Here is a 246852-nt window from a genome sequence, read left to right as displayed (position 1 = left end):
TTCAGGACAGCTACCCAAACTCACTTGCAGAATTTAGAAGACTCCTACTGAGAAACATTCCAGCAGATGCTTTCTGACATTTAATGCTAAACATGTTATAATGGGGCTATAAACAGCCTTTCACTCCGAAACATATGAAGGAATAGCATAAGACCCCAGGGAGAGACAGCTCTGTATAAAATGGGTTTGTTGTTCCTGATTAGGATTCAGACAGCCCTCCCTGGTGTTGTTAGCACTGGCTTGATTTGTTCTAAGGCATGTCGGATGTTTGTTGCACAAACAGACTCCCTGATGCTTTCATCATGATGGAAAATTAAAAATAAGAGGTGTTAAGTAAAGAATGGGTGCCACAGTCTGAGTCTAAAAGCAGCACATGGTCATGTAGTCACTACAACCCACTGCTGTCATGAGAACTCCTGACCAAGGTTTCCTTTTTAACTTTTGCTATAGTGTGGTTGTCACCTTCCTGTGAATTTCAAGAAGATTCATGTTCCTACTTCCCTTTGGCTGCTGTGAAAAGTCTCAGTTTCTGAGCAGTTTGTGAGAATATCAGTGACATAACCTTCAAAGCAACAATTTCTAAGGCTTCCGGGAAAACTGACATTTTTCATTCATGGCTGAATAGAAAAGAGAAAACTTTTGGCTCTCTGACCAGCAGTTAAATGAGAACATTACAAGAAAAGAGCATTAAAAGCCATGAGAGGCATCTGGATAAAACAGCAGCTAGAGGACAGTAAGAAAATAAAATCTGGCCCCAATAAATGTGAAACTCAACCTCATATAGGGGTCAATGGTCAGTTCAGAGCTGATTTTGTTAGAGGTAAGTCAAGTCTTGTGCAAGGTTCATCTCACTTTTTCTGTGATTGAAATTAACATCATTAACATGAGCCGCAATTAACATCATCAGTGTGGTTCATAGGTAACATCATTAATGTGACAGGACTTAAAATTTACAACAGGATCATAAATTAGAATTTGACCCTATGGGCCTAGCAGTTCAAGCTAACAAAAGATCACAACATGTGTTAAGCTTGAAATCCTTGAACACACATGAACTTCTACAATGAAAACATTAAAAATACTATTGCAAGTGATGGCTGACATATGTCTGTCTGGCATCATCCACACTGAATTGGTCAACGAACTCTAGAACATCACAGAATACTTTTATTTAACATATCCCATACACAAGTACAACAGTGTTCATTGAGAACAACATAGTGCATACAGTTTTAATCCCCCACAAGAGCAGACTCAGACATACCGATAACCATTATGGCAGAGGTGAAATTTTGGTGAAGGACTTCTAGAAGCTAAATGGCTAACATTTTTATTATAAAACCTTTAAGTTAAAACACTCCCTCAGCATGACAGGCAAAGCAGAATGCATGAGACTCAGCTTCCCTTTGTGGAACGAGTTAATAAGGGACATTTTCTGTCCTAGCTGAAGTCAGTAATGAAGCTAACATACTATGTGTTAACTGAGGATTGGCCAAAGGTTTTATATTTTCCAGGCCAGGTGGCTGTTTCCAACCTTCAGTTTTAGACAGTCAAGTGCCAAGGACCCCCAGTGAAACTGACCTGCAACATCCACCATATGAGAATACATCCCACTGCTCAAATTTCCCAAATTTACTGAAAACTTTATGTAGGTTTTGGCTTTTCATTATTTGATGTGTCCCAAGAGGTGCTTGAAGTTTCCAAGATTCTGGAATAAGTTTTTGGAGGAAAAACTAGGCAGGAATTATATCTTTCTAAGACTTTTCACATATTCCCACGTTCTGAGCATTCCATCCACGTGAAGAGCTTTCCATCTCCTCCCAGGACAATTTGACTTAAGGTTATATCACAGACATACCCTAAAAGCTTCTCTTTAACCCAACAATATTATCTATTATCTATTATTGATTATCTATTTTCTATAATATTATTTTGAAAAATATCATCTGACAAATAAGAACAAGAGAAATAATTGCAACATTGATAAACCCAAGCACAGTTTTAACTGTCAGGGGAGTAAGTTAAACAATAATGTTACCTTTTTAGCATCATTTCCCCTTTTCCCTACATGTTTTTGGAGTGCCTCAGTATGTTCCTTGCATGCTGGGAACATCAGCTGTTGAGAGATGCAAATTCAAAACCTCTGTGAAGACGACTCTGATATCCCCCAGCTACAGAAATAAACTTTTGGTTTAGGTTTGCAAAATCATCAAACTTCCTGCTCTCTCCTCTCAAGAAAAGATAAATGCTCTCTATAATAGGTGCCCTACTTACCTAAGGCTTTGATCTCTCCCAACTCTCTGCTGGCAGATTTCTGGAGGAGCCCCAGCGTACGTGAATTTACAACACAGCAAGCTGCTGTGCTTTCCAGGAGAGCTGGTTTCAGCACCATGTCTGCAAGACTTCAAAGGAGAGGGAAAAGTTATTTTTCTGCTTATCACTCCAATTTCCCCCTCCACTGCCTCTGGACACTGTCAGTCCTAGGAGATCATAGAATGGCTTGGGTTGGATGTGACGTTTTTAAGGACAGGCTCTACGCTGAACTTCAATGAGCCGTATCCAAGGAGAAATACACTCATGAGATGCTTTGGGGTGTTTTTTATTTCCTTGCAGGAGTCAGAGTGTGAAATACTACCACTAGATATACTGGCCTTTGCTTCAGACGCACAAACACACATTTATGTGTTATCTTTCACTTTGAAAATGGCGACCTGAACCAGTAAGCGTGTGACTAAGCCAGCACTCTCCTTCAATCTTGTGGGAAAGGTGCTTAGACCTTGGCAAAGCATGGACAATATTTTGAGGGCTTGGATTCCTGCCCCCTTATTTAACTGCAGTGACCAGTTCAGATTATGTCAGTTGGGTCACCTGGGAGCCTTTCCAGGTCTCCAGGCATGAATCATGGCTGCATGCCAGCTCTTGCTGAGTATTGCCTTCACCTGTAATCTCTCACCACCTTGAGAAACTGTGGAGAGCTCATGCCTAGAAATGTTCAAGGCCGGGCTGGATGGGATTCTGAGCAACCTGGTCTGGTGGAATGTGTCCCTGGCCATGGTAGGGGGCTGGTGTAGCATTGTGTTGGTTTGTTCCATTCCCCCTCTAGGTTAAAATGGTTCTGCCCTGGTTCTCCCTCCCCTCCCAGTTACTGCCTGTCACCCCAGTTGTTATAGCGACCATTGTATCTTTTTACACTCCACCCCAGTTTCCCTAGTAACCGAATGTATCTTTCCCTCAACCCCACCCCAGTGCCCTGCCAGTCACTCCCTGCCACCACCCTTTTCTCCAGAAACTTCTGTCCAGGGCTTGGAGTGATTGAATCCTGGCCCAGGGACCCTCCCCCAAGTTATTTTCATTGGTCTTTTCTGTATGTCAATTCCATGTACCCCACTCCCCCCTGGATTCCTATTTGCTCCCGACCTGGTTCCACCCCTGCCTCCCACACCCTTTATAACCTCATGTAATCCCTCCCCCGTCCTCTTCGGTTGCTGGCCTCCCTAGGATCTCCGATAAACCTGGACTTTGCCCCGACCGGAGAGCGCTCTCTTCTTTCCCTGCTGACCGCAGCCATTTGTCGGCCTTGTCCTGCACCTGGCAGCACCTGCAGCTATAACGCTGGGTGTTTGCCTGAGGCGCTGACCCGAAGCACGGCTATGGGGTTAAGTGCCCCCCTGTGCTGCTAGCTGTGCTGGTGAGCTAGCTGGGACACTTTTCACTGGCCGGACAGCTGCAGTTCCTGGCGCCCAACGTGGGGCCCAGAAGGCTTTCAAATCCAGGCCGTCAGTGGACCTGAGCATTTCGCCGGACCCCACAGACAAGGCAGTATTGCATCTCTGGCCGCGGAACTACCCCTGGGTTGAGCAGACCCAGTTTTAGTGGGTCGAAATTTTCCTTTCACCCCCATTGGATTTTCTCCCCTATCTTTTTGATCCATTTACCCCTTGGTACCATAACTGGGCCGAGGTGATTTTTTCCTCTCTTTCCGCTGCACAGCCCCTTTTTCTGACCGGGGTTCGGTGCGGGGCTCTTGTTTTATTTTAAGTTTTCTGGAGTGATGGGTGGTTTGAGTTGCCCTATTTTGTATCTTCATAATGGGTGCTCAGTTCTTGGCAGCTCAAAAGAGAGCATCTAACCAAGTTGTGGGTATCCTTGCCGGGGGAGTTTTGACATTCCCAAAAAAGAATTACGAAAGTTAGTGCGATGGCTGTTCTCCCAATTCCCTGAGGTTTCCCCTGCTCAAATTGACGACCCCAATTTTTGGGAGTCCGTTAATAGAAAAGTACAGGATTCGGTTAGATCAGGAGAAACCTCTTTAGCAAAAATCATGTTTTGGACTTCTCAAATTCAATCTGTGTTAAAATCCCATTTGAAATTGGAGACAGCCATCGTCAGCAAGTTTATTCCCCAGTTCTTCCTCTACCCCTGTTCCTAGCCCTTCTCCCTCCCCTGCTTGCCCCAAATCTTGGATTCTGAGAGGAGCAGCCCACTCCAGCACTGCGCAGGGTGTCCACCCTTCCCCTGGCTCCCCTCAGAGTTCCAAATCCCCCCGCCCTAGGAGTCCTGGCCTGACTCCTAGCGGATCTTCTCCTTCCCCCTCTATCCCGGTTTGCAATCCCCAGTTAAGAGACCAGAAGTTTGGTTTTGTCTCCCTCCACAAGATGGCTCCCACAGAGCCCAAGATGGAGGGAGCCACGTGGTTTTTCCAACCCTTTCCCCGTCTTCTCACCCCAATCCTTTCCGGTCCAGGAAAAACCCTTTCCTATCCTTGGACTCCTCCTCACTTCCCTCCGCTCCTCCTCCTGCGGCAACTCCTCCCATTTCTCCTCCCTCCTACATAACCACGCCTCCAAACTCCTCCTTCAAGGCGGAGATGTTGTCACCCTATGTCCCCGCCCAACTCCTGCCCAGTCCTCCTGCCACGCCCATTCCCCTCACCCTTCCGGTTCCCACACTCCCCCTTCCAGTTCCCACACTTTGGTGTCGGGGGGGTTGAGGGGGGTGGGGTGAAGACCCGAGAACAGGAGCCAGTTTCCATCCCCTCCGTGGCTCCTGTCACATACCATCCTCAGGGGGAGGGGGGAACCTGAGCCCAGTGGATTCCCTTTCCCCACCACCAAATAAAGGAGCTCTGCAAGGCCCAAAAGGATTTCTCCCGGGAAAGTGAATATTTCTGGGGGATCCTGAGGGCCACACTAGCAGGCTCAGATGTCACCCCAAGTGACCTCCAGACCCTCTTCTCATGCCTCCTCAGCCCCACTGAATTTGTGGTGTGGGAGGTGGCATGGAGGAGGGAGGTGGTTGAGATCCTCCCATCTCTGTTGGGGAACCCCTGCACAGGGCTCGATCTTAATGATGAGGTCATCTCCACCAACCACTTGTGCGGGACAAGGGACTGGGCTGATGGGCACACCCAAGCCAGGGTCATCCCACATGAAGTCCTTAAGGAGAGTGCTAAGGCAGCAGAGAGGGCTTTCCTGAGGGAGCCTTCAGCGGGGCCCAAAGTCTCTTATTCCAGGATGATGCAGCGAGCCAATGAGCCTTTTATGCTCATTGTCAAGCGTCTCCGGAAAGCAATTGTGGCGCAGGTGCAGGGTGAAGAGACGAGGAAGGAACTCCTCAAAGAAGTGGCTGCCACCAATGCCAACCCAGCATGCAGGAACGCCATCCTCAGCCTGCCGCTGGACCCTCCTCCCACCCTGCAGCGCATGCTAGAAATCTGCGCTTGTAAGGTCACCACCAGATCCGGAGACGTCGACCCCAGGGCCAGACCATCACCTTGATGTGTCGCCGCCGCTGACTCCCTGGAAGCTTCACCGACAAACCCCATTCCTCCTTCTCCTCCACTGAAACACCTCCCACCTTCCAGCACTCTCGGACCGGGCCGGAGGACAGCCTCTACTTCCCCGTGCCACCTATGTGGGAAACTGGGGCACTGGATGCCCGATTGTCCCTTAAGGAGACAATTTTATGAGTTTAAAAAGGGGCAGGGACTTCGGGGGAACCCCTCGCCAAAAAACTAAGATCAAAGCGCGGTGTCCCTCTGCACGAAGACACAAATGCGGCAGGTTTGTCACCATCTGGCGGGGAGGGGAAAAAGGGAGAACCGCCTGTTGCTACAACTAAATGCGACTTTCTCATGCCGCACTTGTCATGCTTACTATGCCTCCGACCTGTGCCAATTCTAACCACTGTTTCCAAAAACGAACCCTACAGGTTGCAGCTGACAGAGCCGCTACACCTCAAGGACTCCGAATTCCATCTGGTAACCGTGTGTCCAGAGTGCCCAGGTAACTGGGGACGGATTGGATGTAAGTATGTAGTTGTTGGAGACACAAAGTTCACACCACTCAAAGTCAACATTGTTCCAGGTCTCCTGACATCGGACCTGGGACTGTTTTCGGTGGGGCTGTACTGTGTCTGTCCTCCCCTCTTCCTGCCCGGGGGTCAGGTCATCGGTCAGGCCATTCCGGTGCCTGAGCTAACCTGGGTCCCAGGCCCGTCCACCAAACCACCGCAAGAAAGTCATCCTTCAGTGGCCTGGGCTCAGCTCCTTGGGCGGGACAAACCTCAAATTACGTGCCAGCTTTCAAGGGGGGGAGACCAGAAACTTCTTAAAGGTCTTTTGGACACAGGGGCAGATGTGATGATTGTTCCTTCTCGAGAATGGCTGTCACATTGGGAATTGCAGGATGTGGCTGGTCACATCCGTGGTGTCGGAGGTTTGCAATTAGCCAAACAATCCAGGAGCATCGTGCAAATTAAGGGGCTGGATGGGCAATTGGCATCTATACACCCATTCGTTTTAGGCTATACGAAACCCCTGTGGGGGAGGGACCTCCTTGCCCAATGGGGAGCCCGAATTGACCTTCCAGCGGCTCCTCAGGTTTTTTGGGCAGCGGTCACTGAAGAGCGCCTTACCTGGAAAATGAATTGGAAATCAGATAAACCAGTACAGGTAATGCAGTGGCCGCTCAACAAACAGAAATTGAAGGCGCTGAATGAGCTCGTCAAGGAGCAGCTTCTTAAAGGCAGCCTGATGGAGACCATGTCAGAGTGGAACTCCCCAGTGTTTGTCATCAAGAAACCAAACAAAGGTAAGTGGCAGCTCCTTCACGACCTCCGCCAAATTAATAACATCATTCAAGATATGGGTCCCCTTCAATCAGGGATGCGTCCCCAACGATGCTCCCCCGAGATTAGAATCTGGCGGTTATTGATATAAAAGACTGTTTCTTCCAAATTCCCCTTCACCTGGATGATGCCCCACGTTTTGCCTTCACAGTTCCTGCCATCAACCGTGGAGCCTCAAGCAAGCGCTACCATTGGCGGGTCCTTCCGCAAGGGATGAAGAACAGCCCTGTGATCTGCCAATGGTATGTTGCTTCTTTGCTGTCCCCAATAGGTACAGCTGCCGAGGATGCCATCATCTACGACTACATGGATGACATCCTCATTTGTGCTCTGACTGATGACATGCTTACCCATGCTCTTGACCTGACAATCAATGGTTGGTTGGTGCAGGGTTTGAGCAGGATAAGATTCAACGGATGCCACCCTGGAAGTACCTGGGTCTGGAAATAACTAGGCGGGAAGTAACATTGTTCCGCAAAAATTTGCAATCAAAACTAATATTAAGACTTTGGCGGATGTCCATCAGCTGTGTGGGTCTTTGAACTGGGTAAGGCCTCAGCTGGGAATTCTGACCCATGACCTAGCCCCCCTTTTCAATTTATTGAAAGGGGGAGAGGAGCTCAGTTCTCCTATATCACTTACCCCAGAGGCTCAGGCAGCACTGGAGAAAATCCAGGAGTCCATTTTGGCCAGGCAGGCCCACAGATACCAACTGGGTCTGCCTTTCAGATTTATCATTTTGGGAAAGTTGCCACACCTCCATGGGGTGATTTTTCAATGGGACAAGACCGTCAAGGGTAAGGACCAAGGCTCGGGGGACCCCCTCTTAATTATAGAGTGGGTTTTCCTCAGCCATCATAGGTCTAAAAGAATGACACAGCCATGTGAGCTGGTGGCAGAATTGATCCATAAAGCAAGATCACGGATCAGGGAGCTGGCAGGGTGTGACTCTGATGCATCCACATCCCCATCAAATTAGAATCGGGCCAGTTCAAAAGGAAAACCTTTGATGAACTGCTGGAGATCAATGAAATGCTACACTTTGCTCTGGACAGTTACACCGGCCAAATTACTGTTGTTGATCGGCTGGCCCACAAATTATTTAATCAGGATGTGCAATTCTCTCTATCACTGAAAAAGGTTCAGAGCCGAACTCCCTTGAATGCCCTGACTGTTTTCACTGACGCGTCTGGAGCATCCCACAAGTCAGTAATGACTTGGAAGGATCCTCAAACTCAGCAGTGGGAGGCTGAGGTCGTGAAGGTGGAGGGTTCTCCACAAGTAGCTGAGTTGGACACAGTCGTCAGGGCTTTCAAGACGTTCTCTGAACCATTCAATTTGGTCACAGATTCGGTGTATGTCGCAGGTATAGTGTCCAGGGCAGAAAATGCAGTTCTTCAAGAGGTGTCTAACATCCCACTGTTTAACTTGCTCTCCAAATTGGTTACGTTAGTCTCCTGCCGAGAGCAACCTTTCTTCGTGATGCATGTCAGGTCACACACCGACTTACCGGGGTTTATTGCGGAAGGTAATCGGAGACCCGATGCCCTTGCCACTCCTGTTCAAATGGCCCCGCTCCCTGATCTGTTTGGTCAAGCTAAGATCAGTCACCAGCAATTCCATCAGAACACCCCTGGTCTGGTTCGGCAATTCCAACTTATGCGTGAACAGGCCAAGGCAATCGTGGCTACATGCCCCCAGTGCCAGTCCCATCAGCTCCCCTCGCTCAGTTCTGGAGCTAACCCCAGAGGCCTTTCCAGCTGTGAGGTGTGGCAAATGGACGTAACGCACGTCCCTTCTTTCGGCTGATTGAGTTATGTACACGTGTCTGTGGATACTTTCTCCGGTGCCATCTATGCTTCTGCCCATACAGGTGAAAGGGCAGTTGACAACGAAAGACATCTCGTGCAGGCTTTTGCTGTCCTGGGCATCCTCAAGGTCATCAAAACCAATAATGGCCCAGCATATAAGTCTAGGGAACTGAGAAGCTTCCTGCAGCAATGGGGAGTAGAGCACAAGACTGGCATCCCCTATTCCCCGACAGGCCAAGCCGTGGTTGAGAGGACCCACCAGAGCCTAAAGAGGGTTCCTGAACAACAACGAACGGCCGTGAAGGTGGAGTTCCCTCATGTCCGACTGTCAAAGGCCCTTTTTACCATCAATTTTCTAAACTGTTCGTTTGACAATCTAAACCCTCCGATTGTCAGGCACTTAGGGCAACACGAGCAGCTGCAGCTGAAAGCCAGGCCCCCTGTCCTTGTTAAGGATCCAGAGACCTGGAAGACGGAAGGGCCATTCGACCTGGTCACCTGGGGGAGGGGATATGCCTGCGTGTCCACTCCCTCGGGTCTCAGGTGGATTCCAGCCAAGTGGGTTCGGCCCTTCCTCCCCAAGAAGGCACCTAAGGTCGGAGTGGTGGCACAGGTTGAGGAGGCATGTTGGCAAAGGAGGCAGAGATCCTTCACCCTTGATTCTGACCTCCATTAAGTCTTCCTCAGGGCAGAACCCAATTTTTCAAACCATTCCTTAATCATATTTCTTTTTTGTTTTAGTGACCCACACCCGGATGGCCCCCTTCCAAATCAACATCATCCTGCTGATGATAGCACTCGGGTCCTTCGTTCCACCTTCAGGCCTTTGGGTCGTCCCTCAGCCGAAGACAAACATCTGCCGGACTATTGCCAAAGCCCTCAGCCAGGATCACATATGCCTTGACACCGGCTCAGCAGAGGACTCAATGTCATCATGCCTTGTGGGGATCCTTTTCCATCCAAATGATTTTCCCTCCTCTCTTGCCACCTCTTTCGCTGCTTTAACTTCAAATAGGGTCGCCCGTCCATTCGGCTTTGACCCCGGGGTGGCTTGGAGGAATGGGATCAAAGGGCTGGTGCTTTTAGATACTGGTCCATTCGAATTCGAACTACTCGGCTCCACCAATGCCTCCCTTTGTTTTCAGTTCCTTCCACCTTTCATCTCAGCCCCCATGGGTAACAGCTTCCAGGTGGTACAGCAGTCTAAAAAGGAGTATGCCACCGACCAGTGGTGTAAGTCTGTTGCAAAAATAAATGCACCGTCCACCCCTGGAGGCAAACCCTTGGCTTTACCCCGGGGAGTGTTTTTAATTTGCAGAGACGGAGCATGGGCAGGCATCCCCTCTCACCTTATCGGAGGTCCCTGCACCATCAGGCAGTTGTCACTGTTTACACCCAACATGACCCAAATTAGAGATCGGAAAGCGAAAAATGTCACACTAAATTCAGCCCAATTCAAAAGAGACATTACAGATCTCGACCCTGAGTGTGACTCAGAAATTACTCATTGGTCTAAACCAAAAATAGTTGCAGTTACCCTGTTTTTGCCTTGGGTATCTGCAGCTAAATCTCTAGGTGAATTGGCCCGCCTAGAGTGTTGGGTTGCTAAGCAGGCCAACTTTACATCAGCCGCTCTCTCAGCGAGGAAATAACAAGGAAGGCGACTCTTCAGAACAGAGCAGCGATAGACTTTCTGCTACTCCTCCACCATCATCGATGTGAGGAGTTCGAGGGCCTCTGCTGCTTGAACTTATCATCCAAGGCCAAGGATACGAGAGCTTCTATCCAAAAGATGCAAGACCTAGTGCACGACATCAAGCAAGAGACGTCAGACTGGCTGGGGGACATCTTTTCTGGATGAGGCCTTTCCGGTTGGGTGGGGTTGATTTTGAGGACTATACTTTTGGTTATTCTTATTTTGGTTGTAGTTTCAATTGCATGTTCTATCATTTGGAAATTAGTTAAGCGGTTGTTGGGTAGGATGGCTCCTACCACAGACATTAACCAGGTGGTGGCTTCTGAAGATGGACAGTCGGAGGAGGCAGAAGCCTCAGAAGAAGATCAATGGGGCCTTGCTACCCCGAGCCACCCCTGGTTTGGAGATGAATAATCGGACTTTGAGTATGACAACCAAATTCAGTTTACTTCTGTTTAGACCATCAGTTATTTTTCTTTTTCTTTTTCAACAAAAAAGGAGGAGATGTTGCATTGTGTTGGTTTGTTCCATTCCCCCTCTAGGTTAAAATGGTTCTGCCCTGGTTCTCCCTCCCCTCCCAGTTACTGCCTGTCACCCCAGTTGTTATAGCGACCATTGTATCTTTTTACACTCCACCCCAGTTTCCCTAGTAACCGAATGTATCTTTCCCTCAACCCCACCCCAGTGCCCTGCCAGTCACTCCCTGCCACCACCCTTTTCTCCAGAAACTTCTGTCCAGGGCTTGGAGTGATTGGATCAGGGGCCAGGGACTTCCCCCCCCCAAGTTATTTTCATTGGTCTTTTCTGTATGTCAATTCCATGTACCCCACTCCCCCCTGGATTCCTATTTGCTCCCGACCTGGTTCCACCCCTGCCTCCCACACCCTTTATAACCTCATGTAATCTCTCCCCCGTCCTCTTCGGTTGCTGGCCTCCCTAGGATCTCCGATAAACCTGGACTTTGCCCCGACCGGAGAGCGCTCTCTTCTTTCCCTGCTGACCGCAGCCATTTGTCGGCCTTGTCCTGCACCTGGCAGCACCTGCAGCTATAACGCTGGGCGTTTGCCTGAGGCGCTGACCCGAAGCACGGCTATGGGGTTAAGTGCCCCCCTGTGCTGCTAGCTGTGCTGGCGAGCTAGCTGGGACACCTTTCCCTGGCCGGACAGCTGCAGGCTGGAACGAGATGGTCTCTAAGGCCCTTTCCAACCCAAACCATTCTGTGATTCTGTGATGACAGAGCTGCCCTTCCAGTTGTGCCTTCAGTTCTGGTGGTTGATTCCATGCCAAGCATTCAACACAGGGATACACACCGTGATTGCACAGCCTTTGGCACCAGTGCAGGCTGTCATGAAGAGCCAGAAAAGTCAGCTTGCCTGACAGCATGAAAATTACCCAAAATCCATGTTATTCTTCTGTTAAAATAGCACTTTATGCTATTTTAACAGTTGTTACCAATTATTTTTTATATGTAGCAACGTTCCATCACTTTATTTTTCCCAGACAATTGTGATTTTTCATGATTTTCATCATGTCTCTGACATGATTTTCATCATGTCTTGGAACAGCCTTTGTTCCAAGTTCTCTATTAATGAACTCATTGTGGTGTGCTGCAGCAATAGCCCTGCTAGACCTGGGTCCAAAGAAAAGCAATACAATTAACCTGGCAGGGAGAAGCCTTTGGCTGGCTGGAGAGGCAGTGGGCCAGCAAGGCCACAGCAGTCCCAGGATCTCATCCCTGTGTGTCTGTCTACTGCACAGACCTGGATTGTGCACTATCAGCCTGCCCAGGTAGGGTCCTAAGAGAGGCAGGACCTTAAGCAGTGATGAAGGATGTGTTAGTCCTGGCTGAAGGCCCATGAGCGGGCCAGGACTTGGGCATGCTGGAGTAGCAGGTTTGTGGGAATTCTGCTTATTCTCAGAGAAAAACGAGGTTTGCTTTCTTGACATTGGACAAGAAAATTTTATCCTCACCAAATACCCAGTGTCAGTGTTTCTAGTTCTGCAAAGGGGTCCATTACATAATAGCAAAACAGCTGCTCCATGGAAATGACAAATCTGGGAGGCTATGGGGCCCCCAAAGGCTTCCCAGAGACATGTGTGATCTGGGTGAAAAATCCACCCATATCAAATCCATTCTCCAAAAGTGACAAGATATGAAAGAAATGAAAGCAAAATTTCTGCTGTAGCAAGTTTTGCTTCCCAGATTTGTAGACCAATGACCTTTTTTTTTGGGTTTTTTTGTTTGGCAACACTTGCGAAAAAGGGGAAATAAAAGAATTTCTTCCTAGGTTTCCTACTCTGCAGAACTCTCTAGTCAGATCAGACACTCTGAGGAATAGGTTGAGTGTAGATCAGAAGGTTTAGGTAAGAACACAAACCACTATTTAACAAAAATACCTCAGTTCTCAAAGGGCTGGCCTGATCATCCCAGGCAGTGGGATTAATTGAGGGGTCTCTTGCAGACCAGGCTTTTTCATGAAGAAAGCTTTACCTGGGATAGGGATGCCAAAGGAGCTTGGAAAGTTAGTTGAAGACAAGCTTGGTGGAAACCCCCTGCATCTCCAGTCAACGTGACCTGAAAGAATACTGCTTGATCCCAAATCCATTAACCAGTATGACCCTGGGAATTTGAGTGAGATGCCCAGGCCTGGTTCCAGCTGGGATCAGAGGGAGGGAGCACGGCCAAGACATTGTGGAATTCAACACCTCTTCATGTCATTGCCAGGGGTGGGGAGAGGGATACTCACTTCCAGGAAGAAGGATGTTCCTTTCTAGCTGGGAGGAAGCCTTGGGTGGAGGGGAAGACAGGTTGGTATTTTGCCATGGGCTTTCTGTGTAAATAGTTTCTCTTTCCCACACCTTTTGTTATTACTATCACTGTTACTGTTCACTTTCTTATCTTGCTGCTTTTTCCAGTAAATTGTTGTTATCCCTTCATGTTTTGAGCTGGAAGTGTTTGGGAGTGTAAGTGAGTGGTAGTGGGTTTTTTGTTGTGTGGGGTGGTTTTTTGTGTTTTTTTTCTTTGTGGTTTTTGTTTGTTTGGTTGGTTGGTTTTTTGCTGTTGCTGTTTGTTTGTTTGTTTGTTTGTTTGTTTTGTGGTGGGTTTTTTGTTGGTTTGGTTTGGTTTGGTATTAGGTTTTGTTTTTTCTTAAGTGAGACTACTAAATTGTGGAATACCATTCCTAAACCATGACACGCAGCAACAAAATGTTTCAGAAGTGGGAAGCTCTGAGGTGCCTATAAACCATGGAGGAGTGTGTAAGGTCAACTCTGGTGCTTCACAGGAAAGGTAGGAGGAAGAAACCTGCATTTAGTTTTAGCTTATTTCCAACCAGCTGTTCAGTGAGATGGAGATGGGTGGGATGCTGCCTGATCCTTCCCAGAGGCTTCTGAAATACTAAAATACATGGCCTGGCAATGGTGTGTTATCTCATGGCATTTCTTTCTTTGTTCTGTACTGACTGGGTCCATTTGGATTCATTTCAGCCTCTAATGCTGCTCTGGTAAACTTGCAGATAGACATCACCAGTTACACTCCCCCATTTATTTGCTCTGAACACTGGACCTTCTACCACAAGTGTAAAATAAAGAAGTGTCTCAAAGTCTCAAACCAAGTAAATGAGTATTAGAAAACTAAAAACTCCCAAACCATTAACCAACAGGGCAAAACACCAAGAGCTGATCTCCATTTCTTAGAGTTTTAGCAGCATGATAAAGAATATTTTTCTGGTAGAGTTGACAAATACATCCAAAGCCACTGAGCTGAATTCAGAGTTCACTGGTGGTGCACTATGACCTGGGCAGCGCAGTAGATGAGGTGAAATGACATGCTAGTCCTTCCCTTGCTCTAATTTTATGGATGTTTTACAGAATCACAGAACGGTTTGGGTTGGAAGACACCCTAAAGATCATCTCATTTCCATTCCCCTGCTGTGGACAGAGATGCCACACACTAGGCCAGGCCCTGAACAGCTCCAGGGATGGGACATCCTGCAGTCATCATTGCTGAGGTGAATATAAGAAAAGCCTGCAGTGAGCTGGGCAGATGGTGGGGCAGTAAATGATGAGAGAATGGTGGGTTCTTCTCTGACACGAGTTGATGACCTTGATTAAAACTCATGCTAGCAACGCTTTCTGCCAAGTCCCACTTCTCTGTCAGTGTTCTCAAACCACATCACAAGACTCAGATGAACCCACAGCATGGGCAAAATGGCTGCAGCATCATTAGCTCTTGGTTTACTGTTGCTCGCAGAGGTGGTGCTCTGCAGGGCGGATGTGAACTCTTACCTTGCCAAGGGTGAGCTGTTTTGGCACCAGGATGGCACCAGACAGACACTGGAGACTGAGATGTATCAATTCCAAGAAGTAAACCACATTTCTTTATTTCCCATTTCTCCATCCCACATCATGCAGGGAAAACTAAAAGTGGATATCCTCAAGTCATGTTACCCTCTTCCCCTTAGTTCAAACCTCATACGTATTAGGCAAGAATTTTGAAATTTCAGCAAAATGACTGATTGCTACAGTTAGTCCAGATGGCATGGAAGAATCCTGCTGACATTTTTATGTCAAAATCAAAATACTGAACACAGGTACAACTCACCTTGGCTATCTGGACAAGAAAAAATATTGTGACATACAAGATAAAGCCAGTAAATGACTGGTCAAGGGCAGAGAGGAAAAAGACCTCCCAAGCAAAATGTATAAGTCTCCTATTGTTTATTGCTGTTTTTAGTGGAAAAGCATTGTTGACATCACTGCAACTGTGAAATTTAAGGGCTGTATATGCTTAAAGAGGCATCTTTTTATTGGTAGGGACCAAATCTGACTAGGAAAGGGTTGATCACCAAGCGCCATCATGCCAATTTTCAGATGGCTGTTGGGAAGTGTGGCTTGTACCTGCTGGCTTATGGGAATCCATAAGCTTTTACAGGCACAGAAATTCAGGAACCATTTGAACAGATGAGGTTGTGAGCTGACCCAGTGGGAGGGGTTTGGTTTGCTTTGCTGGGGTTGACACACTCATGTTTTCCCTTTTTCAAGAGTGCTCCCCCCCAAAAAAGTCACTGGGGCAACAAATCTGTGAAGCAAAACTTCCTCTGGCAGAGATTTTGCTATAATGTCTTTCATAATTTGTCTCTTTCAGATTTGATAGTGTGCAGCACTCACCTGGTGACTGAAGCCTTCACAACCTCCTTCATTTGGGGAATAGCGGCAGGAGTTTAGCTCATGTGGGCTCCAGCTGAAAGAACAAGATATTGTTTTTCCTGCTTCCAGTGTCAAGGCTTGAGTACAAGCTCCCCTCTGCAGAAAAATGTGCAAGGGTTGCTCTGCAGGGCCATCAGGTGTTGTCAGGAAAGGGTGGCTTGCAGGAATCAGCTGCTCCAAATGCAGCACTGGCCACGGCCTCCCACTTCTGCTCATGGCTTTTTTGCTAATTCCAGTGGGGAGAAGAAAAACAAGGAGGAAAATGCCCCAAAAGCTTCACATCTGTAGCACGTGGGGATTGAGGGTATTTGTAAAAGCCTGTGTGGGTTTGTTGGAAAATGTTTCAAAAGTGAGCATGGAACTCTACTGAAACACAGAGGCTGTTTATGTCTTCAGACTACACACACACACACGCGCACACAAACACACACACACATACACACACACACAGATACACACAGGGGAATAAGCTGTTGCTGCTGCCAAGCTTTGAGAGAAAACCTTGGTTTCTATTGTGTTTTTATTGCATCTGTGATGGTCATCCTCAGAAATTTCCTCCTTTGATGAAACTGATGACCTAGGCTTGACTCCAGGCACATGAAAATAATTCCAAATAAGGACCTGCAGCCTGACAAGCTGCTGTGCTCCAGAGAAGGATAAACTGACCATATTTATCAGCAACTTAAATTAAAGAAGGGTTTTTGACTTCATCACCCCTTCCAGCTGCCAAAGCCAGACACCTCTCTGCACCTCTAACTGTGATTAAGAAGGAGACATATCACTGTAAATTGTATTTTCTGCTTCTGGAGATGCTGACAGACAAGGCTTATGTTCCTTAGTTTGCTGAACACCAGTGGGTCATGAGGGAACCTTGAGAAAGAGCATCACAAGGGCAGAGGGTGGGGAGAAGAGAAAAAAAGATTCTCAGCAGTCAGTGAGAAGTGAGAGCACTTCTTTCTTTGCAGAATTCAGTTAATTCAGATGCACCTCCCGGTAGGCTCATTCACAGCGTTGGTGCTCTCATATTATCAGAATTATGGAAAATAGATGAAAATCTTTTTGGCTGACAGTTGACATTACAGGAAAACAGCATCTCAGCAATTGGTGAATAGCTTCTATTAATCATGGCACTACCAGATGTGACAGCTGACAGGTTTTGTCACTACACAGTCACAGAGATGATAAAAGGAGGTGTTATTCTGGGTTTGGCTCCAATAAGAAGCAAAAATACTAGAAAGAGTAACTTAAAAAAGCACTGTTTTCCAGTGAATAGTTACCTGTAGTTGATATGTAAGGGTTAGTAAACGGTTTTTGATTTCTGAAACAACAACAAAAGACTTCACAAAGAAAAATCAAGTAAAGATAAGTAACAACAGGTTAAAGTCCATCTGAGTTAATCTGGCCAAGGAAACAGAGGAAAATATAAAGATTCTTTGAGGTGCATAAATTGAGAGTACTGAGCACTATATACCTTGTCATAGCAGAACTTGGGGCTAATGCCTTTGTCTCAAAGTGAAACAATTACTGGACTGGAAGAAGTCTTCAACACAGTTTGTGATGAGGACTGCAGACCTGTGGATATCCTGAGTGCTCAAAGGCCCAAACTTTATTGTAGCATTGTGTGTGCTATACGAGTTTTATTGTAAAGTTGGTTATTTTTTATAAGGTAAGATTTTGGTTTGACCCTCGGTTCCCCCCATGTTCTCCCTCCTAAGGGTTTGTTCCTCCTGCCAGTTACCTGTCCATCATTGTAACCAATCCCCTTAATTTCGAGAATTTTCTGTGTCAATCATCCCGTACTTAACATATGATTTGTCCCCTGAGCCTTCTCCCTCCCCTGTGCCATTCCTATTGGTTCAGTTGTGTCCCTCGCTCCTCCCCTGGGCTTCGTTCATTGGTCCCTCGTGGCTCCTCGTGTCACGCCCGTCCCCTTTACAAGTGCCTCCCCAAGGGGTTTTTTCTGACACCGTTACTGGCCCTGCCTGGGTCTATAGAGCGTCTTGGCATCCATAGGTGTGTCCGCTCCTTCCCTCTTTCGCCTCAGTCCTTCGCAGTCCTGCTCTCGCCTGCGCCACCACGCCGCAGACGGAGCCACTGCCCGGGGCTCTCGCAGAGGACCTGAGAGTGGCGGGATGCGTGGTCTCCACGGGTCACTCCAGGAGCGGCTAGCCAGCACCCGTCAGCTCCTGTGGCCGTGGGACGAGACTGCACTTTATGTGGTATTCATTGACCTTTCACTATGCTTATATTATTTGACACAAAATGTTTTCTATTCAATACTGAAATAATCCATGTTACAGTTCCAGACTTCTCCTTGTCACCTTGCTGGCTGCCAAAAACCATCGCTCTTCTTTCCCAGAGCACAACTGCTCTGATTCTTAGTGTCTTGCAACACACAAAATGTGCAAAGGAATCAGTTCAGGCATCTCACAAACTTGGAGTTGCTCAGTGTTAAGCAGGGTTGTGGTAGCAGAGGTCCCCAGGGTCTGGATTAGAGAGGCACAGTTCACCTGCCTGCTCTTCTGCCCCTCTCTGACTTGGACACATTTAGGAGAGAGGAGTTGGCAAAGGGGGTTGCAGTGCTGTGGTTCTGATTTGCTCCCTCCTTGTAAGTCATCATGGCTTCTTGAGAATTTGAGCTTGCTGGAGTGATGCTGGAGGGTTTTCTTAGTGTTTCAGTGTGAGTTCCTGGGGACCCTGCTGGGTATAAACCCTCTTCACAGTGACTGAGGGACAGGTTTCAAAGGGAGCCTGGTGTCCCTTCTGTCACATGCTCTGTCCTGGGCAAGGACAGGCGGATGAAAAAATGTCCCACAAAAGGACTTGGCCTCAGACGTTACTCACAGAGAAAGAAACAGCCCGAGACAGAAAACAAGGAAATAGAATATACTGTGCTATGGTCACTAGAAGTTCAGAGGGCTCAAATTCCCCTGATCCACACAAAAGGATCACTTCCATGTTAGACTTCTGGTAACACATGTGGAACTAAAGGCAGAGAGGGGTCTATTCATCTGTGAAGGTGGAGCTCTTGTCTAAAATTCATGCAATATCCAAGTGACTTCTGACTTCTCAAGCAGGTGACTTGAGCAGCGTTTCAGGCTTTAGAAGTCTTGAAGAACAGTAAAAGGAAGGATGGAAAGAGAATGGAGATACAACATGGTTTTGACAGAGCTAGAATGTGCAGAAGCAGCTTAATCCTGGCTCTGATCAGTCGTTTCTCTACACTGACCTGTTCAAGGTGTACATTTCTGAAAATTGGCTCATTATTTCTGAGATTACATGGGAGCGGTGGCTGCCTGCAGGAGTAAATACATGATAAAAGGCATTCAGTGTCATTTGTGAGCCAGCTGAATCTTCCCACTTATTGTGGGTGAGCAAATATAATTTCTAGGTACATATCTGAAAGCTCAAATCTAGATGGACTAAAAAAATTCCCACTGAATACATTGTGAAATGGGAAATTTTGATGAAAGGACTATGGGGTGACATTATAGAAATGTGCAGAGAAATATTAGAAGTCCACAAAGGCGGAGAGTGATAATGAAAAGTACCTCTTAAAGCTAGGGGAAGGTGGTGCTAGAGAGGCTGTACATTAGAGAAACAAAAAGAAGTTATGCACGTGGGACTGGAAATTGAGAGAACTGCTTATGAGCAAAAACCCAGCTCTTGTCTGGTGTAGCAGAACAAAGTCCAGTGAAGACGACAGTGTTACCCAAGGAGACTTTACTGTGGTAAAAAACACTGGTGCAAGAACAAATATTTCTACATTGGACATAATCTCAGGCAACAACTGAGAAGATAAAATACCAGAAAAATGAGATCCTGAAAAAAATCCTTCAGCATCCACCCTCCTAGTTTAAAACAGGAGTCTGAGGAATTATGTACCACAACCCCCAGGAAGGGCTCAGACCCACTGCAAATGCTCCACCAAGCTCCAGGGAATACTGCCAGCTTCATTAGGCTATTGCAGATGTTCACAGAGCCACGTCCAGAGATTTCTCGAGAAGGGAGGAAATGAGAGCATAAGAGCAGAAAAGGAGGAAGATGACATGTCTGAAGGAAATCCCATTTCAGTCTGACCTATCCACTGCCATTTCACTGCCCACTCCCTCCCTGATGCTGTCCAGAAACTCAATCCCACATTTCAAGTGCTGTCTGCCTTCTCAGTGTCTATGCTGGTCACTCCCAGCCTACTTACCTCCATCCATCAATTTGCTAATCTCTTCCAGGAAGGCTGATAAACCACCCTTCCCACTCCTGCCCTTGGGTCTCTGCTCTCATCCATCACACACCCAGAAACACAACATCCTTTCCTGTATGGACCTTTTATCCTCACCATGTGCTCACAGAAGCACACATCATCCCTTTGAGTCCGGTTATCTCCCTCCCCCAGCAAAGCTTTCTGGTGATGTCACAGACCCAAGTTAGCCACAGCTTTGAAGGTGATTTCCCAAAGATCAAAAAGCCTCTGAAATCCAAAAACCAGGCTTGTTTTCTTTCTCCCTATTCCTACAAAATCATTTAATATATTAAATTATTAGAAGTCTAGAAATGAAAGTATTGTCAAAAGGTCTCAACCATTTGCCAGTTCTCATCAGGGTAACCACTTTCTTTCTCAGCCTGACTTTACAAGTTGCAGCAACCTCTTCAACTTCCTCTTTTGGGATCCTACAAAAGGTTTCTGTGTCACTGGGAAGGTCTGGCACCATCTCTGCTCCTCCCAGCAGCTTGACAACACCCTCTGATGAAAAAGGAAAGTGTTTTTTTGAACTACTGACCATTGCTCTTCAGATAGAAGAAAACTTATTCTCAAAAGGCTTCCTCCTGGAAGCTGATCCACATTTTGCATGGTGGATGCTGTTCTGTCTTAATATTCCTGGTCCTCACAGCTCAGAAATGATCCTTTAAATGGGAAAGGCTCAAAGAAGGACAAAAACTATCAAAGGATACTGCCACCCTAAAGAGCAACGACTAGGGTGGGATAAGATAGAGATCTACAATATCTCCATTGGCAGGAAGACAAGCACTTAAGCTTCTCTTTGAAAAAAATAACGGAGGATGCCACATTAATTTGTTTTAATCATATGCAAAATAAAAGATAGGTCATGTTCTAAAAGAACTTGTAAATCCATGGAACTGCACTAAAAGGGATAGGAAACATCTAGTTTAGACTTTATTAGAGAGGAATCATAGAGTCAGGAACAGCTCTGTAGTTAAAAATCACCAGCAGCCCAAAGAGCATTAGAAGGAAACATCATTACATTACCTTGTCCTTTCTCTTCGTGGACAGCTGCTCTGGACAGTAGCCACTCTTGGAGGCAAGGTTCATGGTCTGAAACCAGTGACAGGCCTCAGAGAAAGATTCTGGGCAAGAACTGTGAGAACACTGGCAGAATTCACCCACCTGCTTCCAGCATGCAGCTCTCAGCTCCCCCCTGTACTGCTGAAAATTGATGTCTCTGCATTCTGCAGATGATTCCTGCGTGGAACAACAGGCCATTTACCACTCCCTGTCATCTTTGCCACACTGTTCCTGGAACAGTCTTTTCCAGCTAAAGGCAGCCATTTCCACCCCAGGTACACCAGCATATAGATACTCACAAAATAAGTATTCTATTTGTTCATTTATTCATTATTACATATATTATGCCTACAGTGTATGTCCTATATCCAGCTATTGATGAATGCTCAGAGTAAAGACATTCATGTGCACACCACAGTATTGCTGCCATAGGTAGCAGCAAAAGCCTGATTGTCTGTAGACTGCAAGGCTTTTCAGGCAGAAAGGAAAATTTCAAAGCGTAACAATTAGTGTGAACCCAAGAAATGAAGCAAGATGAGCCAACAATTTTAGGTAAACATGTTACAAAGCAATGCTTTTGGAAACTGATGCTCTGATTAAAAATCTCTCAAGCTTGGATGGCAAGAGAAGTGGTAGACTAGTGGATAAACAGTACCTTCAGCAGAGTTGGGTTCTGGGCTTTGTTGTAAAAGCCAGACCTCTTTGCCCTGTCCAGGCCTGTTCTCCATGGTTACAGGCAACCATTTTTTCCTTTAAATTGCTTTGTATTGGTCTCTCTCCACTGCAGCACCTGCTGAAGTGATGACAAGCAGGAATTCTGATGAGTTAAAACCTGTGAACCACCTGACCAGGTACTGAATTAGGGCTTTAAAGTCATGCTTTAAACTACACACCTTTCAGGACATTCCATCAACTTCAGCAACTTCCCCATGACCAAGGCTTTGAGTTGCACTTAAGTTAGCTGAATTATGTAATAGCTGTAGAACCATAGAATAATTTTAGTAGGAAGGGAAAGACCTCTAAGATCGTCAAGTCCAACTATTAACCCAGCATTGCCAACTCAACTATTAAATGATGTCCCCAAGGGCCAAATCTACACATCTTTTAAATGCCTTCAGGGATGTTCACTGTGTTCCTGGACAGCCTGTTCTGTGCTTGTCAACCCTTTCAGTGACAAAATTTTTTCTTCGTATCCAACCTAAACCTTCCCTGGGGAAACCTGATGCCATTCCCTTGTTACTGATTACCTGGGAGAAGAGACTGACCTCCACCTGCCTACATTCTCCTTTCAGGTTTGTAGAGAGGCACAAGGTCCTCCCTTGAGCCTGTTTTTCTCCGGGTAAACACCCCCATCTCCCTCAGCTGCTCCTCACAGGACTTGTGCTCCAGATCCTTTCCCAGCTCCTTGCTCTTCTCTGGACTCACTCCGGCACCTCCAAGTCTTTCCTGTAGTAAGTGGCCCAAAACTGAGCCCAGGATTTGAGGTGTGGCCTCACCAGTGCCCAGCACAGAGGGGCAGTCACTGCCCTGGTCCTGCTGGCCACACCATTGCTGATACATTCAGGATGTCCTTGGCCCTCTTGGCCACCTGGGCACACCCTGGCTCATGTTCAGCCACTGCTGACCAGCACCCCCAGGGCCTTTCCCACTGGGCAGTTTTCCAGCCACTGTCCCAGCCTGGAGCTGCAGGGGGTTGTTGTGACCCTGGGACAGGACCCAGCACTTGGCCTGGTTGAACCTCACACAATTGGCCCTGGCCCATGGATCCAGCCTGTGCAGATCCCTCTGCAGAGCCCCCCTGCCCTCCAGCAGATCAGCATTCACACCCAGCTTGGTGCCATCTGCAAACTGGCTGAGGGTGCCCTCAATTCCCTCACCCAGATCATCAATAAAGATAAACAGGACTGGGCCAGCACTGACCTCTGGGGACACCTCTGGTGACCAGCCACCAACCAGCAGCACCATCTACCATCACTCCCTGGGCCTGGCCATCCAAGCAGCTTTCAGTGAACAGTGAAACAGTGAGTAGCCATGAGCAGCCAGATTTTTCCAAGAGATGCTGTGGGAGATGGTGTCAAAGGCTTGGCTGAAGTCCAAGCAGACACATTCCCAGCTTTTCCCTCACCCACCACGTGGGTCACCTTGTCACAGGAGGTGGTCAGGTGGGTCAAGCAGGACCTGCCTTTCTCAAACCCATCCTGGCTGGGCCTGATCCCCTGGTTTCCTGTGTGTGTCCATGATGGCACTTGGGATGATCTGCCCCATGACCTTCCACAGCACTGAGGTCAGGCTGCCAGGCCTGTAGTTCCCTGGCTCTTTCTTTTGGCCCTGCTGGTAGATGGGCTCTGTTTTTGCCAAGCTCCACTCAGCTGGAGCCTCCCTGGTGAGCCAGGGCTGCTGGTAAATGATGGGAGAGGTCTGGTGAGCACTTCACCAGCTCCCTCAGTGCCCTTGGGTGGATCCCATCTGCCCCACAGACCTGTGTGCATCCAAGTGCTGCAGCAGGTCACTGACCATTTATTTCCTTTGGATCATGAGGGCTTCATTCTGCTCCCCATTCCTGTCTTCCAGCTCACAGGGCTGTGTACCCCGAGAACAACTGGGGTTACTATTACAGACTGAGGCAAAGGTGGCATAAAGCACCTCAGCCTCTCTTATCCTTTGTTGCCATGTTTTTCACCACACCCAATATAGGATGGAGCTTGTCCTTAGCCCTCCTTTTGTTCGTATATTTGTAGAAACTGTTTGATATGGCAGTAGCCAGATAAAGTCCTAGTTAGGCTCTGGCCCTTTCAATGCTCTCCCTAAATAATCCTACAAGTCCTTGCTGTTGTCCCAAGCTGGCACTTCTTCCAGAGGTCAGAGACTTCCCCTTCTTCTCCAAGTTCCATCCCAAGTTCTCTGTTCAGCCAGACTGGTCTGCTTCCCTGCAGGCTCATCTTTTGGCACATGGAGATGTCTTACTCCTCCTGTGCCTTGTGCCTAAAGATTTACTTCTTAAAGAATATCCAATGTTCCCTGATTCCTTTGCTTTTCAGGACTGCCTCCCAAGTGACTCTGTTGCTAAGCATATGCTAACTAAGGAAAAAAATGGCATTTCAGATCACAGAAATTCAGAGACCCACGTTATCATGAAATATGAGTCTCTGAGTTATCTGACCTTGTCTGCTGGAAATTGGCAGAATTCCCAAAAAATGAGGAGGGGGAGCAGTTTACTTGACATCAAGAAGGCTTACGCCTTCATCTCTTGTGCATGCCATCTAAAGAGTATTAATGTTCATAAGAGGCTGAAAGTTATGAATCAAGTTTGGTATATAATTATTTTTCTTCATCTCTTATTTGCAAAGCATCCAACTGCCTTGTCTGAGCCTTTCCATTCAGCACCTTCAGGAGACAATCCTGAGTACAAAGGAAATGTGACTTAAAGGCCAGACAGGAGAAAAAAGTAAGTAAGCTATTTTTTATGCTTTTCCATGATGTCTCAGAGTATTATCAGAAGCCAAGGACTTCAGGGAAGGATGTCCCAGACAGAGGCACCATGGAGGAGGGGGGAACTGTCTGACTCATACTCCTTGCTAGGCATCTAAAGCACTAAAGAAATCTACATGCTAAACCTGAGTAATTTCCAAAGATGCAGCAGTGGCTCTGCCCTCCATGGTTTAGGAAACCCAATCACAATTACACTCCAACACACAAGTCCAAATGCTGCTAAAAGAGTTTATTAAAGACCATACTAACAGTTCTCATAACAATGGCACGTACAATGATTCAAAATCATGACAAATAGTGTGGAGTTTTGAAGAGCATTATTATAACACACCATGGACAAGAACAAAGCAGATGTGCTGTCTCAGAACTCTACAAGCAGGCCCATGAAATACAGGAGTCACATCATACAGCTACACAAGTGTCAGAGAAAATAGGAAAAAAAAAGTCATTCAATATGCAGTCCTTGAATTTATTGACAGTATTACAGTACTTTATGGGCAAGGACTGGCTTGTTCCAGCTGCACTTTCCAGAGCACAAGGGCAGCTGGAAAAGCAAAAATATCCCCAATAAAAACCCTCCAACAAACATGCCTCAGGTGCAATCACCATTCCAGACCTTCCTGCTCACTAATTTTCAGTCAGAAATTCTGACCTCCCTGCAATTACTTTGCTCAGGACAGTGTTTTGTTTCTTTAAGAAAACAAAAGCAGGATGCTTCTTTTTAAGACAGTGCAAAAATATTTCAATGGTATTGTCAATGGTATTATAAGTTTAATGGCAATCAGCATGGATCAACCACAGCACGGTCAACAGCATCTCCAAGATCAGAAGCAAATGGACGTGCTGCCCCTTGACCAGCACTCCAGACTGAAGGCTTGTAGAGGGGAGGTGTGTTCCTCTCTCCCAAGCAAGCCATCATTTCTGGGTTCATAGTGAGGAATGGTCTTAGCTACTCCAGGGTAATAAAATGCTACAGAAAGCCTGCAATATTAAATTATCCAATCCTCTGTCAAGCACTAACAAAAGAATATTGAAGTGGAAAAAGCACATAGCAGCCATGTGATTTGTAATGGCTCTAACTCTACGATTCTAACGCCGATCCCTTCCTGACCGTGTTGGTCACGGCAGCCCGAGCGTGCCTTACGGAGCCGAGCAGCTTACAGCACTCCCACGGCCATCAGGGACTCCCAGCAGCACGTGGGGATTTGTATTCTCCGAGACACACCAGCTAATTACAGCTGCAGCCTGCTCCTGATGCGCTGCCTTTGCAGCTTTTGGCTACGAGATCTCAGGCCCCACCCCAGGCTTGTGGCCCTGTTCTGGCCCACACTCACAGCAGCACATCCGTGGAGGTACATTCACTCGGTGTGCATCTTCAGAGCATCTGCAACCTCTTCTTCTTTAAGCAGATGTTGAGGTGTCTGTATTATCACGTTGGCATAATCTGTGTCAGAAGATCCCCAGGCAGCTCCACAGTATGTGAATTCAATGAGAGATAACTGTGCTTTGTCAAACCCCCCCAAATCATCTCCTCCCAATTTCCACACAGTTGTGTTTGCATCGTAGTGTGATTATGCAGAACCTTTTTAATGCCTGCCAAATTCAGAGGATAAAATCACAGTGCTGCATATCAACAAAACCCAGCAATTCCAGCCTCCAATATAAAATAATTTATATACACAAAGCAGAATTTACATGTTAAATAAGAAGAGATTGTCTCATTCTCTACGGTGTCTTACCCAGCTACTAAAAAATAAATAATTCACATCAGATTGATGGATTTGTTTCCTATACAGCACACGTGCGCTATCGGAGCTGACAAAGACAACATGAAAAAAACCTTTTGCAATTAATAAAAGAATTGTTGAACACTTGCACATATTGGCACAAGGCAGAAGAGGAAAGGGAACAGCTCAGCTCAGGTGCCTTCCTCTGTGGAGCGGGACTCAGATTTCAGCTTCACAAATTCCTTGGCAACTTCATCATTGGTTCTCTGAGAGAGAATCCTCAGGATTGTGAGTCCGGTCTCATCCATGTGAATCCTGCGCCCAAGGGGGCACCAGCAAGCACAGCTTCCTTTGTCTGCTATGTCTCTGAGCTGCATCACTGCTATCCCCAGAACCCGGTCCTCCCGGGCAAAGCAGTAATCCTTCACACAGACTTGGAGCTCGTAGGCATCGGGGCCATCTTCATTCCCCAGGATGCTGGAAAACACACACAAATTCACTTACAGTGTCTGGCCTGCAAAAACAAAGGTGCCAGCACCTGACTGGAGGGCTGTGGTAAGTCACAGAAAACTCCTTTCTACAGAAAACCCTGGTCAGAGGGAGAGAAGTAAAACCTGCAGCATGTGGGCATTTTTGCTGATTTGTAGCAGATAAAGAAAACCTGGTTACTGAAGAAGAAAAAACAAGGAACCTCTTTCAAGCTGCCTTTGCAACTTGTGTGTGTTTGTGTGTGTGTTAAACTGTGAAACGAGAGGAGTGGGAAACATTAAAGCCATGCTAATAGATTTTCAACTCAGATGACTTTAAACATTTCTGCTTCTACTAAGGGCGGCTTCATTTCAGAATTACTACTTTAATTAGATGAAGTTTTTGTTAAGATTCAGGACCTTCCATTAATGTGAAAGCTAACAAAAATAAATCCCCAACCCTTCTGATGTTTCTAAAATTAAAAGAATAAAAGGAAGAAAATCTCTTCACTTAGAGGAAGGCTGCCTTTCCTCAGAGAACAGAACAATTATATGAACACCCCCTTCTCTCCCTTCTCCCCCAGACGTTTATAGCCTTTTGCTGGTCAGTTCTCCTCATCTCATTTTTATATGGACAGCTGAGAGAGTTCAAGCCTGCAGCTCCTTCTGTTAAGCCTCCCAGGAAGGAATATGTCCTTGTAGTAATAAAAGAAAATGAAAGAAGAAGAGATCAATACTCAATGCTGGCAAACACAGCAATTTTAGCAGTGCAACTTCCGAGGGCTGTATCCTTGGAAACGAGTTCCGAAAGCATGTCCCACAGGTCAAGTTGGGATAAAAACGTACATTTAAGATTAAGAAATAAATAAAAATGAACTTTTAGCCTCAACTCTACCAATAAAAAATACGAAGTTCATTACAATGACAGAGCAGAGTAAAATGTGTTCATAGGACACACAGAGAGCATTTCAGAAGGTGGCCAAAGGACACTGCTGGTATAGAACAAACCTCTGCGTCCCACCCACAGTAAAAACTTTCATAATCCAGCTTTTCTGCCAAGACATCAAAGACAGGACCAAGCTACTGGTTCATGTACTCTTCTTGGCGCTGTGCATACTGTCTGGGGACACTGGACAACCCTGTCTGTCCCTCTGCATCTGCACTTGCCATGCCACATCCTCAGGATATTTTTGAGACTTACAAATGAAACGTTTCATTGTATTTTGGAGCCCAGTTGTTGCTCTTTGACTTGGTTGTGAACTTCCTCTTCTTGTCACTCTGGTGGGGCCCAATCATGGTGATTTCAACAAATGGACGGAACATGCCAGATGTCTGCCACTTCAGGTCATTGGCTGCCACAACTGCAAAAGAGAGTCACAACCTGGTTCACAGCAAATACTCATTTGTATTTTTTGCTCTGGACATCCTTCAGCTCTGCCCTGCTTTCAATTTCTTGCTTCTAACTCAAAACATGAGAGTGTCACAACACATATGGGCAGGACTTTTTTGTAATGCAAGGATATGCTTTTTTGATCTAGGTTAAGTTCTATGAAGGGAATTTAATGTTTGCATTAGTATGTAATTTCTGCCATACAAATTGTCAAGAAATAAGCCCAAGAAAACAGGCATTCCTCCAGCTCCGGGCAGGCTGCCCTGTTCCATGCTTACATCACCATTCTGTCTGGGATAAAAAAAAAAGGGGCATTTTGGAGGCCAATATTAAAGTCTCTGTTGAAAAGGAAAATGGAGCTGCAGGTAAGAAAAACAAAGCCCATGAGCTGCGTGTGGTTTCAGGATCCAGAATTATTAGCTTTTAATTCTCATTCTATCTCAGGTCACTGCAGGGAGCAGACTGAAGCAGAGGAAATAGCTTTGAAAACCAGCTTTTGCACTTCAGTGTAGATTTAACCAGAAGAGAGGCCCAAAGAACTGTTTATATAAATCTTCAGAGGAAATTGAAGTAGTTAAGTATGCTGTATTCAAGTGAAGGAGATGAAGGAGGAAAAGCAACCCTGGGATGAGTCACTGCTTTGGTTATTTCCAGAGCGGCTGTTCAGGGACCAGTGTGGCCTTCAGGACTGGGGAAAGGAGCCTCTGAGCTCTCAGGGCCTCTGTGATCTCTGGGTGTACACTGAGCAGTTTCGCAAGATCAGCCTGCCCCGCTCTCTGCAGCACAGACTAAACTGTGGCGCCTGGCGAGAGCCACCATCTGATTTTTGTTTACTTGAATACATCGCTGCCAATAAACAACCGGGCTGTGCGCTGCCATGTCACCAGCTGGACAAGCTCATTTGCTGTTTCCCTACGTGTCCCTGATGTGAAACAGAGAAAACAATTCTGGCCTGAGATCCCACGAGCTAACACAGAAATATCCTGACTGCCAGCTGGACATTTGGCCCGTGGAGCCCAAGCAGCAGCACGTGCTCTGCCATACCTTTCACCGTGACCTTGTGCTCCCCAGTTCCTGGGTGGGTGTACAGGTCGATCTGGATGGACACTTCTCCCACGGGATCATCCACACCAGAGCCTGTTGGGAGGAAATGGACACCCCCCCATGCACACATGGATTACTAGTCATTGGCACATTACGGCCTCAGGAAGACAATGTGGTGTTTTCACAGCACACCTCCCAGAGCCAGCTTTTCAGTCAGCACCAAGAATGTCACGGTAGTGCAAGATAACATCAGGCTCACATGCCCAGCACACATAAACACCAACACTTCTTCCACTCTACCAAAGATTGCATCCTATTGAGAACACTAGTGAAGGCTTTTAAAGAATTTAAAAGATATCAACAGTGGACCTTGACAGGGAGCAAGGATTTTTCAGACGTTCCTGCCAAGCTACTGTGTATACATGCAGGCATTCCAATGGTGGACATTGGCATTCTTGTCTGCTCAGGGAAGAAGGGAGGACAAAAAAATTCAACAATAAAGAAAAAGGAGGAGAGGACATCACACAACAGAGGAAATATAGGGGAAAAAAATACATATATAGGTATTAGTGATTTGCACAGAGCCATAGTGCAGTCTCACCCTACAAGAATCTTCCTGCATGTTGTACATCACCTAGTTGTCATCCTGACTGTTTATCTGTTTCCCTCTAGAAGGTGATGAAAACCCTTTCTTTGTTGTGCATCAAAAATGATGAGAGATAAGCACTCACAATTTGCATACTTATTTCTCTTTATCATTTAGCCAGGGAGAAAACAAGATGTAGTTTTAGAAGAAAAAGATAACATGTTCATAAAGAGGGAGATCTCATGAACATTACAATTCATACATTATGATTTTTTCCAACTTTTTAACTTTTAATCATAATTATCATCATGTAATATGTGGAAATGACATTTTTCTGGGTAATAAAGTTAAGATGTCATGTAAATTACAGAAAATGACTGCTTTGCAAAATGAAAATCAAGTTTTGATAAGAGAGTGAGATTTTTCTGACTTTCTCTTTGATAACTGCCTGACCTCAGTTTGACAATTAGCAATGCTGATGCAATTGAGATATCTAGAGGGTAATTGAGTACCTATGAACAGCAGTTATTTTGTCAAATTCGAGGGTAAGATACATTACTAAGTGAAAAACTGGTCTGTTTGAAATTCTAGATAAGGAGATAGATTGAAGGATATCATTACACAAACATTTTGATTAGACTGATATAATAAGTCAACTTTCACAAGAATGGTCTGCAGCAGCAAAAACACTCATTTAAAAACCAAGAGGTTGAGTGCCAACTGGTGCAGTTCTCTGAGGAAAATTACATGCCACAGAACTGTAGGCAGTGAAAGTCACATTACTATACCAGTAAAAGCATCTGAGCAAGCAAAAGAGAACCTCAAATCATTACCTCAGGATAGGTTCTCATTCTTGACCTGAGTACATTAAATAATCTTTAGGGTGCAACAAATATGGTCTTGAACATACTGTTTCCTCCCTGCTTAGAAGGGCAATATTGCTTTTTTTCTGTATATAAGCACAGAGCTTTAAAATTGGTAGGCTTATTTATTGACCTGATCCATCTGCTGGTGTGGGTCTTTCACTTCATTGTTGGCATTTTCCACAGGAAGAGGCAGAATTACAAACAGTATGTAATGGCCATATCCACAGAAACATCAGCCACCAAACATTCAGATCTTTATCAATCTTTAGTGTTAACTAGTAGGTTGTAAAGGAGATCCTGATGCCTCAGAAGAATAAGAGCAGAATCATCCCACTACCTTTGAAGAAGACAAGACTCATATTACAGGTTTTTTCCTACCTTCGTTCTTGTATTTTCATATAAAAATCTTGTTCTATGAACTGAAATTTTCAAAGACAAAAAACTACTCTGAAGATGGCCCACAAAAATATTCTGAGCATGTATAACTGTGCACATACACACACTTGTACATTTAGTGACAAGCACATTTAATTCTTGACATGAAAGCCTCACTGGTATTGCAATGCTGAAAGGTGAAACTGCAGAACTGAGCTCATGCAAAGGGTTATAGATGTGTTTCACCTGATATAATAAAAAGACTTTGGACAGCAAAAAATAAATTAAGAGATGAAACACTGCAAGACTTAATATATGTAGGGTCTCCTGGGCATCCAGACCTTTAGATAACCCCCCCTCAAGCCAGATGGTTCAAGCTTGGCCATAACCTTGAGTGCATATCCAGCATTCCCATGTATTACAGTAGCCCTTATCAGCAGACCACACGCATGCAAGCCCAGGACTTGAAACATAGACCCCATGGTAAAGGGAAGGGGAACAACTCTGCAGCATCTCCCAAAAACCAGTCCATTTTCAAGACAGCTTTCACATCCCATTAATAAATCTCAAGCGTGGGAACAGGTTCTCAGGCAAGGTACAGACTTCTAAACGACACAACCTGTGGCTCAGTCTGTAGGATGCAAGCGTTCAGTGGAAGTTCACTTCTACAAGGGAACTACAGGGAACAGGACTCTGGAAAAGGTTTCTGAGCATGGGCAAGATGATTTGAAAAGCAAGGCAGTTGGGTAATGTTGTTATGGTAACAACATTAATCTTGAACATACCCTTATCAGGAAGAATGTCCTCATTAGCAGTAAACCTTATACCTTTCCCATCATGCACTGAGACATGAATTCAAAAGGCAAGAAAGCAAGCAGGATAAAGAGAGAAGAGTATGAATTACAACACAATTAGCAATGTCACTTAAACACAAGGCAAATATTCAAGCTCTTAACAGACAAAATATCCTCCTAGATCTTCTACACCAGGCTTTGGAGAGCAAGGCTGTCTGCAAGTAAGGCATAGTCTGGGTTAAAACAGAACAGAATTTGTGCTGGCATAACTAAACTGCAGCCCAGATCCAATCTGTAGAGCAAACATTTAGCAGCATAGTGCTATATAAGCCTACTCAGTAATGACATGAAAGCAGTAGGTACAAACTGGAAGGTGCAACCACTGAGCAGGGAAGTAAGAGAAGCAAACAGCATTTTTAAATGATACTGCATGAAGCCATGTCCTCCCAGGAGATTGTGGCACTTATGCAAAGGGAAACCTCAGTCACAGAGCTCTGATAAGCAAATGTGAGCTGTAAATAATAGTGCTGTCCCTTCTGTCCCTCCAACCTGTGTGCAGTTCTCCAAACCCATCTACCAGCCATAGTTAATGAGAAGAGTAAGCAATTAATATCCTTCTTTAGCCCCAGTGGGAGAGGGGGAGTCACAGAATCACAGAATATGCAGGATTGGAAGTGACCCACAAGGGTCACCGAGTCCAGCTCCTGGCACTGCACAGGACCATCCAAAGAGTGACACCTTCTACGTGATAGCATTGTCCAAACATTTCTTGAACTCAAGACAGGCTTGGTGCTCTGGCCACTTCCCTGCGGAGCCTGTTCCAGTGCCCAACCACCCTCTGGGGAAGAACCTTCCCTGATATCCAACCTAAACCTCTCCTAACACAACTTCAGGCCATTCCCTCAGGTCCTGTCATTCCCGCTCAGCACAGGGAAGAGATCAGAGTCATGCCTTTCTCAGAGATAACTCAGCACTGATTCTGCAGATATTAGGTGGCATAGTGCAAATCTTTTATTCCCCAAACAGGGTCCAAAATTCTCAAGCCTATGAATGTACAAGATACTGATTTGGACCAGTGGCCAGCTGCCCAGTACTTGTTCCTTACAGTGGCTTAGAATTAGTCACAAAGAAGTGTAATCAGTCAGCTTTGAGAGCTAATTGATGACCTCATAACGTGTGTATATGATGCCCTAAAGCCAGAGCTTCATTCTTTCTAAGCTTCTAAAAAAATACATAAATACCCATGCACCCACTTCTGTGGCAGCCCTGTATATTCCTGCTTCTGAGAGGTAATGATAATGTTCCATTATCTTTCTGTTTCTGCTAAATACTTGCCCTCAGTGAAGTTTTACACTCAAATCATGCATTGCATGAAGCCACTTTCTCATATCATCTTTGAATTGTCACTTTTGTGTCTTCAATGGAGCACTTTCCTTTCTCTAATTTTAAGTACCCCAGACTGTAGTACAGACTGCAGGACATCAGTGCTGCACACTTTCTTACACCTTAGCTCAGCATTTATTTAAGAATTTAACAGTAATTTAACAGTATCCACATAAAAAACTAGCTTGGATATATAATGGGAAATATGTGCACGGAACAGCAAAGATTTTAAGCACTCACTCAAATGGGCACTCAAGTTCCCCATTAAAACGTGGTTTGTGTAAGTGATGGCAACAGCCAGGTTCCTGGAGTCCCTAGTGGATGTAGCAGTCTTTGACCTGTCTGGCCACTGGATGTCATCATTGCTCTGCTGGGACACAGCTACAGGACCATTCTCTCAAAGGTACAGATTTTTAATTTAATTTCAGTCTTTTAATGCAGTATATTTGAACATAAGGAAGACTAGACTGTGCTGCTGTAGGCAGAGATCACAGAACTACAGAGCCATCATGGCTGGAAGAGACCTGCAAGGTCATCTAGTCCAACTGTTAATCCAGCTCCACCAAAATCATCCCTAAACTATGTCCCTAAATTCCACATTCAGACACCTCTTTTACACTTCTAGAAATTGTACACTTCTCCACCACCTCCTGGGCAACTTATTCCAATGTCTAGTCACCTTTTCAATGAAAAAATAAATTCTAATATCTAACCTGAACCTCCCCTGGCACAACTTCAGGCGATTTCCTCTCATCCTTTCACCTGAGACATGGCAAAAAGACCAACTTGCACCTCACAATCTCCTTCCAGGTAGTTTCAGGTCCCCTCTGAGCCTCCTCTTGATGACTCAACCCACCAAAACTAAACTAAACTTTCCTCTTTAGAAACAAACCCTGTTTTGCTCACTGAAACTCTGAACCACCTGCACTGCTAAGGGAATGCCAGTATCAAGCAGCCTCATTTGCACACAAGGGAATGTATGTGAGCTAGGGAAGGCTGTCCCCTTGATGCTGGGACTTGGTGTGATGACCTGCTGGCAGAGTTAGTACAGTCTGTGGGGTTGCCAGCTCTCTCAGGCTTGGAAGGATTGAAAATAAAGGATCCCATTCAAGAAGATTGGAGAAGGACAAGCCAGGAGTTGTATGACTTTGCTGCTGGGATGAAGTAGTTTAATGCAAGGCTCTTAATTAAACAGCCTGAAAACACAAAAATACCAGTTTTTGTTTAGACCCAACCCTTTGTAGCATCTGTCTCCTCTTATTGAGAATAGTGACATTTACAGTCAGCCAGTCATGGTCCTTGACTAGAGACCAAATTATTCTGTATAATAATATGGAAATGTTCACATGAAAGCAACAAAATTAACTGTTTACCCCTCCACATTCAATGAAACAGCACCACTAAGGCATAAGGCTTCTCAGAGAATCACCAAACAGTTTGGTGACCCATCCCAGCAGCTTATTAATATGTTGTGTGGCAATCTGTAATCATCTAGCTCCCACATACCCTGTACTGGCTGCAGACAAAACAGTGCATTTGCTGCTCACCTCAGAGACCTCTCCCTTTACAGGCAGCCTGTAGCTCTGTGAGTCATCACGTTGCTGTCACTTAGCCTTAGTCAGGTCCACTTGGGCTGTGCCACACACACAGCTGGCCTGTGACACAGGCACTGACAGGTTTCTGCAGTGGTGTCTTGCTGAAATGGTGCCTCACACCACCGCACAAGCCTCAATGCAGTAACTTCAAATTTTGCTTAAGCCACCCACCCACATTAATTCATGAAACGTGACTGTTAAGTGAGGACTGCAGAGAAAAAAAGACCACAAACACCCCAGGCCTTATGTTTCACATATTTCTGCTCTCCCCAAATGTAGTCATGATGTGGCAAATAACCCCCTTTTCCTCTTTCCCAGTTTCACAAGCTCCAAACTGTCACACTTTCAGAAATGCTACTGCCAAAAGCACTCTTACAAGCTGGCAGTACAAGGGAGAGAAATTACGAGCAGAGCCAAGAGCTCCATTGAACCCTGCCAACACGAAAGAGTCTTACCCTGAGCTGTCTGAGACTGGACAAATGTTTTGATGAGAGTGTCCGTGGTCTGAGTGTAGAGGGAGAGAGCATATCGAAGTGACTGTAGGTCTGGACTCTTCTCCAAGAAGGTTTTCTTCAGACCATTCCCACCAGCATGGAAATATTGCTAAGAGCAAAAAGAAATGGGAAAGGTACTGAGCAAGAAATGCAACCAGCAACCAACATGTATGAGCAGTTGTGCATATGGATAGGAAACAGCTGGAAAAATTCACAAAACAGCTTCTATACTGGAAACCCAGCCCTCAGACCAGCTGATACCAACTGCTCATGGTATTCCTCTTCCAAAGCACTTAAATATGAATATGCTGACTCCCAGCACGCCAGTCCCCTGAACCTCCTCAGGTGTACACATACATGGCAGTCTTCACTTAGAGCCTTTATCACTGTGACAGCTGGGACAAACTCCTGCCATCTCACAAAGTAGGACAGGCACTGTCCTCCCAAAGAGGACTTGGAGATGGAGTTGGGAACAGCAGAAACAGAAATGGAATCACTTACTTTGATTGTATCCAGTGCCAGGTCCAGAACAGCACACTGCTTTGGAGTGAGGCTCCTGGTTTCTTCTCTCACCATATGATCCTGCAAACAACCATTGTATTTGACATGAGTGAGCTGTCAGAGGCTAAAGGAAAAGAAGTCCCCAGCATCACCACTTTCTCCAGATTCACGCTGTATCTGCATGGTGGCAGCATTAATTCAGCTGTTCAAGGAATGCTTAATGGAGTCTCTCAGAGTCATTTATTACAGCTTAACTTGGAAATAAACTAATTTTCTCTCTTTCTTGCAGGCACAGAAGACATAAATAAGGAAAGAACTGGACAAAGGTAAGGAGCAATTTAAAATCACAGTTTGTCTCTCAAGAAAACCTAAACAGAAGCCTGCCTGACACCACTGTCATTCTAGAAAAGCCACAACAAGACTCTCCAAATACCATCTAAATCAAGGAATTCTGAGAACTAGGCACTAGTGAAAGTTGTTATATGTCTGTTGCTTGTGGATTTTTTCAACTCTTCCAACTACAGAGGTCACTAATTCATTCCATCATTTGTGGAAAAAAAGAAAACAAAAAGAAAATGGATTTGCTAAAAGAAGACATTGTTCCCATTAAGACCCACCAACTCTAACAGCAAAAAGCCAGTAATCACTTGGGAAAGAATTCCCTTTTCTGCAGTGGAAGCACATCCCTGTTAAGAGTCTTGGCTGACTACAAGGATGTGCCATCCTTTGGCATTTCACTAAGCTCTTTCTCTGATGCTTAGTCTAGATCTCAGGGGAAAACAGAGTATTTTAGGAAACCAAAGCTTTGAACAAACCCATATTTTAACTGAGTAGCTGGAGGGTCAGGCCAGTTGACTTCAGGTTGGGCCCTAAACCATTCATAAAAAAGGTGTAAACCAATCAGGCAAAGGCTTTATCCCTACTTTAAACATATCATAGGCCCCCTAGACACTTTCCAGGAGACACATCTGCTAAATTGCCTCTGTGTAAAGCACACCTAGTCTGTGCATCATGTGTAGGTTTCACAGGGACAAACCTGCTGGCTATCTTGCAGCTTGCTGATTGTTCACACTGCCTGATGCTGTCCCTATTCATTATCCACTGCAATCCATCTCCTGCCTGATGGAGACAGGGCTCTCTGCAGTCTAGGGGCAGCCATAAGGCATTTGCCACACTTCTCATAGACATCTAGCTATCAACTTTACACAGTGAAGCCTTGAACTGCACTGAAGATGCCTCTCAAGTTGTCAGTTTCTCAGACAAGTTCACACCTTGCTTTCTTGAGTAGCAGAGATGTGCCTCAATGTGCCTCTTCCTCCACACAGGATGTCCCTGGTCTGGGGACTGTGTGCAGGGGCACAGTACTTTGTGAGCTGCAGTGTGCCTTCTGTTGTGATATGTTGTCCTGAGGGGAGCAATAACTCTCCTCCTTTTTCTTCATGAGCTGGGGGTAATTCAATTGAAGATGATGTGGCTTCACACTTCAGTACACAGAGACTTCAGTGCACAGAGGGTAAAGTGTTCTTTTCTCTGTCTCACAGTCAGATTAAGCACAAAATCAGACAGAGCCCAAGGCCACATTCATGGGAAAGGCCAGTTTAGTCAGGGTAGCTGTGCTCCCAAGGCAGAGCTACTTTCACATCTGTTAAAATGACTTTCTAGGCCTGCCTGCCAGATTGCCCCAACTGCCACAGAAAGCAGGTGGTCAGCACTTTTCTCTCAAACACCTACAGAGCTCATTCAGCCCCACAGAGAGGCCACTTCGCTCGTGCCCATGCTGTCAATGCACAGCAACACATCACTGCTTTCTCTGAGTTTCCCAGTGTCATTTCCTTCAACACATTATGTAAAAATAATCCAGAGACTGGACTGGTAATACTTGCACCTACTCAGGAGCCCACACTGTCATTCCTGTGCATACCTGCACTCTGCAAATCCCACACTGTTCCTATAAAGAACTGTGCACAGCGCTGCCTTGCACTTCCCAGATTGCCAGCCAGAAGCAAGAAACAAATATTTACATCAAATAGTTATGCAAGTTCAAGCAGAAAAAGTAAAAAAAAACCAAAACAACCCCAAACAAGCCAACAAACTTTTCCTGATCTCTCAGCCTCATCCTTGTACTCTCCACAGGTATTTTCAGAAGAAACTCTGTGGTCAGAGCCTGGCTGTTTATCCTGGGGACAGCACAAGGGAGAGAAGGCAGCCACTCCCTGCTCTGGTTGCTGGCTATTAAGTAAACTGAGCAGAAAGAGTTTGATAATAAGTGGGAGGCAGATATGTGGCACCAAGGAGTCAGGTTTATGGTTGGCTTTCTGAGCATTTTAAAATACACTGTGAAATTGATTTGTCATCAGGACGAGAGCCTGTGCTTGTCAGGTCTGTCAGTCTCAGTTTTCAGCTGAGTTATCTGATTCACTAGGGCTCTGTTCTCCCTGTCCTATTTAAGAGCAATAATGCTTAAAATCCATCCCATAATTTTCCCAAGCTTTTAGTGGAACTAAAAAATGCAGAGGAGGGGGGTCTGAAGAACCATGCCTTCCCTGTTATCTTGTATGTGCCTGCAAAAATAAAAGGACAAAAAATAGAATATCCACAATTCTTACACAGACTCCAGCAATTCTTACTCTCGTAACACTCCTATTCTACTGGAAATTTTTGGACACAATCTTATTTCCCTTATGGTCTCCAAAATTCAGACACTTTCACACTTGAGCACAACTGTCTTGCCACATGTAAAATCCTGTGTACCTATATGCTGCAGTTCTATATGTGGATATGCAAATAAAGGCTTGAACCCACACCAGGGCTTGCCTGATTTGCATGATTACATGCATTTCTAAAAATGCAGCCCAGAGTCACCAAAGTTAAGCTTTACAGTAACTGAACTGAAGACGGGCCGCTGCTGGGGAACAACCTTTACCCAGCCAGTGCAAATGCAAAACAGCAAAGCTTCCAACCCATTCCTGGCAAAAGGTGCCCTGTACATGCTTCGAAATTCCAGTCATGAGAAAATGTGGAACCAAGTAAAAGATAACAGTGAATTTCAGTGGCCACACCCAAGAATGCAAGCAAACCACAGGAACTCACAGACTGTCCTTGTGACCTGGGGGAAGAAACAGCAAATTCAGAGCTCTGCCTTCAGACACCAGGAGTAGATGTGAAAGGCAGGAATGGCTTCTTTTTCATCATGTGGAGACATGATGAGTCCTTGCTGATGCTTTTGCAAGAGAAAAGGGAAACTCAGGAAACAGGGGTCTCATTTGGATGCTGTGCTTCAGCTGCCACTCTCCCAGGCTGGCTACAAAGCTCCTTTCTCCCCATTTTTCCCATGGAAGCAACAGACATCACTGCAGGCGCAGGAAGCAGGGAAGGAAACGCAATCCTCATGAGACACCATGTCACCAGGGATGACAGCCTGACCGTGGGAGTGCATAAGGCCATCACTCAGCACAAGTGACAGCTATTCCCTGGGGAGACACACTTGGAGGCTTATGCTAGGTGACTATTAACTGCTATGTACCAGCCTCAAAATGTAGCTGGAGAACAGGTGCACATCTAATGACATACCTGCAAGCCCTGATCACTTGCTAGAACTGCTAATAAGCACTGCTTTAAATGAGCTGTGCACTGGCCACATGAACATGTATGGAAAACGTATCTGCTGGGCAAGGGAAATAGGTGTATGAAGACAGCTGTACTAGTGTGCAAGACAAAACCAGAAAACTGCAGGAAGGGACAAATGGTTTTTGAAACTGCAATAATCACTTAGGAGAATATCCTTTGCACTGGGAAGATTTCCTTGGTCATGCTCTGACACAGAGTTCAGGTCCAGCTCCATCTCCCTCGCAGCAGCCTGTGCACTGTGACACTTGAGATTTAGACCTCCTCCTCTTGCACAATACCAGTCTTGTAGCACAATTGCAACCACAGCAGAGCACAATCTGAGTGCTGTGAGGCGTCACTATTTTCATACCATTCCTGTCGTGATCACTGAATTAGTGCTTGATTCGCTTATGATGAGGTGGCGTGCACTTCATAATGCTCATGTCATGCACTGTCACGTCATGCACTGTCAAAACACATCAACAGAGCCTTCATGCTAAATGCCAGCTTGCCTGTGAAGGGAGCCCACGCAGAAGGAATTTACAGACACAGGCTCTCTTCCATAAGCAACAGTTATTTTTTTAACAGTCCATGTAATTCACCCACAGCTAACGCAAGTGTCTTTCCAAGCATTAGGGACTCCCTTTTATAAATGGGGATACGGAGGAGCTGGCCAGATATTGAGAAATTTCCTTTTTTTCATTTTAAATCAATGTACCAGACTTAGCACCGTGTATACAGAAGAGAAAAACTACTTTGATGATTAAACACACAGTAAGATTTAATGTTAAGCACTATGCTAATGTTAGTAGAATGCATTTAAAAGCACATTTAATGCATTTAAAGGCATTTCTCTACAACTGCATTCAGCGACAAACCACTGGAAGCACAGGACATGCTATGCACTACGACACTTCAGGCTTACCACAGGGACATTAACACAAGCCATGCAGGACAATACCTTCAACTTTGACAAGTGTCCCAGTTCCTTAGCAGCACTGAAAATCAACTGTGTGCCCTATGGTTGCAGAAGTTAGAAAAGAAAGGAGGGGGGAAAAAAAAGGTTATAAACAAGCTTCACATATTTTTCCTTTGAGCAAGTCAAGTCAGTTCATAGCCACTTCACATAACCACCCCAAGCCAGGCACATCAACTGGACTCTCCTTGCCAGTTTATTACCTAGCAGAAACCCTGGCATTTCTGTGGATACCACAAAAGCTATTTCAGAGCATAATGTCTTGCTAACCAGCTCACTATTGCTTACAGCAACCACTCACTTATACAGGATGAACCTTCAAATGGACTGCACAGGGTTGGAGTGAAGGCCATCTCCAAACACTCCTCTAGATTTCACATCTAAATACACACAAAGACTGCAAAGACTGGCCACAGCAAAAGATCACACAACTCCAAGATGATGAGAATCCGTCCACAGAAGTAGGGCCCAGTCATCATGGTGGGGGTAAGCAGAGATCAGATCACAAACAAAACTGGACCTCAGCTGTTCAGGGGTGAGAGATTGTCAAAGTCTTGTGAATACTATAGCATCACCTTCAAATGCTCTAGAGCTTGGCCAATGGCTCTTCTTCCCCCACTGTGCCTTACCAAAGCTGTATAACCAATGAAGAAACACAAAGGGAAGATGAACCCCAGTGACAGGAAATCTTGCTTCAAGTCACTTCACCAGTCCCACTGTAAAAGATCTGTTCCTTTTATCTAGCCTAAATCTACTCTCTTCTAGTTTAAAAGCTCCATATACCTATGTACTAACTGGTTATTTAGGCATTTGGAAAATAAATGTTAACATATAAAACATGTTTCAACTAGCTCAGAACTACTTGCTCAGAGCCCCATCTAACCTGGGATGGGGCATGCTGTATAAGGTTGGCAAACCAATCTGTTTATATTGATTGGTTTCACGAACAAAAGATCTCCGGTAAATCCAATTCTCCTTCCCTCTCCATTACTATCCTTTCTTATCTTAACATTCTTCAACACTCCCACTTAACCACAACAGCCTTGACCACAGCCCACCCCAAAATACCTCAAACTGTAATGAAGCAAGATGTAAACCCAGAATTATTATACTGCCCTTTGCCCCTGCCAGTGTCATTCAGCTTTCCTTTGGTGTCTTCCTGGGCATTTGTTCATTGCTCTTTAGGTCAGTACTCTGTGGAACAAGAACTGTCTCACACAGGGATTTGCAGAGAAGACACTGGGAACTGGCTACTACTGCAAAGATCACTGGTGAAATTTTCTTTTTATTAAAAGGAATAAAATGAACATCATCCCCTCTAAAAGTTTGCTCTCAGCAAAAAGTCTTGATACCTGCTGCCTGGGGTACCAGAAGAAAAACAGGCAGCTTATAAATGTAAACTGGAAAACTCAAGACCTGCTCTAGGGCAACTGGACACCCTCTGCTAATTACAAGAGCAGCCCATAACTGAATTTTTAAGGTGAGGAAAGGCCTTTTCTTTAGTTTTTCCAGCTTTGGAAATTTCTTCAAGCTGAAAGACTCTGTGACCTGAAACCAGAGATCACCTCTTGATTTGCTCTACTTGTAACCACCAGCTAACCCTCACTGTTCCTCAGCCTTTTATGTTTGTTGAATACAAACCGACACAGAATGAACATTATTGATTTTCTAGCTAAACAGAAGCTCTTGATAAATGATTAAATTCACAACTTTTGGCAGGGGTGGAGAGGAAAGTGCAGGCAAGCACAATGAATCTACAAAGGAAAGCTTCTGAAATGAGAAGGAGAGCTTGTCTTGCTTGTCAGTATCCAATGGGTAGTGTTGAAGAGAACAGCTCTCTAATCTGAAAGAGCACAAATTTCCATGTATTTCCAGCAAGGAAGGTTGAGCATGACTGCACACCAGCAGCAACAGAGAGATTTCACTGTGGGCCATGCCAAATAACCGACCTGAATACGGGGTTTCACCAGCCTCTTCTACCCAACAGATGTGCCTGCTGTTCTGTACGATTTGCCATGAAAATCTGTTGACTTACAGGGTCTTAAAATTTAAGGTTTTTGAGTCCACTGACCATGCAGGAAACAAAAATGAAAACATTTTTGTATCTGGAATTTTGAAAAAGGGAGTAGTCTCAAAACACAGTAACATCAACCTTTCTTAATTCAGTATTTTCAGCATTCACTGGACACTTTTTTTCATATACATTTGAACAACAACATTAACCAGCTCAGGCACGTAGTCTTCCTGCCTCAAGCTTCTAAGGAGGGCAGGTCAATAACACCGAGCAATAGCTAGTGACTGGACACGCTTCATGGAACAAAGCTGCTCAGGTAACTCCCAGCTCTTGCACGCTAAGAAAATCCTTGTCAATCAGTGGCAATCTCTGTCAATGCATCTGCAAGGAGAAACTATTTTGCTGTTACACTGAGTTTGTCATCAGTGCTGGTAAGATCTAAAGAAAATCTGGACAACTCCTTCCTCTGCCAAATGGCATTCTTGTAAACAAGATGCCATACTCCTCAGAGAAGTTATTTATGATGGAAAATGTACCACAAAGCTCTACAGACAGCACTTATTCCAGTTGTGCCAGAGAGTGAGAACAACTGAACTTAAATTATCAGGTAGCTTTGAGAAAAGCTGCCCACAATGGAATTGATTAAAATGTCAAGGATAGAGTATGAGGACAAATTAAATCCTTATCATGAATCATGCCTAGCTCTGCAGCAAACACAGCTGGAAAGGGAATGGGCCCTCTTGCTGGTTTTCCTCGCTCTTCCATGATGTTAGTTGTACTTTCGTAAACTCTTCAGAAACAAGAAACACACCAATAGTCCACAACACACAGAGATTTTAAATTCCTTGTTAAGGGTCTGATGCTTTTTTGTTCCTTTAATGAAAGCATGCAGAGAAGAATCATCTGCTGACTCAAGTCTAATTGTTGGAAGCCAAGAGGATGGCACTGATTTACACTCCAAGTGACTCAAACCCTCAAAGCTTAGCTGTCCCTATTGCTCAGCTGACAAAGTTAGGAAACAAAAGCCTACTGCAAGTTTTTTGGATTCCAGTCCTTTTTTGGAAACTGTATTATACGTGATGCTTATTTTTCTGAGACGTAACACTGAAAGGAAGTTTTATCTCACACTGTACATTTATTTCCCATATTTTTGTAATTCCTATGTTCGACAACAATAAGATCTGATAATTTAACAGCATTTAAGTTCATTTTAAAAACTCTGTTTCATCTGGCAACGTCTGTTAGCACATATTAAGATAAAACTATTTTTTAGTTGTTGTGGTGTATTAAATCACAAAAATTGACAAAATAAGCTTAAAAGTGGGGATGAAAAGAGGAAAATAATTACCCGTCAGTACAGAGAACTAGGCACATATGCAGTTCACAGACCATAATTTTATTCAAGGCTAAGAAAGCTTTTTGTCCTCACAGAGGCAGCCTTCAACTTTTCTGCTCCAAGCTAGCACAAGGGAGAGGATTCATTTAAAATAACAGAAGTTCAGAAAGGTTTCAGAAAATCTCTTAAAGCCACACTCTCCTCCACCACAGAGCTCTGGAGCAGCTCAGGCAGATGAGCCTGAAAAACAGGCAGTCTGGAAGTCAAATGCAAATTCTGTCCTCAGCTTAAAGAAAATTTAGTTCTTATCCTGGAAGATGTTCTCATTTAGTGATGACAAGTCTGACAAGTAGAATAAAGTACAGCAGGAGCAAGCACAAACAGAGCCTCACGTGAATGGCTGCAGGGTACTATGTGAAATAAATAAAGGAGAGGCTCCAAAGGAATCACCTGGGTGTAAACTAAGCACTTCTTCTCTCACCTGACTTGTCACTGATGGCATGGTACAGTTTCATCATAAGCAGTTAAGAAATGTATAACTATTCTGTTAATATCACCAAGCGTTGTGCACTGAACCCCAAAATACAGATTCCCAGAGTGTATATTCACTCAACCAAGACACAAGGTATTTAATTACATGCTGGATCTTAAAATTAGTGACATGTAAATGACTTGGTGAGTTACTGGGATCATACTGCCGCTAATCTCACAAGCCACAGGCAGAGAATGCTCAGAGAAGTCACCCATCTGAAAGTCATGAAGGAGCCGCAGATCAGGTCATCAGAGTGGGAGGCTGTAAAACTGCCCTGTCCCCATTGGATCCCTCACAGTGCTAACACTTTCTCACCTGAGCCCCACACCACAGAATCTTCCAGAAGCGGACTTAAGTGGAATTGTTAAGTCTGGAGAAAGGTATTTTAAGCACTGTGCAGTGGCAGGGTCACGCAAGTGAGAGGTGAGGCAAACTGCAGGGTGACGGGAACCTTCTACCTGAGTAGAAGGTTTCCATGACCTCCATCAGAAAGACTTATGCACCTCCAGCAGTTTTGCAGAAAGAAGATAAAATATTCCATAAAAGAGATTCTTTTCTATCATGAATATCTCCTACTTCTTAAGGGCTGCACATGAGTTTTAGGACGGAAATCCCCATCAGTGGTCGTTCAAACACAGAGAGGCTCCACTAGGGCATTCTGTTGCTAAGGGCTGGGAGGAAAGTGTGTTACACTGCCTGAGGCTATTTGTGTCTGATGTACTTGCAAAAGAAAAAAAAAAAAGGAAAAAGAAAGAAAAAGAAAAAAAAAGGCAAGCCAAATTAGCTAAGAGCAGCTTGGCACAGAAGTAGAACAGCAGAAAGAAAGTACTGCTTCTGCCCATGCTGGCAGCCCCAAATTTTGCCTTGCCTTGCCCAGCTAGCCTTCACTGAATGATGAAAACCTGGTGGTGACAGAATAAATGGCTATGCCCCAGAGAACAGTGGAAGCAGCTCTTTGTCCTTGCAGCTCATCCAGCCTCACCACCAGTTCCCTGCTCAAGGACTGCAGACAAGGCCATTTTAGTCATTGCATTGTTCGTAACTGTCTTTCTAGAAGAGCAACTCATTTCCAGTTTAGACTAGATCAGCCTCCTTGCTACCATACAACTAATTAGACATCAAGAAATCCAGCTATGAGCATTTTGTGTTATCTAGACAAGAAAGCATATGCTTCAATTTGCTTCTCCATTTGAAACTGAAATGATGGCACCAAGAAACTATGAAAAAAAACTTTAGGTGGCTTATAGCAATATCCTGCAGGTTGGAAGAATTGGCTGATCACAGTTATTGCCTCCTTCACGATACAAGTACTGAATCACTCTCCTACTCTGCCTCTGAAATCCAAAACTAGCAAGCATAAAGCTCAAACAGCTCCTCCCTAGTTTTCTCTGAGGCCCTTGATCTCAGTGATTCCATTCCAAATGGGTCATGTTAATGCTGCTTCTACATGATGATTTTAGCACCTGCCCCCAAAGACTCCTTTTTAAAAGCAATTCAACCAAGACAAAGAAATTTCACCTTTCTAAATTTATTTGCTTTTTCTTCTTTACAAATCATAAAGGCAAGCAGAAATGATTACTCCAAATCTGAGCTCAGAGAAAGCAGTCTTTAGCAAATTACACCTCATGCTAATTTCATGGTTGTAGGTATAACAGTGCACTTCATCCCAACAGTTCTATTTAAAATCATCATCATCAAGGCCAGAGACAAGGGCCTTCCCTCTCAGAGCAAGAGACACCTATAGCAAGACGCAGGTTTGCATCACTTCCCTGGACACTGCAACCCAAGAATCCCAGTGCAGATATGTTAGGGAACTGCTGAATAATGAAAACCATTATTGTTCTACCCACCACTGGGAGAAAAGTAAGGCTGCATAACTGAGCTACAGACTGCAAGTTCACTCTAACAGCCAGATGAAAAGAAGTTCTGGATCATCTGTAAATAATGAGGTTACATCCCAAACTTCACACTGCCTCCAACTGAGTGTCATCCCCCAGAGCAGCTAGGCATGCATGACTGACATTTAATCAGTTTCTCTCGTTTCTCAGAACTGGGGAAGAGTTAATCTTCCATTGTTAAAAGCAGCACTACATTCACAACACACATTCATCCAGCATGTCCACACAGCTGAACAATTATATAAAAGACTGCCTTTGAAGAAAAACTATCTGGACTCACTTCCAACTTCCCAGCATCACAGAGAAATCCTGCCAGACAATCCTGGTATTAAAACTTTCTGTGGGGGTAAAATGGGGGATGGTTGATTTTAAAAATCAAGCTCAAATCAACCACATCTATACAGAGAGACACTCTGGCTAACATGATAGGGCAAAAGTGGCTACAGGTCATGACCGAAGGCCATGAAGCCTAACTGTTCCATAATTCCCAAATACACGGACAGCTCTCCTTAGAGGATTGCAAAACACTACTCAGTGCAAACTGATACACTGGACAGAAACTCCTTTTGGATCATGGATTTTGAATTGTGTTTTCTTCTACAGCATGCTCTGTGTCTTGAAACCCTACCATAAATAGAGATGCTCCCTGTCTTTACCAACTTACAGACATGTTTTTCCATCCTCAGGCAGGCTACATGCAGACAAATTTACCTGGAGGGATGACTCACTAGGTCAGGGGGATGAGTTACACAGGCAATGGCAACACTTTCTGGTATGAGTCAGGAAGGATAAAAAGCTTTACCGTATGGTCTGTAAGAGGAGGCAGCACAATCAGCTTCTCCATGGTGTTCATTACCACCCTCCAGAGCTCTTTCAGCACCCGTTTCAACACCGTCTTTTCACACACAGTTGCAAACAGTGTCAGGCTGCAGGGAAAGAGCAGGAACTGGGTAAGTTCAAAGAGCACAATACCCAATGAAAAAGGAGCTGCATATGGAAGATTCAGTGCCCTATCCAAAGCAGTGTGTTGTAACAATTACTTTAAGGGTAAAAAAATCTTCCCTCTTCTAAAGCATAGAATGTGTGCTCACTATTGGGAGTCTAGCACTAAAAACACAAAATGGATGATTGACATTTCTGATCTCAGTAATTTCTGTTTATTGACCTGGGGATTACACAAGGTGTCACTTGGTGATAGGCAGAATAATACATGTAATAATAATTGGAATAATACATATGATCCAAATAAGAGCAGGTACCATTGAACATGATCCCTTTAAGAAGACATACTTGGTTTATAGAGTATACAGAAAAAATTATAAATATATAATAATGGGTTTTAAGCTTCAAGGGGTTACTATAATGATTTTTGATGAATACCTAAATTAACACTTTCCAGAGTGTTGTGCAGAAATTCCTGCATAGCTTCTGAAAGCTGCTGAAGTTTGCTAAATCTTTCACCTCAAAAACCACCCCAAAATATTTCTGGGACAACTCCATATTTTGTCATGACTGCATTCACCAATCACCTGCCATGAGTTTATCTGCTCTAACACAAGGAGATTTATTTCCCTAGGTTTTCTTCCTTTATTATTGTACAGGCTATAAAAAAGGCCAAAAGTGCTAGAATCTCCTTTGAAACATTTGTTAAACTTCAGCATTTACTGATCACACTGTGAACAGGAACTCTGTGGCCAGTACCACTAAGACAGCTGACTCCTCTCCATTGTGTAACATCTTCTCCCAACCTCCCTTCTTCCCACAGCTGGTTAGATAGTAAATGAACAAAACAAACAGGGACAGGACTGATATGGATGGGATGCAGGAGGCAGTAAAAAGATACTCTCCTTCTGTAAAGGAGAGAAGAAAATAATCCAAGCGTGGGTTATCATAATCAAAGTTACTTGCTCCACAGCTGGATGGCAAGCCTGTAGCAAACCACGTTCCCAATGGTACAAAGGAATATGGATTTTCAGGATTCATGAAGGTATGCATGGAAAATGATCAAATGAGAAGGCTCCTAGATGTAATGACTGCTGCAGAGAGTCACTTAGAACACAGTGACCCAAAAAAAAAGACAGGATAATCAACACTAAGAGCAACTAAACCCCCTATATTTTAAAGCTGTCAAACTTCATATCTCTTGCAGCATTTATTATAAAAATTGCTGGTCATCCCTTACTAAATGAAGAACTGATGTGCATCAGCATTAAGTTTAACTTGTACAAAGATTAAAAACTGTTTCTCTTTGCAGTTCAAGACTTGGCTTGAAATTTAACTGTCCTTGTCCAGCTGAATCATGCTGCATGGTACTAATGCAACAGTTAATTAAAGCAATGGATCAACCATGTTCACGTCCCATCATTCAGAAGCTGATTTGCTAGTCAGAACAGCAGCAGGTATGACTCGAATACACGTTTGACAGGACTGTGGTACTGAGCAGAATATGTATCAAGTACATAAGCACTGTTTGCAATATGCTTGCTAATTGGCTACAATAAAATCTCTATAGGAAAAAAACCACAGCTAGAAAATTTAGAATCAGTCTTTTTCACTACTTGATCAGCAGTGTGTTTTGCTGATTGCTATAATTGCCAGAGGTAGAAAGAAGAACTGGAGTGTGCTTTGGGTCATAACTGGATTGAATGAAGGCTGAAGAGCCCATCCATGGCTTGTGAGAAGCAGATATGGGAAGAAAAGCTATTAATTCTTCTTGAAAATTTGGAGACTGGAAATCTCAGTGACAATCCAAGAACATGGAGCTATTTTCCCCTCTGCCTCATTCTTGTTCCAATCCAATGAACTGTATGTGTAGCATATATTTGAACACTCCCTTACTTTCCATCCAGGAAGTCCATCAGTGGCCTCAGGACATTATCTGCATCTTGTGCAACCGTGTTTCTGGCATTAGCAGCAGAATTTGCTGTCCCTTTCACTTGACAGAGGATATCAGACATTTGCTTGACACATTCATCAATCCGTGTCTGAAAGCTGCACAGATAAAAGAGAGGCAAAAACAATACTATTAGTGGCAGAAATACAAGGTAAAAGATTTCAAGTTCACTCAGTCTCACACTTTTCTTTCACAAGACTTGCTGCTCTTTTCCTTACTGTATTTGGTACCATGGGGCATGCTCTCCAGTTCCTTATGCCCACCACCCACACACAGCTGACCACCTCTAAACAGGAGACACAAGCATATTTGAGAGGAGTTTGTTCATTCATCTTGCAGCAAGAAATGATCCTTTCCTGACCTCAAGAAACACTGTTATCCCTAGTTCAAAGCACCCTGCTGCACCCTTTGCTTTCTCCACCACAGAGACTGGAATATCACATGGAGCAATGACAATGCATGCCCCAGGGGTCCATCAGCAGAAATCCAGTTATGACCCATCATAGCTTAAGTCTTTGAAATAACAGAGAGAGCCTGAAGGCAGGCACCAGCTTAAACCAGTCCACTGCCATACAGCCCATGCCAAGTGTCAAATTGGGATGTGGGGCTCAGCTGTGCAAAGTGCAGTCTCCCTGTAACGAAGTGACACACAAGGTATTAAAGCACAATTACTTTTCCACCTCTTCCTGCTAAGAAGAGATTCAAAATTAAATAATGCAATGATTTAAAATTATGAATAGATCAGCAGAGCTGACAACTAATCAATTCAGCAAATAAAGGAAAATGCTTTGACATTTAAAAGAACAGTTACTAACAACAGGCACTACAAGTGACATTCAACTATCCATTAATGGCACAGAGAGGTTTGAAGCCAGCAAGAGAAGCCAGTGTTAGGAGCTAGGGTAAAGATTTAAGAGGAGGTACAAAAGTTTGGAAGCCAGCTTTACATCTGCATAAATGACCTGAACTTCTACGTTCAAGCCACCAGGACAGCTATGGGTTGGGTGTGAGCGTCCCATGGCTCTCACCTTCCTTCTCCACCAGGTCACCTTTCCTGCTCTGCCACCTATAGCCTCGTGGTCCTTCTTGCTCAATTCTAGCTTGCCTCTCACTGGAAAAATTCCAGAGCTGTCTCCCATGTGCCCTATTTCTAGCAGAAAGAGTCCTGCAGCACTCAGCTGTGGCTGCAATGTCAGCTTAACCAGAGACCTAAGCCACATCAAATAAAAGAGCATAAAAAATTTCCTGTGCAATTAACAGTTCCTGCTCTGTCACCGGCCAATCCCACCCCACAGTTCTCCCATTGCTTCATCAATTGCAGGACCTTGCTTCCAGATGCTTTAAACCCTTCCAGGTCAAGGATGGAAAATAACAATGGCCTCATGGATAAAATGTGCTATGAGTGAAAATGGTTGCCAATTTTAGGAAAAATAATAGATCAGTTACTGTGGCAACAGGTTCACCTGAAAGTGAAGCTTGTGTAAATGTACAGCTTAACAGGAGCCCTCGGCAGCAGCAAGCTAAAAAAACAACTTCACCTATGCTGTCAGATGGGGCCTGCTGCTCCCTAATTCCTCCAGGAATTCCTTCCTTCACTCCTACAGCCTTCAAGAACAAACAGGAGCTAGCCTTGCATGAAGGATAAACCCTACCAAGACTTATCTCCTCTCAAAGTAGAAAATGCTTCTGTGTCCAGACGAAATCCTCTCTCAGCACAAGGGTAGCGAGGCTCTCTGGACATATGCTGCTTTCTCATCAAGTACAGCTAATCTCACACAGATAAAGAAGAGTTAAGATCTGCAGTGTCAGGTATGCACAGAGGTGAAAGAGTAACTGTTTACAGACTCTGCACAGACTATTGCGGATATCTGCCTTATCTCCTAAGTTTATATCCTTTAGGAGATCATGCTTGTATAGTGAACTGCAGCTCTACTTTTCACTCTCTAAGACTGTTAAAGAATAAATTAAGCACCTGAGACATCTGACTGGCTGCATCTCTGGCTGGCTCATCTCTCTAAAACACTACCCGATATGTACACTGATACTGGATAATCTCTTTAAATCACATTATCATATGTCAAGATTGTCCCCAAATTGTTTTGTAGCAATGGCACCATGGAGACAATATTCAGATTAAAAGAATTCACCTCCCTAATCATTATTTCTCAGTCACTCTGTGCCTAATTATGAACTTTACTGATTCCATTCAGTTACAGTTTGAGTCTTTCCATTTCTTGCTGAAGCACTGGCCATGGGAACTGCTCACTTATCTCCCTGCTTAGCTTTGTGCGGTGAAATTCAAACAGTCTTTGACAAATCCCACTATAATTTTTTAGCCATAAGAATTGCAAACCTGTCGACCCCATGAGGCCAAGTTGGTACAATTTTTTCTGCCTAGCCCATGTTCGAGCTACACTACATTCTTGCCTGCATTAATCCTGTTATGCAGCACAACATGAAATGAATGGGGTTTGTAATGGGAAGTGGTTGTTTTCAAAGATCAGTCAGGAGTTCTGTATTTTAGATTTCACTTAACTGACATGCTCTGTAGTTCACTACAGAAGTCTTATAATGTTGAGCTCATTTTATCCTCAGGTAAATGAAAACATGATTTGCAATAAAACTTACTTCTCATCAATTACTCTGGCATTGCTTAAGACAGCTCCCTGAAACACTAGATAACATTTGCAGAAGCTTTAGAACAGGTCAATCTCAGATTCTAAACCTGCTTCCTTCTTATTCCAGTATTCATTTAACAATCAGAAATCAATCAGCTGTTTCATACATTTAGAGCAGAATGTTTAAACAAGAATGCTGCTCCATAAACACTAAGCTGGAAACTGCTTTTTGAGCAGTAAAGGAGCAGGAAATTCTGTTACTGACAAGTACTACTTACTGAAAAAAAAAATCACTCTGTGTAATTCAAATACATTTCACAGTTGAGAGATCTCTGTGCTACATTTCCAAGCAGAGAAATACAGGAAGAGAAAGACTTCAAAAATGTTTCTCACTTCTATAGATAGTCTCTGTATATTAAAGGCCATAAATTTAGGAAAAAAAAGAAAAATACAATGCAGTTCACAGGAGTTTCTTTTCTTTCATAACCTGACTAAATGAGATTAGATAAAATAAAGGAATGCTTCAAAGACAAGGACTTTTTAGTACTGACCTGTTACCAAACACTGCACTGAGCTCATCCAAAACATTGTTCAGCTTCACCTGGAGCTCTTTGAGATGGTCACTTGCTTCTGCATCCAACTGTGGATGAAAAAAAAACCATTTAAGTTTGAACACAGAGGGCAGTCCGCTGTCCTCTGCAGTGCTTCTCTTCACTGTTGGGGCTACACTTAATAAGCAGGTGAACTATCCCCACTGGACTCTCCCAGGTAGGATGCTCTCCTCCACTGCGTGTTGCTGCTGCTACAGAAGCTGTGAAACAGTCAGCAGATATGTGCCTAAAAAGCAGCAAGTAATTTCCCCAGGCTCCCATAACCCTTCAATATCCTTCCTGATGTTTGTGAAGTTGAGGAAGAAAGGGAATGTGAACTCCCTGTGGCCAAGAGTGTACTGGGGCTGAGAATCCATCAAGTGCTGTGCTTTGCCCTGGGCTCACAGGTCATGTCACCCCTCTGAGTCTAGAAGAACACAGGGCTCTGCAGACTGGCTGTTACTACTTGTGCATTTCTCCATGTATGATCTTGAAAGAAGCTATTTCACCTTCCTTCCTGCCATCAAGTATTTTAACTGAAGATTGACTCAGTCACTGCTTTCAGAAGGTTGGACCCCAGCTATTTTGAAAATCTGGCCACAATATCATGGCAGAAGCTGTTGTGCACTTTTGTTGATCATTTTTGGAAAGTAAAATCTCAGCTACTGGTATTGAGCAAACATAGCTCTATCCGCACATGGAACCAGACAGAGCTTTTTGTACTACACAAGTGTTTGGAGGAAAACAAAAAATAAGTTCCCCAAGCACTACATGAATGCTGTTGACATCTTGGCAGGTTCTGTAAGGAAGTGCTTCCTCTATTCTTATCAGTGCAAAGCCACCTGTTTTTAAATTGAACATGATTTGCAGAGTCTTGTATTCCAGCTCCCCTCCAGCCATCACCCCTCCAGCCTCACACGAGCCACTTCTGAGCAACATACCTGTGTGTACACTTAGCAACACAGGATGAATGCTTTGGCATCATTTGCTCATAAAAAGTAACTTGTAAAACAGATTTGCCTGTGTAGGCAAGCAAGACGTTTGTAAAACAAAAAGCTTCCTCCTAGGCAGAGCATCTCTTTAGGAATGTAATGAGCCGGGTACCAGTACCGTGGTTAAAAATCAGTTTAGACTTTTATGGTATATCCATCTATACAGGATTTGAACACGACAGGAGTTCCCACCTCTAAAATCAGTGCTGAAGCCCTCTTCATATTGCTTCAGCATCTGTCAGAGAAAGCCGAGCCTTAGGGGATTTGGAATCTGATCTGCTCATTTTCCTGTTGTAAGCTGGCATGGAAAATTGACTCTATTATGCATTTGAACCTGTGCTAATGAAACTTCTGGATCAGAATTTTAAAAGTAATTAAAGTAAGAACCAACAATCAAGCAAATGATGATTACTTAGGCGTTGTAACTTTAGGCATTGCTGCCTCTGATTATTTTTCCCTTATTAAAGTAAATTTCTTTTCCTATCATCTTTGTAACACTCTTGCTCTGATGGCAGAAGGAAGCTAATGTCATGACAATCAGCATTCATTCTAGCAAAGCTTGTAGGTAACAAAATAAAAGCAGCATTTGGTGGTGGTGGTTTCTCTTGCCCTTACATTAATCCTTCCCTCCTACTGCGTAAAGGCACAATGAGTCACAAGCTGCCTGATTTGCTCTACTATTAATGGCACTGAATTGCCCTCTGATTTCAGCCATTTCTGACAGATTTGAGTTAGGACCAGTTCATGATTCATCAAAACATTTCAATTAACTGCTTTTCCAGTCAGGGGAAAAAAAAAAGCCAGAAGAATTTAGCACAAGACAATTATTCTTCACTATTCACTTCTACTTCTTTATAAGCTATCAGATGCAGAGCCTAGATGATGTTTGAGGTCAGGATCAACAACTTGTTGCCCTGGTTCATGAACTGCACAATCAATGATTTATTTTCCTGTGAGGTGGCCTGGAGAGCTCCCTGGCTACCTCTAAGCTTTCCCCTCACTGTTGTATTTCACTGCAAACTGATCATCCTCATAGCAAATGCATTGTTGTCCCAGTACTGCAGAAGAGACAGCTGACACAATGCTTTGCCAAGGGGACGAGCTCCATTATCTGTGGTAAAGAACTCTCACTACTCCAGAACATGAGCTCACACACAGCTCGCTGGGTACAACTGGCAAGACAGCTGCCCACATCTAACTTTTAGGTGCCCAGCCTCATCCTCAGGAAGCCAAACCCTGGTAGTAAGCATTCTGGTTCAGCATCCACAAAGTTCCCTGTCATGCTAGAAAAGCTGTTGTTTTCTGAGCAACTGCTTCTAGGGAGCAAGGACTCCGCATAACACATTACTGATGGTTAATGCTTAGGCACTGGCCTGCTTTGGCTCAAAAGCAAAGTCTGGGGAATTATCTGAGTGTGATATAAGTTCATTAGGAAGGTGCTGGTAGGTGTGTACTGCTGTTTCCCACACATAAATCACATGTCAGTTACTGAGTACTGCAGCATGTGGTATTAACTGCAAACTTGGCCAATGTGGTGAAGCACTGATAAGAGTGCTTAAATGAACCCACAACAGTGTTGCTGTTGCTGCTCAGTCAATGAATTTTAAGCATATCAGCTATCACTGATAGCAGGAAATGTACTTGGACTTCATGATAAATCTGGCTGGTATAGCAGAAAAGAGGATTCGGCAGCTGGGTCACTGACACATGTCACATCCACACCCTTTCTCTCAGAGCTTATGATCTCCATTCTGTGGGTATATGAGAGATAATTCAGAGGAAGAATGAAAAGTTCTCTGTGCAAAACATGGGCCAGTAGCCACAGTGAGGTGGCTTCTGATCTCTGAGCAAATGTTTCAGTTCCAGTAGAAATAATGGCTGGCATAGCTACAGTTCTGTGTCTGAGGCTAAATGTGTGATGCTGAAAACTGAGGTGCAAGAGGGAAAAGCTAATCCTGTATTTAAACTTCAGGGAAGAAATCAAGTCTCCATTAATTTTCTGGAAATATTTGGGACTTGGCTTTTGAGATAATCTGGGCTTCAAAGTCTCATCTGAACCCATTTACAGGTGGAACCTCAAGTCCTCTGCTCATCTGAATGGTGGCATTTATACAGAAGTGCTATCAACTTGAATTTAGGATAATCTTCTCATCCTTTCCTCATGCATGAAAAAGAACCCCTGAGCCTAAGAATTTGCAGTGATGGGCTTCCAAATTTTCCAGGAGATGGAACTAGTTCTTCTTTGGTTTCCACACACACTGGTGAAGTGTGAGTGGCCAGAACTGGAAGGCTTCTCTGTCAGTGATGTAGGTGGAGAGACATGACTCTTGCCTCCTAGAAAGCTAAAGATTTTAATCAATTTTTATCTATAAAAGGCAGAGACTTTATGAAATCATCAGGTCTGATCTGGCATATCAGCAGCTGAAGAATTATGCCCTGCTAACATATTTTAGCTTTAGCAAGTTATGGAGTTCATCTGCCTCCAGTTTGAAGCTGCGGATTTTTGGTCTGCCTCCCTCCACCAGCCCCTGGGAGCTCAGCAGATCCAACTCCCCTTTAAGGACATGCACTGAATTTTCAGGCATCTCCCCACTTTCCTGCAGGATTCAAGAGTAAGAAACATGGAGCACTGAATCCAAACAATAGCTGCCAACTTCTCAAACACTAGGACAGCCTTAGCTATGGCATGTGGGATGCTAAAGAGGAGCAAACACTAGATATCACAAATCCTTTGAGCATATTTCTATGTAAGTCTTGGCTGCTTCTAAGCTGTCCTGCAATTTGTTATTCAGGTGGTGAACTTAGGATTTAAAATGTGGGCTCACCCTGGCAAAGCATTAAGAGGAGAGTTTCCTGAAGCTTTAATTGTGAAGATTAGTTTGAAGCCAAAGGCATGAAAATTGCATGATGACAATATGCTGCTGCTCAGCAGCTAATTTCTTGGGTTCCTTAGGCAGTGCTTGTCTCTGATACTCAGCTCACATGCTTCCCTTGCGGAAAAAAGGTGTAGAAATGTTTTAAACCAGTCTTTCACACTACATCTAGACTCCAGCAGTGTGCAGTGCAGTACAGCACCTTTTAATTTCACTGCCATGAGTTCATTACTCATGAAAAGCTAAGCAAAATTATGGACTGCAGGCTGAAGTCTGATGGAAAACCACAGAGCTGGGTAGAAAATGCAAGTCACGTTAGGTTTTATTAGGTAAAGTATGAATAATTAAATAAATGGGGCCAAGTTCAGGCAAACACTACCACTGAATGTGTGTAGCCCATCCCAGCAGAGACCTAAATTATAATCTCTGCTCTGCTGCTGTATTGGGGATGGTTCAGAGAAATAAAAGGTTTCAAAAGATATCCAGGACTCACCCTCCAGTTTCACACTTTTCATTATGCTTTTAATGCTATCTGCCACTTCATAAATACTGCCTTTCCAACACATGCCTTTGGGATGTCTGAGAATGCTCCCGAGTCATGATGAAACAGTTTTGATCCCATGAGATCAATACAGCTCAGAAGGGAAAGAAAAGCATTTATCTTAATTCCTAAAATTTATTTTAGGTAGTTTTCACTGTGTATGCATATCTGTTTACATCTATATATATTTGCCTTGACCCAAGGGAATCCCTCCAAAGAGAGCTTTCTAAAGCTCTGCTGCTGTCCTTACTGCTTCTGAGTAGTAATGTTCACAGACCACATGATGTTGACATTAAACTCAGAGATGCTGGGCAATTTTTGCCCTGTTTTGAGTACTACAGTTCGGAAAAGAATAAGAAAAGTGAGGGAAAAGGTACCATAACTCAATGGGGGCAGCAGGTGGAGGAGAATGTAAAGAAAGGCACTATATCCAGGGCCCAATCTCAATAAATAGTATTGGGCAAGCACCTGTGTTCCATGTTATGCCACTACACTGCAGGGTGACCACAGGTGAGCCCTGTCCCTTCATTTCCCTCACTCCAAAAGGGAATAAGTGACCTGAATTTCCCTAGGGGTGTGTTCTAGACCCACTGGCAAAGAACACCACATAGCAGCAGTATTTCAGAGCTTTCCAGAACTGTGCAGTGCTACAGCTACAGCTGCAGATCGAGATGGATCTGGGAACCAGAAGCAGATGAAGCCACAAGCACACAGTAACTGAACCCAGTCCGAAGGTCTGGCTGCACACATGGCACAAGTAACATACTTGCCACAGGAACAACAGAATATTTGGTACCTGGCTCTCAAGAACACCTTTGAGAACACAAGAAGTTTAACAGCTGAACACCAGGACATACCACTATGCTAGTTTCTTACTCTCCCAAGAAAGTTTTTTTGGATAGAGCAGTCAGGATAATGCTTACTTTTGTGCAAGCTACTGTGTCATGGACAGATGACCATAGAAAAAATCTGCCACAGAAATTAAGAACTGTCCTTCCTGAAGGAGGATAGAACCCAGAGATGCATTTCCAGTCAGTTCTATTGTCAAAACTGTTATCTCACCTATTGTTACCCAATTGTCAGGTTCAATCTGCAGCCAATAGACTAGATGCAAACTAGGACAAGACCTTGTTTACTCTAGCAAAACAGAGAACCTGGCAGTTTTTGAGTCAAGAAGCAATGTACTACACAGTCACCAAGCAGGAAACCCCCGGGGACAGCAGATAGTGCAGGCACCTAACACAACACAATTTATTTCTGGTGATCAGTGGCAGCCCTATGAAGTGCAATAAGCACCATTTGAAAAGAAAACGAAAAAAACAAAACAAAACAAAAACCCCACAGCTTCTTACTGTGTTTGCCACATTTCTTCCTGTTTTACTCTTCACTGTCTGGGTTTCTCTCCCCTTCCAGTCTTTTGATTCCAAGGTACAGGGGAAATAGTGGGTTCATTACTCCTTTTTTACCTTACTTACACCTCCAGTGGAAGGTTTTAAAGGGTAGAATGCAGAGAAGGGACTTAGTCTAGGGACAGTAGCCAATAACCTCAAGAAACACCTTTTTACACCATTTATTTAATACAGTATCAAGGGATATTTTCAATTTTAAACATAGAGAAAGCCTACTTAATGGCAACCACTACAGAAAATAGTAGCAAACTGATTCCTTAAAGGAAATTATACGCACAGGCATTAAACTTTAATAGGCCACTTCACAAACATTTCATCACAAGTTTATTATTTCCCAAAAATGAGTATTTAGCTACTGCTGCTATTACAGCAGGAAGCATATAATGCTAGTTCTTGATGCAGGACTCAGAAATTAGGATTATTGAGGTGACATGTGAAAGAATGACAGCAGTTTTCCTTGCCTCATGGGGTAAATCTATTTGTTGAGATTTTTGCCACTTCACAGAATTCTGCCACTGAGCACAAGCAAGACTTAGAAAAGCAAAACAGGCAAAAACTGAGCTGTCCATCAGCAAAGCTGACTTTTCTCTTGGCGTACAGGTCATAGCACAGATTCTATCACAACACAACCAAAGAAAATGCACTTGAAAATAATTTTTCCTAACATCAGCATCAGCAGGCTTTTCTTCATCTTCCTGAATCTTGAAAAGCAATGAAAAAAGAAGAGAAAAAAAATACATATATTACAGCAGAACAAAAACAGTGACCTGGAGGAGTAAAATATTATTTCTGTAAAAATTACCATCTCATAACAAATGGACACATGCGACTATCCCTCAAAACATGAGCAGAGAACTCATTTGCATGTCTGTAATGTATTACATACTGGACATTTCATGCTAAAGGCACTGTCCCACATTTATATGACATCTAAAATTATTCAATGCCCACAGTACTGAGACTCCACCAGCCACGCCCATGGGAGCACAATAGCCAATCTTTCCTTTTCTATGCTATTCTGTGCTCCAAAATGTTTGTTCCAGCATTTGATGACAGATTTCATTGGGAAGCCTTCAGTCATGGCTGTCTCCCCACACTTACAGGTGCCAGGTGTCCCAAGGCTCTCCTCATGACTGCAGTCTTCAAGAACCAATATGATGCAAACAACCCAGCAACAACAGTGCAGGAGGAATGAGGATAACACTCGGATTCTGAACTCTCTTACCTCTTTACCACCCATGGCTTCAAACATCTTCTCCAGCTGCACCCGCAGTTGTTGGATGTTGTTCATCAGGATGCAAGGCTGAAGGGACAAAACCAGATGATTGCTCAGGATGCCAACACACTGTCACCAGTGGGAGACTTTGTGCCTCAACTCCCTTTCCCAAGTACCACCAGATCTGAGAGTTACATAGGAGGCACTTCATGCAGAGATTTCAGCAGTCACATGTATTTTAAAAAATAAATTTTAAAAAATTCATTTTTTTCCAGCTTGAAATGGTATGGTCAGTTCCCATTTGCAAAATACCCAGATGAACAGACCTCTCTAAGTACCAGACCTACAGAGCAATTGTGCCCACTTCTGTTTTTTTTTAATCACACAACACAGGCAGTGTGGAAGTTAATTTCGAGGGGACCCGACAGCCTCCAAACCTTGTGTATGTATCATCTTCAGGACCTGTTTTTATTTTAGGTCCAAGCCAGAATTCAAACTTCAGAAGCATCCAGATGATGATAAAAAACAACACTGAAAATATTTACACCATCACCATAGTCAGGTGCAATGTGAGTCTGGTTTCATCAGGACAATTACATGATTCTTTGAGGGAAAAGGGAAGCTCAGCATAACTCACCAGTTTCTCCTTGGAACAGTAGGACTCAAAGCTCTTGGAGAGTATGTCAGCATACTGCATCAGCACTTTTCCAATAGTCTGTGAAGAAAAGACATGAGCACTGTTACTTGTCCTCTACCACTGCAGAAGAACTCCAGGAAGCAGGAAAAAAAACAACCTACTGTCTTACAGCACATTAAGAAAAGATAAACATCTGGATGCTGAGGGTATTACCTTTGCAAACCTCCTGTTGTAGTGGGCAACAATGACAGGGTCTGGGCACTCCAGCTTCTTAATGATCTCAAAGCTCTGGTTGAGCTGGGTGAACACATCCACCACCGAGCAAGAGAACAGAGCGTGCTCGGATGTTTGCTGGAACTAAAACAGAAGCACAGAGAATCATTGTCAAATGGAAAGATCTGAAATAAACCCACCCATGGGTGTTTCCATCATCTGCCACAATGAAGGCAGAGTAACTTTACCAAAACCTACATCTTCCTCAGAATTAGTCAAAAACTCTTAAGAAGACCTAGAGGAGATAAATAGCCTTTTTTGGTTGGATTATAAATTTACTGTCCTTCACTATGATCGTGACAAGCACCAGGGAAATGTATGATGATGTTGAGATCCTTAATGCAATGCATGGTTTGCCTGCCAGTTAATGAGGAAAGAAGGAGAGAGTAAAGAGCTATTTTAATTTTTTTTTTTTAGATTTAGCTATTAAACAGAATGTTGCATGAGTATCACAGACTACAGTGCCAAGAGTCACTGAATAACAGGAAAGCTCTTCTCTGCATTGGCAATACTCAGCAAATTAAGAGTAAGATTGGTCTGTCAGTGGATTAAGGTCACATTCTCACTGCATGACTAAGTACATGCTAAGTGCCTCAATTTTCAATTTCAATTACTTCTCCCTAACAGAGAGAGCTGAGAGAGCACCAAACCACTGGCTGACAGATTACCAGCAGCAGAACAGACAAAAATAAGCGATATGCACCTTGCTATTAAAAAGTTCTCTGTGACCTGTAAAGTACTAAAATAAATGAGTTTCCCAGTTGTTTAGGTAGCAAAAAGGACCACATCCTCCATTTATAAGACAGTTGAATTTATACTGTTTTATTTGGTTCTGTGCACTGTATGATGTAGCACCAAGTAGTGACCTACATACCCCATCTTTTTTATCTCTCTCCAGAGCACCGTGCAGGAAATCTAAGGAAACATCTTCATTTTCATCCAGCCACTGCATCACAAACTGCTCAAACCACCTGCAGGGGAGCAAAGATAGCAAGTTACAGCAGGAAGAGGAGCACCCAATGCCAGCAAGCCTTGTCAGATGTCTGAATGCTGCTGCCCATGTGTGCAGTTCAAGTTCCCAAATATACTTGCACCTCTACACAAGTTAACAGGGCCTGTTACCATCACTTGGGCTGGTTCTGAGCTGTTTTTGTCCTTCTTCCTGTCTTTTCTCTTCTTGGTACCTTCCCCTTCAGCCCCCCTGAGAGCCACCTTTAACTTTGCTTCACCTCAAAGCACTTTGTCATGTTTTTCCCTTCCATCCACGTGCCAGAGAGCACAAGACCTCCAGACCCACAGGCACCTGTCCTGCTGCTCACTTGGGTGTACCAAACAGGCAGTGTGAAAATAGGCAAGCTGAGAAGCAGCTTCAGTGATGGGATCTGACAGCTGGTTGCTCTGTCATCAGCTCCAAGGGACACACACAGTACAAAAGGGTGTGTGTGTGTTTTTGTTGCCTGTGTTTAAGCAGTAACATAGCACTTACAGCCTTATTTATGTGTCTGTCTAGAGGTTGTTGCATGCAAGTGCCAACACAGCACAGCTGAAGCAAATCTTCATTTCAAATATTACTAAACAGCATTCACAAACGAGAGAAAGAAGTGTCCACGTGTAATTCAGTCCAAACAAAAGATTATTATATGAGTTTTACAGAGTACAGCCTTCTCTACACAGGCAGCTGTGTTCATAGAGATTGTGCTAATTGTGGGCTGAGTTTGCAAAGAACATGAAAGCACGTGCCAGACATGAGAGGGAGATCAAGAGCAAATTCACAGGCAGAGCATACTAGATAGCCTTAAATAATCTCTACACTTTGAAATATAAAGCACATCAATGCTAATATTGGAAATTGTAACTGACACAGTGTTAAAATGCCAACAGCAACCTGTCTATGTAGCCCTATTTATTATAGACAGCAATAGTGGAAGACTGTCACAGACATATGGACTTCCTGTATTCTGGAAGAATTCCTTTTGAATGGCACTTCAGGCTTCTAAAAGTCAGCATATGTTGAAGTCTGCTGCAAGTTTCTCAAGCTTTCAACGTTTTCTTTTAAACTGCAATTGTGTATTTTAAACAGCTTAAGCCTTAGAAAGGAACTCAGGCACTTCACAAGGAAGCAACTATACATCTTCCACCTGTTTCACAGTTCCCAGGCTGTGAGCTGCTGACTGCTTCACATGTCACAGGTCAACGTGCAAGGAAGATTACTCGCTCGTGCCATAAGCCACAGTTTTCACTCTGAGAAGGAGAGCAACATCCTGATTATCATTCATCCTTAGTTATTGCACCACATTCACAAGAAAGAGCCATTTGCTGTTGAGAACACTGCCCATTTTTATGAATACCATATGTTGCTACACAAAATCAAGTGCCTCGGTATACCTGTCTTGCCAAATTGTCTAAGCAAAGGTGGCAGAGAAAACGGTACTGTTGGGCAGGTAGGAGTGGTGTATTTGCTCCCCCTCTAATAAAAGAAATCATTACCTTCAGGAAGAGGTTTATTATGAATGTTGAATGAACCACTTAGATCAGGAAATTCTGTACGTACATCTGCAAAGCCAGCCTCAATTTTGTCCTTTGGCTGACACAAAAACCTAAGAGATGCAAATAATTTACAAATATTTCCAGTCCATGTGTACATTCAGGGCCAAACTATTTTTTGAGCTGTATCACAGACCTAGAACTATCTTTGGCCAAATACCTCTTATAATATTTTACTATCAGCTTGGGCTGCTGAGCAAGTCAGGGGACTCCAAGGACTACGAAGGCAACATATCCAGAACAATATGCAAAATTATCTAGCACAGAAATGAATAAAAATAATCTGATTTCATGCAGAAATAGCTTCAAAAGGTTGTTACATGGCAAATATCTTCTCCTTCTCCTTCCTCTGCTTCAACTATTGGTCAGGAAGCAAACGCTGTAATGACTCACACACCAGCACACACAGCAGTGGCTCACAGCGCTGCTTCAGAGACATTCTGTGCTCACAGAGGTCAGCACAGCCTGGCTCCAGATGGCACAGTCAAACACTCCAAACAAGGTCTGCACAGAATACACTTCACTCCTGTCCTTCCCAGTGCCTGGGAAAGGCAGCAGCACTTCAGGACTAAATGTAAGTTCACTTCTCATGGTTGCACAACAGTGAGGTAACACAAAAGGCTACCATTTCAGCTTGGCCATGAGCCTGGCTCCCTCATGGTCACACTCTGCAGGTGAATAAATCTTGCTCACTTGCTGTGGGTATCTAAGGAACAATCTCTGTGCCTCAGCAGAAACTAAGGCAAGAAGGCAGACAGGGCTCCTATGAGTGAAATAATAAATACTGTGTTTGATGAAGAGAGCCAGAATAAGTGAACAGGATCTCAAAGGAAGGAATATCTTCCCCCACCAGAGAGGAGGCAGTCTCCAGTAGAGCCACAATGCTACCTGCACACTAAGATCAGTATTTAAACAAAGCACATATTTACACACCTAAAAAGCTGGGGTTTTTTCAGGAATTGACTCTTCACAGCTTTTAGCTGGCAGAGAGGAAGTTATGAAGATATACTCCTAGTTACATAGCTACTTCCATTTCAGAAAACACTTCTGAGCTTCTGAAAATAAAGGGAGTATAAAAACTTCAACACTTTGCACCCTGCACTTTGTTCAATCATATCTCAAGACTACCAGGAACATGGTTTCTCAGAGTTTATAAACTGGAAAAGTGAATTTGTGGATAGCCTTTTGTCTGACAAGTAGACAGACAGTGATGCCTTGTAAAGCTGACCTAGAACAGAGGCTAGATGGAGTTAAAGAATAAAGTAGGTATTTATTAAAAGGTCTCAATGGATACACCTTGGGCAGTGCAAGAGCCCAGCCAGGGCTACATCCAAGATGAACCCAAATGTTCACAAAATGGAAGACCTGTCACAAGGTCTCTCACTTTTAGAAGTTCTGGTCCATTAGCGTATTGGAGTTAATTGTCCAGTTATAACTCTAGGTTATGAAGTCCCACCCTTCTTGTTTTTCTCTCTTCATTCTGCCATTATTTGTGCTCTTGGGCCTGAGATTTGGATCATTTGTCCTTGGTCCCCAGCTAGAAAAGGAATTGATTTGTTTCCCTACTCTGTGAAGAGAGCTTACTATCCCCTAATATGAAGCTCAGAACTACAACTAAAGCAGTACAGAATCTGAAAATATAAAAGCTAAAACCTGAGGCATCAACAGCCCAACCATTGTCTGGAGCGCAGCAATTTAGTTTCATCTAAGGAGTTTACCAATGTGCAAACCTGATGTGGGGACTCCTTTGTTTAAGGAAGTTCTGAGGCTAAAAATACTTGTGATGAAGCAAATCAAAGGACAATTCATATCAGGGGGATACTTTGTGAGAGGTGAAGGTTACAGTTGAGATAAACATCACCTATGTCTGACAATGTGGCTATTGTACTGAAATAGGAGGGTGAAGTAACAAAGCCAGTGGCTGCAAATGCAGATGAGCACTGAAGCTCTACCACAAAGGCCAGCAGAGCAGAACAGACTGCAGAACAAAACTGAGCATCATTATCCTGATTACACAGGAGAAAAAGAGAGATTAAGAATATCTGATGGCTTGCATGAGACTGCCCTGACTCAGAGGCACAGCAAAGAGAAAGGGGCTTCTGAGACTGCCACTCTAGCACCCTGCTCAGTGAGCAGCTTATGTCTCTTGCTGACCTGATTTCTTAATCAGGCCCACAGCCCACACTGAGCAATTATGCCCAACTGCCTCAAGTCTGATTAGCATGCAGCTAGCACCCAGGCTTGAGGGACTGCATGCACAACAGCATGGCAAGAGAATTCAAAGTGCCAAACTGGAAACACAGTCCAGGAATAATGTGTTTGTTAAGAGGGGTAAAGTGCTGCATTTAGACAGCACAGAACAGTCATGTACAGGGTGGGAACAGCAGTGTGGTGGGGCACAATGCTGAGGGTGCCTGCAGAGCAGCCAGTGGCCCACTGGGAGCACCGCTAGTCAGCAATACCTCTCAATAAAAGAAAATAAAAAAGGTTGCTTTCAACACAGCACATGACACATGAAAGCAACAGCATTGCCTGCAAGGCAATGCATGGCAAGGTCTAGATGAAAAATCAATATTTAAGGCCAACTGTTATGCTCAGACACAAATTGTCCTGAAAGGGTGAGTAAACCCCACTTAGAAGGAAAGCTAGGAACAAACAAGAACCAGCAGAAGACCATAAAGAAGCACGAGAAAAGCATTTTACTCTTGTAAAGCAGGAACAATTTATTCTCTATGTGCAGCCTATATATAGGCTATAACAAGCTCAAACTGAAGCAAGAAAGATTTGGAGGGGGTGAAAAGGAGAGTGTATGTTAAATCCTCAAAACCCAGTGAAGGAGTAACAGTGAAGCACAGGATAAAAGGAGTTGTGGAGCAATCACTGAAAGCTTCTGAAAACCAGTTAAAGCATTGCTAAGACCCAGGATACCTGTTGTTGCTTGAGGCAGGTGTGGGACTCTAGCTACACCATTTTCCTCAGGTTGTTCAGACAACCTTCTGGTCTCATACACCTTCTCACAACCTTTTGGTCTCATACAACTTCTCCAGGTCTGAAATCTATTGTTGCTCTTTTAAAGTTAGAAGCTGCAAACAAATGCTTAGAGCTCAAGAGCAACAGCTTATCTGATGCTTCCAACTAAGCCACCCAGTCTTAATAAGAAAAAACATTATCTTTACTTACAAATCCTGTTGTGTGTGTGTACATATGACATCCATGTACAGTATATATTCATAAAGCATATCTGTAGGCACACATCTTCTATTCAAGAACTGCCCATACTGCAGGCACAGAGTAGCTTTAAGTCTGTCCATGCCATTGCTAAGCTTTGGAAATGCTGGGAGATATTGTACAATAATGGATTGAGCTGGGTGAGGGGCAGTGGCACAGAACACCACAGGGGAAAAACATGTACAGAAACACAGAAAACTGAGAGGTAAGAAATGATGTATCTTGAAGGCAGCCACAGGAGATCCAAATGGCCACCCTACCGCCAAGGTAACAAAAAGAAATACATAGTGGGGATTTACTACAGGAGACTTAAAACACTCACGCTGGATATTCAGGCACTTTTCCCTTGAAGGCAGGCAGATCACGAACGTATTCATTGTACAGCCACTTCACTTTGAAGTGTAAATTCATATAGTCTGCACTTTTACACAGTCTGTGTTTCTCATGCTCTGTAAGGAAGGGGAAAAAAAGCAGTTAGGTAAGAATTCACCACTGTAACCACACCAGGCATGGGAAGGACTTATGAAGCATGTCTGCAGAATGCAAGGGTGTTGAGGATGAAGCATCTATAGAGCCACAAAATCTTCACAACACAGGGTTTTGGCAGCAGGCAGGAGTTCTTGGAGGTTGGGACTATTGGGGCTCTAGAGATTTTTCTGTAGCTCTAATTAATACTTCCATTTGTTGAACATTCTTTTGTTGTTGAAGCAATAAAAACAGAGCAATGTCTCATGGCCTTTTCATTTAACATATCACAGTTGAGACTCCATCTTTGCAGGGGAAAATCAAGGGGAGAAAATCTGTTTATTCTTGGATATAAACAAAGGCAACAGCAACATGTTACATTACATCCCCTATGAGACAACAGTAGAAAGCACCACGAGTTTGACAGGGTGACTCAAACAAGATCAAATGAGCTACACAGGAACTGCAGCCTTCCCTGCTCCCGCTTGGAGAAATTAATATTTCTCTTCCACAAAGCAGGGTCTGCTGCTGAGCTTCTTCCTCCTGCCAAGGTCTCCTTATGTTTTTGTACCCAGGCAATGCTGGAAAAATGCAGTTTCTCCCTGTATAATGCCCGTACCTCCACAACGCAACCCCTCCCACACACCTACACCACTAAAGCACTGGCCCTACGTTTCTGCAGAGATCATCTCCAGAGACCACTGCTCCCCTTCCTTATCAGGAGAAATGTATGGTCCACATCTTCACTCTCAAGGCTCTTCACAGCCTACGTCCACACTACCATCTTTCAGTAATTGACTCCCACCTCTGATCAGCCCACAATTATGTATTTAAAATACTTGCTAAATTCTACCAAAAGCAGCTCAATGCTTTCTCCCAAGCCACCCCTCATGTGCTTACACAGGCAGATCCTTCTACTTGCACTGCTTTTCTTCCAAATCTTCCTTGAAGGGATTAAAATTAATTCCTTTTTCATGATATCAGGACTCAGCAGCTGACTTTTGCCTGCACTGTGACCCTGCATCATCAGGTGATCAATTCTGCACTGCTGCTCCCCTGTGCCTCCTGTCTGTATCCATCTCCTTCTTCTGCCAAGTTTCACAGCAGGAATACATTTTGTGCCAAGCTTCTTTGTTCACTCTAGCACCACAGCAAGCTGCTAGTCCATGACTACACTGTGAGATATTGTACTAAAACATACATGATTTTGGCTTAGCCTCAGGTTTTTACCCCAGTATTTCACTTTAGACTCTTCTTTTGGCCTTTAACATGGAAACCTCATCAATGATGTAACTTTCCAAGGGCATCACTGCTCACGTGCAGACAGGTTTCAGCTATGTTAAAAAGAGTGAGTATTTTTCTTAACTCTGAATGGCTTATTAACTGATAGGCATGCCTATCTTACAACATTATCTATTTTCAGGTAAATGTGAATTCTTGCAACTAATTCAAAACACTGAGAAACTTCCACATCTCTCGTGAACCTTCATCAACATGACAAGAATAAAATCCAAATCAGGTGTGAATTACCCAACTGAAGACAGAAAATCCAGAGAAATGTTCATGCCAAATATTTCCATAAACCTTTGTCAACTATCAAGCTGTTGAATGTTCCAGTGGTTTGTTTGCAAGCTTTTGTAGGAGTGTAATACACATTTCCCCCTAGCTCACATCACAGACCCATACAGATACAATCTCAAAAAAAGAAAAAAAAGAAAAAGAATAAAAGAAAGAAAGAGAAACCCAATCTTTGTTTTGAAGAGATTAAAATGCCCAATATCCGAGAGACATAATCCTCAGGACTGATGGTTCAATGGACAAATTACATGTACAATGGTCCATTTCACTCCACAGGGAACTGTGTAAAGTCCATTCCTGTTTTACATTAATAACCTCATATCTTTCTTAAGCACTAAGAAAGCAGGAGTATACTCAGCGTCTGAACTGCTGACCCTCTGCTATACTTCAAGCAACGGTAGAAGAAAATGAGAACTCCCTCTGTAGAACTAAAACTGGAAACAAACAGAGCAATAACTGTGCCTGCTCTGCTCCCTGCGAGTGAGGAAACTGATGGACAATTATAACTTCATTAACTCGGATGTGTGCTGCTGCCAGTTGCTGCTCCCGCACGTAGAAAGTGCTGTTCCTGCTGAGGAAAGGTCTGACTTGGATGTAAAAAGGACTTAAATCAGATTTAGTTCCTCAAAATTAAACAATGCAATAAAAGCAAGCAATTCAAGCTTCTTCCTGTTTTCTAGGACATCTAAAACACTTCTAAGTTGCAGAAGAAGAAGATGCAAAGCAGCCACAGAAGCATAAACCCAAGTACAGCTACTAGGACTACCTGGCCATCTAGGCACTAAAGGAGACACTTGACACTAAGGGATAAATCACAGGAAACTAAAACAAAGGAGAGGTCTTACCACCATAGAAGAGAACTTTACGTATTCGAAAGAAAGGAGGGGCTTGTGACAGAGAGAAGACACGAATGAACAGCTCAAACGTTCTGGAGGACGAGGAAAGCCAACAAAGACCCAACCTCCCCATCCCCAGCTTGCATCATCTCCCCTTCCCCTTTCACTGGACCTCACATAGTTTTGATCAGTTACTTCCTTTGTAAGTGGAAATGTTTAAAACCACCTGAAGGTGACATCGAAACACATCAGTCAGAGGCATACACTGAAAACCCATTTTAGAAAAAGTGAAGATCATGGCAGCCATCACTCTTAGAACATTTCTGTTCTGCTTTATAACCTGCTGGCTTTAAAAGAGCTTAGCAGCAGCAGCAACAGAACAGGACACAGATACCGTGCAGCAACTGCTGTGTTTTATCCTGAAAAGACCACAGAGTTCTGTAAGTCTCCCACACTTCCTTAGCAGATTTCAGCTGCAAACAGCCTTCTTCAGAGGAAAGCTTTTGGAGTAACCAAGGCCATATATTATTATGGCATTAATAGGGAACTGCTGCCTAGCAGCACACTGTCTAGTATTATGTCCAGTTCTCCTTTTCATGCAGGGAACAGGACTTCTACCTACACACTCCTCAATCACAGATTTCTTTTTTTCTTGATTGTTAGTTTTTTATGGATTAACATCCAGCAAATAATGCCAAATTTCTATACAGAAACTCTAATAGGTACCAGGGTTGTTGAAGTGTCAACACTTTAGATAGCTGGCATCTGTGTGTGCCTCTGATCCCTTTCTCCTTATTAGAAGTGAGAAAGTGGCAGAATGATTTATTTCAATCCTGCTTGCCAAGTCTACTCAGTCTCTTTTCCTATCAGAGATGTTTCCAATTTGCAGCTCTCTTAATACTGATGTGTCCAAACTAAGATGAAATGTTGCTGTCAAGGATGATGTTGATTTTCTATTACTATCTTTTAAGGTGTTCTAGCAAAAGAAGAGCAGAAGCCTCTTTGCTTGGGGTGTTTGTGATTTCTGGGTGACAGAGGTTTCAGGGAGGTCAACGAGAAAACTACTAACTACAGTTAGTGTGCTAACAGAGAGGATTTCCAGCTGCTTGAGCACTGGGCAGTGTCCCAGGGGTGGAGCCAACTGTACAGCTTGGAAAATCATCCTCTACCCTACAGTGACTCCAGGGTGACATAAGCCTGCCAACCAAGTCTGGGATGTGTGTATCTAACCTGTTTTACTCTTGGCTGACGGGGAACAAGGCACACTTCTTAAAGACCCAGCAAAAAGGGAAATGCTGGGTTGGCTGTGCATTGTGCCTTGAGTAGTCACTGCTTTGGGGGAGAGAGAAAACAAATGGGGTAGATCCTGGAGATTCTGCTGTGCCTCACACATTGAGGCTCCTTTGGACAACCAAAGGCATAATATCCAGCAGTCAAGCACACTGCTGCCGTGGCTACTGCTACCAGCTGCTGATTTATACAGAGAATAGGTGTTTCACTTTTATGATTCAAAATTTTACATAATAGCAATCTAACGCTCCAGAAGGTGCCGAAAGCACGCACTGCTGCAGCATCCACAGGCTGGCACGAACTCCGGGTCCAAATCCCTCCACATTCTAGGTATAAATTAGGATTTATACATTGTCCTGCACAGGCTGCATGGTGCATATGGGGGTAAGCTCCAGCTTAGAGGAGATAGGCACAATGGGTAGAAGAAAAACTCAGCCACCAGGCACTGCTTTCGAGCTCGGGAGAAGCCATCTCCCACCTGAACCTCCCAAGTCTCTTCCACACTGCCTACTGGAGAGCAGTGTGGAAGCATCAGGCTGGAAGGAGGGAGGCAGGCAGGGAGGGAGGGAGGGAGGGAGGGAGCAGTTTCACGCAGCCAGGTCTGAACTCCTTCTCCTCTAAAGTCTCCTTACAGCACATGCCCTCCATATCTACAGCAGCAGAAGGGTCTTTCAAGTCTTCTTTGCAGGTCTGTTTATTGCTGGCATAAAAACTACAGAACTCTAGAGCTAGTGTTACATACTACATCCAAAGTGCTAAAACTATGGGTAACAAATAAAAGTCTTTGTCTACTCACAGCTACAAGCTCCATCAAGGAGCATGAACTTACCACTTGGTGAGGTGAATGAGCTCATGTTATCCAGAACTTAGGAACAGAACATAAGGGAAAACACCATGAAGAAAATTAGGGGCAAATACTATACTCTGTGCTCATGTGCACATATCTCCAAAAAATAGATTAGCTTTTTTTGCAGAGCTCCTGATCTCAGAGCAGACAAGAAATGTACCCAGGGATTATGCCACAAATTGGGAAAAGGAATATGAAACTCTTGGTGCAGGTTAACTGGTAGAAAAACCAGCAGCTGAACCTGAGAAATGACAGAGCCGAGAGCTGAGGCTGACAAATCTAATTATCATCCTACACATCATTTAAACAGTTTCCTTTAATCCCTTTTCCCCTAGTTTAAAAAAAAATGCAGCGAGCTAATGCAATCATCTGTATTTAAAATGTATGTAGTAAGGCCTGTAATTGAATTATTGTAGAGCTTGTTCTAAAGGTTATCTTCACAAGTTTCTGGAGAGCAGAGCAGTGTGAGGAATCACACTTGCCTCAAATAGAATTCTGCACCCTAAGCATTTCTTGAATATATATTTGGAAGAGACACATCCTAACACAGACTCTATCACTGTTCAACCCTCTGCAGAACTTGAACAGTTAGACTACAAATAAATTACCATGCAGTTTTTAGATTTTTGTTCAAAATGCAAAATCCCTGTCCACCAGCTGCATTTATATCAACTTCTGTCACCAAGAAATATTCTGAAGAGGGATGCTCTTTTCAACAAGTATTTACTATGCACTGAGGAACTCATGGGTGATACCAATGCTTGTCTTAAGAAGCTCACAAGTGACCAGAAGGATATCAGGAAAGGGTAAAATAAGCCCAGAGTCATCAGTGGGGACATGGTATGAGACGTGAAAAGAGAAAACTTGGGACACCAAGCTAATCTGGGCACTGGCAACCAAATAAAGAAAAAAAAATCATGTCCCCTTTGACAGTCATATAGCTGCACTTTGGATGCAACAGGGAAAGGGATTCTTAGGAAGGTGAGCAACCAGATCTGGACACATGCAATTGCAATTTTCACTGCTGCAGATAAAGGAGGAAAATAGGGCACTTTTAACATGTATGAGAGGAAATTGCATTATGAATTCCTGAAGAAGAGCACACAGGAGTAGAAAGAACCATAGAGTGGCTTGGGTTGGAAGGGACTGTAGTAAAGACCATGTCATTCCAACCCCCTGCCACAGGCAGGGACACTTCCCACTAGGTCAGGCTGCTCCAAGCCCCATGCAACCTGGCCTTGAACACAGCCAGGGATGGGGCAAAAGCAGATTCTCTGGGCAACCTCTGCCAGTGCCTCACCACCCTCACAGGGAAGAACTTTTTCCTAATACCTAATTTCAATCTGTTCTCTTTCAGTTTGAAGCCATTCCCCCTTGTCCTGTCACTATACACTCTTGTAAAAAGCCCCTCTCCATTGTTCTTGTAGGCTCCCTTCAGGTACCCCAGGTAGGTCAGTCAACCCAAAGGCGGAACAAATGCAATTCTCTCAGTCTGTCTTCATAGGAAAGGTGCTCCGTCCCTCCTAGATAAATAAGGACAAAACTGAAAGGGGAGCTAAAATGGTTTGCAGGAGCAAATGGTTTCTAGGGAAAGAGAACATGAAATGATCACCATTGCCTTATCTCTAACACATGAGCAATGAGTGACAGTCACTATAGAAGAGACTCTTGAACATAGTTAGTAGGTCACAGTCCTTCTTCCCAGTCTCTTGTCTTACATGAGCTTGACCTCACAAGACAAAAGGCACTGTGGGGTACAAGCATATATAAAATGTTCTTAACACAAAACTGAGAAGATTTCATCCAGCCCTGCAGCATGTCAGATTCAAGCCTTCACCTGGCAAAGAGTGTCCCCCTACAGCACAGTCTCTACATCTGTTGCACTGACAGAGATTAATAAAATAAATGGAGTCAATCTTTTTCACCTACAGAGCAACCCCACAGACTTGTTTCCAAAGAACAAAATGCAGGCAGCTGTCTTACTGGCAGCATTTTTTTCCTACCAATCTGAAGAGCCTAATTGGCTGTCACTCCTGTAAGTGAGTTCAGGTCAAAGTGGGGACAAGTGGATTGAGCAAATTTTTTAAGTGGCCAAAAGTAGTAGCTTGACTTCGGTTTGGAATATAAATACAGCTAGCACCCTGCAGACAGCACTGGCACTTCTGTTTTATCACAGTCTCACCTTGCAAATGATCATAAAGCCCAACCCTGCAGAGACAGTGGGAGCTGGATGCTCTCTGAAACTTGTGAAAAGTTGGTGAGATTGTGAAAATCAACATATAGAACTAAAATCAAGTTCAGAAACCAACCATCAGAAGAGTACTGCAAGAAGAAGAATTCCTTTGTGGATATTTGCTGGGTTTTGCATGCCTAACTCATTTTCAGAAACAGTAAAATTTTCTCCTTACTTGCAGATGGAATTATTGCAAAGACTAATTGGAAATGAAGATGTCTGCAGCAGGAATTATTATAACAGCATCTTTCTGCCAATGGCTTAGACAACCTGTGCTGTATTATCCAGCGAACTAGAGCCATGGCACAACTCAGAGTCCAGCAACTTCTCCAACTCTTTCTACCACAGCACAATGGAAGATGAAGCTGCTGCTGGCTGCTGATCCAAGCCATTGTAACTTCTAGGCCAAAGGGAACTTCTGATTTCAAACCAGCTGGAATGTCACTGAACAGCTTGCAACACAGCCTGACATGGAGGTCTACAGCTTATCCAGATCTCAGCCTCAATTCTGAGCATAAACCAGCTGTTCACGAACAAACAAACCACTAAAAATCCCCACTCCCACCAGCGATGCTACTCACGAGCTTAAGCCTCATTTTCACCAAACGGATGGAGAACAAGAGACCAGCAACAAGTCAGCTAACAGCAGTGAGACATTCTCTTACCTTCCATGGCATATTTCATATCCTGGGCAAAAAGACTCCACATCACCTCCGCGCTGATCTTCCCAACTGCAAGCTCCTGAGGAAACCTGAGGGGACATTTGGAAAAGGCTTTGGCATATGTCAAAGCAAAGGGCTCTTCCTTATTTACCTCTGAGCTCTGCTACAAGCTAAAAAGCTCAACTTTACAGATGCTTCTTTCACCCTAATGACCAGGTGAAAATCAGAGATCATGGACTAGACTCTGTGGTACAGATTAAGTAAACTAAAACATTTATTAAACTCAGAAAGACAGGTCGTGCATATCTTTCCTAGAAAAGGTGCACACAGTTATACTGGGAATGTGATCTCTATGCCCTTGCACTTTTTTCCCCTTCCTTGTCCATTCTTTTTCTTTCTCCTTTTTGAAGGTTACTAGGCTGACAGGTGACTGCTAATCATGTTAGATCAATGATAATTAGGGCACAATCCCGGTCTCTGTGTGTAATACCTTGTAGGATCTCTGTCTCTCTCTGCCCTGTGGGACTCTAGGAGGGGTATCCACCAGTTGAACAGACACATTTCAGGGTCCTTTCCAATGCTATGCAAACTCCACCCAGTGCAATCTCCCAGTGCTGCACTGAACACCACGTTCCTAAGCCACAGTGTAAGGCACCACAGCACTACTGTGTGCATTAATGTGCACCCCGGAACTGCTCAACATCAGAAAAAACCAAAAGAACTCTCACCCCATTTTCAGGTGCCTCCCTGAGTTCAGGATTGTAATAATCAGGGTGTTTGTGCTCGAACGCCATCGTAACTGAACCTTTTGAAACTCTTCCATCCCAATCAAAAAGTTATTTATATAGACAGAGACAGATAAGACAGAAAGACAGACAGACAAGATAAGTACTTCTATAAATGCACAAGTGACAGAAGAGATAGAAAGCAGTTTAACAAATAAAGCAGAGCCGACACAGACTAGCATTAGCCAAACATGACACGGAGGATTCTTACTGATTCAGGACTGGGGTATAAGAATTCTTGTCCTCTTCTATGATGGAAACTATCAAAGTGATGAGCTTGGGCCAGAAATCAAGGTTTCTGATGCTGGGGCCCTGTTCCTCAGCAGGAAGGTCCTGAGTTTTGTTCTGAAAGGAAGCCATTGGAAAACCAGCATAAATGTAAGTGCAAAGAAAAAGCTGGCAAATGCAGATCACCATGCAAACTCCAAGCACACCTGTGGACCCTCTCTTCCAAAGAGCTTAAAATTATTAATGATTGCTGGCGACTTGTCTGATCTAATGCAAAACACAGTAATACGCCAAACCACGTTGCTGACTGGTGGCCTCAAACCCAACTAATCCCTGTTTAGTCATCTAACACACCATGAGCAGGCCAGGCTCCAGGAGACCTGCTGAGACATCATTTGCCCTAAGCCTATTCCAAATACTTGCTCTTTAGGCACCTGGTTGGTGACTGTATCCCTGTTGACATGTTGCGTGTGCATTACTACAGAGAGGCCAGTGGAGCTCTCACACACTTGAGAAGAGTTTGTGTCTAGAGCCACTTCCTAAACCCAGTGCAGGATACTGGGTGCCTGAAAACAAGGCAAAATCTCACTGCTTGAGGTTTACATATGCTAATGACAGCTTCCTTGATCAGCCTACATTTGTGTAATTGGCTTTTGTTCACTCAAAGCTACATCAAACCTTCCCTTCACAAATAACTGCTGAGGCTGGCAAAATACATCATAATTAGTTAGTGTAAAACAATTATCATCCTCCCCTTACTAATTAGTGCTCATTAATTGATTACAGATTTTCTGCATTCAGAAGATAACAAGTCACACAACTTTGTTTGGGCTGGCTTTTTGTATCAATTATTATTCTTGTAATTATCTTAAGAAAATAAGAAAAATTCAATTTCTGCCTGCTTATCAGCTACTCACAGGATCTGTCTGGTACTCCCGACTGTACAGCTCATGACAGTTGTTGAAAATGTACTCATATGTGGAATTGAGGCAAGCTTTTACACAGTCCTTCACCACCTGGCTAGCTCGGGGTGGACTCTGAAGCTCTTGGACCTGGCAAGGGGACAACAAAGAGAGTCAAACAAAGCACAGTTCATAAATCAAACAGGGAAAGGACATCAGTGTTCTGGAAACCACTCAAGGCTTGGTGGATCTGCTTTCAGCAACCTGTGACCTGAAACCACAAATGGGTCACTCTCCACAGGCATAAAAAAGTAGTGACAACACTTATCTCCCCACAGGACCATTTGAAGCATAAAAGAGATTTTGATGTGCCAAGGAAGATTCCCCAGAACAGACATCATGTGGCTCGATACGTGTATAATCTGAGCCAAACACACAATTTCTGCTGAATTTATAGGACTTTGTTACAAAGCCTACAGGCAATCTTCCACAGCATGGGAAGAATGTGCAACAGACCTGCAGAGCAGTTTACATCTGATCTGCAAAGTCTTGCCAAAGACCACTCGTCTGCCTTTAAATACAAAAAACTTTCATTAAGGACATCTTTCATCACAAGCTTTATTGAATTTTAAAGCAACCAGAATCATTAGGGACATGCCATGATACACCTTCTCCTCTTGCAACAGCAGCTGTTTTCATTATTTCGTTGTTACACTATTTTAGGAAAATGCTGCAGAGGTACTATAAACTAAACTGACAGGCAATTGTCACCCTGCAAATACAACTATAACCTGACAATATTGTTATTTTCAGTACCTCTAAACTTTTCAGAGTATCTCTGTAAATCAAGCTTCCAACACAGACAGACTGTCTGAATGAATACTCTTAAAATAAAGATCTAAATCATCATTTACACTAGGGCTTACGTGTAAAAATTTAAGCACTTCTTGAAGTAGCTCAAATTAAACACTTGCTTTGTTTTTGATAAGATCAACATTTTTAAGTGGCATGTACTAACCAACAATATTAGGTTGTAATCTTTTAAAAAAAGTTTAGAAGCTAAAAATCGGGAATATAAAATAATCTCATTACATATTGCTAGGACAATAAACATAACTCTGAAACCAGCACATTAGCATTCATAACAACCCTCCTGGATCTCTACTGAGAGATATTATCCCATTTTAGTATCTGATCTTCCACAAGAGAACTCTAAAATATTTACTAGATAGTGAAAAACCTTCCTAATGTTATTAAAAAAGCAAATTATCTTCTTAAAACTAGACAATTCCCTTTATTCTTCCTCCTCTCCAATTCTTTTTCTGGTTTTTTGCAAGGGAGGGTGGGAGTGTTGTGCCATTTTTATGACTCAAGAATAATAGGGGAAAAGCAATTTACATCTTCATAATGCAAAATACAGAAAACTAAAGACAAAATGTGGATGTTTATATATGGTCAGCAGATTATTTCCATTTTCCTTAAGTGTCTAAAGAAAAACAACATGAAACAATGGTTTGAAAATGGGAAATCAACTCCTGGGGGGGAAAAAAACCTGCAGAGATGCCATTCCCATCCCCACCCATATCCCTACCTTCATCCTGAAAAAAGTGATGCTGGTCAGCAAATCCACTGTAGACTTCAGGTCCTGCAGCCGCTCACGGCTGCTGGCTGGGAAGTTATTCTGTTGACAGAAAAGGGAAATCCTGTTTGAAAGCAGTCAGATCCATGCAAGGCTTCAAGCATGTGCTAAATAAGGAAACTGTCTTGGAAACATTTCCTGCTCAAGAAGCTTGTACCAGTCAAAACAATGCTCAATAAATAAGGCCTTTTTGCTGCAGAAGCTTATCTGTTTGCTTAATTAAATAGCTTCTCATATAAATGTAAAGTCTGTGGATGCCAGGAGACTGACAGCCCTTGGTGGCAGGGATGGTCTCCTTGGCTGTAGAAGGAGCAGGCTGGGAACAGCCTCACCACTGGCAGCCCTGGCCTTTTGCCTGAGGTTGTGCGAGACCTTTCCTTTCTGCACTCAATGCTCCATTTTTTGGCTTCTCTTCTGAGATGCCAAGGGGTGTGGTGTATTCAACAGCTCTCCAGAGAAGTAAACAAGACCAAGAAGGAAAAATTAGCACAGTTCCCATAAGACAGTACTGGAACTAGATAGAACCCTGTGAGATGCCATATGTAAATACATATGCTGAATGCAGCTAGCTTTGCTTTTTGCACAAAACTCTTCCCTTTCCAACCTCAGGCACTGTGCCCTTTCCAACATTACCACTGTCTCCTGTGGGCCTGTGTCCTTTAACAGCATTCATGCTCCTCAGCATGTTCTTACATTCAAGCTGATGGGATTTGTTTTGCTGCAAGTAAAACAGCAGGAGCAACCTTCTCTTCACACAATCTCTTCATATCTGCACATTCAAAAATTATTAGATATGAAGGTGAAAAGAGCAGAAGGGAACAGTTTTCACTTTTTACTGAGGACTTGCAGAAAAATATGCTGTCTCTTGACAGTAATAATTGAGTATTACTGAAGTTCAGCTAACCACTGAAGGCAATTCAATGCTTTTTGCAGTCATTTGTAGATGGTCCTTCTCAAACAACTCTCCTTTTAAAAGTTAAGCTGTCCACACATGGGTTCTCTGGAACTCAAGGTATTTACCGAAATCAAAGACTTCCATGGGTAAAGACGTAAATACAAACTATTTGAAGAATATAAATTGCCATCTCCTGTTTGGAAAGCTGCAAACTAACACCTTTTCTTTCAAAATTTAACCTGCCCTTTAGGGTCTTAAAATAATTACTAAATGCTCCCATAATTCTTCAGCCATTTCTCCAAATATAATGTCAATTAGATTACACCTATATTATTTAAACTACACAAATCTCTCCTGGTCCTTTATGTAAGATCTTGTTTGTGCACATTTCAGTTGCATTAGCCACCCAAAAGCAGCTTTTACTGAACACGAAGCAAACAAAAAAGGCAGCACTGTTACAGATTCCTATTGTCATGGGTTGATAATTTTCCCTCTGTTACTCCGTGGATCAGTTGCCTCTATTTAGACCTTTTCTTTCTAGTAATGTAGCTTTAGAATAGCTCTTCACACAATATTCCTTTTATCTTCTTTTGCACCTTTCCCCTTTTCCTTTTTTTTTTGTCTTCCTAATGCACTTCTCTTTATCTTCTCATGTTTTTCTCCTCTATACATTTTTCTGTGTTTCAGGTAAATGCTAAAATCAGAAGTGGATAACTAAATAAAATCTAAGCTCACATTTTGCCACAATTTTCAAACTTTTCAATGAATTAGTCACTGACTGAAATAATATAGCAAGGAATTTAAGGGAAAAAGACAGCCAAGTCACATGATAAGATAATATTGACTCAGGACTAGCAAGGAAAGAAAGTGGAGGGTTCATAAAGCTTGTTGGACTAATGCTAACATCTGAAACTCATCTCTTCACAATCTGCTGAAGTGGGGGGGGATCTCAAACCTGACCTTACATTGTAATTCAAGTTTGCCAAACTTTAAATAACTGACAACACAGTGCTCTAAAATATTTCTTTCATAGTAGGGGAGAACAAGTCTATTTTCTCTTTTTACATGATACCTGAAGTAGCTGATAAGGGCAATTCAAATTATTTTATCCAATCCAACTTGGATTGGAAACTTCTGGGGAAGTATCAGAGAAAAGCACAGTTCACATTGCTCAAATTATTTCAAAAGTCTTGAGCAAATTACAATGGAAATAAAAAATGAGGTCTAAGTTCAGTCCATGAGCAAAACAAAATGGTACAGTTGAGAACAAGCTTGTCATGACAATTCCTATGCAAGAAGTTAGAAATGTAAGAGAACTCCAAATGGTGTGTTTCCACTCTGCCCACCAGAATACCTGAAAGGATTCTGTTTATTCCCACTCACCCTGTACATTGAGAGATCAATCCGAAGTGAATTATGAAGCTGATCCAGAAGCTTTACAAATCGTTCTTTCTGTTGAGCAGAGAGCACCAATAAACATTCACATATCACCACTGTCCAATCCACGTTCAGAGTAAGCAGCAAAGTATCAGGTAATCAGTGTCAGATCTCATGAGCAGGAGAAAGCAGTATGGATACATGGCATTGTGCAAACAGTATTTTCTTTCAATTCTTGGATTTACTTTAGAACTGTAATTATTTGTGATGTTCTGTGAAACATCACAATTGTCAGAAAAAACACTCCATTGTCACTCTGAAGTAGAGGCAGAACAAAAACCATTCTGAATTTCTGCAATTTACACCAAACTTGTACTTGAGAGAAAATACTTATTCGGAGATGAATAAATTACAGGCAGAAAAGGGTCTAATTCAGAGCAATGATACAACTCTGTGATCTTATCTAGATAAGTGACAAGTACTACAGGCTTCTTGTGACATAACTTCTTGAGGTCAGGTCTCTCCACTGAATTCTGATTTGGCATTGTGAACACCTCCTCAATCTATTAATAAATTCTCAGTCTGATGGGAAGCATGAGCTTTTCCAAATACTTTTCCAGCATACTCAACTCCACCACAAATTATATACAAAACATTTTAACCATTAAGGGGATAGACTTCTTTTGTGGTGGTGCTTTTTTCCTCCTAAAGCAGTTGCTTTTTTTAAAAACAAAGTTCTGAAATAAGGAGATTGCACAGTATATTTTACCAACAGCACTAATACGCAGAGTTAGTATTGTTTGCTCATTTCATACCATCTGTGCTCCACTGTAATGTGAACACAAAGAATCAACATCACAATGCGTTACATTGATTGATATCTGAAATGTGTGATGATGAAGACAATAAACCCATGCTCTTTGTCTGGTATAAGAGTTCCACTGCTTCGAACTCCTCACAAATTTAATGTTCTTTAAACAGAATAAATTATTTACTCAAGGGTGGAAGCACTGTAGCAAATTAAAGAAGTCCAATCGCAACATCACCAAACCCACAAACCTACCCCAAAATTGGAGGCTGCAAAGCGGTCCGAAGCAGACACATTTGTGGAGGCAGTGGTGTGTGCATAATAAGCATTGATATTGGCAAGTAAGGTGCTCATCACAGCTGGCACGCCTGGGCACATGTATTTAGAGGAGAGACATGCAAAATGCCTGCAAAAGGACAGTGATGTAAGTCATTCTGGTCTCTTTTGTGCAGTAGGACTTGACTTTATCCCTTTAACAGACCCTTTGTGCTGGCGGGCACCATGAACAGATGGAAGTTACGTTTCACCACTTTACAGAACTCCAGCATCTCAGAGCTTTTATTCAGAAAGGTGCCATCTAGACAACAGCTCAAAACAAAGAGAAATCCCTTCGCTGCAGCCATTTCCAGATCATAAAACAGCTTGTCAGCCATTTGCTGCCGACAGTACGTGACTTAGTGATACCCTGGGTCCTGGTGCCAGTTCCTAGAACCAAGCCTGACGCAAGGAAATCGACACGATTTGCTGCTGCTGCTTGAGGCAGACACAGGTTCTGAGGTGTCATGAGATGGCAGCAGCTGGAAAGCATTAATGGCCAGTGAGAGTACATGCTAGTATTTCTGTGCTGCACTGATATGTGTGATTCCTTATGGCTAACCCATTCAGTCTGCAAGAAGTGTGCACACTCATTTGCATTTTCCCATTCTCTTATTAAAATCAGGGAACCCTCCTCCAGGGAATCTCAGAATTATGCCAGGAGCATCCAGGCTTGTGAAATGATTAAAAAAGTTTTTTAAAATCTCTTAATCCTAAAAAAAAAAAAAAATCAAAAAAAAATCAGAGCTTAAGAGGTCTTATATCACAGGAAATGGCAAGTTCATTTCAATAGGCAGAAGAGATGGGGCATTTTTATGCAGAAATACTCACTGAGAAATTCAATCTAATCTGGGAACCACTTTACAAATGTAACTTTCTCCCTGAGGGACTCATAGACACAGAACAGTTTGGGTTGGAGGGGACCTTTAAAGGTAATCTAGTCCAACCTCTGCAGTGATCAGGAACCCACTGCTCCAACCACACCAGGCTGCTCAAAATTCCATTCAACATGACCTTGAACCTAAGCTTCCAGGTTAGGCAAGACATCTACCACCTCTCTGGGCAGCCTAGCCTATCCATGCATTGTGTCACCACCTTCACTGTAAAAGATTTTGTCCTTTTATCTATCCCAAATCTAACCTCTTCAAGTTTAAAACCATGCTTGTTACATAACACTTACATCCAATTGGTCATTTAGGCACTGGGTAAATATAATGAAATGGCTTCACTTAGCTTTAAGAAGAGAAGCTGTGAGGAATGGGGGGCTAATCAGAGAGGCTTCCACCTTCATCCTTGGAAATTTTTCACATCCCCGAGCAGCCTAGTCCAACTTTCAAGTTAGCCCTGCTATAAGCAGTGACCAGACCTCCAGTGAAACCTGCCAATTCTTTTCCATTTTGGCTTAAACCAATAGGCAGAAAAGCTGCTTGCAAGGTCACATAAATGCAGCTCATAACTCATCTAAGGACCCATAACCCAAAACTTTTAGCTTCTAATGTGAAAAAGTTCACTTTTGTCTGCTACATTTTATATTACATTTGAAATAAGAAATGAGCTAAGTATAGCAATGGTAGTCTTTAAGAGGAAGAATGACTAATCCCAAATCCAAGTAAAAGTATAGAGACCAGGAGAAGGTTCTTTAAAGATACAGAACTGCCTTAACCTAGCTCCAAAGAGGACAAATCACTGGCAACATTACTGAAACTTTCTGGAAGTGCTTTCAGCAGCACCTGGGAAATCAGCGTCTTCAAAGACCTGTAACTCAACAGACATCTAGGACAAATGCTTCCACAAAACCTCATCCCTTCTCGTATCATCAGAAACCTTCAGTGAGAACCTTGACCAACACCTTTTTAACAGAAGAGCTCTCAGAGAGGTTGGGGAGTCTCAAAACAGAAACAGCAGACAATAATTTTTAGACTTTGAGGACACCAGGGATTCAAAGACAGGAAGTCTCTTCCCATTCACGGTAAGACCCGTAAGGAGCAGCTGCCACTGCCAAGCTTTCCATTATCGATACACTTCACCTGCTAAACAGTGAGAGTTACATCCATCAGTTACACCAATTATCTGCACTAAGGAACACAGGAAATGCATCTTACGTCATGGCCTGGTATATTGACTCAATGCCGTAACGCATTGCAAATTCATCCACGATCTCTTGGGCTGTCTCATCAAAATACACCTTCCATGCATCATCTCCTTTGGCATCAGGGATCTTCACCACCCCATTCCCTTGCACATCCGTGAGATGGTGAAAGAGATTCTGAAAAACAAAACAAGGACAAGTCTGTATGTGAGGCTGCTGAAGCCACTAAGCAAGATTCATGAAGAGCATGAAACTGCTGATGGGGTGGCACTATCACAATTTTCTTTGTTCTCCTCCTCTTTTTTTCCCCTGCCCACTCTGTATTTTCTGCTTTTACCTTCTTTTCTTCTTGAACGAATCTCATAGCTGAATTTTTCACATGCATACCTACAACTTTACCCAGTAGACAATGTGAACGATTCAGAAGAGTGCTTCAGTGCACTGAAACCATACACTAATTAGTTTTCCTCAAACCTACGCATTTCTGTCCTCATCATGAAAATGCCTTAATATGGACAAGCTATTTAAACTAGCTGACGTTACAGCTCTGTATCAGGATTGTAATTATTATTATACAGAACAGTCCAAACAGATTTCTCTTCCTGAAAAGCATAGCCTTAAGATCACCCCTAACAACTAGACACTCTCATTATTATTATTCAACGTAACCTTTCACTTTATCTAACACTGCAAAAGTTTTCAGCTTAGTATTGCTATGCAGAAATTGCACATTCAGCTCAGTGGGCTTCTCAGTAATCCTCAAATTCATGTCACTTACAGATTCATCAGCTTTTCAGAGAGTGGCTCCCTACAGTAAGCGATGCAGAAGTCTAATGATCTCATTAGTAGCTAGAGGACTCTGCTTTACAGTACTATTTTTCTTGATTATATTATTCTTGCTGCAAATCATCTTCCTTTTAGAATACACAAAAGAAAAATGTGATAGTTAAGAAGATACCTATTTGCAAAAAAAAGAGCAGCAAATGAACATGCATGTTCAAAGGACAAAACCAAAACAGCTTACTAAATAGTAGCCATGAAATGAAAAATAATAAATATGTATTGAAGGATACAATACAGCCTACTAAAAGAAGCCTACTTTCTGAGCTTCATACTTGTCTTACAGAGAGTTCCCTAGTAAGGGCAGAAGACACCACAGAACTCCTCCAGCTCAGTGGCTGGATAAATATACTGTTCCTGCAGATGAACATTCCTCTCTGTGATACAACTGTCCTTCTCTGTGTAAGATGAATTTTCTTAACCCTCACTGACCTCAGGATATTCTTGTATACAGGGTTCTGACTACTCTTCCTTATTCAGGCACTTTTGAGACTGACCCTGCTGCCTGCCTTTTCTTTGACATAGACAGACTGGGCATCTCTCCAAGACAGGGTTTTCCCTTTAGTCTTTCTCACAGGTCATCTTTGGATTTCTCCCAACTTCTGCAGCACTGCTTGTCTAGCTCAGTCCATCCTGAGACAAGTCAGTACCCAGAAACCTCAGCTTAATCTTCTGCTCCCCAACAGCTGTTCATGACTACACACCACTGCAGCAGGACAAAAGAATTTATACCACCAATACCTGCATCACTTAACAGCCCAAGACAGAGACTCCTCAATCAGAATTTACTCATAATGCATTTTAGTATGCTTCCTCTAAAGAAAGACAGAGATACAGTACCTGCTGAAAACATCACTCAAGGAAATTCACAGGTTTCTCCACCTTAAACTCATCATGGGTTCTGAGTGAAACCAAAGCCTGATCTCTGACAGTAGCACAGCTGTGACAGTGGGACACACTGAGCCAGCCAGTGTCGGAGAGACAGCTTAAAGCTGCTCCCTGACAAATGTGGGTTTGATGATTCAGTGTGTTACCACTGCATGGCAGGGAAAAGAAAGCTCACCTAGGGCAAGGAGGAACATTTCAAGAAAATAAAGATCAGAAAATTGCTTTTTCAATAGTCAGAATGAACAGATATTCACACTTCTTACCTCATGAAGGCAAGTGTACTGAACATGGTATGGAGCCACTTTCTCCTCGCCTTTGATCTCCACACTGATTTGTAGGCGAATAGCCCCGGACACTGCAGACTTATCTGTTCGCTTCTCTAGAAGGCAAACCATCAGCAATTATTGCATTGTTCATGTTCAGAGCATGGCCATCTCAGGATGACAACACTGGCAAAAGAAACTGCTGGAAACTGCTGGAACCTGGGCTGAGTCATCACAGTGAAAACTTTCTATTTTCTTTCAAAACATTGAATAATACTAGGTAGACATGAGCAAAACAACTGCCATGATACACCCTCAATATGACACATCTAATTAGAACTATGCACATTTTTGGACATAAGACACCGTTTCTGCCAGCAAATGTGCTATAGGCTCTTGGATTCAGTCAGCTGAACTAGAACCACCAAGGACAGATTCCTTTCTGAGAACAGGGCTGACTGATGCGGAATTTGTCCCTAACTTCACCATAGCCCTGAACTCCTGGGAACTGCTGGAAGAAGATTTTGGATCTCCTAGGACATGACAGGTTCACATGCCTGTCAACTCAGCACCATCTGATTGCTTGCTGGTACCCTTTACAACAGTCACTGAAAAAGGTCTCAACAACTTGCCAGGCCAGTGCAATGCACCTGATGTTCTTACAGAGTGCTAAAATGCTTGTATTGACACCAAAAAAAAAGAACACAGGACAGCACGTGGAAAAAGAGTCATGCTCCAAGCATTTCTTCTATTATATTTTTAAATAGCTGACAGAGAAAAACATCAACCTTCTGGCAGGTTACATTCCATTTTAACTGGAATCAGCTTTGCAGCTGCTCTGTAGCAGCATCATATGCTGCTGAAACCATGTAAACTTTTCTCCCTTCTTGTAAATTCTCCACATGCATCCAAGTGCTCTCAAACATTCCCAAACCAACACGTAACAAGTTTTCAGCCCCAAGGCCCTGCTCACCAAGGTTGTACCACACATCCATTTCTCCACTCAGAGTGCGAACTTCAATGATTGTTTGCCCCAGGAAATCATCTGACTCGCGTTTCAGCCTCTGCTTGACACGAGACTTGATGTCATCATCTTCATCCCACACTCGCACCTTGATCCGGTCAGAGGAATTATGGCACTCACTGCAAAAAAGAGAAAATGTAATTTTAAGAGTGTGCAATGCAGCCAACATTTATTTGCTACATTCTCTGTACTCCTCTTGACCTACTCCTCCAACATCAGAGAGATGCATTAGCAAAGTGAAAACAATGTGCATTTATTCAAAAGTGGAGTGTCTGATATGAACAACACAACACCTTGTTGGTGCACTCTAAATGCTCCTGTGACATGGCAAATACTCCAAATGCATGCTGAATGACAACCCTGCCCGACCTCAGCCACCAACTTCTGACTTCTCAAGCAGTGTGACTCTGCTGCTTGTCCTCACTCTCAGCAGCAGCACACAGAACTTGGGAATTCTCTTCACAGCTGTCAGTTTTGCTGTGAAGCCTACAGAAGCCAGGGGATAGCTAGGCTGGTTAATGCCAGCACACACCCCCGCAAAAAATGACAATCATCATCTAACTGGTTTCAACAGCTCTCTCCATCAATGACCTCCTGCTCAGCTGTAGGCTGTAAGGGCTACCTGTCTTTATGCAGTTTCTAGGTTAGCACAGTGAAGACCTGTGACAAACACCCTTTGTGCTGGTTTCTAACAAAGGATAAATAGTTCAGGTGGAGGTAGAAGTCTTTCTTCAAGCAAGTCACCAAGCAGTAGTGTATCAATGCATAAGACATTACAATCAGATGATACACCACACTGCCTGAGGAGAACGGGTGTGATACAGTAGTTACAGCATTGGTATTTAATTACTAGAATTGATTCTGCCTATTATTCACAGCTTAGACTGATACTTTGTGCTCTGGGCAGATCAATAAAGACATTTCAATTAAAAGAAGCAGTTTACTGTTTGATGAATCAGCACCCTCCAGTTTAATGCACAGATGGGATTTAAAGACTCTACCCCCATTTTTCAGGTGTTTCAGATATCTTTTGTATATCCAAACAGGCTCTTGGATGTCAGAAGTGGGTAGAACCTTATTATAACAGCTCTGCTCATTTACAGGCCATGCAATAAAGCAATTTGAATGCTCATATGAGACCATGACAAGGGTGATTACTCACCATAACCACTACAAATGTCTACCCTCAAGCAAATAAAACCTATGAAAACAGGCAACTGCTGCTGAAGGCCTGTTTTCCAGCCTTTTTAACATTAACATGCTGTATCTGTTGCTAAGCAACAGGGAGAAAGAAGAAATGGGTCAGAAGAGCTCTGCTAAGCCTGGTCAATAGGATGTGGCAGTGGCTGGTTATGAGCATGCTCTCTGCCAAGAAACCATTTGGGCTCTTATTGCCACCATTGTGATTCTGGACAATGTTTAACAGACATCCATGCAGCTCCTACTGATTTTTCCAGTAGAGGGGAATAGCTGGGAATTATATGGAAAGGTTAGAGGCAATTCCATGCAGCTCGGATCACAGGCAGAGCACATCACTGTTCCCTGCCTTTACTGTGCAATCAAATCTGTATTTAGAGTTCAGAATAAAAGAGGTTCAATGTCTGTCTCCCATCTTCACTCTCCTCTTCCTCCTCCTTTACTTCAAGAATATCCTCCCAACAAAACCATGCAAACAAGTGTTCACAAGCAGGGAATGGTTCGAAATGCTGCTCTTTGTAGCTCTCAGATTTATCCGAGTGCTTTGCCATGTCTGCCAGCAATACAGCCTAAGCATGTAAAAGAAATCCTCTTTTCCTGACACAGTGCACTACTGTACAGCCTGGCACATTGTAGAGGCTCAGTGTTCAGAAATGCACAAGTGCCTCAAAACACAACTGGGACACACTGCCATTTACCAAGCATCCGTAAGTTAACTCCTGACTTCTTCAGACATCACCTTCTGGCTGACAGCTCTTTGCTAGGACCACTTTAGTCTTTTTTCTTTGCTTCCAATGGTCCTTCCTCAAGGAAAACGTTGACTGTTCAAACCTAAATCTAACTTAAACAGTCCCACACGCATCATCCCCTGCTCCTGAGGTGGCTGGCATCCTTCACTCAAAGACAGCAGCATAATTCATTGCAACATCCTACAGGAAGCTTTCCACTAGCATTTACTGAGCTACTAAAGCTTCTATTTTACCACACCTTTCCTTGTTGTTTTTAAGAGACTGTTCAACTTGCTTTCTTTTGTGCTGGTGCCATGCCAGAGAGTGAGCTTTACCATTTGCTTACCGCAGCTGAAAGCCTTGAGCTGGTAGCTTACCATCAAAAGAGTAAGTCTGTGGAACCATAGTCCTTGATTTGGTGAAGTTCTGTAGTAACTGTAGTAACACAGTTGCGTCAAAACCAGTTCACTGTTAAGTGAGCACCCCAAAACAGAATCATGAGTGTTGGAAGACTTGGGCTTGCTAATAGCTTCCAATTTGTGACAGTGACACAACTCCGTAAGACTGTGGCTAACAAGCTCTGCTGCTAGAAGCTCTCCCCATCATTAATACAGCAGCTGGTATATTTCTCAAGATGCCTGCCCCACTTCTTGTTATGTTTTTATGAAGCTTGATTTCACTGCATGCACACACATGTCTGTCCACCCTCCTACGGCTGAGCTCTCACAGCTTTTCCCAAAAGGATGCAGAGAAAAGAAACACTCTGTGACCCCACCAAAAGGAAGAAATTACCAAATACTTTCAGGTCCATTTCAGAGATCAAGAGATTAGAAACCAGGTTTGCTATGTACATGGCTCAAACCCTTTATTTTTTACCCGTATTGTCTCAGTGTTTGGAGTGGTGCCATTTTTATAAAAGCACTTGCTTTTACACTTCAAGCTACCAAATGAAGTTACATTTTCCAGAAACAGCATATGAAATCTAAAAGAAAAATTAAAATCAGATTTTTTTTTCCCATTAAGATTTTCTGCCTCAAGCCAGTTGTTGCTGCACTGGAAGCAGCTGAGCCTGGTTCTGCTGACTTGCTCACTATCCCACTCTCTAGCTCGATCCATTTTGCCACATTCCCCTTTAGTCTTACACAGCACCGAAGCCCCAACACCCACACACGTCCCCTGCACTGTCAATATTTGGGTCTCTTCCCATGCCCAGCTGAGGGGAAGCACGAGAGCACACGAAGATGTGGTTAATTCTGGTCTGCTCACACAGTGACATGCCCACACACACAGTAATTAGTATATTGGTGGCTAAACAGAACAAGCAACTGTTGAATTTGCACTATAGTTCCTCCCACAACGAAGTTAGTAATTTGTATCCCTCTAATGCAGCTCCAACTTCTGAAAAAAAACTGTAGGAAATGATTCTTAGTTCTGAGATCCCTGCCAGTCTGTAAAAGCTGGGACAGATGGGCTTGGATGATGTCAGGGATCTGGGACAGGGCATTGACTGTGCCTCATCTCCTTCAAAACGTGGAGAGAAAGAAAAAGGAGAAGTGTCAAAAAATGACCAGAATACTACTTCTGAACCAATGATTCATTCTTCAAAACAAAAACCCCAACAATATTTGTGCTGAATTTGCTAATTCTACCCTGTAGAGCTGACAGGCTAATAAAGACAAAACACAACACATAGATTTACACAAGAACAGACAAGGAAAGTAAAAGACCAGAGGAAGCAACAACATTTTGCAGATTTTAATGTAGGTCAGTTGAGCCCAGAATTAAGTAGTTTTATTGTATTTCTGAGGTTTTTTTGGTATTGAACCAAAAATATTTATTGTTCAAAGAGTCTGGTGAATGTCTGTGTGTTCATATTCTGTGAGCAGTTTCCTTCCTGCTGACACAGTTCTGAAGAAGGGCCTGTAAAGTTCCACAGTCCAGTGCAGGGAACTTTTCATAAAATGCTAAAAAAAAAAAGAAAGAAAGAAAGTGAAGACCTGCTTGCAGAAATAATGGATGAGAGTCCTGGAGTGGGAAAATGCAAAGGAGAGAACAGATCAGCATGATGTTAGGACCTGTGGTCATTTGAAGAGTACAGTTCTGCTTCTGAGGAGCAAAGCCTAAAAAAAGGTAATTATTTTGTGGAAAATGAGAAAGGAAGGAGTAGTTGTAGCAACCAGTATGTGAAAGACCAGTAAAAAGTTGCAACAACATACAGAGGAGGAGCAGAAAAAAAGTTGTTTTGAGAAATGGTACAACTGAAAAAGCAGGAGGATTCAAATGTGGTACAAATGAAGTGTCAAAACATTGCAGGGTCCAAGTGGCAGCTGAGCTGTGGCCAACCATAGCAAGAATGGAAGGCAAAAACTTCTCAGAAGAGGCTCATTTTTAAAAAATGACAAGACTCCTCTTTTAGGGAGAAAAAAGGACAGTGGAGAAAACACCTAAGGCAAAATCAGAGTGGAAAGAGAACGAAGGAAAATCCTTAGTACTTTGTAAGTTAAGCATGACAGCACAATAATATGCCCTGAGAGCCCGTTGTTGCTGTCTAAGAACAAAGAAATGAGTTTTCACTTCTTACTAGCATGAAGCTCTTTTCTTAGGAGAACAAGTACAATCATTTGCTGTTACCCAATGTTACAACACCAACTGACAAATTAATGGTGCACCTCGTCTAACTACAAAGAGCAGATGAAGTGATTCTGCATTTTATATCACTAGCTACATTAACTCAGCTTTCCAATTGGTGCTTGCCACGAGGCATCAGGTCTGCATTCAGATTTAAGTCTCATGTTGGTAACTGAGCAGGAAAACAAGTGAGATTTTATCAGAGTGCCAGCTTCAGTACCTGCAGTACCTGGAGATTAAAGAAAGCAAGACAAACTGGATGGCCTCTGCCACACAGTGAAGGGAGTCTGAGCGGGACAGTTGCAATTGTTATAAACACAGTGATCTCAGAAGAAGTCTAAAATACAGCTCTGGAACAGCACATATAATCACAGAGATAACTGAAAGATGTTGAGCTTGACAACTTGCTCCAGCAGCTAAAAGGAAAATTTTGGGAGGAAACAGAAGCCTTTGGGTAGCTAGATAGTGGTTACTTGAGAGTAGCACCATTCCCAAAGGATTAACAAGTATTCATATCATGTGGGTTCTGCACAGTAAAATATTTGCTGTCTGCTAGCAGGAGGCCCTGCATTCATTTTAACTCAGTTATTCTTCTGCAGTGAGAAAGAATAAACATGCCTCTTGCAACCTGTTCAGAGACAATGTAATCTGTTCCAGGCAATGACTTCATACCCACCATTCAAAACCTCAAACACAGCTGTACTCAAACCACACAACTTCAAGGGGATATTACTGTAAAATGAACAAGTAATTTTGCACCTACGCCAGAGAGAACAGTAACATTTAGTACTCACAGTCTTTAAAGATCATGGCATTCCCTGAACAAAAGGTACGGAAAAGCTGCCTCCAAACAATCCCAGAGCTCTCCCTTTAAAGCTGAAATTGCCCTGTGGTCAGCTTTATCCTCCTAAGCACTGTCTCCTATTGTAACCCATGCAAAATGATGCTTAACTTCAGCCTTTACAGAAAAAAAAAGATTCCAGGAGCCCTGTAATTTTCACCAACAGTCTAAAACATGTCAAAATGGGGAATTACTGTCTTGTTTTAATTGCACTGAATATGGCAAAAATAGCTTCCTTCTAATATTACCGGACTGCTTCCTAAGGAAACAAGAGTTATGCAGACTTGTTATGAAAGCTTCTATGTTCCAACAGGTTTTGTGAGAAAAAAACAACAGCTAGATTGAGAAGAGAAACCCATACCAGCTGCTGTCCCTGGAAAGCCTGCAGCCAGCTGGCTCTCATGGACCAACCACTACACACACCTCAGAATCCAGCTGCAGGCAGGACACATGCTGCCTTCTGTCCAGCTAGAGCTGAGGGCAAGGGAAGAGAGCTCAGGGCATGGGGAGAGAAGTACACAGCAAATGGAGGAGGATATCTATAAGCCTGCTCATCACAACTAGAGGAAAGAAATCAGGATTTACTGCAGGAGGAAAGGATGCAAATCCAAGGAAAGCAGGGTTTCCTTAGTGCATGTTCACAGAACACTATGCTACAGCAGTGGCTGGAGTCCCCCACCAAGCTTCCTGCTGCCAAGCACCACATATGCAGAGTCTGCATCAAGCCTGCAACGCTTTGAACAGAGCAGAAAAATCAACACCTTATGTTTTCAAAGGTCTTCAAATGCTGATAAAATATACAAAAATCTCTCCATAACACCCTATTTCCTAAAGCTATAGATGTAAATATAAAAAGAGATAATTTTCAGAAAGAAACAGCCTGCAAATTGCTTGCTCAGGCAACATGAACACACTGCAAGAACTGGTGATTAATCAAAGCAGATGCCTACAGTTACACAGGCTAGTAATGACCTAAAAAGCACTTATAATGGAAACCCAAAGCATTTTGAACTTTGCCTTTTCTAAAATATGATTCTAAATCTGTACTTTAGAATTGGGTCAAACCTACCACATTTTTTTTTTCTGAAAATACATGGAAAACGAACAAAGCCATTTTTAGGGAGAGATGTTTAAGTTTATATACTTTTCTGTCAATCACTGTAAATAAGTACAAACCCCCCTATTTAAAATACCAGAGACATAAAAATTTTCAAACCTATTTAAGCTGCTTTTAATAAACTTTATTGAGCTTATGGAAAGAATTGTATCACTAATTTGTACAACATGTACCTTCATTCATGCCGTGGTTATAATAACAGTGTTATGGTTTTAATGACTGTGCACACAGATTTCTGGCTCTACATTCAACCATTGAAAACACACTGGAATAGTGATCACATGGAAGGCACTAGGCACCTAGTGAACATCAGCAACAAACAAGTCCACCAAGCCAGCACTGTTGACAAACACATTAGTAACTGACCTGACCTCTCTACTTACACATCTTGCTCCTTTTTAATTGTTTAACCATTTTGAACATCAAAGCTTTCACATATCTACTGCAAGGTTTTCAGTAACTACCAGCACACCTTTCTCTCACTACAAGAAATTAACCTCATTTCAAGAATCAAAGACACCTTCCCATCCAACCCCATAAAATTTGACAATCTCTTGATTGACCTGACAATCTCTTCTAAAAAAGCCTGGTATGTAATGGGTATTTTGGGCCTGAATGTGTTGAATTAAATTTCCATTTGATTAGAAAATTTTAGAACCTAAAAAGATGTAAGCTGCAAAAAGATCCATAAATGCGAAATAGAAACACGGGTGTGTAGAAAACCAGTGCTGCACACACTACTAAATTACTCTCTCCTCATCCAGCAGAAGGTGAATTTTGACACCTTCTAATGAAACAATAAACTGCAGTACTGAATGCTCTCCAGCCATCAGTGTGGAAACTATGCTCATTTCCTTCATCTCCTCTTGCTTCTTCAAGACAAGGAAGGCAACCACCATAGGCAAGACAGAAAGTAGCATCAACTCTAATGTCCAAGAGCATGTTATCTGCTGAATCACAGACATGGCCATTAAGTCTAAACAGTGTCACCGTTAAAATGGTGACATTTATCACACACGGCTATCTATCTTTAAACTGAGTATTTGCTGAGGCTCCTAAAATTAGAAGGGAGCACACTGCAAATACCATGGTAACTACTTGGCATGGTAAATCAAGGTCCTTAAGGCTCCCACACAGACTTGCTGCTATTGTGACTAGAGTTATCCAAATGGCACCTAAGCATTCTTACCACTTAGCAAGGCGAAATGTTACCTCGGATTAAACTAAGAATAAAGCCAGGGGCTTACTCATTCAAAATAGCAGTAGGATTTTTCTGATGTTAATGAGTAGCTCAAAACTGCTTAAAAATAATTTTGTTTCTACTGTACATTGTAAAGACAAAGCTGGACTGATGTGAAACTGATTTTAAAACACAAACGAATTGCACTTTGCAGAGAGAGCTCCCCACCAAGCAGTTTAGGAAAGAACAGGGAGGAAAAGAAATGAAGAAGAGAGATGGTACAATGGAAGACCTTCCACATTAAAGGAAATAAAGATTGTTGATGTTTAATGAGATCAGCCAGAAAACAGTAGTTGGATTTCATGTCTCCATTTTGGTTTTTAACATCTTCAATGACAAATTGAGTAATATATAAGTAATATATACTTATTCAATAAAAGCAGGATAGAACAATGTTATCTAAAGAATTGTGCCTCCAGACTTTGCTTTAAACTCAAACCTCAACACATTGGTAATCTTGGAAGCTCTCCCTCGCAACAATAACTCCTTTGAGTTACTGTTGCATTGATGTTCCAAAACTGAAAGAAGAGGCTGCTGGTGTCGCAGACAACTGGAAACTAATTACCTTTAAACTTGGTTGCCAAATAGTAGCAGATCCCAGAAATAGGCCACAGAAGTTTCCTTAGTCTTTTACACGAATTTTACTCTCATGTTACAAGGAATTTTTTTAGCCAGGAACAATAGCCGTTGATTTAAATATTCTCCTTTCCCTTTAGCATTCTCTCGGAACATCAGTATAGAAGTGTTCATAAAGCAGACAATTTGTATATACACAAGGAAGACAGGTAGGATAAATAGGTGTGCACTACATACATTGTTCAAGATGTCAACCCTCCACACACACACACACACACACACACACACAATGCTGAGCAAAAATAGAACCATCCCAAATTACAGGTGATGTGGGAATGCGTACAGAGAGAGAAGACACAGCTGTCAAAGCTCAAATCATACAAACAGGTGACATGGAGCTGAGAGTCCTTGTCAGAGAACTTACAAGTAAAACTTCTCTTCCCACACAGGGTTCAGATTCCCAAAGATCGTTTTTGTCCTCTTCTTCGTTTTACCCACTTGAACAGTTACATATGGATCACTGGACCCCGTCTTGTCTTTGGCCTGCAGACCCTGAGCACACACCACTGAAAGGAAAACAGAAGGGTTACCACCACCCTGCAACAAGACAATGTATCCAACCACCACCTGAAGTATCAGCTCATAATGCCCAGAGAAACAGGAATATCCCTCATCAGAGCATTTCTGATGTGCTGCAGCTCATGGTGCACTACAGCACCTGCAATGGGGGTATCTGCACCTGCTACCTGTATGTGCACTCAGCAGAAAGACACAGAGGTCAGAGTTATAATTCCACACTAACTCTCTTACTTGAGGCTCCCAAGTGAGACCAAGAGACCCCACGACAATCCCACTCACCAGTGATCGTGATCTTTGCTGACCATTTTGAGGTACCATCCAGCACACTCTGTTTCACTGTCTTCATCTGCTGAGCATGTGTCATTTTGCTCTCACAAAACACATCTCTGATCAAGTCGAAGATCTCAGGCTTGTTCCGCTCCCGGATTTTCATGCGATCCTTCATGGCCATGATGAAATTCTGGGTCCGGTCTTCAGCTCCATGCTTCGAGCTCTTCTCTGCTGCTCCTGTGCACCAGAAAATACACAATGCTCATCAGGAACAAACACACACAAAATCATGTCTCACTGAATCTGGACAGGGGGATCGAAGCTACAAGTTACCCTTCACGTGATGGCTCCTGATACTGACATTCACACTCTGTTTCCCCGTGTTCCAACGTGCACAGAGACCTTGGGCCATTTGGAGGCAGAAGGAGTAGTTCCTCTATAGTCTGGGATCAGATTGCCCATCTAAGAGCAGGTTAATTTAATATCCTTACAGCTGAAGAACACCCAGGACTGACGTTCTTAACAGCATGGCCTCTGCTCTCATCACCTTGCTATGAACAAATAAATCCTTGCTTAGGCAAGTGCTAAGAAGGGGACATAGGACCACCCTTACAAATAGTACCTATGAGCTTGTCTCAGAGCTTCACTCCAGCACCACAGAAGAGAAGCTCAGATGAGTCTCCAGTGTCGGCATTTTCAACCCATGTGTGTCACAAAGCTCCCTGCTGAGCTCAGAGTCACTGCAAATCTATGTCTCCTGCTTCTCTGGATGCCATTCTATTTTATCAGTTCACACAGAGACAACTCAAATAATCAATTTCTAGAACTGCATAGGTATATCAACTACAACAAATACCTGTAAGACAGCAAACTCAACAGTTCAAAATCTGAGCCATTATAAGCATGTAGTGCTACCACAGTGTCCAGCAGCTGGAAACACAAGAGCCAGGCACAGAGTCTATAACTGCACAGGTAGTCAACCCCATCTGACAAAAGAGAAGCCTCTGGTCACTTGCATACCTAAAAAAATTTCAAAGTTCATATAATTATGAGATAAGACTACTCCCACCACCAAATACTTCCTACTCAATTCTGACAATCATTTTTACTGTCAGAATTTAGAAATTGACTACTGTGTCAGATGTGAGACATGCATCAATAAAAGCACCAATGTGAGCTAACAGGGCAGGTAACTCAGGTGTGAAATGAAAAGCAGGAACTCAGGATTGCACACAGTCTCTCTATACACTGTCTGCAGCAATTTCAAATTATGATCTTAAGTGAGATTAAGTTAAACCAGTAGAAAAGTCCTATGAACACCTTCAATCATAACCTTTCTGTTTAATGTAATATACTTTTGTTTGTTTTTCTTCTCTAGGATAGTTTAATTAAAGTAAGATTAGTCCCAGGAAAAATGTCCTCAATTCAAGTATTCACCAAATATTAAATTACCTTAAAAATATGTATTATAGCAGGTGCAAAATGTGTGCAAAGGGAGTCATTGATCCACAAAGATCCATGACTGTTTTCTGTTTTCTTCCAGAAGTGAGCAAATATGATTTCTGAAGTACCCATGCTATAAGAAACCACAGTTTTGCATACGATATTGTTTCAGCAAGTAGTGACTAAATATAAAAAAAGTCCTATGAACACACACAGAGGAGCCCAGCAGTACATAAGCAAAGAGAATAAAAAGAGTTTCAGCTTGCAATAGACTGTAACCACTGAAGTGTCAGAAGTTCATTAAGGACACTGCATACCAAAGCGTGTTATTAAGGACCTGGGTGTGAAACAAGCCATAATTTTACATTACCTGAGTACTTTTTCATTTTCCTTGCTAGAGGCCTGATGTTCAGTATTTCATTTAGTACAATAAAAAGTACATGCTCCAGAGTTTCCTGTTGTTGGCTTAAGATGAAATGAAATCAAAAATACTGAAATTAATTACACAGTCCCTGCTGTTTCTACTCACCAGTGATGCACCTAACATTTATTAAAGGAATATGAAACTGAAATGATACCAGGGGCTATGCTTTGAACTTCAGATAAGAAGTGCTATTCAGCTTTAACAGAACTAGGTCTCCTGAGGATGGAGACGGACTCTATGCTTTATATGCAGAACTACAGAAAACTACTGGGAATTTGGGAAAGGCCAAACTGAACAATTTGCCTTTCCTAGCTGGAATTCTGAGATCTGTCATGATCCAAAGACATCAACTCTGCCCTGACTTTTCTGACTTCAGGGAAATTAAGAACCAATTAAAACTAGCCTTAATGCAAGCACTGCAGGAGCATCAAATGAGGCCTTATAATGCAAGTTTGGACAAATGGAGGAATTCTAATAAAAAACATGTTTAACATCCCCACAACCTTGAGAGACCTGGCACAGTGGATTTATCCCTCTGCAAGCCTAGCAGCAGTCCAGGGCACTCTGGGTTGCACAATGTCCAAGCCATGACACACAGACCCCAACAGCCCTCTAGTCACCTCCAACACTTGGCTCTGCCTTGTGACTCCAGAGGAAACCCCTCACCTCCACCCACACTGCTTCCCCACTATGCCCAGATAATTTGTCCAGGCAGCTTCATTATTCCTTCCTTGGAAAAGGTCCCTCTCTGCCTGCAGAGACTGTGCCTGAATTGCAGGGCAAAAGCCTGAATCAGACAGACACCTTATTTAACAATACAGACAAACAAAGAACAGACAGTATCTGCTCTGCTGTCTCAACAACACACTCTTTCTTAATTTTGAAACCTGCTTCTTGGTACAAAACCAAGAGGGCTTCTAAACCAACCATTGGGGGACTAATTAACTATCATGTACGTGTTTTAAATGCAAAACATGTCACTATACTGAGTGGCAGAGGGTGCTTTTCCTGCTCTTGGACTGGGATTGCTTCTTCAAGCTGCAAAGACATTTTTGGTCAATGCATCAGCTTTTCAAATCCTGTGAATATCAACAGAAAGGCACTGGAATATACAAGTAACATGTACAGCTTTTGGGCTTTCCTTCTTTTTCTCTATGACAGAATTATCAGTCAATTTATGACTGGAAACAGAAAGCAAATATATCTATATTGGGAATTGTATTGATACAGCTATTAGTACACCACCAGTGCTGTTATTCTATGCTTTAAGAAGAATTCAAGAAAGCAACACTGTCAGGATAGAAGGCAGCTGTTCAGTAGGCGGATAATGCTTAGGAATTATATATTCTTGAAACTTAAAATAGATATTCAAGTTTCAAATAAAGGTATCCTTCTTCCTTCTGTGCAAATATTTTCCTACATAGGACTCTGGGAGCAAACAACTGTTCATCACCATGGTGTCTAACTATCATTCAACTCAGAAGCCAAGATGATTAGCACATGACTTAATTTGTCTGACTAACCCCCCACTCACTGACTCGGTCTCAGAACTGCAGAGTACAACACACAAAAGTTTCTCATCCAAAAAGCAACAATCACACCTGCCTCACAGTCCTGAGTCAAAATGCATCAATTAAAAAAGCTAGCCCAGAACTGTATGGGCCTCTTACAGGCTCTTGCTCACATAATGTTCCTTCCTTCCACCCTCTTGGTAATTACTCCTCTGCATTTGTTCCTCTGTCTCCTACTCATCCAGCTCCAGATTTACTCCTTCTTTGATACCAGAATTGCCCAACCCATTGTAATTCAGTTAGTACTGCAGCAATGCTCAAGACAAGAGACAAAAGCTCAGTTTCCAAAAGCTTTGCATGCCCTGGGGATGTTAAAAAACATCCCTCTATCCACTCTCACTCAAGTAAGAAAAGAAAAGTACCCATTCAGAATAGACTTCCACTACTTCCAAGAATAGCAGATGGCTAAAAAGAGAGCACTGTCCCTTGAGTAGGTATTTATGAGCTTATGATAAAAAAGGTAAGTGCCCTATCATCAGAATAATAACTCTACAACACTATGAACCAGGAGGCTGCAGTACACATACTACAACTAATTCCAGGCTATTGCACTTCAGACACCACCAATTCATGGAATAGCCCTGCTGAAGCAGTCTGCAAATGGGCTTTGATTCAAATTGCAACAAAGCATTGCTGAATTTTTCACCAGTGCAGTCCCACACTGATGATAAATTTTTTTAGAGTATCAGATAATAAGTTTCTTAAAAACATAGAGACAAAGAAAAATACCCTCAGAAGAGAGAATCAAACTTAATTCTACAAGACTTGGGAGAATTACTTTCCCCAGAAAGGTATGAAGGATGGAAAATGGATAAACAGCACATTCTAAATCTAAGGAATAAAACCCCAGGTGTCTACCCAAAATTTTAAGGCATAAACAATGGAAAAGTATTTGTGACCAGCCTGAACATTCATTTTACTCCAATGCAACATTTTCTGGAAGACTTACACAGATTGAAGTGAATATATATCCTGAGGCATCAAGGTATAATCAATAGAATTGTATTTGTTACCAGTCTGAAAATTCATTTTACTCCACTGTAACATTTTCTGGAAGCCCTAAATAGACATAAGTGAAGATATGTCCTGAGAACGTTTTGGGTTTTTTGCCGACAGCAACAATAAAGCTTCTGTTAGGAAAAAATCCCTCCTGAGTTCAGTATACAAGAAAGTTCAGTCTTGAATTTATGGGATCTCTAAACTACTGTTTGTCCCCCAGACACCCTGTTTCTCATTCCTCAAGCACAGACTATGTTCTTCAAACATGTGTATAAAAAGAAATTAAACTTCTCCATTTTCCTCTGGCTTTTTTGGTTCCAGTTAGAAGAACTTTAGCATGAACACACCAAAGTAAAGAACACAGTTGCCTGAAATTGCCTTTTAATATGTTTCTAGTATTGATAACAATTGTTTTCCCATTCCAGAGGCACATTCACCCCCTTCTCCAACTCCCACCACTATCCTCTGTCTTTTCTATTTTTTCATTACACATTTACCATCTCCAGCTTCCTCTACATCTCTAACCCAGCTAATGATACCTTCCACATTCACAGTGGGTAACCCTGCAGACTCCACTCACAATTTCTCTTCCTTGATTCTGAACACCTTACTAGAACTCAGTAAGGAAAATTTTTGTTTTGTTTGTTTTTTTGGTTTGTAGAAAGGGTTTTACCTTTCTACATGCTTCACACTTTTTAAGCCTGGTGTACTCTCAGTTGTTTCCTCTCTGTTTCTGTAACTCCGCAAGATGAAGTATCCTGAGTTTACATTTTGAAAGAAAATGTGAAAACATCTGCAACCCCCTGAATAAAATAACAAGTTCTTACTTAATGTTTTGTCACATATGAAATGTAATTTCCAGTTGTTTCTTCTATTCTATGAAAAAACACAACATCACATCCCACAGTCCATTGCATAAGATTATGTAATTACAGCTAGAGATACGAAAAGCTTCCCCCATGGTTATTCTTCAGTATCTCAGCTCCAGAGACTCCCTGTTCTCAGGGAATCTGAATCACTGAAGTTGTCTTCTACTTCTACCTTTAATTTTCTCACAGCCAACTTAGCCCTTTTACTCTTTTGTAAACAATGAGCTTAAAAAGATCTCTTACTCCCTGTAGCTTATCTCCCTCTTCACCAACATGGTGAAAGCAAAAACAGATTCAAACAAGGACTAAACCAATTCACAGAGCCACTGCTGCCAGCTATGAAACAGTATCTGCTGCCCAGAAAGGCTTTAAGACACGGATATCTGTAAACTGTAAGAGTAAGCCAGAGTCGTAGCAGGTGCACTACAGGCAGATCTCCTACATCTCTGCCCTGGGCTCCAAAACATCCCTTTAGAAACATTCTATTAGGGAAGACCTAGTACAGCTGTACAGCTATTTTTTTTTTTGAAACAGCATGATTCCTTCCCTCTTGTCCAATACTGCCCAGCATCTCTTTTGAAAGATTAACAATCTTGTATCATCCGAGACATTCTCATATTTCTCCCATTAGTATTGAACTCTCTCCAGTACCCATTCCCATCTGCAGTCTCCCTTCTTGAACATGGATAGCCACAACCCTCCTCTGCAGGAACATACTTCTTCTCAGTCATTAGCTATTTCTTTAATACAGAGGTTTTTCCCTGCTGTTTTCAACTTCAGGACTACTGCTCTGTAACACAGCTTTGTGCCTGTTTCCTCTCTGCTGCTGGTGCAAATCTAATCCTCCTATGTTCTCCACAGATTTCTCCCTTACTGAGATACCTCAACTCCCTTGCATTACAGCATCATGGGTATGCATCTGAATCCAGCCTGGATGCCTTGAGATTTTCACCTCAAATACTGAAAATTAGCAGTTAGCAGAGAGTTCTGGTGAATTCCAGAAATAGAAAGGTTATTCTCAGGAACTGACCCTGCACATCAGACTGTGACAGAACACTGAGCTATGACCAAACTACATTCTCCTGCACCAAATGCTCCTTGCTTAGTCACAGAAAGGTCTCAACAAAGCCAAGGTGCCAATGATGCAATAAATGCTATAAACTCACCTCCCAGCTCTCAAAGACAAATCTAGAACTGCTGAGCAATTGGGAGACAGAGGTGTTTGGCCAGGATCAGATGTGTCTTACAAATAAGGCATTGTAAATACCCTAGACCTAATTGACAACTTCAAGACTCTGCACTCATCAAAAATACAAGTATAAACAATATCCATTTGGGTGTTAAGAAGCGTCGTAAGAAAAAACAAATGACCTATGATTCACTGGTATCCCTTGCTGAATCACTCAGCCTGGCTTTCCCAAACAACTGCAGCCCAATTCAGATCACAAGATCCGACTTTTCAAATTCGTAGAATTGCTGAAAGGAATTTGCAATAAGTCCCTTCATACTTCACAAACTTTTCTGATTCCTTAGACTTAGTCCCTCAAGTTACAATGAAAAGAAGAGTGAACAAAAAGAGCCACACCTTCCTATTCAACATTTAACACACATGGAAGGAATTTCTATTCTATTTAGACTGAGGTATTTTGCTCTCAAGCAGGAATATAAATTTGAGACTGAATTAAGAAATGGTATTTCAAGCAAATAAGAAAAACTGGACCAAGGCAGATGCCTAAATGAATACTTTTTTCTCTTTTCTTCCCCCCTTTAATCAAATTCCTTTTAAACTTCTCCACTGTTTGTGTAAGGTGTCATTTCTTCTGCAAAGTTACAGAGTTCCTTGAAGAGATAACTTGTTTTTTACTTAGTTTTTTACACCAACGAAATAATCAGAAATGCTAGTAGGAAGATGAAATACTGCCCATATACTCGAACAACACCTTTGTGTCTGACTCACCATCTCTGTTAATTCAGCCCTAGGTCTCTAAAGTGGTTCAGCCAAGCAGGCCTACTGTTGAAAAGACAAAATGCCTTCCCCCAGGCTGCTGTTGGTACAGATAATCCAAGCTAAATTCAGGAACTATATACCCTAAGCACGAGCCCAGTGCTGCTCTAAAAAGCTTAAAACAGGGGCACAGACCGATGGTTGGAACAAGCAACCTGACTGTAGTACCAGGGCAGGGGGGAGAGAACAAATGTCAGAACATTCAGCCTCATACCCTCTTCATCCAACCCATACTTCAATGCAGGATATGCTAGAAAATACACAACCTGAGCTGACACAAACAGAGCAAACAAAGCAAAAAACCAAACCAGCCATCAAAAAATCAACAAAAGCCAACAAACAGATGAGAAAGAGTAAAGAATTAAACCTTCTTTAAAAGGATATCAAGCACAGTGCTGTGAAGCTTTTCTGCATCAGTGGAGCTATCTGTGCCCCAAGGAAGGGGTTTAGCCCAATGGCACCTTTTCAGAAAACACACAGTCACTTCAATCACTGCAGCTTCACTGATCCCTGAGATATGAGCAGTACATTTAGGAAGGCTCTGGCAACAATTTCTGGAGCAGCCACACTCCACTGAACTCTACTCACTCTGCAGGCAGTCAGCATTGAGCAGGTCTTGGCACTTCTCGTGGCACTTGACCCCGCACTCCCCGCAGCGCATTCCCTGCCGCGCGATGCCCCACAGGAGCCCCTCACACTCGTAGCAGTAGGTAGGAGTTGTGGCTGTCCACACTTCAAAGTTGTGTGGGGTTGTACAAGAGATGGGGTAAATTAAGGCTTGCAAGGTCTTCTTATAGACATGAGATTTCTGAAAGGCAAGAGCACAAGTAAACCAACATCCAGGGAGGTGACTGAGCATATTTTTGCTAGCTAATGCAATGATTTTACAGGAAAAGGCATGACCAGTACTATAAAGCTACACATTTGAGGTGGACAAATGCATCAAATTTTTGCATGCAGTGTCAGAGGACACCCCTTGCCTTCCAAAAGTGTCTCCCCAGGCGTTAAAAAAACTGGAAGACGACAATTTATGGGAAATTTGTGGATGGGAAATACCTTGAATAAAGCAAGTTTCACACACTGTTCCTTATGGCACATAGCATGGAAGGAAATAGTAAGATTACTGAGATCAAAAAGTGTTTGACAGCACCATCAAGGCAAATGATGCCTCTTGTGGTGTCCTATGCAGGACCAGGAGTTGAATTCAATGATCCTGATGGGTACCTTTCCAACTCAGCATATTCTGTGATTCTGTGTTTCTACATTTTTCAGGATTATATTGATACATTAAATATTACTTTTATGTTTAGTTTCTTTGACCAAATGATACAGGAAGCTTTGCATCCATATTTCCAGACATCTGTGAAGCTGGCTCTGAATCTCAGAGAGCCAAATCCCTTTAATTTGCTTAGTCAGAATAAAGAGAAGTCAAGTAACCCTCCCACTTACCAGCTCTTCATCTTTGAGAGATGTTCTAGTAGCCATTGCTGAGGTAATTCCGGCTTTTCGGGACTGAACCAGTGACTAGGGAAGAAGAAAGTTTGTTATTCACCACCAACATTTACAAGTGCAATGGCATTACGTGCCCAGAGATGTGAGGAAGGGGACTCTGTCATGCCAGACACCAAACCAGCAATCTAATGAATTTAAGTTGGTTTCTTAAATGACTGCTCACATCTCAGAGGAGTCAAATGTATACTCTGAAAGGTCTCCAACTTGTTTCCATCTGTCCATAATCAGTCTCACTCTAGTAAATTTCTATTTGTTTCTCTGAAAGAATTGCCAATGAAACCTGGGTTCCCATCTTCACTTTTACTTTCTGGTAGCAACAGTAGCCCTTCTGCTGTCTGAGGTCACTACAACAGACTCAGTTTTGTGTATCTAACTTCATTCATACCCAAACGGAGATTATTTCACCAGCTTTACAAAACATACAACACCCCAAAATGTGACAGCAAAGAGGTTGCAAGGATAAAAGAAAGGGGAGTGAGTTGGGAGCAGAGGTTTGAATGTGACAGTGTATCACATTCATCAGCCATCACTGAACACAATGAACTGCATTTTCCCCTTGGAATACTGCCTTTCACATCATGCCAGCACTGCTTTGCAGCTGTGGACAGCCCAGGGCACTGTCTTTGCAGCACCTCACAGTGGCATACAAGGGATTTCTACAGCCTCTCCAGTAACATGAAGGCAGAGAAGGATACTTAAAGATAGCAGGACTTGCTTTGAAATCATCCAACTCTATCAGTTTTGTACCACTTATGTTCTGCTTTATGCTGTTTCAAGAGAGACTGAAAAAGTTCATTCCAACAGTGATGGAGCAGGACAGAGTATTGGATACGCATTCACTGCAATAAGGTAGGTTCAAACAAAAAGCAAAGAAGTAGAGGGGGAAATAACATAAAGTAAGGGGTTTTTTTCTGGTAAAGACTTGATGGTTAGTCTTCACCTGCACTTACCATGGCCTGTGAACAGAGAGAATGAATGCATTCAAGGGAAGTAACACAAGTTAATGCCATTATTGCAACAATTTAAGATACAAGCAGTTAGCTAGACACATGCCAAGCTGCCCATGTATAAGCTGGCAGACAAAATTGTATGCATCTTTTCATATGATTTACAGGATATAGAAACTTTGGTCTTTCAGCTGTTACAGCATTTCTCTCAAGTATGAAATCGCTACGTGTACTGAATACAACCAAGAGAAAACCATTTGTCCTGCAGAAGCCTTATCATACAAGCATATGAAACTTGTCCTCATTACTCACTTGGTTCACATGCTTCCTCAGTGCAGAAGTCTACTGGCAATATTGCAAATAGCTTTTAAAATCCAACCACATATGCTCGTTTATCTATCCTCTAAAATTCCAGCCTTCTGGTAAGCTGCCAAACCTCACACGGATGTTATAACTTTCCCTAAGGTATGTGACTTTTAGGAAAACTTTTAAAATTCTGCAGGCCTAAAAATAATAAAATATTTTGTGTAAAGTAAAAAGGATAAAAACTTGAAAAATACCCTAATTCTCTGAAATGAATGAAATTGTCTACAAAACCATAGCTCATTCTCACTGAGATTTTTTAAGCAGTACTCCTAACCCTTTAGTATAAGAATTAATTTAATAAAACGCTTGAGATTCTTGAAGTGACAATGAATGTGCCCATATATCAAGAAAGTAAAGCCAATTGTGTAAATGCTGTGTGGCAGAAGAGAAACAAACAAATCTCTTACCAGATCACTGACAAGTGGAATTGGCTTTTTTTTGCGGAGATCAGGCATGCTATCGATGCCATAGAGACCACCTGCAGGCCTGGAAATTCAGGAGAAAAAAAAACCAACAAAACAACTAATTAATTTAGGGTTGGTAAGGGTGAAGAGGGCGATGCTTTACTGGAGCAAGAAAAACAGCCAGAAGATTATACTTAAGAAAGTGTAAAGTTAATGCTAAAAATGATTAAGTGTTTATCTTCTTCACATGCAACAATCCAGACATTCCTGCCTGATATTGGTGGTTGGGAGGGAGCACAACAAAGAGGATCAGCCCCAGGGCAGAATGCTGCCATCTTCTGATTCTAGTTTAGAACACACTTAATACTGGCCCTTGAGGACCGTATAATTGTTAGGAAAAAACTGACATCAGAGGAGAAAATATATTATTTTTGTTTCTATAAAAGAGACCATTGTGGTGCTCAGCATTTCAAGCCATGCAGACTAGTACACACAAGAGATACCATTTGCTGGCAGAAGTGACAATGAAGCAGAAGGGTGATTACCCCAGCAACAGTCAGAGTCTGATGAAATAAAACACTCTGACCTACTTCCCCTTCCCAATGAGACCAGCCTGGATAATTATACCTGGATCCTACCACTTACTGGTAACACCACATGGATGTTCCCCTGTACTTGAAGATGGTCTATTAATCCAGCTGAAAGGCCTCCAGTAAATGCATCCATCTCTAAGGACTTTAGATAATGCTTTTTCCTAAAGCTGGAAACTGAGCACACATCTCTCTGCTGTAGCTTCCTCCCCACAATGAACACCCAGCCCAGCAGGCAAAATCCACAGCACTTCTCAGTGTCTCTCTCACCCTCCCCATCTCCACTCTGGTCTCAGGCCTTGCTAACATTAAGAATATGGCTTCTGAGGTCTTCTCGATTACAGAGACTGCAAGGGAACCCTCTGCCTCTTCATCTTTAGCCATTTGTCTCCACTCCCTGACACTCTGGCTTACATGTTTTGGTATTTGTATGATAAACTGGCTGGCAATTTCAGCCTGGTTATTTTGTTGATTTGGTACAACATACCCAGTCAAAATGCTCTGCAGGAAAATTACAGGAAAAAGGAGTGTGGTACAAACTGTTCATACAGTCATAAAAACTACCTTTCCAAACAATCTAGGAAATCAAACTGCCACTACAAATTCACACATGCTATGAAAATTATGAGGTTGATAAATGACAAGAGGCAACCTGCAGCCATTAGAGAGCAGGGCCTACTCAAGCCCCCTTAAATACAGCCAAAAGCAAAAAACCACCAAACAACAAAACATCCAGTGTGACCAAACCCATGCTACAGCATGAGAATGGACAAGGATGCCACAACACAGCCTAGCATGAGGCTGTGACAAAGAGGAAAGCAGTCCATTATTACAGAAACATGTGACAGAATTGTAATAGTATAATTGACTTTTTTGATGGGGCGTAGGAGGGTGACGTGTCCAAGCCATGGCTGAACTGACAGCTGCTGCTGGCTGACAAGCCTGGTGGGAAGGTGAGCAGTCACGTGTAAATGCAAGAGCCATGTCAGCTCCCCAGTTTTCCAACAGTGCAGTTTTCCAATACTGGAAATCCTCACAGCAAGGCCACGCTGTGTTTTTTCACTAGAGGCTATCATCACTTCCAATAGAGAATTCCAGAAAATTTTTTTGACAAAGTCATACTGCAAAAATCCCTTCTGAATTATTATAGAAAAATCTCACCCACATAAAAAGTAAGAAATATGTTTATATTGCCACATTTGTCTGCTGCCCTTATGCTACAAAACCTTTCCGATACTGGTGTTACTGTTTTGAGGTAAAATAGGTGTCACGGCAGACTACTCAGATGATGCAAAGAATCCCGGGATTACCTGGACCACAACACAGCTTATTGATAAGCTTTGCGTCAAGGATTTGTGTAAATCCCTTGAATTATCAAAGCATATATAAAATTGAAAGGGAGAGTGTATAACCTGAAAAGATTCAACAAAATGATCACAAGTAAAACTCCAGAGTTAATGCTCCTGGCTAACAGCTTTTTCCTACCTGATTTCAAATTTTTTTTCTAATTTAATTGAAAGGAAATTGTGATACTCTGACATTTCCCAGGAAAGAAGAGAAACATTAAAATTGCATGCTTTATAAATTCAAGATGAGCCTATATAAATTATTGTGCTTGAGAAACATGTCTAGTTACAACTTGGTTTGTTGCAAAATACTTTTGATAGATTGAGGTTTATGACAGAAACAGTGGTAAGCTAGGATGACAAATGTATTTGAAAGGTGCTTGTATTTGTCACCGAAGAGAGGTGTACTAGTACATACATAGTTACACACCCGGATGACCTGCTTTTAGCTTGTTAATATTAATAAAAAAATTCAATTTCTAATTTCTAACAACAATTCCTAATTTTCAAAAGTGTTGTGCTTTTAGCTACCTCAGTCCCTTTATTCAAGCACAACTGCTACCTCACTTAGTAACAGAAGAATTGACAGTGCCTCAAATGTGCACAGTGCAGTTTTATATGTAATAGGATAACTTGCTTCTGCAGTGGATGTAATATTTATAGCATTATAGAGAGCTGTATTGAGGAGTGAATAGCATTTCTGTATGAGAAGATAATTTGCACTAATAAATAAAAGATACAGATATGAGGTACTACACTCAGAAACTGATCCATAATACCAATTGTCCATTTTATTTGAAGTGATATCTCCAAAGCCAGTGATTACAGACAGGGAGTTCCTGTTGCATTATACTATAAATGAAAATTGCTTGAAGCACGTATTCATCTTTTAATACAAGTTGTATCACACAGGGGTTTCTATTAAATCTTGACAATCTAAGCAAGCTAAGGTGGTTTGCAGTAACAGAGGATGACTACTTCCTTCAAAGGACACAACAACTGCAATCTTCCTATTGAAAGAACAACTCAAAACATAAATAATTTAATATACTTTGAGGCTAATAAGCCAAAATGTGGCCAAGGGTTGAATTAAAGGTTTACATCCCACAACCACCTTCTCTGGGAATCCCTTGCATGGGATGAGTGAGTATGACAAACTTTTGTTCAAAACTACATTAGCCAGACTGTTCAGCTGTATCTTGTGTAGAAAAGAAAAAAATTACAGACTAGAGCAAACAATGCCTCGAATTGACAACGCATGTTTAAATAATTCAGGACTTGTAGGTGTATCTACCTTTCAGGCTAGGAAATAATTTGATGCGCATGAACCAATAAACTGAGTACACTGTCTCCTTGTTAAAGCAGGAGAAGGTGCTGTTTATAGTTACAATAAATCACTGCCTCCTGCTCCTGCAAATTGCCAATTCTCCAGCAGCCCACTCACTAAGTCCCAGGTTCCTTGGGAAAAGCAGAGGGTTGCTAGGCAGCTCCAGGCATCCGCAGGTGACTATTTGTGGGAATACCAGCACCACAGAACAATGACTCCAAAAGGAGAAAGCCATATAATGAAGCCTCCAATTTAACTTTATGTTTTTTTTAGGGAAGCTTCCTTAAGTAGTATGAGAATTAACTTAAGCAAGCCACTGTCTGGCTGAGATTTCAGGGCAAATCTTGCTGCTGCTGACTGACAGCTCCTAATGGGTGCCCCACCATCAAACCAAATCACCCTGACCATGTACCAGGAACATAACCTGTAAAATGTGTCACTGTCTTTTTCCTGCCAGAGGATCCCAGAGAAGCTGCCATGCTGGCACCTATTACCACAGAGTGTCACGCTGCAATTACAAACAGAATTTGTCTGCTTCATTTGCTGCAAGCAGTGTGTTGTGGAGAGAATGCACGACCTGATCACTCTCATCTGTCCAAAATAGGCATGATGAGCAATGCTTTAAAAATACAGACTGCAATAATTTCCAGAGTTAGTGCAGTTTTAACTACTACAAGGAATCCCTGCAAATACAGAAGACTCCCCCAAACCTATTATCTTCTTTTAAGAGCAGAAGACACAGCACTCCTTCAGAGCTACTCTTTCCCTTCTGCTGCCACCAATGAATGATTCAGGAGAAAGGATTTCATGGGGACCACTCTGAGGTGCTCAGCAGCAATTATTTAATACTGCTGCCATAAGCACTTGCCACCAACACATTATAGAATATACACTGCAGCTATAGCCTTACTCTTAATCACAGGTCTCTGTGGAAGAGCTGCATATCCCACCTCCACTGCTTTAGAAGAGACTGACATACAGCAGCAGCCTGGCCTTCAGTGAGGCTTGGCCACTTGATTATTTTATTAAAAACATCATAAATGCTATTTTTATTTAGACTGAACTGCAGACTTCTAAAGCACACTCTGACTATAAATACAGGGATAAAAGGTCCCAAAATATCACTTACCCTCCTTTGAGCCAGGGTGGTTTTGATGGATCAGCCTCATCTTGGCCCTGAAGTGGGAGAAGGGAAAAAGAAAATAACATGAAAGTTTCCAGAAACACCAGGAAAATTATTTGTACTGTATTCTGCAGAAAGGGTAACAGACCATACTGCATGCAGGCAAATGCATACAGAAACTCGTTCAAGCACCTCCAATGACCAAGATGTCAGGGTAAGTCATACAGACACAGACAGACTATGCAATTTCATTGAACAGCCAGGACTAGAACCTGAAGAGCCTGTTCAGTGCAACTCCACATTCAAAAGGCAGTCTTGAAGACAAATGCTTTCTTTTTTTCTACCTCCATCAAGTTACTGGAGAGCTCCTGTTACTACAGGTCACCACTTAACATGAATGTGGTCACAATGAAGATGTTATAAATTAAAAGCGCTTCTATGAAATGCACAAATGACAGATTAACATGAACCTCTGTATGAACACTTGTGAGCTTTGCTCATGCCCAAATGCAAAGACTCTTTAGTCTCCTAAGCAAAGAGGTCCCATTGTAGCTTCACTCATTTATTTAAAAGTATTTCACTTCTAACAGACATGAAACAAGGGCCACCACTTGCAGGTCAACTGCAGGGATTCCACAGTGTGACAGAAAACACCACAGAATGCAAATGTGGAGATTCATATTTATGAATTCAAACCATGTTTTTATGTTCACATTAAGACTACATCCATAGACTGTTTCTCTGCGGATCTTGAGTGGACTAATTAGAAGTGATAAGTATCTGAACACTTGCAATGTACCTGGAAGAAACAATAGGTTCTGGATAAGGGGAAAACAGCTATCCATAACTAGAAACCTCTTTGTTTCAGCTCACAGGTCTTATGTTCTCCTGCATTCCCTGAAAGAAATGCTGCTTTCACAAAGGACTAAGTAGGTGATGATGCTAGCTAAAACTCCAACCTCAGATAGTGACATCTGCCATGAGAAAAAGGAGGCTGCAACTTGCACACAGTGAAAAAGAAAGTATTTCCAGCCATGGAACTCAGAACCTGAGAGTCAACAAAATAAAGGAGCTTGAGTCAGGAAATAAGATCCAACTCTTATTGCAAAATAAAGGAACACAGCCCCAGAAGAAAGTTCTTTTTTCTTTTCCTTTTTTTTCTAAACTATGCTCTGAGTGAGTTGTGCAACCCCACACTGTTCACAGGTGACAAACAAAGATTCCCAAGAAGAGCAGAAATAACCAAGGAAAGATGTTCTCTTTGAGGTAACAACTTGAACAGAAGCAAATGTCCAAACTTTGTATTTTTGAGTCCTACAAATTAGGGAATTTGCAGATTTAAAGACTACCTATTAGTAATGTTTATTATTTTGTATTTAAACAGATTGAACAATACGATGTTATCCATAATGGAATGGGCATGATCAGACAGGCCTGCAGAGCAGGAAGGGGCCCAGACCCACAGTCCAGTACCATGCATGTTTCCCCATAGCTACAGCTGCACACAAGGCTCCACCAAGCTTTGCTACCAAAACCCCTCAGCCTGAAATCTGCATTTTCTCCAGAGGGATCTGAACCAACTGCTGGTCAAGAGAGATTTCATCAAGTAAATGCAACCAGATCCTTCTGAGCACACAGGGGAGGACATCTCTACCTTCGCATCTGAACACTTGGAAGAGCTGTGGTTAGAAAGCAACACTAAAATGGACAAAGGTTTCATACTGGGCTGAGCTTGACACCAATGGCTCAGCTATGCTGAATGACAGAGAATGACAAACACAAACGTGGCAACACTGATGGCAGAAGTCAGTAATAACAAGGTTTTCCATAATTTCCACATTACGAGAATGAAATGTGACTGATATTTGAGACATTAAAAGACTACAAAACAGTGTGCTCACTGCAGACTGGAGACCACAAGAGTATCAAGAATCTGGGAATAAGGGGGAAGGAAAGATATAGGGAAAGTTGTTACCTAGTTAAGCAATTTCCTACAGGCAACCACAAGTCAACAGAGAATAGCCAGGAATGTGGACATGGGGAAGGCAGAAAGTATGATCAGGAAACAAACCTACATCATGTCCCAGATTTGTGATGTGCAAGTAAAACTTGCCAGGAATTCCAGATCACTTTAAAAAATGAGCAAAAATATAATTTATTTTTACCAAATCTTTCAGACATGCGAATAAAAACAAAAGGCAGAGCTTCTCTGGTGTCAAGATTGAAAATCATCTGGGCATAATAGCACAAAACAAAATAAAGAGCTTTCAGTAAGTGGCAATATTGATGCAGGGCCAAAGCAGGTGATGGCTGTGTGAAAGCAGGAGTTATCATCTGCTGAAAGCAAAGTAAAGAGCTAATTTGTTCCAGGCAGCCTTCTCCCCGAGAAAATGCCAAGAGAACCAGCACCTGACATCCATCAAACGAGGGCTGATGCCTTGAGACTGTAGAAGAGCCAATGCAGTACTCACAGTTAAAGTGTGTATGTGTGGAAGAGGGAAATGTGATCCAGATTAGTGTAGGACCATTAATGGCTTCAAAAGCTTGAAAGGGTTCTGAGCAAACATGAAGGAAAGAATTAAGATGGAGGCTACTGAAAAACAGGCTTTGTTTCACAAAGCAACTATTTTTCTCTAACTATAAAATGAATGATGAACTGAATTCTCATTTCAAAAAAACCCTTTTGATGCAGTGCCATATGACGTTAATAAAGACCGGATAAGCTGAGGAGGAGGAAGGAGCTTTCAGGTGGATAAACAAGTAACTGTAACTGAGCCAGTCATGGACAACGCAATAAGGAAGCTAGTGGGAGTAAGTAGGATCTGCTGATAAAATCTGGAAATGACAAACCCAGGAGAATTATTGACACTGAACTCATAGGTCCGGTAGAAAGAACTGATGGCAGTAAATACGGCAGCGATGGAGGATCAAACATGGAAAAAATGGCAAGGTTGAAGTCCCAAAGACTGCCATGAATTTGACAGATACAAGGTGTTCCTCAGTGGAGAAAAGCATGAAACAATGGATTTGAGTTCTAGTCACCACACTGACCATAAACCTCTATGATCCAGCCAGGCAGGAATAGAACATAATCCATAGAACAAGTCCAATGCAATGTCTCCACAGAAGTAAAAGCATAAATACCTTTGTACTATGTTGGCAAGATTTCTTCAGAAAAGCATATGAAATCTTTTTATTCTGCATCAAAGTAAAAAAAAATCACAAAGGAAAATGGCAAAAGCAGCTGGAGTATGTAAACACAATCCTATAAGGAGAGAAACAAAACATCTTGCTTACTTTAGCAAAAAGAACCTTTTCCTGTGCTTGTTCAACAGGCAGGTGAATAGGAGAAGAACTACAGCTAAACAGAGGATGAAAATTCAAAGATGTGTCATGACGACACCTCCGTAGAAGTCTTTCAAAAGGACAAGCAGACACCAAACCATAACAGTTCTAGAGAATGACATTGGGAGGTTTATATTAAAAGGAAATGGCACATAATATCACACAGTGGCAGTCACCAAGAAGTCCTCTGCAGTCCCTTCTTGCACTGACGAAGTGCAAGAGTAGTCAAAGAAGCAGAGGCTGTATTAGCTACACGTGCTGGCATGAGGGTTTAAGACATCTCCATCAATGCCATCTAAACAAAGTAATCCACAGTGTGCACCCCTCTTGGGGGTAAGAACTCTTCACATATGCCTCCTTATTTAAAGAAAGCACACACTAGTATTGTCCATCCAGATGAATTTGCTGCAGGTGGTGAGTTTCTAACTCTCCAAAGGCAGCAGTCGTGCCAGGACAGAGCAGGGCTCCAGCAGCTGCCCTGGGACTTGACACCAGCCACCGGTCTCCTCAAGTTCAGCCCACGGCAGCAGCCTGAGCTGGTCAGAGCCAGGGCAAGCAGCAGAAACAAGAGGCACGTGAGAAGAGCACTGCAACACCTGTGAGAGTTTTTAACACTGTCTTTCCCAAGGACAAATGGGAAGGCAAAGGGAAAGCAGACACATTTAACACCCTGTCATCCATCCACATGCTGCAAGTCAAAGAAAGTGTTTTGCTGGCTCATGGCCTTCTCTGCACAGCTCTGTCACTTGATCTTTCCTTGAAAGCAGCCACATCAGACTGAATCTGAAATTTAATTTTTTTAACCTCCAGTAAGCACATATAAGAGCACTGAAACAATGGAGAAACAAACATGTAAATAAAACAGGCCATCACATCCTCATTTGATTTTTAAAAATTTTTTGATGCTGGTGGATGACATTTTTATACCTACTATCCAACAAATACTTTAAAATGGGGAAGTGCTTGTCACCCTAGTACTGCAGTATATTCACCCACAGTAAAGCTGTATAGTATATTGCAAACAGCTGCTGAAAGGTCTTCTCCAAGTAATTAAAGTCTCTGATCAACAAAGAACCAGTAAGAAAAACTATGTCAGTGACAGAGCAGCATAAATTGAAGGCCCTGGATTAAACAAGGCAACAGACATGGTTACTTAAGTCAAGGTATTCAGTCATAGGGAAGTCAATGTTTGGTGACGCCTATAAAGGAAACAACAGGAGTTTTGCTTACTAAGGAAAAGCAGCAGCTGGGCTTACAAGTAACTTGAGAAGTTATTTAACAAAGCTGCAATTTTAAAATTTTGCAAATTCTCTCATACACAAGAAGATACTTTAATGGACAAAACAAACAATTATGCACTTCTGTAGAAGCAAAGGTCCATAAAATGGACAGAGGGGCAAAAAAAGAAATAAAATAAATCACAAAGTCTGGAGCATCACAAGGGAAAGAAAGAACATCCACAGATCTGTTAACCTTTTATATGTATCTAGCTCTCCACATAAAAGGCTTCCTAACAATGTAATTTTCCATCACATCTAAGTACATTGTGTCTAGCACATTATCCTCTTAAAATATAAATCAGATGTAAAACATGTAAAGCTGCTTTATGCCACTTTATTTAAACAGATTTAAAAAATCAATAATGACATCTTATTTGTTTTGAAAATCATCCTAACTTGTTTTCAAATACCATGTTTTATTATTAAACCTCAAAAGCCTCAGTTAGATATAGGTTAATCTGAATCAGGCTAAAACAAGGAGCAACTGACTAAATTAAACTTCTGGTCATGCCTAATTAGTGCATTTCTTCAGTGGCATTAACAGAGTCAGACTGAACTAAATCTTCCCAATTAAGTCAGTCTTGTGGTTCAATATCTTCATTCACTCAAGTATGCAGCATTTTACATGGAATCCGAAGCTTCAACAAGTCAAGGGATTATTTTAAATTCATTCTGTATTCTGCAATATTATCCATTTATTAAGGGCTGAAGAGCCCCAAAGGAAGCTCCTTCCAACTGATGCATCATCCAGTACCAACTTTCTAGCTGCCAGATGAACAGTTTAAGGAGGTTTACAGTGGTTTTGCCCTGAAGTCAAAAGGGGACTGTATTTAATACCAATATTTGACACCAGTTATCTCTGCATTCCTGAAAAAGCGTTAATTGACAGATATTTACCAGTAAGAAGGAAACAAAACTGCTGATATATGAGCCAATAAAGCTTAGAAATGCAAATTCATTCGACTCAAGGGATGACATCTGCATGGAGGCCCAAAAATCCGTGCAAGGTTCAGCTTCTCCTGGAAGCCAGTTTTGCCTTATTTATACAGGAGAGGGGGAAGCACAGCAGGCACGGAATACGCACAGCACAGAGTCATGAAAATAAAAGAGCTGAGATTCCAAAAGCCAGTAATTTCTCTATGTGAGATACAGTTGCTAACACAATTGTTGACAAAGCACACAGCAGTCAATAAAACAATTCTGCAGATCCTCCTAGGAGGAAAGAGTTACCTGTTGCCCACAGGATAATGGGTAGAGGTAACCAGTTCATGACTAGAAAGACAACAACTGCGTGTATTAAGAAGAAGGTTCTGCCTTTCCCATGGGGCACAGGGCTCTGGCTCAAAGTAAAGTGACTACCTAAAAAGGCACAGGACTTGCAGCAGACATCTTTCAGCATCCGGGTTTAATTAATCTCACTACTACGGTCCAGACATATTTTTGACTTTAATTGATGAAAGTGGATAAGCCAGACAGAGATGAAATGAAATAATATAACTGAAGAAAAATGAGGAAATACTTGGTTTAAACAAGATCCATAAAGAGGAAGACTGGAAACGACAAGATGAACAACTTGTCCTCTACTAACGCGGTGCCTGTGCACATCACACAAACCCCACGGAGCACCAAAGGGAGGAGATCACTCCAAGCATTCATGTTTTCCTCTTTGTACAAGGTCATAGGCACTGAACAGACTCTTTACTCATACACAGTGTTAACAATGCCTCAGACAATCACAACATGCTAAATGGAATCTCAGCGCCTCAGCAGGATCAATTGGCTACAGGAAGATGAGACACGCACACACAGGGGTTTCAAAAAGAGATGCTGGTTACAAGGGACAACATGTACAACCTGGAGCTCTCCTCTACCTCCTTCTGCAAAGAAAAAAAAAAAAAAAGACAAGAAGGAGAGGAACAAAAGTTAGTAGACCAGATTTCTGCCATGAGTTCTGTATAGTGATTTTTATAGAAACTGGGGTAAAGGTTTGCCTCAAGTTGGTAACACGTTCGTGCAGCAGAGTTCTCCCATGTGCTTCCTGGGACAAGCACCAGACAATTAATCTCTAACAGACAACCTCAAGTTAAACTCATCCGATTTTATCCATAACTGCACATGCATTAAAATATATGCTTTTGAGAGATCTTTTTAGAGTTACTGTTCCTGTTTCATTAACTGAAAAATTTTAAGTAATCTTAACACAGAATTGGAGCTGCCATTTATCATACAGGAAAAAAACCCTGGATTTATTATAGGGAGGAACAAATTTGTTCCCCTCTCCCCCAGACTGAATCTACTGCCTGCATCCCTGCATTTGAAACATCCCCCTTGCTCCCTTCCTCACTCCCTGTATATTTTGCCCAGTATGAGGAAACTGGCAGCTCCCACGAACACACTTTGCTTTTGCAAATATCATAATGCAGAGAGATATTTTCTGAGTTTATACATCTAGGCAATTTTCCTCTGATCAAAAAAAAAAAAATCCTGAAGCCTCCTACACGAAATCTCATGTTTATGGATAGGCAATTTCAAGGCTAGTAAAGTTACATGAGAGTCATACTCAAAACTTCCGGTACAGACATGATATTTTTTAAGTCTTCCAATCAGATAATTCTCTATCTGCACAGAAGAATCCTATTACTCATTTGTGTATGAAAGATGGAGGGGAAGGAATATCTTCATGGCAACAGGAGACACTCAAATTGGTTTAAAAGCAAAAATAGTTTTTGAAGTTACTGTCTATATGGGTGTAATTACAGACATGCAATCACTAAGACAGGAAAATAGAGAAGCTATTTTAACTCAATTGCTAAGGAGAAGTCAAATTACTTTAGAAAACAAAGTGCTGGATTTTAGCTAAAATAAAAATCCTGTTCCCCACCTTAAGACATGCTTGCATGGATGCTCACTGGGACAGAAAGTCTCTGGGCCACCCTGCAGGCTTCACCTTTGGAGCTAACAGAGGCAAAATCACAAGCAGCAGGATGCTGCAACTACTGGTGTGGCACAAGGGCTTTGTTTTGGCAATTTGCTCTGCACAGACCAGCTGACCTGGAGAAACTGAGGAAACCTGCAGTCCCTTCCAGACTCAGATGGGAACGTGTTTTGTTTGGCATGGACCCTTCTGACTGTTCTCTGAAGTAACCCTGCCTGTCCTGTTTAATTAAGCAAAACCTTCTCACGCAGACAGACACAATTCCACATTAAGTCATTTGGTTTTGTCCTTCTTTTTACACAGTCACCCCAAGCCCTTCCAACCCATGCCAAATCTCTCCTGACTTGGTCCCTGGGGTGGTTTCAGTGTGTCTCAGGAAGATCCAGGCATCTCTCATTCCTGGGTTCTTAATTCCTTTGCATTTGAACTCTATTCCTTCCTGGCCTCTCCTGTGGAGTCTTGAAGTGCAGAAGACGTGGGAGACCTGGGCTCGTGTCCCCTCTCAGGTCTGCTGTGGCTCTCAGTCACGTCGAGCAGGGAAACCCTGCTTTTAGCCCCCGGCTGGAAAACACTGAGGACAGATGGAGTCTCTGGCAAAGCAACAGCTCAACAGTAGCAAGCTACCAGTGAGCATATGCAAACTACATATTTTTCAAAAGCGTATTCACTCCGCTCATTTGAGGTTGATTTTCCACAGAAAATTCCTTGACACAGGCTAGCACTGCCAAATTTTAAGACCTCAGGGCACTAGACCTTCTCAAATGTAGGTCAAACTTATTTTTATATAAATACTAAGCAATAAATCTTGCATTAGACTAATTTTTGGATAATTTAAAAAAAAAACCACAAAAAATATTTTGGCTTAAAATCCGTATTCATCTTTGATTTCTCAGGCCCATCAGTTTAAGACAGTTAGGGACAGTTTCAGGCCAAATGTAAAATTTGGCAAAGCTCTGAGTAATTTCAGACACAGATTTGAAATCTTGTGTCTCACTACAGCACGTGCACTCACAGCTTCATCAATGGTGACTAACTTGGCTAAACCCTGATCACAGAATTCTTTCACAATTTCACTTTTGAGCAGTCACCTTAAATATCATAAAATCTCTAGCATTTCAGGGCTTTACTTTAAACAAATTCAAACTATCATCATCTTCACTTACACTTTTTTCTTTTTTTTTTTTTTAATTCAAACTTTAAAACTTCCTCAGATTTTCAGGGGACATTTTATTTTTTTTTCTTTTGACTTCCAATTAAATACAACAATTATTTATATGCATCTACCAAGTTCCAAGTTCTTTCAGTAATTTGCATCTGTGTTCAACTATAAATAATTTAAACCTTTATGCCAGTGCATCATCTCTGATTCACCAAAACATGCATATTTACCAACACCTTCAAACTTATCTTCCATTCCTTTGCTGGAGGCTGCTGCCAATCAATTTAAGAAAATACCTTGAACTGAACTTTTGAGCAAATGTGACGTTTAAGTTCAGAACCAAAAAACTGCTGCAGAACTGGGTTTTCAGTGGACCTTATCTGAGAACTGAAAAGGCTATTAACAACAAATTATATTTTTAAAGTAAGTCAGAAACACTCATCTACAGCTGGGGAAAAAAGCAGATCAACTATATTTCATTGCATTCCAGGTATGATGCTTTTTTGAAAGGAAGAAAATAAAAGCTTGGCTCAAACTTGAGTACATAGAAACAGGACATAGAACTGCAGTTTCTCTTTCTTGAAAAATGCATGCGAAAACGACACTGTTTCAGAGAGTCACAGAATCATAGAATGTTTTGTGTTGGAGACCTTAAAGATCATCTAGTTCTAACTCTTTCCCTGTCTAGCTGTCAGGGTCTGGGCTGCTTTGCTTCCTGGCATCTCCAGGGTTTTCTCCCCAAGGTCCTTCTTTTCTTATCCTTCATACACTTTTTTCCACTATCTTTGACTCCTTCTGTCTCTCAGAGTACATTTCCTACATTGTGACTTCATCACACACTTATTTTTATAGCTTCAACTGCCAAATCTACTGTCGATCTATCCTTAGGGGAGGGGCACACAAGTACCACCAATTTTTTGTCACATCACTGGATGATGTTCAAGAGAGTTGAACTGGGGATGACAAGAAATCCCAATTCATCCTGGAGCCAGATCTAAGGTACAAAGCTCAGCTCTGTTCCTCCTTCTCAATTGTTTTGGCTACTTCTTGCCTTGTGAACATGCCTGTGCTGCTCAAACTCTGCTGAGATGAGCAGCCTCCTCTCACATTCAGAAACAGGCTATTTCAGTACTTCTGCTGTACTGTGGCACGTGCTAATCCAAACCACTGCCTGTTCTCTCAGGTTCTAAAATTAGGACATATGCCCAGGACTTGAGCACCACACAAACACTACTCAAAAAAAAAGTATCTGTGCCAAGCTCTCTAACAAATCCCATCGTTTCCCTCATTAAAAACTTACTGTTTGAGCCAACTCTATACTAAAGACCTTGCATAAAATAATAAAGCAGAGAGTTGATTACCAGCTTTATGATCTGCATAACTGAGAGGAAGACTGGTACAGAAATCAAGTATGGGTTGACAGATAGTTTCTTCACAGTGAAAGCAAAGTCACTGGAAAAGCACTTGGCATTAGATGACTCCTTCAGCAGGGAGAAGAGCCCCCTGATCATTCTGACCAGTTTCCATGATTACAAGAAGAGTGAACTCAGTATCTGATACAAGAAAGTTCACAACAAGATTTTATGTTCACATGAAGATTTCAAGATATAGTTAAAATAACTTCCACTCTTGAAACAAAGCCTCTTTCCTTAACTGTGTAGTGACTCATAGCGATGACACTGAGAAAGCCTTCTCACTGCCTGGAGAGGAAGGGGGAAGATGGACCTACACTTCAACTTTGGGTTCTGTTTTACCAAATCAAGGCTGTCAAAACATGTCCCATCAAAAGATGCCAGTCAGCTCCATCTCCCACAGACTCAGGAAATGAGTTTAGCAACACTGCTCCACCACTGTATCAGCTCACATCTGCTTTGGTCACACATTTCAAAATCTGTGCCGGAAATAAGGGATGTAGTTCCCCAGAAACAAAAATTTTCCATTTCATAGACAAGTTATGGAAACAATATCAAAATACAAGTTTAAACGTTCCAGTTTTTAAACTATTATTAGTAGTAGTATTTATTTTTTAAAAGGTCTCTACTAGGATAATATCTAGAAGTGATTAAACATTGAGAACTCCCACTTTGTGACAGAGTCACTTGAAAGTCTAGATCCACTCAACTCTCAAAACTGCAAATCTGGCTACTTACAGCTCAAATGCACACTTTGTTATCACATGTCTTAGCTATTATATTTAACAAGAAACCGAGTCACGAATTATGACGAAAAACCTCAACACCTGCTATTTGGAAGAAGCAGTGCAATCTTCCTCTCTCAAAGAAAAAAAGAAAAAAAAGTTGAAGCTTGCTAACTGGCATTTCAGCATGTTACACAGTAAATTTTAGGGGGTTTTGTCAGTACCGTTGTACAGCACACGTACTTGTCTTTGTAACTATTTGCTCACAACTTTTAATAAACTCACAAAATGTTCACAGTTCACCCATAGAATGAAGTGTTGGCCACTGGCTGCACAAATACCAGATTTTGACATCTCCTTAAAAACATTTTTTCGTTTTACCTGAATTTGTCTCCTCAGCAGAAATCCAGTTTCCCTCCTGTGCTAATTCTTTTAAGAGTCTCCTACGCATTTGTCTCTTTTCCCTCAGCACATTTTTGAAATTGTTGATGCATTTGTTCAGGTAGATGGTCTCTGCGCACACCTTGTCAAGGCTCATGGGCCTGCACTCCTTTCCTGGCTCAGGTAGGCAGTTCCCATCTTCTCCAAGCTCCTCAGGAGGTAACTGCTGCCTAGCAGGGATTTCACAGACAGATGATGGCAGCACACTGGAAACAGGAGGCTCGTGCGAAACAGAGGAAAGACTGGAAGGAGTAAATTGCATCTGAGCAGATGCTTCACTGTTGACATTTGCATTTGCCTGGCTCTCAGAGGACTGACTAGGAGGGGTTTCTGCAAAGTAGTCAGAGCTGCCACCCATACCTGAACTGGTCAGCATAAGCGTGTTGTCATCATCCATCTGTAAGCCACTATCATTTTCCAAAAGGATTTCAGAATCACTTGTCTCCAGTTTATGGAACACCACTTGCAGAGCAGACCTGAAGTGGTGAATAGCTTTCCCAAGCTTATTAGTGTAAAACTTCATGTCTACAAGATCAATGTTGTCCCGGGAGTGGTCAAGGAAATACTGGGAATTTTCCAGGACATCCCTAAAGACCTGATCAGTGGGATCTTGATCATTCAGGTCCATTTGGATCATATCTTTCAAGCTGTCACTACTGTCAGCCATTTCATCTGTTGTATGATCATAGCTAATGGTTGTCACCCCACTAGAAACATCTTCTCTTTGAACATCACCTTTCTCTGCACTGGTAAATTTGCAAGAGTTATCATAGTCTGTTTCAATTTCTTCTGTGGTTATCCCCTCATCTTTTTCTAGAAGAGAAGAAGAATTCTCAGTGATGCTTTTAGTGTCAAGCCTCTGCTCACTACCATTACTTGAAGCACACATCTGGCTTGCATGGCCTGAAGAGTCAGATGAGCAGCAGTGATTCCCATCACCTGATTTAGGTGAATTGGTCACCTGTGGAGGTTCAGCAAGGTCCCTGTCATCTGAAGGCTGCTCACTGCAGCTTACTGTTTGTGCTTCCTTTCCAGCTTCAAGTATCAAGGCGTCTTTCTTGGTCAAGGCTGACTTCTGCACACAATCAGGTCTCTCCCCTGCACACTCTGCTGTCCTAATTGTGCTTTTATACTTAACCTGGCATGAGTCAGTCTGAAGGTGCCCAACTGCATCAGTTCTCTGAGCTTCATCAGGATTCACAGAATTATGATTGTTTTTCTTCAAGCCAGACTGCGAAGAGACTGAATCTGTTTTCTGGCCCCTCTGGCCATTCTGCCTCTTTTGCTCCTCACTGGTAGCAACCCGGACCCCTGAGCTCTGCAGAAGGATAGACTTCTGTAAAATAAAGTCTCTCTGTTCACAACTCACAAGTTTCACAACTGCTGGTCTTGGCATTAATGGCTTGCCTGTACCAATATCTGACCTATAAGCATCTTTTATATACTTACTGCACTGAATCCCATTGAAACAGTGATATTCAGACAAAACGCTGCAGATAAGATCTACTGTGTTTTCATCATCTTTCTCTGGGATGCCATAAAAATATAACACTGGTTCTTCCTTTTGTACATCCCTTCTTGGCTCTCGAGCATGTGTACCCTGGGTTTTTCCACCGGAACCACTTTGCAGACCTTCTATCTCACTCAAAACAGTGTCCACACAGCTGGAGACTTCATCCACAGAGCCCTTTATCAAGGTGAGGTGCTGACGGAGCTCTGCAATCTCTGTCTGGATTCGACTTATTCCCTGTAGCTCTTTAACAATGTAATCAACCACATCAGCTGAGCGGTCTCTTGACTGCCTTCTTCGACTCTTGTATGCAATGGTCTTTTCCTTGGGAAAGCATCCTTGCCTTTCAGCTGCATCCCTCCAGCTCATGGTAATGCTCAGGGAAGAAAGGTCCTGCCCCTCAGACACTCTGCCCTTTATTTCAGAAGAGGTCTGTGTGATACCATCAGAACTTCCCTGCAAGTCCTTCTTGTTCTGCTGAACTGAACATGGTATTTTTACGTAGCCACCCCAGTTCAGTTCCACCTCACCAACACACACTTCACTCACTCCCTTGGAATCATGTCCTCCATCCTGATGAAAGTCCCCTCCAGCCATGGAAAACTCAGTGCTTGGAGAGCTCCTGTTCATTCCACAAACAAACATGTCTGACTCAATCTCCACTGGGGAGAGCTGGCAGCGATGTGCATGGTTTGAATTATCATCTACCTGGCCTTGGAGAAGCCTCTTCATTTTGTCCCGCAGAAACAAAGGGAGTTTTTGCTTCCGGAATTGCTTCCTGCCCTGCAGTTTTACAACAGGTTTTCTGTGCAGAAGTGAAAATTCATTTTCTTGCTTTTTCAATCTACTTCTAGCAAACATCATCAGCTGCACCTGTGTTTCTCATAGTGCTACAAGCTGTACAAGCACACATCAATCACTTCTCAATGCACAACTTGCATCCAGTTTTTATTCTGTCATGAGGCAGCTACCAAAAGAGGGGAAAAAAACATTACAGTTTGGTTCAGATAGAAATATCCGAGGTTACTTAAGCAGAAGAATTTAAAAAACCCCAAAAGCTATAACCACCATATACATAAAATCAGACAGAAAGAAGATGTGCTATTTAAAGTGTACAGACATTGTCTTGGTTTTGGCCACCTACCCAGATCAGGTTCTTATTAGAATAAGTGTTCCTCACTCCCTCTTCTATTCAAGAGAGTGAAAAAAAAAAAAAGGTCAAATTCAAAAATTCAAATTCAAAAAATGACCAAATTCTGTGGTTGTTTTTCTACCAGGTTTGCAAATTATTCTCAAGCTTGAGCTTCTGGCAATTGCGCATTGTGTGATTTAATTACCCCCCAAATGCGGAGTTCTGACATTATAAATTCTATCCTTGCACATTTCCTCTCCTTTCAAGTTCACAATCTTCAACCTTTCTTCAAACCAAAGCAGAAATCAAATTTAACTTGGCGCAGTACCAGCTAGCCCACAGGAATTGCACAAAGTGATGTAAAGTGGCAAGAAGACTGGATGACAGATTTTAGGAGTAAAACCTTTCTGCTATTTTAGTATTTTCATCTTAATATTTTGCTATGAAGCAGTAAAAAAAAAAAAAATCCAGAAAATGAATCAAACAAATAAAACCTCAAAGCTTGCAAGCTCCCAAACTAACCTGCAGTTAAATATGCTACACTCAGCATATGCACAAACAGGCTGAGCTGACAGCATGAAGCTTCTGCATGTCACTTCTACTCCAGCTCTGGAGATTTTGCAGTTTATTATTTTCCCCAATTTAAATATCCTCTGTAATGAGCAAAATAAAAACAAAAAAACCCACAATGTTAAATACTTCAAACTTCCATGTGCTTTTACTGCCTTACTTACTAAGCAACGTACAACCAGTTTTTCCTCCAAAGAGTAGGGCACACAAGAGGATCCTCCCGGAGGCAAGGTGACTGGAGAACACAAATGTATTTGATGATTCAGTGTGGACTTGCTGCCTGAAGCACATATTCTTTCTCATATTCTTGTTTTATTTAAGACTTACAGTAACTTTCTTTCATTTTTATTGTTTCACTTTGTGGGCAGGAAGGGAGAGAGTGTTTTTTGATCTGGAGGAAGCAGCATTGCAAATACCAATCTCTATAATTAGAACTAAATTAATATGCTATAAAAGAGGTTGCATCTGTGCTTCAGGTTTAAGTTTCCTCATCAAGCATCTCAGTTGAACTTCCATACCAAAGGTAATACCTGCCCTTTTGTAGGCTAAACAAATCCTCTGTGAGATTGATTATCAGCTTCTTTAAAGAAAGTAAGTTTTAATTTTCTAGAATTTTCAGGCCATTGGTCCAGAAAAATTAGTTGGGATTTTTTGGTTGTTTTTTTTTGGTTTTTTTTTTTTTTTTTGGGGGGGGGGGGGTTTTTTTTTTTTTTGGTTTTTTTTTAAATCTATTTCCTCATAAAACAGGGCTAACATAAGAAATATTTTCTCAGACTCTCTTCTTCCACCACTTACACAGTTTGGCCACTTTCACTTGAGTGGGTAACTGATATTTTAACATAAAAAAATCACTTCTGTATCAGTCGTAAGAAATGAAGAGAGAAGAATTGCTTGGAGAATCTCCAAGAATTGCTTGGAAAGCAAGCAATCAGATTCAATGGCAGCCAAGAAAAAGAGCTCCACAGTTGTGGCTCCCTACACATGTTGCTTGAGGGTAGCACACAGAAATGCTAATTTCAAAGACTATCCAGCATACTGAACTCCAAGTGCTAGGAGAAGAGCCTACATATGCTTGTGCAAGGTTTCCCTCTGAAAACTCAGTCTTCATCATGTTTCCTTCTGCATGAAGCTTTCAAGGCACCAGAGAGGCATAATGATAACTTCAGTTTTAAAAAAAATCAATTCAAGACAGAGCTCGCTCTCCATTCCTTTGTCTGCCACAACACCGAAAAGCAACAGCTTTTTACAGAAATCACCTTTTCCTGCTGAACACTTACTTGCAAGATTGCAGCCATTCCAAAGCTGGCAGCTCAGTGCAAACAGTACAATGCTGTCATTTTTATTTATATACAGTATTTGTGGCATATGTATAGGTGTATATATTTGTGTTTATATGTGTGTGTGTGTGTGTGTGTGTGTATACAGAGGAGTATCTACTTCACTGGATTTTCAAAAGCACATCTTTGATTTCATCAAATACCAGCAATACCTTTCCATCTTTCCCCAAGAAGGACAGAAACTGCTTCCTCCAAAGCCGGGAACAAGGCCAGAGCAGAACACATGGACAGCAGCTCTGGCTCAGAGGGAAGCCTTTCTACCTCTCTCTACAGTGGGTGGAAATGAACGGAAATCACTGTTTACCACCAAAGATCAAATCACTGCCCACTGAGTGGAATGCCAAGAATCAAGTAATAGAATCACCCTCTTTGTCCCTCTCCTGCAGGCTTCCACTCTCCATTCCCCACCCCAAGCCCATGCTCAGACCTGAAGCTCAGAGCATTCACTCAGTCTGTGGGCTGGTCCCAAAGTGTCTCTGCACCTCCTGCCACATCCTCTCCTCCTCCTCTCCACCCAGGGCTGTGTGCATGCTCCTGTCCCCTGCCACGCTCCAGACTAGGGGCTCTGCAACTTGTCTCATATAAAGATCCCTTATTTCTCTCATGTTGTCTTGTGTGTTAGAGCCATGCTTTTTTGTAGCACAGACATGTGAAGCGACAATAAAAGTTAATCCAGGTTCACTCAGGAAAAAAACCCAAAACTTAATCTAGATGCAAATCCCTGCTGAAGTCTTTTTCCCTTCCAGAATCACTCCAGGAGTCACATTAACAAGAAATCAAGTCTTTTAAAAAATAGTATTTGGATCCTGGTGTTCTGCCAGATGTTGCAAGCCTTCACGGACTACACGCGGTTTGTTCTGACTGCCTTGTTAGCAGGCATTTCCTACCAGGAGAATTCCATGCTCAGTTCAGTACAGCTGTCTCTGGATGTGTTAGAGAGCAGCATGCACAGGCACCACCACTTCTATGTTCCCCAACTTCCCAAAACAGAGCCAACCTCAAGCCCAACATGAGGAATACACTGCTGCTTTACTTGGGCATGTTTGTGTTATTTTGTTATTCCCATGAAGACAAAGCTGACATATTAGGATTTTAGAGGGGGAAACAGGTGAGCTACCACAAACACTTGCACATCTCATTACCTTGTCACTGGACACACTTCTGAAATAGCCTTGTAACACATGAACAACAGATACTTTTCCTCCCGACATACAGATTTGCCATGACAACAGGAGTAAAAGCATGTCATGCCAGCATCCATGAATAAGAAAAAAGAACATGAGAAATCCCATGAAGGAATAAAATCCAATTATGTTATCTCTACTGATCAGCTGGGGATCAGCTATGCTTTATGCTTACAGCATAAAACAGAGAGTGAGGCTCTCACCAGGGAGAGGGGAGGTGACTGCCACCCCCTCTGAGCAGCATGCTCAGTTCTGTGAGACACTGGACCAGCATGGTTCAAAACAAAGGCCGCATTGTGTGCCTTCAGCACTGCCCCACACTGCAGCGGGCTGGCTGGGTGAGAAAAAAAGGGGGTGAGAGCACAAAAACTCTGCTAAAGTGAGGTATGTTTATCTTAGAGAATCACAGATTTGTTTATGTTGGAAAAGATCTTTAAGGTCATAAAATCCAACAATTTACTCAGCATTGCCAGGGCGACCACTAAACCATGTACCTGAGTGCCACATCTACATGTCTTTGAAATATGTCCAGGGATAGTGACTACACCACTCCCATGGGCAGCTCATCCCAATGTCTGACACCCCTTGTTAATGGCTATCTGGTTTTCATCACACTAAGGTTAATACTGAGATACCTTTAGCCCACAGTGTCATGTTAGAAGATGCTGGTACCTCAGGGTACATGAGGTGTTCAAGGAACCCAGCAAAGAGATATAAAAACAATTAACTATAATCAGAAAAACATTTCACAGCAGCCTTTCTGGCTATTGACTCATGCTACTGAGTGAAATCTTTTTGATTAGATTATATTTGCAGTATCGTCCACACAAAGTGGTATTGCATTACCTGTACTAGTAATTACACTTGGAAAAGCAACAATAAATAAAATAGCTGATAAACGGTCTTGCTATTTTATAAAGTGCCATTTAAACATGAAGATTACCAATAACTAAAATGCAGGACGTTGTGAGGAAAAAGATTTTGGCATTTAAAAGAGAAAGAAATCATGGCTAAGGCTGCCATAGCAACATCGCCCCAGCACTCAGCATGCTGAAACATTGACTCTTCCTGAGAATATTACAGCATTTTTAAACACAATAATTGCTGAAAGAATCCTAACAAGGCTTGACAGAGATATGAGGAGTTATCATCAGTTTTGCTGTTTGACTTCTGGAGATGAGCCTGCAATTTTCTAATTAATATCATTAGATTTAATTTTGGGTTGGATCATACCTGAACATGGCATTATTGCTTTGCTGCTGAGAATGTATCTTTCTTCAAACCTTCTTCTGATAATTAACAAAAATTCTAACTTTTGAGTCCTAGCATGGATGATCAGATCAACAAGGTACTGAGCTGAGCAATCCTGGGCAAAAAGCAGCAGAGCTGGAGAACAAAACATACTGTTGAGAAATATCTTCACCCCAGGACATAGAGGCTGAGAGTAATGTGCAGAAGAGACATATGGAACTCCACAGTAGATTGAAGAGTAAATACATTCATGCCATTGAAAAGACAGCAGTTACAAAAGGATGACAATAATTTTACATAAAACAATATGAGGAAAAGAACTATTACCCACCTCCTAGGGTTACCTACTTGATAACCCTTTCACAGTCCCTCTGCTGCCAAGCCTCAATGCTTCCTGTTCAGGAATTACTGCTCTAGCTGCAAAACCACATCCCAGACCTATCTGTAGAACTTCCTTAAGTTTTTAAACACTTCCAAATATATTTTATAGGTTGTATTGGTACCTACAACATTTATTTCAATACAGCTAAGCAAAAACTATGACAAATCTAACCCACAAGATTTCAATGCAATGACAGCCAGCCTTCACACCTGACACATTTCAGAAAAAAAAAACACTTAAAACCTTTCCGGAGCAGTTTGGTAGAAATGACAAAAGGTTAGGTGAGGTCAATCAGTCATCCTCAGGGTGGAAAACTGATCCAGGGAACACTGCATATAACACAGTTCTGCACCTCCCACAGCATAGTTATTTCTCACCTTTTACACAAGGCCTGCTGACCAAGGGAAAAAAAACCCCACATCTGAATAATACTTTGCCACACCAGCAAATTATCAGGGTAGCTAGTAAGTAAAGGAACAGTAAAAAAATCACAAACTATGAGGGTAAAACACCCACAGAAGTGTTTTGGGTTCATGGCATTCACCAATACAAAAACTTCTGTTACAAAACAGCATAAAATTAAACCAATGTAATAGAAGAGTATCACTGTGTAGTAGATCGAAGAGATAGCACTTTCTGCCTTAACTCCTTAACACCCTCTTAAAAATTTAGGGGACACCCCAGAAGTTAAGTGTGTCTCAGCTTTCTGTAAAATGGGGACTAATGTCTGTCATCCAGACAGCATCCCTTCTGTGAGCACAGATGGAGTGGGACTGAGACATCCACACTTTAAGTCCAGCTGCCTTGGGAACCCCTGGAGGGCACCTCAGCACCAGGCAGTCCTTCCATTCCTCAGTGCCTCAATGTGCTCATTCCCTCTGCACCCTTCTATCCCAGCTTTTCCTGCAGGCTGGAGGCAGCAGTGCCTGGCACAGTGATGCATCGCCTGAAGTAACAAATGAGGTCTGTAACCACCTGGCAGCCAGGAAAAGGCGGCATCCGGAGACAGAAATAGGGGTTGTCCCCAAGCACAGAGGGAGGCACAGGCTGCAAGCTGCCGACCACGGCAGTGCAAAGGCTCATGCCTGGTGAGCAGAAAGCTAACTCAGAGGCACCCACCAAGCTCTGAGACAAGCCTGTGCTGAGGAAAAGGCAAAAGAACAGACATCACAGCTGCTTCTGTCTATCTTATGTAAAAGTTACTTCACTTCTTTCCAGCAAATATGAAACCTGAGCAGCAGCTATCAGCAATTTAAGAGCAAATGGGGAAATAGTTAAGTTCAGCAGTACCCTGAACTGAGTAGTTCCAGAGCATGGGGGTTTTGTACACAGCTGAATCCATCAGTAGATGGCTTGTCCATGACAACCTAAAGCATCAATTGTTCCTTAAAACAGATTTATCCCAAATCAGGACCCTAAGAACAAAGCATTATATTGAACATATGGGGCAGGATCAAGGAGCAACTTCTTGTTTAAAGGAAAAAGCCCAAGAACTGAAACAAAATTATCAGGGCATGCTGACAAGTTGGCTGGCCATGGGATGAAAACTCTAGAAATGTCTTCCAGACTTTGGGGAAAGGTCTCTGATTATTCAGCTACCTCTAACCAGAAAGAAAACAGACAACACTGACAGTACAAACAGAGTACCTCTGACTTAAATGAGGTTTGCATGCACTGTTATGAAAATGCTGAATGATGCTAAAAGCTCTGCCTAGACTAACAGAAACAGAATGTGCTGTGCCTCTCCTCTACTTGCAATCCAACTTACAGCCCAATGCTGAACTACTGCTGGACCAACAGTGTGAGTTCTCCAAGTCCTGCATTTCTGACAAGAATCACCATGAACCACTCATCAGTAAGGATTTTCTCAAAACTCTGATGACTCACTGATGATGTTTGGAGCTGGTTTTTCAGGTGACAGTGCCTCAGCTCACAGGGACATTCAGGCAGGGGAGGGACAGGCAACACTCACCAGTACAGGGTGATGAATAAGGATACCCTACTTCTGTTGTCAGGGCAGAGAAAACACAGCCCTGGTATAGACTGGTTCTACACAATCTTACTCACTGATTCTGACCTGTTCTGCACTCCCTTAGGACAGACACTTGGCAGTGTTCAGCCAGGCTTGATGAAGGTACCATATGCAGCAAATGGAATAATTAGGGTTTTACAGCTCATGATATTAAAACGTAGCACGTGGCAACTAAAATCCTCCTGGGCTAAAAATGCAGCTTTACCTCTACAAGCACTCTCCTTTTCATCTCAGGGACTGAGGACCTTAGCATTCTGTATTAAGTCTTTAGGTTTATCCCCAAAAGGCTTGCTCCATTAGCAAAAGAAACCTGCCCATATAAATGGAAAGAAAACTGAAAAGATATCTGAAAACAGTCACACCATCTGCTCTGATTCACGAGCTGGTACAGCATCCTCATTGCTCCTGCATGCCAGTCATTCCATCTCATCAACTCTTAAGCTTCTCAGCACAAGAAATCAGGCCAATGACAAATACTCTGTGTTAAAAAAAACCCCTTTCTTAAGTGACATTTAAGTAAGAATCAAACCAGTAATTCATTACTTCAAGTTATTTGCTTCTCAAATTATCAAATTTAAATTATCCCCAAGCTCCTTTCCCTTTTACTCTTCTTCCCATAGTGATTTTGATGTCAAATTCCAGCTGAGATACAAACCCTCCTTACAGAGAAGTATGAGAAGTAAACAGACACAACCTCAATTCCACCAGTCATAAGAAATCTACAATTAGTGTCTAATGGGTGAAAACAAAAACTAAGAAATAGAGCATACAAATGAACAACCGAAGTGTAAATTGTTTTACAAAGCACATTTTTCAATTCAGTCAGCTTCCAATGGAGCTATTGTATTGCTAAAGTAAACACACACACATGCACACAGAGAGCTCACTCTAAAAATAAAGAGCAATTCTCCTTGGTTGCTGCCTACTTGCAGTTTATACCCAGGCACCTCATTTGTTCCCATCTTTCACTTACCTTGCTGCTTCAAAATAAAACAAAAGATTAAAATGTAAAGGTAACGTATAGAATTAATAGAAAACTACAGAATACAACAGCTTGCTCTCATAGAAAATACAAGTCCTGAAGGATTCCTAATGTTGTTAAAGGTTCACCGGATAATGAACTTTCACTATGGAGATTATCAACATATTGTTGGTGTCCCATCTGAGGTATCAGGGAAAGCAATGTTAAAGGCACCGAGAGTTTCCCGTTCCACAGCAGCACTAGGATGAGAAATCACGTAAAGTTGAAGGCATGTTGAAAGGAATAAAAAATGCAAACAGCTACTAAAAAATCCAAAAAGCAAAAACCAGCAGAAGCTAATGATTGCAAAAGCTAAAAATGCAGAAATCCTTTTGGTTTCCAGGAGCATCCCTCAACAGAAATTCTTTAGTTCCCCACCACAGTGCATCTTTTCCCTTTCTCAGGCTGTACCAAGTACAGTTAAAACTTCATCCTTCTCTTCAGATGTGACTCAACAGAAAATATTGTACTTCAGAGGCAGAGAGAAAGCTGTGCAGCTACTTTACTCCTCCTCGTCAGCTGCCTACTGCCTAGCTCCTCACACACGCAGCCTCCCCGCTTCACTCCTCGCCTCAAAATGATTCTCCACTTTATTATCCATTCAGAAGGAAATACGAACTGATGGAGCCAATCTGACTAAAGACAAAACGCACTCCTTTGGCATTACGAGAGCAGGCAGCGCAGCGCAGCGAGCGGATCTCTGCTGGAAAAGCGCTCTGGCATCCAGCGGGACTGTGGAGAAGGGGGGCTGGGGGAAAAAGCCCAGGACTCAACATAATTAATCAGCTCCAAGAAGATTTTTTTGCCCAGCTCTGAGATGGAGGTTTATTTTTATCTCTCCTGTTCACCCCCTGACTAACCCACAAGATTCAGCTATGCCCTTGCTGAAATGAATCCAGTTTCCAAGGAAGACTAGTACCAGCTCTGCTACAAGTGTGGGGGTTTGAACACCCGTTGATCTCTCATTTCCCAAAAATAAAAGTCACATTGTTACATAAAAGAATGACTGCAGAAGTGTTGTGCACAGAATCAGATCCACTCACGTTGTACTGACACTTCTCTCCTGGGAGTGAGCAGCAGCAGGCACTCATCCTGCAAGAAGTGCCTGAATTAAAGGCACCATTTATCTGCCCCACAACCTGCTCCAGAGGCATCCAACAAATTGCCACTGAGAAAACCTTGCTGGCCAGTTGATCCAAGTTCACATTCCCCTTTCCATAAATGCTCCCTTTATGCTCTTCCCCCTCTTTGTGCACCCAACACAAACACCCACCTCCTTCCCGAATACTGTTTCTCTGCCTCTAGCATCAAAGGCACTGTGTGAGTGCTGGTGTTGCTCAAGAACAACTCACTGCATCTTTCAGAACAGTGTCTTTTCACAGTGTGGGGTGGGATTTTGAAGAGGCCTATATGACTTAGCTGTGGAAATGCCACTATCCTCCCATCTGTTCAATTACCTCCTACCTTCTCATGAGCCAGCCTTGCTGTGAACGATACTTCCCCTTCAATATCTTACCTACACCAATATCAAGTTTTATTCACCACTTCTTCCATAAGCATCACTGTGCTCCCTGTCCTGCCCTCACCAGGGGCAGTGCAATATCCAATGCAGGAGAATATCCAATGCAGTGTATATTCTCCTGGCACTTTCAACCCTCTGCTCCCACAGCTCCATCCCAGTACCTTGCTGTAGTGCCAGCTCGTAGCAGCCAGGCTAGTGTCCCAGCTCATTTGTTTGTTTTGGGTAACAAGTTTCATGTATGAACTAATGTCACAGTTCACAATACTTTGTCTCAGCAGCACCACTGGTGAACTGTACCCCTGTTCTTTCCGTGTGCAGCCACAGCACTGCCCCTTTCTGCCAGGCAAAGAAATCATGCCACCAACCTCTTTTCAGATCCTCTGAAAGGCAGATGTTCCTCATGGTCACTATATCCTCCATCTCCCAGAACACCCTCTCATTTTTGCTCTTTCCCTTGCTGCAGGGCAGGGAGTATAGGTCAGATTTTGAAAAGTGATTTAGCTTTAAAGGATTTTAAGAGTCTGACCCTGAGCATCTCAGGGTTATATGTTTGCATTCTGCCAGGAAAGCAGGATTCTTGCCCAACTGAAGCACTGACTCTGACTGCAATAGGAATGATTCTACTAAACACAGCAATTATAGCCCTTGAGCTCAGAGTCGAAGGTCTGCATCAAATTCATCCACATAAGGATGAAGACATCCCATCTGAGAAAATAAAATGCAATCTAGGATTTGAACAGCACTTAGAATCTTCAAAGCTCTGCCTATGAGTAAGATGAGAAAGATCTTGAGAGAGGTCTCTTACACAGCAATAGTTTAAAAATAAAATAGTAGGTATTCATCAGACACTTTTTTATTTACATGAACACTCTACAGCACCTGAAGCATCCACTAGACAGCCTCACAGGCTTTTAAATGCCTTACTCTTCCCAAGGATCCTACTACAAGTGGAGCCAAGTCATCTTGCCATCACTGCCTTGGTCCCTCCCATTTTTTCCTTCCTTGGTCTATGTCCATCTCTGCAGCCATCAGTACCAGACAGTAATACATCAAAGTCAAAAATGTACTGGAGTCAAACACAATGCTCCAGCCACAGTTCCTGAGACACAAAGAGCCCATGCAAATTTCCAAACACCGCTGCATAAAATACCAATATTCCCATGGCTGTCTTACAGGAACACTAGAGAAAAACACATGGAAAAGTGAACAAGTCTCAATAGACAGAACATAGGGACATTGACATCCACTAAAGGAGGTCATGAGCAATGAAGTGCTGGGAAATGTCACTGCCCTTACCACAGCTCACAATGTGGCTAAAAAAGATAAAAAACCAGGTGCCTTCAGAAAAAAGGAAGATGACACCTTTCAGATATTTAGAACCCCTTACCTAATGCATAGGATATTGAGACAGACTCTGTTTGTCAGAGATTTTTTTCTGAAATAATTAAGATAATTTCATGAGTAAAATAGGCATGACTTGCACATAAAAAAGTCTATGAGAAAGTGTATGCTTTACCTTAAGGCTCAGAGCACTGAGTTATTTGCTTTCTACTAGAGAAATAAACTTCCACTTAAAAATTTAAATACTTCTTACTGCAATTTTTTAATTCACCAACAGATTTTAATTTTAGGTTGAGCCAACAGGGAATTATTAAAACTGATAAAGCCTGGCTTAGCTATATAGGCCAAATGCTTTGATGTCTGCAAGGTATACGTTACCCTTTCTTCTTTTTTAATCCTCATTATCTATTTCATTCCAACTTCCTGTAAAGTACTGAATTACTGATAAAATTGTAAAAAGTAAGCAATTCCTTCATGAGCACAAGTGGATTAACCAAAAGAAAATGAGCACTCTTCAAGCACTCTTCAAGGTCCTGCTCCTCCCTCTCACACACTTAGGCCCCTTCTCCCTGCAGCAAGACAAGCAAGAACATTTCTACTTGGTCTGGGGCAAGTAGAAAAATAAGTGGCTATGGAAATTAGAGGATAAAAACATTACACAGAGAGATGAAACAAAGAAACAAGGTGGGGGAAGTCAAGACAGAAAAGTCAATGGAGAAAAGCTTGTCTAGAACTACAGAGAAAAATGCCCAACTCACTCTCAGGTTTAATTCATCTCACAAATGGCCTTGGACATCTCTGAGCCAAAAGCTCTCTAAAACAAATTTTTTATTTCATTGGGAAAATATAAGAACCATCTGTCCCAGATGACACTGCCTGCTGCATCTCCCTAAAGACAGAGTTCTCAGTAAGGCAGCCTAAGTTTAGTGCTGCACTAGACCTCACAAGCTCAAATACACAGAGTAAAGTTTATCAATTTATTCAGCAGTGAAAACATGCTATTTATTATCTTCTTCAAAGGCACAAGAAGATTAAATCAATCATGAGTCTAAAGACGAAGTGTTAATGAAAAAGCAGTGACCTCCTGCTGTTTGGCAGCTGTCCTCAATGAATACCAGCTCTGGGGAACTGTGCATCACACAACCCAAGCAGCACTGCTGAGACAGAGCCTGGAAGAGATGAGACTGAATGTTCTCAGACATTTTAAACTGCCCTGTCAATGATGCTGCTGTCATTACAGCAGCTCCAGAATACATTCATGAAACATATACTTAAGATGTTGCTGTCAGATGAAAGAACAAATTTAATAAAGTGCCATTCAAAGCACTAATGGCGTTCTTTCCCCTCTAGGAAAGGCTAAGGCAAGGGCAACATACAAACATGGAAGGGAAGAAAGGCACAGGTACTTCACACAGTACCTTGAGCACCATGGAAGCTGATAATGGCCTGAAATTACATTGAAAGACTTAAAGAAAATGAAGGAGATAATCTTCCCCAAAGTTTCCAGGGTTCTCATCCTTTGAAAAGTTTATTTTTTCCTCTCATACAATCTGCATTATTTTCTTTATAGAAAGACAATGAGAATGGTACTAGCTCATTGAAAAAAATGCTACAGATCAGAAGTATTAGGACTTTTTATGTTCCAAAGACAGGCAACCTCAGTTCATTTGTTGTGAATGGCTGAGACCAAACCACTGGCTGACTCATCTCCACAGCAAAGGTGTTTACACTCCATACGTAAAATCCAACTGTAAGGACATCTGCTGAACCCTGAGATATCAACATACCTGAACAAACAGAACCAAAGACTTTAACATACCTGAGAATGAAGAGTACTTCCAAGGCCAGGAATGTAATAAGATCCAAAGAGTCAGATTTTTGTGAGGTTAATAAAAAAAGGAATTAACACTGCACTAATATTTTTAAGAGCCACAAACTTTACACCTTCACAGATTAAGTTTAGGGCAATCTTTATCAGTCAGGCAGCAATCAGAGACCTTTGAATTGACTGCAATGCATTCTCCCATCTCTGTCCCTCGGAGGCTGCTGCTACTGCACCACTCAAAAAACTCTTCCAGAGGCTGAACAGATCTAGTCTCACATGAGAAGTCCTAAGGTGCAAAGTCCTTAAGAGTATTGGTCATAAAGTCCAAAACCCTCATATTATCATCCTCTATTTAATTTGTTGACAGCCATCATTGTTACTAACAATGGCAATGCCTCTCCTCAGAGGTGTGAGGCAGCCTTTAAAGGCAAGTGCTAAACCTGCTCATATCCTTCTTGCCTTGATGAGGATGTTTGCATTTTTGATTTTGGCATACAAAAAACCCCAAACACTATCAGCCCTGCACGCTTACAGAAAAGGCTATTTCATTCCTCATTCAGTAGGCTCCAACCGCTCTGGGGTACAAACAAGCCTTAGCTCCCAGACACCACGCTCCCTTCAGAAGCTGTCGCCGACACAACGCCAACCCCACTCGTCACAGCCCACACCAGCCTTCAAAATCAGAGTGATGAGACTTTAAAAGCAGAGCTGTCTCAGGTGACAGGTTGTGGGAAGCATGTTGTCTCCTTGTGCCCCAGCAAAGACAGACATAAAATCTTCTTTACATACTCCTGAAAACATCAGGATAACCCCAGAGCTCTTGTCCTGGGTTTTGGCTGCCCATCCAAAAATACAGCAGTCCTCCTCTAGCTGAATGATCATTCTCTACTTTTAATTATAAAGTACAATTAGAAGATGGACTATTGAAAACACAATGGCGCCTTCTGCAACTCAGACAACTTGAAACTTTAAACCAGCTGGATACCCCCATTCTGAAAACAGCTATTACCAACTATTATGCTGGTTTTTAGACTGGAGTCAGCTTAAGTACCTTAAGTCACCAGGCAGCATGGAAGCATTTACAGCAGAGAAAACTCTCCCTCTGCTGCCTCCTCCTTCAAATTACATGTCTCTCCCTTCTAACAGCATCCAAAATATAAGGACTTGATATCCTACGAAATTGGAAAATTACAATCAATGCGTTAATTGCACATCTAATTAAATAATCAGCATCCCTAAAATGCAAAGGCATCTGGGCACAGACATGTGCTGTGTGTAGAAAAACCTGTAATTATACTCTCAGTTGGAGCTGTAATTGCTTTTTTGATCAAGAAACCTGGGAATGAAAGGTTGCAGATTATATGAAATGTAGACCTCAAGCAGACATAACAGCTCTCCAACATGAACTTCAGGCAAGCACAAGGGAAGTAAACTATTCAGCATCTCTATTGTAAACACAGAAAAAGAAATAACAGACTTAACTTGCAGCAGTGGAAAGCTAGGTTAGACACCTGGAAAAGCTTTTAATCAGCAGTGAGATGGAATATCAAGGGAAGCTAAAAAATCTCTTTCTCAGAAGGTTTTAACAAGTGGAAGTGCACACATTTTAAAGGGATGATTTTGAAGTAGATAGATGGTCTAGTTAATCTCTTCGCATCTCAGTTTTGTTGCTCTTTATCCTTCAGAGCCTATCTCAGGTAGGAAACTACACGGTAACACATATAGCTGGCTAAGAGGCATGAGGGTACATTTCCCCCCACGGGTGGTCTGCAGGACAACCCTGCTTCCCACAACACAACAGCTTAGTTCACACACTGCAGAGCCCATTTTTCCTACCTGAGCTTGACAGTGAGAACATGGAAATTGCCTCTCACAAAACTGTCCATGCATTTTGCAAGGTCAGTCCAACACACAGGGATTTGGCTGAACGAAGTAAGTGCCTTGATCCTACAAGGTAGCACTCTATGAACTTCCACAATTCTTTCTCTGGTTGAAGGTAAACCCCCTTTCTCAGCTAGAAGAGAGTGTCCTTCTGCTCACTGAACAAGAAACTATTTAACATTGTTTCCTTGGCGTTACTCAAAGCAGGATGGCATGCTTTATTCATTTTATCACAGCCAGACCCTACCATTACAGTGACACCACCATTACATGCAGTGAGCTAATGGGCACTCCTCATCATATTACTAAAGTAATTCAAACTTAATTGGTGCTTTGACAGCATACCTGTGAAGTTAAAAAGTCTCCACTACAACTGAAGTACAAGGGCAGCATCAGGTCAAGAGCTTCTTCTCTGAACACTCATCTTAGGACAACAAACCCCAGATTTCTCAAAGTAATTAAGTTGGGAGCATATCAAGCACTAAAAGTCCGGCTTTTCAGCTACTTCACTTACTGCTCTGATAACTCATTTCCAGAATCTTAAATCAAATAACCAGAAATCAATTCATGGATCTGAGAGAGAGGAAATGGAAAAATATTTTCAAAAGCCACAGTGGCTTGTCCATGTAATAACATGGCAGGGGAATAACAACTAAAAATCCTACAAATCAGTCTCCAGCTACCTCTGCTAACAGGTTGTGTCCTCTACCAGCACTTTCCTTCTCATTCCTACACGTGCCCCAGTTTTCAAAAAATAGGGAGAAAACATTGTTTACTATCCTACCTTCACCTTTATGTCTTCTGGCTAAGTAATATGCTTTTCTCTTGGTGGGAATAATTTTGTGTATTTTATTCCCTGCAGAAGGCAGCAGCTGATTAATGAACCCAAATGTCCCACAAATACTTGCTGCAAACCCCACACAAGCCTCTGTCAGTCTCTGAGGACACCATTAACACAGACATTGAACAAGAAAAAAAGAACTGCCACATCAGGGGTCTGACAAAGTCAACTCCAGCATATTAATATTAACCATATTAATAAACTCAGACACACTTTTCACACCGCCAGTAAAAGCATTTGACAAGCTCACAGTGGACCTGAATTAAGGGGCTCTGGAAATCCACTGAGCTCAGCTAACTGGGAAGGGGCAGAGGAAGAAATTTAATGCAAAAAATTAAAAATGCCTGAACTAAGAAAGCCTCTGCAAGAGGATGAAAACTGCACTACAAACCAGGCTTTGGTAACATAGCTGACCTGAGTCAAGTCACTGAGAGGCCAATTGGCCCCTTGGGCAAAAGTCTGTGATGCGAGGGGCAAGCACAGCTGGACCAAAGCACGCACTCAAATACTGAGCAGGGATGATGGGGTTATTCCTGTATCTGCTGCCACTGTTCAGTGCTCCCAGGTCACAGAAATCATTCCAACCTCCCAGAGAAATGGGCAAAAAGGCCAGATTAAAAAGGGATGATTCTGGCAGCTAAAACAGTTGTATATTAACAAGCTATTACTGCTGCAAGCTAAAAATAGAGTGATATAATTTGGAGGAGTAACATGTATCCATGTCACAAAATATGAAGGAGAGTTGTACTTGCTTAAAATTGAGTTCCTTAAATTAGGCATAACAAAATTCACAGTGAATACACCAGCCAATCCATAGGTATTTGTGTAGACAAAACTGGATCCCTCAACTACCCATTTTATGAGATACCTCAAAAAAACTTGCATGATTTCAATCTGTTGCACTAACATAATATACTGAACAAAAATAGAAAAATATAAATAAATTGCATTAAAATTTAGCACTCTCAGTTTCTCAATAACAGTTTCTCAAAAATGTGTTTGCTATCTTAAAATACAAGGTGAATATTGACTCATTAACAAAAATAAAACCCAGATGGAGACATGGTTAAAATAAACTGATCTTTCACATAAAGCAATTTCTATTTGTATTTCAAATACTCTTGTATGCAACAACCTAAAGTATTAACTAAAGTGAGGCTAAATGAATTGAGTCTTGAACTGATTTATCTAAATTTGCTCCTAGATGGACAGCTCTATTATATTCTTTTTAGCGCATGTCCCTCATTTTGTCTCTATTGCTTTTCAAGGTCTCCTATAAAACAATTTTCAAGTGCTAGCTTTTAAAAAACTTTTAATGACTATGAATTCAATTGCAATTTACTTCCTGAATAAGAGATTGAAATCCCATAGGGAATTCCTAAAATCTGACTTAAGAACAAACCTGTTTACAAAGTGTACCATATTTTCTGAACTGTTACCACTTGGATATTTGTCAGAAAACAAAACTGTATCTGTGACAGGTTCATTACCAGGCATGAGTCACTAAGAACACCCATTCTTCAAGAAACCCCTCACGCAGTCTGGCATCCTTGGTATCTGCTGCGCAACTGTATGGAAAAGCCACCACTCAAGAAGGGCTGCAACATTATTTCCACAATTTCAGTTCAGTGAGAGCTTCTAAGTAGCAAATACCTTTCCTACGCACCTCTGGTTGTGTTTGGAAACCCACGGGGTCCTGCAATGTGGCAGCTTGGCAGGAAAGGCGGGCAGGTGGGTAGAGTGAACACAGGGAGGCCACGCTATGAGGAACAGTGACGGAGGCTGTGGTTCCACGGACAATTCTGACAGCCTACTTAGAGGCTGTCTGGATGATGAAGTCCCTGTTCTTTGCTCCCACAGGCAACTGTCATATAATAGCATTCATAAAAAAACCCTGTTTTTAGATTAATTAGAAAGGGCAAAGAAACCAATTTGGAAGCTGTTCACTAACAATTATAAAATTACTTTCTGATTTCTAGCCTGGATTTGTTCTTATGGCCTTCTGTTCTTGTGCTAACATGAACTTTTAACTTAAATAGCTGCAAACTTGCCAATATTTACTCCCATGCTCTATTAGTACATGGCAGCAACATCTGCTCTTAGCTTCCACTCTACTAAGCTGAACCATACTTGTTTGGTCTCATCTCACACAACCTCAGCCCCTTCCCACCCTGAGCTGCCCTCTCCAACTTGTATTCTCTGATGTTTGCAATAGTCCCCATTTTCTCAAAATAATTTGATTTGATTCGTACATGTCATATTAGAAATATTAAAGAAATACAGGCAGAAGAGACCTATTGCCTACCTTGCTTGCCACAATGTAACATGGAGCAAAAAGCAATTAATTTTAGTAATTTCCCATTTGCCAGGAAAAGTTTTCTTTTCATAACTATTTCTACAGCCCTACTAGTGATGGCAGACTAAATGAGTTTACACTTACCCAGAATAACCCTTCCCTCTCTTACTGGTCCAATGCATAAACACAGCTTGAACAGGATACTCCTGTTTTGAGCACATACCCGCATAGTCAGAGGGCAGCACCACTGCTCACCTGGTACTACATCATCCTGCAAGTCTGAAAGCACAAGCCACCCAGTAAGCAAGAGACACTCTGCCTAGAGCACCCCAGTAAACTGGCACTCAGATTTACCTCAATCTTTACAGCATCTGGTACCTGCACATTTGAGCAACAGATGAGAATCTCAAGCTACATTTGTGATTTCACCCCAGCTTTATGCCTAAATTATCTTTAGTTTTACAGCACACAAAGGATAGAGCTGTCAACAACCTCAGGAAATTCCTCCTGCAGAACAGATATTGATACACTGATGTTCTCAAGTGCCTTTCAGCAGAGGAGGTGTGTTATAAACCCAGCTCAAGGACTGCCAGGAAAGGCTGCAGGCCTTTTCCTACAGATTCAAAAACCGAGCAAAGGAAGAACTTGTCCCACCTTTACCACCTCCAGATTTCAAATTAAACCAACAGGGAACCACTGAAAATCCCTTTTGAAAGTGTCAGTCATTAACCATCAAAGCAAAAGAAATGAACACACAGTTTGACCCAAATCCAGCTCATCTGATCAGCCCTCCACAATGTCACAAAACTATCCAGACTAAATATGAGCAGACAGCAGACAGCACGTGTGTGTCTATTAGATGGCTTAAAAATCCCATCTGAATGCCAAGAAATGAGTCTGGAGGCAAAGAAAGTTCTTATTAACTCAGTAAGGGTTAACTCAGTAAAAACTACATCCTAATAGGCAGCATTCATTTCCTGCATCACAATTTGCTTGAATGCTATGCAGAAAATAAAAATGCTACTCTGTTTCCAGCTGACACACGTGAACAATGGGATGCCATCCAGAGGGACCCAGACAAGCTTGAGAAGTGGACCTGAGGGAACATCATGAGGTTTAACAAGGCCAAGTGCTGGTGCTGCCCCTGGGCTGGGACAAGCCCTGGTACCAGCACAGGCTGGGCATGAACAGCCCCAGAGCAGCCCTGCCCAGAAGGGCTTGGGGGTGCTGGGGGTGAGAGGCTGCACATGGCCCAGCCATGGCACTCACAGCCCAGAGAGCCAAACGTGTCCTGGGCTGCATCCAGAGCCCCGTGGGCAGCAGGGCAGGGAGGGGATTCTGCCCCTCTGCTCTGCTCTGCTGAGACCCACCTGGAGCACTGCATCCAGCCCTGGGCTCCCAGCACAGGAGGGACAGGGACCTGCTGGGGTGAGCCCAGAGGAGGCCACCAAGGTGATCAGAGGGATGGATCATGGCTGAGAGAGTTGGGATTGTGCAGCCCAGAAAAGACAAAGTTCCAGGGTGATCTGATTGTGGCTTTCCCAGTACCTGAAGGGAGCCCAAAAGGAAGATGGAGAAGGACAAGTGACAGAACAAAGACAGCGTTTCAAGCTGAAAGAGAGTAGGTTTGGATTAGATATTAGGAAGAAATTCTTTACTGTGAGGATGGTGAGGCACTGGCACAGGGAGTCCAGAGAAGCTGTGGGTGCGCCCTCCTTGGCGGTGTTCAAGGTCAGGTTGGACAGGGCTTTGAACAACCTGGTTTAATGGAAGGTGTCCCTGGCCATGGCAGAGGCATTGGAATTATATCATCTTTAAGGTCCCTTCCAATGCAAGCCATCTTATGATTCTATGATTTGATTTTACATGCAAGGTAGCACCATGCAGAACTGGAGTACTGATGTCTTCAGGCATTCTATTATGCAATTTAACAGCTTTTTGACCTTTGAATATCACTTTTACAATGGAGGGGGGTAACAGCAATCATCTTACTTCAATCTGGGTGCATGGTACTGGAAGACTTCAGTTACACAATCCATACATGACTCCAAAAACTGGCTCAGAAGCATGCAAGGCAACCCTGCCCTACATCTAAACAAGTTGTGTAACAACACAGCTTGGAAAACAAGAAACAACTAAGAGAAAAGCAATACTAAAAGCAAAAATTGTCAAGTTCTAGCCCCTTTTTTCTGGCCTTCTGGCCTTTCCTATGAAGTTATATTATTATTCAGTGCATTTGCTAGCATTGCACGAACAGTTATTGCTTCATTTATGATGCTCTCAGCCAGTGCTGGTTAGTTCATCTTTTAAACTCTTGTGCTTTGTAAGCTGAAGCCCGCTGCTATCTCTCTGGTGCAGCATTTCTTGTACAGATTGCTTCAGTAATACACAGAACTGGGAAATATCCCCTCCTCCCACACAGATCCTTAAAAATAAGAGTGTGAAGTCTGGCTCTCCCAACAGCCAATGCTATTTTTAAGGGCTGCGTATGTGGCAGGTAGGAGTCCCCCCACCCACCTCTCCCATTGCACCCCTATTTTGAGCAGAAGCAACTGGCTTACTCCAGTGTCAGATGAAACTCTCACAATTTTTCCTGATAAGTACAGGCATGAGTGTCATGTTGAGGTGATCAGGACACCACAGGTTTCTGTGCCCCATTCCAAATCAGACACAACCTCTATCACCAGAGCATACTGCTGTAATTCTGTTCACCATCATATCCACAAAAAAAGGTGCAAAGGGAGGAGTTTTGCATAAGGTGGCAATGATTGTCTCAGCTCAATTTCTAGTGCTGTTCTATAGCCTTTAGAGGACTCAGTCCACTCTTCATACAGATTTGGGTTTCATTTTTACTGAAAGATTCACCACTACAGCAGGTCTGGAGAAAAGGCTATCACTTGGTCAAGAAGGTTTCTGGAAGAGTCTTGGTACAAATGTGAATGCAAGCTCGGCAGCTGCAGACAAGAGAAAAGAGCTTACTGTAGTTTACCTCAGTTCAGAGGGATGAGCTATGTGCACACAGACAGCTCCTTCAGCCTGCCACACTCAGGTCATTTCTGTACACAACCACCACAGAAATTGCTGTGACCTGACAGCCTATGAGAAATGTTGCCAGAGAAAAATAGCCAGAAATCATGGATACACAGTCTTACTAAGAATCTAGGAGTTGTACAAGACAAAGGTCATCTATCCACATTGCCAGCGCACTGTTGCCACCCACATTTTGCTCTCTGATCAGCAGAGATACACTTGCATTGAGAGGAATAGAAGTGACTAAGATACCTTTTCCTTCAGAAAACACCAACTTGTCACAATCAAAACTTGCTTTACAGGACCATAACGAATGTGAATGAGAATATTTCTCTAGTCTAAGATGTTCGAACAGTTGAGGGAGTGCAGAGAAGAGTCGTTCCCTGAAGGAGTGTTACATCTTAGCAGACAATGCACTTTTCTAAACCATGGCAAACCTAGGTCAAAATCTCAGTGTCACTCAGTATTTAGATCAGGAACGAGAGTCCTATTCCTCCCTTATTCTAGACATACCTACCTTAAAAAAGTTAATAGATATCATGACAGTCCATTTGCAACCTGTGCTGTCATTATGACCTTAGAGAAGCACAGAGTTCAGCAAAGTGGATTACCTGAACATAATGTGCAGCACTGCCACAAAGAAAGAGATGCACCTGATTGTGGAACACACCATGTTTTAAACTGTATCCCAGATGTTGCACAAACACCTTCTCTTTTTTTTAAGGAAATAAATGGAATAAACTTCAGAAGAAAAGCAAACTAATCTTGGATTCCCATTTAAAGGCTTCAAATCAATTTTGACTTACACATTATGTACAGTTTACAGCACAGGTCTAGAGAAGCAAAGCCCCCTGAATTCATTTGGATTTTTTTCTAAAAAGCAACAGGAAGATGTTGAGAAAACTGAAGGGGACCGATGGCCAGTGTGCCAGGGGATACAGATCATCAACACCAAAACTGGGTTTTAGCAGACATGTCAATATATTGATATGTTTGGAGAAGCTTGCACAAAGAGCAACTGAGCAGGCTCCGAGCTGCTGTGGTCACCATGGAAAACATTCCACATTGCTTCACAAGAGACTATTTCTCTTAACTACTCTAAAAGGGGAAAGGCTGCTAATCTTTTCCACTGGAGGTAAGGTAATCAAGCATCAGCGCAAAAATCACAACAGTAGCTAATGAAGGCACAACACTATTTTCTGGTGTGTACATGCAAATAATTATTGCTTTGCTCTAATGTTCATTGTAAAGCACATTAAAAAAAATTATATTATTCCCTGTAGATTCTTAGGGAATCTCAGAAAGGATAAATAAAAATGGCTTTTATTCCAAACAGATGTGAATATGTTTGGAGACATTTGGAGAAGAAAGAAGCTTTCCCTCATTTGAGCACAGCCTGTCAGCTGAACTGTTCCTGACAGAGAAGCAACAACAGACATAAATTCCCTGGCTCAAACCCCAGGGAATCACCCCACACTAAAAGCTGCTTCAGGAAAGGCACAAAGAGTTTTGGAGTGTCTCAAGACTTGCCAGCCTGCAAACTCAGATGCAAGATTATGGCATGAGGAGAGAGTCCCCAGCACTCCTGTATTTGAATGCTTTCTAAATATCTATTGTTGTGCAATCCCTAACTGATCTAAAAGCTGCATTTTCAGAAAGGATTTGACTACTATAGCCACCTAACAGCAGACAGTCTGCAGTACTGCTGGCAGCAACCCTTGGATCATGCCTGACCAACAGGATCTCCACCTGAGGGTAGGAGCAGCAGATTCATGACCACAAGAAAGTTCTACAGTTCCCCACCAACACTGATCCCTACAACACTTGATCAGGAATGTTGGTATTTTGGCAGAGGTTAAGATAACCTCCACAGATCATTAGATAGAAAAGAAGGAAGATATTTAACTGGAGATGTACTTTTTCTGCATGAAGAGAAGTTTCTACTAACTCTCTGTTAGAGTCACGGTGCTTCAGTTTGCTTCTTTGCCACTGTGTGGGAGGCTTTGAAAATGCAGAGCTTACTCATCTTCACGGGACTGATAAAGAGACACCTAGGCAACAAAGCTTAAGGGAAATAAAATGCCAAAAGTAAATTATTGCATGGACTGCAAGATCCATGAGAGGTAGAAAGGGACAGCTTCCAGTCTTTTGCTGAGTGGCTCAAAACAGTTTGTCCTCCACAGGCACACAGTCTCTCATTTTACAGATCAGAGTGCCTGGGTACAGATGTGGAGGTTGATTTCACACAGGGACAGGCAGATAACTTACAATCAAAGTTGCAACCAAAACTGGCACCAGACCCTGCTGGTCTCTTCACCATGACTTTAAGTCCAGCAAAGACTCCTTAGGGCATCCCACTGTTGCTTATGAAGGGAATAGTGGTGCTTTGCAGCAACAGCTTGCTTTCTCAAAACCAAAATAGGGTTCACACTACAAAATCACCAACACATCACCCTCCCAGGACCGGGTTTTAAAACTGATACCCTTGTGGTCCTTAAATATTTGCAGGTGCTTGATCAGAGGTGAAGCTATAGAGCATGAGAAAATCAAACTAAGGATATGACTGGGTACCCTCAACACTAAAGGAAAATCCCCTTTAGTCTCTGCTACTGCAAGTGATCTTCATATTCCAGAAAACTACTGTCATGAACTACCTCTGCCATCTCAGTTTGTGCCCTGATTATGTATCAGTCAAGAAGAACAGACTATTGATATTTAACAGGGACAGACAAAGGTTAAATCAAAATTATTGGTATAAAATGGCATTACTTAAAAAAGGAGGAAACACTGCTCCTGTTACTTTGGTTTTGAAAAAAAAAACAAGTCAATTGATGTATTTAAGATGCTGACATAAGAGAGGAAAATTATGCATAAGATTTTTTCCCCCCTCAACAAATTCAATGTAAGTGTAGAAAATCCCAAATCCCATACCCTCTTCTAATATTTAAATATACTTAACAGAGTCCGTAAGAGAGGTCATTTGATTATTTAACTGAATTTTTGCTTTTCTTTGGTCTGCCAATTCTTCTGCTACACAAAAGTCAGATTCAAATTTGTATAATTTTAGAAGTCACATAGCTATGTGCCTAGCTGGAGGCTGTTTCAATTACTGAGGGCTGCAAGTTGAAGATGCAATAGCTACGTGTTTGTTCTTCTTCTGGAAAAGAAGCTCCCACTGAGGGACGCAGCAGATGAACTATCAATTAATCTCTCTTTGTAGTCAAAGTTCTAAGTGTGAAGGTGAGGATAACTGAGTCATTCTTTGCAGGGCTGAAAACCCTAGTTGATTCTAGCATAATTAAGTTTCCTCTTCACAGAGAAAGAGAACAAGAAAAACAGCAGAAGTGAAGAACAAAAAGTATGTGCATGCTACAACAAAGCTTTTTAAACATGCACGGTAACAAATTCCTGTGCCATTTTGTAACTGCCAAGTCTTAATTAAAATACTACATTTCTCTGACTCATGGTCAGAATGTAGGATGCATGTACATTATTCACATGAATATTAATCTTTTCCCAGGTAGGAGGCTGAATTGCTGAGGGGATTTATAATCACATCACGTATGGAAACTTCTTGGGTGTCTTTTTCTTTTTTGGACTTTTTCTTTATTCTTTCAAATTTCAGACAGATCATTAACAATTAAGGGTTGCAAGAATCATTTCATTTGTCTATGTGATAGGAGTCCAGCCCCTCAGATCTGTGAGGTGGAGCTCTATGTGTGCTCATGAAATGTTACAGCACATGGAGAAAGAGGAACGCAGAAATGTGCTGCAGACGTCCCTTCCAACACTAAGGACATAACCACCTGCTCTGAAGTGCTGGAACAAACAAGGATAGTCCTCTTGAAAGGTTTTAGGCACTGACAGAAAATGGAAAGATGTTAATACAGTGACCAGAGAAATGAGACATGATCTTTTCTAGCTACCAAGAGAATCACCTGCTTAGACTATCACCACAGGGACCTTTAAAGTCCTGATCCTCATCTGAAAGTCTGCCTTTGCATCACTGACTTTCAAACAAAATCTGTGGAGAAACTGATGACTCAACTTGCACGGAAAGCAAATAGCAGAGATGCTCCTCTAGATTTGAGCATAAGTGCAGAGAGAAACAAGGATGCAAATAAATCTGAGAAAACTGTGAGAGTCGCCCTGATACCTTAGAAGGAAAGGAATTAGACAAGCTAGAAAACACTAGGTGATTCAAGAACAGAAACTAATAAAAACTGAGTGCCTAGAGCTCAAGAGAAAGAGGCTTAAAGGACCAGGGAATTCAGGAAGCTGATGAAACGGCATCATTGGACAAAAGTCAGAACTTGCCCTAGTGAAGAAACCTCCTGCCTTCTAGGAGGGCTTGAACTCTCTTCCTGAGGAAGTTTTTAAGGACAAAAATGATTGCACAGGAAAGAAATCAAAAGGCTGAAAATTAAACATCTAGCAATGAACACACAATATGACAAATAAAGGATGGATGCCATTCATAGGAAAAGGTATCATCAGGTGGCATTAAGTAGGCTGGAAATTTGATGCCTTAATTGCTTCAGGTCTTCAGTGAAAGGGACAAGCGCAGTCAGAAAGGTGACAGAATTAATACTGGATCGTGTGGGGAGTTTTTAAAGGAAAAAGGTTTAGAAAGTTATTCAAAAGAGGCTGCAGTTAATAAAAAAAAAAAAAGAAATAACCACCTTATCTCTGTTTAGTCAGAGGGCTCTGATAAACATTTATCCTCAGGTTCTATGTTGCAACACTGATAATCACTAAGCACTAAGAACTTGAGAAACAGGCAACACGCTTGAAGATTTGAAAAAGACAAAGCAAGTATTTATGCTTAAAAATAATAAGAGAAAGCCTTGTATAATTATAAAAGCACTAACTTCACACACACACACTCCAGGTCCCTGGGGACTGAATACTGGAACAAATAATCAAATTATTTGCAAATTTTCTAGAACATGAAAAGGAGAGAAATAACTGTGAGCATGGTTTCATCAAGAGTAGAACTGTGTCAAATGCATTAACTTCGTTCTATGACAAGCTAAATTATTCTAAGGGGTAGAGAGAAAATAATAGAACCTTTATACCCTGTGATCTGGATGAAGCTGTTAAAATAGATGCAAACATACTGGTAAAAAATTGATAATCATGGTAGCCAAATTCAAAGAACGTATCAAGAAAGATCCCTCAGGCAACTCTGGTACCTCACAGGCCATCAGCTTTGGTTTTGTCACAGACAACCTGAATTATTTATTCATGTAAATGGTAAGAAAGAAACAGACAACAAAGTGCTTACAAAATGAAAAAAAAAAAAAACTCAACAAAAAACAACTACTGTAAGGACAAGGCAAAGCCATAATTTAGCTGTAATTCAACACAAAGATAGGCTATGCAACAACAGACAAAACTCTTTTTCAGAAGGAACCTCAGTTCTGCAAAGTGTAAAAGGCTAACTATACATCAGTAATAGCCTGTGATAAAAAAAGCACCATCACAGCAGGGCAGCCAGTATATCCTGGAATATCAGGACCACAGGCAGGAGAACAAAGTCTTGGTTGCCCTATAGGGCACATGAGCAGGCTTGCAGCTGGATTTCTACATTCAGCTTTGGACACTGCACTTCAGGGAAAATAAAGAAATGAGTAGGAGAGAGAATGAAAAAAAAAGCCAGGCCGATGGAAAGTGCCTAAAAATCCTGTCAAGAAAAGACTAAAAGAAAAAGGGTCATCTAGTTAACACAAGAAGAGCAAGCGGGGCTTTGTCCGGTTTTTGCAGTAGCCCTTTTATTATTCCAGTATTCCTTGTCCTAATCATGAGATATGGATTTATATGAAACAAGAGAGACCTAGAGCAGAGGTAAGGAAAAGTCTTCAGACAGAAAAGGCAGCTAAGTCCCAGAGCAGGCTCCCAGAAAGCTCCAATTCTTACATTTTTTGGTTTAAGGGAAAATTTGATCAAGAGTTGTCAGCAGTGGTCAAGGCAAAGCAAATAATGACATTTTGCTATCCAAACTAAACTACTGTTTCAGTAACATCTCAAAGCATGTTATCCTTCCAATTCAGCAGAATCACAAAACAATTGTGAACCACCTTATGGCCCTTCTGCTCTCTCAGAAAAAGAGAGATCCATGGACAGGTGGTGTTGAATCTCTTGTCCCTTGTTTGTGCACTTGTTTTCCACATGGCAGAGAATTAAACTGTTTTGTTTGCATACTCTACAAAATCATAGCAGAAGCTCATTGCTTCTTAAATACTAGTGGTGTTCTTCACTTTCCATGTCATACTGAGAGTTTTGATCCAAATCCTCTCTACTCAGAAGTGAAGCCATTGTTAAATGAAAAAGCATTTACAATCCAGATAAAACAAGAGAAAATGTATTTTGCCTCCCAAGATGCAAAGCAACAACAACAATCAGTTCTTGAAAATTTGCAAAAATCCACAAGAAAAAGTCCTGATTGTGACAGATACTGTAAAATCTTTTATAAAAACAAAACAAGTCATCTCTAGAAGAAAGTAGTATTTCTAAGTGAAATATATTAACTCTGCACTTGGGCTAGCAGGCAAAATCTAGAGAACATGAACACCATATGTTATCTTTCTGTGGGCATATAGATGGATAAAACCATAAGAATTTTTTTTTAATGCAACTTTTTTGGTTCTTAAACAGTGTTTTCTAAAACAAGAGTGTTTATACTGTTATAGAAAATGTCACAACCTTTTCCTTTTGACTTCCCAAATCAAGACTATTTATTTTTAAATCTTACTTTCATGAGATGGAAATACCAAGACTTACTATACACCCACTTTCAATAAGTATATATAAAAATATTTGATGCAAAGTTCCCCAAGGAATATTTTCACACGACAAATAATACAGATAACTCCTACTGAACTAACAAGCTATCCTCAAGTTGCCTTGAGAAAAAGTCTTCATTTCAAACAATTTAGAATAAACCACCTAAGTCCTAGACACTATTATTATTATTTACAAATTCAGAGCTAATTTCTCAGCTTCTGCATCTTTTCTGATATTCAGCTCTAGTTCCACACAATGATATTAAAAATGTCTGGTAGAATCAGAGAGCCCTAAAACCATCACAACATGCTGCAGTCCTACACAATACATTCAATACAATTTTCATCTGCAAAACATCAAAACTGTAAGAGGTGCCTTACGATGAAGAAGAAGTGAAACCTTGAGCCACAGCAGCTCAGAAAAGGAGAAAAGCAATACTCCATCCTACCTGTTGAAGCTGCAGTCGGACTTTGCTAATGGCTCTAATCCAACGGGCTCTTGCTGGAGGAAACGGTGGTGGCTCGATGTCACCCTGGTAGCTTAAAAACAAGAAATAGGAAATCACTACATGAAAGATACTTACCTGTAGCATTAAAGATTCAACCACATAGTGGTTGGTTGGTTGGTTACAGCTTCAGCTCTGAAGGAACCAACAGGCTCCAGTCAGCACAGCTGTTCATGTGCTCTGGGAAGTGAGCAGCTAAAGGAGAGGTTTCCTTAAACTCAGAAACCATCTTGGGAACTGATGAGCTGAAAGATATGATCTGTACACAATCCGAACCCAGGAGGAAGATGATGTTTGTGCAAATATGAGGAAAGCAGTCAATGACACCAGATCAAGCCAATGCAACACAATGGTATTGTAATTACAAACATAAAGAGGTGGATGGAAGATTTTATACCTCCATGCCTGTTGCAGTTTTTTTCTAGCCACTGCCCCTTCCTACTCCTCCTGCTACAAATGTACAGCCCCTCTTTATTGGAAACACTGGCAACAGGGCTCAGCCCTTAGTTTCCTCTGTGCATTGAACCTCTGTCTCTCCACTCTTTCCTACAGCTTTTCAAGAGGACAGGCAGATCTGTTACCAACGCTCCACCTCAGTGCCCACAGCACATCTTGCAGTCCCTAAGCTTGTGATACCTTGGGCCTTTGGTTACATTCCTGCTTTTGTATGTTGCTGAGGTGCAAATCATAAAAACAAACACCTCCTGCCTGCAAAGCACCCACCCACAGTGCTGTATAAAACAACCGCATAGATGAGACCAAAACACATCCATGCTACAGGTCTAGCTCAGGTGCAGCTCTAGGGATCAACACTCAGCTCTGTTCCATGACTATTCCATGGAGACAGAAGAGCACTGCCAGAGGGTGGAGAGAAAGGGAGCCAGTGAGGCAGGAGCATCCAAGTTAGATGTCTAAATTAGCCTGAAATAGACTATGTGAATAACCTTTCCTGTGAACAAATATAGGCCAGCCATTCTGGGACAAGACTCCTGCTGCTCTGTAAGGAAAAGAGGAAAGTGAATCAGAGTTTAAAAACAGTTTAACACTTCTCTCGTCTTGTTTTCCTCTTTTCATCTTTAGTGTAAGGCTTGCCTACACATGAACTCCTTTAGTTAATTCTATCATCCAAGCACAGTGACACCAGCTGTACCCTCCAAAGGGTACAGACAGGCAGACATCTTTCCATGGATCTAACTGAACCAGATTAAAAAAAAAATCCCTCATACTTATGAAAGTAAAACCACATCCAGGGGCTGCAATGACTTGATTATCTCAAGGAAAAATGTCACTCCCAAATTTAAGTAGTGAAATTTGAAATTTCTGTAAAACCTGTGCAAAACCCAATACTCTACTCGCCCAAACTTAGATGAAATACTTTTAAAGCCAGTTTTCAGTACTGTTGACAGCTTGGAAAGCCAAAGTATAAGGACAAGAAAAGCTCCCACAGTGAGTCAGACCAACATGCCTATTCATGCTGTAATTCTCTACATACAACCTACAACTACATAAACACTAACTCCAATGGTGGTAATCTACAAGAATGGAGGTAGTGAAGCTCTAACCATGAAAATGTAATTCCTGGTTGTTCAAGCATAAACTTGATCCCACATGAGCAATGAAAGCAACTATTTTGGGGCTGGAGTACGTTCATCAAACCAGAAACAGAAAATCCAGCAAATGAGCTCCAAGGTGGTGTTCCTCTTTACACACACAAAAAACCCACAGTTTAAGCAAGTGTTCCTCTTTGCACACAAGGCAAACATTGCTTCAGCTTAGCCAATGTCCCATAAGTAACTGGTCCTCTATAACAGATGTTTCACAGACCAACAACATCAACTCAGTTGTGAGAAAAGGCTGCAAGAACAATGTACAGCAAATAGAAGAATCCTCTTTGAACTAGCTGAAAATAAATTGGTAATAGCTTCACCTACCTCATTTGGATTCCTGCATCAACATCCTTGGGCTTCTCAAGTTCCAGAGGTAACTTAGCAGCAGAATGGTCTGCAGGCTTTTCCTCAGTTTTGCAGACCTTCTCCTCCTCTCCTCTGCCATGAGGCTCCTCTTGCTCCTTGAGCCATGCCTGACCATCCTTCTGGTAGCTGCTCGAACTGTGGTAAGAATGATTTGACTGCCTTTCCTGGTGATCATCCTCCTGCTCAGAGCCGTGGGCACTTTCATGGGAATGTTCCAGCTCACTGAGGTGAGAGCTTTCCTGGCTGACATTGCAAGAGGAGCTGTATCTACTACTGCCAGCAGGACTAGGAGAGAGTAAGAAAGTCCATCAGAAAAAACAGTGGCTTGGAAAAACACAAAACAACCTGACATGTAAAAAACTGAGCAGTATACTAAATATCACTGAAAAGGCATGCTGTGAAGTCATACTTAACTATTATATTCTTATGATTATTATGTAACTACAGATTTGTGAACCTCAAAAGTATGGTAGGCAGTAGAAATACTTCATACACAATCTACCAGCACACAGACCATGTATACTTCTTGTGTATATATAAATATATATATATATACACATTCGCATATGCTCTATACATTAGTCTTTGTTGCACCAACTACTGCTTCACCTTATATCAGCTACAAACTGCAGTGAAGATATTCTAATAATCAGATAGGAATAAGAATGGAAACACAGCAATTCAGAGTGAAAGTGCTTCTGTCTTCTGCAATTTTGCTGCAATTGGGGGTCTTTATCACATCTATATAAGGTGACTGTTGTTAAAAATTAAGTTAACTTCACTTTCATATATTAAAGGTTTATGATAAAATATGTTGCAGTCAAGATTAAGACTGTCAAGACCTTTAACTTACAACCTTTTACAAAAACAGAAAACTTTTTCAAAGAAAAGCCACACATAGGGGTGTGACCTCTGTGATTCAAGACACCACTTTCAGGACTGAATTCCTAGAATCATCAAACAAAATACAGCAGATGGAGATTTCTCATGCAGTCAGGAAAACTATGGCCAAGAATTAAGCAACACTCATATTTTTCTCTTGCAGTCTTGGATGAATTTGGAGCCAGGAAGTTCTGTGAGTACAGAGTTGCAACTGTATGATCAGAGGAACAAGTTTCACTTACATTACACAGAATTGCATACATACTTAAATTTAAGTTTAGCAGGCCTCTGTTCTGATTTTTAAGGGCAACTGTAACTTGGCACATGCACAGGACTCATTGCACTCATGAAATATGGGTATCTTCCTCTAGGAACTTTCATAACTGCATGAAATAAATTTTGCACTGATTTTAGGAAGACCAAGCATTAGAATACCTTCACTGATATTTCTGAAAGTGTTTTAATATATGCATTAACATGAAGTGAACCTAAGTAGTTCTATAATTTATCATCAGTAAGTCAAACTTCTCTCTAAAATTTAAAATATTTACCTTGCATTTTGAGAACAAAATGCTCCTCCCTAACCAATACATTCTAACTGTTACTTTTTTTTTTAGCAAATACAATATTATTATCACTAAACAAGAAAGCAAAGTTAATTGTACGCACCAGAATTAACACATAAAGACTCTAACTTCTGAAAGGCTAATGAAATTAGCACTAAGAACATCTCATTCAGTGGGACACATTATAAGAACATGAGAAATTCAACTACACTTACAGAAAAGGAGTGGAAAAAGGGGAGATATGGTCTAAAAGCTTGTATTGAACTAGTGACTGCAGTTTGCCATATTGTCTGTGACAGCCACCAGTGATACCACAAACACTGACAACAGGGAGGGGACTCGGACTGAGCTACAAACATCAGACACCAAGGCCACTCTCTACTGCTGCAGCATTGCATTATAAATGGTAAAATCCCATTTATTATGCCTCATTTGTAACTAGCCTTTTCTCATTCAGTTGTTCCACGCCATGCAGATCTGCAGCCAGTGTGTCAGGATGCAGAACTGCTCCATCAGGAGCAGAATCAAGCCCAGTTTCCTTCTCCTCAGGCTTCTCTGGCACATGCTCCTCTGCCTGATCCTCTTTCTGCAGTTCACCTGAAATCACATTCTGTTGATCTTCCGATTCTTTGTCAAGCTTCTCTCCCAGCTCTTTGTTGGATGTATCATCAACAGTGTTTGCACCAGATGGCTCTTCAGAACGTTCATTGTCTACAGCGTCAGGCTGCTTTGAAGACAACTTCACTTCTATATTTGCGTCAGTCACTTGATCCGAGACTGCAGATTTTGAGTTTTCTTCTGAACTGACTGTTCCTAACACCTTGTCATCTGGTTTTGACAAAGCCTGTGGTGGTGCATGTGGTTCCTTTTTGGCAGAGGTCTCCTTGATGTCTTTTTGCCAGGGAAAAGAGAAATCTAGCTTTTTCCCAAATACTGCTCCTTGGGCACTCTCTGGCTTACTCACCTTTTCTTCACCACCTCCTTCAAACAGAGACATAGAGAGTTTCTTAAAACTGGACACAAGGCCCTCATCTGTTCCTGCTTTATTAGCAGAAGGTGGCTGTTGAGAGAAGAATGACCCAAAAGGTTTTCCACCATCAGAAGATGACATAAAGCCAAATTTTGGCAAACTGGGTATGCTCGGTATTTCAAAGACAGGTTTACTACTGCTTTCATCTGGAGCAACATTATTAGCTTTACCCTGTTTCTTGAAGTCAGATTTGGAAGCAATCCCTTCTACAGGCACCCTCTCAATTGTTAAATGTTTTTCCTGTTCAGCAGTTTGCTTTTCTACCTCACTTGTCTTCTCTTCATTCAGCTCAGGCAGATGAATACTGGGCTCATCAGCTGGAGCTGTGGGTTTGCTATCATTACTACTGATCAAGTCCTGCTGATCAATACCAGTATTCGCCTGATCCCCTGCAACAGCAGGCTCTGATTCAAGTGTAGCACTCTCATCTAACTGGGAAAGGTTTGTGTCTGCCGTGTTAGTTTGGGCTTCCATTTCCAGTGCGAGCTCATCAGTAGAGCCAGCGTGAAGGATGTCAGAGGCTGCCTTGTCTGCAGGAGCAGCTTCTTCCTCTGCTACACCTGAAGTCCCCACAGCTGGTTGGAAAGTATCTAAATCTGCCTGGCCAGTGGCCTCAGCCTGCACTGCATCAGCTGCACCACTGAGATCAGGCTGGCATGGCAGAGCATCTACCACCTCAGAGGGCTGTGCTTCACTATTCTGCTGCAGCACCTCAAGGGCTTCATTCTCACTAGAGACTCCTGTTTCTGGAGTGGCACTCAAAGGTTCCTCTTTAGAGGTTTCCAAGCTCTTTTTCTCCTCAGTTTCTGTTTTCATAGGAGACTCTTCTGTGGAATTCTCTTCTGTTGAAGCAGCTATTACAACCTTCTTCACAGAGGTAGAGACATCTCTTTTAGACTCTCTGGCTGCAGCTGTATTTTCTGGCTCCCTAGAGTCTTTTGCTGGAACAGACCCAGTGACATCTTTCACACCAGTGCTTTGAGGTTTAGGGGTGGATTTTGGAGGCATCTCTTTTGGAGATTCTTTTGGGCCTTTGAAGATGCCGAATATATCATTCGTGAAAGCTGGTGCTGGGCCACTTGGGAGGGATGAGAAACCAAAGAAAGAGGAGCTCCTCTTCTGTGCAGGTGGAGGAGGTGCAGTAGCTTGAGGTTGAGAAAAGAAACCAGAAAATGTTTTAGGTGGTTTCATTTTTGTCATGAAGCTTGAAAACATTTCAACTGAAGAATCCAGAACTGATTTATCACTCTCAGGTTCCTTTGGTTTGCTTTGCAAATTAGGTGCCTCTGGCATTTTAGGAGGAACACGTGGCTGTTGTGCCCTTTGTAATCTGTCAGCTTGTTCAGGTACTTTTTGTTCTGGCAACTCATTCTGTACACCTATTTCTTCAGAGACCACTTCATTTTTCAAGTCACTCATGCTATTTAAGTCATTTAGACCCTGGGAATCCATTTTACCACCTGAGGCCATGCTATGATCAACCTTTTCAGAAGTTTGCTCTTTGGAAGAATAAGGCCCTTCATCAGTAGGAAATGTAACACTGTCCATTTTCTCCACATTACCCAAAGCATCTTCTTCTGCCCTTGGGGAAATACTCAGTTGGTCCTGAGAACCCTCCAGCACAGGAGTCTGAAGGTAAGGACCAGCAGCAGACAAACTGGTTACTGCAGTGTCCTTGGTCTGTGGAAGCTTTTCTGAGCCACTCTCTTCACTGGCCTGTGGAAGCTTTTCTGAGCCACTCTCTTCACTGGCCTGTGGAATCTTCTCTAAGCCACTTTCTTCATTGGTCTGTGGAAGCTTTCCTAAGTCACTCTCTCCACTGGTCTGTGGAAGCTTTTCTGAACCACTCTCTTCAGCTACTGCAGCAATACTTTCTAAATTGTCCACTGCCAGCTTTTCTGATTTATTTTCTGGGATCATGAGGTCACTAGACGTTTGTTTGCCAGTCACTGCTGCAATAATATCATCAACTTCTTTTTTATTGTCTGCATCTTGTTGCATGGTAGAACTGCTGGTTTTGACACCAGAGTCGGTGGGAACACTTTGCTTCATATGTGCTTTAGCATTCACTGTTTTAGCTGGTTTTGTATTACTCTCCTGTCTAGGAGCAGTTGGTGGCTTAGAATTCACTGGTTTAGTTGTTTTTTCCTGCCCTGGAGTAGTTTGTGGCTTTTCATCCAAAAAGGATGTCAAATTGAAGAAGCTAAAACTAGTACTTCTTTGAGGTACACTCTTTTCAGGAGCTGGACCACCGGAGAAGAAGGAGGGCAGATGAAACAGGCCCTCTGTTTCTTGTTGCTTCCCACCAGCAGGAGCAGCAGCAGGTGCTGAAGGCTTTGGTTCATCTGATCCAGTGAAGAAGGAGAATATGCTCTTACTGGCTGGCTGGGATTTCGGAGCAGTGATATCAGAGAAGCTGAATGGCAAACTGAAACCCGACTCTTTGGGCGTCTGGTCTGGCTTTGGTTTTGCCCGATTAGCTGTGTCTCCTACACGACCTCCCTGTTGCTTTGGTGTGGCCGTGGGTGTGCTGCTTTGCTGCGTGGCTGGCTGGCCCAGCTGGCTTCCTCTGGAACCTACACTCACTGGCTTCTGTGAAACATTTCCAGGAGGTACTTTTTTACTTCCAGGAGACTCCTCAGATTTTTTACTTTGTTGTACCTCTTGCACCCTGGGGCTAAGAGAGACCTGCTTGTCCATGCCTTCTGTTTTCACCTCTTCCTTGGTGGTGGAGGACAGACACGGCATACTGGCACTCTGAAGACCCCCAGTCTTCTCAGGTTTCTGCCTTGGCTCAGTCACAGTCCTGCTGTTGGGTTTTGGCAGAGTTGTAGGACTTGAGGTTGGTTGAGAAGACACAGGCTCCACTTTGAAGAGATCTCCAAGGGATCCAAATAACGATGAGATGCCAGAGGTTTCCTTCTGTTCTGGCTGTTTCACCTCTTCTGGTTTATTACTTTGCCTCTTCTCCGGTTCTGGTGATGGCTGTGGCACTTTGCTTACTTGTGTTTTAAAGAAATCAAAAAATCCAGAAGATTGGGGTTTGTTGGCAGTTGAGGTTGCAGGAGAATCTTCTCCAAGACTGAACAATTTCAGAGCACTTTTAAATAATGTCTCCTCAGGCTCAGTGGCTGGTTGGCTTGGAGTTGGCTGTGGCTGACTTGGTTCATTAATGGCTGCATGCCTTTCAAGACGCCTGGAAGCTGGAGTTGCTTTAACAGGTCTTTCTTCCCCTATGGGCCTGCCATCTGCAGCAGTTTGGCTCAGTATAGAAGGAGATCTTGTTAATCCTGTTTTTTTAACATGGATGTTTTCAGTCCGGTGTAATTCTGGCTTTTCATTTCTAGCAGCCCCCAAATTAAGTTCTGACGAAGTACTTCTTCTTGGTTCTGATGTAACAGGAAACTTCTGCCCAGTTTGTTCTTCATCTAACTTTTTATTTGGTGTAAGTGGTAAAACATCAGCCTTATTTTCAGATGGTATTGACCATGTGTCTGTTCTCTTTGAGGTAGAATCTTCTGATGTCTCAGACCCAGAGCTTGTAGACTTTCCAATTAGTCCACCCAAAGCAGAAAATAAGGAGCTAACTTTGTTCACTGGTGTTTTCTTATCTTCCTCAGTCTTTTTTGCTTCTGTTACTCTTTCAGTAGATGCTGCAGTTTCTTCAGCTTTAGGAGTAGACTGAAACAGCTGGAATCCAAAGAATCCTGATGACCCACTCCCAGAAGTTGTCACTGGGACAGCCTTACCAACTTCCTTGGTGTGGACTTCCTTACTCAGAGATTTATTGAAAGCTGCCCTGGAATGTGTTCTGAGATCAAGAGTTAGTGGAGGCTCCTCTGAATGATTTGGTGTTTCCTTCTCAGGTCTGAAATCCACTTTTAGTTTTTGAAGTTTATAACCTGAAAAATCTAATGGCTGCTCTCTCTGATAATAAATTGACTCCTCAAACATTTGTGAAAAAGTTTCCAAATTCATGTTCATTAGCTGGTCGCTCCTCTGCAAAGCTACTGACAAATCCAGGGGTTTATTTGTTGTATAATCATCTAGGCACTCTTCTTCAGCAAACCAAAACAGTTCATCTTCACTGCCAAGAGGGACTTTGAAACCACAAACAGCAATTGTGCTGTCTTCTAGCACAGCTCTTGGAATGGAATCCATCTGGAAATTATAATCCCAGCAGTCCATGTAGGAGTAAGTTTCAGGAGCACACACGTAGACATACTGTCCAGTGGGATCAGTGAGCAGGGAATACACATACTGGTTGTCACTGTACATGTAGTATCCACAATCACCATCTTCTGATGGCCACCACACGCCCTGCTCAAGCATCATTATCCACTCCTGATACTCCCGGCTATAGGATGAGTACATTAAGCCTTCATCCATACTTAAAGTGTCTTGGTCAATTAGTGTCCACATTGTTCCATCACAGCCAGAGGAGTAGCTCAAATCCATGGGCAACTCTTCAAATGAGTAACTGCCATCTCTTTCAAAGGGCTGAAAGTTACTGTAACTTTCACTGAGAGAATTAGCAGTCCATGCATCATTTTCTTCCAAACAAATGTCTTGGAACATTAACTGGTCAAATGACTCATATGACATCGCACTTAAATCTAGACTCTGTCCATCAAAATTGGCATTAGTCTGCCAATCCATCACATTTGCATTCCCATCCTTTTTACAAAGATTCATTACCACATCATTTTCAGGCCAGTCCAAGAACTGAGGGGGCAGAACAGGGTTCTGGTTTAATACGTAGTAAACTGGTACTGCTATTCCATGAGTGCCAGCCAGTCCACCCACTTCATATTCCCATTCAAAGCTAGAATGGCTCCTTGTTTCCTGATGAGCTGAGTACTGCTCTGTAGGGTTATAGCCTTTATTAGTCAAATTGAGAGATTCATTTGATCCTTTGTTTAAAGGAGTTGGAAGAATTTTAGATTCTGCATCCTGGTGAGGAATATGCCTACTATTTACAGGCTTTCCAGACAAGTCCTGTACATTGGCTTGCAGATTTAGGGCCTCAGAGAGCACAGGATGCGCACTGTGAGGAACATGAGGCTCAGTTGTTTCATTTACTCTTGCACTGGATAGGTGGCCAGTAGTGGAAGATTCCACTGTTTTCACATTATCCTGCTTCTCCTTTGGCTTTGGCAGCAGATTTTTTAAGAAGCTGGAAGCTTCCTGCTTTTCTCCAGTGCTGCTTTGACTGTCAGAAGCCATTCCTGAATTACTGGGTTTTGTCTCCAAGCTAGAATCCTCACCTCTATCAAAAAGCTTCATGAAGCCCAGAGAATTTGGTTTTGTCTTCTCTTGCTTACATTCAGACAAGTTTTCACTCGAGGCAAACCTAAATAAGCCAGAAAATAATCCAGGAGAAGTGGTTTTCTGGCTGTCACCCTCACTTTTAAGAGTTGAATCTTGATTATTGGCTGTATTTTCATTTGAAGAAATGTGAAGAAAGCCAGGAAGAAAACCTGTTGTGTGCTTCTTCTGAGTATCATCTGCCCTTGGAGCTTCTGGCCCTATGGCTGAAGAGGTGGATTCAACTGAGCCTTTGCTTAAGTCTGCTGCATTTACTCTCTCTTTCATCTGTCCTCCTTTTACATTTCTAGGTTCTTCTTGAGTACTCTTAGATTTCTGCTGCTCTTCTTTGGCCTTAAGGGTAGCAGAGGCACTATCCTGGTGTTTTTCTCTGTTTACCTGGACAGTAGATAGGTTTTCTTTAGTCATGTTTCTCCTTTGTAAAAGTTCCTCCTTATTGTCTGATAAATTTGGAACTGAGCTAGATTTTACTGAAACAGCATTTCCTGAATTACTGTTTCTGCTTTCATGCAGGGAACTGCTACTAGAACCCTGATGACTTTTTTGATGCTGTGTAGGTGCTATATTTTCTGCAGAAGAAAATTTAAATAATGATGACATAAAGCCTCCCTTTTCATTCTTCTGCTCCTGCTTTGCTGATGAACCCAGCCCACTGATAAAAGGAAGTTTTCCAGTGAAAGGAAATGAGTGCTCTTCCTTTGATGAACTGCTTTGTTTTATATCCTCCTCAGACTTATGGTCTTTAAAATGTTCAGACGTACTTTCTCTCTTCTGTTGTTCAGTAGAAGGAAGTAAGAATTGACTGAAAGACTTTTTAAGTGGGCTAAAAAAGCTTTCAGACGCTGTACCCTGATCTTGAGGCTGTGACTTAGGTTCCACATTACCTCTGTTTTGCTTGTTTGCCAGTCCATGGCTGGCAGGATGCTGATCCTCTGAGTGATTTGCAGGAGGCTGGTCCCTGGCCATGGGTGCACCCTCTACCAAAGTGGCACCTGGCTGACTTGTAATAGGATGCAAATCTGGTTGCTTCTGTGGCACATCTGGCTGCTTGGGAGCCAAGAGACCATCAAGATTGGCTTTCAGACTGAAGGAACTGACTGAGTTTGTGAGCCTGCCAAAGATGGAAGACACAGAAGTGCTACTTGCATTTACCTCTGCCTCACTTTTGGTCTCAATTTTCTGTGCCTCTGGAACAGTGCTGCTGGTTCTGGCTGACACCTGTCCAGTTGGTGCTTCGCTCCTTTTTGCCTCCTCAGCTTTCACAGCATGGCTGCCCTTGGTGTGCTCCTCTTTTGTGACTTCTTGTTTTGGCACTTCCTTCTCAGAGAAGATCTTTAAAGGATTCAACATTCCTAGAACTGAATTCACAACTGAATGCTGGTTCTGCTGGCTGTCGCCAGAATTTCCTTGTGTTTGCTGGGGAGGATGTGGTGCAGAAGCCTTACTGTCTGTCTCAGTGGTTTCTGGCTTGTTGGAGTTTGTGTTCTGGGCTCTTTTATCACCACTCACCTGGGATGGTAGCAAAGACTGAATGGAGAACTTCGTGTCAGATTTACTATCTGCTGCTCCTCCAGAAGCAGAACTCTCACTTTTAGCCTTACTGGTAAATACATTCAAGATTCCACCTTCTGATGAGTTTTTGTTTTCTGTATTCTCTGGAGTGGAAGACACAAGTTTTTCAACAGATGCTGTGAGTTGCTTTGTGCTTGACCCTACCTTCTCTGTGAAAGAACTAAAGAGGGAATTCACTGTATTTTTCACACCTGACAAGTCCGGAAGAGATTCAGATTTGCCTTTGGTACTCTCCTCTGCAGCAAGATGTTTGGTCTGCTCAGATTTTTTAGCTTCTGCTGTATTATCAGCATTATCCTGCTTCAGTGGCACATTCTCAACATTTTTTTTTGTTTCTGGCAATGTACCAAATTTGCTGATTTCTTCCTCCTTTTCAGCCAAATATTCAGAGACTGATTCTACCAGACACTGAAGTTCATCCATTGTGTCTATGTACTCCTCATTGGGTTCTTCAACAGGTGACAGTGTTAAGTCTTGCACAGGATGATCACGCTTGCTCTCTTTAGTTTTACATTTTTTATCAGAGCCATCTTTTGACTGGGAGCCCATATTTGCAGGGAAATTAGCAGTTATGTTTCTCAAATGGCTGATGTCAGAATCATACCATCTTCTTGAAAGTTCTCCCATTTCCTCATCTGAAACAGGCGAGTACTGAAACTCATCAGAAGCACTGCTATCAAATTCCTCAAGGACATCAACAGGCACAAAAGTGTTCTCTAGCATCCTCATGTGTTTCATGTCCTCACTGTTACTCAGGTGAAGTGAGTCGTCATGGTTCATCCCCTGCTTGTTGGGTAACTTGCCACTTTTAACCATTAACCCATTTTTGTATGGTCGCAGGACTGGATAAGCAGGTAACCCCTTACCTTCAGAGTTCCTGGTATATTTTCTAACTCTATCATATACTGGGAAATCATCAATGGGTTCAGAATCAGCTGCCACACCATTGAAATAAACTGTTTTCTCCCCAGGAAACTGCAGACTTCCATTTCTTTGCAAGCTTATTCGATCTCTCTCTTCAAAATTGTATCGCAGTTTCTTTTTCCTTCTTCTGTCAATTGTATCATATTCCTGAGGATATCTAGGGACATCTACAGACCCTGACTCCAGACACACATTTTGGCAGTACCTTGATCTTTCATAGTGATTTAAATTTTCTCTTTTTGAGAGAGTTTGTATCTTTTTCCCATTTTTCTCATGCCAACTTCTAGTTTTATGAGTTTTTTCTAAGAAATCCTCTATTAACAGTTTTCCTAGCTCTTCATAGTTACTGTCCTGTTCTTCTTCTCCATCTTCAGTGTCAAATGGAATGATCCTGACTCTTTCATTTCTAGCTAGAGATCCTTGTCTAAGATGAGAAATAAAGGGAGTGGGAGGGAAAGGAAGAGAGGCAGCAAAAAAAAATAGGAAGGGAAAAACAACAGTTTTAAAAAAAGCTATAGGAAGGACAGAAAAAATAGTAATGGAAAAACATGCATTGAAAAAACGAAAATTAAAATCAGAAACATTCAGAAATAACAAAATTGAAAACCTTCCAACCTACCACCATTACACTTCAATCAAATAGTCAAAAAAAGCAGCATGGGTTGTGAGATTCCATCGGTTATGTCTGCACAAAATTTAGAAATGCCTTTTTGAGGGAGAACAGCTTTTTGTGATCAAGTGAGGGCACACAGCCTTGGCAGTACCAGTACTCTGCTGTTGCTTTTTTAGGCATGCTGAAAAGAAGTCACTTATTGCAGCAACAGGACTACTTCGAGATGCAGTGCCCACACGCACCATTCCACTATGCTGTGCCTGCATTTCAGTCGCCCTGGGCTGCGGACTTTGGACTTTGTTTTAGCAGTACTCATTAAGCCTTCAGGGACTTTCTACCTCCCAGAGGTTGCAACAGAGCAGGGATTTCATCTGGAGACTTAGAAGTCACTGGACCCCAGGCAAGTGAGGACAGGGGACAAAACCTAAACTGTGGGCACGAGCAACAAGAGGAGTTTCAGCTATTTCACCATTCCTCTTTGCTGGGAGAGCTCTTGCTGCAGCTAATGGCCTCAAGGTGCCCCTAAACAACACAAAATTAAGATTCTCAGAGCTGTTACTAGACCAGAACAAAAATCAAAACACTGGTGCTGGATATTAGCCCATCATAAGCCTCAGATGATCTTCAGGATCTGTATTTCCCATTTATAACGCATTTGAAAAGATCCATCAATTTATAATTGTCCATTGTGGGAGAATAATTAAGCTGCAGCAATTAAGCTGAAACAATCTGATGCTTTCTAGAAACCCAAGTAAATGACCCTTGGGATTTTGGGATTAATTCTTATCCCTTGGTCAGCAGGATAATCTCAATCATTCAACAGCCCCAAGGGTAGTAGCAAGAAAACTTCTTCACCTAAACCTCACAAGGACAGCTTCTGACAATCTACATACAAACAAGCAGGTAGAAAGTGGATGTAAAAATATCAACATGATCATCTGAAAGATGCAGCTTTGCCTCACATCATCCACTGCTGAGAACTGAGGAGCATGAGGGCATGTGTGCCCCTGACCCCCTAGTGCTGGAGAAGGGCAAAGACAGCAGGCATTTTATGGATACTGCTAATCCAAGAGTCTTCACCATGAGAGCTGCATGGAGCATGACAACATAGGATACAGATGGGATAGTCCTGAAAGACAGATGGGTCATTGCATTTTCTACTGCTGCTTTATTGCTGCATTTCCAACAGTATTAGCTAACTTATACTAATTGGAAAGATGCTCATTACTTTAAATTAATCCTGTTATACACAGTTTAGAACACCTATTACACTTCTTGCTCACTATTTTAAGTCAGTAAATGAAATCATTTTCTTTCAAAAGATTCCCAGGGCCACCATAGTTACTGGATCAAGCCCTTCCAGAGCTCAGCTGAAGACAATGGGTGCCACATGAATGTCTGAAGAGCCATTATCTGTAAATGCGGAACCGAAAAAATGTACTAATTTAGGCGTAAAGAAAATTACTTTTCTTTTTAATCTTTCTAAATTTCTTTTCTTTCTTTCTTTTCCTGTATGTGTTTTCTCTGCTCTTTTACAAAGCATCCCTCTTATTAGAAATAATGATGACAAACCCAACACATGAGAGGAGAAAAAGACACCAGCCCAGCATTTAACTACTGCAAATCTAAAAAACAGCCAAGGCAAACAGCGAATATCAGCTGAAATGTACCACAAGAACACTTCAAAGCAGCAACACTGGGGAGACAGGCAGAGAGGTGCAGAGAGGGTAATCCACTCATCTGACAGATCTTAAGACTCAGATGTGGACTCTCATAGTGGAATCTATGCTATCATACTGAGTAAGACTAGGGAGGTATGGAGGACAAACAGTTAAAGAAAATGAGCATTGCAAAGAAGTTAGTGCTTAAACAAAAAAGAAAAAAAAAACAACAACAAAAAACCCAAACAAAATGCAAACAAACAAACAAACAAAAAAAACCAACCCACAAACCAAAACTGAGGGAAAGATGTCTGTTCTTCTGAAGCCAAACTGGTTGCTGGCAGCAAAACACACTCCAAGGACACATAATAATATTGCTTGTCATCCTTACGAGAGGTTGGAAGAAAATACATTACTTCAATCACAGGACTATGATCACATGTAACAGCTAATATAGAGAAGCAGAACTTTTCATCCAAATCCAATATTGTAAGAAAAAAACCCAGGTGCTAGAACAGACACTTTCAACTGAGGCATTTTGGCACTGATAACCTTCTGCACAGTTCAAGACAGGTTTCAGCAGGTTCTTGTCTGGTTCCTCTGGGTCTGCCCAGGAGAGCCTCCTACAAGCCCTCATTTTCACAGTAACCATCAGCTGCAGTCTGCCAGGAACACTGATTTCATCAGGTGACTGCCTGACACACAGCACTCAGAGCTGCTAGGAACAGAAGTCAAATACAATTTGTTCCTGCAACACTCAGCTACAGCTTTGTTTTGAAAATATTTCAGGTCTACCCACATGCTTCTTTTCAGCTAGCTTGTTAGAAATACCTTTCTGGTAAGTAAGAGAATCCCACATAGCCTCTTTGGAAAGCTTATTTGCACATTTTATGTTATAAGATTAAACAAGTAGCAAAGAATCTTGTTGGGCACGTGGAAAATGCACATGGGAACAGAAACTCTCAGATCACCATTGAAGATCTGCATTTCTGGACTGAAAGTAATTTTAGACCATAGCAAACTACAAACCTCACGGTTTTCAAGTAAATTTTATCAGTCCAGACCCTTTCACATCAATACCTTAAGGAAATCAGGGGAAAAACAAAAGAAATACATTGCCGCTTGGTATTCTCTAAAAATTTAAACCAGCAGTGGTTCTTTAGAATGTCTTAAAAACACCTCTATCTTTTAGATACAGATAGAAATTCACATACACACTGCCTCCTAGCAAAGTGAGCAATGAAAAACTACCTGTATTGTCAACACCACTCCAAGAAATCACACAACTCCAAAAATATGCCACCAGCATTGGCTTCCCCTGACTGGGGGTCCAACATCACTGTTCAACCCAGCTCTTCCAAAAAGAAAAAGCCTCAGCTCATCTTCTCAATTAGATCTTCAGCAATTTTACCACTGCAAGCCAGCAGCACAGACTCACATGGGAAAGGGAATAATTTGCTTATATATAAGACATTTAATGAACTAGGGATAGAGCACTAGGAATGACACATCACACTGCAGTAAATGCATTTTGTTGGCACATTTGCTTCTATTCTTGAAACCTCAGTAACAGTAACAACATTAGATGTTACCATTAAACTTCACCCTTTACTATTAAAGATCATACACCAAGAAGGGCAAAACTTAGCCTCAGTCACCCAAGACAATAACTGAATTTAGGTTCAGACTTTAGAAAACAAGAACATTCGCACCAAGAGAGATAAGGTAAAAAAAAAATCAGTTATAATACAAATAGAACTCTGCGCCTCTAACTGTCATAGTGCCTCCTCCTTCCTCACCAAAGGCAGAAGTAGCAGCTTAGCCTGTTCTACAGAACCACTCAGCAAGCTGACCAAAATTAGCGGCACTGTCCAAAATCTTCTGCTTTCACCTTGCACAACTAGTTCTAGCTCACAGCCAATGATCCTGGTAAGTTAGTGCAGCAATGCTCAATACTTCAACAAGTTAAAAACACTTGTGAAAAAACACTACTAATTTATGGTAAAAAAAAATTCAGAGCAAACAAACTAGCTTTCATACAGCTGAAAGTATGAAAGAGAAAACACACCATTCAACTGTGTTAAATGGTAACAGGAACAGAAGGAAAAAAAACCCCAACAACTAATCTGTTACAGACTTTCTTCTTGAATACATTGTTTTGGCAGATCTAATAGAACTGGAGCTAATCCAGAAGAGAAAATAAATCTGCACCAAGGAAGAAGCTCCCAATAGGATAACTCTGCTAGAATGTGTTTCACTGGCTTGAGAGGCACACCTACATCATGGTACCAGAACAAGCATCTACCCACTACTTCAGCCTTCAGAGAGTAAGGGGAAAGTACAGCCAAGAGCAAATGACCTGAAGTTGAGCATATCTGTTAAGATAACTCCCTAAACTGCCAGAACACATACCCTCCACAGGTTTCTCCTGGTTCACAGCAGAATCCCAGGGTCAACAACAAAGATAACACCTTCCTACCAGAAGACTTCCAGAGCCCTTGATCTGCCCTCCTCTGCCAGCTCAGTACCTTCATGGTCTGCAGTGGAAAAACAAAGGGCAAGGAGAGCTACCCATAAGAGAGCACTCACCTGGCGGCCACATGCTCCCGATAATCTAGATCATAATTGTGGAGGGAGTCGGCACAGGAATCCCGCAGGACCCCCTGCTGCTGCAGGCGGGCCGGGCCCGTGAACTGGTGCACGGAGGCGTTGGGCTGCACGGTGCTGTGGTACCGAGGGGGGATGCTGCTGCTCGTCTCGCTGCGGTAGTCGCTGTCCCGGTCATCCACGGCACTGTCAGCATCTTCAAAGGCTAAGAGACAAAAGCAGTTTAAGGGCACAGCTCTCTCAAGCTGCCTTGCTGGGACAGTGGAGCCCGTTTAGTTTTGGAAGAATGACCAAAAAAACCACTATTTCTGCTGTGGCTGTATCTCCATCTGGGAGCTGGCTATAACCTCCAGTTCTCTCAAGTGTGCACCAAGGAACTGCAGTGATTAGATCCACACCCTCCTTTCCCCCTTCCCATTACAGTTTATTTTTCTTTAATCATTACTAAGAGGCAGATTAAGACATCTGTATTTAAAACAAAACACCTTCCCCCCCAACAAAAAAATAATCAAACAAACCCCAGCACCTAAAATTTCAGGTACTTTGCAGCTGCCAAAATGAACTTTTAGATATTCAAAAAGAAAAAAAAAACACCAACACAAACTCAAAAACACTTTGTGGAAAGGAGCTCTTTCTGAAAACTTTTCAACCTTTAAACTGTAATACTGTCCTTTCTTCTCAACATTCCTAACCAGAACTTTGTGCTTCTGGATTTTTTTAAATGCTTTTTCTTTTTTTTTTTTTTTTTTTTGGAAGTATTAGTTTAAGTTAAGAGAAATTAATGGAAAGTACTCAGTAGGAAAATCAGAAGAACTGGGAGAGCAGTTCTGCCAATAAACAATTACACTACTTCCTATAGGGGAAAATTGCTACATTTAACACATAAAGGTAAATTTTCTTAAGCACAGTACTTAACACTAACAATAACCGTCACAAATGAAAAAGCTCCTTTCCAACCGAGTCCCTCTCCCTACAGAAACACCTCTGCTTGGTAATCCTTCAGGAAAGGAGAATGCCAAGTTATAGTGAGGTAAGGTATGAAAAATATATGGCTGTGTGTGGCTGTGCAGGATGCAAGGTTATCTTTGCAAGCTTAAAGTGAAATACACACACCATAAGGCAGTGGAGTGCACCATTAACATGCTCGAAACAACAGAAAATAATCAGCCATTATTCATTCTCTCTGCCACCAAATCTGTCTAAAAGGGACAATCAAACTAAAGCCCTCTCTGGTAGGTTACCCAGTGGTGTGTGTCCTACGCAGTCATTCATCATGAGGCTGAACAATGAAGTGAGAGCGCTCTTTACATGTCAGATCCTTAAAGAACCCTGCATTTCAGTGCTGAAATTCCAAGTAGATGGAATGCAGCATGCGGGAACCCCCTTTTCTTCCATGGGTGCTTCCCATACCCCTAACTCAATTTCCATTTTGTTTTAATATGAGGTAAAATTTGTTCTTGGTGGTCTTTTCAGTTCTTTCACAACATAGTAAGATTAGCACTCTAAAGTGGATGAAAGAGGAGAAAAAAATAGCAGCAGTAAACATCTGCAAAATATGGGCCACTTGAAAAAGCTCTGCTCTACACTCTTAAGTGGAACCAATTCAATTTGATTGTCCACACCGAAAACTGAGTTAAGCCTCCTGCCTTTTAGTAGCTTAAATGCTGCAGCGCTCTTGTCAGTCTCTAGTCAATTGAATAGAAATGAGTACCAATCATATGCTGCTGTATTCAGCTTTATGAAAAGCACAGTGTCCACCAATTTTATCCCAGCTCAGTGTTTAGGAAAAATATTCAATATTTACTATACAGAAATGCTTTCATATGCCAAACCTCACTGAGGAGCACCAAACTTCCAGTGTGTGGAGCAAAGGCTGATCTATTTGTCAATCACAAGTCTTACATTGACCTCACAAGAATAATAAGCTATTACTCAGCTGAGCAATGTCATTGTTATTGCTCAAGAGTTGAGCCATTGCCATCTAATGAACAATAATTACTTCTACTGGACAGAAAACACACTGCTCCAAACAGTCTCTTAAGGCCTCACTTTACTGCTCAACTAATTTCTTCATTCCATCAGATGTAACTGTCATTTAAGGTAAAGCCTAAGTAACTCTGGTATGATGGAAAGTTCTTCAGCTGTGGCTCCATAATATCACAGCACTTGTAGAGGCTGAAGGCAGTCTAACTGAGATACGGGTTTAAGATCTGGTAAAAGTCACCAGACCAATAGCTTTAGGGATAAACAATTTAGCTAGCCTCAAATGTGTAACAAAAAATACAAACCAGTAGTAAAATTATCAGAGTGAGAAAAGCTGAATCCAGTGACTCACTAATACTGGGAGTGCAAAGATTTACACAGTTATGTTTATTAGGAAGCAGAACACTGCTTCTATGGGTCAGCAACTATGACCAGCTGACAGGCTCAGAGAGTTCCAAATTAATCAGACTGTTGCAGAAGCACTATCTGGATTTGTTCACCAGTCATCGCATCTCACCTCTGCACTATCAAAGGAAGATTTCTGACATAAACCCCAGTATCTCTAAGCAACATCCCAAAATAGCTGATTAGCATAAATGTTAATCAAACATTTAGAGCATATAAGTTTATAAAAGCTAACACCAGAACTTCTCAGCCTTCTTACTGGTTTATAGCAGCAGGAAGCCTCTTTGAGGTCACAACACAAAATGCCTCCCTGAGGCATGTTTAAAGGATGCAAGGCTCCATGAGGCAGGAACATGTTTTTTCTCTGATGTATGCCCCATGAACCTAACAGCATCCACAGATGTTAATACCAGACAGAAATCCTCAACTCATAAATAAGAGTGAACTCAAAAAACTCTTAGTCATGCTGAACTGCAACTAACCTATGAGCACTCTCCCTTTATTTAAAAGAAGTGTTCTCAAACAAAGACATTGCTCAGCCTGATCAAAAGCATTAAAACCTGGCCCATATGTGGCTTACAGCAAACATTATCTTGGCAAGAAGGTGTTTTCTGAAATGCCAGCATATAATGATGATGCCATTCATTAACATACTTGACGCTTAAATTTTAATTAAGAGACTGACAAGAACTTGCAGAAGTGGCTTTGGGGATGCAGCGCCCCTTCAAATGGAGGCATTACAGCCCATGTTTCAGCAAAATATGCCTCATAACACACGTGGTGTAATAAATTCAAGTAGTTTTCTTCAAACAGCTGATAAAACAAGTCTTCTATAAGCAAAGCTGGAGCTTAGCCTCAGTCTCGGAAGATCAGTAAAACTGGTAACAAAACACGTAACAATAAACCTAAAAACCCACTAATTTTTTACCCAAGACTGAAAAATTTCACATATACCAAAGAGCTGTCAAGGGATGAAAATTGTTTCTTTATCACTGAACCTACTGAGTAGAGAGCTGTGGGTAAGGCTGAAGGGCAGGACAGAAGCATGCTGTTCACGTTTCATTACTGAATATTCATGCATATAGGGAGCATAAGAAGAAAACCCATTGGGGCAGTCACATCACACAGTAGGATTTCACAGAATGGGGAAAATCAAGGAAGGAGATACCTTCTGTGACTGTTATTCCTCCCCCTAACTCCCACCCCCAGAAGTGGGAGTTAGGGGGAGGAAGTTATAACATGTCTGCTGCAGGGTAGAACACATACAGATTTTAATATCTTGACCTCAAAAACACTTTTACAGTCCTGCTACGCCAGCTCAACTAGGCTGCTTTAGCCTCTGGCAGCTTTCTTTACATCAAACTTCAGGACAGGAAGGAAAACTAGCAGCAAAATTATTAGAGGTGGCTGGAAGAATGCACTTGAAGAAGTGGTTTTGCCTGGTTTAAAGTCCCAAGGCACAGCAGGAGCTCCTCTCAAAACATATTCAGTTGAAATTGCCTCCTGCTTTTCCTAGCACAGTGCGTCATCAGCCCCTGGGAGCTGACATCCAGTCCCCCAAGCTTAAGTTATCCTCTACAAACTTGAGGAAAATCTTGGACAAAAGCAAAACCCTCGTAAGTTCTCCAAAACAAGCCCTGAGCTTTTTACAGCTTTTGTCTATGTTAATAATGGTAGAAGAAAATAAAGTGTACTAACTGAAGGAATAATTTCTAGGTCAGCAAAAGTCTCTGCTCGCTCTACACCATGGGCCTTGCAACTAATTCACCTTCCCCTCCTGTCATCCATTTGAACTTCTTCTCATCATAGCTGCCAACAGTTTCTTTCCTTAAGTCTCAGATCCCACTGCACCATCATCTACTGAACCACTGGTCACTTCTGACAAATACACTTTATAAAATCTTATAACCAAAATGCATACTAGCTGAAAGAGGATACTGAAGTAAGAAGGAAGGAAAAAAATTCAAAAGGACACAAGGATGATTTTTAAGGCTCTTCTATATCTTTTTTATGCTAAAACTGCCTAGATTTTGAGAAATTATTTAAATGGAACTTTGCAGGTCATTAGTTCATTGTGTTGCCCTCACAGCTTAAAAATACTTTTGAAATTTGCATATTTTTAAGACAGTATGTTTGCAATACTAAGTCTCCAGTTTAAGAGCTTTCATAATCCTGTTTTTCTCCCTTGAAAATACTCTGCTGCTGAAACATTCATCAGCCAAGAACAGAACTGACAGGCTGAAGTGCAAAGACTCCCTTTAACATCTACCCTACTTCTTCAAGCCTTTCCCTTTCCTAAAACGAAACTAGGTCAGCAGTACAAGATGCCTCTTTCCTAAAGCATCCTCTGCCCAACTAACAAGGGTCTGTGCTACAGCACTCCTCTTGCATGAAGCTCTCACCAGGAAAAAGTCTTCCAGCTACCAATATGCTGTTTCTGCTGCTTCCTTCTCAGCTGCTTTTTAAACATTACAATTAGAAGCGTGTTTTTCATTTATATTGTTTTTCATATATCAAGCTAATGGAGCTCATTTGGAAACACCACTAACACTGCCCCGAGGTTGACTGTAAGGATGCTAAAATGATTTCAAAGAGGACAGCACCGCAAGGAAGAAGGGGAGGGAGGAATGGAGGGACCCTCATGAATACAAGTACCTTTTAAAGCAAAACAACCACACGCTGACTCTCTAAATAGGAGAAATACATGTACACAGCCTTCCTAGACTTCTCATTGACTGATGCCTAAACATCCCACTTCCCTTCCAAATACCCAAAAATGGAAAAGAAAGCTATTTAGAACACTAGTCCTTCTTATTAGTGTCAAAAAGTTAATTAGTTACCTCTCAGTTATCCTACCTCAGTTACCTCAGTTATCCTACACCTCCTTTATCCTACAAAGAATAAACAATTGAGACATCCAGCACTGACAGCACAAGCAAGTTGGTCAACACTGACGATGCACAAAGAACTTACATTTGATCAAAGACAGGAGAACAAGGAGGACAAAAAATGTTATTTGGAGAAGAAATGGGGAAGTCACTAGTGGAAGACTTCTAGAATGCAGAACAGGTCCACATATGAAATGCACTGTAACATCAGCTGGACATTAGGCTCAGAAGCAGTAAGAGCGTCCTCTACAAATTCCATTATGTCAAAAATGGAAGAGCATGAAGCACAATCTCTGCCCTGCTGGAGGCAGCCACAGTGATCTTTCTTTGCATGCTTCCCTAAACAACACTCACATTCTTGTCTTGCACACAGGGAACAAACACCTTTGCTTTAAGACTGATAAATCAACCCTTGCATGTTCTAAAGACTACAGAAGCCACACACTGTATCTTGAGCTTCTGCTCAACCTTGCCTGTTAGCATCTGTAGCACCTTCAGAAAGTGAAGGTACATTTTCTAGAACAAAAAACAAAAATTTTGCAGCGTAACCAGAAGTTAACATAGCAATCTCCAGGTGTGGCATCAGCTCTACAGATCACAGACAGCTGAAGTATCTGAGTTTTTCCTCAGCACTAGTGAAAGCAAAGCCCTGAAACTTTTGCCATGATACACTTGTCCCACTGAGGCTGAACATAACACAATACCTACAGCTTCACGGGTGTGTAACAGTCCTTTCTTCTTTCAGATTTACTCCTATTTGTAGTATTTGGAATATATTTCCACCATATCTCATCTTAGTAAGACAATGACTACAGATTTCCTTGTGTTTTTCTATTACTTCAAACACAGATTTCCTTGTGTTTTTCTATTACTTCAAACACTTCATACCTTCATAGGTATGAAGACCAACATAAAAGACACACACAAGTAAAAAACTAGAATCACCTTTATAAGACAAGAATAACAGTCCAAATATGCCATCATGTCCTCAAATTCCAGTAGAAGGCACAAGCAACTCATACAAAACATGACCAAAACAAAGCTAAAAAGTGAAAAAATGAACAGCCATCCATCCACACAAATATGAAGACTAAGTGAAAGTAAAATAAAATACAACGGAACAGACTTTCTATATGCATGAATATTTCCACTTTTCCTTGTACTGGAGCATGCTGCATCACTATACGATCAGAAAGCTTGCAAGAAATCAAACTGTTACGTACTCAGCTGCTCTCCCCATCCGAAATAACTCCAGTTGCCTGCATGTAACACAAATGGCAGAAAAGAATAGGAATGGAAAAAGAAAGCTTAGAAAAAACAAACCACAAACATACTTTTCATGTATTTAAAACGCCTTACAGATTGTGAGCTTGGAAATTTAAGGGATCTTTTTCTTTATAAATGCAACATTAGTTTTATGTCGGGGCTTCCACCTCATGTCCAGTTTGTTTATAAGACATTCTGAAAACTGAGATCATTATAAATGCTTGGAATTGATAAGCAATCATGCATTTATTAACACAAGTAGACAAAATACTTATCAGTCAACCTAGCAAGAGCAGTTAAAGATTGTTATTCCCTAGCATACTCAAATGTCTCAGAAACCAGAGCCCAGTTTAGAGCAGTATTTGATTCCAGGCTAAACTCTGCAAATCAAAAGGCAAAAGTCACTTCACAATTCCATTTCTGCCCCCTTTCCAGAATAAAGTTAACCCGGTGATGAGCATCACTTCAACAGTAACAGCAGGAAAAACTGTGTGCATGTAAACAATGTGAAGTGAAGAGAAGGCAGATAGGCAGATATACACACTGGTAAAAGCTTAAGGGCTCTCATGACATTCTAAGGCAAACACCCATTAAGTTAATCCTGCAAGAGTAAGCAAACCTTTCCATGTTAAAACTGAAGATGAAAATAAATTCATGCTAAAGTTGCACAGCAAGTTCGTAAGACATTAAAGTTTTTACTTATCAATACCCATGTTGTCACCCCAAGGTCATACTCAGTACCATGGATTCAACAAACCAGTACATACAGCCCTCAAATCACTTCAGAACCATACACTCAACTTGCAACTCCAAGAAATGCTTCAGAATCAGCATTTCTAGAAGACAGTGTAAGAAACACTTTAAAAAGTTACATTTACAGGGGTGTTGATGCATAAAGTGCAGCTGAGAATAAACAAATTCATCACATGTAGACAGAAAACGAGCAAGAGCTTTCTGTCCTGGCTACCTTCTCTAGCTACCAGCCAGGCATAGAGATGCATCAGAGCTACAATCAGATTATTCCTTTCTTTTCAGAAACAAAAGGTCTAAAAAGCAACACAGTCCCTCAGATGCACATCAGTACTTCAAGGTCCCTGGATTAGGCTCTGACAAACACACGTGTGGTGCTTTGCACAGGCACAGGCATTGCTCAGGTTCAAGTGGCACTTTTATATCTGGTAGAATTTCAAAGGTAGGCCATTACCTTCTGGTTCCTTTAGTAGTAGTCAGAAAAAAAAAAGGCAAAAAAAAAAGCAACAAATGTATGTTTGCTTTGGTCATTAAAGGAAGCAGCCCTAAAGAAGTGGAACAAATTGAATGACAATTTTTATGGTGCTGATTTAGAAAGACCACTGGTAAAATGCTGAACACATGCAGTTACCATAGAGTACAGAAGGTTTATTCCTCTGCTGTGTATAGAAATTCTGGTTTACTGGATTTAACAAGAGAAGAGAACTGAAGTCCATCAAGTCAAGCAGCAACAATCTACAGCCTGAGATAAGACATATGCCACTCAGCAGCAAGAGTGACAATTCAGCTGAGCCGGGTGTGCTGGTAAGATGAAGACGTATCCAAATGCATCAGAAACCTCCCAGGATCCACCTAACATTGTTTGCATGATCCTGACCACAGAGGCATCACCTCAGGCTTGTTTTTCACAACAAAAACCTAAATACCAGGTTTGACAGAGGTCTGAGTGTTATTTCAGGGGGGAAGGAGAAGAAAAAGAGGAATGCAAAACCAAGCTGGCAAAGAAAACAGAAATAAAAGACATGGTGAAGAAATGAAAAGGGGAGACAACCAAGGAGAAAGGGTATGGAAACCAAAGGCAGGGATAGCATAGACAGTAGAGAGGGACATATGAAAAGGGACTGAGGAAAGAGGGAGGTGTTGGCAGAGCCCTCCACTGAGCTTTGATTAGCTGTAACCAAGAGTTCTCATTAAAAATAATTTCCTATTATGGAGAAGTTGAACAACAGCTTACATGTATCCCACTCCTGAAAATCTCAAGACACTAACACATGTAACAGCAACCCCAGCACATCAAAATGTCTGTATCTCAGGTGAACAGAAAGAGGCAAAGGAAGGAAAATTCAAGTATTAGCAGCTTGTATTACTATCAAAGATCCAGAAAAATTCTGTAGTGACACAGCATTATTGCAGTCAGGCTACATTCTAGTGAAATGCATGTCATTATTCACAAATGAATGCACATGTAAAACCCCAGAGCAACTGGGAAGAAACACCAGATGATAACTATAAATTTCCAAAGCTGGTATGCAGATCAGGAAAAACATAGAGGAAATGGAGCTTATCTGTCCTCCAGATTTTACAAAGATAAAAATCCCAGACTGCCAGCCTCTGCACAAACCACTGTACTCAATCTGCATGAAGGGAATGACTGATCTCTGAAACCAGCTGAGAATGTTCCTAACCACTACCTCCCTGACAGAAAAAGGCCTGATGGTTGGCACAACACTACTCATTGTTTGAAACTGCAACAAGGAGAAAACCACCAAGTGCTAAGACAGCCCTCGTGGATACAAGGTCTGTCCTTGGAGGAGAAGCATTACCACCACCCATCCTCCCTTCTTTTGAGGATAAAAAAGTCCTCAAGCTGACAGTGATGACCTTGAGCCAGCTACTTACCTGTCCACCTCAGTGCTACCAAGTTCCATATGAACAGCATGAAAATTCCACAGACTTTCCATGCCCAAGGCAAATAGCAGCCAATGCCAAGCAGGCCAGGGCAAAGAGAGGAGCAGCTGCCTTTAGACAGCAGCTCCTTACCCTGCACATTTTCTCCCACTGAGAAGCTGGGTTTGGCTGACCAGGCTATGCTACAGCTACAGACTGGGGAAAGCAATGCTGCAGGAGCAGAGAAAGAGATGCAAAAACAGAGAGTAAGGGATTTTCAGTCAGAAGCTCAAAACTCTGCTTTTGTTTGTTTTTACTAACACCCACTTCATTTTAGTGTCTAACATTTTGGAAAAAAATGAATTTATTAAAGATTCAACACATATGCTGCTTCATTTAAGATTCAGGAGCTAACAGTATACATCTCAGTCCTTCAGCATAATCGCAGAAGACCTGGGTTGACAATCTTGATATTTTGAAGGTTAATGAAAACAGAATTTCTTTTTAGCCTTTTCAAGTTGTTTTTGTGCTTCATAAAAGAAATATGCATAACCATGATTTGTTAAGAAAACATCCCTTCCAGATCACCCTTGGACAAATTTAAACCTGTGCAAACTCAAACTAAAAACACCAAGAAGTCCAGACAGATATAAAATGGGAAGCTGTAATTCCAAAACCATACAACAACATACAGCAACAATGGAATACATGATACAGACAAGTCAGACTAGTCACTCCATGTGTTCATAAATACCAACAGTGTGTGTCTCGGTTATCACATTATTTTGTATCTGTAAGTTTCAGTACTCAAAAAATGAGGTTTCATATAAACCTCCAATTAAGGACTAAGCAATGCAAGCAGCCTGGTGTCTTGGAAGCTAAAACAGTTTTGTCATTAACACATTTTATAAAGCACATCTAGGTTTCCACTGTTAGCTGAATATAACATATGCTTGTTCTGTGCCTCAGTTATGAAACCATTCAAGGAGGAACTCCTCCTCCCCACTTCACACTGTCAAGCCTGGATCAGCAGGGACACTGTAAAAAAGCAGAATATTCCAAGTTTTTGATGCCATCTAATTTGACTGCCTGTGTGCCACTTTGTTTCATTTCTGTTCACAAGCCTCTGAGATTGGTTGGGACCTACTATCTCTGTCAGAACATTATCATTTGCTGCTGACCACTGCTTATAGTCATGCTGGTGAATTATTCAATCCCCCATTATATCCCATGTTAGGGACAAACAGAAATCATCTAAGTAAGTTTATAAAAGCAAACTAAACTCCCGATAGTATATTTGGTTCTGATAAAGTATCATTTGCAGAATGTTCTGGTCAGTTCTTTTATCTGTGCTTAAAAAAATCTCCTATTCCCATGGCTAATACCCTCAACATAGTGTGAACAGATCTCAGATTCCATAAAAATCTACATTCTTCCAGTGTTCAATGTACTTCCCAAAACTAAACAGGTGGTATTTTAGTGGAATAAGCTTCTAAAATAGAAAACATATATTGAATAGCTTTTTAGAAGGAAGTCAAGTTTTCAGTAAGCACAATGCCAAAGAAGGTTTTGTAACAAATACCACCATTTCCAGCTCAGTTTTGGAACACTCCAGATGGGGGCTAAGGCCTCTGCATAAAAGGAGATAAGAAAGCACAAGAGGCAAGTGAGCTAGAAGGATCTGACAGAGACAAGGACAGGTACTGGAGTGTGACACTGGAATGCTCTCCTTGCTCCCCAGTTCACCATATTCAGCTTATGCTGAAATTTTTTAGTATTTCATTTCACTAAACAAGATGGCCCTTCTAGCCACCTTTATGTTGGCTAAACAAAATCAATTGAGATCTGAGAATTTAAGCAGAGCTTGGATCTACATCAAATCATCCAGTGTACCCACTAAGTTATTACAAACTTGTGCATCTTATCAGTAATCATAGCAAAAAGGCAGAGTGCCACCTAATTTTATCTTCAATGTAAAGTTGTAACATTTCTATACTGCACTGATGCCTAACACAGCTGCTTTGTCCTACAAATTTCCAGGCTACCAAGTCACACACTATTTGGCAAAGAGATTTAAACACTGTTACAGACAAGATTTATATACCCCTTCCCGAGATACAATTTTGGACTATAGTTGGTCCCCTAACATGACATACATGCATAATAGCAAAGAGGAATTTAATCTACAGCAGCAGAGAGAAAAGATTTGGTGCCTTTTCTTCTTATGACTTTTAATCTCAAACTTTAAGTACAAGCCTCACTGCTGGAGGACACATATTTATGGCTTGTGCATAAAGTTCAGGAATCATTTTTCTACCAGTTTAAAATCTTTAACTTTCAAACAGTTTATATTTCACTGTAATAAAAAAAAATCAAATTGATTGCTCCTATTGCTATGATACTAAATGATGACTAATAAAGTTTAAAGTCCTTGAAAAACTGCATTAGAAAAAAAACAAGCTTTCATGAAGAGCACTGGACAAATTATGAAAGCTAGAGTGTTTAAATGAATATTTGCTTTGTCTGATCACTGCTTATAGAGACACTTCTCAGTACTGGCAGTGTTCAACATTTCAATAAGAACTTTACATTCAGGTTTTATGTAAAAGTAAAAACTATTTCCTTGTCACCACGTTTCAAAATGCAGCCTATACTCTAGGAAAACAACTAAAAAACCCTATTTAGAAGATCAGCAGCAAAATCAAAGCCCTAGAGTTCTCTAGAGTTCAGCAGTACACCAAACTTTGTTACTGTATCATCTCCTAATATAACCAGTATTTTTATTTTTAAATTCCATATGCTGAGTACTCTTCCTTAGGCATATCCAGTCCTGAAATTGCAGGCAGATGTTTTAGAATAAAACCTTGAATCTGTGTTCCTTTCAGCAGATCTATCATGCCTTCAGTCAGCCCAGAGAGTGAGTGCCACAAAGCCACAGGAAAACAAGTATCCCAGAGGGGATTTATCCTAAACAAAGAGAAACAGGAGCTGCCAGTCACCCAGAAGCAGAGAGGCCAAGGATCTAGCTTTCCCAGCCCAGCAGTAAACTATCACAAAAAAGCTCACACAATGGTTCCCCTTGTATGGACTAAAACAGTTTTTCCCTGGCCTAGCTTAAATCAATAAATAAATAAATAAAGCCATTCATGTGTGGTGTTTTGAATTACACTTACACTGAACAGTCTTTTGAGTTGTAACTGCATTGCAGCCAGAAGTTCCACTCCCACTAGAGCACAGCTATACAACAGGATTGCAACACAATCTTTGGGGTCACCTATCTTTGAGTAGGGTAAAATAACCATTAATGATTACTTTACCCTTCCCAAAGTGGTGTGGACTAGAGATGCTGTAGGTGGCTGCTGACCTCTGTTGTTTAAGTGCTGAATCAGGCTGGTAACCACAAAAAACCAGCAAGAATCTTGATGTATAGCACACACCTTTACAACAAAGAGGGCAGTGTCACCTCCCAGCATTCTCAATGCTGCCTGACCCTCCACTGTCACGGATCATGCACCTCTGTGAACAATTAGGAGTGGCATGTTCTGGCCTGTTTAAGTGTTTTGATGCTGATGCCTTGAGAAACTGGTAGAGCAGATCTCTTTTTTTTTATATATATATACTATTACCAAAGAAGAAAAGCAAATACTCTGCCATTTGCTGCAACAGGGTCATTCTCCCCACAGCAGGGCTGGACACCCCCAGCCCAGTAACACATTAATGGCAGCAGAAAATGCTGCATCCACAGTACAGCACAAATATAAAATCAGTGTTTGGGGCTTGCTGGGGAGTAAGGGGCAGGGAAGACATTCATCTGGCTGTTAAGCAGACAAAACTCCTCAACAGTGCCATGGGAAGCATCATCATCTCAGCATTAGAACAGGGGGAATGAATAAGCCTGGCCGATGCACCAGTGGAATTTTAGCTCCCAAAAAGAAAACCAGTGAGCATCAGGAATGAAACCTCTCAAGAGTCAGCCGTTGTGGTACCTTTGAAATAGCAGTGCATGCAGAGGAATTAGAAGAATTTTGCAAAACCAGATTTCTTCAAATATCAGCGCAAAGAAGGGTCACCACAACAAACTGATCTGGCATCAAATAGCACCGTACACATTCCTAAAATGTGTATAAAACATTTTGCCAGATTTTAAGTAGATAAAAAGCTGCTTATGTATCTAAAACAACTGCAGCATTTTTTTCCTGCATGCATGTGCACACACACATGTGTTCCAAAGAGCATTAAGAGATGTAATCTTGTTTTTTTCTCTCTCATCTTATGGCAGACCAAGCACAGGCTGGCATTGATTCTTTCTACTGGTAAAAGAGTATATGAGAAGCTATTGCTTCTTTTGTTGCCAGTACCAACCTACTGCGGGTACCTATCCAGAGCCAAGCAAAATTTTTACCTTCTTCTGATAAAAAAGAAGCACAACAAAACCTACAATAAAACACACACACACACATATACACAAAAAGAAAAAAAAAATAAAACCACCAGACACACAAAACTGCCCAAAATAAAGAAAATCCAAAACAAAACAAACAAATGTACAAACAAAAAACCCCAAACCAACCAATCAACCAAGAAAAACCAACCAAAAATTAAAAAAACAAAAAACAATAACAAAATAATCCCCTCCCCCCCCCAAAAAAAAAACAGCCCCACCAAAACAAAACAAAACCCAAAAATATAAACCACAATAAAACATCAAGACCCACCACAACTCTGGTAACCAGGGATTTTACAGAGCACAGGACTAAAGGAAATGGAACAAAAACACTGAAGCAGAAAAGGGACAATAAGTTACACTTAGGTTATCTTTCCTGAGAATCATACTGAACAAACTTTCTCTCTTCCAGATTTGTAAACTCCCTGACAAATGGTGTAGGGTAGTATTTACAGCAGCTGATATTAACCAAGTCTGCCAAATTGATTCTGCAAAGATGCAGAGTATCCTTCTCATCCCAGTTTGCACTGAAACTGATCCAAATCAGAGTTGCATTTAAAATACTCACAGTGTGACTCAGTTGTGGATTATAATGGACTTCTATGTGTCCAGAAATTATCTTGAGCATGCAAGGAAAACATTTCTGTAACTCCTCATAATAAATAACTTAGAGCTTATTGACTCAATGCCAAAGTAATCAAATAATATGTTTTCAATCTGCATAATTTAAAGTGAATTTCCAGACAACAAAACCTTGCTTTCTTTTCAATTTACATTTAATTTCAGGCTGTGGGTAAAAGCCAAAATGGAGATGCTGCAGTTTTCTAACAATGACATATCAAAATTTAATAATTATGACTACATTTAATAGAAAGGCAAACAAAACTGGATGCATGGACACTCCAGTGCTTTGCTTATTGCTTGGGATCACTGGAAGTTAAATCAATTGGAAGCATGTGATCGTTCTGGGGCAGGAGGAATACACAGGGACGCACAGCAGTTGGGAGTTTAAAATGAAATGGTTAACTATAATGAAGGAAAGAGGCAAAAGTGCCAAAATCAGCAGGGCCTAGAAAAGACTATATATGCAACAGAACCACCTGCCTCATTTAAGAATGGGTAGGAAGCTCAAATCCCACATTACCTCAGAAATTATGGGTCAGAGTCTTCTAAGAACAAAACAGCATTTAAGACTGTGAAAAGGAGCCTGAAAGCTCAACAATCTCTGGAAACATTAGAGCTCCCAGTGTGGGCTGAGATTTCCCATGGCACCAAGCCAAGGCAGCAGCAGCCCATGCATGCCCAGGGACAAAAAACCACCCTCAGATCACAGGCTGGCTTTCAGATGGGGCCACTTCTCTTCTCTCACATCCTGCTCCATCCTTCTCCCCGCCTCTGCTCAGGGGAGGTAACAGAACAAGCTGCATCCCTGCAGGAAGTGGGAAACCATCACAAGAAAATCTGGTTTGGAAAAGGTAAAAGATGTGCAAAAATACAGATGCAGAAGAGAGCAGAAGTGTAATCTAATTTTAACATGCAAGGACATGTATCTTCCTAATTAGTGAACCTGAACCTGTCTGTTGGAATAGTATTTTCTCTAGCTGGAACAAGGACATCAAAATGGTCTTCTGAGAGTGGCCAGAGTGGCTAAGCAGGACACCAGTGGCATGTGCAGTTATGTACAATTATTTTTTTAAGTGCAAGCTATGTGAAATGTTTTGCAGAACTTTTGTTCTATAGTGCCTCAGGTTTTAAGATAATTTTGTGGTATTTGAAGGATTGGGAAAACATTCTCGTGGAGTAAAACCTACTCACACTGAGCATGTTTTTTCCCTTCCTCTAAATAAATGCTTAGTTTGCTGTCCTGTTCCAAACAGTAACCATACCTCATCTGGTACATTGAGAAGATGAAAATGAAAAATGATGCGGTGGAAAATTGGATGAGCCTTAAGTGTTCTTGTGGATGTTTTTATTTTATCTAAAAATATACCTACCAATTACTTACCCACATGGTAAGTAAGAACATTCCATATTGAACACATTTTAGTGTGGTAAAGGACACCCACCCTGCTCCTGTGTAAAAAGGGTTGAGCTCCTGTGTCACATGTAAAGGTCAGGTCAGCTTTCAATAGAGATGCAATCTGTGCATGTTCTCTGTTAAACTCTTGAGTCTCAAAGGACTGTGCTGTATTGAGGCAAGCTGACAACTCTTATGCACAAGTTGATGCAGGCAGAGTTCATTTTTCAAAAGTATCTCTATATTAAATGTCTATTTTGTATTTTTTCCATGTAAATAGATATTCATAGACATCAGATACTTGCAGGCAGTAAACAAGCCAAAGTACATGCGGTGCCATCAGCTTTATTGAAAATTCTTAAATACATTAACAACAGACTGCTATGAAATGTTTAACATGCATTCTAATGAGTGTTTTAATCCCATGAATGATTATATTAATTTCTATGTGACATTAATTGTTCAAACCACAGGGCCTTCAACTGAATATTGCAAAAGGTCACTTTCCAGCAAGATGCAGGCTGTTAACAGGCAGCACAACAAGGGTGGCCATAGCGCTGCTTCTCATTGTGTCTGCCTGCAAGAGCCCAGCTGGTTCTCCAGGGGAGAAACCAGCTACAGGCGGATGTAAAAGCACCCTGATGTGGGAACAGGTGCAGCTATTTTCCCCACACAGAAGCATTACCTCTAATTTACCCATACATCTCAATACTTGGGAGATTCAATCAAATCAGCCTCCCTCAAACAAAAGGAAAGCCTAGGGCACAGAGCAAGGAAAATAATTTCAGCAAATAACACATTCATTTCTTGGACACTTCATACAGCAGACAGTTTTTCTTTCACTTTTTGACATTATGGGTTCTGAAAACTATGTTGGTATGATTTAATCAAATATTAGTTTCTCCCAAAATGTTTCTTATTTACAGGTTTAGCAAATCAACTGTACCCTTTTGACCATTTAATAAACAAAACAAAACACACCAAAAAAAACCCCAAAGTAGAACAAGAACAGCATAACAACAATAAGAACAAAAACCCCAAAACAAAAAGTAACAAAAAACAAACAAAACAAAAAACCCAAACAAACAAAAAAACAACCCCACCAAACAAAAAACCTCTGCTTTATTCTTAACATACTTTTTTTTTTTTTTTTCAAAATGGGAGGATGCAGAAAGTGTTGCCTAGAATGAACTAGAATGAAAATATTACTGGAATACTTTGATATAGAGTTCTACATGTTCCAGCTACACAGCACAATCAGGTTTCCTGGGCAATTGGTTAATGTCTAGAGTTGTTGAAGATACTTCAAAGATAACATAACAATAGTATACAGAGAAATTAATTCTACTCAAAAAAGGTAAACAGTAATTAGCATTTCCTAATATTATCAGTTTTGAGGCGATCCTATAATCAGCCTAATGGATAAACAGCCTGCAATGTGTAATATGCAGATCTTAAAGGATTTGAAGTAGAGGATAAAAGATTTGTTTAAATTATGAGGCTTGAATTTTATTAATGTTGCTGCCAAAAGTAGATAAGACATTCACAAGAGACATCACTGAGCTTTCATCTATTGTGTGTTAAAAGCAGTGTTTCAGAAATCTAATTTTGCAGATCATCAGATACAGTAAGTGCTATATTATTTTTCCATCCATGTTTTCAGAAGCATAAAAAATGCAAGACAAGACAAGCAGAAATTAGTAAAAATATTTTTCCATCCATCAACGCAGCATTGAAAAGTAATAGTGAAGAAATTAGACATCAAGTACACAAATCTCTGGTGCATTTTAAAAGGCTACCAGTAGTACTTGTCTCCACTTATTTTCTGCCTCTTAAAATTTCATTAAACAGTAATAAAAATTATATTTAACACAGGAAGTTTTAGCAGAACATAGCCTAATATAGTCGCATGAAAAAACACAGCTTTCTTACTGGTAGAAATATTACAAGGGTCTGACAATCTTAGTGACTTTGAACACATTTTCTGTGCCTATTGCACACAAGGACAAGAGCAAGTGCAAGACTCAATGCCTGATTTCACTTCCTGGCATCAGAAGCTGCAGAGCAATATTTTGAGGAGCACAGCTTTTCATAACTGCACAGAAATTTAAGTACTTCTAATAAGAAAATGTCGGTCAGATGTACTATCACTTGACATCTAACCACAAAAAGAAATCAAGTACATTGAAAGAGGAAAAAATATTGAGAAGAAATAAGTCTAACTTACAACACTGGGAGGCAGCACTGGGCAATGGTTTCTTCTGGACTTCCTCCTGAAAGGGATACTAAAGGAAGGAAAGAAAAAATAGGAAGGAATATAGAGAGATAAGAAAGCACGTGGTAACTTTATGACAGCATGCCACACATAAGAGAAAATATCCCTGGTATGATCAAAGCACAATATCTATAAGCATAATATCTGTAATATAATCTCCATTATATCTGTATTTAAACACACTCCCAGAAATGTCCTCTTTTTTCATGCCAAAATCACGTTACAAAATGCACTTCTCTTTAAGGTGAAGTCTGCTTTAGAACAAGCGCAGGCCCTATTACCAATTCTGAGACCTTCAATTAGACATTGAAAAGACCTGACTTTTCACACCACAATGCCAGTGTGATAGGGAGCTCCAAACTGGGAATAAGCCTGTTCACATTTAGGCACTCCAGCACAGCCTCAACAGCTCAAATCTCATGTGGGCTCGCACCAAATCCAGAGTAGGAGATGGCAGCAGTAAGGCAATTAATGTGCCTGGCAAGGCAAGAAAACAATGTTTGCCCAGCCAACACTTGCAAACTCTCCTGTGATCCACTTCACATCCAAAGTGAAGAATTTTTCATCTCATTTAATACTAAATTAGAGAACACAGAGTTATTTCAATTAGCCAGCTTTGACTTTTTGCAAAGCTGTTTGTTACAGCATCAAAGCGTTCCCTAGGGGAATGCCAGTGGTTTTATTTTGTTATTCACTTCTATCTTGTATTACATAAAGATATGAGAAAATTAGGACAATTGACCAAAATAATGAGAACGGTATTTGCTAGGAAAAAAAGATCTGACAACAAAGGAAGTGGCAAACTTAGCAAGCTGGTGCTGCAGCCTGTGCAAAACACAGCCACCAAGACAGTCTCTCCTTGGATTTGGTAGGGATTAATGACCAGTTCTGTGCACGGAAGGTGACAACAGCAGACTTCCGCTGCAGTTATCTTTCAATCTGTGCTATTTAAAATGCACAAGGGATCCTGAAAGGTGGTTAGTCTTATCATCAGCAAACTGCCAACCCACTGAGTTAATCAGGACTGTGAAAACAAGAACTGCCGGATCTCACAGCACTGACTGGTTGACAGAGTGGTGAAAGGAAGTCTGCTGATGAGCAATTTCAGTAGCACAGGACAGCAGTGGGTTCTGAGTTATTATCCTCAGAGATCCCAGAATGGCAGCAGTTTGCTCTTTTTAAGGCATCAGCTCCCCGGCTATCAAGAGTCCCAAAATGAAAACGGAATATTAAGTGTTCATAGGAAGAGAGGCTGGAAAGCCTTTCTATGACACCATCTGAACTCCAAATGAACCTGCTCCTTCAATACTCCTCTGCAGCTTTTGTCTGTTCATTCATTATCTCAAACAGAGATAGGTGCACTTAAAACAAAGTAGATAAAGGCACAAAGTTGTCTTGTGCTAAAAAACATTGTGCAGACCAGGATTCCGCAGCCCAAAAGGTGAGGTCTGTAAAGCTGAGTGGCACGGACTGAATGCATGAGGATCAGTCATTTAACTTCTTCAACAACCTGCCTCCAGCTGGTTTCTCAAACACTGGGCTTGTTTGCTCAGAGCAATTAAGATTTCTTCAGGCAATGCACAATTAAGGTGGTGAATTCCTTTGCAAAAACATAACTGATCTGGGTGCATTTAAAGGGCAACTGGCATCCACAAAAGAGAAATCCATTGAGTGCTGTTCAAGACAAGGATACTGCCTCTGGCTCTGGAAGTTCCTGAGCGACAAGTCACTGCCACTTACAGGAATATGCAAAGAATCATCCCCATTCTGGGTGGCTGGCTAATGTGGAGAACTATAGAAGAACCACCTGAGGTCAGGCCCTGTACAGGTTGTTTTCACCCTAGTCGAAGGGAACATCCATAACAAATATAAAATCACTAGGTCACAAATATGGAGATATTACTTCATTACTGGTATTTGATAAGAGCACACAGTTAGCAAGCAGATGTGTGGCACTGCAGGGAAAGGGGAGACCCAGAAAGCTCAGGATATCTTTCAGCACGTACCAGCTCAGTGAAGCACTAGAGGGCACCTGTGCCTCGCTGAAGTACCTGAACTGCTGCTCCAGCCCGCGGGAGCGGGGAGGCACCACAGCAGCACCACTGACAGGACAACTGACAGACTGGGCTTTTCATCCGTTCTTAGAGGCTTTCAAACTTCTAGGAAGGCAGGAGAGGCTGCCCTAAATTCTTTAAGTTTTTATCTACCCGAATATTGGTCTGTCCTCAGTCAAAAATAAAATCCACCTTACTTCCTTCATCTCCACAGTAAACCAAATCACTCACATAATAAACTGAAAAGAATAGATGAAGGATCCCAGAACAAAAAGCTCCTGAAGTCATTGCATTGGTAGAGTATTTTGCAAGTTATCTTGTTATGGAAACACTTGCTGTGGAAAGAGACCTGTCAAAAAGGCTTCACCAGCACCATACTCTCACTCAATGATGTTAACATCAACATATGAGTATTGGGGTTTTCTATAACTTCATTTCTGGTACAGGCATTAACATGCTAAATCTTATTCTGCAAACAGCATGAACTGCAAACAAAATTTTAGTCATCCAACAGTGTCTCTTAAAAATAAAAAAGGAACTTCTATTTTATAGCTGCTTAGCCAAGTACACACCAGAGCTAGGGAACCAAAGCCATAGCTACAACTTATTCTAACACAAGATACGCATAAACTGAGCCATTAACAACTGCATTAGGACAAAAGCCAACACATCCAACAGTCCTCAGTTCAAATAAAGAATCATTATCTTGCTTTGTCATCTTCAAAGAAATAGTCAACTGCAAAAAAAAGTCCTTTTTGACTTGATTTCACAAAAAGAACCTACCACAGCCTGTCAAAAATGGTTTCAAGTGGTTTCACTGTCTGCTCAGTTAAAGCACAGTGTTGCCTTTCCTTTGAACATATCTGCATAAACAGAACACTTTTCAAGCACTTCCAGCTTGCAGAAGAATATTCTCCTCCTTAACACTAAACAGCATGCTTGAGAAAAGAGTTCTGTAAGCAGTATGGAAGACTTGTAAATTATCAACATTCAGTACTTACACTAATCACAGGGATCCAATACAAAGAATAAAAGCTAGTTATAAGACATTCAGGGCTACAATATTCTTTCAATTTAGATATTTACCTCATCATCTCCCAGTGAATTTATTTGTTCTAATTTTCTGGTCCAGTATCTGGCCTCTTCTTCAGGGATATCTAAGTCAAAAGAGTAAGTCACACCACCTTATTAACCAGGTAACTTTGCATTCATCACCATTACTATTAAAGATCACACACAAAAAACCCACGTGATTTCTAAGAAAAATGACTGTCTTATGTTACCACTCAGATGGAAAATAAACATTGTAAATAGCAGCACACTTCAAGGGCTTACCTGCTTTCTTGTTTAAAGCTGATTAACCAAATGCACACTTACACAAAGGTAGGAAAGAGAAAGACAAACTAGTTCACATTTATTTCACGTATTAGCTTGATGGAGAGCCATTTCACAACAGCAAGTGTATTTTAATACACTTGCTTATGTTTGGTAACACATAACACAAGAGCATCTTCTGGAGGCTTTTCATAATTTTTATAAGGCAGAACAAGGGCTGCCTTTGAATAGCATACCTTATGCACACTGATAGCACACCTCCTGGTGTAGCACAAATTAGGTACCAAAAAATAAATGATCTCTTATTTCTTTGCCAGCAATAAGCCAAATATTTTGAGGGTATAAACAGTGTTATAGGCAGTCATATTCACATGAAAGCACATTCTTACTTTTACGCTACACTGCAGCTTCATTGTGAAATGAATCACAACATTTTCACTGTCGAGAAGAGTTACCAAGCTGACAGCAAGTAGCAAGCATTATCACTTTTATTGTGGTAACTATTTTCTATTTCACACCCTGAAGTAATATACTGTCCTAATAGAACACTGACTTCTGTGACTCAAAATTTCGCCTTTCAAAGCACATGCTCAGAGATGCAGATAACCTGCTGTGAAAAGCTTAACACAAAATTATTTAGGGATGGAGTGGTGTGAAAACATTGGAAAAGGAAAAAAAAATGTGGATTTGTTTTGTTTGCGTTTTTTTCTAGCCACTCAACATCCCTGAATGTAGCAACTTCTGAAATCTGCCTATTTATGGCCTGGAACTGCACCACTGCAGAAACATCAAAGCTCACAGAGGAAGGAAATGGAGGGAGTGCTCCAGCTAAAAACACCACCAGCCCTGCAAGCTGACAGGAAGATAGTGCTATACCAGTTCAGCTGGTTTTCCCATCTCCTGTAACTCTTTACACTTTCAGGTGGCCTCAAAAAGAGCCAGTAAGTTTTATTCCCTGCAATGAGCTGTACTCCATGGACACCACCACAATGATATGCTAAGTTATGCATTGGCAAGAATGGGAGAAGCAGGACAGGGTGGCCTCCTGATGAAAAAGTCATTCTAAAAGTTACATCCACTTTCACTCCTCACAGAAAAAAAAACCAAGATTTATTGGCAGGTGAGCATCCCACTGGAACCCACAATGCTTTCAGAAAGGACCAAGAACTGCTTTCTTCTTGTAACTGAGAGAATGTTTGTTCTACATGTGGCCTCTCTCAGCCACACAAACGACCATCCTAGGAAAGCAACAAGGCCAAAAACACTGCAGGTAACAGAACACAAACCACCGTTAACAGGTACATGCCAGATTTAGTGGAATTTCAAGTTTCAGCAGTAGATATTTCCTTGGACTATGAACACATGTCCACATCTTTGTAACAGAAACACCACTGAATTTTTATGGAACTAGCCTCACCCACACAAGGTGTTAAAATACTCCACAGTTGAGAAAGTTTTATGGAAGCTTAGGATCTGACTCCAAAAAACCTGCAATAAGTAGAAAAAAAGACAACCCATTTCTCCTTGCTTGGAGAGAAACCAAAGTAATTTATTTTAACCAAAACACAGAAGCCAGCTGCTCTTTCTGATGTACAGTACATTACTTTGTTGTTAAAACCCATCAGAAAACAAGATAAGAGAAACATGAGAGACTCTTCCACAACTACAAGCGTTGTAGGAACACATACATGTTTTTGATCTTCAGGGCTATGGATCACAGCTTCACAGATTTATTAGATAGTCTGTGCAAATTAGGGCTGGCATTCAAAGCAAATCTGGACAGAACTGATCTAGAAAGAAGGCTAGAATCAGTGAAGTGAATGGCTATCAACATGCAACCTGATGAGATTTAGGAGAACAAACTCCAGCAATGACATGCAGAAATCGAAAAATTACAGCAAAGCCCATGGAATTGTCTTGGAAAGACATCATTTCTCTAAGAGGTAAAGAAAAACTCATGAAACGAGAACTAAAAGTCAGAGCTCAAACAATTCAAATCTGGAGCCTGAAATCAAGACAAAAGAGACTGAGGACGGGTGAAGCAATGACTACCATCAACACTGCAGAAATTGAGGATGTCTCAGGGTAGAGGCCTCAATGCCTTCCCAAAAACCATGATGAAGTGGCATGCCCAGATATCAAGGAGCAACACTTGTCTCTTGGATTTACTGGTCTTATCTTACAGCCCAGATGCCCATTTCATAAACAGGGCTGGAAGATTTTTACTGCTGGACTGCTGCTTCTATTGAAGCTTCTTACGCAGCTCAGAGATAAAGATCAGCTACTATCCAGATAACCGCTGCTGTAAGGACATCTTCCTGATCTCAGAGAAACACTTGTCATCAATAGTAGTATCATTAAAATTATTTTTCAGCAAACTTTAAACATGAAGCAACTGGCCGATGATCTTGAGTCAAGTTACCTGCCCAAAAGAAATCCCCATGAAATAGAATTTTTCTTTATTTTGAGGAAGCTTCTGTTGTGTTTTGCCTCAATCAGCAGTTTTGTTGAAGCTGCTTCTCTGGAATGCACAGAGTGGAAATCCCTACCACAGAGATCACAGACTGCTTGCAAGGCTCCATCCCCTGGCCAGCTCCTGCATCACTGCTCAGCTTTTGACTACAGTGGAAATTACTGCACTACCTTAACTTCTGCTTAAAAGATAAAAAGATGAACTAGTCCAGAGAGAGGCCACCTGAGGCCTCAGCCATCTCAGGACTCCACTGACATCATGCTTGATGAACACAAGGAGTAGGGCCTTATGTCAGTGAAAAAAAATTGCTGAAAAACAACAGAGAGGAGACAGACAGGTAGAGTCAGTATCTTTTGGTGCTTATTAATCTGAAAGCCACACAGAAACACTGCAAGCTTTACTATCCTTGCTCTTACTGCCATCCTCAGCTGGAAGCTGAACCCCATCTTCTCTGAGCTCCTGAATCTGCAGGGCCTGAATCTGCAGGGTCCATAAGCAGGCACAGACATGGCAATGGCTGGTGTGGGGGCTGAGCAACTCCCACAGCATCTCTTAGGACTGAAGGCTCCAAGTTGAGCTGATGTGGGATTCCTCGGCACAGGAGCAGGGGTGTGGGTGGAGGTCCCAGGTGGGGCTGCTCAGGGCAAGTGCATGCCCTAACACCTGGAATGGGCACACAGCAGTACAGTGACTTGTCAGAGTGAGAAAGGAAAAAAGAGGAGAATTTGGTGCATCCATACAGACCACTCAGTTAAACACCTCAGAAAGCAAAATATGGCAGCATTCCTGCTTAGAGATCTCTAGCTTGCCAACAACCAGGCACTTCAGCCCTAAAGCTTTTCTTCTCCTCAGGTTTTCTGGTCCTTGCTCTGAACCTTGCACATCACCTTGTTCCTTCTGAGCTTTCCCAAGGTAGCAAGTTCTGGGCTGGGGCAAAACCTAGCTTGGCAGGAGTGAGAACAAGTGCTGAAAGCAGAAATTATACCCTCTCTCCTCCTATTTTCCTGCAAGTGTTCACCTCGCTTCCTCTCTTCCAAGCCCAAATTTCTTCCCTTTTCCAATGTATAAGTTCTCACTGAAATGACTTGGCTGAGCTGAGTTTTTTTTTCCTGTTCAGTTCCCAAGACACTAAAATAACAAAGCACATTTATCTACCTCATGGTTAGATGCAGATCAGCATGCTCCCACCCTGGGAGTGTTGAGAACACTAAAAGCATCTTCACTCCAATTATGAACTAGAAACTGCTTGGCACAGAACCAAACTGTTATAGTTTGGGAGCCAAAAGCATTTTTGAGTACTGCATCATGTGAGGGATTTGCACAGTCACTGCACTTCTAAAAAGGGGGGGACAGAGTAAATTGCTATCAAGCAGAACAATTTTACACTTGGAAAGCAGCATCCTGAAAAAGTCTGTGCCAATGCACACTCACCGCATCAAAACAATAATAGCAAGATTGTCTTCTGCCTACCAGAAAATTTTCTAAATCAACCAAGGATAGCAGTATCCCTCCACTGTCTCTCTTGTTCCAAAGAGGAAACAGATATTATCAGAGGAGAAAGTGGCTCCAGCCTGTCTCAGCTAACAACCACTTATTTCCATGGCAGTTTATTGCCATTTTTAATAGACTACCGAGCACAAACCTTCTCACTCTACAGGTTAATATAATGCTCACATTTCCCATCCTCACTATTTGTTACATTTTTGTAGCAGAGGATTTGCAGCCCTTCTGTTTCCATGAGACTGTACATCAAAGAACATGGGGCTGGCAGAGAGCATCGTATGACAGCCTGGTCCCCAGGACTGCAGTCCATCACACAGAGATATGAAACACAGCAGGGCCCACAGAGCTGCCCTCCCCTGCACAGCACATGCTGGTGTCACACTAACTGACCACAAGGCAACAGCTGCATCTGGAACATGCCATGGCACACACAGGGGACACATGAGGGCCACCATCAGTGTTCTCTGTCCCATTACAAATCTGGCCATTGACAAAGTCTAACTCCTGCATGACCTCAAAAAAGCTTATTTTCTATCACCAGAAGCAGAGACTAAACTCCCACCAGCCTTTGCTAGGAGATGACTGCTTCCCAACTCCATGCCTGGTAAATACTTGAAAACAACATTGAAAAGAAAAAAAAACAACATATGAAAGAAAAAAAATTTAAAAATCTCTAAGCTGTCTTCATCACATACTACCACTATCAGCATCAACACGTTTTGCACTTAGTTTAGCTTTAGCAGCTCCCATCTCCAGAGTACCAGCAGAAGAGATACCAGGAAGAAAGAATCTTGAATGTATCAAGATTCAAGGCGGAAGCAGAAACAGCAAACTAATCTGGGATAAATATAGTGCAAACAACAAACCAGTTTCTAAATCTCTTTGCATACACCATCATATTTTACATCAAGGACTTCAGCTTTTCTAGTTTTCAAATTAATTTATTCTTTTTTACAAACCCTTAAAAACTTCTCAAGCTCCACCTAAATACAATGAAATATTTTAAATACATTGAATAACCTGGGGTACTGCATCTGTGTGCATCTAAATGAGACAGCAGCCAGAAATTATAGAAAAAGCACAGCAGCACAGCCAAACAGAAGAACACACAGTTTTTTTAAAGCTGCTATCCCAGGCAGCAGTGTTTTACCCAACTTGAAAAGCAGCACAAGCTGTACATGAGCCCACACATCACTCTGGTTCTCATGCATCTACAATAGCCCAGAGATCTTCACCTGGGAAACACAACATGACACACAATGTTCTTAAGTGTCACTCCAAACCTGTTAGTAAATCTTGCCTCTATAGCCCAGCTGGTGACTTAAGAACTTCCACAGCACATCAGTGATCCATTTACTTCCCTGTGTAGGGATAAAGCAGCAGCTCCCAACTCATATGACAAAAAAATCTTAACATGCAGGGCACTAAGAATCCATGTTACTGCCATCCAGCAAAGGGAAACTGACCTGCAAATCCATTGGGAGAGATGCAGAGGCAGTGCTGTGAGCTCCAGGCACCCCTCCAAGGGAAAGGAGACAGAGCCTAATCCATGGTGCAGAGTCCTCCTCTGTCCCAAAGGTGATGGCAGGAGACACTTAGTCATGGTGTGAGGGGAAGCACCACTGGAGTAGGGTTGATGCCACTTTCTAGAGGAGTATGACACACCCTTAGTGCCTCCTGCTTTTCAACCTGCTTCTGACCTTGCCATGGCACATCAGACTGAAAATGGAGATCAAAGCAAAAACTGCAGCACTCTTCTAGGGAAGAGCAGCCTTTGAAGAGCTAACTCATGCATCCATTTTTTCCTGGACATTATGAGACCCTGGACAGACAGATAACTTTTCACACTCTAGAACAAAAACCGTTCAACACAACAGTGCAGAATCCCTGTTATTTCAGTATTTGGCATGGTAAGCAAAGACATAAGTAATGCAAAAACACATTATTACCTGAAATACTTTGATTTTTAAAATTCAGATGTTCTAACATATCTACATGGAGTCTGTTTTCTTATGCTTGAAAAAAATACTTCAAAATGCAATGCAGTCCATAATATAAATGGCAGAAGAAAGCAAATTCTCTTTTGGGCGCTCTCAGTACAAAGGGAGACACTAGAACCTCATATTCTTTTAAAGCAAAAGAGTGACAGTTTAAAAGCAAGTGTGGCAGAATTAATTCAGATGAGAAGGCAGTGGCTACAAGCCTTGCCTTCAGCTCTGTGTACTTGTTCTGTCTGTCCACAAAGCCTCAACACTTGTACCAAATAACCAAGATTTTTGGTGAGGTAAAACAGGCTTGTTCCTCTTCTTGCATTAAAAGTAACTTCAGCAATAAACCTCCCACAAACAGCAGCAGTGGAACACCAGGATATTTCCCTGGGGAAGAGGGATGGCTCCTGACCAGCATCAGACAGCTGTCAGGACAGCTGAGGTGTCAGGTACATCTTCCCCTTTGCACACTGAACTGTATTTAAAGAGCAGTGCCATTGTTCCCACAGAACACTGTGCTCTCCCAGAAGTACAACCATCCAGGGGACTTGTGCACACTCACAACAGAGCATTCACAGCACAAAACTCAATTTGGATTGATTCTTCACCTGCAGGGCCAAGCCTGCATCATCCCCTGGCACCAGGAAGCAGAGTATGAGACCCACGGTTGTCCTAAGTTCTTCCCACAACAATCCTGACAGGTGCTGACCAAATGCCAGTGCCTGCACAAATGCTCTACCCCTGCTTAGAGCAGGATACAAATTGCTCACACTGACTTGGACATTGCAGCAAAAAGGATGCAACAGGCAGAGGGAGAGGGATGAGCCTTGCAATGACAGAACACTTTGAAACACTTCAATGCCCAGTGCATGAAAAAAAAAATAGCACAAACCCCAAAAACATCATCTCAGTTCTTGATCCCAAGCATCAGCCAAGAGCTAGAAAGAGAAGTTATACAAGCCTAGGATGCATTCTGGCTAAGGCCTTACTTTTAGGGTTTATTTGGTTTGGGGGCTGTTTTTGTTTGCTTAAGTAAAATAAAATTTTAAAATTACACACAACTTTACTTGAGATCAGTTTGTTCCAATTAGCTGCTTTTGCGTATTTTGCATTTTTCAACCATAAATAATTGCCAGAAAGGCAGTTCTTACCACATTAAGTTATTTATATACTCTGCTAATGATAATGTTCAGGAGCACTAAGCATTAATGTTTCACTAACTGAACTGCACATGTCTAAGAGGGCTATGTGCACTCACCACAGAATAGCTCTAACAACACACTTGACCTCCTCTAGAGCCAAATCTGTCTAGATTCAAAGAAGCAAATGCTCTTGCTCAGGAAGAAAATGTGTGACTACACAATCCTGAAACACTATTAGAAGAAAAAACTGCTGCTAGTCTAAATATTCCAGCAACCAGGGACTTTCAAATAGTTCATACTTATTCAGATCTTGTTAGAAAGAAGCCAAACAAAAAATTAATACCAGCTACATGACCTCCACTGAACTATACTGACTGAACTGAGAATGAACACAAAACACAACTTAATTATAAAGCTTCAGTTGTTCTCACTTTCTCTCCACTGTCAGCACCCTCGGTAAGTTATGGAAATGCACTCACCAAAAGGTAATTCAAATCTTGTGTCCAGCAAAATTTTATGAGGAGTTGGGTTTTTGGTTCCACAGATTTCATCATGTTTCATTACAACTTCTGCCTCCAGCGTAGACCACTCCCCAGGACCTTCCTGTGAATCAAAGGCCTTAAGTGAACAAACATTCAAGTCTGAAGAACTTTATGCACCAACTCTCACACATTTGCTAATACAGTCCAAAAAGAGCTTAACAGCATTTTCAACCCTATTTTAACATCAAATTACATCCATTCAGCATGCACTGGCTTTTTCTTCCAAACTGAATTTCTTCCAAATCTCAGAGGCACCTACCAGAGCAAGCAGCAAAGAGAAGTGCTGCCTTCTCAGTGGAACTGCAAAGGCAGACCCTCAAAGGCAGGACTGAGGAGCATCTGGACAGCAAGTGGGATTGAGCACCAGCCAGATCTCATGCCCACACTGCAGAGCATCCCCACTCTTTTCCTTTTATGGAAAATACAATCTATCTCTCCCTGCTCAAATCCAATAATCTTCTAAGTAAATACTCTAAAATTTGAGTTAAAAATGCTTAGCTGCAACAACTGCCAAACTCAGTAGTTAGGACAGTTATAGACATTGACACATCCAACTTCCCATTTTTGTCCACATATATTAGCATAAGGTTCACCTAACACTACAACCAGAAGCCCTAAGAAGATACTGCATATGTGCTCTGGGCCTACCTTGTCAGCTGGACAAAACAGAGGTCTTTAGCACTAAGTCATAGGAATCTGACCATCAAACTAAGCAGTCAGTTCTTAAGACTTCAGACACTTAGGTCTGTGTTCCTTAACAGATCAGGCCCGAGTTCTTGAGTCCACACAAGTGAAATGAAACCAAAGAGCCCTATGTGAGGGCTCTCAGTTGTGATCTCACTACAAAATCAAAACTAATGTGATGAGACAGCCCTCTCTGCTCACTCAGCCTTCCTGACTTTGTAAGCAGAAGTTTTGCTGAGGAGCTCAGTCTGGGCTGCACCAGGCCAGATTTGTAATGCATTAATTATCAACACTGGAGCAAATACAGGTTCTCTGTCAGCTTAACCTCATCAGATTGGTGAATGGCCTTCAGAGCAATCCACACGGTCCCAACCAGGGTGTCCCATATCAGTCCTTTGTTCCATACTTCCACAATTAGGCCCAGGTCCAGTCGACTGATCTCACTGTAAGAAAAGTAAAGGCAGCACAGATGAGAAAAAAGCAGAATACAATCTAATTTTGTTTCATGTTCTGCATTACCACCATGATTATACCAGTGAACTATTTCCACAGAGCCGTGTCAAGTTACAGAGAGCTCCTGGAAGTGTGTGGTTGAGGCAGGTTATACTCACAGGGAACACCAGTTTCTAGTAACTCAAAGTTTAATACTAATTACACAAAGAGTGCAAACTAAAACTCTGAACTATGTCATGCATGAACTGCCAGTAGGGAACTCATCACTGCAGCTATGTACACAGGAGAAGGAAGTGTACCTTGGACCAAAACCTAGAGGTGAGCTGTTCTTTGTCATGAGGCACCCCATTTCTAACAAAGTGAGTGTCTCCCTTAGCAGCACAGCAACACAGGTGCACTCTGGCAGGTGCAAACATGCCAATACTTAACCTGTGAGTGGAGGTACTCCTAGCCAAAAGTAACAGTCCCATATCCAGCACAGCTGCATCAGCAACACTACCTATTTCTCAGGGTTATGTGTCACCACTTCTGCTCCAGCACCAGCTACTTCCACACAGCCACTGAGTGACAGGTTCTTGGAAATACTGATCTGAAAGTTTTCACAAACAACTTTCCTTTCATTAACAAAAGGATGCATCTCAAATTTGCTTCTTCTCAATGTTTTATAGCTTTTATGCCTTGCTTCTGCATACTGGTTTGTAACATGCCTACTTCAGAACAGCCTAACACATACATGACAGACACTGGTAAAAACAACAAAGTAGAGAATAATCCTGAGCTGTCTGTTGACATCACAGCTGTCTCACATTTATCATGAAGAAAGGCTATAACCCATAATTTTTAGAGCTCAGGGCTTCCCTTTATTGCAACTGTTAATCTCCAAAAGTAGGCATCTTGGACATTCAGTGCTGCTACCCTCTGCCCAAACATACTTATGTTACAGCTATCAAGTAAATTTAAAAGCATGTTACTGTGTTATTTCTATAGACTGCCATCACGGCAAAATAAGAAAGAGCTGCTGCTCTTCTTATCCAAGCATCCACTTGAACTTTGTCTGCTTCTTACAGCTGAAAGAGAACATCATATCTATAAGGTTCAAGACAAACCCTACAGTTACAGTAAAGCATATAAATGTCTATTTTAAATCTAAGTGCATCTGTTCTTGTTTGAGACACAGGAATTGAGGTTAGATGTGTCCAGTGCTTGAGTGGCTCAGTCTGCAACAGTTCAAAATCAAGCTGTTGCACAGCCTTCTAAGAGTTTAGCGCTAGCATCTTGTAATTGAGTCTCCATCTCTGATCTGATAGGGTTACTCAGTATGGCAAACAGCTGTACCAGCACTGCTCTGCCCTCATCCTGCTTGACATACATCAGATTGCAGGCTGATGATGACTGGCTGACTACTGGCTGGAACAGTGTCAGTCCAGAAAGGGAAGGGAAGGAAGTAATACTCTATTCTCAGACACAGTGTAAAACCATGTACTTTGCTTCAACATACACTGTCAGAGCAGGACACTGGTCATGATACACCCAAAGGGCTCCTCTACAGATCTCCAAAGGACAGGTCACCAGGTAAGAAAAATAAATAAAAAGAATTTCTGTACAGTGACTTTGATTGCCTTTGCGTCTCCCTTTCTCCATCTTCTGGTTAGATGCAGAACAGCTTGTAAGAACAAAAGCTGAGACTGAAATTTGGTGTCCGTCCCTTTCCACACACACATAGGATTTATATAAAGGCATTTCTCACAACTTCAACAGCAATTTAATCACCGTGTTCTAAGCATCAGTGGGCACTTTCACTCGAGGTGTTTCCTGCAAATATGCAGCAAATACACAGTTGTTTTAAAGCTCCTTCAAAATTCGAAGATGTCCCCAGGGAATACACTGAAGTGCTTAACTGGTCTGATACATAGCCAAATCTCAAACAACCCCCGAGACCCAAATTCTGCAGTGCTTTGTCTAACAAGGAGTTTGGCAGCAAAACCAACAAACACAGGCAGGAAGCATTTTTTTTGCTTATGGTCTGTTCTTCTACTGTGCCTCGTGAAAAAGGTAAACACAGCACAGACAGTAAAAACAGCCTTCCCTTAGGGAAAACTGCTGTGCTCAAAATCCTTTTACAACTCCAGAAAGAAAAAGAGCAACTAGAGAACAGCAGTATTGGAATACCAGCACTGTTTCCCCTAGGACAACTTAATGTACACAGGATCATGCAAAACACATTCATTCCCACATGTCATATTTCTGTTATAAGGAGACACCAGAACTACTGTAGAGTTGCCTGGCTAAAGCAGGGACAATAATGGCAAGGTAGTTCAGCTAATATTCTGCTTCCATATTCCCTAGCAACTAATTATGGAGCGTCTCAGTGACTTTACAGCATGCTAGCTCAGCTCTCAGCTGATACCAGAGCGCAGCTCCAGGAGCTGCTTGAGGGGAAGGAGGAGAAGCAACCACAGGAGCCTTCAACCAACACATTCAAGTGCTTTCTTAAATCACCACTGAGAAGCCTCCTTTGTAGCTGGCTGGGTTTAAAGCTAGCTCCTACCTACAGGATGAGCACAAATCACAGGCAGAAAGAGTTAGTAGTTTGAGTATGGGCATGTGACTTGAATGGTAGGTTCAACTCCTTGTCCCAGCCTTACCCAGTCCTGAAATGTTTTACATCAGTGACAGCCAAGGTCTCTGTCTGACCAGGAGCTGCAGAGCTGAGCAGATGCTGGTGCTCAGGAGCGTGTACATTTCACCAGATGACAAAGGACAGGCTCCAGACTCTCTGTGCAGGAGCACACACCTCTTGAGCTGCTCCAAAAGCAGAGTACTACCAAACAAGGGAGGTGGGAGCACAGCTATGATGAAAATACTGTACTGACCCAGGTGGCCTCCTTAACCTGAGGCAACAACCTCCCACTTTCAGCTGAGGAGAAACAAACTGCTGCTGGATTAGGAAATATATTCACAAAGATGTCTCTTTGTAAGTAAGATGTCTCTTACTGCAGATACTATGTAAATACCTCAAACACACTGAGAAACAGTAGCACTAGTTTTGACCCCACAAGATGAATACTACATCATTTCCCGCCCCCCCCCACCCCCACCTTTAGTAAATTTAGTTCAATTTGCCTTACAAAGCTATAGAAACAGAAGCAGATAATCAATAAATCATTCATTCACCAGAAAAAAACCCCCACCATTCTAAAAGACACTGGGAAATCCTTGACTATATGTCACGTCTGTGAGAACCAAGGCAAATCAGAAGTGCCAACTGCACCAGAAGCCCCAGGAAAGCTGGAAAGAACTGGTTCTGCTGCTCACGGAGCAGTTCCCAACTGAGGTAACCAGGATCACCTCGTAGAGGCCCTGAGTGCACTAACAACAGCCTTTAATTGCCCTGATCAGCCTCTCCAGCTCTCTTCCCATGCCCAGGAGCTCCACTTAAGCTCAGCTATGGGCTTGGCTTAGTCCTTGGATAAGCTATGTTGTAGGTGTGTGTGTGTCTCAGCTTACAGGCACAGCTGTGCACATACTGGCCAAGGACAACATCAATCCAGACCCAACCCACACAGTAATTTCCCAGTTCAACCTCAGACTCAGCCTCTCACTAGAGACCTGACTGGCAATTCCATGGCACCAGCCGAGACAATCTCCCAACACACATCCTCCACCACAGCCCAATGCATACAACAGGAAAGAAAATTATTTAGGTTGCCACCAGGCTTGTGCGTTTTACCTACCCAAACATTCCGGTTCCTACACACACTAGCAGCTCTGTATGAACACTAGGGCCACAGAAGGACTCAATCACGAGCATCTCCATAGCACCATGCTGTGCACCACCATACTTACAACATAAAATCCTGCTCCCAGCAGGGCTGGTCACCTCGCACGGCCACCGTTGTGCTCTTCACATTTTGCACTTTCAAGGTCACATACGTATTGAATTTATCTGGGGAATGAGACACAAAATGTTACCTCCATCATCATACTCTTTCATCACATCACCTGCAACACTGCAATGTTTGCAGCTCATACAGTGCATCCAGGGAGGCCTCAGATGAAAAGCCCATATGGGAAGATATCACTGGGTTTGAGATGCCAAATGTTCAAGATGTTTTCCACACGCATCAAATTTTCAATCACAGCCTTTTTAGAAATTCAAGCACAAATGAACAAAAAACCCCGAGTATTCACTTGCAGTAAGACAGGGACAAAGAGTGTAAAATCCTAAAGATCACAGACTCTTAGTATGATACTGCTCCTGAAATGCAGACAAAAGGAAGAAGAGACAGTCCAAAGGCACAGGACCCATCACAAATACCAAACTGTGAAAAACAAACTTGCAAAACATACAAGCAAGAGATTGGGTTGGTCATATCATCTCTTCCCTCCTGACACATACAAGCAAGAAATTGGGTTGGTCATGTCATCTCTTCCCTCCTGACCCAACTGCTCTCCTAGTCCCAATTCAGTTTTCCACCCATGAGTCTAAAAGAACTTTATAGACCAGTCAGGGGCAGAAGAAAAATACAGATTTATTGTAAGTGTGCTGAAACAGACCTGACCGAGGAAAACCACATCACACTCACATCTAGACAAGACAGTCTCTGTTTAGATGTTTTGCTTTTAATTTTAAATCTGAAGGAAAACCCTGGAAGAACTTTTTTCCTAATTTCTGCTCTTTGCTAATAAAACTAAAAGCAGCAAAGCACAGACACATTCAAAGTTTGAATATCAGCATGCAAGAAGGAACAAACTCCCTTTTAAGGGGAGTCATCACCTCAGGCCTATCTATCAGTTTCAAACAGCCTGCAACAAGACATGCTAAATACCCAGAAAACACTGTACATATTTTAATACTTCAATGTTCTGCTACATCTATTCACTGTGTTTGATCTCAAGCCAATTTTGTCAATACTGTCAAAATTTCACATAGAAAACAAAGGTGTAACAACCAAAGTGGCTTTACAAAAGGGAAATCATAGCTGACAAATCTGATGACCTTCTAGGGCTATGGCGCTGTTGGATGGTGCTGAGTAACTGACACTGTCTGCCTGGACTTGAGCAAAGCACAACATCCTTGTCTTTAATTCAGAGAGCCATGGATTTGATGGATGGAGCACTCTGTGGATAAAGAACTGGCTGGCTGGCCACACCCAAAGACTTGTGGTCTTTGATTCATCGTCTACTTGGCTACCAGTGACAAGTGGTGTCCCTCAGGGGTCAGAACTGGGGCTGACACTGCTCATAATCTTTGTCAGTGACAGAACAGTGGGATCAGGGACACCTTCAGCAAGTTCACTGATGACACCAAGCTGCCTGGTGCGATCATGCTCTGGAGGGAAGGGATGCCATTCAGAGGGACCTGGACAGGCTGGAGAGGTGGGACTGTGCAAACCTCATGAGGCTGGCTGATGAGTAACTCAGCATAAGCCAGCAGTGTGTGCTCACAGCCCAGAAAGCCAAATGTATCCTGGGATGCAACCAAAGGAGTGTGAGCAGCAGGTCAAGGAAGACAATTCATCCCCTCTACTCTTGTGACATCCCCCCTGGATTACTGCATACAGTTTTGGCATCTCCATCATAAGAAGGACATGCAAGTGTTGGAGCAAGTGCAGAGGAGGAAACAAAGTTGGTAAGAAGAGTGGAGCACCTCCCCTATGAAGACAGGCTCAGGAAATCAGGGCTGTCCAGACTGGCACAGAGAAGATTGTGTAGAGATCTCACAGCAATCTTCCAATATCTGAAGGGGCCTACAGGGAATCCAGAAAGTGACTCTTCATCAGGGAACAGAGTGATAGGACAGGGAATAAAAGGTACAAATTGAAAGAGGGGAAATTTAGTCGATATTAGCAAGAAATTCTTTACTGTCAAGGTGTTGAGACACTGGCTCAGGTTGCCCAAGGAAGCTGTGGATGCCCAATCCTGATAGTGTTTGAGGCCAGGCAGGATAAGGCACTGGTCTAGTGGAAGGTGTTCCTGCCCATGGCATAGAAATAGATGATTCTTTAGGTCCCTTCCAAATCCTCAACATTCTATGACTGAATAGTTGTGTCATTTTTAAGCATCATTGCTGTGGGTTACTATAGTACACCTCAGCATCTAGCTTCCAATGAAGGAAGAAACAGAAATTATATGATTCAGAAGCTCAGGAAGGAGTCAGAGTCACTGAATTGCGATTCCTACATATCCAGTTATTCATTACTACATTATCCCTCCCTGCCTATTTTACTCCTGCATCCTCCTGGGACGCTGAGCTTGTCATTGAAACTACACACCTTGGCTGAGTTAAACCTAGTCTAGAGGACAAATCTTTTGCATTTGTGAGCAGGTCTCTTGATCAGGGAAAAGATAAAGTAGACACTGTCTCCCTTCCAGTCTGGGCACTCAGTTTTCCTTCCCTGGAAATTAAAGGCTGGTGCACAGACAGACCTTGATCTGCCATGGAATATGGATGAATCCTGAAAAGTTTTCTGCCATATTCTGAGGATGGCTATATCCAAAGAATTAAGTTGAACAATTAAGTTATGAATACAGGTTGGCAACTGTTTCAGATCTAAACACCTGAATAGGTGTTATGCCAGAAGTTTTGATTCATAGGAATTTTATAAAAGTGCTTATTCCTTTGTAAACTGTACATCAAATTTCAATTGATAAATCTATTTGCTTGCTAAGGGATTCCTTGCTGGCTTCTGAACCACAGTGAAAAGAAATTGCCCAGATTCTGGGCAATTCTGGGTGTGACTAGCTGTTGCAGACACAAAACCAGCAGATGGGATTTTAATTCCAAGCACAGCCATTACTGACTGCCACATTCAGATTCACTTCTGCAGTTCCATCCAGCAAACCCAGTCAGGACTGAGAAGGCACTAAATCCACAGACACACACACACCAGTTCTGCTTAGTGGACATTTTCAGACCCTGTTTTGAAGAGGGAAAGAGGCAGGATGAGATGAAAGGGCCAGGTGGGTGGGGAAGGGTGACCGTTAAAGAGCACATTTCCTCATTCATCACCTGCTCAGGCCAGGTTGAACAGATAGAGGTTTCTTACCACTGTGACACCAGGTCACAGCCTCAAGTTTTCTACTAACTCAAACTGCCTGGATTTTCAAGGTAGATTAGGTCACTTCTAAGGAGAACATGAAGGAGCTGAGATGAGGTGGAGGAAAACTGGAGGGAGCAGCAAAAACAGCAGGCAGAGAGCCAGGGTCCCCATTGCTGCAAACAAGCAGAAGAGCAGGACTTACCTGGTGGTCCATGTAGTTTAGCTTTTTTTACTGTAAAGAGAAAAAAGGAAAAGAACAAAATAAGAGATTGTCAGTGATTTTGTCCTGCTACGGTTTCCTTTGAGTTAAAGCATCCCAGTGCATTATATTAACTAGACAACATCCCCTGCACAGTCCTGGTAGCTGGAAATTCACACTCAGTTAAACAGATCTGGAGACAAAAACTCCGTTGTACCCCATGGCAGGTCTCTAAAGTGAGGCATTTAAAAAAACAATCCCAGGCTTAATGTTTGGAAAGCAATGTGATATGTCTAATGCAAAGCAATCTCAACATCACTCCTTTGCAACCAGAAGTTACTGCTGCTTAGCAAGATGTCATTTCATACTTCCTCGCTTACAAAGTTACTTACAAACACTCTAGAAGAAATAAACAATTCTTTATAAACAAGGAAATTCTCCAAACACTGTATAGCAGAGCACAAATTGAAAATAATCAAGCCTGAATAGCAGCTCTGTAAGTAGCTCTATACTATGACATAGTCAATTGAATTAAATAAGCCAAACAAAAAGCAGTGTAAACGCAAATATCATTTTTACAAGCTCTACTCTGCTAATTTAATTCCAGGACAGTATTTATATATAAAAGTAGAATTGTTAAAACATAAAACAGTATTGGCTCTTATCTCACCAGATGGAGAAGGTCCATGTCTATCTAGGGGAGATTTTGTTTACATTTCCTTTTTGCAAGCTCATATCCTCACTAGAGCTATAAGTGCAAGCACTAAGAAAAGACACCTCTAGGCTCCAGCTAGCTGTCCCAGAGGAAAACTAACCCTAAGAAGAAAACACACTTAACAAGCTAGGAAGCAAGATATACCAAAGAACAAAAATATTTAAAAGCTGATGCAGTAAAATTTCCTCCAGAAAACAGAGCTACCAATACTGATTAGAGGCTCACAGTGTGCAATTTTCAATAATAAAGTTCTACAGTCCAGGCAGAAGCCTGCATGAAGGAACTTTAGGAACTGTTACTGTTAAAAGGGCTGGAGCTTTCACCTAGACTGACAAGGCCACAAGCCCTTAGGTCCAAAATAAATGGGTTCATTTTCTTCCAGATTCAGGGCCTGAAGCACTCCTGATGCTGAATGTAATGGTGCAAGCAAAACATACAATAGTGTGGGTCAGTGTTCTTGACTGAAGATACAAATGCCTTTAAATCTCCAAATAAGTCTGTTTAAACACTGAGAAATACGCAGGACAATCTACCCACTTTCTAGGTTCCTTTGCATACCACACAAAAGCAGACATTTAATGAAATACTGCCCTGGAGTGGGCAGGCACCAGCTAATCTCTGAACCTCCCTGCTCCCCTCCTTTGGAAGAGGCAGGAGACAAAGAAACGAGCGCATGTGCCTGGGGAAAAAAGGCAAAACCAGGCAGTGGACACACAGGAAGGTTCTGCTGGCCTCTCCCTGTTTGTGACAAGCTCCACTACTGTTAGCAGGGAAGCAGAGGCAACGCCAGTGTAGAAATTTCGTATTATTTGCTAAAAAAGCAGCTGGAGAGGGTCATGGCTCCTAAACAGAGAGAAGAGACACAGCCTCTGCAGCAGCAATATGCAAACTAAGAGACAGATGCCATTTGCACATTGTGGTCACAGCCCCTAAATATTCAGAGGTTCCTTTGATGAAAAGCAGCAAACCCTGCACTGCCTCAGCAGCTGAGAGGGGTTGCCTGTTTAGGGCTTCAGCAAGAGCTGTTCCACGATATCCCAGGGAAGCAGCCAGACTAAACAAAGATCATAGACCTGCTACAGACCCACATGTCAAAAACTGAATCCTTAGTAACACCCAGGAATGAACACCATCCCTTCTAGACAAAGTGCATGTAATGAATTACACTTTTAGCTGCAAAAATAGAACTTATAACTAAGAGCTGAATCACAAACCTGGGAGTCTCATCTCATCAGTAATTCTTTTGCTCTATCTGAAGCCTGCACAGCATATCCAAAGATAAAGTATATCAAAAAAAGTTCCCATGAAAAATTACTTGGGTGTGTTTTTATTTTGTTAGCCCTACAGGAAAGCACTTCCTAGGGGTGTGCAGAAAGCTTTGCAAAATTGCAGCTCCCAGTGCATCTCCCAGGACTGGCTGGGAGACTGCAGGATTCCCCATATAAGAGTTTGAATTTCTGGGAGTTTGGAGCTGGAATGGGCTGCTAGGCATTGCTAAGGCCCAGCCTGTTTGTCAGCCCAGGGAACTTGCAGGTCAGATGCACTGCACCGAACACCATGCCACGAACAATGTCAGCTTTCCAAAGGAACTCTACTAAGAAAACTTTTGTACCCACACCTGCTCCTTCTCTCTGGTTAGAGCTTCTCTATGCCAAGGTCTCGGGAAGGACTCAAAGTTGAGTCCTGAAACTCTACATTAATTACTGATGCATTAGTTACTCAGCGTAACAGCAAAGGCTGAAAAGTCAGTGCTACGTGATGCAGCATTAAAGTACTTTGAAATCAAGCCATGTGTAACAGTACATTTTTATAATATAAAATATCATTTTTATAATATAAAACTTGTACCACAAAATGAAATTATTCTCTAGAGAACCCAGCAACACCGAGTTTTACGGGTACATTTGCTCCTGCACTGCCACAAAGCAAAAACCTAAACATAAAGTAAGTTAATGGTCAAGAGTCAGGTATTTCCTGACTCGCTCCCAGTAATCCCACAGTACTCCCACTCTCGGGCGAAGGAGCATTGCTAAACCAGCTGGAGATGTCAAATTCTGTTCAGTTTCAAATGGCTTCTCTCAGCAAACTGGGGGGCACACGAAGTGCATCACATTCAGACACAAACATCAAACTGTCCCAATCCTATGCCACTGCACAGGATGACCAGGATACCAGGGAGGGAATGAAAATGATAGAAAATTAGAAAGGAAGGCAGGACCTAGTGCTTTGCACTGCCATGTGCAAGCACTTCATGAAAGAGATGCACAGAGAGGCACCTGCTCTTTCTGCACACCAAGATTCATTTAATCTCCAAAAAAGACTTGAGCATATCAGAGATACAGCTATTCCATGGAGTTACTAGAAAGCAGACAAAACTTGATGTAAACATTAAATTCATCCAGAGATTTTTTCCTCCCTCTAAGCATCTCTCACCATTTTGGTACTACTCTAATAGACATAAAATAGAAATCAACTTGAAGTCTTGCCAGCAACTTACAAGAAAAAACCTACCATAAAAAAATTAAAAAAAAAAAATATTTAAAGAAGCCATAGAAAGATTCCAGATGCTCTACAGCCATCACTTACAAAGGACTGGAGGGTCAGACAAACTCCTAAAGGCTAGGAAAGGAAAACACACGCCAGAAATTTCAAAAAAAAAACATCCAGAATCACTGTGGGAGGACAAAAAAACAATAGCAGAGCATACATCAGAGTATTCTTAAACTCAGTTCAAAGGAGAAAGCCTTGTTATCCACATATTTTTCAGTCTGTCTGAATGGGGGCTTTTTTCTGAGCAGGTGCTACATACACCAGTGAGATAATTAAAATTAGGCATACCAAATTACTGCAAGGCTCAGAAAACACTCTACTCAAACCTCCTAAGCAAGCACACGGTCATATTCAGTTACAGGGAACCCAAGTGTTCTGAACACCTGCACATCCCAGATCACCTTTAACACTTGCTTGTAAAGGAGAGGAATGCAACACAGGGAGTGCCTGAGCAGATGGCCAAAAGATTACATTCTAACTAAATCCAGCACATGACTTACCACCCGGTCACTCCCCACACTAGAACAAAACCTACATCCCTTCACAGGGGACAATAAAGTGCCATGGAGGGGCTGTGGGAGAAATTAGAAGAATGGAAGGGCGCAGTTTTAATTACCACTTTTAAAAAGCAATGCAATGCTGAAAGCAGAGCATTCAAAATGCATTTTCCTGATCAGCTACTTGATAAATAGCTTCCTCCTCTCTGTGAAACACAAATGCAGCATTAATGTGTTTTTGAGAGCACTCTAACTTCCACAGTAACTTTCCCCAGCTGAACAGCAGAATCGATACATATTTCCATTTCACTCTGCTTCTTCCACCTTTTCCAGGTGCTCAGACTTCAGCGTTCAGTGACACGCAGCACTAGGTGCAAAGGTTGCTTAAACAACATAAATAAGAGACCACAGCAACACTACCCAAGACTAAGTCAACACACCAAATTCACACCCATGCGCCCTCCAGCAGGCATGCTGAAGGGTGGGGAACCCTTCTGTGAGGGATGGAATGGTTAGGCAGCTCCTTAACTTTCTATAACTCAGCCTTTGGAAACAATTTTGCTGCCTGAACTCTGCACCAACAGCTATACCCCATAACAGAGCCAGAAAATCAACAGCTCCTACTCACTTCTTGGAAGTTACCGATAAAATCCACGACAGGCTGGCAACTGGCTCAAGACTGGCACCTTTAACAAGGACTTCTCTGCCTCTGGAGATCCCATCCTGACACACAAGGCCCTTTCACAGAATGGGTCAGGTTGGAAGGGAACACAGTGGGTCATCTGGTCCAACCTCCCTGCTCAGCCAGGGTCATCCCAGAGCACACAGCACAGGATTGTGTCCAGAGGGTTCTAGAATACCTCCAAGCAGGGAGACTCCACAACCTCTTTCCCTGTCCTGGAGATCAAAACATGCACAGCCTTTGCACACTCTCATCTTCCACCTGAGGGTGAGGAAACCTTTTCTTTTCCACTACTCAAACCCAAAAGGTGTTCCAGCCTGAGGAAGCAAAGGCCATCAAGTGACCTCACCTGTGATTTTAACTCAGTCACTGTTTTGTTTCACACTATCCCTATTAAAGCCCAGCAGCATCATTCATACCATTAACTGCAAGTGCCATAGCAGAACAGCAGTACTGACTGTGCCATGAAACTCTTCTCCTCCCTTCCTAATTCCTAAGAAAGGAAAAGCAGGATAAAACAAGAGTTTGGTGGGTTTCCAAGTGTGCTACAAAGATTCAATGTGACAAAGCCACCTTGATATTCCCAGTCTGAGACAGGTGTAAAAAGAAAGACTCCACTGCATTCTCATACATTTAGAGTTAAATTATGTTCAGAAGGAAGAGATTTCCCTGAACTAGCTCAAAGGAAGGATAATTGCAAGGAGGCCCCAGGGAGCCACCAGCACACAGCAGCACCTCAACAGCTTCTGCTGTAACTGCAGAGCCCAGAGCAGTCTCCAACTTCTCCCAGCAGAGCCCTGCAGAGCTGGACTGGTTACTGCAGAAAGGCTCCTGCAGCCTCAGGGGCCACTGAGAGACACAGGACCTAAGTCACATTCATTACTTCATACTTTGTTTTTCTGCCAGGCAAAACAAACCACTGGTTTACATATAAACATTGTTTCACTCAAAAAGGGAAGAGAGTTCTTTATGCCCCAGTATTCTCTTTGAGAATGACATGATGGAAACACAGTGGGTACCTTCATGGACGAACAGTCCTAAAAGCTGAGACTGAATTCACAGTACACTGGGGATAACATTCTGTTATTGCTTAATGTGAAAGGCAGGCTGGACTGATCTGAGAACTACTCTGCTGCCAGAAGGAAGAGCCACTGTGAAATGCCACTCTGCTTGGTAACTGACAGCATAGATTTTCAACAGTGCCCAAAGAACTGAGGTTGCTTCTAAGGACAGTATTTTTCTGACTTAGTACTTGAAACAGTCCTTCAAAAATCCATTACCTCTTTGATTGAGACAACTGTGGGGGAACCCAGATAGTCGAGTTTACCTCAACTGAACCGAGGGATCAATCTGCTTTAATAAGTAGTCCAGAATAAATGGAAAAGATGTGATATGAGTTCATTAATTTTTAATAGTTCAGAGAAAAAAAAAAAAAAGCCCAACATACCACAAAGCACTCACATATTGCATTTTTCAATCATGTAGCAAAGAGCTTTCTTCAATTTGACCATTCTGAATGCCCACAGGACAGATTGACTTGCCCTTCCCAAGACCTTGGGAACCATGTCAAACAAAGGGAAGGATATATTTCCTTCAGCAACCAGCCATTATTCACATTACTCAAGGATTCTTCTTAGGAAGGGGGTGGGCAAAAGAGAGTTTTTAATCTGTAGTCTGTGATAGCAAATTGATCTACCCAAGAGATTTCTGTATTGCCAGATGTCTTGAAAATGAATTAGAATCCTTCCTAATTCACATGAATTAGCATCTTCCTGCTCAGATGATCTGCAAATTCATTACCCTGTCCAGAGGCACACAAAGCTACTAGGTTTATTTGATTTATGATACAATTTCCAACAAACAGCTTTCCACCAGCCAGTCCACCCTTCCTGCCCACTGGACAGTGACTGATAGCAGCTGGAACATGTGACTGCTTGCAGGGTTTTCCAAATCTCTGTGCTAAGGGGACAGACACTCACTATTCCCATTCAAGGTTCAGCACCATTTCATAGAGCATTTCCAGGAAAGCACTACATAATGTACAAACATCTCATACTGCCAAACCTCACTAGATGCTTCCCTGTTCCTCTGTAAGTTCTCTGGTCAGTTAAGATCCAGGCCTTGCATGCACACAAGTCACAACCTGCAGGAAGAGAGCACCCCTTGCTCCTCTCCATAGTCCATACACTCCACAACTTGGGGCTCACAGCTGAGTCCCAAGGGGATATTGCTGCACGTTTCTGGTTACTAAACTTGGCTCAAACATTTGTGTCTTGCTAGAATTTTCACTTGTATAGGATGAACTTTCATGAGCAAAGTATTAAAACCTAAGCAGAAAATGCTTAGTATTTTTATGTAAAAGCTATATATTATAGTCTTGTCTAAATCTCTGTTACTGCCACAGCCCATGAACATCAGAGTAACACAGCACACTAACTGGATATCTGGACTATTCCCCAGTATTTCATGCACATGGACTTAGGAAAGCTTGCAGGACAATATGATGGCAAATCTACACAAACCCGAGCAAGCCCACAGTTAATACACTGTGCTGATCCAGTTATAAAACAAAAGATACATACAACTATTTTGCTCAACCATCTGATCCCCTCAGTGAAGCAGGGAATTTCACACCTCCTGCAAATATTGTCACTTTTCAACTCAGCTTTTGAATAAAACTTTGTAAATGTGTACAGCACAGCTCAGCTTGCATCATAGCTTCATAGCATTCCATTTCTCCCATCCCCAACAAAATTACTATACAACGTGAACAGAACAAATTTAAAAACTGTGTAGGAAACCCTCTCTGTCATTTGCACATATTCCCCACATTCTCACAGTATACCTGGAGGAGCAGATAAACTCTGCAAATCTTTTGTCAAGAGCTGCTCAGCTGTGGGGGTTATTTTATAATAAAAGTCAGTCCTCATCAGCAAAAGAAGCCTTCTTTTAAAAGGTTCTACTTCTCTAAAAGGTATTTCATGCAACAGAAGGGGTGACAATTGTACTTTCTAAGTACAATCTACTTTCTATATTCTGGTTTAATATACTAGGCAGTTAATGCAAGTAGACTTCTAAACACTTTCAATGACAAAATAGATTTAGACAGTTAAGAGACACATCTGGGTCTTGTTTACAGGTTAATCTGTTACCAGATCTGATTTGACATACTGACTTAACATCGCACAGGTTTTCAACTTCCTGAACTGAAGGGTTTCATACATATTCTTGTTTGTTGCATACCTCAAGAACTCACCTGCCTGAAATACTCCTTGAACTATTTCACCAACACAAATTCACAGGTGAAGAAAATACTACTGAAATTAAAAAAAAAATGCTGCAGGAGATATGAGGATTGCAGTTGTGAACAGTTTTGGACAGAAAAATGAAACATATCTCAAACAAACAATTTTACTAAGGAACTACAGAACAGGAAAAGTGGAACTTAAACTATGTATGCAACTTGTAGAAGGCAACTATGACAGAGGACTAATTGCAAAAGGAAAACTGAAGAGGTCTGCAACTGATTCCTTCCTTGACACAGACATCAGACTGCTCTCCCAAATTCTTACACCATTTCTCAGGAAAGTAGTATCAGGATGCAAGGTCAGACTGTTGTTTGTTGGTTTGAAAACAATATTTGAAGTAGAGCAACTAGGACAGGGTTCACAGAGAGGAAGGGAGGGAGGAGATTCATAAACTAACAGGTCCCAAAACCCAGAAGTACCCTCATCTCTGAACTTTCAAGTAAATATGTAGATTTTACTAAAAAGCTAGCACAGAACACGATCTACACTGCCAAAAGATTACAATACATCATGACCATTCAGCACTACACAAGAAATCCAGCATTTTAAAACATGCAGATAATTTTATCCAAAAAAGCCTCAGGAGATCATAACAATAAAATGCTTAAAACATTGATAAGCTATTTGGTAAACCACAGCTCAAATCTTTATTACATTAAACATTAGCACTTAGTGGAACTTCTGCTTTGCAGTAGAAGCTGCAAGAAGTTTACTTACAGCTGATCCCAGAAAAAGCTTCCTGAAAGGCAGTAGGAAGCATTCAATTGATTTTAGATAAAGAGCAGCTGAAATAAGCAGGACATTATTGTTTTTTCTGTCCAGGAGGGGGGGAAAAAAAAAGTGCATTCATGAACAATACAGCCAAGAAAGCTAGAATCAGATGCTGGAAGCAGTAAAAAAACTGGGAACATGCAGGTCTTGAACTTTACAACCTCCTGAAACAGATCTGCATTGCCAGTGAATCCAGAGTATCAACAGCCCATTAAATATTTTCCAGTTTTTTCATTAAATATACTTGGAACCAGAAAAAGTGCAGAAGCTTCTATGTCAGGCAGCTTGTGTGGTGAAATGCTGAGCAGGAGAGAGCCAAGGTGGCAGTTGAGGAGTGGAATTCCCAACACCAGAATACTCTTCCAGAAATTCCCATTACTGCAGATGGTCTTCCAAGCTCTGAGTGTATCTAACTCCCTTTCTCCTGCTTGCATGGACCCTTAGTTCCACTGGCAGGCAAGTAGTCTCAGGACATTTCTCTGGCCAGCACAAAACAGACAAATCCCCTGAATTCAAGTCATCTTTCAGGTAATTACAACAATGATCAAGAATCATAAGTCATATTCTATCTGCTTTAGGACCTGCTGAAATGACAGCCTCCCAGTGCCCAGACGGAAATCTTTCCTCTACACAATGCATCTCATTATTGTCCTTAAAGGCTGTGCACAAAATGTTTGCTCCAGCTCTCAAGAACCCCACAGCCAGTGCTGGAATACAAGGTGCCTCCAGCCTGCACACTGCTCTGCAGAGAGCCCTCTACCTCATTACTCACCTTTTCGACTTATCTAGCAACAATCATGATCTCAGTGCAAACTGACAAGTCAATTCTAGCAAGGCAAGAGTCAGCATCCTCAGATGCTTATTCAGAATTGTGCTTTGCTCCTTCATAACCTTCCCACAGACATGTTAAAATGTACCTGAAATTCCACTTTGCTCCTAGCTGTCACCTCAACAGCCACTTGCCTGAGCCAAAGACCCCAGCTCTGAGACACAGTGGACCATTCAAACTACCTTCAGATGGTTTTCTTCACTGAGAAAAGACTCTGAAGTGTCAGTCCTATTTCTCCACAAAGTACCACAACCAAGTAACACAAGAATATTCACAAGCAAGGTGCCACAAAGACCCTTTTTGCTGTCTCACAGATGTTTGTCTTCTGGTTACCGCGTCTCCCCCTACCAGCCCCGTGACAACGCCAGTCAGATTTGTAATTCATTGCCCCCAAAACATTGGTTGCTGCAATAAGTCTGACAGTCTCATTGCTCAAATTAGATGCTAGAGCTCCCAAAAACCACGTCGATATCAATGACATCTTGCAGTTGGGTCCCAAACCAGATGTCTTCTGCCCTGCAGACCAAGGGGCTCTTTCTACAGCTTCAGCAGGAGTTTGTACCAAGAACAACTACACCATGAGAGTGAGGGCTGCAAAACAACACCATTAGCCTGTATTTCATCCATACAAACATCTAGACAATTCCCAGAAAAGAGCATGACATGATGATACAGCAATACCTACTCTAAAAATTAATATGCCCCTAGGCTTAGGACCCGGGTGACATTTTTGAAAGTAGTTTCATACAGTCTGTTCTACCACCAAACCTCCTCTATCACCTACATAATCAATGATTAAGGGTGTCAGCAATTACAAGAGAATTCCACTTTGGTATTTCTTCAAAAGCAAGAGGGAATACATGCTTCAGACACCTTTTCATAGTTAAGCCTTTTTGCTATACATATTTGTTGTCACTTGACAGCAGAATCAAATGTTTTAAAGTAGACAACACAAGCAAACCCATATTGCTCTGTGTCAAGAAGAAAGGAACTATCAAAGATGCAAGATGCTTTGCTACCTGTTTGACACAGCAAAGTCTGGCTTTTTTAAAACTGAAGAGCTTCTTCCCTAACCACAATACACAAAAGAAAATCCTTCAAATTTTGTGGGGCTCTAAGCAGAGAGCTAAGTACCTTATTACTACCACCACCAGTCCTCAAGGGCAAACACATACACCTCAGCTGACTGAGTAATCCCTCCTGGTTTTGGCGTGACCTAGCACAGGCAGGTGATTGGTCTGGATCAGTTATACTTTTCTTGAGAAGCGGGAAAACAAACACAAACTGAAGTTTTGTTATTATATGCTTACAAGACTCTGCTTTTGTCCAAAGTTTCCTCCCCAAGGGGCTGGAGAAGCAGACCGTGGTGGTGGAGAAATGGATTTGATACTATTTGTGTAACGGAACACCTTGCAAACAAAAAGGAAACTGAGGACTTAGCCAACTTCCCTGATTCCAGAGCTAAATCCACCTATATACATTTACCCTACAAACATTTACATCAGTTGCTAAAAAACACAGCTAGGAGAAATCCTGGCAACATCTATTTCTTCCTTTTTGAGTTGACCAACACAGACACACTTCTGAAGATCCACTGAAGTTTCTGCTCAGCAGCTGCTTTGAACTGAGCAGTGAGGACAGGAACAAAATCTCTTATTCAAATCACAGAGATTATAAAAGGTTAATCCTCCTGACGCTGGCAACACAGACAGCTCTGTCAGGCGACCTGGTTCCCCAACCAAGAGGTGAACTAAGCAGTAATCCAAGCTGTCACGCCTCTCCAATATTCTCCTGCAGCCTTAATATTATTAGTCAAAAAACAGCTTGGGTGGAGTGTACTAGAGCAAGTTATTGTGTCTGACTCTCCCAGAAGATGCATTCTGTTAGACTGTGCTTTGGTACTTTGCCTTAAGGGGTTCCCTAGAGGTTACTGATTTCTCCTGAAATTTAGCTGGTTTATGATGAGAAAAGACAGCATCCTACTCCAGAATCTGTGCTTTATCATGGAAAAAAAATAAACATCAACCAAATCTTACAGAATTTTTAAATGTATAAGATACGTACTACTGGACAGAGTAGTAAAGGAGGCTTCCAATTTTCAGTGGCATAATATGCCCTTCTTTCAAATTCTGCAAGGTTCAGAAATATATTATTTTAAGTTAGTGGCAGAAATATATTATTTTAAGTTACTGGAAATGCCTTAATTGATTAAGGGAACAAAACCCACACTACTAAATTTTACACAAAACAGACTGCAACTCACATATGCCTCCAGCTGCCAAAGACTAAGGAAATATGCATAATGAAAACCATATCCTTGCAGCAGAAGGCAGGAAAAGAGATAGACTGATAATGTATCAAGTCTGCTAGGAGCCAGTCTGAGCGCGTAAACCGACTTTGATGACAAAGCAACAACTCAACTAGTTTACAATAAAAGAGTCAGTGGGGGGAAAAAAAACCAAAGCACAAATAAAAAATATTTTAAAACTCCAAACATAACAAAAACCCCTTAATAGTAATTCAGAAACCGGATGAATGGAGAAATTGGTTTCTTCAGGTTTGAGGGGCATGGGTGGGTGTATTTATTTTGAAAAAAGATACACCTCTCCGCAGAATCATTTCTTCCAAGACACAGAGCACATGCAGCTTCTGCTCAGATATTGTACACAGAGGTAAAGGTCACTTAAATTACTAGATTCTTGCCAGAGTTATTAGGTAAAATCACACAGCCTGGTCACAGCCAAGGTAACAGCAGCTAGAAGACACAAGTACTGGGGTACCAGAGAGGAAAGAGCAGAAATGACAGAACAAACCCACTTGTGTGCTTGTCCTTTGGCGTGTGCTTTTCGCCTGTCAACAAAAGTCACCTGAACAGTCTCCCCAGTGACTCAGGCTTCTACACTCCCTGTTCAGACTTAGTGTAAACAAGATGCACCCTGGAAAAAGAGTTGCTGACTAACCGCACCAGTAGTGATTGCCACCTAATCACAGCCTTGGTCTATTTTCTGGTAGTTTCGATTTAAGTTACAGCATTGCAAGCACTCAGCCAACTGGAACACAGCTACTTGTGAAGCAGGACTGAGCACAAGCTTGTCCTGAAAGGCACCGAGATTAAAAAATGGTGCTAACAAATATCACTGTTCAACTTCACTGGTATAGCATATTCACCAAAAGAGAAACTCAAAAATAAAGCAACAGCACATTTGTGGTGGATTCAGTAAATTCTTATATATATATATATTTTAAGTAAAAACATCCCACCATGCAAGAGTAAATGATAAGCTTCCAGGAAAAACAGCACCTGTGTTTTCCACACTGAATAATGAAGGAAGATTGGTCTAGCATGAAAAATATTTTTAAGTAAAATATTAACAAAATCTTATTGTTATATTACTTAATATTTACCTGTTTGGCTTCACAAACCAGAGAAAATATTAGTATCTAGGAGACAGAAATAACTTTGACTGTAACAATTAAGAAAGAGTAGAAGAACTTCTTAGAGTATGACTTATGGTGTAACTGAATGAGATTCCAGGCAGGAACAGGAAACCTAATAAAAAAAACACTGTTGGCAAACTATACCTCTGGCAGTCTGATTTTAATCTTCACATTCATAAACTGCTTGGACAATACTGGTTCCTGGAGGACACCCACAAATTGCAGAAATAGGACAGTCAGATGGATTGCCATCTAGAAGAGCTGCACCTCACAAACACATTAGCATTCACCTGCCCATACTTATCAAAATACTGTTTCAAAACAGCATGTATACAAAGAACTGAATCATAAGAAGATCTTACTGTTGACAAGGAGTGTGCTCAAGACTGTTCTCCTGAAAGCCATGCTGCTTGCTTGCATTTGGACCTCCATAAACAATAAGGTGAAAATATACCAGGTTAAATAAGAATCAAAACCATTAACCAAAATAAACAGCCTTAGGTAACAATTGAGTATAAGCAGGTTCCTTCACATGTAGGTTCTTTTCCTTATTATTAACATTTATAAATAATGAAGATGCTACATCAAAATTTTACCTTAATATACAGTTTGTCAGCATATACAGCAATTAGTAGTCAGAACAGTAACTCACTGCACAAGTTAGTGCAGTGAGGATCACAAGACTGGAAGGGTCCAACTCTAATGCTGCTTCTCCCAACACCCAGACCACTTACACCATTTAAATCATTCCTACTTTCCACCCAACACTTTAATTAATGGCATGTGTATGCCTTCTGTATCTTAGGTCAACACTATTTGCCCTCTCCATGTTTTTCCTCACTCCATGTTTAATTTCCTGATGTTTTTAATGAACACAAGTCACAGATCCCATCAGCTTCTGTTTACAAGCATGGTGCAGTGATACAAGGACTGCCCAACATCTCTCCTTTCAGCAAGTTTCACATTTCTCAGCAATGCTTGCCATTTGCCTCTAAGTGTACAGTTTTTGTACAAAACTTCAACTCATTTTCATTCTCACTCTTGTCAGGGGTCACTGAGTCCTTCCTGCATTATATTTATTTGCTCCAAAATGTACTATATAATTAGGACTTCTCTTAAGAACGGCTTTGACACACACATTTGTATTCTTTATTGCCATGACACAAGTGGAAGACATCTATCTGCTTCTCCCACTAGTCTTAGCAACATTACTAGCTTCTGCTACAGTCAACTCCTTATACTATTTACACGTCTTTTGCCAATTCAGATTTTCTTTAAAAGAAGTCTGCTATAGGATTTGTGAGATATTACAGAAGTACAAATAGATGCATGCTTTCATGTAGAAACAAGAAGCTAGCCCAGAAAAATCTTCCTCTTGCAAACCCGTGTCACATTTCATATGATACCCTTCCACATCGTTTCCACCTGTCTAAAAAAAATTTATTATTCTCTCCTAACAGTTTACTTTAAACTTTCCATGTTGTTACAGTCCCATCTGCTTTTGAAGTCAAGATCCATATTTACCCACATTTATCACTCATCTCCTTTATCTTCCTGCCTATCCACAGAAACCACATCTATTCCTCTCCAGTTAGGTGATGTCACTGCTTGTTTGCAGCCATAGTTAAACTTCTGCTGGCAGAATTCAGATTTAAAGTGTTTCATGTTTCAGCACTCTGGGATACAGACCACCAAGACTCAAATGCAGGATATTAAAATTTTTTCTCCCATGCTTGTGCATCATTTTCAGTTTCATAAGAAACAATTCCTATAGTCCAGGGACCATAGCCAACCCATCTTTACACTTCCCTGTCCCCATGCACAGAAGTCTGATTCCTTCCCCTGTGGAGGCTGGCTGTTTCCCCTTTTCATGCGATCAAAGTGCCTTCTGCTACCTGTTTTATTGCCACTTGCAAGATGCCACCTTGTCTCTTGAGGTGGAAGCCCCTGCCTTAGCCTTGGACTTTCTGATCCTCAACATACACCTTCCTCTATGAACTGTTGTTTTGCCCACACCTCTCACAGGCTCTCTGTTTGCTCAGCATATCCTGACGTAATGAACAGGTGAATCATCAGCTCTGGGGTAATTTCCTAGGTAGAGCCTTTTCTGTTATTTGAGATGCTAATATTTACCCCTGTATCTTCCCTGAATTTCCTGCCCTCCTCTGTATCCAGCCTCTTCACCAAAAAGCTTCTTCAGCTTCCCTGGAGGCTTGACAATTGCTAACCTACATATTCATTTGTTTACCTTAGCTTCAGGTGTCAGCATTCAAACCAAGTTCACTTCCATGTCCAATTTCTCTGAAGCATCTTCTGTGCCTCTCAAAGTCACATCTACAGTTCACTCCACCAGTTTTATGGCTGCAGTCACTGTCTGATGGTAAAACTGTCAGCTAACACAGCTCCCTGTACCCCAGGAAGGACCAACAGGATATATTTTCTGGTGTGGGGAGTCAGTCTTCCACAGTGAGAACACCCAGAAATACTTTGCTTTAACCATGTTACGAGATTTTTACCCACATTTAAATCCTGGACTACGTGCAGTAGATCTCTTGTGCTATCACAGCAAAATCTCTTATCAGCTCTTCCCAAAGCAATTTCAGCCCAGCTGGTTCTCTTTTATCCACACTAATGCTGCTTTACAATTTTGCATCACCAAACCACAGTGGAATTTTCCCAGTCACCTCTATTCCTCTCTTTCTAGAGTAGGAAAGCCCTTCCAACACCTCTGTTCCTCTCATAACCCCCACTCCTCATGACTCCTTCTAACCTTTTGGGGCTAGTTCTGAGTCCGAAACTAACAGCCCCCTTCCCACCATTTTAGCCACAAGCTTCCCATCCTGCTTTATAACACAAATGTGTTTGCACCCTCTAGGAAAACTAACTCAACACTACCAGTTCAAATGTTTTACTTATATTATTTACTTCATAAAACTGTAGCAATTATCAGGGATCCAGTAACCCCAACTTCATCTGCAGCACTAGCTCTTCCATGACATTCTATGAGGAAAAAGAAATATACAATGCAGGCCCCCAGGAAGAGTGCACTGGGTTAACTCATATATATTCAAACTTCTGTCGCGTGCTACTCTCCTCCAATACAGCCTGAGCACATTTCTACATCTTTGACTGAAGTGTCAGGTTTATACAGAACAGTAACTTCAAACTCAAGTTTACAACAGAAGTAAAAGGTCTGTCACTAGAGCTCTGGTAAACCACACTCCTCCCACCAAGCAAAAGTGTAACAACACAATGATTTAACACTGAGATCTATTAGGGCATGGCATGTCTTGATCTCTTTTTAACCATTGAAAAATATGTCAACACCTGTCATTACAGTCAGATTATATTACTCATAATATAACATCCACTTGCCTCTAGTCAAGTAACAGACATTACCAAACTCCTTTTTTTCCAATCCTTAAATACTGGAATGGCAACGAATACAACTTTCATAATAGCTTCTCCAACCTAAGGAAAGGCACACCAGATTCTGCTGTTCTGATGCTGAAGCTAGTAAACCACTTCAGCATAAGAAGCAGAAATTCGTCACATATTAACATAAAGCTACCAAGACCCATAAAAAATCCTTCATCAATTTTAGTCCAGAATCTGATCTTCTTCTGTTAAGAGTCTAAGTTGTTACATTTTAAAAATACTATGTATTACAGAGGGTCATACTAGATGATTACAAGAAGCCATTCTGGCCTTATAACTATGGAGTTTCTAAGCAGTTAATCTCCTCCAAAAATCTCCTACTAAAATGAGCATACACAGACTCCACTTACTCAATTTGACAGGTCAAAATCTAATAAAATTCTGCACATGCAGCAAGTTATACCAGGTGGGAAAGGCTGAAATAAAACTACTGTTTCATGTCCATTTTTCCCTTCCTACCAATCCATATCCACATTGCATGCCAAATTCAAGTCACACACTACAAGTTTAGATCAGGTTCAGATCAGAAACTCAAGATTGGGGGATGTCTGAACCACAAAATATTGAGAGCTTCATTTAAAACCATTACTTTATTAATCTATGAAATGGCATTATGATTTTGGTAAGGTCAGAAATCCCAAATCCAAAAACAAAGGCTATCTCAGCTTTCTAGTAATTTATGACCTCCCCAACTCTCAAAGCCAAGCCCCATGCACAAAGAGGCCAAACAGTCTCCTGAAGAATACCACCTGATTGCCTTAAAAGAAATCTTACAATGAAGAATAACACATGAAATTTGGAAGGGGAACAAATGGGGAACAACAATTTTCTACAAAGTGTGTAATAGTTTACTGAGCAGCCAAATTCCTTCCTTACACAAAACTGACAAACTGCCTTAGCACCCGTGTGTCTGGTACTCCTGGCCCTATAGGAAGAAATAATTACTGAAGATTTGCACAACAAGGATTTGTAGCTGTCCAATGTGTAATTGCAGCTATAACACTCCACAAGGACTTTGTTTGCAAAGGACTGAGGTTGTTGGAACAGAAGAGTATGTGGTAACTACAAGCAAATAACCACAGGTACCGAAAATCTGAAGTCCCTGGACATTTTCTGAAAACCTGTTCTGAAGTTTACACAAGTCTTTTAGGAAGGAAAATGTATCTAATAGGTTTCTATCTAGAAATTCAGTATTTACACATTCATCAGCTTTATGTTGACTATCATATGTGACGAATTTCTGGTTTTTATGCTGAAGTGGTTTACTAACTTTAGCATTAGAACAGCCGAAGTTGGTGTGCCTTTCCTTAGACTGGAGACGCTATTACTGAAGTTGTACTCCTAGCCCTTCCAGTACTTAGGGATTGGGAAAAATGGAGTTTGGTAATGACGCTGGATAAAAGCTCTACATATCCTGTATGTTCCAGGTGATGTAGTTCCTTCACAGTTCCCTTTGCCTTATCCAAGCACGCCTGAATCGTTGGCACATGGACTGCAGCATTGTGCTGCCACAACAGCTCAGAAAAGTGAAGGCTTTCATGGGCCGCCACATTTAGCTCCAGATCCAAAATCCTTTCAGCAGATGCCAACAAAGACAACAGCAGGTTGGTTATATGGTGCAGATTTTGCCTGAACAGAGCAGCAACCCAAAAGTGAAGAGACAAAGCATGTTGGGGTTTTTTTTAATGATGTTTTTTAAGCTGAGTATTACTACATTGGCCTGAGCAGAGAAAATAGAAGTCTTCCAATACTTAGAAGCATAATTCTGCAGTTATTTTATACCTAATAATTAGGTCTCTATGGTGGAAATGTTGGAGTCTGTTTAGCAGAGCATTTAGGTTGTAAAGATTTAAGCGAGTTAAGTCACAAGAGCTTTAAGTAATAAGGTTAAAACCAGTATTCCTTAAAGGGACACGGTCAAGGCTTGAAGCCAAATTTCTTTTCAAACTCGCCAACAGATTTAGGCTAGAGATTATCCTGAACAAGACACCTCCTCTTATCCTTCATCAGACAAGACATCCCAGTCCAATTCACTTTCCATTTATACAGTATGTTCAACTCCAAGGAAGAGCATCAAGAAACTGAGGTCAGCACAAAGCTGTTGAAATGACACATTTTCTTTCTGTTTTTTAATGCTCCAACTCCCCAGATGCAGGCAATCCAAAAGGGAACAAAATCAGGATTTTTAATTCCTTTAACATAGTTCCTACCCCTACATGCATCCTGCCCAGGAATTTTAAGATTTTTTACAAATTTAAGTGTGACCAGAAAAATTAAATCCTGCAAACTAAGCAGGCAACATTTACTCATACCTGACACTGCCTCAATTTTCTCTCACCACAGGGTTTCCATGAGCTGAACCTCTCTCAGCAAATGATTCCATGCTGAGCGCATGGACCCACCTCCCACACAGGTCTGTCCAAAGCCCATCCCAGCTCATCTGACAAAAGGATGAACATGCACTCAAGAGTAATATGGATGAGAAAGCATAAACTAAGTCACAGCCATTAGTTGGCAGCATTCCCTTTCATTTTTAGGATGCCCACATGTAGCTATCAGAGAGGCAGCATTCCTGCCAGTGCTGTGCTCCGATTCCTTGCCACTTTCCACAACAGCAGGACATGAATCCAAGCCATAATATGGTGCTTAGTAAGTTCAACCAGCACCAGTCAAAAAAATTCCTCAGCTGAGGACTTATCATCTAACTCGATCCCCTAGCCACAGCTGGTCTCTTGCACCCCATGCTACACAAGGAGGGAAAGGCTGCTAAGATCTGTAGCTACTCAAAATTTTGGGGTTTTTAAGTGTAATTATTCAATTATTCAAAGTTCATAATGGGGAAAATAACTTAAAAGGACAGTAAGAAATCTATTTTGAAAGCCTGGTGAAGGAGTTAGATGTCACTAATGTGTTAGAGATGTGTTAGATGTTTACAGTGCACCAAGTAAATCACATTTGCATCTTTTAATGAAACTATCAACCAGAGATTTCTCAGGGTTGATCCGATTCAGGAATCATTTATTAGGTGTTTTCCAGGGGACCAAAAAGCCACTACTCCTCAAGCAAGAAGGACAGCTGAATTCCACTCCACCTCAAAGAGCTATAAAGCCATGGTAAATTACAAGAAAGAAACTGTATTGACACAGGTTGTGTGGCCCAAGATGTAGGAAGTTAAATGCACGGAAAAGCAAGAGACTTAACAAAAAATCTGAATAGAGACAAAACACCAACAAGGGTATTGCCCTCCCAACTCATCAGCTGATTTAACTGCTGATGGTGAAAAAGCATTAAGCATCCCGCAAACATCTGCCACATGCTCAGGAAGAAGCAAGCACTTGTGAGATCAGGTACTTTCCAGCCCATGGCAAATGAAAATAATGTTAAATATTCGGTGCGCAAGTAATAAAAATCAGAAGGTCTAAGACACTGCAACTTGCATGTAACTGAAGTAGTCTGTAGCCCAGTGACCTTTGTTTTAAATGCATCCAGAGAGATTAGAAAAGAGGCTCCAAGAAGAACAGAGTATGACACCCAAGGTGACACACAGAACACACCTGTAGGAGGTCAGGTACCTACAGATCACTGAGCACTCCAGACAAATGTCTGAAATGTCTAAGGAGTTAAAGTTCTGGTAAAAAAAAAGATGCCTACTATTCAGCACCAGCTTGGAAAGACTGATCCGAACTGTACACACATGGAATTTTCTGAAACACACAACTCATGATAGAACAGTGTCTCGATAAAGTGAAAAATGACATAGTATGGGTGAGTATCCAGTGAAACAGTAATAGAGAGTCACTTGAGAGGCTGGCCATGATCAGTGGTGTTTCCCATCCCAAAGCCTGCCATATTTCATTCTTTCTCAACTGGGTATTTGCCACTTACACAAAACCAAGCATGACACAGATGCCAGTCAAAAGGCAAATAATAAAAGCAGAATTATGCACAGCAGCTTAGTCAGGTATAAGGAGAGCCTAAGAGAAAAGAAAATCCATCTGAAATATTTCTAAATGCAAAGAGAGCTGATCCAAATGCTAGGATACACCTATGGAACAGGAATCTGTGTCACAGAAAGCATCTGCCAAATTTTACAGGTGACAGTTTACAAGCAAAACAACACTTCAGCAAAGCTCTTGGTAAACATGGCTAAAGCAGGCACAGATAAGCACACACCAACAATACAAGTAAAGCAGATTTTAGTTCCCTGACAATGATTAGATCCACACAACAATACTAAATGCAATTTTACTACTAAACAAACTTTTCAAGTACCGTCAAAAGTAAAGGCAGCAGAGAAAAGCAAATCCAAGTGCTAAAGAGAAACTTTAAACTCCTGACTCCAGAAGTCATTCTATCAAATAAGAGGCAAGAACACCAAGCTGCTTACATACACTTCCACACCAAGTAAATGCCAGGTATTAACCAGTAAGCTCTAACGTAAGAAAGAGGCAGAGTTAGTGAAGACTGTACGCACTTTCACATCAGCTCCAAATCTGTTTGCAAGACCACACAGGGAATTATCAGAACAAAAAAGCAACAGAGAAAGAGTTATTAGACACATCCCTACAGTTCAAGATCTCTTGGAAGAGCAGCAAGAACAGCTTTTATGGAGTGATTAAAGTATTTTTCAAAACACCCAGTAAAATTTGATCACAAGGCACAAAAAAATATCCAGGAAGAATTTCAAAGGAAATATATAGGAAAATGATTTGCCATCAGACATATGCATTTCACATGCATTCAAGTCAAGTATTTGAAATAAGGTCCTGGATTAAAAAAGCAGTTTAATTTGCTTGGACTTTCATTGCTGCCGTGTAAGCCGCAACTAGATCTTGGACAGTTAAGAGTTTAAAATTAGGTTCTTTCAGCATTTAGATTAAACGCAGCACTTTATTGCATATTAAAAGAGTATGCTAATAACAACTTTAACAAGTTAGGCCTGTCAGATCCAACACTGAATAGACAGCTCAGAGTACACCATGAGAGCAAGGGGGAAGCAGACACTTTTCCAATTCAGGAAGAACCTCTGTACCTTCCCTTCATCCCACTGAGAAATATATGGAGATTTCAAATAGTTCATAGTCCCCTAAATACCTAAAAAGTAGATTCCACACTGTTTGCCCTAACAGTGCCCAAAGCTGAAAGGGTGAGGATTTTAAACAGGAAATCAGATGATCACCCGTGCATCAAAAGCCAGACATGGTTTGCAGGTTTTACTGAGCAACAGAAAAAGCTAGAAATCTTAAAAAGTTTTCTCCAATTACACCTTTATAAACCTAAAACTTAACTCTCAACACAAAATGTTCTTTCAATAGAGAACACTTCTTTCTTAGCCTTATTACCCAAATTTCTAATGCACTTTATTGTGCTCCAGCATTACCAACACTGGTAACTCCCTGACTAAGGACAACTTGTGAAATGGAGCTCATAATAGTCACACAGCAAATTCTAAATGAATCATTATGTTATTTTAATATCCTAGTGTTATAACCTTGCATTTCTGCTATTACTTTTAATCTTCAATTCTTCATCATTCTGACCTACAAAAAGGTGGATATGGTTTTTTTTTTCAATTCTACAACCATTTCAGAATAGTCGTAACAGCAAGACAGAGGCACTGCATTCAGTCTTTTAGAGAACACTGAGGTAAGCTGAGGCCATTACACTAAGGTAGGGGGAAAATCCTTTAAAGAGAAGTTCCTGGCACTTGGCCACTTGTAGGTATAGGTATCTCTCAGTATACCACAAGATTGAACATGTTTTCATTTCTTTTATCATCAACATCCATTTCCATTCTCCTTCTTTGTTTACTTCATTTGGAAGTCAACACAGTTCAATTCAGTACTGGAACGCAAATTTTTCTGGCCATGCAGGGATGGACAGTTAATTCTCAGAGTGGTATTCCAACACTCCAGCTGTTTTGACAAAAATGTCACAAGCTCTTCTAATTCCTCAGCGCAGCCACAAGATAAACATTAGGCAAACAAAAAAATATCATTCCTAACCTCCAGACAATGTCACTTAACAGAGCAGTCAACTTGAAATTCTAGCGTGCAAGAGCTCACCCAAGTCATTCTTTCACGTAACTCTGGCAGCCAAATCTCCACAGATATCAGACCCCAAGATAAAGGCACATTACACAAAAGCACCATGACCTTATGGGACTAAGTCAAGTACTGTGCACAGGGATGAGGGAAGAACCCCACTGCCAACATCCTTGGCATTATAATTATCAGGTGGGCCAGGTAGGTCAAACACTTCGCAATACAGTGACAGTGAAGATATAGCATAAGCTGCTATGAAGCAGAGAGGAGAAAAACTAGAAGAGAACCATCAGTCTTGAGATAGCAAGGGCTGTGGACAAAGAAAGATGCAATAAAAGTGAGCAGGTGAAAGGGCATGAACTATATGTCAGGATCATGATAAACAGAGCCAGTGACCGAGTGATCCAGCCTCAGCAGGGTCTACTTTGCTATGACCCCTGCAAGCTGTGCTGAGACAGCAGTTATTCCCATCACCAACTCAGGAGACAGGAAAGATCAGGAAAATAAATTTTATCTAATTTAGATGTGGGGTAAAATCAACAGTTACAAGAGAAAGCCAAGAAAGTTAAAAATGCAAGACTGATGCGAAAAACTAGACTGCTTCCCTGGGATTAGTTTTATTTAATATGTACTATTTTCACAAATACAACACTAAATGCAAACTAATAAAGCAAACTATGCCAAGAGAAGATTATCAGACATAATCCGGACACAGCTGCTCTGAACAGGAGTGTATGCAACCTCTCTTGCACTTAAGCAGTGGAATCAAAATATGAAGAAGTCTCCTAAAAGCCTCAATCATGTAATATTCAGGATTTCTTTTCTCCTTCACTTCACTTACACACACTGCATATTTTCCTGCTTCAAAAGAATCCCTTAATTTGCTCCTACAACAGCCCATTACCAATGGCTTATTTCACACATCCCCTGAACTGTTGCAGACAAGCCCAGACTCACAATTCCTCTGAGCTTAGATTTTCTGTCAGGTGTTTCCTATTTCTATGGCAGATACAGCTCAATGATTCTGGAAAAAACAGAACAAAGCAAACAAAATACACCAAAGAAACAAACAAAAAATGCCACATAACAAAACAACAACAAATAAAACAAACAACAAATCAAAACAAACAACGGGGAAAAAGAAAAAAAAACACACACACACAAAAAATTCTTTGTTCTCCAAGAAAGTAAGAGAAATGTAACACTTGACATCAAGAAGATATATATGCTAGCTGGTCTTTCAGGAACAAAGGCAGCACCCAGACATGTTTGGTCACAAACACTGAGCACTGTTTTAGATTAGCGATTCATTAAAATACTATTAATGCGCACAATTCAAGGGGGGTGGAAAATAAATCAATAAATTAAAACACTGTCCTTCTCACTGGCAGGCTTCTTGTGATGCTGATACTTATGGCTTTTTCCACATTTTCCTTTATATGGAAAACTGCAATCCAGATGCTATGAACAGTGTCCCAATCACCTACATTTATTCCATGGGGGTTTTTGTTGTCTTTCTTTGTTAGTCTCAGCTCTACCCCATCCAACCCCACACTACTATGTAGTCTTACATGTGTACCATTTTGAATAGAAAAAAAAACAGCTTTTCCAACTTTCTTACTAACAGCTCACTGCTGTCTCAACAAGATTAGTTCATTTCGGTGGAAAGGTTAAAGAATCAAGAGAAGTGCCATTTTGTTGGGCTTTTTTTAAAAAAGTAACAATTAATAAAGCCACCTCCTCCTTGCCCCTGTTGTTTTATCTCAGCTCCTGGTATCTGTTTTGTTTTTCACACTGCTCTACTTCAACATACTTCCATATCATGTTAGATGGTTGCTCCTTGTGAGATCTCATCAGCTCATCCTTTCAGTCATGCTTATTTCAGAAAACATGTTTCTTGACGTTTAGTAAATTGACTACATTCTGCAATCTTACAATAAAGTTGTTCAGTATCATCTATTTAAACAAATTCTGGTGTCTTCTACTGTCTTCACACACCAGATGGAAATGGAAGATAAAATTTTCACAGTAATTCTTCACACAAAGTCACCAGCCACCTCAAATTTCTTCTTTAGCTCTTCACACAAACAAAGAATAAATGAAACACAAAAGCACACCATTCCAGGCTCCTGAAATGCTTTTGTCCTAAAAATTCTACAGATCAAGAATAAACACCTTGAAAACAGAAGACACTTTCAGCAGCTCAATCATTCAGTTCATGTTCTTTCACTATTTCTCGTGAACGGCATGTAAATACATTCTTAAGACAATCAGCTTCAAGTGGTATCAAACCCATGTTACTTTAAAGGACACTCTGAAAACATTTTGAGAATGAACCACCAACAAGAATTAAAAAACCCCTGTAATACACATAGGCATCCTTCCGCTAGTAAGACTCAGCTTCAATGAAGAGATTTGGCAAAACCTTCAAAATGGGCTAGACAAGTCTGCACTTCACATTTTACACAGAAGTGTACAAAAAGCATATTTAAGATAAACTTTGCAGTTGTGCACCTCTCCTAAGCCCTTAAACAAAACATGTGTTTAATAAAAGGGCTGAAACTTAATTCGGAAACACTCCCCAAAAGCAGCGCTCTCCACAAAAGAGCACACCTTAAGATGCTCTGTTGGGCATCTTACACCATCACCGACACAGGGCTTTTGACTCAAAATAGTGACGAACAGCTGGATAAGGAGCTGTTATCAATAAACCCGTGTGTGTAAAAGAAGACCTGAACTGCCAGCAGTGCCAGTTTTTTTATCATTCCTGGCAAAGGAGCTGAGAACATTAAAACTACACTTTTAAGCCGCAGGGCACGGCTGCGCTCGGGGACGCCCGGTGACCGCGGCGTTCAGTGCAGGGAGACATGTCCCAGTAGGGTGATCCCTGGCAGATGGTTTCCCCCACGGATTTCTTTATCATTATTTTTTAGCACAAGGCAGCAAGAAATGGGAAACAGCAGACAGCACTATAATCCACTGAGCAGAGAAAGTGCCGGCTTCCCGCAACCTGTTCAGCAAGGGGACGAGGCTCGATAGCAGGATGAGGAGGTAATTAGGAATGTATGCGAAATAACAATGCACGCTCTAAGGCGAGTGTACGGAGTGACAGCAGCCTGCTTCCTGCCCGCGCCGTTCACTGGGCGATTCAACTCGTGTCCGAGCCAACTCCCAAAGTCAGCCACGGCTCCTCCCGGGGCTCCGGACCTCCCCGGCCGGGACCGCCGCTCCTGGACCCGCACCTGCTCCCTCGCCATGAGGCACCTCCGGCCCAGGGGTGCAGGTGGCGGCTCGGGCCGCGGCCGCCCGCGGCTCAGGGCGGGAGGCACCGGCACGCCCGTCCCCGCTCCAGGGAGGCTGAAACCCACTTCTCCCAGGACAAAGCCAAACCCTGCCCAGGCGTGTCCCCCCCTCCGCCGCCGCCACCGCCCCGCTCACCTCGCACGCAGAGCAGCGACATGGCGGCCCCGGCAGCCGCCCCCGTCTCTCCTCATGCCGCCCCGCGGACACCGGGCGGCGGCGGCGCCTCAGGCGGGGCGGGGCCGTCCCGCCGGGGCAGGGCCGAGTGACGACGGACGCGTTAGGGGGAGCCCGCGGCCAGCCGGCCGGGCTGCGCTGGGGCGCGGGGCTGTGTTGCTTAGGCTTTCTTCTTTTCACGCTTTTGTTTCGCTCCCGGAGGGTGAGGGAACTCGATGGAGGAGGAACGCCCTGGATGTGTCTTCGCTGGAGTGCTTGGACAGGTTCTGGTGTGCTAGCAGAAGAATTATGGATTGTGTTGAGAGGGACCCTTAGGGATCATCGAGTCCAGCTCTTGGCCCTGCACAGCACAACCCAAAAATCCCACCATGTGCCTGAGAGCATTGTTCAAACGCGTTTTGAACTCTGTCAGACTTGGTGCTGTGACCACTTACCTGAAGAGCCTGTTCCAGTGCGCAACCACCCTCTGGGTGAAGAACTTTTTCCCAAAATCCAGCTAAAACCTCTCCTGACACAACTTCAGGCCATTCCCTCAGGTCTTGTCACTGGTCACTGGAGAGAACAGATCGGTGCCTGTCCTGCTTCCCCTCCTGAGGAAGAGGTAAACTGCTGTGAGGTCTCCCCTCAGTCTCCTCCAGAATAAACGGGCCAAGTGACCTCGGCCACTCCTCATATGGAGGGCTTCCCTTCAAGGCCCTTCCCCATCTCCACTGTTGATGGAGGAGCTCAGCTGATGATGAAGAATTTCGACTGGTGCACAGCAGCAGCTGTCTGTATCCCCCCTCACGTGGAAAAAGCCATAAGCCAACACTTAGGGAAAAGTGGGACAAGCAGATGTGATTACTGTGTACTAAAGCTCTGTCTCCATACCCTTCCAGCTACAATGGTCAGCCAGCTCTGAGGGTTTCCAGAACCCTCCTGTTTGTGTGGCTGGTAATGCCCAGTCCAGCTCTCTGCCTATCTAGTCTATTTCAGACCCCTCCAAAAGTTTGCATCCCCATCTTCTGATTGAGCAGCTCACAGGTCAGCTGCCTGTTGCAGAAAGAACCTCCTGAGGTGGTTTCCCTTGAGTCCAGTTCAAGCAGTTTTCTCTGATTGCCTCTAATGCCTTTAGTGCTGCTTCATCCCAAACTATAAATAGCCACAGCACTGCAGAATGTGCTTCTAATTCCAAACAGAAGATCTAGCAAATAATTTCTGAAATTGAAACACAACAGCAAAATGTCATATAATGGGATTGCTATTCAGTTAATATTTAGAACAACTCCAAAGTCTGCAGAAAGTGTGAAGGACAAGACTCCTGTTTCAAAAACCAACCATTCTTCCCAAGGTTCACACCTAGACAAGGGAGATGTAATTTCTGCACAGCAGATATTTCTGCCTTTATGTTTGCTGCCCAGAAGTGCATCAGTGAAGGGAATGTGTCAAAAACATACATATCTCTGAGATACCAAGAGGAACCACTTGTAAGGATAAACTATGATATTCCTGCAAACAATCAACCAGACTGTGTGCTAAGGGTGTTACCAAAGGCAGACTCAAGGGACTGGGAACACTTCCACTTAGCAGTGTGAATGGGAACTGTCAGTGCAGGGAGCTGCAAGTGCCAGCACTGAGGCAGCCAGGGAAGACATCTCCTCTTCTTGCCCCTGAAGTGGCTTTAGTGCTGCTGAAATGCTGCTAGACTCTGCAAAAGCTATGCTTTGCTTCTCTGTGAGTTCATCACATGCAGCAGCAGCAGCAGACTCTGCATTGTGGCAGTACCTCATCCAAGGCTGCCCCACCTGTGAGCTGGGGCCTCTGACTTTGTAGTTAACTTGAAAACAAGTTAGTGTTTCACTCTGCAAAGTCCATTATTATTTACCTCCCATGTGTCTCAAGGTATAGTGCCCTGTCCCTGGCCTTTTCAGATCTCTACTGCTCCTTTGCATTTCTTCAGAGCCTCAGAGCTTTTCATTAGCAAAAGGGTGTGCTCAGGGGTCCATGAGCTGCCCTGATGCCTTTCCTTTCCGATCTTCTTTGCAGCCTTGTTGCAAACAAAATCGTTTGAACTGTACATAAACTAATTTCTGCCACAACCACACAATTTCATCATGACTGTTTTCCTCCCTTTACTGGGCCCCATTGCTCTGACGGTCCTAATTTAAAAATTAAAACATTCGAGGCCATAATTGTCACAGACTGCGTCACACAGCACCTGGTACAGCAAGTCCCTATCTTGCCCACAGCTTGTAAATGCTACCAGAATAGGAAAATTATCTCATCAAGGGCAGATGATGTCATATGCATTTTAAAATCATAGTAATGCATTATTAGCAAGTGCGGCAATTAAGTGTCTTGTAGCTAGGATGAGATCTCTTACTACCAGCAGTAACAGTGAACACTGGGGTTATCACAGATGTTATGATTTCCCTGCAGTTTTGAGGTCTAATTAGACGTAAATGTTTTACCAGACTTTGTCTAATCAAAATAAATAATTTCTACTTGTGTGTCTGTCCATCTCTCCTCTCCTTTCCATCTCAGATAGGCTGGAAGAAAGAGAAAGTCATTGCTGCAAAACTTCTGCATGGTAGAGTTACCTTCTTCTAAATAATGCTTGCTCTTTGAAATCAACTTCCTTAAGTTTTCCCAGCTGAAGTGACACTCCCCAGTGGATTTTGCTCTGTTATTGTTTTTAGTTCTTCCTCTGGACATTGTTGTCATAAATACAAAAATAGCTTAGAGATAGAAAAGCTGCAGTAGAAAGAGGGGTAAAAAAACCCCCAAGTTCTGTGCTATTGTCAAGCTATTAAATATGGCTGATCTTTCCAAGTTTGTTTCTAAAAATCCACAAAAGGGAGTGCCAGGTTCACAAATGCTTAACTAGAAGCAAACCCCTAAAACCTGTTGCAGCAGACCAGATCTAAACTGTGCAGCTGACAGTGTGTTCTGGTAGCACAGGCAACACACTCCATCAACAGTGTACTTTTTTTTTTTTAATTGGAGGCTTCTGCTGAATTAAAGAGAAAAAAGACAGTGCAGTGAGCACACTACAGTAACTTCCATACACTGAGAATGTCTGCCTTCCTGAACAACAAAAGGTACTCTACAAACACAAAACAAAGACATTACTGTCAACTCCAAAGTGACGCCTGATTTTTTTACTCTCTGAAGAGCAAGAGTTAATTTTCTCTGTCTACTCAGACCCCAGCCATTGGTTCTCAGTTCATCTGCTGTTGAATAGGAAAGTAATAAATGGGTGATACTCCAGTCACTGCAGCTTACCACCTGTTTTATACCTGCCTATTTGCTCTACTTTCCCTGTTCAGAGAGCAATACTATAGTTATATTTGCAGTCTACATAAACTGTGTTTGCTTCTTCTCTTCTTGTTCTGCATTTTTTTGAGTTTTGTATTTATTACTAGAGAATGGGTCAGGCTGAAAGTCAGTGTGTAGCAAACCCGCATGGGCTTTATTTTAAATGAAAGGGTTTAGATCTGTTAAACCATTTTTACTGTTATGCAACTGACAAAAAAAATCATCTCAGACCTGGTTTTTGGGGCTAAGCTCTAAAGATAAGGAAAAAAATCTTTTAATTTACCCTATGACATTTGGCAGGAATTCAGTGCTGAATATAGACTAAGCAGTTGATTGATATTCTGATATTGGGAGGCAGCCCTCAGATTTATTTGGCTGTAAAATAACAGGCTACTGAAATGGCTTTCACTGGTATTTGTGATTGATTTCTTTATTAATAAAATGTAATATTTGCACAACCACTAGGGGACAAGATGATGTGGTGGTTTACCTGTGTGCAATACACATTTGAATAATATCTTGAAATGCACCATTCTCTGGGATGGATTGCAGCTGATAGTCAGTGCACTAGCTAAAAAACACCATATGCATGCACTGAAATGTACAGGGAAGCAGCCTGCCAATGGGTAGGACTTCTGCACCTGTTGCAAGGTGGACAGGGCATCAGCCCCCACCAAACAAGCAACCAAACTTTGGGATGCAGCTTGGAACATCCTCTTTTCAGTGTCCCAGTCTTGTCCTTTCCTAAAGATTGATGACATCTGGAAGTGACAGTGGTCTGGAAGTTTGAGGCATTAATCAGTGGCTTAATTTTAATTGCCTCTTGAAGTAGGGCCACTCCAACTGTCCTGTCCAACTCACCACTGTGCCACTGAAGTCCCTGTACTGAGCCTTCCCTTTTGGCATGCTCAGGAACTCTCTGCAGCCATTTAGCTTTTCTCAGTGCACAGCATGACCACTTGGGTAGGCTTCAGTATTTGTGCCTTAATTCTCCACCCACAAAATGGAGGTGAGGATAATTTTTAAGGAAGCAGGTATCAAAGGGTGTCCTGATTATAAATACATTAGGGGTGATGAGATGCATGGACACTGTCACTGCATAACCATTTAAAAAAGCACAAAGAGCCCTGCCAGCTTTTAGATTACAAATGCATATTCAAAAGGCTGGAGAAGCAAGAGGGGTCCTTTCATCTCAGGGCAAAAACCCTCTACATGAGAGCAGCTTCCATGGGAACTGATCTTTCAATTACAGCTGCTCTGCAGAAGAGTCTTTCAACTGCTCATGGCAGAGTTGATGCAATTGAACCCATTTCTCATACAATTATACCAAGCATCCCAGACATGGCATTTCTTGTTCATGTTGAGGCAGTTTTCCTTGAGCAATACACTAGGATTATACTGCAGACTACACCCAGAGCTACACACATGAAATATGGGTCTTTGTCCAAGCAGTGAGCAGCAAAGTGAAGCAGAGACCCCACCAGGGATAATTCCCTGGGATCTAAGCAAGCATGCTAGGACTGATCCCTCACCTAGCCAGCATGCACAGTGCCACTATTGCTCCTTTCCCAAAAGCAGGTATCACAGAATCATGAAATCGATTAGGTTGGAAAAGACCTCTGAGATCATCAAGCCCAGCCTGTTGCCTAGCACCACTGTGTCAACCAGACCATGGCACAAAGGGCTATGTCCAGTCTTTCCTTAAACACCTCCAAGGACAGTGATTCCACCACCTCCCTGGGGAATCCATTCCGGTGTTTAATCTCCTCTTCTGTGAAGGAATTCCTCCAAATGTCCAACCTAAACCTCTCCTCGCAGAGTTTGGGAATATGTCCTCTCATCCTGGTTGTAGGGAGAAGGGGCTGACCCCCACTTGGCTACACCCTCCTTTCAGGTCCCTGTCAGAGCAATACCACTCTTATCAGAGATAAGCTCCCTGTGAGCCTCCTTTTCTCTAGGCTAAACACCCCCAGCTCCTTCATTCACTCCTCCTCAAACTCCAGACCCCTTTCCAGCTCCAGCTGGACCCACTCCAGCATCTCAATATTTCTCCTGAATTGAGGGGCCAGAACTGGACACAGGACAGAATGTGTGGTCTCACCAGTACCAAATACAGAGGCACAATCACTTCCCTGATCCTGGTGGACACACTATTTCTGTTGTAGCGTATCCACAAGCTGAAGGATGCTCAAGTGCCCTGAAAGCCTCTGCCTTAGGCTGAAAGGATCATTCTGATCAGCAAAAATACTGTACTTTGAGCAATATTTATTCTTGGCTGCATTTAGTTTAACTATGCTCTCCTCAACACACACATACTGTCTGGCAGTCTGATAGTGATATGGGACACAGGACTGAGAAGACCCCTAGGATCAGAACCCCTGTTCCCACAGTCACACTGCCCCTATTCCCCAGCTGTCTCTCATTTACAAACAGTTTGGGTATTTACCATGGCACTTTACAGGAACTATTCCAACATCCCAACATATTCATGTTCATCATTCTGCCAGCTTCACCTTCCAGTTAAAGTAGTGTTTCTGTCTTTCTAATATTTAGACATGAGCCAGCCAGACATGAACTCCATCTTCTAATTTTGCTTTCTCAGATTAAAAAAAAAAAAAAGGAATTTTTTTCAAAGTCTAGAGATTCCAGTTTCTGACTGTATTATTTGTGTTTTGCACCTTTTCAGTTTGAGGTAGCACTTCTCAAACACAAGTGGCATGTCTTGTGCACAGCTGGTCACATCAGGATAAAAGCAGTATTGCCTGGTCTTGGTGCCACAGATCAGCTACTCAGATCTATGGAGTCCTGTGAGAGGGTCACCTACTGATTCTACAGGAACAGGTGACACCCCTTCTGCTGTTCCATACTCTGCTTTGACTGGATTCATGTTTAAATTGAGCCATGGCTTCCCTCTTAAAAGGGAGTCAATAAATATTTTATTTCAAGCAAATCAAACATTTTCCCTTTCCAAGAAGAGCCACTAGTAACTTGGAAAGGCGCAAAATCCCCTTACCCCACCTAGGCTTGTTTCCTGCCTTACAGCTGTGTCTTCAGTTACTGTTCTGTTCACATTAGCAGATATTTGAGCAGTGCAGAAGGTTATTTTTCAATAGAGGAGCCTAGGGGAGTAGCTTTTCTCTTGCTTTTGTGGTTTTTATTCTTTGAAGATGAACATTTGTCAGACATAAAAGAGGAGCTATTTGTCAAAGTTGAAATTGTTGGCAAACACAGCCGAAGCAATTGGCTCTGAGGAAGAAGCACTGTGAGACCACGAAGGGTTCTTCTGCCTGCTTGACTGGTATCACCATCCCAACACCACAGTCAAACACCACCAAGTCAGTCAACCTGTAGGAAAGAGTATCACAGGCAGTAAAGTTACCCCTCAGGAATATTGGATGTCTTTCACTTTGCTATGGGGCAGCTGACAGTTTCTCCTCTCTGGCGTGATTTTTTATCTTAGTATACCTAGTACCTGAGAGCAGCAGGGGCAGAAGAGGGGTTTCTACATTAAAAGGAAAAAATGCTTTGGTAAGACCCATGAAAAAAAATGGGAAGGTATTTATCTGTATTTATGTATAACATAGTTTTTGTCAGAGAATTTTACAAGAGCACAATAGTGCTCTTGTAAAATTACTTTCTGGAGGAATAAAGTACATAGCAGGGAAAGGCCAGCCTCACACAGCTCAGTAGAACCATCAGCCCTCTAGGTGAGGCCAAGTGACCGACACTTCCTATGCAAACAGGCTGTTTAACCTTCCTGCTAAATTTTTCCATAGTGCTGGAATTCAAGCAGTGTGCATGTGTACCCTGCCTTCCTGCTACCTGAAGAAAAAGGGAAAAGCAGTCAAGCTGGCCCTCCTCCTCCAAGCTTCTGGAGCTGTACTAATGGAGTAAAAGCCCTGTTGTGACACTTTTCGCCACCAGCCTTCTCAAAGGGGTGTGCAAAAAGCAAGCATTTTGCAGTTCTGTTCTCCCCAGTTCACCAGGAGTCTCTCTAGTTCACATTTTCACTCCCTTTTTTGCCCCTATTTCCAAAGGATTTAGAAAAATCCTTTTCAAAATAATTTGAAATGCAAAGATAAGAGAAGCTTATCCATTTCATTAAATGCTCATGCAATGTCTAGCGCTGTGCTGCTCATTCCTGCAGTGTAAGACAAGCATTAACAAGTAATTAAGAAATATCTCACTGTCCACATTGTAATTTTTTCCCATTACTCCCTCAAAGCTTTTTTTTTTAAACAGCAAAAAATAAAACTTTAAGACTCTTCAGATTTTACATACCTGTGTCCACAATACAGTGTGCCTGGCAGCTGTGGGGCACAATTCCCTTAATAACAGAGTGAACTGCAGTGAAGATAAGTCACAAAACATGCAGCATTACAGCCTGAAACTTGTTTTATGGACCATAACTCTTTATTACCCTGTATCTGAACTTCATCTTCTATCTCTGATGCCAGGTCTGAGAGGGTGAGTCTTGAAAGAATAACTGAAATAGAGGATCCTCTTGCAATCTTCCCTTCAGAAGCACCATGAACAGGATGGGTATTATTTGGGGACTATTTCACATCTTGGAATGAAATAAGGTGATGAAATGCAAATACAAAAGCAAAATTCAAAACTGTAGCTAACAATCCCAAATTTCTTGTGTTTCTTGGGCTGGATATTGTCATTTTATGTTGCAATAAGAACGGACATCATCCTTGATTCTTTGAGCCTCTTCTGAGAGCCAAGGATAAAAAGAAATAAAATGCAATTAAAAAAAAAAGAAACATACTGCTCTTCCAACTTTCTTTTCTATCATAAAACAAAAAAAAAGGTCAATAAGCCTTTGCTTTATGCTCATGGAAATCCAGCCCAGCTGGTTACATAAAGTTGCTTAGGAAAATCAGCAAAGGTTGGAGGGAAACAGCCTGGGACAGATAGGGTATTTAAACACTGGCACTGTGATAAGGGGTCTGCAAAGATCCTGCCACAGCCATGGTTTGCCTTGGCAGGAAGCTGTGAAAGCTGAAGGGTAAGCAGTCCCTGGTTACTGTATTATAACTGTGGGGTGATGGGGCAGCCCTGAGCCTCACTGCAATGCCTGCACCATGACCCCAGAGCCATCCCTCGGCAAACCTGGGGGACATGTCTGAAGCCGCTCAAAGGGAAGGAGCAGGGGCCACCAACACCCTCAACCCCCATCTCCATGCTAAAAAGCACCTGCTTGATTCCAGGGCTGTCATTTCCCTCCCTGCTTCACTTCTTCCTCCTCTCTTCCCATCTGCCTAAGAAGGGCTCAGCTGCAGCTTCTCTCAGAGTCTACAGTCAGAACATGGATGCAAGAAATGCTTTTAATGGACTTGAGTTTTCCAGGTCTTGCCTTGTGCAAGAACCTAGTGATTTTCCCTGAGGAAAGGGAGACACACAAAAGTAAAACAATCCTGGAGGAAAAGGCAGCAACACAGTAATGCCATTGAGATATGGTCAGATGCCACAGTGGAAAGCAGAGTGGTGTAGGAGGGATTGGAGAGCTGCTCAGGTCTAGCCTCCCGTCACCTCTGGGAAACAAACTTTCCCAGTCTGCTGGGATGCCATTCCCTTTCCTCATCTCTGAAGTTTCTCAAATCTGGGCACTGAAGCCACGCAGTCTGTAGTGACATCCATCAATATAATTTGATAGGATCATGACAGGGATACCCAGCAGAAGGTTAAGTCTTGGTCCACAATCTGAACCAAAAGCTGCCCCTGCCAGTTAATCCTTGGGGAGTCTAAAAGCTGCTGGAAGGCAGAGGTGGCTGTCTAATTTCTACAAGTATGAGGCTGTGAAGAAGTAACCAACCTGCAATATCATTTGCTTAGCCCAGAGTGGTTTTTTGGCAGTACCAGGCATGCTTTCTGCCCCTATACAATTTCTGCTAAGTGTACAGAGCCAAGATCCCAAGTGTGTGCACTCATCAGAGACCCTAAAACCCTTTCCTTAGGGTACTACTCTTAGTCTCAGCATCCTGGCCAAATTCCAGTTGGGTAATTAGACTGTGATTAGGTAACTGCATATGCCATTACATTTCCCTAGGGAGCCTGACTCTAAATTATTTGATGGTTTTAGGATTTCTAGTAATTTTCAAGGCTGTTTCCATTGCCAGTGGGAGACTAAATGCTGCCAGAGATTGAGGAATCAGCACAGGCTGTGGAATGAACAGAGAGTAGCTCTGCCCAGAAGGGCTTGGGGGTGCTGGGGGTGAGAGGCTGCACATGGCCCAGCCATGGCACTCACAGCCCAGAGAGCCAAACGTGTCCTGGGCTGCACCCAGAGCCCCGTGGGCAGCAGGGCAGGGAGGGGATTCTGCCCCTGTGCTCTGCTCTGCTGAGACCCACCTGGAGCACTGCATCCAGCCCTGGGCTCCCAGCACAGGAGGGACAGGGACCTGCTGGGGTGAGCCCAGAGGAGGCCACCAAGGTGATCAGAGGGATGGAGCAGCTCTGCTGTGAGGAAAGGCTGAGAGAGCTGGGATTGTTCAGCCTGGAAAAGAAAAGGCTTAGGAGTGACCTTATTGAGGCCTTCAAGTACCTTAAGGGAGCCACAAGAACAATGGAGAGGTATTTTTCACAAGGGCATGCAGTGACAGGACAAAGGGGAATGCCTTCAAACTGAAAGAGGGTAGGTTTGAATTGGATATTAAAAAGAAATTCTTTACTGTGAGCATAGTGAGGCACTGGCACAGTTGCCTACAAAAATTATGGATGTCCTGTCCCTGGAAGTGTTCAAGGCCAGGTTGGATGGATCTCTGAGCAAGCTGGTCTGGTGAAAAGTGTTCCTGCCCATAGCAGTGGGGTTGCCTGGATTCTGTGATGCTGTGAATGGCTTCACTTTAAACGGCTTTCCTTTAGGATGGTATTGCCTGTGTGGCCAGGATACTGCCTGTGGTAGTGGGAGTCCTCCTGCCATCTCTCCGCTGGGGAGGTGCTGATTGAAGCCTGCTCATAAAGCTGAGGTAAACAGCAAGACCCCCAACCAGGAAAAGAAACCTAGTGTCATTGTCATGCTTAGTGGGTAGGAAAGAAACAGATTGGTGGAGTCATTTACATGTGCTAGGGATCATTTTGTGGTTTCCAGATTGAAATTCTTAATGGCACTCGTCATAAGTAGTTTGCTTCCAGATGTTGTTTGCTTTCATGTTCAGAGCTACATGCATTAACACAGAGAATTCTGCTTGGAAAAATGGTCACTTGCAACTACACAAATCTAAGAAAAGTCAGCATCCAAAATGCAGGAAATTTTAGTTGGATACCATAATTTTTCCCTGCCTTTTTATCTTTAATTGCCAGTCATTTATGTACCGTGGAATATTTGTGTCATACAAAAATGCTGATGTCTCACAAAGATGTCAGATAAAGCAATTTTTGCTTCTATCATAGGACTTTTATCCTTTGTCTGCCCCTTCCCATACCCAGCAGTTCCCCTCTAGTCTACAGCTCTCATCCAGCCAGCTATCACCTCCTGTTTCTATATGGTGACACTGGTGCTGTACTCTTCATCCAGAAGCTCCTTAAAGCCAAGGCTTGGCTGGCACATCCACAGGGGAAAACCCCGTTCCTCAGGCTGATGGCAGCAGGCAGCATCCATCACCCATCACAAGCCTGACTGCAAAAATGCCACTGATATTCTGGCACTAGGTTACCCTACAGAGACAACACAGATGTAGAAGAAAAGCATCCCTATCTAAACACACCTACCCATAAGGTAGACAAGTTTCTCTGGAGGTCTCCCTACTACTGAGAAGCCCAAGTTCTGCTTTTTTGTGCAAAGATCTGTTAAGACAACACCAAGCAGCAATAAAGGGTATGTTTCCTTGCAGGATCTGGAGGTCTGAGTGGCTGGAGGTATCCAGGAGCCTCGTAGGTTGAACCTAATTTGTTTCTTGGGGGTTGCTTATAATTTGAGGATTTACCGGAAAACTACCCAGTTCTGGTGTCATTTAGTGGAAGTTTTGCCCTGTGGCCTCACCAATTCCATACTGGCAGAGTGAGTGTTCACAGACCAAAACATATAACTGCAGGATGCTCTGAAGCCAACCCCATAGGCACTAAGTTTTAGTACTAATTATGTCTGAACGTGGGGATGGGGGACCTGGCAACTGTACCATATCTTATCTTTCTGTTAGGAAGGGCAGAGCTTTTCTAGTGCTTTAGGTGTGTGTTGGGCTGTCAGCCAAACCAGGAGCCCCTCCCAACAGCAAGGAAAGGGGGGCTGTGATACACTCCGGAGTCTTGGCCAAAAGCCAAGCAAGCAGCCCAGCTGAGAGCTGGCGGCTCTCTCACAGCATCAAAGGAAGACAAAGGACTTCCCCTCTGCACACAGGGGCTTCTCAAAACTCGCCCTTGCACCTTATTCCAAAACCATCAGCTTTGGATGCTCTCAGCCTCATAATTTCTACGTTTTTGAGTGCTTATACCACCACTCAGGCAGCTTTTGCTGTTTGATAGGTGTGGGGTATGCCAGTGCCTTGGCCATGGAGCAAAAGCCGGAGATATGGCTTTATCATGACACTCATTTTGTGCAAACATGTACAATTTTGGACGATGTTCTCAGGCATATGGTATGACTCTTGGAGTGTCCTCTGCAGGGCTAAGTGTTGGACTCAATGATCCTTGTGGGTCCCTTCTAACTCAGCATATTCTCTGATTCTGTGATTTTTTGAACTGCTCTGTTCCTTGGCAAAGGTTCTGAGAACATTTTCTAGCCCTCTCTTTGTCCTGCTGCAGTCCTGCTGCAGTGTTACAGGGTGAGCAGATGCTTTGTCCTCTCTCATTTGTCCCCTCTGGGTCATTGACCACACTTTTCTCCTGGAGACCCTGTTTTCCATCAGATTCAGTGTTTTGTGTCCTTATTGCTCATTCCCTCATTGTTCTTTGGAGCAGGAATGCCCCTAGGCTTCTGTAAGATTCTCTCTGGGTCAGGATTTAGCAAAAGCATGTGTCTGCAGCCTGGGTGTCTCTGAGCTCCCCCACTGTGTCCCTCTTTATAATCCATGCAAACACGTTTTCATAACAGTCCTCTTCACCCTGAAAAGAATATTCAAACTAGGTTAGATGCCCTGAAAATACCTCTTTTTACTGACCATTAGGGAAGCCTGGGAACCTTAGCTCAGAGGAAGGCAAATGTCAGATGAGATGAATCTAATGCTTTTCCTCTGAATATAGGCACCACCTCATAAAGCATCATGCTCACAGATTTCTTTTTGTCCCAGACCGAGATTTCTTTGTACAAAACAAACCTTGATGTCCTACAATTTTCTCCTCACAGATACATCCTGTGGCCTCAAGTTCAACCCAGCTAGAGCAGAGCTCTTCATATTCACAAAGTCCTTCCATGGTGGAGTACAGAATTATTATCCTGCCAATTTTTCAGGCCATAACCAATATGTCAACTTCAAATCATGTCCTCCTGGCCAAGGTCTTGCAGAGCCTTCCTTCAGAATACCACTACTCTTTCCCCCTTCCCTCACACAAATGAGTCTGTTCAAAACTCCAATCTGAGCTATTCTGAACTCTGTGGCAAAGGATCTTTTTCCTGCCAAATGTTGGACCCATCTAGCTGATGCAATCCTAAAGAGAAACCACATGAACCTCCTATATTTTTCATCCAGCTCTCCCAGTTCTCCACTATCTGCCTGTCATCTTTGGGGTTTTCAGCATCCCTCCACACTCCTCTTGCAACACTCCCAAAATGTAACCTGACTGGTTAGCTCAGCTATCAGGCACAAATCCGTGTGGCATTGGCTGACATTTTTCTCAATGCCCCTTGGCGTTGTCTCTACCTGCTGCTGTGTTTCAGATCCCAACCTCTCAAAGCCACGTTTGTCCTTTCATTGTGAGCTGGCACAACAGCTGCTGAGGCACAGCCTCTCTGGAGCAGGCTGTTGCTGCAATAGCTCAGACCAGAGGACTCTTTGTCTGATTAAATCTGAATGGGGATTAGTAGCAGAGGAGGAAAGGGCTATAACTTTAATTCATGAACATTATCCTCTTTTCTTCCCTCACCCATTCAGCATTAAAGTGGATGTGAGGCCACTGAGCAACATTTTTATGAGAACTACATGCACCCCTCTGCTTCCCTGTGTGTTTATTCCAGCTGCAGCGAGCAGAGATGAAAAAGGGCCAGCCCTGCTGGGGCAAGAAGCCAGCTCCTGGAAACAGTTTGTCCCTGTGGAGCATATTTAGAGAGCACATCCTGGAAATGGCTACCTCAAAAGTAGCCAAGTGCCTCCCACTGCAGTGCAGCCACCTGTACCTGGAGCAAGAGAGCTGTGATCTCTTCCTCCCCTGGCCCTTGGGCATTCACACTGGAAAGCTTTGCTGATGAGAACTACGCTGTGTGTGTGGCTTTCAGCCTCACAGCCTAAAGATGGTGCACAAAGGACTTACTTAGTGGCATAAGGTGACATAACCTGTCACTTGAGTGATCATCATCCTGTGGTGACCAGTGACGGCACCCAAAAGAATGGCCTTAAGTTGCTTTAGGAGAGGTTTAGGTTGGATATTAGGAAAAGATTCTTCACACACAGGGTGGTTGGGCCGTGGAACAGGCTCCCCAGGGAAGGGGCCACAGCACCAAGCCTGTCTGAGTTCAAGAAGCATTTGGACAATGCTCCCAGGCACGTGGTGTGACTCTTAGGGATATCCTGCGCAGGAACAAGAGCTGGTCCTGATGATCCTTGTGGGTCCTTGTAGGTTCCAACTCAGCTTATTCTGTGAATCTATGTTTTATCAGTGCTACGTCACATATGGGATGTAATGATTTTTATCTCTCTGAACTGAAATCAAACCAGCTCTACTAGGGGGAGCTTTTTCCTTGGGCTTTTTTACTTTTCCAGATCTAAGTGTGAAAGATATGGAGGTAGGTCGTCCAGGCTGGAAATTTCTTCAGAGAGCCCAAAAACACTTCCCAAACATTGCTGTCAGTGCCAGCATGGCTGCAGCATCCTCCAGCAGTGTAATGCACAGCCCATGGGTGCGAGGGCTTTAGTCAGCCCCCGGGCCCCCTTGTGCCTCTCCAGCCCAGTGCCAGGGATCTGCATCCTGGCAGGTGCTCCTGGAACAGGGCAGCTGTGGTGCTTGGAGCTGAGGGCCATGGCTCCTGCCTCCCCCGTGGCTGTGACCTCGTTTCGTGTGCACCCGCCCGCGCTGAGCCAGTGAGACTCATCCGAGAGCCCCACACGGGCAGCTGGCAGGGATTTTTGCATCGTTTAATTCTCAATCCTCCCAAGAGCCTGGTGAGGGATTGAGTGTATTCCCTGAAATGAAGGACGGGCCTGAGGGGCAGAGCCAGGCACTGGGAGCTGGAAAGGCCCAGTTTGAGAGCAGTTTGTTCCCAAATGTCCCTTTGGATGAGAAAAGCTAAGGCAGAAATAACAGCCGGCGTGGGCATTTCTCTGTCCAGCAAACCAGCTGGAGCCAGCAGCTCCCATTGTGCCTACATGCAGCACACTGAAACCT

The 246852-nt window shown here is 42.2% G+C and overlaps 1 protein-coding gene across 1 annotated transcript; it reads right to left on the bottom strand.

Annotated features, from left to right (window-relative positions):
- Positions 1–24848: 24848 nt before the first annotated feature.
- UNC13B (unc-13 homolog B) lies at positions 24849–232083 on the bottom strand. Its single transcript, XM_066568646.1, has 40 exons — positions 232039–232083; positions 206332–206361; positions 202933–203032; positions 198959–199076; positions 197887–198010; positions 190053–190123; positions 186865–186922; positions 168980–169202; positions 153773–154099; positions 151785–151875; positions 110105–110151; positions 105716–105794; positions 103933–104007; positions 103072–103291; positions 95182–95409; positions 94748–94889; positions 85946–86115; positions 84973–85088; positions 82995–83158; positions 80833–80983; positions 79776–79844; positions 77450–77539; positions 75874–76008; positions 74940–75073; positions 73947–74032; positions 66355–66481; positions 61135–61231; positions 60201–60344; positions 59988–60065; positions 59360–59437; positions 52281–52369; positions 49057–49209; positions 47021–47144; positions 40424–40480; positions 35857–35937; positions 35317–35464; positions 31875–31931; positions 29263–29355; positions 28030–28189; positions 24849–26838 (listed from the first exon to the last, which is right to left on the bottom strand). The coding sequence occupies exons 1-40, from the start codon at positions 232058–232060 to the stop codon at positions 26553–26555; spliced, it is 4842 nt and encodes a 1613-aa protein (XP_066424743.1). The 5' UTR covers positions 232061–232083; the 3' UTR covers positions 24849–26552.
- Between the last annotated feature and the right edge of the window lie 14769 nt (positions 232084–246852).

The sequence above is a fragment of the Molothrus aeneus genome, chromosome Z (assembly GCF_037042795.1).
Source record: "Molothrus aeneus isolate 106 chromosome Z, BPBGC_Maene_1.0, whole genome shotgun sequence".
Classification (NCBI taxonomy): domain Eukaryota; kingdom Metazoa; phylum Chordata; class Aves; order Passeriformes; family Icteridae; genus Molothrus; species Molothrus aeneus.
The sequence above is the reverse complement of the archived record's forward strand: the minus strand, read 5'-3'. Positions and strand labels throughout refer to the sequence as shown.

Coding starts and splice junctions, on each gene's coding strand:
- UNC13B (XM_066568646.1), bottom strand. CDS start 232,060: ATGTCGCTGCTCTGCGTGCGAG. Junction 198,011..198,958: donor CCATTCACCAATCTGATGAG/GTTAAGCTGACA, acceptor TTTGATTCACAG/GAAGGTCCTGGGGAGTGGTC. Junction 75,074..75,873: donor GGGAGTACCAGACAGATCCT/GTGAGTAGCTGA, acceptor GCTTCCTTTCAG/AACAAAACTCAGGACCTTCC.